This window comes from Capricornis sumatraensis, chromosome X, assembly GCF_032405125.1.
Source record: "Capricornis sumatraensis isolate serow.1 chromosome X, serow.2, whole genome shotgun sequence".
Lineage (NCBI taxonomy): Eukaryota > Metazoa > Chordata > Mammalia > Artiodactyla > Bovidae > Capricornis > Capricornis sumatraensis.
In genome coordinates, this window is record NC_091092.1 from 38,400,339 (window position 1) to 38,688,696 (window position 288,358).

General features: G+C 39.7%; 1 protein-coding gene across 1 annotated transcript; it reads right to left on the minus strand.

The window, feature by feature from the left end:
• Window positions 1–40,151: 40,151 nt before the first annotated feature.
• Window positions 40,152–211,512, minus strand: ENOX2 (ecto-NOX disulfide-thiol exchanger 2). Its single transcript, XM_068962345.1, has 13 exons — window positions 211,461–211,512; window positions 121,346–121,480; window positions 103,001–103,156; window positions 89,665–89,871; window positions 82,845–83,078; window positions 80,478–80,690; window positions 78,600–78,706; window positions 70,026–70,140; window positions 52,120–52,301; window positions 49,681–49,788; window positions 45,512–45,620; window positions 42,760–42,845; window positions 40,152–40,283 (listed from the first exon to the last, which is right to left on the minus strand). Exons 2-13 carry the CDS (start codon window positions 121,440–121,442, stop codon window positions 40,152–40,154), a joined length of 1,746 nt encoding a protein of 581 aa, XP_068818446.1. The 5' UTR covers window positions 121,443–121,480; window positions 211,461–211,512.
• Window positions 211,513–288,358: the final 76,846 nt, after the last annotated feature.

The following is a 288,358-nucleotide window of genomic DNA, read 5'->3' on the forward strand; positions in this document are numbered from 1 at the left end:
GTTCCCTGAGCCCAGGCACTCATTCCAACAGAAAAAGAGGAGCTGCCAAGCCTGGAGGCCGTGCTCAGCAACATGTTTTCATAGTTTGCTGAATCTCGAATAGAAAATGTGACCATGTGCACAAAGAACAGTGATTTAGTGTTCTGATTACTTCTCCCCCTCCCCTAATGCCATCTGCAACAAAAATGCAGTAGATCTCCCCCTTTCTATTAAAAAGAAGATTATTGTCTCACTCTGGAGCCTCATGTCTGATCCCAGGATGCTGTGTGTTCCCCGCCCAAGGCAAGTACAGGAAAGAGTAGAGCAAGGTACAAAACGCTTAGCAAGCACGTTTATATTCAGGAAAATGTGCAGAGACAGAAGAGAGCTGTAAGTGAATCTGCTAGGGGTAGATAAGAGCTGCACATCACCAGCACCACATGTGACCTGCTTGTGATAGAAGCCTTGTGCTTTCTGCCGTAATTCTTGTTTAACAAGGAAATAAAGTGGGGATGGGGGTGGTGGTAGACAAAAAAGTCCTTCTCAGTGAGAGTGTATTTTGGTCACGTCCTCTATACTTTTGTCTTCATAAATCTGGCACGACTGGTTTAGTTGACTGGAAGTTTCGTGCATTGTTTGACTTATGCATGCACTGGGCCCAGGCTCTGTCTCATGCTCATGTTAGCACAAATTACTGCATGTGAAGTTCTGTCACACAGAGAGGGACAAAGGAAAGAGAATATGTCACGGGGAAGGGAAAATGAAGCTAAGTGTCTATACCTTTTTCCCACCTCATGAAATAGTATAAACCTTGATGAAAAATTGCCTTGCATTAAAACATTTAAAAAAAACTTTTCTTGTGTATAAGCCTCTGGAGTCAGATAATCTTAAATTCATGTTTCAGCTCTGCCACTTACCACCTGTGTGACCTTGGGCAAGTTACTTAACCTCTCTGAGCACCGGTTTCTTCTGTAAAATGTTACTCTGACTCCTAAACCTACACTAAATATTGACAATAGAGTATTGGATTTTGTGGTTAGCATTAAATTTAAAATGTTGTATGAAAAACAGCAAAGTGCTTGGCACATTCTAAGTATTTTTTTAAAAGCTTTGGTTGTTGTTCCTGTGGATGCCAATACCTTGAGAGAGTATATGGACTGTGTTAGGGGGTAATTTGGTGGATAGGGAAGGGGCACTACAGTTGAGAGGTAAATACCATTATTATTTTTTTAATTTTAATTTTTACTTTATTTTGCTTTACAATACTGTATTGGTTTTGCCATACATTGACATGAATCTGCCACGGGTGTACATGAGTTCCCAATCCTGAACCCCTCTCCCACCTCCCACCCCATATCATCTCTCTGGATCATCCCCGTGCACCAGCCCCAAGCATCCTGTATCCTGTATCGAACATAGACTGTGATACCTTCATCTCTTACTAGCTGTGTGATTTTGGATAGTCACAACCTCAGTTTTGAGCCTCAATTTTCTCATCAATAAAATGGAGCTAAAATAATACCAATTTCACAGTGTTGTCATGAGGACTAAATGACATATAAAATTAAAAAATCCACTGAGTACAGTGCTTAACATAGACCAAATCCCTGGTAAATACTAGCTGCTGTTTTTTAAAAATTATTTCTCCTTTTGACATTTGATGTTCCAAGTAGAAGCACAATGACTAGCTGAATGGCAGGATATTGAGTTGTAGAATATAGTATCTACCTTGTTCTGTTAGGGCTCTGCAGATTTTGATGAGCTTGGAGAGGAAGGGGCCTAACTGAGATTCATTGGCCCCAGCTCATCAGTGCCTATATTCAACATGTTTTGTAGGACATCAAAATAACTTTTGATGACTGTGGGACCTATGATCGATGCATGCCATATTGGATAGCATTTGGCAGGTCTGAGCCTATTTACAATCACTGTTTATTCATAAAATCCAGCCATTTGGAAAGCCTCTCGAATCACAGAAAATCAAACCCAAGGCCTTTGTAAAACAGGCAGAGGCTTAATCATTTTTCTTGATTTACCAGGCCAACCACTTTGCTAAGAGTTCTAAATATGTTGGGCCATGGGCTGATGAAAGCCATGGGCCTTCCTCTCAAAACAATGTGCATGAGCTCTAATCTGCCACACCCACACACACAAATTTAGTATACAATTTTGGGGAGTGCAAAGACTTCCAGAAATCTGCTATGAACCTTGTAGGGGTTCATATAGACCCCAGGATAGGAATCCCTGGAACAGGACTTTTTATTTAAAGGCAATATTTATTGTTTCTATCCTTGATTACAAAAGCAATATAGTTATTGCCGAAAATTTAGGAAAGCATACAGAAAAATCAGTTATAATCTCTCCATGTAGACAATGATTGTTGTTAATACTTTATATTAATATGAATATAAACAAGACCCTTGGAGGAGGGCACAGCAACCCACTCCACATGGACAGAGGAGTCTGGCAGGCTACAGTCCATAGGGTTGCAAAGAGCTGGCCACAGCTGAAGTGACTTAGCACACACAGACTTGATTTAGCTAACAAGATCTTGGTCTTCAAACCTGAACTTGATGTCAAAATGGACTGAGATTTCTGGAGGCCTTGGGAGGGAGTGGGTATATTTTGCATAAATGAGAAATTTAAATAATTTATGGTTAGAGGGAGAAATGTGGTAGGTTTCAAATGGCTGCAAATTAGCTGTCACTTCTCCCATTCAATCTGAGCAGTCTTTAGGGACTTGCTTGACTAATGGTATACAATGTGACATTCTAAGATTCTACTAACAAGATCAGAAGAAACCTTGATCTTCTGCCTGAGACTTTTTGAAATTCATCTACCATGCTGTGAGAAAATCTGAGCAGCCACATGGAGAGTAACATGTAGAGAAGAACTGAGGTCCCCAGCCAACAGTGCTATCTGAGTGCCCAGCTGAAAACCCAACACCAATTTGCCAAGAATGAGAAAGATCTATTTTGCAAGTGAATGCTCCAGGTTCAGTAGAGCCATTCAGGTGATACTGTGTGGAGTAGAGATGAGCCATTGCCACCCAAATTGCAGATTCACAAGCAAAAGTACATGATAGTTACAGTTTTAAACCACTAACTTTTAAGGTGACTTGTTATGTAGCATAAATAACCAAACATTCTTCTCTTCAGCAAGTCCACATCTATGTGTCTACCCTGATAAACTCCTGTGTGTGTTAGTCACTCAGTCATGCCCAGCTCTTTGAGATCTTGTGGACTGTAGCCCACCAGGCTTCTCTGTCCATGAAATTCTCCAAGCAAGAACAGTGGAGTGGGTTTCCATTTCCTTCTCCAGGTGATCTTCTCCACCCAGGGATTGAACCCAGGTATCTTGCATTGCAGGCGGATTCTTTACTGTCTGAGCCACCAGGGAAGCCCATGTACATAAACTCTTGTATATGTGAGTAAAAAACATATATGGGGATGTTTATTGAATTACTCTATATAAAAGTGGAAAATTTGAAATAATGTACCATTTCTCAGTTGGAGAACCACTAAATAAACTATGCCTTTTTTCACACAGAGGTTAAAATAAATGAACTATATCTATCTGTATCCATGTGCATAATCTAAAAATTAATGTTGAAGATGGCAGAGGAATTGGGCGGGGAGACCACTTTCTCCCCCACAAATTCATCGAAAGAACATTTGAATGCTGAGCAAATTCCACAAAACAACTTCTGAATGCTGGCAGAGGACATCAGGCACCCAGAAAGGCAGCCCATTGTCTTCAAAAGGAGGTAGGACAAAATATAAAAGATAAAAAGAGAGAAAACAGGTAGGGATGGAGATCTGTTCAGGGAAGGGAGTCTTAAAAAAGAGAGAATTTACCAAACACCAGGAAACACTCTCACCAGTGGGTCTGTAGCGAGCCTTGGAATCTCAGAGGGCAACATAACTGGGAAGAAAGATAATTAATTAATTTAAACCCACAGATTACATGCCTAAAGGCAACTCCCAGTGGAGAAGCATTCCAGACCCTTGCATCCGCCACTAGCAAGCAGGGGCTGGACAGGGAGGCATGGGCTGCATTGCTTAGGGTAAGGACCAGGCTTGAATGACCTGAGGGCAATCTGAGGGAACTACCTTGAGATAGCAAAGCAGACTATGGGATAGTTATCCCGTAAAAGCCCTAACCTAAGACACCACCAGGCCCTCTCACAGAACAAAGGACAGAGCAGAGTTAGCCAGCTGCAGACCGGCACATCCCCCGCCAGAGACAGGCAGGCGAGGGCAGCCAGAGCCAGAAGGGGGCAATTGCGGCCCCAGAGAGGCACCCTCTACCAAACTGCAAGCAGGCTTCATTGCTAACCAAGACTTGTTGAGATTCTGGACAGTTGACATCCGCTGGGAGGGTTGCAGCCAGAGATCAGCTCCCTGGAAGAGACACACGGCACACCTGAGAAGGCGTGCCCACTGTACACCCAGAAAACCGAGCAGTTGGGACGGGGGAGGCGATAAAACGCAGACTCCAACTGGGGGTGACTGTGCTCGCCAAGCACCTGGTCACCTGAGCTGCTTGGACCTGGGAAGGGCACAAAACGCAGGCCCAACCAAGTCTGCGCCTTTGTGGACTACCCGAGAACCTGAACCAGAGCGGCTTAGACCTGGGAAGTACACACAACCCAGGGTCTGCCTCAGACAGTTCCCAGCAGAGCAACCTAGAGCCTGAACAGTGTAGACTGGGAAAGCACACACACCGTGAGCGGGGGCAAACCCAATGTGGCTGAGACACTGCAAGCACTCCCCACACATGCGAGTGATATTTGTTTGCAGTGTTCCTCCCTCCCCACAGAACGACTGAACAAGTGAGCCTAAATAAGTGACCACCTTTGCCCGCTTGTGTCACGGCGGAAATTAAACACTGAAGAGACCAGCAAACAGAAGAAGCTAAAATAAACGGAGGGAACTGCTTTGGAAGTGACAGGTGCAACAGATTAAAACCCTGTACTTAGGAAGGGCGGAGAAGGCAAAGGCCCCCCACTCCAGTACTCTTGCCTGGAGAATCCCAGGGATGAGGGAGCCTGGTGGGCTGCCGTCTATGGGGTCACACAGAGTCAGCAGCAGCAGCACATAGGAAGAGGCCTGTAGATCTTGAGAAGTATAAGCTGGATCAAGGAACTATCTGAAAATGAATTGACCCCACACTGTCCACAACAGCTCAAGAGAAAGTCCTAGATATATTTTTACTATTATCATTTTTTAAATTAAAAAATTTTTTATTTTCACGTCCTTTATTACTCCTTTAATTTTCATTTTTATAACCTATTACCTTGCAAAAAAGACTCTATTTTAAAAGCAAACTTAATATATATATATATATTTTATAATTTTTATGACTTTTTTTAATGAATAAATGTCTGAAGGAAGACTGATATGCAGACATACTTCTTTGTAGAACATCTGCATAACTGAAGTGTGCACAGGATTTGTTTTTATATTACATTCTTTTAAAAAAATTTTTATTTTTACTCTATTTTACTTTACAATACTGTATTGGTTTTGCCATACATTGACATGAATCCACCACGGGTGTACATGAGTTCCCAAACATGAACCCCCCTCCCACCTCCCACCCCATATCATCTCTCTGGATCATCCCTGTGCACCAGCCCCAAGCATCCTGTATCCTGCATCGAACATAGACTGGCGATTTGTTTCTTATATTGTGTTTTTGAGAATCTAACCTCTACTCTAGATTTTTAATCTTTGCTTTTTGGTATTTGTTATCAATTTTGTACCTTTAAGAACTCAATCTTCAGTACCCATTTTTACTTGGGAGCGAGATTACTGGCCTGATTGCTCTCTCCCCCTTTTGACTCTCCTTTTTCTCCACCAGGTCACCTCTATCTCCTCCCTCTCCCTTCTCTTCTCTACCCAACTCTATGAATCTCTTTGTGTGTTCCGGGCTGTGGAGAACACTTAGGGAACAGATTACTGGCTGGATCTGTCTCTCTCCTTTTGATTCCACCTTTTATCCTCCTGGCCGCCTCTGTCTCCTTCCTCCCTCTTCTCTTCTCTGTGTAACTCTGTGAATATCTCTGAGGGGTCCAAACTGTGGAAAGCACATAGGGAATTGATTACTGGCTAGCTGGCTCTCTCTTCTTTTGATTCCCCCTCTTCTCCTCCTGATGACCTCTATCTCCCTCCTGACCTCTTCTCTTCTCCATGTAACTCTGTGAACCTCTGCAGGAGTCCCTCACTGTGGAGAAACTTTTCATCTTTAACCTAGATGTTTTATTATCGGTGCTCTATAGACGGAGAAGTCTTGAGGCTACTGTAAGAATAAGACTGAAAACCAGAGGCAGGAGGCTTAAGTCCAAATTCTGAGAACACCAGAGAACTCCTGACTCCAGGGAACATTAATTGATAAGAGCTCATCAAAAGCCTCCATACCTACACTGAAACCAAGCACCACCCAAGGGCCAACATGTTCCAGAGCAAGACATATCATGCAAATTCTCCAGCAACACAGGAACATAGCCCTGAGCTTCAACATACAGACTGCCCAAAGTCACACCAAACCCACTGACATCTCAAAATTCACTACTGGACACTTCATTGCACTTCAGAGAGAAGAAATCCAGCTGCACCCACCAGAACACCGACACAAGCTTCCCTAACCAGGAAACCTTGACAAGCCACCCGTCCAACCCCACCCACAGCGAGGAACCTCCACAATAAAGAGGAACCACAAACTGCCAGAATACGGAATGGCCACCCCAAACACAGCAATATAAACAAGATGAAAAGGCAGAAAAATACTCAGCAGGTAAAGGAATGGGATAAATGCCCACCAAACCAAACAAAAGAGGAAGAGATAGGGAATCTACCTGATAACGAATTCTGAATAATGATAGTGAAAATGATCCAAAATCTTGAAAACAAAATGGAGTTACAGATAAATAGCCTGGAGACAAAGATTGAGAAGATGCAAGAAAGGTTTAACAAGGACCTAGAAGAAATAAAAGAGTCAATATATAATGAATAATGCAATAAATGAGATAAAAAACACTCTGGAGGGAACCAACAGTAGAATAATGGAGGCAGAAGATAGGATAAGTGAGGTAGAAGATAGAATGGTAGAAATAAATGAAGCAGAGAGGAAAAAAGTAAAAAGAATGAAAAGAAATGAGGACAACCTCAGAGACCTCTGGGACAATGTTAAACGCCCCAACATTCGAATCATAGGAGTCCCAGAAGAAGAAGACAAAAAGAAAGACCATGAGAAAATACTTGAAAACTTCCCTAAAATGGGGAAGGAAATAGTCACCCAAGTCCAAGAAACCCAGAGAGCCCCAAACAAGATAAATCCGGGGAAACACCCCAAGACACATATTAATCAAATTAACAAAGATTAAACACAAAGAACACATATTAAAAGCAGCTAGGGAAAAGCAACAAATAACACATAAGGGGATTCCCATAAGGATAACAGCTGATCTTTCAATAGAAACTCTTTAGGCCAGAAGGGAATAGTAGGACATACTTAAAGTGATGAAAGAGAAAAACCTACAGCCCAGATTAATGTACCCAGCAAGGATCTCATTCAAATATGAAGGAGAAATCAAACGCTTTAGAGACAAGCAAAAGCTGAGAGAATTCAGCACCACCAAACCAGCTCTCCAACAAATGCTAAAGGATCTTTAGACAGGAAACACAGAAAAGGTGTATAAACTTGAACTTAAAACAATAAAGTAAATGGCAATGGAACCACACTTATCGATAATTACCTTAAATGTAAATGGGTTGAATGCCCCAACCAAAATACAAAGACTGGCTGAATGGATGCAAAAACAAGACCCCTTTATATGTTGTCTACAAGAGACCCACCTCAAAACAAGGGACACATACAGACTGAAAGTGAAGGGCTCGAAAAAGATATTCCACACAAATAGCGATCAAAAGAAAGCAGGAGTAGCAATACTCATATCAGATAAAATAGACTTTAAAATAAAGGCTGTGAACAGAGACAAAGAAGGCCACTACATAATGATCAAAGGATCAATCCAAGAAGAAGATATAACAATTATAAATATATATGCACCCAACATAGGAGCACCACAATATGTAAGACAAATGCTAACAAGTATGAAAGGGGAAATTAACAATAACACAATAATAGTAGGAGACTTTAATACCCCACTCACACCTATGGATAGATCAACTAAACAGAAAATCAATAAGGAAACACAAACTTTAAATGATACAATAGACCAGTTAGACCTAATTGATATCTATAGGACATTTCACCACAAAACAATGAATTTCACCTTTTTCTCACGTGCACATGGAACCTTCTCCAGGATAGAGGACATTCTGGGCCATAAATCTAGCCTTGGTAAATTCAAAAAAATTGAAATCATCCCAAGCATCTTTTCTGACACAATGCAGTAAGATTAGATCTCAATTACAGGAGAAAAACTATTAAAAATCCCAACATATGGAGGCTGAACAACACGCTGCTGAATAACCAGCAAATCACAGAAGAAATCACAGAAGAAATAAAAAAAATGCATAGAAATGAATGAAAATGAAACAACAACCCAAAACCTATGTGACACTATAAAAGCAGTGCTAAGGGGAAGTTCGTAGCAATACAGGCATACCTCAAGAAACAAGAAAAAAGTTAAATAAATAACCTAACTCTACACCTAAAGCAACTAGAAAGGGAAGAACTGAAGAACCCCAGGGTTAGTAGAAGGAAAAAAAATCACAAAAATTAGGGCAGAAATCAATGCAAAAGAAACAAAAGGGACCATAGCAAAAATCAACAAAGCCAAAAGCTGTCTCCATAAGACAAACTATTTACATCTTTTTTTAAATCTTAGTGGCAGGCATGAAGGTGTCTGTTACATTATTTTCTGTAATTTGTAGGCTTGAATTTGTTCATATTTTATAATTTTTTAACAAGAAGGGAGGAAAGTATTAGATATGTGTTCATTATCACTATGACATACTATATCCACATGGGGGAGCATTATCAACAATACAGATTTAAACATTTTTACAAACAATAAAATGCACCCTTTCGAACTGTACAATTTTTACACAAGCACGCACATACACACACCTATGACACCATCACCACAATCAAAATGTAGAACATGTCTGTCATTTCAAAAGATCTGTCATGTACCTTTAAGGTCAATCCCACCATCTCTGGCCCCAGGCAACTACTGATCTGCCTTATGACCTATGGATTAGTTTTACCTTTTATAGTAATTGATATAAGTGAAATCATATAGTAGGTTTGCTTTTGTGGCTGGCTTCTTTGGTTTGGCATGAGGATTTTGAGATTCATACATGTAGTAACTGTATCAGTAGTATGTCCCTTTATATTGCTGACTAGTATTTTATTGTATGAATAAACACTGTTGATTTATTCTTCTGATGTTCAACATTTAAACTGTTTCCTGCTTCTTGCCATTATAAATAAAGCTACTATGAACATTCATGTGTAAATCTCTTTTTGTGAACATAGGTTTCCATTTCTCTTGGGTAAATAGCCGTGAGTGGGACTTCTGAGACATATGGTAAGTGTATGCTTAACTTTACAAGATGCTAACAAACTGTTTTTCAAAGTGCTTGTACCATTTTTTTAAGCTAGAGATGATTTTATTCCCAGCAGCAATGTATGAGAGTTTCAGTTGATTTACATACTCACGAACACTTTGTATTATGGATCTTTTAAAATTTAGCCATTCAAATGGGTGAGTAGTGGTATCTCATTGAGGTCTAGTTTGCACTTTGCAGATGACTAATGTTACTGAGCATCTTTTACATGCCTATCAACCATTCTTATAGATTATTTGTGTGAAATATTTGTTTAAATCCATTGTCCATTTAAAAATTAGATTTTTTGCTTTCTTATTATTGCATTTCAAGAGTTTTTTATTTCTGTACAGAAGCCCTATGTCAGGTACTTGGGTTGTAGATATCATTTGAGTTACTTTCGTATATGGCATGAAGTATAGGTTTAGGTTCACTTTACATCATTGATAGCCAGTTGTTCCAGAACTTCATTGGACTGTGCTTGGAATCTGCTCTACTTCTGGGCTTCCTATTATGTGAAGTAATAAATAATCAATGTCATTAATTTAAGCCAAAAAAGTATCTATGTATTAATTCCTTTGACCACCTCCTGTTTTCCCTCTAACATTTACACTCAGAATAGCAGAAGGCATAGGGGAGATTACCTAAGTGTGTAATATACACACACAGAAGAGAGAGAGAGAGATGCATTCCTGTTTACTGCAGAACAATGACATACAGCATCATCATAGTTACACAACATCAGCGACAAAATTAGCTCAAATTGAAATTGTTTAGCCTTTCTGCCTTCGTCTTTTGGGCTTCCCAGGTGGCGCTAATTATAAGGAAACTGCCCACCAATGCAGGAGACACACGTGACTTGGGTTTGATCCCTGGGTGGGGAAGATTCTCTGGAGAAGGGAATGGCAACCCACTCCAATATTCTTCTCTGGAGAATCCCATGGACAAAGGAGCCTGGTGGGCTACAGTCCATGGGGTCACAAAGAGTCAGACATGATTGAAGCGACTTAGCATGCACGACCTTCTTCTTTTAGCTCTGGCCCATTTGACCCTGCTAACTCCAGATCTCTTTCCAATTCTGTAACCTAAGCCCTCATTATCTTCTGCTGGGTACTCTATAACCACCTCCTTTCTGGCTGTTTCTCTACTGAGTCCATCCTACCTGACTACCTTTTTTTGGTAGTGCTTCTTTCCCTAAATTGTTCCTAAAGTCAGACCTTCACAGTGCCCTGTTCTCTTAGCTTCATCAGGTCCATACTCTTCTGTTGGTCTCTCAAGGCCCAACCTCTTCTGCATAACTTTCTTCCTAAGCTGGTGTCCTTGCCTTTGCATGGACAGCCTCTATTAACCCCCTACTTGACTTTTTGTTCCCGCAGTTCTCTTCATCTTTCCTCATGTGCTACCTCTTCTACAAAGAATTTATTGATGACTCTACCCCAATCACTTCCTTATATTGTGAATTCCTATCATGACACGCTCCACTCAGCCTCTGTATTTTCTTATATTGTTTCTATTACTGAATGTGTGTCTTGTCTCCTTGGCTGGAATAGTGGCTGTGTGAGCATGAAAACTATCTCCTTCTGCTCTCACAATGCAAAGCACATAGATGATTCCTTCCCTTATTTTACCATTTTTCACTCATTAGAGTGTCAATTTAAAGTTGCAAAGATACTTTTTACTTTTAGAATTGCCTTTTTTCTGTTGCCTTTGTTCTTGTTGACAGAGGAAGGACATCTATGGAAAGACTGCTATGGCAACTCCACCCAAATTTTTGATTCTCTCCACAGATTGGAGGCTAATAGGAAGCCAGTATTCTCTAATTCGAGGCCAAAAGTGATCCGAAAAGTAAGAGTCAGGGAAAGGCAAGAAACGAGCCCCCTAATTTAATCTTGGGTTATCCTGACAAAGACAAAGACTGCTTTCTTCAAATGATTTTCTCCTGGTTTCAGTGGCTGCTGTTTCCTAACTTTAACAAAGTGAGGAGAGAAACTTAATTGGGAAAACGCTTTTTAAAATTATTATGCTTAAAATGCATGTAGAGAATACATGAGGGAAAAGGCATGCAAGGAAGCACACTACTACTTCACTTTTTCTATCTGCATCGTCAACGCAAGAGGCTGTCAGTGCTCCCTCAGCTCCCAGTGGAGCTATTAGTGATCGCACACTTCAGGGGGCCCACGCCTCCCTGTGGAACTGGTGAAAAAGTGGTATTTAGTTCCACACACTTGGCCCCGTACATACGCACACAGAATCAGTCTCCTTAGCCCTGTCTTTCCCTGTCCTTGTTCATACCAATTCCTATCTGATGTCATCAGTGATTGTTTGCCAGGTCCATCTCAGAGGACTGACCCTTGGGTTCCAGGCTTGCTGGTGAGGTATTTTAGTTGTTTACTGGCATAACAGGTATGCTGGAGGGACCACGAATCACCTGTGATTTTCCACACTCATTACACCAAACTTTCAATGGCATTAAATTCAGTTTTTACATAGGTGGAGTCTCTCCCTGTGAAGAAAAAAAAAAGGCTGTGAATGCAATGCTTTCAAACGAAAATAGTGATTAGTATTTGACTGTCATCCACTTTGTTTTGCTGCCTGGATTACTTCAGCTAGAATTTCTGGTACTGTAGAAAACCAGTTGAGAAAATAACAATCCTATACGAGCAATTTTCGGTTTTCTAACCTTTTTGCAATCTTTTGCTTTAATTTGTTTTCCATTAGTATACGCTCAAATGTAGTGAAAAGAAAGAGTACTGAGCTGTGAGTGGGAGACGGAGATTATTCCAGTTCTGGATTCTCTCACATTGAGATCATGGTCAGGCCGTTTTCCCTCTGTGCGCCTCAGTTTCCTCACTTGTCAAAAGACAGACTTGGATGAGATCATCTTTAAGGGTCCCTCCAGCTTTGATATGTTGCAATTCCAATCAAATATGGTATTTTCATGGATTTTTTTTTAGATTCAAAACCAAATTCCTAACACTGGCATTAGCAGTTTTTTAATCTTTTTTTTCCTCAATAATAAGCCTCAGAGGTGGGATTTCAAAATTAGAATTTCCCACGGATTGCAGCCATGATGACAGAACCATCACAGGAGTAGTATTAGAGTTAATATTCTTATCTGTAGATGCCTGGAGAAGCAAATAATGTTTGAAGATCGTTTTGCTCTTTCTTTGTGTGTTCTTATCCAGATGTGACTGTATAATGAGTGGATCTTAGTGCTAAGAAAAGTGGCAATGTAATGAGCAAAGGAAAATAAAGCCCCCTCCTTTTATCTTTGCCCCAACCTGTCTTTGTGATTGTGTTTTCAGTGAAATCACCGCTTTTGCTGCCTGGAGAGATCAGGTATGTTCCAGCGCTCATTCACTGCTAATAGGGGCTGCTAAGAGTGTTCCCGTCTCCTGTCAGGGCTGTCACGGTCGATTTTTTTCACATTTCTGTGAGTTCCATCAAGTTTAACAGCTGAAAATCAAGCTCATTAAGAAACTCCCTAAGTATTTCAGAGGGAGCTGATTTTCCAAGGCTGGACTTGGGCACAGAATCTGGTGAAAAGGAATCTAGGTATGAATCCAATAAGAACCAGGGACTTTATTCTCAGAACTTTGAGGGGAAAGAGGGATCTGATGCCCCTCAACGGGATGCTCCAAATGATGGCTTTTGTGTTTAATTTGGCAAAATTGTCCAATGACCTCGAGTATTCCAGTAACATCCATGTAGCTACTGAATATATTTGCATGTGCCTGAAAGCAGCTCTATCACTTGGTGCATTTGTGTCCTAGGGGCCCTGTCATGAATCACCACAAACAGTGGCTTACAGCAGCATAAACTTATGGTCACGGGGCTGTAAGCCAGAAGGCTGAAATGGAGGTATCAACAGGGGTGATCCCTTTTGGAGGCTCCAAGGTAGAATCCATTCCTTGCTTCCAGTGACTGTGGATGCTGCGTGGTATCCTTGGCTTGTGGCTTGCAGGACTTGAATCCCTGTCTCTGTCTTTTTTGTTTGTTTTTAAATTATTTATTTTGGGGGTTATTTATATGTCCCTTTTATTGGGCCACAGAGTGCCCAGATATTTGGTTAAACATTAATTCTGGGTGTGTCTGTGAGAGTGTTTCTGAGTGAGATTAACATTTGAATTAGCAGACTGAGTAAAGCAGATTACCCTCCCTAACATGAATGGGGCCCATCTAATCAGTTAAAGGCTTGAATACAAAAAAAGGCTGACTCTCCTGCAAGTAAGAGACAATTCATCCTGCCTGACTGCCTTTGAACTGGGACATTGGATTTTTCCTCCTGACTTTGGACTCAGATGGAAACATTAGCTCTTTCTGGGTCTTAAGCCTGTTAGTTTTCAGACTGGAACTACACTACCAGCTCCCTTGGCTCTCCAGCTTGCTGACCACAGACTGTGGGACTTCTCAGCCTCCATGGTTACATGAACTAATTCCTTATAATAAATCTCTTTATGTCTCCTCTTGGTTCTGCTTCTCTGGAGACCCCTGAATAATATTTTGTAGGTATTCTTATAATGACTGTGCAATCCCTCATTCTCTCTACCTTTCTCAACATTCTTTCATAACCAATGGGACAAGATATGGAAGAAATTATCAAGTGTGAGAGGCTAGGTATGCAATTCTTGGTAATTTTCAAAGTATATATTTTCATTCTTGTTTGCTTGAGACTAATGACACAACAGCCAATGTGAAACATTCTCTTGCATTTTTCTTTTAGAACACTAAGTTATACTGAAAAGCATAACTAAGTCATACTTCTGAGACCACTTTTTCATTTACTGTTTTTGTGGACTATCTCTCAAATCTTTCTCTTTTTCTCAGTCCTGTTTCTATAACTCTATCCCAAGCCCTGATCTCCTTATGCCTAGCAAACTTTAATAGCCTTCTGCTTGACTCCATGGCTCCCAGCTGGTCTTTCTCTGTGATTCTGTGATGTATTGGCATTCTAATGATCTTGCGTCTTGGCAAGACTGTGATTTTAGAATTTTGGGGGCTCAAGCAAGTAACAGAGACTGCCTAAGTTAGGGAGGTCAGGAAAGGAGTGCAGAACACACATCAGCTTCAGTTGGGTGGAAATAGCCATCAGTCCTCAGGTGGATTGTCTGGCTGAAATGTAGTGGCTTAGGATATGAGTGGGGGTCCAGTACCCAGGCTGCAACTTATCAAGGATGTGACTAGCATGCAGGCCTCCTGGCGACTCCCTATAATGGCAGGTTCATTCCTTCTAACACCCAGGTTGCAGTTTTTATCAGAGAACCCTCTGCTTATTAGCAGAATCTCCACGGGGAATCCTCATATGTTCCCTGTGCTCACCTTTCTTTGATGGTAGCATTAAGGGGAAATATGGGGAGAGGAGGGTATGGCAATTATTGTTCTAACTGACTAGCACTTTCCTTTCCCATATTCTCCAGTTTCTCTCCCTTCCCCAGCTCTCCAGCCACCTTCAAATCTCTTTGGCACCAAGCAAGATTCCAATCCATTTTCATGGTTCCCTGAGGAGTGTCCATTTTATTACATGACACTAGTCCCATGGCTGCCTGGTCTGGGCACTTGAATCAAGTTGGCCATTGAGTCCTTTCTACAGAGTTTCTGTATTTAAGATCAGAGAGTAGTTCAGTTATCCCTCTTCTGGGTAGCTGGCTTTGTTAAAATGTGATGCTCTGGAGTCACTGGGGATAGTAGTGAGAGGAAAGAATGAAGTCATGCTGCAGATAGGAGTAGAGAGAGGAGACATGCAGATGAAAGGCTAATCCTATGGCTCAAGTTCAGTTGTTTGTAAGGCCCAGGGGGATTCCTGGCCTTTATTCCCTGAGAGAGTGATGATGATAGTTCACATGTACATCATGCTCCAAGCACTGGAAGTAATTTATTTGAGCCTTATAAAAACCCTGTGAGGAAGATGATGTTACCATCCCCATTTTACAGATGAAGAAATTAAGGCATGGGGAAATTGGATAGATTTTTAAAAATTTTTATTGGAGTACAGGTGCTTTGCAATGTTGTGTTACTTTCTGCTGTACAGCAGTGAATCAGCCATACGTGTAACTGTGCAGATCGTTTTCAGATTTCCTTCCCATTCACGTCACCACAGAGCACTAAGTAGAGTTCCCTGAGCTATATAGTAGTTTTTCATTAGTTATCTATTTTGTATATAGTATCAATAATGTATATATGTCCATTCAGTCTCCCAATTCATCCCATACTCCCTTCCCTCCCTTGGTGTCCATACGTTTGTTCTCTACGTCTATTTCTGCTTTGCAAGTAAGATCATCTATACCGTTTTTCTAGATTCCACATATATCTGCTAATATTTGTTTTTAGTAGATTCAGTAGCTTGCCCAAGGTCACGAAGTTAAAACTTGTACCCTTGCAGTCAGATTCCATGCTCTTGATATTATAACATAAATCCTTGTAGCATTTCTCTAAATCTCCTTTGCCTAAGCCAGTTCAAGTGCCCTACAGTCACCCCCAAGCAAGATAAAGAGGCTGATGGACACGATTACCTTTTTCTACAACCAACTTTAAAAGTTTAATTCTCTCTGGCTCTCACTTTTGCTGCCTCCCTTCTCCTTTTCTCTTTTCATTTCTTCCTTCCTTCTCTCTAGTTCACTTTGTACCTTTTGCAAGCTCATTTATTGACCATTTCCCCTATCTTCTTGATTATTCTCAGCAGCAGCAGGCAATAATATTGTAATTTTTCTATCCGTAAAAATCCTCTCTTGACTTGAATTTTCCCTTCAGCTTCAGCCCCATCTTTTCATTCTTTCCTAAACCCCCTTCAGTCAGGCTTTTGTACCCATGCCTACTGAAACTGCAAGGTCACTGGTGCCCTTCTCATTGCTAGATCCAGTGGTCAGTTCTCATATTACTCGACTCCTCAGCAGTGTTTTGAAGCATTCACTCTTTCTTCATTCATATGCTTTCTTCACTTGGCTTCTAGGGTGCTACACTCTCTTGGTTTTCAATGCTCCTTTTCAGTATCACTTGCTGACTTTTTTTTATATTCCTGACCTTTTAACCTTAGAGTTCTCTTGGTCTTGGTCATTTCATTGGTGATCTCATTTAATTTCAAGACTTTGAATGCCATCTAAAAGCTGGTGACAATTTCGATTGTATATCCTCATCTTGGATTTCTTCTGACATTCAGGTTCCTTTGTCCAGCTGCCTTCTTGAGATCTCTACCTTAGAGAGAGAAAGGCATCTCAAAGTAAACACATCCAAATCTGATCTTCCTTCTCAAATCTACTCCTCCACAATCTCCCTTGTTGCAGTAAATTCCAGTTGCTTACCCCAAGAAGCTTAATTCCTTATCCCTCTCTTTCCGTTATGTCCTATATTCATTTATTTTATATCTTTAAAATATTCCTGGAATCTTTCCATTTCACATTACTACATGGTTCAAAACTACCTTTGTTTGTTTCTCGCCGGGATAACTGCAATAGCCTCCACCTGGTCTCCCTATTTCCTCCCTTACCACTTACACTCTACTCTCCACTTAGCGTCCAGAGTGAGCCTTTGAAAATGCTAGTTATGTTTCTCCTCTGCTCAGAATCCTGTGATGGTTGCATTTTTCACTCAGAATGAACTCCAGAGTCCTTATAGTAGCCTATATTGGCCTACAGGATCTGGGCCCTGTTATCTTTCTCAGCTCATCTTTCCTCTCACCTTCACTCCTGGTATAGTGTGTTCCTTGCTGCTCCTTGACTACTTCAGGTAAGCTCTTGCCTCAGGATCCTTGCACTTGCATAAAAAAGTTATCAGATTATACAGTAACACAAGTTCTAAGTCTAAATTGTAGGGTTTCCATCATCAACGTAGTAGCAGTCATCCACATAACTCATTTCCTTATCTTTAAGAGAAGTCTTTGCTTGAATGATGTTTTCTCAAGTGTTCATTCTATTTAAAGTTTAATACTCCCACCAATATTCCCTGTTCTCTTTCCCTTCTTTACCTTTCCCCCTAGCACTTAGTACCTTCTCGTATACTATATAATTTACTTACTTCCTGCTTCGGGCTGAATTGTATCTGTGAAAATATATATGTTGAAGCCCGAACCCCCACATGATAGTATTTGGCAATGAGAACTTTGGGAAGTGATTAGGTTTAGCTGAGGTCATGAGGGTGGGGTCCTCGTGATGGATTAGTCTCCTTACAAGAATAGACACCAAAGAGTCTGATTCTCCCCACCTCATCTCCTGTTCTCCTGTGTGGGGACTCAGTCAGATGATTGATATCTGCAAGCCAGGAAGAAACTCCTCACTGGGGAAATGAATCAATCAGCACCTTGATCTTGCACTTCCCAACCTTCAGAACTGTGAGAAACATATTTGTATTGGTTAAGCCACCCAGTCTATGGTATCTTATCAATATTATGGCAACCTGAACTGCCCAACCAGGGCTGACCTGACCAACCTGGACTTCCCTGATAGCTCAATTGGTAAAGAATCTGCTTGCAATGCAGGAGACCCCAGTTCGATTCCTGGGTTGGGAAGATCCACTGGAAAAGGGATAGGCTACCCACTCCAGTATTCTTGGGCTTCCCTTGTGGCTCAGATGGTAAGGAATCCACCTGCAATGTGGGAGACCTGGGTTTGATCCCTGGGTTGGGAAGATCCCTTGGAGAAGGGAAAGGCTACCCACTCCAGTATTCTGGCCTGGAGGATTCCATGGACTGTATAATCCATGGGGTTGCAAAGAGTCAGACACAAGTGAGTGACTTTCACTCATGACCTGACTAAGAGAAACCCCCTCACTAAAAAAACAAACTCAATAAGGTCAAGGAATATTCTCTGATTGTTTACTCTTGCATCATCCATGCCTGGAATAGTTGTGAGCATGTAGTAGTGGCTCCATAAATATTTGCTGAGTGAATGAGTGAATGAATCAGATGTGGTCCTCATACAGAGGATGAGAGATACATGGTCATATTACAAGGTCAGTTCAGTTCAGTCGCTCAGTCGTGTCCGACTTTTTGCGACCCCATGAATCGCAGCATGCCAGGCCTCGCTGTCCATCACCAACTCTCGGAGTTCACTCAGACTCAAATCCATTGAGTTGGTGATGCCATCCAGCTGTCTCATCCTCTGTCATCCCCTTCTCCTCCTGCCCCCAATCCTTCCCAGCATCAGAGTCTTTTCCAATGAGTCAACTCTTCATATGAGGTGGCCAAAATACTGGAGTTTCAGCTTTAGCATCATTCTTTCCAAAGAACACCCAGGACTGATCTCCTTTAGAATGGACTGGTTGGATCTCCTTGCAGTCCAAGGGACTCTCAAGAGTATTCTCCAACACCACAGTTCAAAAGCATCAATTCTTCAGCACTCAGCTTTCTTCACAATCCCATTCTCACATCCATCCATGACCACTGGAAAAACCACAGCCTTGACTAGACGGACATTTGTTGGCAAAGTAATGTCTCTGCTTTTGAATATGCTCTCTACGTTGGTCACAACTTTCCTTCCAAGGAGTAAGCGTCTTTTAATTTCATGGCTGCAGTCACCATCTGCAGTGATTTCGGAGCCCACAAAATAAAGTCTGACACTGTTTCCATTGCTTCCCTATCTATATGCTATGAAGTGATGGGACCAGATGCCATGATCTTCGTTTTCTGAATGTTGAGCTTTAAGCCAACTTTTTCACTCTCCTCTTTCACTTTTGTAAAGAGGCTTTTTAGTTCGTCTTCACTTTCTGCCATAAGGGTGGTGTCATCTGCATATCTGAGGTTATTGATATTTCTCCCAACAATCTTGATTCCATCTTGTGCTTCTTCCAGCTCAGCATTTCTCATGATGTACTCTGCATAGAAGTTAAAAGAGCAGGGTGACCATATACAGCCTTGATGTACTCCTTTTCCTATTTGGAACCAGTCTGTTGTTCCATGTCCAGTTCTAACTGTTGCTTCCTGACCTGCATATAGGTTTCTCAAGAGGCAGGTCAGGTGGTCTGGTATTCCCATTTCTTTCAGAATTTTCTACAGTTTATTGTGATCCACACAGTCAAAGGCTTTGGCATAGTCAATACAGCAGAAATAGATGTTTTTCTGGAACTCTCTTGCTTTTTCCATGATCCAGCGGATGTTGGCAATATGATCTTTGGTTCCTCTGCCTTTTCTAAAACCAGCTTGAACATCTGGAAGTTCACGGTTCATGAATTGCTGAAGCCTGGCTTGGAGAATTTTGAGCATTACTTTACTAGCATGTGAGATGAGTGTAATTGTGCAGTAGTTTGAGCATTCTTTGGCATTGCCTTTCTTTGGGATTGGAATGAAAACTGACCTTTTCCAGTCCTGTGGCCACTGCTGAGTTTTCCAAATTTGCTGACATATTGAGTGCAGCACTTTCACAGCATCATCTTTCAGGATTTGAAATAGCTCAACTGGAATTCCATCACCTCCACTAGCTTTGTTCATAGTGATGCTTTCTAAGGCCCCCTTGACTTCACATTCCAGGATGTCTGGCTCTAGGTGAGTGATCACACCATCGTGATTATCTGGGTCATGAAGATCTTTTTTGTACAGTTCTTCTGTGTATTCTTTCCACCTCTTCTTAATATCTTCTGTTTCTGTTAGGTCCCTACCATTTCTGTCCATTATTGAGCCCATCTTTGCGTGAAAGGTTCCCTTGGTAGCTCTAATTTTTTTGAAGAGATCTCTAGTCTTTCCCATTCTATTGTTTTCCTCTGTTTCTTTGCATTGATCGCTGAGGAAGGCTTTCTTATCTCTTCTTGCTATTCTTTGGAACTCTGCATTCAGATGCTTATATCTTTCCTTTTCTCCTTTGCTTTTCACTTTTCTTCTTTTCAAAGCTATTTGTAAGGCCTCCCCAGACAGCCATTTTGCTTTTTTGCATTTCTTTTCCATGGGGATGATCTTGATCCCTGTCTCCTGTACAATGTCATGAACCTCCGTCCATAGTTCATCAGGCACTCTGTCTATCAGATCTAGTCCCATGCATCTATTTCTTACTTCCACTGTATAATCATAAGGGATTTGATTTAGGTCATACCTGAATGGTCTAGTGGTTTTCCCTACTTTTCTTCAATTTAAGTCTGAATTTGGCAATAAGGAGTTCATGATCTGAGCCACAGTCAGCTCCCGGTCTTGTTTTTCCTGACTGTATAGAGCTTCTCCATCTTTGGCTGCAAAGAATATAATCAATCTGATTTTGGTGTTGACCATCTGGTGATGTCCATGTGTAGAGTCTTCTTTTGTGTTGTTGGAAGAGGGTGTTTCCTATGACCAGTGCATTTTCTTGGCAAAACTCGATTAGCCTTTGCCCTGCTTCATTCTGTACTCCAAGGCCAAATTTGCCTGTTATTCCAGGTGTTTCTTGACTTCCTACTTTTGCATTCCAGTCCCCTATAATGAAAAGGACATCTTTTTTGGGTGTTAGTTGTAAAAGGTCTTGTAGGTCTTCATAGAACCGTTCAACTTCAGCTTCTTCTACGTTACCGGTTGGGGGATAGACTTGGATAACTGTGATATTGAATGGTGTGCCTTGGAAATGAACAGAGACCATTCTGTCATTTTGTAGACAGTGCTTAAGTCTTACTTTGGAGGTGAAGATAAAGGGTTATTGGGAGCTCAAAGAAGGGAGAGGTTATTCACCTATGGGAAGGGAGTGAGAGCAATCCAGGAGGGCTTAGTGGAGGAGATAGCATTTTAGCCAGGACTTGAAGAATGGGTAGTATTTGGGTTTATGGATGTAGAAGGAAGCACATGGAGTTCAGTTAGGCTTACGTAGGGTGTGTGAAATGTGGTGGAAGTGAGAAAGATTAGAAATGAGGTCTTTGGCTAAAATATGAGGATCTCTGAATGCCAGGTTAAAGTTTTTGCCTTTTTTTAAGGTATGATATGAAATTGCGTGGATATGAAGGTTACAGAATTGGGTGTAAAAATTTGAGTCATAAATCAGTGATTTTCTCTGATTTAACTTTCAGGTCTTTACTCAATAGTTTCTTATTTTACGTTGTTTATAGGCTTAATGATATCGTCCCTAACGTACCACAGATAAGAAGAAAACAGGAAAAAGAGAGAGGAGACGTTTAATTTGAGAACAGGTACATCCAGGGAGAGAAGGGCTAGATGGTTGCTACAAGGTTGAAGATGGAAACCCTACAATTTAGACTTAGAACCTCTGTTATACTGTACAATCTAATAACTTTTTTTGCTTCCACATTTAAATATTCTTTTAATAACTTCTTTCTGATTACAGAAGTAATGCATATTCAACATAAGACATTTGGAAAACAGAACACCGCAGAAATATTCCCTCTGTGTCTACCATCTGGAAACAGCCATTGCTAACAGTGTGGCATCAGTCCTTTCTTTGCATGTGTTCACAGATGTATATATATATTAACATATTTTAAAAAAAAACTTACAGCATGCTGTGCAGATATGAAGCAGACTACTTCTTCCTCACTTATCAATAAACATATCATGAATACTTCTCATATTGACGTAGGTTTTCATTGCTATATGGTATTCTCTTAGCCCTAATTTTGCCCATCTGGATTGTTTCTAATTATTTGTTTTTAAATATCCTTGTGACATTCATCTTAGCACTTTTCTCTGCTATTTTTAAGGGATAGATTTCTAGAAGTGAAATTGTTAGAGTAACATATGATTGCAGTTATAAAGGCTTCTCCCTTCTGAAAGGTTTTACTGTTCACACTCGCACCAGAAGAGACGGTGTGCCTATTCCTTTATACTCAGGATAGCATGAAGAATTTTTTTAATTTTTATTTTTACTTTATTTTGCTTTACAATACTGTATTGGTTTTGCCATACATTGACATGAATCCGCCACGGGTGTACATGAGTTCCCAGTCCTGAAACCCCTCCCACCTCCCACCCCATATCATCTCTCTGGATCATCCCCGTGCACCAGCCCCAAGCATCCTGTATCCTGTATCGAACATAGACTGGCAATTTGTTTCTTACCTGACAGTATGCATGTTTCAATGCCATTCTCCCAAATCATCCCACTCTCTCCCTCTCCCACAGAGTCTAAAAGTCCGTTCTATACATCTGTGTCTCTTTTGCTGTCTCGCATACAGGGTTATCATTACCATCTTTCTAAATTCCATATATATGTGTTACTATACTGTATTGGTGTTTTTCTTCCTGGCTTACTTCACTCTGTATAATAGGCTCCAGTTTCATCCACCTCATAAGAACTGATTCAAATGTATTCTTTTTAATGGCTGAGTAATACTCCATTGTGTATATGTACCACCGCTTTCTTATCCATTCATCTGCTGATGGACATCTAGGTTGCTTCCATGTCCTGGATATTATAAACAGTGCTGCGATGAACACTGGGGTACACGTGTCTCTTTCAGTTCTGGTTTCCTCTGTGTGTATGCCCAGCAGTGGGATTTCTGGGTCATAAGGCAGTTCTATTTGCAATTTTTTAAGGAATCTCCACACTCTTCTCCATAGTGGCTGTACTAGTTTGCATTCCCACCGACAGTGTAAGAGGGTTCCCTTTTCTCCATACCCTCTCCAGCATTTATTGCTTGTAGACTTTTGGATAGCAGCCATTCTGACTGGTATGAAATTGTGGTTTTTATTTGCATTTCTCTGATAATGAGTGATGTTGAGCATCTTTTCATGTGTTTGTTAGCCATCCGTATGTCTTCTTTGGAGAAATGTCTATTTAGTTCTTTGGCCCATTTTTTGATTGGGTCATTTATTTTTCTGGACTTGAGCTGCATAAGTTGCTTGTATATTTTTGAGATTAGTTGTTTGTCAGTTGCTTCATTTGCTATTATTTTCTCCCATTCAGAAGGCTGTCTTTTCACCTTGCTTATATTTTCCTTTGTTGTGCAGAAGCTTTTAATTTTAATTAGATCCCATTTGTTTATTTTTCCTTTTATTTCCAGTATTCTGGGAGGTGGATCATAGAGGATCCTGCTGTGATTTATGTCGGAGAGTGCTTTGCCCATGTTCTCCTCTAGGAGTTGTATAGTTTCTGGTCTTACGTTGAGATCTTTAATCCATTTTGAGTTTTTTTTTTTTTTGGTATGGTGTTAGAAAGTGATCTAGTTTCATTCTTTTACAAGTGGTTGACCAGTTTTCCCAGCACCATTTGTTAAAGAGATTGTCTTTAATCCATTGTATATTCTTGCCTCCTTTGTTGAAGATAAGGTGTCCGTAGGTGTGTGGATTTATCTCTGGGCTTTCTATTTTGTTCCATTGATCTATATTTCTGTCTTTGTGCCACTACCATACTGTCTTGATGACTGTGGCTTTGTAGTAGAGCCTGAAGTCAGGCAGGTTGATTCCTCCAGTTCCATTCTTCTTTCTCAAGATTGCTTTGGCTATTCGAGGTTTTTTGTATTTCCATACAAATTGTGAAATTATTTGTTCTAGCTCTGTGAAAAATACCATTGGTAGCTTGATAGGGATTGCATTGAATCTGTAGATTGCTTTGGGTAGTATACTCATTTTCACTATATTGATTCTTCCGATCCATGAACATGGTATATTTCTCCATCTATTTGTGTCCTCTGTGATTTCTTTCATCAGTGTTTTATAGTTTTCTATGTATAGGTCTTTAGTTTCTTTAGGTAGGTATATTCCTAAGTATTTTATTCTTTTCGTTGCAATGGTGAATGGAATTGTTTCCTTAATTTCTTTTTCTACTTTCTCATTATTAGTGTATAGGAATGCAAGGGATTTCTGTGTGTTGATTTTATATCCTGCAACTTTACTATATTCATTGATTAGCTCTAGTAATTTTCTGGTGGAGTCTTTAGGGTTTTCTATGTAGAGGATCATGTCATCTGCAAACAGTAAGAGTTTTGCTTCTTCTTTTCCAATTTGGATTCCTTTTATTTCTTTTTCTGCTCTGATTGCTGTGGCTAAAACTTCCACAACTATGTTGAATAGTAGCAGTGAAAGTGGACACCCTTGTCTTGTTCCTGACTTTAGGGGAAATGCTTTCAGTTTTTCACCATTGAGGATAATGTTTGCTGTGGGTTTGTCAAATATAGCTTTTATTATGTTGAGGTATGTTCCTTCTATTCCTGCTTTCTGGAAAGTTTTTATCATAAATGGATGTTGAATTTTGTCAAAGGCTTTCTCTGCATCTGTTGAGATAATCATATGGCTTTTATTTTTCAATTTGTTAATGTGGTGAATTACACTGATTGATTTGTGGATATTGAAGAATCCTTGCATCCCTGGGATAAAGCCCACTTGGTCATGGTGTATGGAATGGTGAATGGACCAACACATTTTTAATGTGTTGTTGGATTCTGATTGCTAGAATTTTGTTGAGGATTTTTGCATCTATGTTCATCAGTGATATTGGCCTGTAGTTTTCTTTTTTGTGGCATCTTTGTCAGGTTTTGGTATTAGGGTGATGGTGGCCTCATAGAATGAGTTTGGAAGTTGACCTTCCTCTGCAATTTTCTGTTTGAGTAGGATAGGTGTTAGCTCTTCTCTAAATTTTTGGTAGAATTCAGCTGTGAAGCCGTCTGGACATGGGCTTTTGTTTGCTGGAAGACTTCTGATTACATTTTCAAGTTCCATGCTTGTGATTGGTCTGTTAAGATTTTCTATTTCTTCCTGGTTCAGTTTGGGAAAGTTGTATTTTTCTAAGAATTTGTCCGTTTCTTCCACGTTGTCCATTTTATTGGCATATAATTGCTGGTAGTAGTCTCTTATGATCCTTTTTATTTCTGTGTTGTCTGTTGGGATCTCTCCATTTTCATTTGTAATTTTATTGATTTGATTTTTCTCCCTTTGTTTCTTGATGAGTCTGGCTAATGGTTTGTCAATTTTATTTATCCTTTCAAAGAACCAGCTTTTGGCTTTGTTGATTTTTGCTATGGTCTCTTTTGTTTCTTTTGCATTTATTTCTGCCCTAATTTTTAAGATTTCTTTCTTTCTACTAACCCTGGGGTTCTTCATTTCTTCCTTTTCTTGTTGCTTTAGGTGTAGAGTTAGGTTATTTATTTGACTTTTTTCTTGTTTCCTGAGGTATGCCTGTATTGCTATGAACTTTCCTCTTAGCACTGCTTTTACAGTGTTCCACAGGTTTTGGGTTGTTGTGTTTTCATTTTCATTCGTTTCTATGCATATTTTGATTTATTTTTTGATTTCTTCTGTGATTTGTTGGTTATTCATCAGCGTGTTGTTCAGCCTCCATATGTTGGAATTTTTAATAGTTTTTCTCCTGTAATTGAGATCTAATCTTACTGAATTGTGGTCAGAAAAGATGCTTGGAATGATTTCAATTTTTTTTGAATTTACCAAGGCTAGATTTATGGCTCAGGATGTGATCTATCCTGGAGAAAGTTCCGTGAGCACTTGAGAAAAAGGTGAAATTCATTGTTTTGGGGTGAAATGTCCTATAGATATCAATTAGGTCTAACTGGTCTGTTGTATCATTTAAAGTTTGTGCTTCTTTGTTAACTTTCTGTTTAGTTGATCTGTCGATAGGTGTGAGTGGGGTATTAAAGTCTCCCACTATTATTGTGTTATTGTTAATTTCCCCTTTCATACTTGTTAGCATTTGTCTTACATATTGTGGTGCTCCTATGTTGGGTGCATATATATTTATAATTGTTATATCTTCTTCTTGGATTGATCCTTTGATCATTATGTAGTGGCCTTGTCTCTTTTCACAGCTTTTGTTTTAAAGTCTATTTTATCTGATATGAGTATTGCTACTCCTGCTTTCTTTTGGTCTCTATTTGCATGGAATATCTTTTTCCAGCCCTTCACTTTCAGTCTGTATGTGTCCCTTGTTTTGAGGTGGGTCTCTTGTAGGCAGCATATAGAGGGGTCTTGTTTTTGCATCCATTCAGTCAGTCTTTGTCTTTTGCTTGGGGCATTCAACCCATTTACATTTAAGGTAATTATTGATAAGTATGATCCCGTTGCCATTTACTTTATTGTTTTGGGTTCGGGTTTATACACCCTTTTTGTGTTTCCTGTCTGGAGAATATCCTTTAGCGTTTGTTGGAGAGCTGGTTTGGTGGTGCTGAATTCTCTCAGCTTTGCTTGTCTGTAAAGCTTTTGATTTCTCCTTCATATTTGAATGAGATCCTTGCTGGGTACAGTAATCTGGGCTGTAGGTTATTTTCTTTCATCACTTTAAGTATGTCTTTCCATTCCCTCCTGGCCTGAAGCATTTCCATGGAAAGATCTGCAGTTATCCTTATGGGAATCCCCTTGTGTGTTATTTGTTGTTTTTCCCTTGCTGCTTTTAATATTTGTTCTTTGTGTTTGATCTTTGTTAATTTGATTAATATATGTCTTGGGGTATTTTGCCTTGGGTTTATCCTGTTTGGAACTCTCTGGGGTTCTTGGACTTGGGTGATAATTTCTTTCTCCATTTTAGGGAAATTTTCAACTATTATCTCCTCAAGTATTTTCTCATGGTCTTTCTTTTTGTCTTCTTCTGGGACTCCTATAATTCGAATGTTGGAGCGTTTCATATTGTCCTGGAGGTCTCTGAGATTGTCCTCATTTCTTTTAATTTGTTTTTCTTTTTTCCTCTCTGATTCAGTTATTTCTACCATTCTATCTTCTATTTCACTAATCCTATCTTCTGCCCCTGATATTCTACTGTTTGTTGCTTCCAGAGTGTTTCTGATCTTATTTATTGCATTATTCATTATATATTAGCTCTTTTTATTTCTTCTAGGTCCTTGTTAAACCTTTCTTGCATCTTCTCAATCCTTGTCTCCAGGCTATTTATCTGTGATTCCATTTTGATTTCAAGATTTTGGATCATTTTCACTATCATTATTTGGAATTCTTTATCAGGTAGATTCCCTATCTCTTCCTCTTTTGTTTGGTTTGCTGGGCATTTCTCTTATTCCTTTACCTGCTGGGTATTCCTCTGTCTCTTCAACTTGGTTATTTTGCTGCATTTGGGGTGGCCTTTCTATATTCTGGGAATTTGTGGAGTTCTCTTTATTATGGAGTTTCCTCACTGTGGGTGGGGTTGTATCAGTGGCTTGTCAAGGTTTTTTGGTTAGGGAAGCTTGTGTCGGAGTTCTGGTGGGTAGAGCTGGGTTTCTTCTCTCTGGAGTGTAATAAAGTGTCCAGTAATGTGTTATGAGACGTCTATGGTTTTGGAGTAACTTGAAGCTCAGGGGTGTGTGTTCCTGTGTTGCTGGAGAATTTGCATGGTATGTCTTTGTCTGGAACTTGCTGTCCCTTGGGTGGTGCTTGGTTTCAGTGTAGGTATGCAGGCTTTTGATGAGCTCCTATCAATTAATGTTCCCTGGAGTCAGGAGTTCTCTGATGTTCTCAGGATTTGGACTTAAGCCTCCTGCTTCTGGTTTTCAATTTTATTTTTACAGTAGCCTCAAGACTTCTCTATCTATACAGCACTGATGATAAAACATCTAGGTTAATGATGAAAAGTTTGTCCACATTGAGAGACACCCAGAGAGGTTCACTGGGTTACATGGAGAAGAGAAGAGGGAGGGGGTAGTTAGAGGTGACTGGAATGAGATGAGGTGGTATCAAAAGAGGAGAGAGCAAGCTAGCCAGTAATCACTTCCTTATGTGCGCTCCTCAGTCTGGACCGCTCAGAGATGTTCACGGAGTTATACAGGGAAGAGGAGAGGGAGGAAGTAGACAGAGGTGGCCAGGAGGATAAAAGAGGGAAATGAAAAAGAGAGAGACAGATCCAGCCAGTAACCAGTTCCCTAAGTGTTCTCCATCGTCTGGAACACACAGAGATTCACAGAGTTGGGTAGAGAAGAGAAGGGGGAGGGAGGAGACAGAGACAACCTGGTGGAGAAAAAGGAGAGTCCAAAGGAGGAGAGAGTGGTCAAGCCAGTAATCTCGCTCTCAGGTAAAATTGGGTACTGAAGATTGGGTTTTTAAATGTACAAAATTGACAACAAATACCAAAAAGCAAAGATTAAAAATCTAAAGTAGAGGTTGGATTTTCAAAAATACAATATAAAGAAAAGAAGAAGAACAAGAAGAAAAAAAAAACCAAGTCACGAGAATTATTAAAAAACAACAACAACCACACACACACACACACAAGATATATATATATATATATATATATATATATATATATATATATATATATATGGCGTTTGCTTTTAAAATAGGGTCTTTTTTTTTGCAAGGTAATAGTAGGTTATAAAAATTAAAATTAAAGGAGAAATAGAGGTCTTAAAAATTTTAAAAAGTTAAAAAAAAGGAGAAGAAAAAGAAGAGAAGAAAAAACAATCAAACAACAGCATCAACAAAAAAAAGAGAAAGAGAGAATGGTTGTAAAAATAGTAAAGATATTTCTGGGACTTTCTCTGGTGTTGTGGGCAGTGTGGGGTCACTTCCAAGGTGGTTCCCTCTGTTTAGCTTCTTCTGTTTGCTGGCCTCTTCAGTGTCTGATTTCTGCCCTGACACTAGGGGGGCGGTGGTGGACACTTTTTTTTTTTTTTTTTAGGTTCACTTGTTCAGTCGCGCTGTGGGGAGGGAGGGATGCTGCAAACAAATAACACTGGCGTGTGCTCACAGTGTCTCAGCCATGCTGGGCGTGCCCCTGCACATGGCGCACACTGCTCAGGCTCTACGTTGCTCCGCCAGGGAACCGTCAGAGGCTGGCCCTAGGCTACATGCACCTCCCTGGTCTAAGCCGCTCAGGCTTGTCACTCAGGTAACCCTCAGAGGCACAGATTCAATTGTGCCTGCGTTTTGTGCCCTTCCCAGGACCGAGTAGCTCAGGTGTTTGGCGAGTGCGGTCGCTGCGACTTATCGCCTTTCCCTGCTGCTCAGTTTTCTGGGTGTACAGCAGGCGCCCCTTGTCAGACAGATGGTGACTGTCCAGAACCTCAAGAAGTCTTAGTTAGAAAAAAGCTTGCTTGCAGTTTGGTAGGTAAAGTCTCTCCGGGGCTGCGATTGCCCCCTTTCAGCCCTTACGGCTCTGGCTGCCTGTCACTGGCGGGGGATGGTCTGCAGCCGGCTATTTCTGTTCTGTCCTTTGTTCTGTGCACGGTCCTGGTGGTGTCTTATGTTAGAGCTTTTCGCGTGGTAGCTATCCCACAGTCTGGTTTGCTAGCCCAAGTTAGTTCGCTCTGGTTACATTCAGGGCATTCCGGCCTGATTCTTAAAAAGCACTGCAGCCCGTGCCTCCCTGCCCAGCCCCCACTTGCTAGTGGCGGATGCAGGCGTCTGCGTTGCTTCTTCGCTGGGGGAGTTACCTTTGGGCTCATAATCTGTTGGTTTTAATTAATTATTTATTTTTCTTCCCTGTTATGTTGCCCTCTGTGCTTCCAAGGCTCGCCACAGACTCGGCAGTGAGAGTGTTTCCTGGTGTTTGGAAACCTCTCTTCTTAAGATTCCCTTCCTGGGTCAGAGCTCCCTCCCTACCTCCTTTGTCTCTTTTTTCATCTTTTATATTTTTCCTACCTGTTTTTGAAGACAATGATCTGCTTTTCTGGGTGCCTGATGTCCTCTGCCAGCATTCAGAAGTTGTTTTGTAGAATTTACTCAGCGTTGAAATGTTCTTTTGATGAATTTGTGGCGGAGAAAGTGGTTTCCCCATCCTATTCCTCTTCCATCTTAGGACCATCTGCATTGAAGAATTTTTTTAAATGAGACCTTCTTCTATTTAATTAAGAGGTTCATATCTAAGTCCTCAACTCTTATATTTCCTACATTGTATTTAAAGACATACTGGGTAAAATATAGTTACATTTAGATTATTTACTTCTAAATATATGTTAAGATATTTTATATAATTATTATCACAACACACAGAAGTAGTGTAGAGTGTCATTCAGTCTTGTCTGACTCTTTGCGACCCCACAGACTGTAGCCCACCAGGCTCCTCTGTCCTTGGGATTCTCCAGGCAAGAATACTGGAGTGGGTTGCCATTCCCCTCTCCAGAGGATCTCCCTGAGCCAGGGATCAAACCAAGATCTACTGCTTTGCAGGCAGTTTCTTTACTGTATGAGCTACAAGGAATACACAACTCTAACCTTAAGGTGGTCAAACATCTCATTTTGCCTGGAAAGTCCAAGTCCAAGCCTTGTGTCTCATCAGAGTTAACAGTGGCAACACTGCCACCCTTCAAACTTTCTTAGTTTTGAGTGATATATTTTATGGGCTCCATTAAAATTTTTTTTAATATAATTTATATACTGGAAAGGTTACTCTCCATTTACAGTTATTGCAAGATAATGGCTATATTCTCCGTGTTGTACAATACATCATTGAGCCTTTGTTATATCCAACAGTTTGTATCCCCCACTCCCCCACCCCATACTGTTTTTCCCCTCACTCCCTACTGGTAACCACTATTTTGTTCTCTGTAATTTCACTTCTTTTTGGTTATATTAACTAGTTTATTGTGTTTTCTAGATTCCACATATAAGTGATATCATATAATGTTTGTCTTCGTCTGACATTTCATTTAGCATAATACTGTCCAAGTCCATCTATGTTGCTGCAAATGGCAAATTTTCATTCCTTTTCATGGCTGAGTAGTACTTCATTGTGTATGTATGTACATGTGTGTGTGTGTCTTTTAGTCATTCATGTGTTGATAGATGCTTAAGTTGTCTCCATGTCTTGGCAATTGTAACTAAGGCTGCTACGAACACTGGGGGATAGCATAAACTATTTGTTTTGGCCGCATAGCATGTGGGACCTTAGTTCCTTGACCAGGGATTAATCCTGTGCTCTTTGCAATGGAAGCATGGAGTCTTAACCACTGCACAGCCAAAGAAGTCTAGTAGCATAGATTTTTGAATTCATTTTCATTTTTGCTTAGCTTTTGCCTTTTGGGGGGAGTTTTAAAGGAACTTTCAGAACCAGGGGACTCAGGCAATCCTGTCTGCTCTGAGGTTCCTGGTTGAGACCTTGGCATTCTCTTGTCTCCTGAGCAGAGTGGTACCTTGAGGATGACTTTGCTTGACAACAGTAAATGCTGAAGCCCTAGGGACAGTGGGAAGAACAACATGATTGCCCTGTGCCAATATGCCAGGTGATCCCCGAGAACCATGAGCCAGCTGCCTGCATCTATCTAAAATTAGTTGAGTCTCAGACCTGGGGTGAGCAAGGCACACCCTCAGTGCAGTGCTGCTTCCTGGCCAGGGAAGGAAGGTTCTTAGGGCTAAGAAGGGCAAGAGCCCGTGGGGCAGGCTGTTAAAGCTGACATGTGTACTAGTCAGTCAGCAACCAACTGGATAGGTAAAAGATGGGAGCAGTACTTAGAAGGCATTTGTATTTCTTGGGATCAGTAATATGTACATTCAGGGTAACATCTATTAGGAACCAATATGCATGTTGATGCCACATAAGCCAGTCCTGATATTTCACAGAGAAATGAAGAACCAGAGGGGCCGCTCCATACTACTCCAAGTGTCCACTTCTGGACCCGTAGCCTTTATGTGAGTGAGACATACCTGCTTCCCTGTGAACGTGAGCTGGGATACTTCCATTCCAGTCCACTGTCGCTACAGTGAGTTGCATGAGAATAGCCTGTTTTGGGAGTCACACAGACTCAACAGGCTTCCTTTACTCCACTGCAGAGGACAGCCTGAGGCATGAGAACCAGCTGAAGCAGCTGCTGCTAGAGTCTCTGACTGCCTTGCTGGACACAGCAGAGTTATGTTCAGGTGACCATAGAAAGTCTGATTCCAGACTGGCCTTGGGGCTTGGTGTCTGCAGTAGGTATGATTTTATTCTGTCCCTGTGCCTTTCCGAGTGAAGGAGGAGGGAATCATGGGCTAATTGGGGGCAGAAGGGAGTAAATACAGTCGCCAGAGGATTCACATGGGAGAGGAGGGCAGCAAAATATCTCTACCTGTGCCTCCCTCCACCTTTGTCCCTCAGGACTCTCATGTGCTATGAGCCCTGAGCTGACACTGGCTTGCCAAGTTGGGAACAGTGCAGATTCACTTTCTGAACACTGGCCAGAGCACAAACTCATCAACCTGGGCCGCTACAGGCTGAGGGACTCTGTCATGGCCCTACTCGGTTCTATTAGTTGAGCGAGAAAGAAAAGCTTAGCCAGCAATGCAAGCATCATCTCTCCCATCCTCTCATGGGACCCAGAGACTGAGTGACTTGCCTAAGGGCTCGGGGCCAGACACAGAATCAAGGAGTCCAATTTGCTTCAGTTAGCTGTCTGATAAACCAAATTGTCATTTCATGGTAGTATTTCTCACTAGCATATTTGGGCAGAGGTTGGTGAATCTGGCTGATTCCACTGATACACATCCTTCCTCATTAAGTGGCTAAAAGCAGCCTCCAGCAGCACTACCTACCTATGCTAACACAGGCTCATCATTCTAGAAATGCCAGGGCTAAGAGCTGCCTGTGGGACCACTAGATACAGATTACTCAGAATCTCAACTGTCTGAAGGGCTAAAAGTGCCTGCCCCTCTCTGCAGCATTTCTAGAATATTCTTTTCTCAGCAGTTTTCTCATAACTAATGTTTTTAGTTAATAGTTATTATGATGATTCAATATGGTGCCATCACAGTAAGGTCAGGACAGGTCCAGCATCCTCTAACAGTATGGGATTGGATATAAAACATCTTAGAAATGTTTTCACTTAAAATGATTTTTTAAATAAAAATTTATATTGGAAGGATGTTTCATGTTTCAGTTATCTTGTAAACTCAAATACTTCAATGTCTTCTGTTGCTGAATAAATAAAGCATGATTGTAATACTGGTGGTGCCAAGTGCTGCACACACGTGTGTCTGTGTGTGTGTGTAAGCCAGAGGTGGAAGGAGAGGGAGCAGGAGAGGGGAGGGTAAAGGAACTTATTATGTGAAAAATACTGAATTCAACATTCCAGGTTTTTCTCTTGGTCTATATGGTTCTGGTCCACACAATAGAACATATTTTGTTATTGAAACCCAGCAGTCTTCATTCTTAGAACTCCTCTTCAAACTCAAGGGTAGGTACCCTGTCATATTCATCCTTGCATTCCCTACTGGCTGGCGAAGTGTCTTGGACAAAATGACTTGAGCAACATTTGAACTGGAATGTTGAATTTCATGTCTGGAGGCCCAGCCACATGGAAACACACTGTTATACTGATGGGGCTATGAAACTTTTTTCAAAAAATGAGAATAAGATGATGTCTTATATTTTGTTTCTATTTTTTAACATGTTTAGAATTTGTTGTCTTTTTATGATTCCACCACACACTGGACAGGTGTCTTTAGGGACTTCTCTCCAACGATTCTCAGCTCCCTTTCCTGGGCCGCAACTGACAGTTTGGAGACTGACATCTTGTGAATAGCATTTGGCTCACTGTTTCCTAAATGCCGTACTTTGTGTTTGCTCACATGGAAGCTCATCTGTCACTTCTTCACCCAGAAATACAGGCTGGGGGACGCTTCTGCCAGCTTTGCATTGACTTAGAATTTCACCATTTCAAAAAAAAAATCAGTATTTCTATCATTTATAAAATTTACTGGTGCTATGTGATGGGCACTAACGTATTTAATGAAATTAATCCTGGTCCCACTTTGGGGGCTCTCAATTTACATTTAATCAACCTCCTCTATGAGGAGTTTTTTCTTAACCTAGAGACTGTGGAAAGAACTTAGGAAGCATGTGAATTTGGATGGAAAAAATACGTTTAGATTTCCACTGACGTCTAACTGAGACTTGGCATTTTCTTCCATTATAAATGCAGGCAAACAAAATGTGGAGGTATTAGCAGTACCTGTGATTTTTCCACAAGTATGATATTATCATATCACAAGTTATTGCATATTTTTGGAAATATTTATGTTCATGTACTTCAAAATTATAATAGTTATTAGAGCCGTCATTACTCATTGTTATTTAATATGTTACAGGAGCACATATGTTACTATGTCACACATGTGTTTTGATAGTGGTATTATTTCAATACAGTTGGTTCCTTTCTATTTCATGTATTTAAAAGTATTTAATAGAAAAAAGTATTTCATATATTTAAAAGTATTTAATAGAAAACATCTATTTCTGTTTTATTGACTATGCCAAAGCCTTTGACTGTGTGGATCACAAGAAACTATGGAAAATTCTTCAAGAGATGGGAATACCAGACCACCTGACCTGCCTCTTGAGAAACCTGTAGGCAGGTCAGGAAGCAACAGTTAGAACTGGACATGGAACAACAGACTGGCTCCAAATAGGAAAAGGAGTACGTCAAGGCTGTATATTGTCACCCTGCTTTTTTAACTTATATGTAGAGTACATCATGAGAAACGTTGGGCTGGAAGAAACACAAGCTGGAATCAAGATTGCTGGGAGAAATATCAATAACCTGAGATATGCAGATGACACCACCCTTATGGCAGAAAGTGAAGAGGAACTAAAAAGCCTCTTGATGAAAGTGAAAGAGGAGAGTGGAAAAGTTGGCTTAAAGCTCAACATTCAGAAAATGAAGATCATGGCATCTGGTCCCGTGACTTCATGGGAAATAGATGGGGAAACAGTGGAAACAGTGTCAGACTTTATTTTTTGGGGCTCCAAAATCACTGCAGATGGTGACTGCAGCCATGAAATTAAAAGACGCTTACTCCTTGGAAGGAAAGTTATGACCAACCTACTTAGCATATTAGCATATTAAAAAGCAGAGACATTACTTTGCTGACTAAGGTCTGTCTAGTCAAGGGTATGGTTTTTCCAGTGGTCATGGATGGATGTGACAGTTGGACTGTGAAGAAAGCTGAGTGCCGAAGAATTGATGCTTTTGAACTGGGGTGTTGGAGAAGACTCTTGAGGGTCCCTTGGACTGCAAGGAGATCCAACCAGTCCATTCTAAAGGAGATCAGTCCTGGGTGTTCTTTGGAAAGAATGATGCTAAAGCTGAAGCTCCAGTACTTTGGCCACCTCATGAGAAGAGTTGACTCATTGGAAAAGACTCTGATGCTGGGAGAGGATTGGGGGCAGGAGGAGAAGGGGAAGACAGAGGATGAGATGGCTGGATGGCATCACTGACTCAATGGACGTGAGTTTGAGTGAACTCTGGGAGTTGGTGATGGACAGGGAGGCCTGGTGTGCTGCAATTCATGGGGTCGCAAAGAGCTGGACACGACTGAGCGACTGAACTGAACTGAACTGAAAGGTGCTATTTTGATAGAGGGTTCATAGGCTTCACTAGATTTCCCAAGGGATACATGGCACCAAAACTTAAGAACCTCTCCTTTACATTTTCTCAGCCATACTAGGCAGTGGCTGGAGCTGAAGGGAGTGGAAATTGGGAGGGCTCAGGAGTCCTGCATTCTCAGCCCAGCTTCACCATCCATGTAGCCATGTGACCTAGGGCATGGCTCTTCTTCCAAGACTTGTTTTCCTTCATGGCGATAATGGGAAGGGAACCATTTGCCCCTGAGAGTGTCGTGAAGATCAGATAACACAATGTCTACGTACAGAATTTGCTTTGAAAACACTTTGAAGCACAATATTAGGTATTCGTTGGGGAATATTAATCAGTTAAGGTGGCAGAGGTCCAAAGGACTATTAATTTTATGGCAATCTAATATTCAAACAAGACATGGAGTGAACACAGGTAGAGAGCAGTCTTTCTGATGCCCTACATCCCATTTTCCACCCAAATCTGAGATCATGTCCAGAAGGTCCTATAGCCTTGAGTGCTCATGTGTGCATGCGTGCCAAGTTGCTTCAGTCATGTCTGACTCTGCGAGAATAAACGGAACCAGGCAGATTTGGGTTCAAATCCTGGACTTTGTCACTGACTAGCTACGTATCTTGGGCAAATAATTGAATCTTTCTGAGCCTGTTTTCTCCTGTTACCATACTTCACGCTTCCAGACATTTGCGAAGCCTTTCTTGATGTCCCTTCTGCAGCACCTTGTACATAATTGTGTCCTTTAGCATCCCCACCAGAGTGTCCACTTTTGAAGGAAGAGATTTTATTTTGTTCCCATTTGAATTTCCAGGACCAAGGCTCGTACATGTCACATTCTCTATAAGGGCATGTGAATGTATGTACAATGTAGGGTTTATCACTACTTCTTACCAATTAGATTGATATGAAGGTTAAATAAGATATTGGGTCAATAGAAAGTTTTGAGTTTTCATTTAGACAGACCAAGATTCAAATCTCATCTCTGCCTTTTAGGAACTTTTCATCTCAGAGTCTTAGTTGAAACAGTGAAGTGCAACTTACATCTCACAGTTTTACCAAGGATGAAGGATTTAAGCTCAGTGTGTTAAAGCCTACCTTTCTAGCTCCCTGAGGGCAAGGGCCAGCCATACTCCTTTTGCATACCACAGTGTCTGGCAGAGTGCCTGGGACTGAGTCAGTGTTCTGAATGTGTTTAAACAGCTGAATTTCCTTTCTCAAGGCTCAGTAACATGATGTAGCCCCACAATTCTAGGTGTGAACCCAAAAACATTTTCCTAAAATGAGAGCAAGGTCATGACTCGAAATTACTTTTGACTGAACCATAATCATAAAATCATAAGTCTATTGGGAACACACTCTGGGCTAGGCACTGGCTGAGCATTCACAGACACTATCTTATTGAATCTTTACCACATCTCTCTAGGGAGGTACTGTTTCTCCTTTATTTTAAAAATGGACGCTTCCATCGTGTCCATGTAACTGGCCTGAAGACACACAGTGACTTTATGCAGCATAATAGATGCTCAGTAGATGGTAGTAGTTGTGGTGAAAAGTGAATCCAGGTCTTTTTGATAGACTGTCCAAGACACCTAAGAATCCCCAGGCTCACCCAGTCCTACCAGGTGAGTCAAAAGGTCTTGTACATCTATGCTGTCTTTTCAAGTAACACAGTTTATTCTGCATTATATGAAAAGCATACATTTGGGGGCACAAATATGAAACACTGTATAACTTGAATATAGATACGTGTCCAATTTTCTCTGAAAACTAACTTTTCCATTTGCATGAGAGACATTTAATAAGCCACTTGGTAATATTCAAAAAAAACAGAACTGGCATTGTCACAGGACTAGGAAGAGAGATGAAACAGCCATTTGCAAAATAAAAGAATGCTTCTATTCATTTTTATCTGGAAAAATCTATCTCCTATATCTCCTCAAAAAAACAAAACAGTAAAATTTCAAAATTCAGGAGGAACAACAGAACAATAAATAGCACTGGGCAGTTGTTAAGGGGAAAAGTAGCTTCTTTAATTGATTTCTATGATGAATGAAAAAGATTGTGAGAGATGGTATGTGCTGCAATTTGATTACATACAATAATACAAACATGCTCTATTTTTATACGTTTTAACAACTCTGGACTGCTGCATTAGGATTCTCCAAAAAACAGAACCAATCGGATGTATATATACATATATATGTATATATGTATGTGTATACACATATGTGTGTGTGTGTGTGTGTGTGTATGTATATATATTAAATAGGAATTGGCTGATGTGATTGTGGGTGTTGGCAAGTTTGATATTTTGTAGGACTGGCTAACGGTCTAGAAATTCTGACTGCTGTTAATGCTGCAGTTTTGAGTCCAAAGAATTCTGGAGACACAATTCTTTTCTCCTTGGAGGTTTTCAGTCTTTCACAACTCACTGGACGAGGCCCACCCACATTATGGAGGGTAAGATATGCTACTCAAAGTCTACTGGTTTAAATGTTAATCACATCTCAGAAATACCTTAACAGTGACATCTAGACTGGTGCTGGACCAAGCAACTGGGCACTACAGTGTAGCAAACTTGAGACACAAAATTTACCATTGCAAGTAGTATATTCAAGCAGGTTGGGTGCAGTACACCTGGACTAAATTGGCAGGAATAATAGAAAAAGAGCATTTATACAAGTGGATCAAGGGAAGGAGAACAAGCGGCCTGGGTGTTGCTTTAAATGCATTTTATTTAACTTTTTTAAATAAGAAATAATTGATAAGTGGCAAATTTCCCCTGATTTCATAGATGTTATTAAAACAAGGCATTCCAGGACCCCTGAGACTGATGAATCAAAGCTTTCTGTAGCGTTGATGACAGAGATGCTTCAGTGAGGAAGCTAGTGTAAAAATAACCTTCGCTTCCTGCTGGTGCCACAGCTGGGTACTTAGGGGGAAGCCAGCTTTCAGCATGAATGGGCTGCTGTGGAATCCTATTTCTAGCTGTCAAAGCAGAAGGTTTAGCATCTTCTTCCAATATTCTGGTAACTCAAAGGAGGAAATTGAGATGATTTACTAAAGGATTACTTAGAGAGCAAAAAATTCAAAACAGGACACCAAACTGAGGTATAAAAAGGAATATTTATCTTTTAAAAATACAACTTTGAACACTACTGACATCTGATTTACAAAGTATTTTCCTGAAATACTCTTCATTGGCCTTGCTTACTTAGTACATTCTCTTCTTTTCAATCAAGACTCAAGGGAGGGCATGCTGATGTTATTATAAGCACCACCACCACCACAGAAGAAAAGACCACCTCTGCCTCAGGATATAAGCCCCCAGTCCTCATCTTTTCCCTTTCTTTCCCATCAAGCAGGACTTCTGACTGGTCCACGCACAACTGGACTTGTCCTCAGCACTCAGCACTCCAGGTGGAGCTGACCTATTTGCACGAAGCTTCACACACCCTAGCCCATTATTTATTCATTATCAAGAATTCTCTATTAATACTCCTATCAATCGTTTGCAAACACTCAGCATGAAGTAAACATAGTATTTACAGCAGTACATGGTTTGCAATTCAACACACTGACAGTAAAAGAAAAGGGACCACCAGATGTTGTCAGAAGGCTGGAGGAGAAAGCATATTAAAATAAACTCCTTCTGCCAATGTGTATGTGTGTGTGTGTGTTTGTGTGAAGGTGAGCACACAGGTGTGTTTTAATACATAGAAAACATGCCCTCCTTTAAAAGCAAACTATTTACAAGGTGATTCTGAATACCACATACACATGCCAGTCATACTGGACACTTGCTTTCCGTGAATACATTGTGTTTTTTTTTTTAATTTTGAAATAAACCTGTTATCTGATACGTTAGAGAAAATAACTCTGAAACATTTGTCAACGTTTGGTTCACAGTAATTTTGCAAAAAGCCACAAACCATGCTTTGTCTTTTAAAAGGTGAACCTGGTCAAGCACCTTCTAGAAGACACTGATGCATTATTCACTCACTGGCCTACTGGGAATTGGAAAGACAACATCAGTTATGGACTCGCTAGCGCTCCTGTCATTCCTCTCACCAGTAGCAACATTAATGTAAAGAGAAGTTCTGAAACACAAATCACGTACAAATCATCAAAACATTTCAGTTAACAGTGTTTAAAAAATACCAAAGTCTACAACAGTAGTACAGACACTGAAAACACCCTAAATACGCATTAGCCTCAGGCCTTTTTAATACTAATAATAAAATAGACAACCAATTGACAGAAAGAGAGGAAGTTACAGCACTTGAGGTTTAAGTCGACTTCTTTATAGGGCCTGTAGCTCGGAGTGCTGTTCTAGGATCCTTATTTTAACTCAAAAGATATTCCAGGAATGAACTGACAAATTTAAAGCAATTTCCACTTGAAAAGCATTGAAAATACAAATCACTTTCTAAAAGCTTGTCCAACACACATGTATTTTCAGGATCCCAGGTTGTTAAGCAAAGGGATTCAGGTCAGTTTCAAGCCCTCAAAGCCACAGAATTTCCATCTCTTCTCCAGACTGGCTCCCACTCCAGTCATTTCCTGCTTGAAGGTGTGCTGGAGTCGGCTCATGAGACATTCCACATCACTGGTGCAGATCTGTGGGAGAGAGAGGACATCTCCATTCAAAACCAGCCCCACCTTCCTAACCTGGCTTTCCCCCTAGTACTGCTTTAGAAAGCTGATGTGCACATGTGTGTGCTGGGTGTGGGGTTGACCCTCCCCTCCCTGTGCATGTGTGGCTGGTTGAATGGATTCCAGATGGAAGCCTTCTTCTGCTATGATCAGCTGAGTCCGCTGAGCTTTCTTTTTGTTTCTGTATTTCATAACTGCTTTATTTAGGTATAATTTATATACAGTAAATTCACCTACTTTATATGTACACATTGATGAATCTTAGTAAAGTCATACAATTATGCAACTGTCACCACAATTCAGTTTTAGAACATCCCACCAAAGTCCCTTTGTGTCACTTTGTGTTCCTTTGTGTCCTTACTCCCCAACCCAGACTCAGGTTTTTTCATTGTGGCTTTACATTCTGGGGGGAAATTTCATACATGTGTAATTGTACAATCTATAGCCTTTTGTGACTAGTTTCTTTCACTTAGAAGGATGTTTTTGAGGTTGATCACCACCGAGCTTTCTCTGGGAAAGAGCTGGTGTCAGTCGTGTGGAGAGCCTTGAGTCTGCAGCCAGCTGAATGATGGCTTATCAGTGCTGGTGATGTTATGTTCAGGTCCACTGAAGCTGCAAACCCTTTGGGGAGGGGAGGAAGGCAGAAATGGCTGCCACCAAAGCAGAAGTCTTCACACATGTCTTAGTTTTCAAAGGAAAAGTGACAGGAATAAATAGCTCTGTGTTCCCACTTCTCTCTCTCTCACACACACACATATCAATACAAAAACAAAAACAAATCTGTGGATCCTTAGGGCTTGCTTCATGAGGTCATCTTTATGTTAGTAGCAGCTTTCCAACTGTGAATTTGGGCACTAGGACCTGACTGAAGAGCATGAGGGGATCTGCAAAGAAACCCCAAGTTGCTGCCACCCTGAACATTCCTAAAGCTGGTAGGAGGGCCCCCCAGATTCCACTGGTACCATTGCAGACTCGCTTTGGGAGGCCCTGGCACTACCCTGGCAGGAAGCTGCTCAGGAGGAACTGGCACTAGACTGGGAGTCAGATCATGCTTTGTCCCCAGTGCTAGCGGTGGGCTGTATCCAGTCAAGTGAAAGGAGCACACTGCAGAGAATCATGTAGAACTGAATCCTCACTGCAAAAAACATAAATCTATACTGTTTATAGAAATATACATACAGTATAGATACAGCAGATATATACAAAAGAGTCTGAATAAGATATGCCAAGCCACCAATGATGGTTACCCTTGAGAGGTGGCATTGTGGGGAACTGTCCATTTGCCTTTACTCTAGTTCTATTTTGCTTACATTTAAAAGATAATATGTTTGCATTATTTTTGCAATTAAAAAAAGATTGTTTTTATTAACACAGAGTTCAATTTCAAATCACTTCAACAGATCCCTTGTTCCTGGTGCTCACATTCCATCCCTCCTTTCACTGTCAAATGGGCCAGCCACTTAACTGCAGAATAGCATCTCTTCCCAGAGATAAATGACAGGGGAGTGCTAGCTAGAACTAAAACAAATGCCACGAGGAGGATGAATCACCTTCTGGATTTCCATATGGGCCAGTGCCTCTGTTAAGAGGACATATTCTTAAATGGCTTAACACTTTGGACAGCTGACTATCAGGAATCTGTATTTCAACGGCACTTGTCAAAAGGCCCAGAACCTGTGAAATAGTGAGTACAATCCATGAGCAGCTTTAACTGAATTCTGCTTCTGAAAAAAGATCTATCAGGACTTTATTTATTCTGAGGAGTCACATGCCCCCTCCTGCCTATATGAGGCATGCATCCTTGACTTTCTAGGTAACTGGCACTTACCCTTGCTCCCGAGGCTTTGTGAGTTCCCTACAGGTGGCATCCAGGGAAGAAACTGGTCCATGAGATCAGCTGTGAGCAAACATTCAGTCTGTATTACAGACTCATTGTTCCAACTTCTTGTGTCCCTGCCTGGATTGTGTCATTTTGGACAACGGCAGTGGTGATATCAACAGTCCGGGAGGTGGTTGGAATAAGACTTCCAACTGAAAATTTAGATTTGCTAATGTCTAAAGGCCCAGGGCAGAAGTTTGATTGGTGAGAAATAATGCTTAATTAGGATCTGCTATGTAAATTAAGGGAAAGGAAGAAAATTCTTCTAAGATGTATCTTGGAAGTAGGGTGGCCAATTAATTTAGATTGGCCCAGGACTTCCCCAGTATCAGCACTGGAAGTCCCAAGTCCCAGGAAACCCCTCAGCCCCAGGCAAACAAGGAAAGATGGCCGCCCTACTTGCAAGAGAGAAACCTGATGCTGAATCACAATGAGAGAATAGGTGAAGGAATTTTCCTTACAGTGATTACTAGTGACTTATTTGTGCTTGAGGAGAGTGAGGCCACCTGTTCACAAAGAACCCTACATCACATTGCATGCCCATCTCAGGACCCCACATACCTTATTATCAAGACGGTGCAAGTAGGAGCAGATATATTCAATGCTTGCTCCAAATGGGTGGACATGAAGGAATGTGGAGATAATTCCTATAAACACAATAGCATGGAGGTTACACTTGAGCATTGTATTCGCTGAGATGCCATATGATAGTGGCTAGCAAGAGTCAGTTCATATATACACCATATTACATATTAGGTACTCTTCTAAGTTTACATATATATACACACACACACACAGATATACACTCATCACACACACACACACACACACTCATTTAATCTTCACAACAACCCTGTGAGGTAGGTATTACCATTCCCCTTTCACAGATGAGGAGACATTGAGGCACAGAATGTTTAAGTAACGCCCTAAGTCACACAGCTTGTAAGTGGCAGGTATTTGAACCCAAACAGTCGCTCTCAACCACTCTGTGGACTGCCTCTCACTACCCTATACCACCTGGAGAAAAACTGGCATTTGAGGAGTCACTCCCATCATTCCTGATGGCTAAACACCATTTGAGTTCTATATTTTACAATGAATTTAAAATTTTACAATGAATTTCAATTGTGCTGGGTTTTTTGCAGTTCTTCTGCATTGTCTTACATTGGATTTTAGCCTCTTATGCATTTAATCATGTCTTGCTGTTGTGGCAAAAGTACAAATCATGTACTTTGCCTGATTAAACTTGTGCTTCTCACAAGAGAATCTGTTGATTGTATTTGGGTTTTATCCTGTGAGTAGCTCTGTAAAGAAAAGACAAACATTTGATTCACTCAGGTGATGACTAGCATTCTGCTTGTCCTCAGAGACCTGAATCTCTTCCAGTATCAGAATTCTTATAGCAATTTACAGCCTCCAGGAATGTGCATGACTGCTACTCAGCATAACTCTGGGGTGATCGGCAGCTACATAGATCGCCTTGATTATTTTGGCCATCAGGTTAATTGTGCTAATATTACTTTCTCTGGCAACAGGTAGAATATAAATTGTTCAAAAGTCTACTATTTTTATCTTTTTTTTAAAAAAATTCATCTCCTTTCATAAAATCTTAGGTTTATCACATGGATTCAGAATTGAGCTTACTGAAAACTGGCAAGAAATAAAAGGTAACTTCAGTTTGGTTTATAAAACTACAACTTGTCTATCCCTTTAAGCAATTGACAAAGCGTATTACAAGTTTAAATAGTAGGTTGAAGTGCAAATAAGTTCTTTGCAAAAATCCTCCAAATATTAGATGGCAAGTGGGTGGGTTGGAGGATCCAGGAAGAATTGATGGTAGGATTCGAAACTCTACTCAAAATGGATACTGTTGCTTATAACACTACTTTCCTCTTAAATGACTTGGTAAATTGAATTTCCAAACACTGACTCAAGCTGAGAAACTTAAATTCTGAAGAATACAGTCCAGGCTCAAAGGAATTCTAGATGCTATGACCAAGAAAGGCTGTCGAACGCCAAGAAATAACTCCAGAGGTTTCAAAACATGAAGCAGTTTTTGTGGGTTCACACCCAAATAGCCAATTTAAAAAAAATAGATCTTCCTTTCGGCCAGCTCAAGACTTCTTTCTTTAAAAATACAAAGCAAAACATGAAACACTTATCTTAAGAATCTATGTTTCTAGAACTATCCATTTTCAGAGGCTTCCTCCTACCCATGGCTCTCCTCTGACAGGTCTCCCTGTTGCCATGCCAATTTGTTAAAGAACTTTGAGTTGGAAAACGGAAACAAGTTGTCACTCTTCTTGAAGACATACTGGCAGATCCCCTGTGCAGCTTTATTATCATATCAAAGTGCTAGATCTGAATATAATATCCATTAGCGAAGGAGGCAGATATATCTTCAAAATACGCAGAAGCTAATTAGTGTGGAGAACTTTCGAGATTGGGGTGGGACTACTGTGCGGCTCAGATTCCTAGAAGGCAGCTGGGATTATCTGCTGAGGCCCAAGATCAGCCCTTTTAAAATGACTGAATATTTTCAGACCTCCATCTGCCACTGTTTTCCAAACAGAATGTAAAGTCAACAAGCATTTGTGAATAGTGCCATTAAATGCAAAATGGTTCTCATTCATTGAGGGCTTGCTATGGGCTGGACACTGTGTTAAGTGATTTAGATGAATTGTTGTATTTAATACCTACAGCTGCTTTGAGATAGCTAATATTATTCCCATTTTGAAGATGGAGGAACTGAAGCTCAGTGATGGAAATGGAGAGGTCAAGACAGGAAGCCAGTTCTGTCTGATTCCTTAACCACTTATGCTATCTTGCCTCTGTCAATCAACTTCTATGTAGTGAGAGCAATTCTAGCATTTATCTTATCAGAGCCTATCAGTGTTCAAATACCCCACAGACAGCCTCCTGGGTTGCCTGCCAGTAACCTGGGAAGATTTAAGAGGCTCATCTGGGGAAGCTCTCTGCCAAACAATGTCTGCATTGCCCCTTGAGAGGGAGTGAGAGGGCTTACCTAACTTTTAAAAATCTACCACGTGTTTCTCTGGCAGACCCCCTCTTAGCATAGTGTTTATACTGACACACTTGATGTGGCAGTGGCCACCAGGAGCTTGAAGGGGGCTGCGAGATGCTGTTACCATTTTGACTGAAATCTGTACTTGTCCTTATCCTGTCATCTTCAGGACTCTGGGTTCTTGCACTGGCATGCCTCATGAACGCTTGGCGTGTGCTCACTCATCCTAGGTTACTTCTTTCCCCCACTCCACTGCACTTTATACATTGAATGTGTTCACTTCCTTACCCACTAGCAGGGCTTCGCGTTCAGATTTGACAGGACAGCTGTTCAGAGTCTTCTCCAGAGGGTAATCACTATCCTGGCTCGATGCACACAGTCTAGAGGCACAGCTTTCCTGTGGGAATAATATGTCTTCTAGGTTAGTGCACCTTATATGGTAACAGTGCGTGCGTGCGTGCGTACTAAGTCGCTTCAGTCGTGTCCAACTCTTTGCAACCCAATGGACTGTAGCCCGCCAGGCTCCTCTGTCCATGGGATTCTCCAGGCAAGAATACTGGAGTGGGTTGCCATCTCCTCCTCCAGGGGATCTTCCCAACCCAGGGATCGAACCCATGTCTCCTGCATCTCCTGCATTGGCAGGCAGATCCTTTACCACTGAGCCACCTGGGAAGCTCTCCAATTATGTTGTTGTGCTCAGTTGCATCCGACTCTGTGAGACCCCATGGACTATAGCCCCACAGGCTCCTCTGCCCATGGGATTCTCCAGGCAAAAGAACACTGGAGTGAGTTGCCATTTCCTACTCCAGGGGATCTTCCCAGCCCAGGGATCGAACCCAGGTCTCCTGCATTGACAGATGGATTTTTTACCACTGAGCCACCAGGGAAGCCCCATATGGTAACAGACTTGGTTCCAATTATACAACAGGGAACTTCTTAACAGTACCTCAAAAGCAACACTGTGCAATTTTGATTATTGAATGGAAGAGAAAATAGCATAAACTATAAGAGCATCACTGATAATCCAAAGCTTACTTATAAGGCTTCAAAACACACACACAAATTTAGACATATATCTTCACTAGTTCTTTTTTCCTTCTGCCTTCATCATTCTTGACTTGGGAACCAGACCAAGTCTGGTACCCTACCCAGCATTAATTGTCTGTGAGATGCCAGGAACTGGCAGGTAAGTTTTATCTCCATTCTGCAGGTGAGGAAAGTGAGGCTCAGATAAATTAGGTAACTTGCCTAAGATCGCATTGCTAGAAAATGATAGAGCCAGGATTTCATCCCAGGCCACCCAATGTGAAAAGGACCATTCTTTTTTATTTTAGGTTCCACACTCTGCTAAAGGTCAGTCCCATATTTGAATGGAGAATCTACAGTAGCTGATCCACTCATGGGTAATCAACTGTTGGCTCTTGAACTGAAAACTAGAGTCTTTATTTATTGACTATCAGCTCTCTTTCTTTCTCTCTTCTCTCTGATAAGGGCATCATCAGTTAGGATGTTTATGACTTTAAAGCAAGAAATGACTGCTGCCAAAACTATCAGTAATCAGTGGCCTTCCTTGTTGTTGAAAGTTTTCTCTTTCTGAGCACGGTGGATATATTTCACAAGAGGGCACAGGTGAAATCCATGACCAACAACCAAACTGAAAAAGCCTCCAGACCTCTCTTGGATCTTTCTTTCTCTCATTGGGTACTGAGAACATCTTTTCTGTATTATGACTGTGAAGGAAGAGTCTTCAGAAGAAGGAATGAAAGAAATCCCTGCTTCAGTATCACTGCTATTGTAAAAGAGAGTGCTGGGGAAATGGCCCACAAGGGGAGTGGATCATGGTTGACTCAAATGTTTTGTCACTTCTTTCCTTCCACAAGCTCTCAGCAGGGACAGGCTTCCTTCTTTTTTTTCCTTTAAAGATGCATTCAAAGCTTCCAGGACGCTGTCCCTGAATGAAACTAATGGTCTTTGCTGCAAGACATGTTGTTTTGTGGATTTACAGGCTTCCAGGCTGTAGTCAGAAGGGAAATCTTTCTTGATGACCTACTCAATCTTTGGCCTTTAGAATCTAATCTGGTCAGTAACCATCATGCCAAGTTTGATTTAAACTGCTGGCTCACTTCTAAGCCACAGGCTGTACATCTGCTTCTAACCCCCTTAAAACATTACATGATCCAGTAAGACATTTCTTAAGTGTGAGAGTTTAACAGATTGGGGTTGATTTAAGATATGAAGACATTCTGAGAAGTTTTAGCTATCTTGAATAAATGCAGCCTGACTGAAACCTGACTTCAATTTTATTACAGCTGGCATTTAAAAACATTAGAAGGTATATTGAAGGGCTGCTTATCACCTTGCATTTTACTAGCAGATTCAAAGAGCTAGTTCTTTCTGCAGGAAGACAGACATAAGTCACATTGTTATATTGCAAAACACTGACGATAACTCACACTGTGGTTTACTGTCAAGAAACCCAAACAAAAAGAAAAAAGATCCCTCCTCACCAAAACTTATTGCTTTCCTTTCAACCTGAAATTATTTTTCCAGTCTAATGTGATGGTACTTTGCTTTCTAACCTAATTGTGTCAGTTTGAAATATGTGGTCACAAATCAGCTTCCCAGAGACGATCAGTTTATAATGAACTCTCATGACTTTCTCTGAAGGAAGCCTCCCTTAAAATAACAGGACAAAAACATATTCTGACTCACATGTTTCTCATTATCAGTTGCATCTCTCCTTCTGTCCTCTTTCGCTGCCACTCCATGGCTTCCCTGGTGGCTCAGAGGTTAAAGCGTCTGCCTGCAATGAGGGAGACCCAGGTTTGCTCCCTGGGTCAGGAAGAGTCCCTGGAGAAGGAAATGGCAACCCACTCCAGTATTCTCGCCTGGAGAATCCCATGGATGGAGGAGCCTGGTAGGCTATAGTCCACAGGGTCGCAAAGAGTCGGACATGACTGAGCGACTTCACTTTCTTTCATGGTATATGCAGTTTCAAAATGGGAAACACTAAGACTTAGTTCTAAAACTGCAAGATTCTTCTGTACCATTTGACCCTTCGCTTCTTTAAATGAAATACTTAGAGAGCTGATTACACTTGATGTCCTCAAGTCAGTTAGTGATGTCAATCCTGAAGAGTGATTTTAAGCTTAATGTCATTAGTGTAACCCCCTGTTTATCTATAGCCTTCTGGCTACACAACACATTCCATTTTATGCAAGAAGTGAAACAGAGCTAGGGAGAAGCTCTGGGACATTTTAGAAGCTCTGCTTGTATGAGGCAAGTCCTGCTAAATAGAGCAGCTTTGGCACTTTTCAATTAAATGCTTGATAAATGAATTTGTCTGGAATTATGCTGGTTTCTTTAATAGCACCCACAAAACGGGAAAGTGAGTTGGTTTTATGAAGTGGAAGAATTAAAAGCACATTGCAAATGGCCTCTGGAAAACACTTTCCATCATTTGTTTCAACTACATCAAGGTTGCCAGTTCTTAATGGCACTCCAGGGGAGTCAGTAGGCTCACAGACACACCCAGGGCCTGTATGCATTGCATCTTTCTGAGCTGAGCACAGAAGAGAAAGGGCACAAGTTCTTGTGGAACTGCACAACTGTGGAATTGATTTCTGGTTCTTGGTCTAAGCTTCTAATCTTCTCATCCTTCTGAGACATTAAAGTCAGGCAGCTCTGGTTAATGGGCCTTTCTTTTCAGAGAATAACTTCACTTGGTTCAGGCATAAAGGAGGTTAGAGAGGTGTGACACAGAGATGCCACCAGTTGACTTTATGCACCTTAAATAGACTGGACACCCGATGCATGGTTGCGATACATTAATTCATCCAGAAATTTAGTAGACTTTCTCTGAGGTCCTCGTTGGCGGTTCTTATGGCTGCGGACTCTCATTAGGCAGAATCCCATTTTGTCTTCCCTGTTACTATTATCTAGCTTTAGCATAATGTGTCTCCTTGTGTGCTTTCCAGTCCCCCCCACCTGCCATCCCCCCCACTTTTGGATTTGGCCATTTCAACCTACAGCAACCTACCAGATGGAGTGTCTGCAAAGAAATGTCAATGTTCAATGTTCTAGTTGTACTTGAGTTTCTTCACTTAATGAAATGCTTAATTAAAAGTATTTTCTGTCACACGGACTTTGACTGAAGGAAGCAGTGATGAGGTATATACTCTGATCGTTTCCAAGAAGGAAGACTGAGGAATATTATGGATGGACGGACATTTTATTCATTGAAAAGTACACTTTCCTGAACCTTCAGAACTGCCAAGGACTCATATCTAAATGCTGAGCTCTTGATTCAAGAATTAGCCTGGAGAGGAGGCTTTTAATCTCCACTCAACCAAAGATTCCGCATTTGACACCTTTTGGTAGGAACTTCCAGGGCATTTTCATTGTCACTGAAAAGCAGGAAAGGAACAAGGCAAAAGGAACATTTAGGATTCATGTACCTTTTCTTTGAGATTTTCCAGCATTTTTTCCACCTGTAACTTGTCATCTTTGATTTTTTCCAGTTCAGCTTCTTTCCTTTTGTATTCCTCTTGGACTTTCAGTAGATGCTACAAGAAAGACCAAAGATAATCAAGTCCTAAGAAGCCACACTTCACTCAAAAACCCTGGCTGAAGTTAGATATTAGGCAGGCCTGCCTCACTTTGCCCCAGCACACACACTCATTTCTCCATGCAAAGATACTAAAGGGAAAATCAAGACACTTTTCACTTGAAATTATTTTATCTGACTCTTATAAGTCTTTTGGATTTGTTCATATTTTAGAAACACTCTGAGAAACTAATCGGTCTAATCACTTAATTTTCCTATTCCAGCCAGATGTAAGGCTGTTGTTATTGAGTTGTTAAGTCGTGTCCGACTCTGTGACCACATGGACTGTAGCCCGCCAGGCTCCTCTGTCCATGATATTTCCCAGGCAAGAATACTGGAATGGTTTGCCATTTCCTTCTCCTGGGGATTTTCCTGACTGAGGGACTAAACCTGGGTCTCCTGCATTGGCATGGGGATTCTTAATCCCTGAACCACCAAGGAAGTGATGTAAGTGCAGGGTGCAGTTAATACTATGTGGACAATATCTTGATTTTGGCATAGAACTGAGCTTAATGTTGTAAAGCATTCTTGCAAATTGCCATTTTCCTAGCCAAGCTCAATTTCTGTGAGGAGAGTAGTAAAGAATCCAATTTCACAAATGTTAGTTCCCTTATCAGTAGGCAAGGAACTGGATTCATCATTAATGATTATTACAAATTCTATGTATTTAGTATCTAACATGTGCCAAGTATTATGCAAAGGGTTTCACATGCATGATCTCATTTAAGCCTCACAATAATCCTATGATACATAAGCCTGAAGATTAGAGAGGTTTAGTGGTTTGCCTAAGGCTATTCAGATAGTCAGTGCCAGAGCTGGAATTTCAGTTCAGGGTGAGTCAACCCCACAGCCAGCGTTCCTAACCAACATATTAGACTATACATCTATTGGGGATAAGATGGCAGAAATTTTACCATGGTTTACACAGCTACTTTCTAATAAAAGGTAATCAAAATAAGTAAAATTAATTTTTCAGGAGGTAGAGACCTAATTGTCTCACTGAGGTTTTTGAAGCGATGGAATGAAAACAAAAAGTTCATTAGTTTTCAACTGAACCGCTCCATTCTTAGGTTGGAGTGGTTTCAAAATCAAGGAAAGCGGGGAAAACCACAATGGGAAAATGTTTTGCTTTTCAGAGGCTTGCAAAAGACCGTTGAGAAGGATAAAAGACACAGTACAATGAACATTGTCAAAATTCTTTGATGTCTAGCTGAGGAGATGTATTTTTTTGGTGGAAAGATCTCTGATGTAACTTACATGTTCTAATTAAACTCCATGGTGACAGTAAAAGGAAGGTAACCATTACTTCACACATTTTGTTAATAGGAAAGGTAAAATATTAATGTGATCTTGCTTGTCACATAGGAAGACAACGATAGCAGAAGTAATAGGAACATGGGGCTCTTAGTGCCAGAAGAGACTCCATGTTCACAATTTGTGATTTCTAACCATCAATAAGCTTCACCCTAGATAATTCCGAGGCACACAACTAAAAAATTATTGCACAATTTAAGTTGTAAGGAAAATGGCTAGTAGTCTGGCAATACAGAAGAGGATAGTATCCTTACTGAGAAGTAGTACTCCTTTGCTATAATGGGAACAGATGCTGTATCTTTAAATAGTAGGCTTGTTGGGGTGATAACCATGTAAAACTTCTAGACATTGAGCATCTATTACACAGTGTTGTTTTTGAATGCAATTACAGTTGAATGCACTTATTTACTTTACTTTTTACACTTGGGATAATGTGCAGGTAAACTCATTCACACAAACAACTGTGAAAACAAAACAAAAGCAAATTGGTATTATGTACCCAAAAGCACTGATACTTAAAAGCCTATAACATCCTTCCTTCCACCCAAATCAAGGGTGGGATTCCGGTCATTTCTTCTAAAAGACTGTATTATTTAGCATTGTATCAACTAGATACTTCTTCACCAGTGCTTTTGCTTACCTAAGTAATTAAGGTTCTTCATAATGACCTTGAGACTCTGTTCAAATCCTAAAGTATATTTGGTAGCATAAAGAAAAGATTAGGTTATGCTCAGTGTAGTTTTATTGCTACGTATGTTTTACTGAACACACAATCTTTGGAAACTGGTGATCCATTGTTTTCTCTATATTTACCAAAGATTACATGAACTACAATATGTAATCCCTTCCTCAGCCATGCCAGAAAACAGAATATCAAGAAGAGGTTTACTATCCTATTTGCTTCTGGGGGCCCTTTTACAGGTGAGGAGCTGATTACTAGCCTTCCAAAAAGCTCAGAAAACCAAAATGCCTTTACCTGTTGCATTCCTTGCAGGGCTTGCTGCAGGAGTTTCAGCTGCTGTTCCTTGTTTGGGTCATCTTCTCTGTGGGCTTTGCCTTGTTCTTGCTTGAGCAGTTCTACCTCATTCCGGTAGGCATCTAGCTGCCAACGGAGGCTGTCATTTTCTTCTTTCAGAGCTTCTGCCTGTGATACTAAAGCTAAACAATTAATATAAAGTAGGAAAAACCATATATCCAGGTTCTGTTGTGGTTCACCTTAGCCCCATGAAGACTTGGTGTTTTAAACTGACATGTATGAAAAGTCTCTCAATGAGAAACTCTAGGTCTGAGTTGGCTATCATAGCAAGAGATGGATACAAAAGCACAAAGACATTTTTGTAAACAAACACAGAATTCCAACACACACAAGTCCCCATCATGTTTCAATTCTTCTCTCTAAACATCACTAAAGTATTTCTAGGTAACATCAATTACTTTTACTTGAAATGCATCAAATGATGAGTCCGTACTAATAAAATAGAAGGCTAATTGCCTTGAACTGATGACTGTCCACTCAATAATCTTGCTTACAGTTGTTTTTTAAAAAATGCAGCTTTTTAATGCAGCTTCCTCTGGTCCTATAGAGGAAAGGTAAATGTAAAACTTAAGACACAAGACTTCCTGGGGAATTCCCTGGTGGTCCAATGGTTAGGGCTCTGTGCTTTCATTGCTGAGGGCCCAGATTTGATCCCTGGTTAGGGAACTGAGATCCTATAAGCCATGTGGTGAGGCATTAAAAAAAAAGACTTCCAGTTTATGGTCTAGCATGTAAGGAGCTTGGAAGTCACTATTCTATCCTAACAACAAGTAAAAAGCTGAACTAACTGAAAAAAACAACAACTTTTCTTTGATACAACAGAGAAATGAAGCAACAATGCAAACTCATACACCTCCAATTGGAAAGACAACAGGTGAATACAGAGGATCACAACTTACCAGACCAGAAAGCCATCAGCAGATGTTACAGGAAACAGTAACAAGGTAGGAAAACCTAAACTATACTTGGCAATTTGCTGGAGGCTCAGTGTAGACAAGTCTGAGAGTTAAAAAGTCCAGGGAGGCCCAGTCATAGCTTGGTTCCTACACTTTTGTGAGTCTCATGTACAGAAGCTCCACCTGGTCCTCAGAGTGAACACTGGAGAAAAATTCCTATGTGCCTCCAGCAGGGGAGGGGAGAAAGAAACCCTTTTGAAATATGCCAGAGCATCATGTTCTTCTGTAAAAGAATTGCCTTCAGAAGAAATTATTTTACCAGAACCTAACCTACCGGAGTAGTACTAGAGCCTAACCAACCTGGGGAACCAACCAGCTCCAGCTCCCTCTAGCCATTCTGTCCTGCCTAAGTGGGGAGAAAAAACTGAGGACCACTTATGAAGTTCAGAGGTACAGGCTCACTAAAAGACTGAGACCTAATCATAGGACTCTAAAATGATTCTCTTCTCACCACGACTTACCACCATACCAAAAAAGTCCTATTTAACAGAGCTCCTTTCACCTAGTACATCATGTCTGGATTTCAGCAAAATTTACAAAGCATACTAAAAAGTAAAAAACATAGTTTGCAGAGACTGAGCAAGGATCAGAAACAGTCAGATATGGCAGAAATGTTGGAGTTATCAGAGTAGGGATTTAAAACAACTATTACTGGTAATTTCCTGATGGTCTAGTGGTTAGGACTCCATGCTTTCAATAAATTCTCTCAATTGAGTCTGTGAGGGCCCAGCTTCAATCCTTAGTTGGAGAACTAAGATCCTACAAGCCACAAGGTATGGCCAAAAATGAAAATGAAACAACTATTATTAACATGCTACAGGTTTTAATATAAGAAGTTGACAACATGGGAGAATAGATGGATATTGTATGCAGAGAGATGGAAATTGAAAGAATCAAATAGAAATGCTAGAGATTAAATACATGAACAGAAATAAAAAGTCCCCTTAATGGACTTAGTAAGTAGACTGAGCATGACTGGGGAAAGAATTTTTGAGTTGGAAGAGTTGACAATAGAAACATCTTAAACTGAAACACAGAAAGAAAGAAAAAAATCAACCCCCCCCAAAGAAAAGAAAATGTAAGAATTGTAAGACAACTACAAAAGATGTATACATAATGAGAATGTCAGGAGGAAAAAGAGAAACAGAAATAATATGTAAAAGAATAATGACTGAGAATATGTCTAAATTAATACTAGATACAAAACCACAAATCCAGGAAGTTCAGAGAACATCAAGTAGGATAAATGCCAAAACACATAATATTTAAATTTCAGAAAATTAAAGAGAAAAAACAATCTTGAAAGAAACCAGAGGGAAAAAACCACCTTACCTATAGAGAAGCAAAGATAAGAATTATATCCTACTTTTCCTCAGAAACCATGTAGGCAAGAATAGAATGAAGAGAATACTCAAAGTGCTGAGAGAAAAATAATCCACCAACTTAGAATTCTGTACCTTGTGAAATTATTCTTCAAAAGTAAAGGAGAAATACCTTCTTAGATGAAGAAAATTTGAGAGAATTTGTTGTTATTAGGCCTGCCTTGCAAGAAATGTTAAAAGAAGTTCTTAAGACAGAGGAAAATGACATAAGTCAGACACTTGGATCTACATTAAGAAAGGAAGAGCATCAAAGAAGGAGTAAGTGAAGGTAAAAAACTTTAATTTTTCTTATTCTTACTTGATCTAACAGATAATAGTTTGCTTGAAGTAACAGTGACAATGCATTCAATTATGTATGCTTATGTGTGTGCTTATGTATAAGTGAAATTAATGACAGCATTGATACAAGGAATAGGAGGAAGGAATTGGGATTATATTATGATAACATATTTGCACTGGCCACAAATTGGTATAGGGTTATTTGAAAGTGGACTTATTAGTTGTAAATGTAAATTGCTAACTCTAGGGCAACTACTAAAAAAGTAAAAAAAAACAAGTGTAACCAATATGCTAAGAAAAAAGTAAAAAGAAATCATATAAAATGCTCAGTTAAAACCACAAGGAACTAGAAATGTGTAGAAGGCAAAAAAAAAAAAAAAAAGAACAAGAGCAACAAATAAAAAATAGTAACAAATATGGTGGATGTTAATCCAACTACATCAATAATTATTGTAAACATCAATTGTTTAAATACAACAATTAAAATTCAGATATTGTCAGAGTAAGAAAAAAACAAGAGACAACTATACTGGTATCTTTAAGAAACATTTAAAATATAAAAATACATATAGATTAAAAATAAAAGAATGTTAAACAATACACTATGCTAACACTAGTAAAAAAAAAAAAAAAGTAAGAGTAGCTATACGAGTTTCAGGCGGAGTTGACTTCAGACCAAGGAAAATTATCAGGGCTAAAGAAGGGCATTACATAGGGATAAAGGCATTAGTATTCCACGAAGATATAACAAGCAATGTGTGTGAGGCTAACAATAGAGTATCAAAATAAGTGAAACAAAATCTGATAGAACTGCAACAACAAAATAAATGAATCCACTATTATAGAGACTTTATACCCCTCTATCAAAAGTGGAATGATCCAGTAGGCAGAATATGAGTAATGACACAGTTGAACCCACAGCACCATCAATTAACTGGATATAATTGACATGTATAGACTATTTCATTTAACAGCAGATTATACATTCTTCTCAAGCATAGATGCAACATTCACCAAGACAGATTACATTCTTCACCATAAAACACATCTAAACACATTAGAAGAATGCAAATCACAATGGGTATGCTGTCCAACCACGATGAAATTAAACTAGAAATCAATAACAGAAAGATAGATGGAAAATTCCAAAATACTTGGAGATCAAACAACACATTTTTAAAAAATACATGAGTCAAAGAAGAAATCACAAGAGAAATTTAAAAATATTTGAACTAAATGGAAATAAAAAACACAACTTCTCAAAATTTGTGAGATGCAGTGAAAGCCATGCTTAGAGGGAAATTTGTAGCATTGAATACATATATTAGAAGGGAAGAAAGATCTAAAATCGATCATCTGAGCTTCCACCTTAGGAAACTAGAAAAGGAAGAGCAAATTAAATCTAAAGGAAGCAGAAGAAAATATATAGTAAAAATAGATCAGAAATCAATTAAATAGAAAACAAGAACTCAATAGAAAAAAAAATCCGTGAGAACAAAAGCTGGTTCTCTGTAAATATCAATAAAATTGAGAAGCCTCTAGTCAGGCTAACTAAGAAAAAAAATAAAGAAAACACAAATTACTAATGTCCAAAATTAAAGAGAGGATATCACTATAGGTCCTATGGACATTAAAAGGATAATAAAGGAATATTATGGACATGAGTTTGAGCAAGCTTTGGGAGAGCCTGGCGTGCTGTAGTCCATGGGGTTACAAAGAGTCGGACACGACTGAGCAACTGAACTGAACTAGTCCATAGTTCAGTACATAGTACATAGTCCACACATTTGATAACCTAGATGAAATGGGCCTTGAAATCTGTTAAAATGCACACACAAGAAGTAGACACTCTGAATAGGCCTCTATCACTTTAAAAAATTGGATCAGTAATTAATAATTGAGAAACTTGAAAAACCTGTATGCAGGTCAGGAAGCAACAGTTAGAACTGGACATGGAACAACAGACTGGTTCCAAATAGCAAAAGGAGTACGTCAAGGCTGTATATTGTCACCCTGCTTATTTAACTTCTATGCAGAGTACATCATGAGAAACACTGGACTGGAAGAAACACAAGCTGGAATCAAGATTGCCGGGAGAAATATCAATGACCTCTGACACGCAGATGACACCACCCTTATGGCAGAAAGTGAAGAGGAACTAAAAAGCCTCTTGATGAAAGTAAAAGAGGAGAGTGAAAAAGTTGGCTTAAAGCTCAACATTCAGAAAATGAAGATCATGGCATCTGGTCCCATCACTTCATGGCAAATAGATGGGGAAACCGGTGGAAACTGTCAGACTTTATTTTTTGGGGCTCCAAAATCACTGCAGATGGTGATTGCAGCCATGAAATTAAAAGACGCTTACTCCTTTGAAGGAAAGTTATGACCAACCTACATAGCATATTGAAAAGCAGAGATACTACTTTGCTAACAAAGGTCCGTCTAGTCAAGGCTATGGTTTTTCCAGTGGTCATGGATGGATGTGAGAGTTGGACTGTGAAGAAGGCTGAGGGCCAAAGAATTGATGCTTTTGAACTGTGGTGTTGGAGAAGACTCTTGAGAGTCCCTTGGACTGCAAGGAGATCCAACCAGTCCATCCTAAAGGAGATCAGTCCTGGGCGTTCATTGGAAGGACTGATGCTGAAGCTGAAACTCCAATACTTTGGCCACCTCATGCGAAGAGTTGACTCACTGGAAAAGACCCTGATGCTGGGAGGGATTGGGGGCAGGAGGAGAAGGGGACGACCGAGGATGAGATGGCTGGATGGCATCACGGACTTGATGGACATGAGTTTGAGTGAACTCTGGGAGTTGGTGATGGACAGGGAGGCCTGGCGTGCTGGAATTCATGGGGTCGCAAAGAGTCGGACACGACTGAGAGACTAAACTGAATTGAAAGTAGAAAATACTAGGCCCACATAAATTTACTGTTGAATTATTTAGGGAAGAAAATAATACAAAATTTCTACAATCTCTTCCAGAAGATAGAAACAGAGAACATTTCCTAACTCATTATATGAAGTTGGCATTTTCCTAATACCAAAACCATATGAAGACATACAAGAAAAGAAAGTACAGACTGCTATCTCTCATGAACATAGATGTAAAAATTCTCAACAAAATACTAGTAAATCAAGTGCAAGAATGTATAGGAAGAAATATACCACAATCAAGTGGAATTCATCTTGGGTATGCAACGCTGGTTCAACCTTTGAAAATCAATTAATGTAATTCATTATGTTAACAAGTTAAAGAGGTTAAAGTTGCATGATAGTATCAATAGATGCAGAAAAGGTATTTCACAGAATCCAACACCCATCCATGATTTTAAAATCTCAGTAAACTAGGAATAGAGAACTTCCTCAATATGATAATAAACATCTACAAAATATATACAGCTAATATCATATATCATAGAGAGAAACTTGAATCACTCCCATTAAGAACAAGGCAAGGATGCCACCACTTATCACTGCTTTTTTCAACATTGTACTGGAAGTCCCAGATAATTCAATCAGACAAGAAAAGGAGATAATTTTCCAGTATAGACTATTTTTAAAATGTGTTATTTTTATAGTCTAATGCCCTTGATCATTTTAAAGTGAAAATATACAATGGCAATCCACTCCAGTATTCTTCCCTGGAGAATTCCATGGACAGAGGAGCCTGGTGGGCTACAGACTGTGGGGCTGCAAAGAGTCGGACATGACTGAGTGACTAACACACTACTTAGATTAGCACATCAAAAATGAAATACGTAAATAGAGATGTAACAAAATACATACCAGATCTATATGAAGAACACTACAAAACTCAGGTTGAAAATGAGTGGAAATCATTCAATTCACATTGAATTCAAGTGAAAAAATGAATGAAATAAAAAAAAAACTAAGTAAATGGAGAGATTTTATGTTTATGGATAGGATGGCAATATCATAAAGATACCAGTTGTTTCCAACTTGATCTGTGGATTCAATACAATCCCAATCAAAATCCAAGCAAGTTATTTTGTGGATATTGACAAACCGATTCTAAAGTTTATAAAGAGAGGCAAAAGACCCAGAATGGCCAACTCAACATTGAAAGAGTAGAATAAAGTTGGAAGACCAATGCTACCTGGTTTCAAGGCTTAACAGAAAGTTATAGTAACTAAGACAGCGTGCTGTTGGTGAAAGAAAAGAGAAATAGATCCATTAAATAGATTAGACAGTCCAGAAAGAGATCCCCATAAATAGAGTCAACTGATTTTTGCCAAAGGAGCAAAGGCAATACAATGGAGCAAAAGTAGACTCTTTAACAAACATGCTGGAACAACTGGACATCACAACGATTAAGTCAAATTGGATTATAGACCTAAGTGAAAAATCCTAAACTATAAACCTCCTAGAAGATAACATAAGAGAAAAATGTAGCTGACCTTGAGTATGGTGATAAGTTTTTAGACACAACACCAAATGGATGATCCATGAAAGAAATAACTGATAACCTGGACTTAATTAAAATAGAAGCTTCTTTGTGAAAGACAATATCAAGAAGAAAAGCCATAGACTGAGGAGAAAGTATTTGCAAAGGACACAGCTGATAAAGGACTGTTATCCAAAATATACAGTGAACTCTCAAAACTCAACAATAAGAAAACAAACAACCCATTTGGGCTACAAATCTGAACAGACACCTTGCCAAAGATATACTAATGACAAGTAAGCATATGAAATAATTTCAACACCATATGTCATTAGTGAATTGCAAATTAAAACAGGAGTGTGATATCACTAGAAACATATCAGAATTGCCAAAATCCAAAACAATGACACCACCAAGGACTGGTGAGGATGTGGTGCAAATAAGAACTCTCCTTCATTGCTGGTGAGAATGCAAAATGGTACAGTCACTTTGGGAGACAGTTTGGCAGTTTCTTACAAAACTAAACAGACTTTAATGATATGGTCCAGCAATCACGTTCCTTGGTATTTACCCAAATGAGCTAAAAACTATGTCCACACAAAAACCTGCACATACATATTTACAACAGCTTTATTCATAATTGCCAAAACTTGGAGGCAACCACAATGTTCTTTAGTAGTTATCTACCCACTGATACACTGTGATACATCCAGAAAATTGAATAATAAATGGCACGAAAAAGAAATGAGATACAAAGCCACGAAAAGACATGCAGGAAATGTAACTGCATATTACTATGTGAAAGTAGTCAATTTGTAAAGACTACATACTATATGTTCCCAACTATATGACAGTCTGGAAAGAGAAAAACTATAGAGTCAGTAAAAAAATCAGTGGTTACCAGGTATTTGGGTGGAGGGAAGAATGAATAGGTTTAGCACAGAAGATTTTAAGGTCCCTGAAACTATTCTGTATGATACTACAATTGTGTACACACATACATTTTGCATGGGTGATGAGGATGTATTCGGCTACTGTAATACATGTACCTCTGGGGTGCAGGATGTAGATAGTGGGAGACTATGTATATGGGGACTGGAAGTATTTGGGAACTCTGTACTTCCTGCTCAATTTTGCTATGAACCTAAAACTGATCTAAAAATTAAAGTTTATTAATTGAAAAATAAGACACATGTGGAAACCAAGATTAAACTTATTTATGGTTATGGCATTTTTTCAAGATCAAAAATCATAAAAACTACTTCAAAATATTTAATGAGAAGATTTTCATTCATTCAACAAACATTTATTGAATTCCTTCCAAGTTCCAGGCTTATGACTATGGTAAAAAATGAGATTCCACTCATCTCTATTGTTTACACTCCAAATTCATGGACATATTTGTAGTTTATTCCCTTTTTGATTCCTAACAGAATATAGAGTTCAGAAAAGAGGTATCATCAAAATGGGTCAAAATTACAAATCTGTACATTAAATGTATAAGAATGTTAAAAGATAATTTGGGACTTCCTTGGTGGTGCAGTGCATAAGAATCCAGCTGCTAATTCAGGGGACATGGGTTTGATCCCTGGTCCTGGAAGATTCCAGATGCTGTAGAGCAACAAAGCCCATGCATCACAACTACTGAGCTTGCGTGCCACAACTACTGAAGCCTGCACAACTACTGAGCCCACAAGCCACAGCTACTGAGCCTGTGTGCTACAACTGCTGAAGCCTGCGTGCCCTAGAACCTGTGCTCCGCAACAGGGGAAGCCACTGCAGTGAGAAGCCTGTGCACTACAACAAACAGTAGCCCTTGCTCGCTGCAACTACAGAAAGCCTGTGCACAGCAATGAAGATCCAGTGCGGCCAAAAAAGACATGAAATAAATAAATAAAATGAATAAATAATTAAATAAATAATGCTATACAGTTTGACAAAGGTGTGAATTTTCTCAGCTACCTATGGGAAGTAACTTTTGGTAGAAGGTAGTAAAAAAGTAATTGAAATCAAATCTTTGAGATTATTAGCTATAAATGATGGAAGAATAGTTTTCTAAGGGGGTTGCAAAGATAAGATTCACCCTGTACATAATGAACAAAAAGAAGTTGTGCTTTATAAAGATGATGTATATAGAAGAAAACTATATTTCAAGGGTGAAAACATTTCCTATTCCTGAAAAAAAAAGCTACCTATAGGAAAGTGCTGGGTTTAATTCAATGCCTTGAGTCTGAGGGTTATCCTAAAATAATTAGTTATTGATGAAGGCTGATGTGATCAAATGAAGCAGGTAACAGAGCAATGAGATGGCTGGATGGCATCAGTGACTCAATGGACATGAGCTGAGCAAACTCCAGGAGATAGTAAAGGATAGGGAAGACTGGCGTGCTGCAGTCCATAGGGTCGCAAAGAGTGGGACATGACTTAGCTACTGAACAACAACAACAACAATCCAAAGAAGAGAGTGACAATGTGATAGGCAGGATCTGGTGAGAAATGCCTTCTCACCAGAGTAGTGTTGAGACATGTTCTCAGTGTCCACGTTTGTTTTCTGTGAATGGCCATGTTATTATCTTGATATAGCAGTTTCAAACCTCGCATTTTTGCTTAAAAATTTACAAGAGATCTTTGGCACAATACATTCATTTTATGTTTGGTTTTATTACTGATTTTAGTTGTTGCCATAATCACACAGATTTTGTATCTTTGAAGTGAAAGTTGGATTCACAGCTCACCAAATAATATCTATCCTTGTCATCTTCCCAGTGGCTGGGATAGTTGGCCTCAGACAGGCAGTTTTCTTAATAATCACAACACCAAAGTGTCAGTCACTCAGTCATGTCCGACTCTTGACGACCCCATAGACTAGCCTGCTTAGCCTCCTCTATCCATGGAATTCTCCAGGTAAGAATACTGAACCATTTCCTTAGAAGATGCTAAAGATGAAGATGATTATATATTTGGAACTGGATGCAAAAAGAGACATTGACTATCTACCAAACAGGGGAAGAAATATTTGATTTGCTTTGCTGGGTCAGTACCAGTGATAGCATCTTGAACTGGAGTAAGGCTGAACAGCACAGAGGTTACTCTGCAAATCCAGTGGCTGCTTCAGATGGACAGTGAGGTATTTCTGCTTCGGTATGCATGTCTGTCCACTGGCAAGCCACACAGCTCAATACAAAATAGTGATATTTCATCTTTCTCTTTTTGTTTCTTCCTGTACTGCAGGCCAGTAATTGTGCTCATGTCCTACAAGTCATGTAGAGAAACATGGCAGAGAAAAGGACAGAGGTCTAGGAGAATGGTTAGAGGCATCTTCTCCAGTTGAAATGTGAAAATATTTTCCCTCTGAGAAAATGAGGAGGCAAGACTGCTTTCCCCCTCTGGGAGAAAGGGCATCCTGATAAGCAGAGATGGACTGTTGCAGCTAAGCGGGAGCAGATAATAATCTCCTCAGTTTGGACCTGTCACTAAGCAAAAGAAAATGGGGCCCCTCACTTACAAAATAAATATATTTCCCACTCTTTAAAGTGAAGGTTTTTGTCATTTTAATGAGGACACCAAGTCTTTACTTTCACAGACTTAGTATTAATTGGGCCTATTTCTGAAGTTGGAGTTCTTTGTACATTGCCAGAACATTGAAAAGTTCAATATTCCCTTTTAATAATATGTTTGAGTAGGTGAATCCATCAGTCCTGATACTAAAGAGTATAGTACAGTGAATTTATTCTTTTCCTGCCATCATTAGTTCCCAGCTTCTCCTTTTTGACGATTTCCTATATAGGAAAAAGTTTCTCTTTATGGGGATTGCTCCTCAGATCTGAAGGCTGCCAGTTCATCATGGCAGATATGAAAGTATGAAGGCAGCTGTGAATGCCTCCTTTTAGAGGAGCCACTTGGAGCAAAATCACAGACATGTTTTTCTACAACAAAAGATCTGAAAGGACTTTGTGCTTTTAGGTATGAAAAAAATTATACCTAGGTTTCTTCAATGGTACAAAAAGCACAAACAAACAAAAATTAATGGAAGTAAATTTAGAGAGTCAGCCACCCTCACAAAGCCGCATTACAAGTGATGACCTAGAAGGGTAAGATGGGGGTGGGGGTCAGAGGGAGGCTCGAGGCTCAAGAGGGAGGGGATATATGTATATGTATAACTGATTCACTTTGTTGTACAGCAGAAACTAACACAACATTGTAAAGCAACTATACTCTTAAAAAAATCATAAAAAAGGAGATGCTAAAAATGTTACCACATTTTAGAAGAAAGATGCTAAAAAGTGTTACCAAAATATAGAAGGAAAAATAAGCAACACTCCTCTCAAGGTTCATAAAAAGAAGCTCAAGCTGGAGTGATTCACAAAGAGAAAAAAGCAAAACAAAGAGTGGGAAGAAAAAGTGGGAGATATGAGCATGACCCATGAAGACCAGTTCAGACAAAATCTCAAGTGAGTCCCCTGACTTCAAAAAGCCTTGCTTTTTTTTTCTCTGCAGGTCAGTACTTCAGTCAGATTTTTGCCAGCATAGACACACTTGGGATTTCACTGTTTCTCCTCTGAGATCTCTACACTCCCCTCTTAAACACAGTGTGTTCATCCATCAGTTATGTCACGGTCCCTCATCAGCCTGAGACTCTGATCTTTTTCCTTGCTGGGATCTTTATGCCCTGGAGTGGCCAACTTCACCCAGTCTGCTCTTTGCTTTCTGCCGCATACTCCTCAGGAATTCTTATTCCTTCACTTACCTGAAAACCTTTGATCAGGTTTACCATGCCAATTCCTAACTCATGGTCACTTGACTCAACTTGCTCTGCTAGTCATCCTGAGCTGCAGAGGACTTTTATGGGAAGTTGCAGAGCTGGGCAGTTCTAGTCCATAGAGACTCATGCTGGCCCTTGCTGATGGATCGCTCACCTCTCACTGATTTCTTCCTTCCATACTGCTCAGAGTATTTATTACAGATCTGCTCCTCTCTCCTCATGGTCTCTGTTCCAAGTCATTTCTCTTATCCACAGATGACCAATCTCTTGCTATATGGGCTGCATATATACTTTTAGCTTCATTTCTCTTATCTTAGAGGAAGCGGGTTCTCCCCTCTCTAAAGCAAACTTCATTTGAATTCAGATCACTTCACATTACTCTTCTCTAGGATTTCACTTCCATAATTATCCATAAGTACTCCTTCATTCACAAGCATCTTCAACCTCACACTCTCCATGGCCTCCTTCTCTTCTCCTGAATGACAAACAACAACTTAACTTTAACTTTGTCATCACTTATAGTTCCCATTTAAAAAGCCTGTATTTGCTTTTGCTCAATACCCAACTTCGTGGGCTTTCCTGGTGACACAGTTGCGAAGAATCTGCCTGCAAAGCAGGAGACCTGGATTCAATCCCTGGATCAGGAAGATCCCCTGGGGGAGCGCATGGCAACCCACTCCAATATTCTTGCCTTCAGAATCTCATGGACAGAAGTGCCTGGTGGGCTATAGTCCACGGGGTCACAAGAGTCAGACATAACTTAGTGACTACACCACCACCATCACCAACTTTGGGACCTGTGGTCTTTGTCCACTTTCTCTCCTTATCGTCATATGTTCTGGCCCTTACCTCTATCACTCTACTAAAATAGCTCTTGCTCAACAGTGTTACCCTTTCTTCTTCATAATATCTGCTAATGTTATTTACTCCCTACTTCTATAAATTCTTCTTGTGGCTTCTATAATTCAAAGCTTTTCTAGTTTTCTTCCAGCTTTTCAGACTGTTCTTTTTCTAAGTCTTCTGCAAACTCCTCTTCCTTTCCTTCTTCCTTACTGTGGGTAGTTCTCGAAGTTCTGTATTCAGTCCTTTGCTCTTCTTTCTCACTTGTCTTTCACATTATTTTATTTATATCCTCCAGACTTCAGCCAACACCTTTGTACTATCAATACTATCTTCTCTTCCTTCTACTTTCTTCAACCCTGATTTGTATACAAATCATTTATATTTATTTTCTAACTACCTCCTGGGCTTCCCTGGTGGCTCAGACAGTAAAAAATCTGCCTGAAATGCAGGAAACTCGGGTTCAATTCCTGAGTTGGGAAGAACCTCTGGAGAAGGGAATGGCAACCCACTCCAATCTTCTTGCCTGGAGAATTCCATAGACAGAGGAACCTGGCAGGCTATAGTCCATGGGGAACTGATGCTGAAGCTCTAGTACTTTGGCCACCTGATGCAAAGAACTGACTCATTGGAAAAGACCCTGATGCTGGGAAAGATTGAAGGCGGGAGGAGAAGGGGGTGACAGAGGATGAGATGATTGAATGGAATCACCAACTCAATGGACATGAGTTTGAGCAAACTCTGAGAGATGGTGAAGGACAGGGAAGCCAGCTGTGCTGCAGTCCATGGGGTTGCAAAGATGTACTGGCTCAGCAGTAAAGAATCCACCTGCAATGCAGGAGACATAACAGACGTGGGTTAGATCCCTGGGTTGGGAAGATCTCCTAGAAGAGGGCATGGAAACCCACTTCAGTATTCTTGCCTGAAAAATCCCATGGACAGAGGAGCTTGGTGTGCTACAGTCTGTGGGGTCACAAAAGGATTGGACAAGACTTAGCGACTGAGCACAGCATGGCAACGACCTACTATCTGAAGCTGATCTCATTATATTCTGCAAAGAAGTCCCATCCATCAGTCCATTCCTATCGGTTCTGCTGTTATGCATTGAATCTGTTCTCCTAAAAAAGATATGTTGCAGCCCTCAGAATGTGACCTTATTTGGAAACAGGATCTTTACAGAAGTAATCAAGTTAAAATGAGGTCATTAGGTCAGGCTTATAGATTTATATGACTGGTGTCTTTATGGAAAGAGGAAATTTGGGCACAGAGACAGACATGCACACAGGGGAAATACCATGTGAACAGGAAGAGATTGAGCTGATGCATCTTCAAGCCAAGGAATACTGAAGATGGCCAGCAAACCATCAGAAGCTGGAGAAGTATGGAACAGATTTTTCTCAGAGGTCTCAGAAGAAATCATCCCTGCTAGAGCCTTTATCTCAGATTTCTAGGCTCCAGAAATGTGAGACAATAAATTTCTGTTGTTTAAGCCACTTGGTTTGTGGTACTTGTTATAGCAGCTCTAGCGAACTAATACAGTCACCAAGCTTCTATTCTCCCAGGTTAGAAAACCTAGGCTCACTCTGAGTTCTTTTCTTTCTTCATCATCTACATCCAATCTGGCACCCAAGATTTTAGTTTATTTCCCCCCAAATGACTCTTGGCATCTTTAATCTCATACTCTCTGTTATATTTTTTTCTTCTACCATTTTCTTAGTTCCTGTTGCCTTCACTATTCCCAATCTTTATCATTTTATATCTCAATTCCTATAAAAGTCTCTGGTTTATCTTTCTCAATCCAAAACTATCTCCTAAAATATATAATTCATGTTGGTTTTATCATACAAATGCCATGATTGAGAGACATGCTTATAGTGACATATTGCCTACTATACTAAGCTTGGCATTCATGGTCCCCCATGGTTTAGACCTATCTTGCCCACTCAATCTTTTATACCCTTATTACACATCATCTTTATTTCCCTCTTTAAGCTCTACTCCTTTGCCTTTTCCCTCTCTGTATCAAGATGCTTTCTTACTTTTTTTGTCTTTCATCCAAACTTGTTCACCTTAATCAATTTTCACTGATGGTGACTAATCTGGCCCACACTAATATCTCTTGCCCTTGCTGCATTTTAATCAGTATCTTCCAGGTCAGCACCAAGTGGTATTTCTTACATTTTATGTGTATTTACATATATTACATCTTTATACCTATCAGGTTTTATGACATAATGCTTGTTAACTAATTGATCAACTCCTAAAGTGAGAATAATGGGATATAGGAGGAGAAAAGGGAGGAGATTGGATATCAACTGAAGAGAAAACTTTGGCTAGAACAATGGAGAATTAGTCTAAGTCAATGTTTTCTGAATGAACTTCCTGGACCATGATCATAGAAATCATTCAGGATGCTTGATAAAATTTAGATTCCCAAACTCTATTACAGACCTATTGAATCAGACTCTGCAGTCTAGAAGTCTGAATTTTAAAAGGTAGCCCAATGATTTATATATGTATGTGTGTATACACACACCAATATATATATATATATATATGTGTATATATATATATACACACACACCAAATCTGAAAACCACCAGTTTAAGTGAAGAAAGCAGAAGATACATACCGAAAGGGAATAGCTATTATGTTTACTGAGTACATGTACTTTCCATCATGGCTAACAATAGAATGAAATAGTTTCACACTATCATGATTTGCTTTGATGTGATTCTCCCTCTTCAACACATTGCTCTGAGCACAGCAGTCCTTTCTTCCGTGGCAAGAGTATTTCCAGTTCTGAATCACAAATAGAGGTTAGCTAGCATAGAGAATCTCACAGAATAGAAATTTCGTGGCACTTCAAGTAAAGGTGACAGACTGCTAGCTTTGACTCATACTTTCATTGGGAAATAATTGTAACTAAAAGCATGCTATAGGCTCCTGAAATTCAAGTTTGGTAGCACAGAGAGGGAGGGGAAAAAAGCCTTTGAGATCTAGTTGTTTAAGCTTTTAATTGGAGCCAAGCAATAACTAAAACATACAGCTGATTGAGATAAAAATGGAGGCCCTGCTCATTGGCTCATACTGAGCAGGATTTCTGCAGTTGAGTACTATAGACATGTGATAACAAAATTAGATACGATCGAGGGGAAGAAAAATGCACAAAAGTCCTTGAATTAAAATGAATTGAAACCTTCTGGGAGAAAAGCTATTTGGTAAGCTCCATTAAGTCTATTGTAGATAGCTTTATTTGACAAAGCAGCATCCTGGCATGTGGAACAGGAAGGAAAATAGCTATAAGATGATCTGTCAGGGAGTTTCCAGTCTCTAAACGAATAAGATTCTGTGCAGTAGCCAATACAGCTTTTAACTCAAAAGAGATACAGAGCAAAATGCAATTATATAACCCTAGTAAGTACATTCAATCTGAATCTCCCATATACCCCTCTCCTCTCCAAATAACTCCTCAAACTCAGCAATTTATCAAGTGGATGCTCAAACTTATCGCTGCATTCATTTCAGGGTAACAGTGGATTAACACTGTATACAATACTGCACACATTGAGGTGGAGGCAATCCTACAAGTCAAAGATTAATCAGCTATAAAATATCTCAGTTAAACACTTAGATCATTTGAGTAGTTCAATTATTATTACATTTTTTTGGTTTATTCTGGCTATAAGTTTATAGTATGTGTTTGCAGTTATTAGTTCCCTGTTCTGAAAATGTTACTTATCCACTGATTGTGAAGGGTTTATTTAATATATATGGACACTTATATGTTTAGGGATCTAACATATGGCAAAAATAAAGGAGATTCAGATATAACAGCTAATGAATGCTTTAAAAACAGTCTGAATGGTGGTTTTTCTTTTCCTTACGAGTGAAGATTCTGGGTTAGGGCAAGTGGCTAAAGCTGCTCACTTCAATATGCGAACACCAATAAATTCTAATTTGCATTGTAATCTATCTGTTTTCTGTCTCTCACACAGACACACAGACATACACATAGTAGGGGCGGTATATATCTCCAATGTCTAGCACAGTTCTTGGAATGTAATGGCTAATAAAGAAATGAAGGAATTCACTTAACCATTACAAAATCTATATTAAGATGTTTCACTTAACCATTACAAAATCTATATTAAGATGTTTTTTATAATGTATTTCTTATAAACATGGAAGCTGAGGCTCACTGAGGAAGAAGGCCTTCCTAGGTCAAGAAAGGCAGAGCTGGGGTTAGAACTCCCTGTGTTCTAACTTTAGTCCAGTTTCCTGTCTGATGTGCCTATGGACTGCTAAGATTATCTAGAATGGTTTACCTGAAGACGCTGGTCTTTTAGCTGAGATTTTCATTTCTCCCATAGCAATCCCCTTTCCAAGATGGTCTGTTATGAAATTGAAGGGTGCTCTTGCTATACTGTTCACCAGGTTTGCCACTTGAGTTCCTCTGGGGACTTATCCCATGGCCATCACCTTGCAGTGAGGGCCTGACTAGGTTAGATAACAGCAAAAACCTTTACCCAGACAGCTGTTTGTAGACCCTTGCTTGGTTCCTGATAAGCCTCAAAGTAACCACAATGGAAAGCAGTGGATAGGCAGACTCATATATTGTAGATATTTCTGCTTAGTTTGTAGATTGTTTCTTTAACTCTGATTTTTAAACAGAAATATTTAACTTTTATGCAGATACATTTATCAAAAATATATTTTATGATTTCTATCTTTGGAGATCTTCAACCCAAATTATATAACCAACTCCTACATTTTCCAAAATGTCTTTTGCTACATATAGATTTTGCCATTTGAATCTTCAATCCACTTGTTATTAATTTTGGTGTAAAGTATAAGTGATATAGATATCTAGTTATTTTTCCTAAAAGTTCGGCTATTTATACGTAAACCATCTTCTGGTTTCTACTGTAGAACATATAAATCCAGGTCAAATATAGAACAAAGATGCCTCAATATCCAGTGCTCCTAGGATAAAAAGTCTACTTTTAATGATGGAAAATGGGGGTAAATTAAGACTATAAAAAGTCCTGTAGCCACATAGTTGACATTCAGCCAGTGTGTACTTATGCGGCCTCACAGATTGTTTTTAGCTGGCTCCAGTCTGATGGGTTTGTGCCTATGCCTTCCCAGTGGTTAATGGTTTTAAGCATCGTCCCTCTCAGTAGGTGTTAGTTACATAAAGCAAAGCAGGATTTTCTTTACCTGATTCTTCAGTTTCTTTTCTTTCTGTTGTTTCTTCGATTTCATCATCAGACATCTCCATTTCTTCTTCTCGCCTGATTCCCATTAATTCATCATTATGTATGTTGCGAATTTCCTAAGGTTAAAAGGCATGCTTTTTAGGTGGGAAAGTCTTGAAAATGTTGAGGAAATAAACAGAATTAAGGACAAGGGAAAGCAGGGTCTTTTTAAATGGGTAACAAAACTTCGGAGTGGTCTTAAGGCAGAGGCAAAGGGGCACGTTGAGGCTGAGGAGTCTCAATAGACAAAGCAAACTTTGTGCACTCTGCCCTGCATAGGCTCTCCTTCTATAACCAGAGCTCTAGCAGCTGATGATTCTTGAATCCCTCCCATTTTAGACAGTACTGTTGACTGCAAAACACCTTCCATCTCTTACTCACATGGATTTCTGGACTTTCCCTTAAGGTTCTGCCATGTTCACCTTCCCATGTCAAATCCTTTGATTTCACTGCCTTCCATCCTCTTTCCTCTCCCCTTATAGTCTTACTCAACACAAGTTTTAATCAAACATTTGCAGGTTTAGTAGTTTAGAGTGACAAATGAGCTGTTAGGACTAAACTCCTACCAGATCAACCCTTCCCTGGATAATAACAACAACAAAAAACCAAACCAATTCCCTAACTACTTGATGGCATTAGAGGATGAACAAAAGCAGGTACGTTCTGAAGAAGAGTTGACTCTTGGAAGAAGCATGTGGGTCTTCCAGTTTTAAAGGGACTTCTATTTTGAGAGCAGACTACAGCTAGAACCTCACAGCGTGGCTAACTTTTAAATAGAATATCCACAGGCTTTATATCCTAAAGAAATAGAGAGAGTTCAGGGCACCACTGGACAGCCACTGGAAAGTGAGGAGGGGATCCCAGAAAGTAGTCAGCCAAAGAGAGAGGAATCCAAATTCTGTGTATAAAAACTGTCCAAATTCTTCATGATCCCTGAACCATGAAAGCACAGAGCAGATTCCAAACTACACAGCCTAGGTGAAAAACTCAGCTGAGATTTGAGTTGCCATCAAAGAGAGACAATTTCTAGCTTATGTTCAATGAAGTAAACTGACCACTAAAACAAAATCAACCATCTTTAAAAGAATATAAGAGAATCCAAAGACTTAAAAGCAAAATATTCACGATCAGCAGGTAAAACCCTTAATTAATTGACATACCTGCAAGAACTTTCTTTCAGAAACAGTAAAAGCCAGAAGTTAGGGAAACAAGTCTTAAAAGTGCAAAGCGCAGGAAGAAATAAAAAATATCCATTTATTCAGAATTCTACACTCAGAGAAAGATTCTTTCAAGAATAGAGATGACATTTAATATATTTTCAGACAAATATAAATGTATATGTCACCCAAAGACTTGCACTAGAAGAAAAGCTGAAGAAAGTTCTTCAGGCTGAAGGGATGTGTTACTGGATATAAACAGATCCGGTATGAAGAACAATGGAAATGATTGAGATAATATTGGAAAAGTCACTTTTTCAAAAAATTCATGTATGAGAACTCTATTTTTGAACAGCTTGCAATCATTTAGAGGCCACTTGATGCCTGTCAGGGGCTCCTCCACACTGAGCTGAGACATCTTTGCCTAGGTTAGCCCTAATTGGGCCATAATACAGGAAATGTCCAAAGCTGTCTGGTGAAAATTGCCTCCATTTAGGGAGATTATAAATATTTCAAATGGATTTCTTAATAATTAATGCTACAGTTAATCACTACTTCAACTAATATTCTCCTTTCTCCCTTTTCATTCCTTTTATCAGGAAAAAATTTCTATATCAAGGTAAGTTTACACTAACTATAAATAAAAGAACCTATTAAAAAGTGAGCTATTCAGTATTATCACTGATAGCTAAGAAGTAATGGGAAAAAAACAGAAAAAAATAGAAATACTAACACAGGATCCTCCATGTGCTGCAGGGGCATCACTTAAAATAGAAGAAAATAATGACTTGCTTGAGAAAAAATGAACTTTAGAGGACTGTGTCAAGAGAGAGATTTACTATGTCTTATTCAAACTCATTGCACAGAGAACAGTAACGAAATTGCTCATTTCTAAGAATTCATTCTATCTCAGGAGTCTGGATTTCAGTTATCAAAGAGCTGTTACTGGAAAGGTGATCACAATGAGGTTTGACACTGGCAAATTCGAATATTGTACAACTTACTTCATCAGGAAAAGTCGTGGCTCTCCTAGGTGCCTAACAAAAATGTAGACTGTCAGAGGGTGTAAGCAGAGACTAACTTTCAATTCACAGACATGTTGTCTAACTCTGGGGAAGTTATTGTGCTTCTCTGAAGAGTAAATTGTACTCTTTCTAGGGCAATGTCCCAGGGCTGGAAGATCTGATAGCTAAAACATGCCCTGCAGCTGCTCAGCATCTGCAAAGCATCTTTTCTGCTTACAGCTGGGCAAGAAAGTGTAATCTCTTCTTAGAAGTATAAACTGTTCAATAACTAAGTGATACAGCTTATCTAGAGAACTTTCCCAGCTTCAAAAAATCCCTAGAAAAATAATGGACCTAAGGGCAAATTTTACCTCAATGCCTCAAAATACTTCAAAAACAAGAATTACTAGTTCCTTTGGCTGATAATGAAAGGGGAAGAAAAATTAAGGAGACGCTTGCTCTCAGATAGATATTCAGCCAGACAGGCAAAGTGGCAAAGCGTAGCACCCTCTAACCACTAGCCAATACTTCTTAGCTACATAGAAACTAAGGCCCATATCATTACTTTTCTATAAATATAAATAAGCAAAGAGAACAATAGCAGTTATAGGGCACCAGATGACAGTAAACATAGGGACGGCATTCAGTAAATGACACCACCTGTAAGTAAAGTAAATGAGATTTTAACACTTTGAAAACCCTACCATTAAAGCACTTGATATCTAAGATGCCTATTTTCTATATTCTGTGATAGATCAAAAAAGCTCTACTTTTGGAATCAAGCCCTAACGAATACCTTCAGAGTGAAGAACTGAAAGGTGGCATTTACCTAAGGAAGGCACTCTACCTAGTGTGGACACAGGAGCAGGCAGCAGGAGGACTTTGAGTCCCTGAAGTGTAGGCAGCAAGAGAAATAGCTGCCTCTTAGATCTGCCCCTTTTCCCATCCTGACTGTTGAATCACTGAAGCCAAATGAGTGGCCAATCCAAGGAATTTACACTTTCTCTAGTGAGTGAAAGTTGCTCAGTCATGCCTAACTCTTTGCGACACCATGGACTGTAGCCCACCAGGCTCCTCTGTCCCTGGAATTCTCCAGGCAAGAATATTGGAGTGGTTCGCCATTCCCTTCTCCAGGGGATCTTCCCTTCCCAGGGTATCAAACCCAGGTCTCCTGCATTGCAGGCAGATTCTTTACCATCTGAGCCACCAGGGAAGCAAAATGAGTGGCAATGGCATGCAAAAACATTTTCCAGAAATTTTCATTTGTAAATCTCTACCTGAAATTGACTGGGTCACGTCACTGATAGAGTACATCAAAAAAGGTAAGACAGCCCTCCTAAGGTTTTTACACCACTTTGTTGCCCATAGTAGACCTGCAATATTTTTATTTAAACAGTGACACTTTGTTGCCCATAGTAGACCTGTGATATTTTTATTTAAACAGTGAACTGTTAGTGACTTTTCAAAATGCATTATGATGCCTTTGGGTCTATTCTGTGCTCAGTCGCTCAACTGTGGCCAACTCTTTGTGACCCCATGGACTGTAGCCGACCAGGCTCCTCTGTCCATGGAATTTTCCAGGCAAGGATCCTGGAGTGGGTTGCCATTTCCTTCTCCATGTGGTAACTTTTTGTGAAGCTTAGATATTCACATACTGTTCCACAATGAAGGACAAAGCATTTTCAACATAGAATAAAACAAAAACCCTAGACAGAGGAAAATGCATGAAAAGAATCATCTTGGTACCAGCTGACATTTTTGATTTATCATAAAGTAGGCAAATCATAAATCATTGAACATTAATTATCTAACTATATAGTTTCCAAGAAATTTATGTGGACTTAAATTCATCTTACTCATGTTTTTTGACAGGAATATAACTATAAGAAAAGCAAAGTTCCTTATGAATTGCATTACAAAATTGTACTTACCCAGACTTTGAACATTAACAGTAGTGGCAAAAGGGCAGATGAGAGGGAGATAACTCCTATGCATATGTAGAAATTTGATTCTGATATCGTTCAAGCCAATCAACCAAAGCACAAACACAGGCACTTAATCAATGTCTATTGTATGCTATATAATGGAAATACAAATTTGGTTGATCCAAATTTTGTTGGTATGTGGTTTGATGGCTGAAAGCAAAAGCTAGTGTTAGTGCAAATGGGTCCTAAAATGAGGGTATGCAGATGACTTGAACATTTATCTGCAGCCAGGTCTTCAGAGTTTGGAATGATTTTAGCAATCACAGTATTTCACTTCACGAGCATGCTATTAATAGTATGTAATCACCATGTCCCTTTTCTCTGGTCCAATGATATAAAATCTCACATCAGGGACAATGCAAGGGAGTATCTTCCAGTACCTACCACTATGGCTCTAGATTCTTATATATTAATACCACCTAACTTGTAATGTAGGCCAAGATCTCAGTAAGAGAAATACACAGGTTTTCAATGATTTCATAGAAAAAGGGTTCCCATAACACTCAGAGCTGTCAGTAAAGTCACTGAAGATGCTAACTCTTATTAAGAGGAGGGACTTCAGCCTTCTCTTTTTTATTATCCTTTCAAATTATATCAGCATAAGCCTCACACACATAAATCAGGAAAGTAAACCAATGAAAAAGACTCATTATCAAACTAGTCTGCCTGGTAGATGCTGCCAGAGAGAGTGCCCTTAGCTCCCTGAAAGTGGGGACTTTTTCTTCTTACTCTGTACCTTCTCTCACCAGAGACAGTGTTGGCTGCTGTAAGGAGGATGATAATGAGACAAAGAACAGGTACTCTGTGACATGAGGAGGTCACCAGCTGGTTTATTCCCCAAGGTAACTGGTAGAAAAGGTTCAGTGTCAGACTCTTCTACCTTGATGAAACCCCTAGCTTAGGAGTTGTAGCTTTGATGCCTACATCAAGAAAAAGCCAGTTTAGTTGATTAAGTCACTGAGATGCTCTGATTCTCTGTGGGGTTCTAAGAGGCAGCCCCGATTTAAGAGGACAGTTCTGTCACTTTCTATAGGATACCACCTTCTAGTCCTCAGTGTTGCCTGTCATCAAGTGAAAGTACGCAGAGGTGAAAACAAATTTAATGCCATGATTTAAAAAGGCACCAATATAAAGCAGAAGAAATCTTTTACGTTTAGGGAATACCATGCTAGAGCAAGGCCATGAGCTATGTTCCACTGTCAGTAGTTTTACTTATAAAGATTGCAGTATTCAAGGTAGACCTTAATTTAGTCCAATCCAACAGGCAGGAAGCATTTTCCTAGGTTTTTACAAAGTCTACAAGGCACATCACCAAACATGTAGTAAATCATGCTGGCCATGTCCTTATCACTGTGTCAAGCAAGCTCTGCTGCAATACTAGGTGACAGGGTGTGTAACTCAGCTCTCCACAGCAGCAGAGAAATGGCCAGCTCACTAGCATAGCTAAGTTTATTGAGGAGGTAACTAAACCCAAGCATATGGCCACCAGGGGCTTCCCAGGTGGCTCAGTGGTAAAGATTCTGCCTGCCAATGCAGGAAACATAAGAGATGAGGATTCAATCCCTTAGTCAGGAAGATCCCCTGGAGAAGGAAACGGCAACCCACTCCAATATTCTTGTCTGGAAAATTCCATGGACAGAGGAGCCTGGCAGGCTATGGTTCATGGGGTCACAAAGAGTCAGACATGACTGAGAGACTGTGCATGCATGCATGCATATAGCCACCAGATATGTGGGCTTGCTATAACTACAGAGAGCCTTGATGAATAGTATTAATGGAGACCATTTTTGCAAATTTGTTTACAAAAGGGTTGTGGGCTAGGTGAGTCAGTGCTCCAACAAGAGGCACCACTCCTATGAAAAAGGAAATAGTGTATAGGGTAGGGTTTTCTGTAATGGGCGGAGCACTTCAGACAGCCTGTTCCAGCCCCTAAAAAGGATACGCAGGTATGTGTTTTGAAAGGCAGGGAGAGACTAGTATGGCTTTTCTACAATGGGAAGGCATACTGAGCATTTTTCTCTCAACTTTTATTTTTCTGAATTATTTCCACTAAAGATTTTGGCTACTTGAAATTTAGGTGCTAAACTCCAACCCTCCCCTTGATCACTTTCTAAAAACTTTTTAGCTCACTGAGGACAAAGACCACCTCATTCTGCATTGCCTGTCATAATACCTGAGACAGAGAATGTGCTCAGTACACATTTGAATTGAAATGCTGAATTTTGTTTGTTGGGCTTCACAACATGAGGCAGCTCTAGCATTCTAAAACCATTTTGTGCTACAGTAAGACAATCACTTCCTTTTTTGACCCTAATTATCATGTTTTAAACAATTACAAACTTTCTGGATTTGTATGACTCTACCCTCTACTGGGTTGATATTATCAAGGATTTCTCTGCAGTGACTCCCTGATCTCTTGGCTGAGCCAGAACTGATGGCTCAAAGACTGTCAGTTCATGAACAGGGGTGGGTTTATCTTCCTGTAAATGCTCTTCATCGTTCTCAAATTGTTGCCACACAGACTATGTCATGTATTCTCATGAAGGACAGAAGAGATAGATCATTATCTTCATTTGATAGGTTAGGAAACTGAGGTTCACAAAGACCAAATGACCGGCTCAAGACCACCAGGCAGTTTATACCAGAGTGCAGAGTGAACAATGTCCAGTCCTGGACTGACCACTTATGAGCTGTGTCATTTTGTGTACATCACTTAACATTTCCAGGTCTCAGTTTTCTCACATGTAAAACACAGACACTCTACTTACTTATTATTCCTTATGGAGTTGTTAATGATCAATGGAAATAATACTATTTCTCATTGATATAGTATTTGCATTTTCACACCATCTATATAGTTCATCTCACTGAATCCAGGTGAAGAAATAGGGACTAAGAAAGGCTGACCAGCTTGCTCAAAATCACACAGCTATAATAAGTCAGAGTTGAGATTTGAATTCACGTCTGCTCCAAGTCCCGGGTTCTTTCCACTGCACCACATTTACTGGGAGGCTCATGTAGGTGAGATAACCAGTGTGAAAGTGTTTTATAATATGTAGTGAGTGAGTGAGTGAGTGAAAGTCACTCAGTTGGGTCCGACTCTTTGTGACACCATAAACTATACAGTCCATGGAATCCTCCAGGCCAGAATACTGGAGTGGGTAGCCTTTCCCTTCTCCAGGGGATCTTCCCAACCCGGGGATTGAACCCAGGTCTCCTGCATTGCAGGCTGATTCTTTACCAGTTGAGCCACCAGGGAAGCCCATTATTTATTTATAATATGTAAATTCCCTACAAACGCTATTTAAATATTAAGGAATATGACAACCTACACTGATAGATACAATGGGATTACAACTAGACTGGCAAACAGGACTCAGAAACGAAGTTGAAAAAGCTGCTGCATACATAGATTGAAGGCATCAGGGCTGGCTGGGTAAGGAAGCTACTGCTGCTGCTGCTGCTGCTGCTGCTAAGTCACTTCAGTCGTGTCCGACTCTGTGCGACCCCATAGACAGCAGCCCGCCAGGCTCCCCCGTCCCTGGGATTCTCCAGGCAAGAACACTGGAGTGGGTTGCCATTTCCTTCTTCAATGCATGAAAGTGAAGTTGCTCAGTCGTATCCGACTCTTAGCTACCCCAAGGACTGCAGCCCACCAGGCTCCTCCATCCATGGGATTTTCCAGGCAAGAGTACTGGAGTGGGGTGCCATTGCCTAAAGAAGAACTCGAGGCCTATGTCACATTCCAAAGGCATATCAGTGTAAACAAACCTCCCATCTCAGTTTTTAATCTTGGATTTAGAATCAAAACCTAATCCTATCAGATACATTCTAGTGTTATACTAAAAATGTCACTTGAGCACAAGCAGAGAGGTATGTGTCCATCTTAATTTGAAATCAGAGTCCTCTGTTACCTTTAAAGCTGCCACCTATAATGATGGCTGAGCAGGTTTGATAAAAAGAAGCTCAGAAATTTCAGTGATCCAATGTACCACCAGGCAGCTTTTAGCTTTAATTGTCAAGATGCTCTAATAAATGTAAGTCAGCCCTAATATCACTACCACTAGAGACACAGGTTAGTAATTATTGTTGTACCCAAGACTAGCTAGCTTAGAGGAGTAAACTTTTAATTATCGCAGCTACATTTTCACTACTAAGGTTTCCATCCAGCAGAATGCATTCAAGACAACACGTGCACATTTATTACCTTTTGGCAGCAGGCGGTCAGGACACAGCGACAGGCTATAGAACTTGTCTCAGTATTTCATTAGGGGCTTGTTGTGGCTGGGGGAGCTTGGCACTATTTAATTCTAGCTAAACTCCAAATCAATAACTTGTTAAAGAAAGAAACTGTCCCCCTGAGGGGCTACCAGAGTAAAAAGTTACTAACCTCAGCTTGTTTGCACCAAACGCTGATGTTTTTACGCTGGGCTTTTGTGAAGTGGTCCCAAGCCTTTTGTTTGGAGGCGGAATGGTAGACGGCTACTATCTGCTCAACTGCAGCATCAGATCAACAGTTGAACCAGCCAGAGCATCACCCAGGGATGGCAAAAGAGAGGAGAAAAGAAATAAGAGAAGCATCAGCTCAGTGCATCTCTGACGACACTACTTGACTAGAGTTGTGCTTAAAAAAAAAAAAAAGGCTACGTGTGTTGGGGTACCATGAGTTTAAAGAGGATTCAAAGGCAAAGATATCAGTATACATAAAGAAAAAATGAACTCTAGAAGATTTGGGGTGAAATGGTGAATAAAGCTTTAATACAGGCAGTGTGTCTTCATTCAGGCAGGAGTCATGGTGAATGTGGTTTAGTGCTACTGACCCAGTACAGCATGACAGCAAGCAGTGAACTATACCAGCTCCTTGTGACCATTGGTTTCTTTCATAAACTAGCCCTTCAGAATGAGCCTGAATGCTTCATTTCAATGGAATCTATCTTCTTACTATTCTGAGGTATGTCTAACAGAAGTAACAAATCAAAACCTAAAGTGGATGGGACCTATTTTAAGTCTACTTAGATAGGCTTGTTGGCTGGAGAAATACAAGTATTATGCAAGAATACCGTGTAAGTGCAGTCCTACAAAGTATTTTTCTGGATCACTTAAAATGTCAAATGAGGAAATGTGTACAAATATTCCAGGGCTTTATTGCAATTGGTTCAAGAGAGGGAAAACAGTCATGACTATTTTTCTGGGAAAAGAGAAGGACAAGATCCTCTGCCTGGCTGGGTATTCACAGTAAGGAAATTCAGAGGTGTTATTTCTTTCTTTGCAGCCCTATTGGTAGCTTGTTTACTGATGATTTAAGGATTTATATTCCCATGAGGCTTGCTACTCTCTTTTCCCATTTATTCTGAAGTCTTAAAAACATATGCTTTCTCCTCCCAGATTCTATGACCATACGACTTTCAGAATAAAAATGAAAAATGAAACAACTCCTCCTTAATCCTGTTTATGTGTAAGTCAAGTATGGGAAGTCAAATATGAGAAGACTAGGCTATGATTGTTTAAAACCAAAGTCATAAAACTGTACCCTCATTCCTAATGTGAATACAGTTTCTCAGTCAAAAGAGAAGAGTGCACAGTTTTATAATATGGGAAACTAAACACTAAAACCATTATTTGAGAGTTTTTCTGCCCTGTCTCATTTAAGAGACCTTAGATAGGTTTGGTGTAGTACTAATTTTTGAAAATGGCTATTGCAGTGGCTTCCTGTGCCCTCCCAGGATCTACTAACATCAGTAAAGGGAATGTCAAAGGAAACTAAAGATAAAAGGTAGAAGTAGCAAATTTGGCTTTTATTCAATTACCTTAGAAAATATAATTACAATTTATCCCTAAAATGGAGTACCTGAAAAGCATATTACACAATAATAATGAGGCAAATCTGAAGCTAAGAAGCTTACAAATCCTGATGCTACATCTTAACTTTAGCAGTGAAATTCTGAGTTTTCCACTGGAGCCTGAGGCTGCTTGTAACTTACTTTGAGAACCAAGGAAAGTAAAAGCACAGGCCTATTGTCTAAGTGTCAGTGTTTCTAAGGAGCTGAAGTAGATACTCCAGAGAAAATGAACATGGGAAGTGTATACATGATTCCTGTGAAACTGGAGCTTGGCCATTTGGCAGTATAAGGCGAGCACAAGGCAGTGCTGAAGAGGGCGGTGCTTCTTGACACAGGATGGCTCTGAAGGCCTGGTTCCTGTCTAGAGAGAGCAATGACTAAGTGAAGTGCCCTCTCATCCTTCCAGCAGAACTATGACTTCCACTCACATTGAATGAGAATTCCAGAAAGGGCCTGCTTGAACTTCTCCTTTGCTTCCTCCATGTCTTTCTCATGGGCAGCTTTCTCATTCACCAGGCGACGGACGTGGCTGTTGGCCGACTGGATCATGGAGTAGAAGTTGTTGGCACTGCGACGGTTCACCTCTCCTCGCTCAATCCAGGTGAGCAAGGTCTGCACAGCTTCTGAGAATTTGGAATCATCTGGAAAAAGAGGATTTATTTTCAGAGACATCGAATGTAACCAAATCTCCATCTATTTTCCCAACACACTGGCAAGGAGGCCACCATGGCTTTTTGGCGACAGTTGTAAAATGAGTTGCTGAGGGCAAGGAACCAGGCATACACATGCGTGAACACACAGGCAGCCCGCAGGCAGACATACTGACAGAATGAAAGATTCCAAAAGCAGTAAGATCGGTTGTAGTCTAGTCTATGAAGAGTTTTCAGAACAAGAGTGTCTCTTCTTTCCTTAAACAAAGATTTCTTCATTGATATAGTTTTCACATATTGCAGTTTTTAATGTATGTGTGTCTGTAATGTATAAATTAGTGGTGAGAGAACTTCAGCATTCCACAATCTTATTTTTTAAGAAGCATAAGAAAACTTGAGTCTTGAGTTTAACTTGAATTTGATGGTAACTTTATCCTGGATCCATGGAATCGATTCGGAGGAGGCTTAAGAAAGAGTTAAATGGCTATTCTTTAGGTATAAACACTTATGTCTGACCTTTTTTAACAGCACTCCAGCATCCAATCCACAGCCCCAGGCCTTCTACTCAGTCCCAGTCACAATCTATTTTGATGTAATTTGTTCTATTTCAACATTTCTCCATATCCTGTTTCTCTTGCCTGAGGATACGCCCAAGTGGATTTCTACAGCTAGTTAGGAGTCACTCTCTGATGTTAAAATAGTAGCACTGCTCTTCCAAAGCCTCTGATTCAGCTTTCTGACGTACCACTTACACATTCTGCTGTTAAAGGCTCCCGATAGGGAGAGTCCATTAGCATCCCATTGAAAGCCCACTACATAGCTCTCTACCCAGGAATCCTTACATCCAGAGGAACCATCTCTTACCGTAATGTGAACTTCTTGCCACTTGCATTTTTTAGTGCAGATATGTAATGGGAAGTCAGCCTCACCATTAGAGCAGCTTTTCATTTCATTACTTACATACCAGTCTTTATGTTGATGCTCAGTTTTTAAAAAACAATTGACATATACTTGATGCATCAATGCTCACTTTTTGCATGAGGTCCACACAACGAGCAAATTCATTTTGTTAAGAAAAGTTCAAAGTGAGCTGTTTGGTCTTATGGAAGTAGGTAAATCTTGGACCTGGTGTCTGCTTTCAGCCTTTCCAGCTTTTCTAACCATCCCATTACTTCCGTGCCTCTACTTTGGACTCTCTGTTTTCTGCTTTTCTCTTACAGGAAGACAAATCAATCCAAACAAAGGATTTCTGTAATGTGTGGAGCCCTTAGGCTAAATGGTGCAAACAAGTTTCGTGAATGAGACCTATTTGCAAAGTGGAATTAGCAGCATCTTGCTAAGCCTAGAGCACAAGAAGCAAGGAAAATTCATATGGTTAGAGCAGTGCTGGTGTCATCAGTAAGATCGATGGGACACTAGCCCTCATCCAATAAAATCAACCATATGAAAAAACTGGATTTGAGCTAACACAAGAGACTAGGCAATTAAGATTAAATTAGCAAAATGGCTCTGAGAGTCAAGCAAGGGGAACAGGAATCAAAACTAAAGGGAAAGCAGTCTGATTTAGCAATGTCTAAAAGTCTCTATAGTTACTGTGTGAAATAAATTGACCATTTTGTGATTCAAGAAATTCTCTTTTAGTTGGTGGTAGCTAAGTCTTTGAGTAATCTAAGGACATACACTGTAAGTTCTGGCCATCCAATTTTCACCTATAAGATGGAATTTTACCAGAGTTTCCTGAGGTCACGACAGGTTCTACCATCTTGATTTATTCTGATTTAGAATTCAAAGCTAACTTGCTATCCACAATGAAAGGGGGTGGGGGTGTTTACAGGTCTCCAGTCATGGATCACAGCTAAAATTCTCTGATGTGGAAACGTGGGAAAAACCTGTTTCTTCTTAATCACCTGATGTATGGAGAGGAAAAGTAACATCACTTGAGACAGTGAAGGATCAGAGACACAAGTGGGAGGGACAGATTCTTTGGCTCTTGAATTACTGGGTACACCTCTCTATCTGCAAGGCTTCAACACAAGAAGTGCCTGGAATCCCTCAGTGGGAAATTTGAGGATAACTGCCAACAATACATTTATTAAATTTCTCCAAAGAAGAGGGCTAATCGCCAAGCTCAAATGTTTCATTTACCTTTTAGTTTTTCAGCAACAATGCTGCATTCATGGTCGGAATAGTGGACCACTGGAGGTGGGGATGGTGGGCGCAACCTTTCTTCTTCCATCCTTCTGCGGTGGCGTTCCTCTCTTGCTAGCATCCGTTGTTTGCATTCCCACTCATACAGATCATCTCGAGCCTGTGCAAAATCAACGTGAAGCCGGCCTGTGTCTTTTTTGTCAGTGCTAGAGCCCAGGCGAATGCGGTAACCTAAGTGCACAAGAGGGAGAGAGAGGAGCACAAGAGCAGCCCAGTGAGTGAGTGGCTGCAAGTTGCTTTCCAAGTTGCATCCTTCAAATGCAGTTGCAGTGGTTTCAGTTGGCCACATAACTCCAAATTCTCTCCCCACTACTGCAAGGGGAACATTACAGGCTTGGATTATACTCTCTGTCTCTGATAAAAGTTTATTATTCCATAGTTGGCGTCTGTGCTCAGTCGTGTCTCTTTGCAAGTCTATTGACCGTGGCCCGCCAGGTTCCTCTGTCCATGAGATTTCCCAGGCAAGAATACTGGAGTGGATTGCCATATTCTCCTCCAAGCTCTTCCTGACCCAGGGATCGAACCCGGGTCTCCTGCATTGCAGGCAGATTCTTTACCCATGGAGCCACCTGGGAAGCCACATAAAATATAATATAGTCCAAGATTCCTCCATCTGCCTCCTTACCTGTGACAGAGGGAGGCTCTGCGGGTAACAGTATCAAGAGTAAGCCTTATATGGTACCATGGGCTGGGAAGAATGAAAAAGCTGGCTTCAAACTCTACTGTCTTTGGATAACTTCAACAGTGTCAGTCATACCACCAAAAAAACTTGATAAAATTTCAATGTATCAGATTGACATTTCAATCCCCCATATTGTTTCCTAGACATAGTTGGTGATTCATAACCATTTGAGGGGGTGGGGTGGGAGGGTGTGGAATAGAGATGATAGAAAGTGGTATGTGATCCAGCCGACATATAATTTGGAATCCTTACCAAAAAAAGAGGTAGTGTGTTTATACTGGGCTTCTCTGGTGGCTCAGCAGTAAAGAATCTGCCTGCAGTGCAGGAGACCAGGTTCAATCCCTCGGTCAGGAAGACCCTCTGGAGGAGAAAATGGCAACCCACTCTATATTCTTGCCTGGGAAATCCCATGGACAGACAACCCTGGAGAGCTACAGACCATAGGGTCACAAAAAGTCAGACACGACTGAAGCAACTTAGCATGTGCATGCTTATAGTATACTGGTATGGGACTGGGATTCACAAAACCAGGATTCAAGTCCCCACCTCCATTTTTGGTCGCAGCTTTAGCACCCGAGTTAAATCTCTTAACAAAAAACTTTTTAAAATTACTGTTTTTATTAGCAAGTTTCAAAAGCTTAGCTAGGTGCTTCCACACACATTTATCTCATTTCATTCTCAGCACAAGCTTGCAGAGTAACTCCTGCCTTAAACTACTAAAAATATGGACAAAATATATGAAACAATGGTTTTTAAGACTCTGGCCATTAGGTATTGAAGACAGAGATCACTAAGAGACAAGAACCAAATGAAGTGATCACTGTGATTTCCCCAGCATATTGCCTGGAGACAGAGGGGAATGCTCCAGCCCCTTTTCTAAGGGATTTTTGTTTGTCTAAATCTCTTTCTTTTACAATGTGGGAGAACAGCCATCCAATTCAGGAGTTTTCTAACACTTTTAAACTTTCAAAGAGCAGGTTCAAATTTAAAGGGAAAAATTAGTTGTTTTCACATTGCTGATTGCAATCTTCTTTCCTTTGGCAGCCATGAGAATGTTTCCAGGTGGCTGTTACCAGAGAGCTGATTTCAATGTTTAGATGGATGCCTCCTGAGCAGCATGTTGTCTTTTATGTACAACTGTTCAGGGCTTTTCAAGACCTTTAAGTTCTTATTAAAATAGTCTATTGTGGAATGCTCTGTTATCATTGCTAAGTGCTATTAAATCTTCAGGAGTTGGATTTTACAGCGCTTAGCAAATGTAAAAAGAGCATTCTACATCTGCCTCCTCACTTCTCCCGTGTTACCAGCCTACTTTTTCCAACACTCATTACTTTTTCTTTGGCCTATTGCAATAGGTATCTAACTGGTGCTCAATGATTCTTTGATAAATGAATGTAAGACTTCACGCTAACCTTAGATTCATTAAGGGGAGGAACTAGGTTTTACCTGTTTTCTACCATGCACAACACTTATTACAATAGCTTACACAAAGAGACATTCTGTAAAATGTCTAGCACTTGGACCCAATTCTTCCAAACTGTTAACCCTTAGGCAAGGAAGTAGTTAATGGTTCTATGCCCTTTCCAATTACTCCATCTTCTGCCTTCAGTTTTATCTGTCCACCGCCCCATAATGAATAATAATTCAAGTTAAGTAAAAGATTGACCATGAAACTTTATCTTGAAACCACCCTAAAAGGCAAAGGGCTTCATTTTATAATATTTAAGAGTTGTTGCTCAGTTGTGTCCAACTCTTTGCCACCCCATGGACTACAGCCCACCAGGCTACCCTGTCCTTCACTATCTCCCAGAGTTTGCTCAGATTCATGTCCACTGAGTCGGTGATGCTATCCAGCCATCTTATCCTCTGTCACACCCTTCTCTTCTTGCCTTCAATCTTTCCTAGCATCAGGGTCTTTTCCAATGAGTTGGCTTTTCACATTAGGTGACCAAAGTATTGGAGCTTCCAGTTGCAGTCACCTCAGTCTCCTCACCAGAAACAAGTGACTTTATGCAGAGTAGTTCTTACTATCTCCACTCCAACTACCATAGTCTATAAGCCACTATCAGTTCTGGATTAGACTGATACTATAGTTAGCTATCTAACCACCAGTCACCAGCATTCTCCACACCCTTCAGTCCATCCTTTACATTAATCTATCACTTTAGAAGTGATATTTCTAAAATGTATACTGGATCATGTCACTCTATCCTTAAAATCCTTCAGTGGCTTCCTGTTGTACCCAGAATAATAAACTCTTTACTACAGGCATACCTTGGAGATATTTTAGGTCCAGTTACAGGCTACCACCATGAAGTGAATATCACAATAAAGTGAGTGATACATAATTTTTGATTTCCCAGTGCATATAGAAGTTATGCTTATGCTGCACTGTAGTCTATGAAGTGTGCGATAGTATTATGCCTAAAAATGTAAATAATTTAATTAGAATACTTTATTGCTAAAAAATGCCAACCATCATCTGAGCCTTCTGTGAGTTGTAATCTTTTTTGCTGGTGGAGGGTTTCACCTTGGCATTGATGGCTGCTGACTGATCAAGGTGGTGGTTTCTGAAGGTTGAGGTGGCTGTGGCAATTTCTTAAAATTTAAGACAATAATGACATTTGCATGCAGTGCTGTCTGATAGAATTTTACTCATAGTAGAACTTCTTTCAAAATTGGAGCCAATCCTCTCAAACCCTGCCGCTGGTTTAAAGTTTGTGTAATATTCTAAATCTTCTGTTGTCATTTCAACTGTCTCCATAGCATCTTTACCAGGAGTAGGTTCCATGTCACGAAACCACTTTCTGTGCACATCTCTAAGAAGCAACTCCCCACCCATTACAGTTTTATCATTAAGATTACAGTAATTCAGTCACATCTTCCGGCTCCAGTTCTAATTCTAGTTCTCTTGTTATTTCCACCACATCTTCAATTACTTCTTCCATCAAAGTCTTGAGCCCCTTAGAGTCATCCATGAGGGTTAGAATCAACTTCTTCCCAACTCCTGGGAATGTTGGTATTTTGACCTCTTCCCATGAATCACAAATGTTCTTAATGGCATCTAGAATGGTGAATCTTTTCTAGAAGGTTTTCAATTGACTGTTCCCAGATCCATCAGAGGAATCATTATCTATGGTAGCTATAACCTTATTCATTGTATTTCTTAAATAATAAGTGGAAAATTGAAATGACTCTGATCCATGGGCTACAGAGAATGGCTGCTGTGTTAGCAGGCATGAAAACATTAACAGCCATCAGAGCTCTTGCATGAACAGATGCATTGTCAATGAGCAGTAACATTTTGAAAGGAATCTTTTCTTTTTCAGTCAGTCTGAGTAGTGGGCTTAAACTATTCAGTAAACCATGTTGTTAAACAGATGTGCTGTCATCTAGGCTTTGCTGTTCCATTTATAGAGCACAGGAAGAGTAGAATTAGCGTAATTCTTAAGGGACCTAGGAGTTTTAGAATGGTAAATGAGAATTTGCTTCACTTGAAAGTTGCCAGCTGCATTAGCCCATAACAAGAGAGCCAGTCTGTCCTTTGAAGCTTTGAACACAGGCACTGAGTTCTCCTCTCTAGCTGTGAAATTCCTACATGTCATCTTCTTCCAATAGAAGGCTGTTTTATCTCCATTGAAAATCTGTTGCTTACTGTAGTCACCTTCATTAATGATTTTTGCTCGATCTTCTGGATAACTTGCTGTAGCTTGTACATCAGCCCTTGCTGCTTCTCTGTGCACTTTTATGTGATGGAGATGGCTCCTTTCTTTAAACCTTACGAACCAACCTCTGCTGGCTTCAAGTTTTTCTTCTATAGCTTCCTCACTTTTCTCAGCCTCCACAGGATTGAAGAGAATTAGGACCTTGCTCTGGGCTAGGCATTGGCTTAAGGGAATGTCACGGCTGGTCTGATCTATCCAGACAAAACTCTCTTCATATCAGCAACAAATCTGTTTCACTTTCTTATCACTTGTGTGTTCACTGAAGTAGTACTTTCAATTTCCTTTAAGAACTTTACCTTTCATACACAACTTGGCTAACTGTTTAGGATGAGTTTAGCTTTTCACTTATCTCAGTTTCAACATGCATTCCTCACTAAGCTTAATCACTTCTAACTCTTGATTTAAAGTGAGAGACTCTTCCTTTCACTTGAACACATAGAGGCCATTGTAGGGTTATTAACTGGTCTAATTTCAATATTGTTGTATCTCAGGAAATAGGGAGGCCCAAGCAGAGGGAGAGAGATTGAAGAACAACCAGTCAGAACACCCACATTTATCAGTTAGCTTCGCCATCTTACTGGGGTACATCTTATATGTGGCACCCAAAAACAATGACAATAATAATATCAAAGATTACAGATTACCAAAACAAATAATGAAAAAGTTTTAAATTTTCCAAGAATTAAAAAAATGCAACACAGAGACACGAAATGACCAAATGCTGTTGGGAAAATGGCTTTGATAGACTTGCTCAATGCAGGGTTACCACAAAACTTCAATTTGTAAAAAACACAGTGCATAGCACAATAATACAAAGTGTGATAAAATGAGGTATGCTGGTAAAGATTAAAGGCCCAACACAGTTTGCTTGTGTTTACCTCTAAGACTTCATTTCCTGTCCCTGCTTCTCCTTCATTTAATGGGCTCCAATCATGCTTACCTTCTCTCCTCTGCTTGTACACACCAAGTCCATTTTCATCTCAGGGTCTTTGACTTGCTCTTCCTTATTTTGGAATGCTCTTCCCACAGGTGTTTGCATGGCAATCTCCTTCATATTGTTCAAATCTCAATTCAAATGTCAGAGAATGCTTGTTTTCCTAGCAACCCCAGGTGTGTGAGCTGTTTTATCTTCTTCATAGCATTTTTTGGTACCTGATATGTTTTGTTTACATATGTATCATACTTTGCCATCTTCAGAGTGTAATATTCTTGATGGCAAGATGTGCCTCGATCTTTGCCATTTCCTCGGCCACCTAGCATTCTCTCAGCCAATTAATATTTGATAACTAGCTGACTTCCATAGTTATTGTTGAGCATCTACTTTGGTACCAGGGTTATGTGCTAGATGCTGGGGTTTTAAAGTTATGGAAGACATAGTCTTTCCCCTAAGGAGTTCATGCTCTGTTTCAGGAGACAGAAGTGGAGAGAGAAAGTTCTCATGCGGTATTACAGGTATCTGTCAGGACGAAGCTCCAGGTGCGGGGGAAGCTCTGAGGAAGGGGTGCCCAAACCAGCCTGGCACAGAGTGGGGAGAGAGGTCAGGGAAGGCTTTCCAGAAGAGGTTGTGATTGAGCTGGAGCTCTGGACTATAAAGATGTATGTACGGTGAGTGTGGTGGGAAAGGTCATTCTAGTCAGAGGAAAAGGTAAAAAACACCACTCTGGGAACTAGAATTAGTTTAGTGTGGTTAGGACATGGTATGGAAAGGAAGGATTAGGAGGTAATGGTGACAGGAAAAACAGATAATCAAGGCTATTAATACTACGAGTAAAGAGTTTTGGAGTTATCCCATGGCAACTGGAGCTTCCCCAGTGGCTCAGTGATAAAGAATCTACCTGCAATGCAGGAGACACAGGAGATGGGGGTTCGATCCCCAGGTTGGGAAGATCTCCTGGAGGATGGCATGGTTCCCCACTCCAGTATTCTTGCCTGGAGAAATCCCATGGACAGAGGAGTCTGGCAGGCTATAGTCCATGGGGTCCCAAAGAGCTGGACCTGACTGAAGTAACTGAACATGGCAACTGGCACTACATGGGAATTTTCAAGGAACACGTTGGGTTGTAACATACATTTTTCATCTATGAAGGTGAGAGGTTGCCATTAAGCCTAATCACCTGGGTTCGATCCCTGAGTTGGGAAGATCCCCTGGAGAAGCAAAAGGCTACCCACTCCAGTATTCTGGCCTGGAGAATTCCATGGATTATATAGTCCATGGAGTCGCAAAGAGTTGGACACGACTGAGCAACTGTCACTTTCACTTTTTCACTTTAGCTGCCACAGATGCAAACACACTGATCCCCAGTCTCTGTGTCATACCTGGTGGGCACAGTCTTCATGACTAAACACCTACCAGAAAGATAAAGGGCTTTATCCACCATGTACTCCTCAGCAAAGCGAATGTGACAGAAGTTTTTTTTGCTCTTCCGAATAGCAATGATCTCTCCACACTGCTCAAATACCTCCACGATGATCTGCTCTGTCCCATTTTCAGGCAGGCCGCCCACAAATACTGTTTTGCATCCTGGTGGTCGTTCTCGGGTTGCAGGAGGTGGAAGATCTAAGTGTAAGTGCAAAAGCATTTGAAATTAAAATGTTTGCTTGGGACAGACCTCTTATAAACTTAACATGTCCCAGAGATAACCCTACTGTCCCCATCACGCTTTTGCTTTCGAGTCCCAGGAGCATGTGGCCTCTAAGATGCTCATCTCGGTTTCATAGCAAATTGGTTGCATGAACCTGAGATTTATTTTATTCAATGATTTGGTGACTGTGAGATATATATATATATATATATATATATATATATATATATATATATATATATATATGATAAAGACTCAGACCCATCAGCACCATCAAATGTTCTTTGATTTTGTTCTTTACTTTTGTTGTGACAACCCAGTCCAATGTCAGTCATTTTCCTAAAGAAGACAGTTAGTGGAAAGATATCCCACTGGGTTTAAACTCCTATTTTAGGGAATTCGTAGAACCCGGGTCCTTGCGAGAAGGATTTGTTTGTAGAGTTTGTGGTCATTGTATTCTCTCTGTTCATGTTTACTGAAAGAACTGTTTTGGGGTGAATTTGACAGTGAAGAGGTGAACAGTTACAAAAATATTTCAAGCCATCGGAATAATTTGCTTGACAGAGTCAGCCAGCGTACAGACCACCCTTTTCAGGTTTTTTGTTTTCTGATTCCAGTGAACTCTTCCTCTGATTCTTTGCTGGAGAGGTGAAGTCCAATCATGAGCATTTAGAGGAAAAGTAAGCTTGTCTGGGAAATCATTAAATAAAATGAGATAAATTTGGCTGTAGAGAGTTATTAAAAATCTACTTAATGAGACGATTCTTGGCCTGCTTTAAAAATGTGCTTTCTACTCACTTATCTTATACATAAAGCCTTTTGTATCTGCCAGCTCCATGTTGCTATTGATATGTTTCAAAGCATTTTCCAAGCAAAACTCTACAGTTCATAGCCCAACAAAACAAAGCATGATGGTCAATGGTTTTCTAGTGTTGGTTTTGTATCTGCAAGGATTTATTTTGTGTTATCCGTTCTTCCCATTCAGCTTTTAACAATAATTCTCTCAGCTCAAGATTTGGAGAGCTCAACGAATGATTACAGTTCACATGCAAAAATAAATGAGTCTCACTTGTGGACTAGGCCAAGGCCCCCACTTGACTCTTATCCAAGTTGGCAAGCAGATGATTTGAGAGCTGCCTCAGTTATTAGCATCTTAAACTTCCTCATTTTGCTACCACTGTCTGTCCTCCTAGTGTGGGTCAGAATAATCAAATTCTCATGGTGCCTTTTCCCCTTCTATTTAGTCAATAAAAGGGGTGGAGGTATTCTGAGAACCTACAAAATTTCTCTTAAATTTTTAAATGTCTGTAATTTCAAGAACCCACTACTTTTTTTTTTGTTCCATAGGAGAAGTTTAAAGGGAAAAGGAAGATAATTTAGTGAGAAGGAATCCAAAATGTCTTAGTCATATACACTGGAGAGGTTACAGTTTTAGTCAAAAAGGAAAATGTCCAGAATCTCTTGAGACTTTAACTTCGGAGTTTTTAGTAATTGGAAAAGATTCTAGACATCACTGTCAGTGATTCTCAACTCTGGCAGCACATTAGAATCAAACAAACAATGCCTAGGTTTCACTCAGATGACTCTGATTTAGTGAATCTGGCGTGCAGCCTGTGCATTATTATTATTTTTTTTTACAGCTGCTCAAGCAACTCTGATGTACAGCTCTAGTTGAAAACCACTGACTTGGCCTAAGCTTCTAATATTACAGGGAAAAAACCTTAGCTGAGTGAGGTTGGGTGACTTACTCAAGGTCACCAAGTCAGACAGAAAGAGAAGGAACATGAATTTGGAGCAGTGAAACCTGGATTTAAACCTAAATTATGATTAAGATTTATCAAACTATTGTATGATCTTGGGAAAATTATATAACCTATGAGAACTTTGTTTTTTTCACCTTAAAATAGGGATACTGTCCCCTACTTTACAAGGGATATTGTAGGATAATTGATAATCTACTGCCTCTACTGCAATGTGGTACAATGCCTAGTACTAGATAGGTTCAGAATAAATTATAGTTATTATACAGTTATCGTTATTTACTACTATAGAACCCAGGTTTCCTATTACCAATCTGAGTCTTTCTAAAGTCCTACCACAAGTCTTGAAGGTGGAATAGCTCCTCGCGGCCCTCCTGCACCCTCACAGCCACAGCTCCTTGGACGTGGGGTAGCTCGTCTTGGCCACCGCCCCTGACCTTGGGCGAGGGGTAGGTCCTCTCGGCCATGCTTTCGTGTGGTGTGTAGCAGCCAGCGTGCTTCTGCGTGGTGCATGGCAGCTGGTGCACTTCTGCATGGTGCGTGAGAGCTGGTGTGCTTCTGTGCGGTCTGTTGCAGCCGTTCAAGGTCAGGAGGGGCGGCCCTGATGAGATACCCCTCATCCAAGATAAGGAGCAGCAGCTGTGCTTTGCTGGAGCAGCCGTGAAGAGATACCCCATGACCAAGGTAAGAGAAACCGAAGTAAGAGGGTAGGTGTTGTGAGAGGGCATCAGAGGGCAGACACACTGAAACCATAATCACAGAAAACTAGCCAATCTGATCACATGGACCACAGCCTCATCTAACTCAATGAAACTAAACCATGCCATGTGGGGGCCACGCAAGACAGGAAGGTCACGGTGGAGAGGTCTGACAGAATGTGGTCCACTGGAGAAGGGAATGGCAAACCACTTCAGTATTCTTGCTTTGAGAACCCCATGAACAGTATGAAAAGGCAAAATGATAGGATACTGAAAGAGGAACTCCCCAGGTCGGTAAGTGCCCAATATGCTACTGGAGATCAGTGGAGAAATAACTCCAGAAAGAATGAAGGGATGGAGCCAAAGCAAAAACAATACCCAGTTGTGGATGTGACTGGTGACAGAAGCAAGGTCTGATGCTGTAAAGAGCAATATTGCATAGGAACCTGGAATGTTAGGTCCATGAATCAAGGCAAATTAGAAGTGGATAAACAGGAGATGGCAAGAGTGAACGTCAACATTCTAGGAATCAGCGAACTAAAATGGAGTGGAATGGGTGAATTTAACTCAGATGACCATTATATCTACTACTGTGGGCAGGAATCCCTTAGAAGAAATGGAGTAGCCATTATAATCAACAAAAGAGTCTGAAATGCAGTACTTGGATGCAATCTCAAAAATGACAGAATGATCTCTGTTCATCTCCAAGGCAAACCATTCAACATCACACTAATCCAAGTCTACGCCCCAACCAGTAATGCTGAAGAAGCTGAAGTTGAATGGTTTTATGAAGACCTACAAGACCTTGTAGAACTAACACCCAAAAAAGATGTCCTTTTCATTATAGGGGACTGGAATGCAAAAGTAGGACATCAAGAAACACCTGGAGTAACAGGCAAATTTGGCCTTGGAGTATGAAATGAAGCAGGCCAAAGGCTAATAGAGTTTTGCCAAGAGAACACACTGGTCATAGCAAACACCCTCTTCCAACAACATAAGAGAAGACTCTACACGTGGACATCACCAGATGGTCAACACCAAAATCAGATTGATTATATTATTTGCAGCCAAAGATGGAGAAGCTCTATACAGTCAGCAAAAACAAGACCAGGAGCTTACTGTGGCTCAGATCATGAACTCACTGCCAAATTCAGACTTAAATTGAAGAAAAGTAGGGAAAACCACTAGACCATTCAGGAATGACCTAAATCAAATCCCTTATGATTATACAGTGGAAGTGAGAAATAGATTTAAGGGACTAGATCTGATAGACAGAGTGCCTGATGAACTATGGACGGAGGTTCATGACATTGTACAGGAGACAGGGATCAAGACCATCCCCATGGAAAAGAAACGCAAAAAAGCAAAATGGCTGTCTGGGAAGGCCTTACAAATGGCTGTGAAAAAAAGAGAAGCGGAAAGCAAAGGAGAAAAGCAAAGATATAAGCATCTGAATGCAGAGTTCCAAAGAATAGCAAGGAGAGATCAGAAAGGCTTCCTCAGTGATCAATGCAGACACAGAGGAAAACAACAGAATGGGAAAGACTAGAGATCTCTTCCAGAAAATTAGAGATACCAAGGGAATATTTCATGCAAAGATGGGCTCGATAAAGGACAGAAATGGTATGGACCTAAGAGAAGCAGAAGATATTAACAAGAGGTGGCAAGAACACACAGAAGAAATACACAGAAGAAAGATCTTCACGATCCAGATAATCATGATGGTGTGATCACTCACCTAGAGCCAGACATCCTGGAATGTGAAGTCAAGTGGGCCTTAGAAAGCATCACTACGAACAAAGCTAGTGGAGGTGAAGGAATTCCACTTGAGCTATTTCAAATCTTGAAAGATAATGCTGTCAAAGTGCTGCACTCAATATGCCAGCAAATCTGGAAAACTCAGCAGTGGCCACAGGACTGGAAAAGGTCAGTTTTCATTCCAATCCCAAAGAAAGGCAATGCCAAAGAATGCTCAAACTACTACACAATTGCACTCATCTCACACGCTAGTAAAGTAATGCTCAAAATTCTCCAAGCAATACGTGAACCGTGAATTTCCAGATGGTCAAGCTGGTTTTAGAAAAGGCAGAGGAACCAGAGATCAAATTGCCAACATCCGCTGGATCATGGAAAAAGCAAGAGAGCTCCAGAAAAACATCTATTTCTGCTTTATTGACTATACCAAAGCCTTTGACTATGTGGATCACAATAAACTGAGGAAAATTCTGAAAGAGATGGGCATACCAGTACACCTGACCTGCCTCTTGAGAAACCTATATGCAGGTCAGGAAGCAACAGTTAGAACTGGACATGGAACAACAGACTGGTTCCAAATAGGAAAAGGAGTACATCAAGGGTGTATATCATCACCCTGCTTATTTAACTTATATGCAGAGTACATCATGAGAAACGCTGGGCTGGAAGAAGCACAACCTGGGATCAAGATTGCCAGGAGAAATATCAATAACCTCAGATATGCAGATGAAGAGGAACTGAAGAGCCTCTTGATAAAAATGAAAGAGGAGAGTGAAAAAGTTGGCCTAAAGCTCAACATTCAGAAAACAGAGATCATGGCATCTGGTCCCATCACTTCATGGGAAATACATGGGGAAACAGTAGAAACAGTGTCAGACTTTGTTTTGGGGGGCTCCAAAAGCACTGCAGATGATGACTGCAGCCATGAAATTAAAAGACACTTACTCCTTGGAAGGAAAGTTATGACCAACCTAGATAGCATATTTGGAGAAGGCGATGACACCACACTCCAGTACTCTTGCCTGGAAAATCCCATGGATGGAGGTGCCAGGTGGGCTGCAGTCCATGGGGTTGCGAAGAGTTGGACACAACTGAGAGACTTCAGTTTCACTTTTCAGTTTCATGCATTGGAGAAGGAAACGGCAACCCACTCCAGTGTTCTTGCCTGGAGAATCCCAGGGACGGGGGAGCCTGGCGGGCTGCCGTCTATGGGGTTACACAGAGTCGGACATGACTGAAGTGACTTAGCAGCAGCAGCAGATAGCATATTAAAAAGCGGAGACATTACTTTGCCAACAAAGGTCTGTCTAGTCAAGGCTATGGTTTTTCCAGTGGTCGTGTATGGATGTGAGAGTTGGACTGTGAAGAAAGCTGAGCACTGAAGAATTGATGCTTTTGAACTGTGGTATTGGAGAAGACTCTTGAGAGTCCCTTGGACTGCAAGGAGATCCAACCAGACCATCCTAAAGGAGATCAGTTCTGGGTGTTCATTGGAAGGACTGATGCTGAAGCTAAACTCCAATACTTTGGCCACCTCATGGAAGAGTTGACTCATTGGAAAAGACCCTGATGCTGGGAGGGATTGGGGGCAGGAGGAGAAGGGGATGACAGAGGATGAGATGGCTGGACGGCATCACTGACTTGATGGACATGAGTTTAAGTAAACTCTGGAATTGGTGATGGACAGGGAGGCCTGGCATGCTGTGATTCATGGGGTCACAAAGAGTCGGACACGACTGAGCGACTGAACTGAACTGAAGTGAACCACAAGTCTGGAATGGAGTGAGAACTAACACCTAGACTTCCAAACTCTCAGTTCCTTGCCTTATTCAGATCTTTAAATAAGGCTGGGTGTGGGAAGGGATCACTCTTAGTGCTAGAGAAAGCATTACTGAACTGAACTTGGGTCAGCTCCTCTACCGCCTACCAGCTCCGGCAGTAAAGCCAATCTCCCAAAACCCAGGGTGTGCTGAAGGAAAGTGAATGTGAGAGTGTTAGTTGCTCAGTCATGTCTGACTCTGTGACCTCATGGACTCTTGCCCATCAGGATCTTTTGTCCATGGAATTCTCCAGGCAAGAATACTGGAGTGGGTTGCCATTTCCTTCTCCAGGCGATCTTCTCAACTCAGGGATCGAACCCTGGTCTCACCCATTGCAGGCGGATTCTTTACAATCTGAGCCACCAGGGAAGTACAGCAGTTATTGAAGGGACCAAGCAAGGGATGCTCAGAAGACCTGAACTCCCCGATGGCTTTCATGGAAGGGTTTTTAAAGGCCACATTTGAGGTGAGGGCTGCCGGGAGCATGACTTTCTTCTGACTGGTTGGTGGGGAGGTAACAGGGTGGTGTTTGGGGAGTCTTAATCATCAACCTTCTGGTTCCACAGTCTGGGGTCTACATGTGGTGAGCAGGTAGTCACCATTTTCTACCTGGGGTGAGGGGAGGGTCAGGGAGAAGGGGGTGTCAGCTTTTGCATAACAACTCAAAGATCTGTGTCAGATTGTTATGCAGATCCCTTGAGGAGGAATTAGCACTCTGCTTTATTGCTTAATTATTATTGTTCAAGCTGTCTTTCTTAACCGCTTTTCCTTTCTTTCTGTATGCTATCACTTCTACAATTATTAATTATAACTGCTTGTACCTGCTCTTTGACACTCACGGAAGGCTTAGGAGACCAAAACCTTTTCCTGCAAACAAGAAATAGGGGACATGGAGGGCCTTTTGTAGCCTGTAGGGCCCCAAAGCGTTCTGCTCAGTCTAGAGTCATGTTTTCAAATCTAAGGCTTTAGAGTAGAATCCTGTTGTTGAATCCTTCTGAAGTTTACTATTAAATGAATTCAATGGTACATAATCTTCTTGTGAAGCAAATAATCACCTTTTTATATAATGTGAGTTAAACCTAGTTAGGTCTACCTTTAAGTCCATTGAGAGACTCTAAAGAGTGTAGGTCCATGTAATACCAACAATACAAAGGCTCTTTCCCTTAACTACATCTGTGGGATTGAAAAATTCTGTGATGAAATCACCATCCTGTTTAGATGCTGTGATTATTCTGCGGTGGTTGTCTGCTAAGTAAAGGAGCATAAAAGCCACCAAGAGTAGTGTCAAGAATGCCAGGGATTTATTTATTTTCCTTGGGTAAATGCAGCATTTGCTGAGATTTAGGTGTATTGCCACCAGCAAGGCAATGGGCTGTACTATCTTCCTTAATGGATAGTACTTGTTCCTTAATTGGCAGCTCAAAGCACTTTGCTGTCTGGGCCTGATCTTCCAATCCCACAGAAATACAGTGATCTGGGCACAGCAATGGTAACTCCATGGGAGAGCAAATTCAAAGTCCACCTATTAATCAGGTAATGTGCTAAGCTCCTGTAACACCCCAATCACCACTCCTGGATGGAGAAGAAGAAACTTCTGTGTAAAAAGATTTAAGATAACTGGGAATAAAAAGCACTCTAATCTCTGGTAATGGAAAAGGAGGAGCTTTTGGTAATTCTAATTACAACTAAGCAGCCGCTCTGGGGAGCTGTGTTGGGACAATCAGCATTCAGATCAAAGTCACTGCTGATCTTGGAGAAGTGAGGCAGGGAGCAGCACATCAAATAAACCACTTCCACCAATAAACCACTTGCACCCTGTTTTTCAAAGGGGCATCACAGACCACTCAACTGGTTTGCCAGAATTTGCATACTGTAAAATCGTTGAGTTGATTTCATCAGACAGCCCAAGATTGAAGGTGCCCTAGACAATCAGCAGGGGTTGGGTATATTTTAATGTAATTGGAAGTAATCAGAAGGCCAGTGAATCTATTAATTTATCCACTTTCTCTAATTTTCTTTATAGAGTCCAGCCCTAAGAGCCAAAATAAGTTCAGCGGGTTTTGAGATGGTAAAATGAAATGATTGCTCTTTTTCTGGCTCCTGGGTGCTTCCCCACATGCCTGCACACAAATATCAGATGATATCCACCATTTACTCCACACTCACTGTTATTTCACAGTAGATGAAAAATGTAACCTCTCCACACAGAAGGTCTATTAGCTGAAGTGAAAAATCTTCACAGAATTGACTTCTCTGGAGAGAGGGTGTTGTTTCTCTTCTTACACCAACTGAGGACTGTTAATTGGGAATGCAGTAAATCTCTGATAGCCACCTTGTGACAAAAATGTACCTGTGTTCCAGAGAGCTTTCTTTTGCCATATCTCTGACTCTTAGGCTTCCCTGGTGGCTCAGATGGTAAAGAAACTGCTTGTAATGCAGGAGACACAGGTTCGATCCTTGGGTCAAGAAGATTACCCGTGAGGAGGGCATAGCAACCTACTCCAGTATTCTTGCCTGGAAAATTCCATGGACAGAGGAGCCTGGCGGGCTATAGTCCATGGGGTCACAAAGAGTCGGACACGACTGAGCAACTAACACTTTCACTGACTCCTAGGCATGCACAGTCTAGTTGGATCCATTGGATTTTTAGACCAGAACTGATTTTGCTGGGTCTAGATCAGAGAGGTTAAGCTACTTACCCCGGCTTTCACGGCTGTTTAGTGACAGAGATCTGGGATATGACAACAGGCCTATGTTGCTTTGGGGTTCTTAATTATTATACCCATACTGCCCGTTTCATTAAAGGCACAAAACTCTACTCATTTGCTCTTGCTTTTCCTAATATACATTTTTAGGGACTTTTGCCTAGGTGAACAATTATTCTGGTAGCTCCATTTTTAATGTCAAGAATCACGTTTTTGGAAATGGATGAAACCTTGTAAGTATCTAGGCTAAGCTAACCCAATAGCCTCACTTACAAACAAGGAAACAGACCCAGGGAGGTCATGTGACTAGCCCAAGATTCCCTCAGGTGATAGAGCTGGGGTAAAACACAGTTACCTTGATTTTAACCTGGTAGTTTGCTCACTATTAATACTGCAGTACTGTTGTTGCACATTTGATGTAGATCCACCTTAGAAAAGTCTAGTGGTCAGTTGGCTATGTGTCTGAAGCTCAGAAGAGAGCCATGGACCGAAAAAATAGATTAGGAAGTGGTCAGCATATGGTGTAATTACCTCATGTTCTCTTTACTTCTAGACCTCTGACTTCTCCTTCCGTATTCATTCAACATCCATCCATCCCTCTACCATTTGTAAATATTTATTGAACATGTACTATATGTTATATACTTTTCTCAGCACTGGGGATATATTAGTGAACCAAACTGACAAAAATTCCTCCTTTTGTGGAGTTTGTGTGTTCATGCACGTGTGTTCAGTCATGTCCAATTCTTTGAGACTCCACGGACTGTAGCCCACCAGGCTCCTCTGTCCATGGGATTCTCCAGGCAAGAATACTGGAGTGGGTTGCTGTTTCCTACTCCAGGGGATCTTCCCAACCCAGGGATCAAACCTGGGTCTCTTAGGTCTCCTGCATTGGCAGGCAGGTTCTTTACCACTAGCACCACCTGGGAAGCCCCTTTGTGGTGTTTACATTCTATAAATTGCTTGTTAAAAGGTAGTAAGTATTAAGTGAAAAATAGAGAGGTAAATAGAACTGTGAATGTGGCAGCGAGGACTGAACTTTTAAATAGGTTGTCAGGGTTACTGAGGAAGAGACATTTGAGCAAAGACTTGAAGGAAGCGGGTGAGTTAGCCAGGCAAATATTTAGGGGAAGAGTATTCCAGGCAGAGGAAAGAGCCAATACGAAGGCCCTGTGATGGAAGAGTGCCTAAAATGTTCATGGAACTTCATGGAGGCCCATATAACGGGAACAATGGGTGTTGCAAAGGAAAGTTGTAAGAGACAAAGTCAAAGAGACAGTATGAGAAAGGGAGGCCTTTCTGTGCCTTTAAACAGACTTTGGCCATTATTTTGAGTAAAATAGGGAGTCATTAATGGGTTTTAAGTAGAGGTGGGACATGATCTGTCTTAGGTTTTAAAAAGGATCACTCTTGTCTGCTCTCTTGAGAAGACCTTGTAGGGGGTAAGGGTGAAAGAGGAAGCACAATTAGAAGAATACTGCGATAGTTCAGAAAACGTATTATGGTGGGTATAAACTGGGTCATGGCAGTAATTATCATGAAAACGGTAGAATTCTAGTTATATATTTTAAGGTAGATTTGACAAAGTTTTCTAACAGATTAAATATGGTGTGTGAGGGAAAGAGAGTAGGTTATGGATTACTCTTAAGTTTTGGCTGATTAAATGAAAGGATGCAGTTGCCATTATCTGAGATGGAGAAGGATATTAGTGGAGAAGGTTTGGGGACAAATATTAGGGGTTTTGTTTTGAACATATTAAATATGAGATGTCTATTTGATATCTAAGTAGAGATGTCAAATAAGCAGTGGGATATGAGTTCAGGGTTCAGAGACAGGCTCTGAGGTAGAAATGTAATTTGGAGTATCAATGGCATGGGGCTTCCCAGATGGCTAGTGGTAAAGAACTACCTGCCAATTCAGATGTCAATTCGAGCCCCAGGTTGGTAAGATCCCCTGGAAAAGGAAATGGCAACTCACTCCAGTATTCTTGCCTGGAAAGTCCCATGGACACAGGAGCCTGGCAGGTTATGGTTCATGGGGTTACAAAAGAGTCAGACACAACTTAGTGAGTGACTAAAACAACAACAAACAACAATCACTGGCATACTTTTTTTCAGTATGAGTACAGACAGAGAAGAGGTCCAAGGACTGAGTCACATGACTCTCCAATAATAAGAAGCCAGTGAGAACAGAAGGTTATCAGCAAAGCAGATTGAGAAGGAGCAACCAGTGTGGGGAGCAAAACCAATAAATAGTGTAGTGTCCTGGAAGTCAAGTGAAGAAAGTATATCAATGAGTAAGGAGTAGTCAGCTGTGTCATTCAGAGCTCTTAGGTCAATCAGGAAAAGACTTGAGACTTGACCATTGGATTTAGTATTGTGAAATCATTAGTGTCCTTTTTTTTAAAGGTATGAAAAAAGTTTATAGCAACTAGTGCCATAAAATAAATACATATGATAATGTAGTGTCATTGTTATCTATTAATCTATCAAATATTTCAAAAGTATATTGTATAAATGTCACTGTCATGATCCTTATAAATGACTGGTTTCCAGGCATGAATGAGAATGCTTGTCTAACTTTATGAGTGCTGAATACATTAGTGTTATTAATCAAGGAACATTGTGATAGAGGGGTGGGACAAAAGCCCAAGTGAAGAAGATTTAGGAGAGAAGAAGAGAAAGACTGGAAACGGTAAAGATGAAGTCTTTTGAGGACTTTTGCTGCTAAGCAGTGTACAGAAACTTTTCTCTCTTAACTCTTGAAACATTAGAATTCCTTAGGGTGTCCTATTTGGTTATCCTCCTCTTGATCTATACAAATCTCTCTGGTGGTCATTCTAGCAGCTTCAAATGACCTAATGTTTCAAGAAGGATGAAGGTTTCAAGCAGCTCTAAATATAGTAGAGAAATAAAATAATATACAGACTAAAAATTATCCATTGGATTTAGCCCCCAATATTTTAGTGAAAATGTATTAGAATGATAAATGATTAACTACTGTTTTAATTTTAGTACCTTTCTCATGGAAGTGTTTGGGAGATGGTAGGCTTAGAGATAGGTTGGAGAAGGGAGTGAGATTAAATGAGTTGAACTTGACTGAACTGTCGGCAAGTAGAAATGATATGTTTAAGATGGTCACATGATGCTGTGGAGACAGGAAAATTAGGATCACTAAGACAAAGTGTGTTGATCACCACCCAGTTCTACAAGGGTTAAGTCATAACCCACTGCATTTGCTGACCAACAATGTATCCTGAGAGGAATTTAGGATGAAAAGCAGGATGAGGCATTCTGTGATTTGGACAAGCAGGCCCTAAGGCTAGTTCAGTATATATTTCAAGAAGAATTTTAATGACCCTACATTCTTGAAGCCTCCCATCCACAGCAAAGCACTAACGTCATTCACTTGAGATATCTGTTCTTGGTGATTAGCAGTGATCATTTATGCAGATATATGCTCAACTGTATATATTTCGTAGCCAAAAATCATAGATAAGCTGAGCTCTCTTCTGCCTGTTTGGAGTAGTTTTACTCAGAGCAAACTGATTTGCTGTCTGCTAGGCTGTAGTCCTCACCAAGACCCTGAATAAAATTTAAACTCACAACTCTTATGTCGCGGGTCTTTCTTTAAGTTGGCAAAGCAGACCAGTGAAAGGCTTTTGAAGTCCAGAATTTGGACTTTGAATCTGTGGGCAATGGGAACTCTGAGACTTTTAGGGTTCTGTATATGTGACAAGGACCTGGAGGAAATGTTAGATGAGAGAAAGGGGAAGGAACCAATGGTAAAGATACTCTCTAATGAAGAAACAAAAGAGAAGCATATCATACTGGTGTGTCAGGAGACTGTGAGAGCCCCTAAATCACCTGGTCTTATTGCTGAGGGGCCACTGGGTGTAAGAGACAGGCAGGAATAACTACTGGGGTTTATGATCAAGGCTTATCAGACATGGTTGGTGGGCTCTGGAGAAGACAAGTCAGTCATACCAGATTCCCCCTCTTCCCATTGCCCCTGCTCTTTCCATTCACCTTTAAAAATCTTGGGGCTGTTAACAAAAATGGTACTTTTGCCATACTCTCAGCAGAGAACTAAGGGAGGCTTCTCTATTCATGTTTTCCCCACTCAAATAACCTGAGCCCCTTTTCAACAACATTCAATCCTAAAAAGGAACTAGAATGCCAGTTCACTTTAAGCTGTGGTAAGAGTGTTAAATTTTGAATTCAATTCCAAAGCTAGGTTCCCTCCCAGAAGCTACCACTTCATAGGCACTAATTGCCTTGTCAGGACTCTTAATACCAAAATGAATAACTAAAGGATTGATACACCAAAACATTTTGACTTGTGTGGAGAAAAAGCAGAGTATTACTTGGATTTGGAGGGAAGAGTGTGCAGCTTTTACAGTGAATGATCTCTTTTACTACTGGCATATCTGGTGGAATTGGAGGAGGTACTATTCCTAGGCCAGGCATCATTGGAGTTATTGGTGGAATTCCAGTCATCATTCCAAGAGCAGGATCAAAATCTAAAAAAAAGGAGAGGAAATAGAGAATAATCAGTTATACCAGGCAAGATCAAGTAGAGGTAGACTGTTACCTTATAAGCTTCAAACCAAAGGTCTTTCTAAGACAGAGGCAAAATATTTAAGAAAACACATTATTAGCATTACAGGACCTTAAATATTATAATTGTGCATTTTCTTTAGGGCTGTTTCTGTTTGGCCAGTGATTATTTGTCTCTATATCTCATTTTGACATCCAAGGCCTTTTGTATTGAATAACATGCTGTGCCTTGTCCATTGATTTTGCCTTCCACTAGTTCCCAACACACACTCTGTGCTGCATTCAGACCAGACTTCACATTGTCCCTTGTAACACTTCCTGTCTTTTTGCACTATAGCATGGTGTTAAAAGCGTACAGTTTTGGGGTTTAGGCAGACCTGGGTCCTAGTTCTACTATTTGATTGGGAGATGAATCTTTTGTACCTCCATTCCATCATTTGCAAAATGGGGTTAATTCCACCTACTTTTATAGGAATTTGTGAGGAATAAACAAGATGATGAATGAAATGTGCCTAACATAATGCATAGCACAAAAACGCTCAATAAATAACTATTTTCTGTGCCTTTGTTCCTGTTGTTCTCCCTGCCTGCCTGGAATCATTTAAGCCTCCCCAAATTCTCCCCCATGGTTCAAGGCCTAGCTCAAAGTCCCACGCCCCCTGAAGAACACTTTCCAGGCAATACTAGTTCATTTTTATTTCTGTGTCAAAAACTGTTCTATACCTGTTGCCACTGAATTTTATTTTGCATCATCTTTTATTAATATTTCTTTCAGGTTTGCTTCTAGGGTGTGTGGGAGCCTCCAAACAAATATGTTTATGGGGCTTGTCTAGGTACACAATTTGACTCACCCCAAATCAGCACCAATGCTATTCTGGTAGCCCATGTGATACCATGAAAGAAATACCATACCAGCCAGCTGGAGTGATTTACTTGCCAGGATACTCTCCTGGAACCAAGACCCTGGGAGGACTGACTCTACAGGCATGAGTTCAGAAGCTCCTTGGGGTATCTAGTTCAATCCACATGTGGCATAAAGGACTGCAGAGTGCAAAGGGGAAAAATGGGGACTGAGGTCCACACAGGTTCAATTTGAGATTGGGGCCCCTTGCTTAGATGATACTGCAAGCCTTGGTCAATGCCAGAATCTGGAGAAGAACCTAGAAAATTTTGAGAAAGGTGCTTCTTGCCATCAAGACCCACATAGGACCTGCTCTGGACTGGGGCATCTATCCTGATGGTACCATCTACCTGGCCAGTCCTTGGCTCTGGAAAGGGACTTACAAAATACTGAGATAGTCATTCCAAAGCACGAGGTCCCCTGATGTGAGGGCCCTTGGCAGGGGTCCCACTTGCCTGGGTGTAAATGCAGTACTTATTTCATTGTTTAAAATTTGTCTCTATAACAAGATGCACGTTTCTGAGAGGAGGGAGTGCATTGTACTTCATTTCCTCACCTCTCATTCCTGTCCTCTGTTAAGAAAGGCACAGTGTACTGCAAACGAAGAGAGTGTTGCATAAGGAGTTCTGATAATTTAGGAGTACTCATGGTAGCAGTGGTAGGTCCTAGTCCTCAAAACTTTACCCTGCTTACCACTCAGGCCCAAGGGACAGTGCCTTACTGTCTCCTTAAGGTGGCTCTGAGCCTCCCTGGTTGGCTCTCTAAGATGTTGAAGGAAGTGTATCTAAACAGTGGGAAGAATCTGCGGTTCACACAGAAGCAAAACTCCAGGTACAGTTAAGCCCAGAAGGAGGGAGTCTTATGACTGGGCAGATAAGCAGGTGGGTGGCACACAAGCAATACCCACTGCAAGCCAGCCTAAGAGAGCTAGGACATTCCCCATCCTCCCATGTGCCTGTCATGCAGAGATGCCAAGACCCTGAACATATTTGGGAAGAAAACATTTTCTTCTAAGAGGAAATTTTATTTTTCTGAAAACAAATTGACTTTTAACCCTCATATGTTATCTCACCCAACACACAAGTATCCACTTGTACCTGAATGTGTGTGCTCACACACATGCACTCACACACATGCATGCTCCTTTCTTTCCTCCCTGTGATTCTCATCTCTACTTTCCTCCATATGCTAGTTGTATGACCATGGGGGATATTTCTTAATATCTGTGTGCCTCCATCTCCTTTTTGGTAAAAGTAGGGACAAATAATGACATTTAGCTCAAGGAATGAAAGGACAGAACAAATATAAAAAGCTCTGGCCTGATAGATGGTGGTCCTGATAGGTAAATTTCCTTTCTTCCATTCCAGACATGTGTCCACACACTAATAAATTCATTTGTTCAGGCACTCACTTCCACATCCCACGAACACTTGTGATAGCCTCCTATCTGTCAGACTCTAGACAGGGGGGCAGGGAGTCCAAGACTTTTTTCCCATCTTGGAGAACTTAGGGCTCCTGACACTCTGTGTTCCTATGCTGTAGAATAAGAGCACTGTGGTTAAGAATGCTATTATGTCTTTGGAACATTTGATCTCTTGTGTATAAGATTTTGGAAAAATTGTTAACATTATTTCCCCCACTTACAAACTGTTAATTTTCAGTAGGAGAAGATCAGAATAGATTGTGTGCCAACTAAACAATCCCATCTATTTCTCCCTCCTACTGAAATGTTTGTCTTCCTTTCATTGTTCTGCCTGCCTCCTCATTGTTATTCATACAGTTCTGTCACTCACAACTCCACCTTACCACAGATTACAGAAACATCAGTTCATTAAACAAGTTTTGCCACTTCAGCTGAGAATGAAATGCCTGTCTCCATGTACTGTCTACTAATAAATGGAGACAAACAAAAAACAAATACGCAGGATAAATATAACTCTTGACTGATGTACTCACCACTGTGCTGTTCAGTATGATTACATTAATATTTTATGAAATTCATTTAAAAGCAAGTATATTCATGACATATGGCTAAAGCCAGAGTAGATAAACTCCCTTTCTTCTTTGGATTCAATATGCCAAGAGTTCCATAGGCTACACTGCCTAGCAGGGCTTGCTGGAGGGCAGGTTGTACATTTCCCATGACATTTCAAGGGCTCCTATCACGTTGATTATTTCTTTTGTTTATCTTCAACCATGAAGACCAAAGTAGACTTGAATTTCTAATACCAACATAGAAAAATAACTGTTTGAAATCATGGGTCTTACAGAAGTATTGCAGAACCTGAAAAAAATCAAAGAAGTCCAATAATTTAAAATACATTGGGAACAGAATACCAGAAAAGTTCTCTTCCTTTTCCAGATCCTATTCTGACTTGAGGGAATACAGCCAATATGTAGATAGCATTAGCACTTTACATTAGGAATTCAAACTTCTGAAGATTTGAAATTATTTTGTAAAAGGGTTGTGGAATAGGCCAAGGTATCCCCCCAAAGTACTTTCACAATAAATGCCCTGTTCTGTTTTGCTTTTACCATATCTTCTTATAAAACCTTTTCCCTACTGCCTTCTTGATTCTTGACATAGCCATTGGTGGAAGTGTCATAAGATGGTGGTTTGTATTCCCTCTTCTGATTCATGTATTTTCCAAACTTCAGCTTAATGGAAATGCTGCAAATGTTGTTTTGTAGTTGGGCCAGCTTGATCCTCTGAGTTGCAGCTCTATTACATCTCTATTACATGATTTTTAAGTAATGTTTCAGTGTAGCCTTAAGTTTTCCTGCTGCCTAGCAACTTGCACTTAACTCAGCCTAGAGTAGTTATCCAGCAATATTACTGTCCCCTATTCTCTGTGCCTATCTGAGCCAGAGAGCTGCAATGGAGGCATATGTCATTTCTCTGCTGCCGTCCAATCTTCCACATGTCTATCCACTTGTGTGTCCTTAAATATTTCGATGCCAGCCCCTCTGCAGGTGTTGAGGTTGAAGGAATGAATAAGACAAAATCATCAACCTCATAGTTCAGTTTGGGAAAAGCCATGCAAACAGTTACAATGCTTTATCATCAATTATTATTATCAGCACTATCATTGCTTATTGGGTGCTTCCATTGTGCTAGGGACTGTGCTAATATAATCTCATTCTAAATGACCTGTGGGCTAGGTACTATTATTCCCTTTCCTTTCCTAGATTAAGCTGGGGCTCAGAGGGTTTAGTCACTTGCCCAATGTTACACAGCCAGTAACCAAGACAAGACCTAGGATTCAAATCCAGATCGGTTTAACTCTAATGCTCTTAACCACTACACCACCTCTCAGTGTACTATGGCAACTGTTTTCATGTATTAGTTTAATTACAGGTGGGAAACAGGTATGCTTAAAAACATGGTAGATGAATAACAAAATGTTTCTGTATAATTCTTTTTTCCAAGCATGGTGGATTGAAGGTAGATACAAAATTCTTTGATTCCCCTTCTGTCAAGAGGTAAGGGCTATGCCCCATCCCCTTGAGGATCTGGATGGGTTCTAGAACTGCTTTGACCAACAGAATATGGCAGAAGGGATATGGTACATGTTTTCAGGGCCAGGCCTCAAGAGACAGAAAATGTTTACTTGTCTCTGGGAATACTTGCTATGAGAGCTTCAGTCACAATGTAACAAGTCTGACTACCATGCTGGAGAGACCATGTGGAGAGGGCCCTAGTGTAAATGGAAAGGAAGGATCCACCTGAGCCTAGTGTTTTATCTGTCCCTGCCAAGGTGCCATGCTTCCCAGGTGGCTCAGCTGTAAAGAATCCACTGGCCAATGCAGGACACACTGGAGACGTGACTTTGATCCCTGGGTCAGGAAGATCCCCTGGAGGAAGAAATGGCAACACACAGTATTCTCATCTGGAAAATTCCATGGACAGAGCCTGGCAGGTTACCATCCATGGGGTCATAAAGAGTTGGACAAACATTAGTCTACTCTGCTTTTCACAAAGTCCATGGGTCCGCAAGAAGAAAACAATACTTTTTGTCAGAATAAACTCTGTTTTCTACCTATCCAACTTGTAGAGTCCTTCAAATATTCCTGTGCAAAAGGCTTTCTTAAAGTTGCTTATCTCCACAGCCAAAATTTCCTGTTGACATATTCAATATATGTATTGTCACAGTGTTAGATGATTTAGAGGCCTTTGTTCTACATCCAAAGTCTCAACTGACTTTCACTACGGTAATGATTCGGGGAAAGAAAGTAGCATTTTTGAGAGTTGTATTTCAAACACAATGCTGGATGGTTTCTGAAACAGAATTATCTCATTTAATACCCACAATTTAGAGGGATAAACTGGAGGCCAGAGAGAGGTGACTGGCCCAAGGTGGCATCCTTAGAGGGCTCAAGGGAAGGGTTCAGCCCTGGGTCTGGCCCATTCTTTCTCCAAGCACCATCCTGTATGCTCTATAACCAGAGAGATTTGAGATGGACTGGAGGGGGCTATCTTACAGCAACAAAGCTAATTAAGGCCAGAAAACACAACTCTGTGGTTAGGGAAGTTGAGATTATCTTAAGAGAAGAATACTGAAGGAACCAAAAAAAAAAAAAAATCCAAAGTCTCAACTTTGACTTACAGGTGAAGTTGGAATTGTGGCAATGTATGAACTAGAGATAGGCAGATATAGGAGCTGAGGTATTTACTACCCTGCTTGCTTTTTCAGAACTGGACCCTGATTCTGGCTGGCTGGAGGCCCCTCTCTGCCCTCAGAAAGGTGACTTCTCCCCATTCAATTCCCCCTAGATCCATTAAAGGCATTTCTAATCTTTTAGGTATTCCAGAGACCCTTGATCACAAGGAGGTAGTCTGTATGCACAATAAAACCACTGAAATGCAACTATGGATTAGTCTAAAATAAGTGTTCCAAATAGGATCTAATTATATATGCATAATTAAGCTATTTTATAGAAAATTATGATTCCAATTCAGGTATACATTTATGGTACATTATTGCTATCTCTTTAGACTTCCTACAAAATTCATTAGAAAATAAAGAATTACACTTGAGTACTGAGAAATTTTAACTCACTACAGTCCTGACTTCCTCCTCTCTACACAGATCCTTGGAAAAATTTTACAGGCAGACAACCTGAAGAGGGAACACAGATTTCTAAGGACAGCTTGGCTAAGTTGTGAGAAGATCTTGACCTTACAACAAGCCATCTTGGACATTTCTAAGTTTTTGCACAGGGACTCTCAAATTCTACCAAAAATCTGTCCTGCTTCTCCAGAAGATCACCAAAACCCCTGCTTCAGGCTAGTTGGAAAGCTGAGGCAGGGCCTACAATGACAAATGAGGCAGTAAGCTGGGCTTGGGTGGGTTATGTGGTATAATTTCAGCTCATAAAGACTGTCCTTAATAAATATCAACTTTGATCCCAAATTTCAGCCAATGAAGCTTTCTTTCTTTAGTATAAGTTTTTGCAATTATCTATCTTTATAGCCCACCTTCCCCCTATTCCTTCCTATTTTGTTCTTTGTATTCTTGTTAGAACATTTGGCAGATTCAGGGATGCTGTGAACACCTTTGGGAAGGCATTAGGGAGGACATTTCACACCTCATCTTTGGTTCCTAGATTTCTGGATTTTAGAGATGAATAAAATAAAAGCATATACATCTATATATTTAAGGTTGCCAACCTCTTAATTTGCCAAGAAAAGACATGGAAAAAAATAACAAAAACTAACCATGTACCATTTTGCAATTCATAAAAGACAGAACATTTAAAACCAAAAATATAGGAAATCTATAATCTCTGAATAAAAAACAGTCCTTTCAATTGAGCAAATACAGCTTCATAAAAAATACGCTATATTCTTAGCTTCTACACTTTGCATCAGACTAAGGAATGCAGAATCAACTGGTCCTGGGTTACATCCCAGTGTTTGGGCTTTGGAGATGGCTCAACTATCTTAGTGTGCACCACTATATATGAAGATTTCTATGAAAAAATCCTTTCAGAACTATAGTGTCAAACACAGATACACATGTGTTAAGTGCCATGAAAAGTTTGACTTCTCCTGAGGATCGATATATTTTTTCTACAGGGAAAATGCAAATTATATAACTGATCAGGTTTCCCTTCTGTTTTGGCTGCTGCTGCTGCTGCTGCTAAGTCGCTTCAGTCGTGTCTGACTCTGTGTGACCCCATAGATGGCAGCCCACCAGGCCCCCCCCCCCCAACCCGTCCCTGGGATTCTCCAGGCAAGAACACTGGAGTGGGTTGCCATTTCCTTCTCCAATGCATGAAAGTGAAAAGTGAAAGGGAAGTCGTTCAGTTGTGTCCGACTCCTAGCGACCCCACGGACTGCAGCCCACCAGGCTCCTCCGTCCATGGGATTTTCCAGGCAAGCATTCTGGAGTGGGATGCCATTGCCTTTGTTTTGGCTACCTGGTCACAAGTGCTGCTCCCCTTTAGAAACTGAGTGGGATTCTATGACCTATACATCTGAATTCTAATTAAGTTCTCCCTACATGGCCTTCACCTTCTATTCTCATTTATATTTTCCCAGATGATGGTTTATTTTACTGTAATTTTTCTCTTTAACTGTAATCTTTTTTATAAGCTGCCTCAAATGTTTCATGGAATGGGGTGATGGAAACCAATTCAGGATTTAACAATTGTTCCCATACTGTATAATCTTGCATACCTTGCAGTCATTGGTGTCCCATTTCCTCTGCCTGGACTGTTGTTAGTTCCTTGTCTTTCTCACCTGACATTTAACTATATAGCCCTGAACACTGAGCTCAAATGTTGTCCCTTCTATGAAACTTCCCTGATCACCACTACCCACCTAACACCTCCTCCATTCCACCCTGGATGAAACAAAACTTTTCCATATCTATCTACTATGACACGTGCATCATTGTAGTGCAGTGATACAGACTTTGCTGCCTCTGCCACTGGATTCTGAGCTCAAAGGCAATGATCGAAGAATTGGTGCTTTTGAACTGTGGTGTTGGAGAAGATTCTTGAGAGTCCCTTGGACTGCAAGGAGATCCAACCAGTCCATCCTAAAGGAAATCAGTCCTCAATATTCATTGGAAGGACTGATGCTGAAGCTGAAACTCCGATACTTTGGCCACCTGATGCGAAGAACTGACTCATTTGAAAAGACCCGGATGCTAGGAAAGATTGAAGGCAGGAGGAGAAGGGGACGACAGAGAATGAGGTGGTTGGATGGTATCACTGACTCAATGGACATGAGTTTGAGTAAACTCTGGGAGTTGGTGATGCACAAGGAGGCCTGGCATGCTGCAGTCCATGGGGTCACAAAGAGTCGGACATGACTGAGTGACTGAACTGAACTGAAGTGAGGGCTTCTCACATACAGCAGGCCTCAATAAATATTTCTTGTATAAATGAATAAATAAACCATCACACTCTACTGGATTCCTCATAATAGTTTCCTTGGGAAGTCTTGAGAGTACCATCACTTGGTAGGATTCAAGATTGTTTCTGAGAGACATTGGTTCTGTTTGGTACATTGGCTTATATATTATTGACTCTTGGTGAAGTGTCCACCATGATGATGAACAGTGCTCTCCTTTCTCAGAATCTCAACCTTATCTGCCACTGAAGGCACATTCTATTTGTGGAAAATATTAAAATAATAGAAACCAAAGTCTGGGCTTCCTTGAGGAGCTTGGAGCACAGTGATCTATCATGTGTCACACATCTTCATTCTTTCTTTCTGTTCTCATCAGAGTTTGCCTGCTATGTCCAGTGAGAACTTCTTCCTTAAGAATGACAGTTTTCATAGATGGGCTGGGTCTTGCTCTGGGAATAAGGTCCATGAGTCCATATTTTCCAACATCTCTCATTACGGAGGAGGCATAGTCAATACAGTGGAGCCACCATAATGAGGGACACTTCTTCTTTGGGACTTCACAGGCTCCATTTGCTTGCTAAGGATATTTTAATTTAGGGGAAAATAAAGGAAGCAACACACAGTATTCAGCGAGTATCCTTTAACTGGTCCATTCTTGGATTCATCCGGGATGACAGGCAGAACAACGTTCCTTAAAAAGGCAGCTTGACTCTTTTTGGTGGCTCCCTTCATGTGAAAAGTAACATTAATCTTATTTGACCAGCTTGGAAAAGCAAATACTCTTGCAGGAAAGACAGGAGCTGGCCAGAGGGGACCTTCTAATCTGCCATCATTGTGGATTAACTTTATTGAACAGCAATTGTCCAAAAAACACCATGTTAGATGAAAGGGAGCTCCATAACAAACCCCAGAGATGGCCTGTCTCTGTTCCCCATCCAATGAATATATTAAGCTAGACATTGCCCTGATGATAGATATGTGTCCAAGAGACTCAGCATCCATGACAGTGTGGATTTGAACTCTCTGGGGGACGTCAAGAAAGCTTATGTATCATTTGTTTTTCATCATTGACAAAGCCTTTTCTATTGTCAGAGATAGGCCAGATGAGACAGTTCTGTATGGCTCATTTGCTGCCTTTTCCAATGTAAGGAATTTGGGGCAGTAGGAAGAGGAGTAGGGGGATGTTTTATTCCATTCAGTTAAAATATTATATAAAAATATGGCAGCCCCCCTATTCCCAGACTCTAGCAAGAAAATGGGTAGGCAGCATTGGAGTGTAGTGCCCACCTTCTACTTCTCTGGATGACAGGGAGCAGTCATCAGCACTGTCAGATACATACTGCTCTCTTTACCTGCCACTGTCCAGTGCTTCTCCAGGGACAAATGTGCCCCTGCATTCATTATATTTTGTTGTTGTTAAGAACAGGAATAAGTCATAATTCAACTTTTTTTGTGAGTCATCTATCAGATGTGAACTTGAAATAATAATCATAGCTGACTTCATTGAGGAATTATTGTGAGTCAGGCATCATTCTAAGACTTTACATTACATGTATTAACTCAGTAATCCTCATGACAATGCTGAGTCATAGGTGCTATTATTATTCTGTTTGACAAATGGAGAAACTAACTCAGAGAGAGGTTAGGTAAATTGTCGAAGGTTACACAGTTACTTAATGGCAAAGCAGGGATTTATGTGAACCTAGGCTTAAAGCTCAACATTCAGGAAACAAAGATCATGGCATCTGGTCCCATCACTTTATGGGAAATAGATGGGGAATCAGTGGAAACAGTGTCAGACTTTATTTTTTGGGGCTCCAAAATCACTGCAGATGTTGATTGTAGCCATGAAAATAAAAAACGCTTACACCTTGGAAGAAAAGTTATGACCAACCTAGATAGCATATTGAAAAGCAGAGACATTACTTTGCCCACCAAGGTCCGTCTAGTCAAGGCTATGGTTTTTCCAGTGGTCATGTATGGATGTGAGAGTTGGACTGTAAAGAAAGCTGAGCACTGAAGAATTGATGCTTTTGAACTGTGATGTTGGAGAAGACTCTTGAGAGTCCCTGGGACTGCAAGGAGATCCAACCAGTCCATTCTGAAGGAGATCAACCCTGGGATTTCTTTGGAGGGAATGATGCTGAAGCTGAAACTCCAGTACTTTGGCCACCTCATGCGAAGAGTTGACTCAGTGGAAAAGACTCTGATGCTGGGAGGGATTGGGGGCAGGAGGAGAAGGGGAGGACAGAGGATGAGATGGCTGGATGGCATCACGGACTCGATGGACGTGAGTCTGAGTGAACTCCGGGAGTTGGTGATGGACAGGGAGGCCTGGCGTGCTGCGACTCATGGGGTTGCAAAGAGTCAGACACAACTGAGTGACTGAACTGAACTGAGGAAGTCTATATCCAGGGCCCACATTCTAATCTCAATGATTAAACCACTTTCCTAAAATAATACAGAAAAGAGAAAAAAAATCACATATAACTGAACTGATTTTATACATAGCTTTACAAAGTGTGTCTCAGTTTAGCACTATTGCCCCATATACATTTAAGAGAGGGGCACTACTGAACTAAATATTAGTATTTCTAAGACAGTTTTCCAAAAATTTCCTTGGAGCATAGCGAAATGATCAATGAATCACAAGGTTGAAGGGGACACTAAGAAGCCATTTTTTCATAGTCCTTAAGAAAACAAGAGGAGGGCAAAGGAGCTTGAAGTAGAAATTAAAATCACTCTTGAGGTTACAAATGTCTAGTTGGGGTGGATGTGAGGAACACTCAGTAGAGCCAACATTGGCTCCCTAGCAGCCAAGTACTTTCAATGTAAATGGCAGCTTAGTAGCCATCTGAAGGAAGTATTAGTATTTCCTTTATCTTAAATAACATATAAAATGACTAATAGCAATAATAATGACACTAGTTAAACCTTCATTGAGTGCTTATTACATACCAAGCATTGCGCTAAGTATATTATTTAACCTTCACAGCAATCCTATGAGGTACATACTATAATCACCTCCATTTTATAGATGAGAAAACTGAGATACTGCCAGTAGTGCCTAATATGGCTCCCGTGCCCTGTCAAAAAAAAGTGCATACTGCACTGTTTTTCTGACAGAATGTGGTCCACTGGAGAAGGGAATGGCAAGCCACTTCAGTATTCTTGCTTTGAGAACCCCATGAACAGTATGAAAAGGCAAAATGATAGAATACCAAAAGAGGAACTCCCCAGGTCATTAGGTGCCCAATATGCTACTGGAGATCAGTAGAGAAAAAACTCCAGAAAGAATGAAGGGATGGAGCCAAAGCAAAAACAATACCCAGTTGTGGATGTGACTGGTGATAGAAGCAAGATCTGATGCTGTAAAGAGCAATATTGCATAGGAACCTGGAATGTCAGGTCCATGAATCAAGGCAAATTGGAAGTGGTCAAACAAGAGATGGCAAGAGTGAATGTCGACATTCTAGGAATCAGCGAACTAAAATGGAGTGGAATGGGTGAATTTAACTCAGATGACCATTACATCTACTACTGCTGGCAGGAATCCCCCAGAAGAAATGGAGTAGCTATCATGGTCAACAAAAGAGTCTGAAATGCAGTACTTGGATGCAATCTCAATAACGACAGAATGATCTCTGTTCATCTCCAAGGCAAACCATTCAGTATCACAGTTATCCAAGTCTATGCCCCAACCAGAAATGCTGAAGAAACTGAAGTTGAACAGTTTTATGAAGACCTACAAGATCTTTTAGAACTAAAACCCAAAAAAGATGTTCTTTTCATTATAGGGGACTGGAATGCAAAAGTAGGAAGTCAAGAAACACCTGGAGTAACAGGCAAATTTGGCCTTGGAATGCGGAATGAAGCAGGGCAAAGACTAATAGAGTTTTGCCAAGAAAATGCACTGGTCATAGCAAACACCCTCTTCCAACAACACAAGAGAAGACACTACACATGGACATCACCAGATGGTCAACACCGAAATCAGATTGATTATATTCTTTGCAGCCAAAGATGGAGAAGCTCTATACAGTCAACAAAAACAAGACCAGGAGCTGACTGTGGTTCAGATCATGAACTCCTTATTGCCAAATTCAGACTTAAATTGAAGAAAGTAGGGAAAACCGCTAGACCATTCAGGAATGACCTAAATCAAATCCCTTATGATTATACAGTGGAAGTGAGAAATAGATTTAAGGGCCTAGATCTGATGGATAGAGTGCCTGATGAACTATGGAATGAGGTTCGTGACATTGTACAGGAGGCAGGGATCAAGACCATCCCTGTGGAAAAGAAATGCAAAAAAGCAAAATGGCTGTCTGGGGAGGGCTTACAAATAGCTGTGAAAAGAAGAGAGGTAAAAAGCAAAGGAGAAAAGGAAAGATATAAGCATTTGAATACAGAGTTCCAAAGAATAGCCAGAAGAGATAAGAAAGCCTTCTTCAGTGATCAATGCAAAGACACAGAGGAAAACAACAGAATGGGAAAGACTAGAGATCTCTTCAAGAAAATTAGAGATACCAAGGAAACATTTCATGCAAAGATGGGCTCGATAAAGGACAGAAATGGTCTGGACCTAACAGAAGCAGAAGATATTAAGAAGAGGTGGCAAGAATACACAGAAGAACTATACAAAAAAGATCTTCACGACCAAGATAATCATGATGATGTGATCACTAATCTAGAGCCAGACATCTTGGAATGTGAAGTCAAGTGGGCCTTAGAAAGCATCACTACGAACAAAGCTAGTGGAGGTGATGGAATTCCAGTTGAGCTCTTTCAAATCCTGAAAGATGATGCTGTGAAAGTGCTGCACTCAATATGTCAGCAAATTTGGAAAACTCAGCAGGCACAACAGGACTGGAAAAGGTCAGTTTTCATTCCAATCCCAGAGAAAGGCACTGCCAAAGAATGCTCAAACTACCACACAATTACACTCATCTCACATGCTAGTGAAGTAATGCTCAAAATTCTCCAAGCCAGGCTTCAGCAATACGTGAACTGTGAACTCCCTGATGTTCACGCTGGTTTTAGAAAAGGCAGAGAAACCAGAGATCAAATTGCCAACATCCGCTGGATCATGGAAAAAGCAAGAGAGTGCCAGAAAAACATCTATTTCTGCTTTATTGACTATGCCAAAGCCTTTGACTGTGTGAATCACAATCAACTGTGGAAAATTCTTCAAGAGATGGGAATACCAGACCACCTAACCTGCCTCTTGAGAAATCTGTATGCAGGTCAGGAAGCAGCAGTTAGAACTGGACATGGAACAACAGACTGGTTCCAAATAGGAAAAGGAGTACGTCAAGGCTGTATATTGTCACCCTGCTTCTTTAACTTCTATGCCGAGTACATCATGAGAAACGCTGGACTGGAAGAAACACAAGCCGGAATCAAGATTGCTGGGAGAAATATTAATAACCACAGATATGCAGATGACACCACCCTTAGGGCAGAAAGTGAAGAGGAGCTAAAAAGCCTCTTGATGAAAGTGAAAGAGGAGAGTGAAAAAGTTGGCTTAAAGCTCAACATTCAGAAAACGAAGATCGTGGCATCTGGTCCCATCACTTCATGGGAAATAGATGGGGAAACAGTGGAAACAGTGTCAGACTTTATTTTTTTGGGCTCCAAAATCACTGCAGATGGTGACTGCAGCCATGAAATTAAAAGACGCTTACTCCTTGGAAGAAAAGTTATGACCAACCTAGATAGTATATTCAAAAGCAGAGACATTACTTTGCCGAGTAAGGTCTGCCTAGTCAAGGCTATGGTTTTTCCAGTGGTCATGTATGGATGTGTGAGTTGGACTATGAAGAAGGCTGAGTGCCAAAGAATTGATGCATTTGAAATGTGGTGTTGGACAAGACTCTTGAGGGTCCCTTGGACTGCAAGGAGATCCAACCAGTCCATTCTGAAGGAGATCAACCCTGGGATTTCTTTGGAAAAAAGAAAAGCTCAAGCTCCAGTACTTTGGACACCTCATGCGAAGATTTGACTCATTGGAAAAGACTCTGATGTTGGGAGAGATTGGGGGCAGGAGGAGAAGGGGATGACCCAGGATGAGATGGCTGGATGGCATCATGGACTCGATGGACATGAGTCTGAGTGAACTCCGGGAGATGGCGATGGACAGGGAGGCCTGGCATGCTGCGATTCATGGGGTCGCAAAGAGTCGGACACCACTGAGCGACTGAACTAAACTGCACTGTTTGTCATTCAGCTGTCCAAAAATGTCTCTGTAGTTCTTACTACACAGGAAATTGTGGATAGGAAAATAGAAAATCAGGTCAATGCCTTAGAAAAATCAGTCTTGCTTACAGGGCAAGATATTACAAATTTAAAAATTAAGTTGTCTTTAAGGTGCCATGCTGAATTTAAATGATGTGTGTTACCCCTCTACAAGTGAATGATTCCATACATTCTTCGGAACACATTAGGAATCATATTTTAGGTGTCTGGAATCATTCAGATTTTAGTATTAATATTTTTAAGTTATATCAGGATATTCAGAGTATGAAGCAGGCAGAGTTTGACTTTTCCTCTCAATGACTTTCTAATTCCCCTTTTGATAATCTGGAGGGATATCTTTCCCATGGATCCTTTTTTACAATGATGATTAATGCGGCCATGTGCTTATGCCTGTTGGTTCTGATTTGTGTAATAGCCCTGTGCCTTTTCAGAATACTCAGCTGAAGTGTTTCTGCTTTATCTATTGAGTTTCATACTTATGCTCTAAAAAATAAGAAAGAGGGAGATGTCGGGAGCCATGTTAGGCATTTATGACAAAATGGAGGCACGGCCCCAGCCCCCTCTCCTCATTCCGCAGGCATGGACCCAGGATGAAGGAGTTAGCTCTTGTGATTCTGACTGTTCTTCCTTTCTTCGGTTGAGTTGGCTGGAAAGAATGTTAAGGTGCTTATTGTTCTTGAGAGAAGCATGAGAAAGCACAAAGCCTTCTCCAGTTATGCCCAGAAAATAATCTAAAAGTAACCACTGACATTTGTTCAAGAATTCTTACAAAGAATGTCCCAGGATGAACACGTAGGCTGCAGCTTGAGGCCATGGGAAGGATTGTTATCTGATACCTGTTTGTGAGCGAAATGTTTATGGCAGAGGAAGTTTGCTGAGTTTAGGATTTAGGAATAATTAAGAATAGTTAGAAGCCTTTTTAGGAGATAGTGAGCTTAGGATACTAGGGGCAAGCAGGATTTAGAAAGATAAGAAATAAACTGAGGAATGTGGTATGCAGCCCAGACATCAGCATGAGTTACAGTGTAATCACAAGTAAACACGATTCTGAAAAAATTGCTGAAGCAGGAACTCTGTTTGAAGGGCAACAAGGAGATAATTATCTGGGTGAGGGGGAACTGAAAATGTCAAACCTCTGACCTAATGCTTTTGAAAAAATATAAAAGAGAACCTGATGCTTGAAAGAAATATGTAGTCCTGTACCTCGAGTCAGAGCCTACATCATTTCCCACCGACACTGCTCATCCCTTCAAGCTGATCCCCTGGCTGCTGGAGTTGGACTCCGGCAAAATACAAATAGGTCAAATAACTTGCTCAAGGTCATGTAGCTAGAAAGTGGCAAAGCCAGAAATTAACACAAGCTGTTTGTCCTTGCAACCTGTGTTATTAAATACTAAGCAAGGTACTGTTTCTGCAGAAATAGCCATCTGAGCTACTGTTATGAAAACCATCCCAATTTTCTAGGCTTAACATTAACCCAAGTACAAGCATTGGGACTGTAACAATGGTTTGGATGACCTTTTTACTCTCAAAGCTAGGCCTTTTTTGTTGTTCCACATTGTAGATGGCTGGCTAAACACTGAAGATTACTTTGTGAGCACAGATTTATGTTTAGATGTGGTAATTTACAAATAATCTGATATAAGCTAATGTTTAGTTCCCTTGATATCAGAGCAGATCTGGCCTCAAGATATTTTTGAAGATATATACACATACAGCTCAGACTTCCATGAATTGGTAATATTTAAGCCAAATCAGATAATCTAGTTTCTCTAGACTATGAGATTGTGATTCAGGACCACTGTATATAAAGCTATAATATATGAAATTTTAGTTTAAATTCTATTATAATGAAATAAGAAAGAAAAACGAAACAAAAAACCCACTACTCCTTTCAGAAATGTTTATGAGAAGTATATTAATTTTGATTTTCAAATGGCCAACATTTTGGAGCACTGACTATGTGTCAGGCATTATTGAAGTACGATTTAATTCTCACAACAACCCTACATGCATCACTCTAGATTTGTTTCTCAACTTTAATGAGCTTATGAATCACATGCGGATCATGGGAAAATTCAGCTTTGATTCAGTAGGTCTGGGCTGTGGCCTAAGTTTCTGGAATTCTTAACAGCTTCCAGGTTATGTGGACCACACTTTGAGTAGCAAGTAGCATAGATTGGCCTTAAGTGAATTTGGAAGATTAATGTTTAGGATGTTTTAAAAGTACTCCAGGATTCATGATATGGTGATTCTCTAATGTCTTCACAAACTCATTTTTAAAAGCAAATTTATATTTCATATATCATTTATAATTATTCAAGAATTTACATTTGCATATTTGCCTACTTGCTAACATTTCTTTGTGACCCTCCAAATCAATACTTGCAGTAATTTCATGGTCATTTAAGGTCATATGCAGAGGTAATACAAGATTTGAGTTGCCCAAGGCACATTAATTAATTAAAAGACGCTTACTCCTTGGAAGAAAAGTTATGACCAACCTAGATAGTATATTTAAAAGCAGAGACATTACTTTGCTGGCTAAGGTCTGTCTAGTCAAGGCTATGGTTTTTCCTGTGGTCATGTATGTATATGAGAGTTGGACTGTGAAGAAGGCTGAGCGCTGAAGAAATGATGCTTTTGAACTGTGGTGGTGGAGAAGACTCTTGAGAGTCCCTTGGACTACAAGGAGATCCAACCAGTCCATTCTGAAGGAGATCAACCCTGGGATTTCTTTGGAAGGAATGATGCTAAAGCTCAAGCTCCAGTACTTTGGACACCTCATGAGAAGATTTGACTCATTGGAAAAGACTCTGATGCTGGGAGGGATTGGGGGCAGGAGGAGAAGGAGACGACTGAGGATGAGATGGCTGGATGGCATCACGGACTCGATGGACATGAGTCTGAGTGGACTCCGGGAGATGGTGATGGACAGGGAGGCCTGGTGTGCTGCGATTCATGGGGTCGCAAAAAGTCGGACATGACTGAGCAACTGAACTGAACTGAAATGAACTGAAGGCACATTAACAAACCCATTTTAATGGTTAATTGCTCTGACATTTCAGGAAGTATTTTGTGTCTAAACAAAACCCTTCAGATGATATGGCATTTTTATTCTGACTTTTATCTTTAGTGGAGATGGAGTTAGTACACAGTGCCCATTCTCTTACAGGTTACTTTATTTTAAATATTCGAACAGTTATTCAATGTTAACAATAGTCTTTGGGTTATTTTTCACCATCTCCTTTACCTAAGATTTTGGGGATGTCTAAGTTCTCATTTTAGCTCCATGTTTATTTGCTTCACTTAAGAAATGTATAAAATTAGACAAACTGTAATTCCTTGCTGAATTCTCTTGTACTTTTATTTCAATGAACTACTTAAATGTTCAGTGACCATATCCTGCATCTGATATACCCCTAACTTGACCATAGTGCAATAGGGAGTATACTAGTAACTACAGGCCACCCTGTAATTCATGAGCTATAAAGCTCATATTACAAAAATGCACACTCTAGGCAGAATCTAGTAAATGTCAACTTCAAAATAAGTTGTGTCATACTGTTATATTTATGTTCACATGGTCAAAAAAAAGAAACACTTGTGAGGTGATTAAAAATAGCATACCAGGTAAAATTGGTTGTCCAGCAATTCCCAGTGGTGCCATTCCAAGATTATTCATTGCTGTGGCCCATGCAGTTGGATCAGACATAGGTAGAGTCATTGCAGTTGAATCCACATTCAGAGTTCTACTATTATCAGCTAGAAAGAAATGACAAGCAAAATAATTTGTTGTATTTAGGTTTCAGTATCCGGTTCACTTATCATTGTGAATCTGGCAAACTCTTTACAGAAATTGACTGATGGACAAGTGCTGGATACAGCCTTAATTTCAGCTCTTTACAAGGGTTAAAACAATACAGCTTGAACTGGCAGGAAGTCATAGAATTTGAACACAGTTTATCAGATAGCATTTTAGTGTTTCTTTCTCTCTTTCTCTCTCCCTCTACTCTTCCCCTCCTTCCTTCCCTCACTCCTTCCTACCGGTTTTAAAGTCAAAGAAAACTTTTTTTTAGAGCAGTTTTAGGTTCACAGTGCAAGTGAGGGAAAAGTACAGAGATTACACATATACTTCCACCCCCACACATGCACTGCCTCTCCCATTATCAATATCCCTCACGAGAGTGGTTCATTTGTTACAATGGGCAAATGTATATTGATGTATCATAATCACTCAAAAGCCATAGTTTACATTAGGCTTCAGTTTGGTGTTTTACATTCTATAGGTTTTGAAAAATTTATAACATACAGCCGTATCACACATGGTAATTTCACTGCCCTAAAATTCCTTTGTGCTCTGCTTATTCATCCTTGTCCCCTCCCCCAACTCCAGCAATCACTGATCTTTTACCATCTCAACAGTTTTGCTTTTTCTAGAATGTTATATACTTGGAATCATACAGTATGTAGCCTTTTCACATTGGCTTTTTTCACTTAGTCTTATGTATTTAAGTTTACTCCAAGTCTTTTCATGGCTCCATAGCTCATTTATCTATAGTGCTGAATAATATTTCATTGTCTGAATATACCAGCATTTATCTTTTTACCTACTGAAGGACATTGTGGTTACTTCAAAGTTTTGGCAATTATGAATAAAACAGCTATAAACATTTTTGTACACATTTTGCGTGAACATAAGTTTTCAACTCCTTTGGGTAAACAGCAAAGGAATGCAATCACTGGACCCTGTGGTAAGAACATATGTGGTTTTATAAGAAGTCGTCAATGCATGTGTACCCCAATGTTCATCACAACACTGTTTACAATAGCTAGGACATGGAAGCAACCTAGATGTCCATTGGCAGACGAATGGATAAGAAAGTGTGGTACATATACACAATGGAATATTACTCAGCTATTTAAAAGAATGCGTTTGAGTCAGTTCTAATGAGGTGGATGAAACTGGGGCCTAATATACAGAATGAAGTAAGTCAGAAAGAAAAACACAAATACTGTATATTAATGCATATATATGGAATTTAGAAAGATGGTAACAATGACCTTATATGTGAGACAGCAAAAGAGACACAGATATAAAGAACAGACTTTTGGACTCTGTGGGAGAAGGCCAGGGTGGGATGATCTGAGAGAATAGCATTGAAACATGTATATTACCATATGTGAAAGAGATGACCAGTCCAAGTTCAATGCATGAAACAAGGCACTCAAAGCCGGTGCACTGGGACAACCCAGAGGGATGGGATGGGGAAGGAGGTGGGGGGGGGGTTGGGACAGGGGGGACACATATACACCTGTGGCTGATTCATGTCAATGTATGGCAAAACCCACCAAAATATTGTAAAGTAATTAGCCTCCAATTAAAATAAATTAATTAATTTTTAAAAAACGAAGTCATCAATGCTTCTTCCAAAGTACTTGTACCATTTTGCATCCCCATCTCCAGTAAATGAGAGTTCCTATTGATCCACATCATCATCAGTATTCAGTGTTATCAGTATTCTAGATTTTGGCCATTCTAATAGGTTTGTAGTGGTATTTTGTTGTTGTTTTAATTTGCATTGCCCTGATGACATATGATGGAAAGCAGCTTTTCAATATCCTTATTTACCATCCATACATTTTCTTTGATGAGGTGGAGGTGGAGCTTCCCTTGTAGCTCAGTTGGTAAAGAATCTGCCTGCAGTGCAGGAGACCTGGGTTCAATCCCTGGGTTGGGAAGATCCCCTGGAGAAGGAAATGGCAACCCATTCCAGTATCCTTGCCTGGAAAATATCATGGACAGAGGAGCCTGGTGGGCTGCAGTCCATGGGGTCGCAAAGAGTTGGGCATGACTGAGCGACTAACACTTACTATATGAGTCATTGGTCTATTTTTCAATCAGGCTGTTTGTTTTACTATTGTTGAATTTTAAGGGTTCCTTGTATATTTTAGATAATAGTCCTTTATCAGGTATGTATTTTGTAAATACTTTCTTCAAGTCTATGCCTTGTTTTCTCAATCTCTTGACATTGTCTTTCACAAAGCTTTTAATTTTAATGAAGTTTAGGTGACCAAAATTTTCTTTCATGGATCATATTTTTGGTATTATAGTTAAATAGTTATACCCATATCCAAGGTGTCATCTAGGTTTTCTCTTATGTTGTCTTCTAGGAGTTTTATAGTTTTGCTTGTTACATTTTGGTCTATGATCCATTTTGAGTTAGTTTTGTGATGGGTATAAGATTTCTATGTAGATTCATTTTTTTGCATGTGGATGTCCAGTTGTTTTAGCACATTTGTTGAAGAGACTACCTTTGCTCCATTCATCAAAGATCTGTTGATTCTATTCATGTGGGTCTATTTCTGGGCTCTCTATTCTGTTTCATTGATCTATTTGTCTATTCTTTCACCAATGCCACACTGTCTTGATTACTGTAGCTTTATAGCAAGTATACGGAGAAGGCAATGGCACCCCACTCCAGTACTCTTGCCTGGAAAATCCCATGGATGGAGGTGCCAGGTGGGCTGCAGTCCATGGGGTTGCTAAGAGTCGGACACGACTGAGCGACTTCACTTTCACTTTTCACTTTCATGCATTGGAGAAGGAAATGGCAACCCACTCCAGTATTCTTGCCTGGAGAAACCCAGGGATGGGGTCGCACAGAGTTGGACACGACTGAAGCGACTTAGCAGTAGCAGCAGCATAGTATGTCTTAAAGTTGTGTAGCATTCTTCTTCAATATTTTGTTGGCTATTCTGATCAGGTCTTTAACCTCTCCATAAACTTTAGAATCAATTTTTTTTTTTCATATCCACAAAATAACTTGCTTGGGTTTTGATTGAAATTGCACCAAATCAAGTTGGGAAAAACCGACATCTTGACAGTATTGAGTCTTCCTATCTATGTGGTGCTGGAGAAGATTCTTGAGAGCCCCTTGGACTGCAAGGGAATCAAACCAGTCAATTCTAAAGGAATTCAACCCTGAATATTCATTGGAATGACTGATGCACCAATACTTTGGCCACCTGATGCACAGAGCTGACTCACTGGAAAAGACCTTGATGCTGGGAAAGATTGAAGGTGGGAGGAGAAGGGGATGACAAAGGATGTGATGGTTGGATGGCATCACCAACTCGATGCACATGAGTTTGAGCAAGCTCCGGGAGTTGGTGATGGACAGGGAAGCCTGGTGTGCTGCAGTCCATGGGGTCTCAAAGAGTCAGACATGACTGAGTGACTGAACTGAACTGAACAAGACACTTAGTATCATTTTTAATAATATTATACTATACTAATTATTACTATTATTATTATTAAGGGAAGATATGAGAGAGGATTGCACTGCCTATATTAATATTATAATTCTGCATGTCTTCTTCCAGCATGGAATGAATGGTCTATAGGGAAAGATACTGGATAGCTTCTCTCCCTCTAAAGCTTCAGAGCATTGCTTTCTATTATTTTAATGAACTCAAATAGCAGACACACTCACATTCAAAGGTTAGTACTTAGCAACTGAACAACAACAGAATCCATGAACATGAAATATCTATTTCTTTGATTTTTGAACCAGCATTTTTTAGTTTTCTGAGTTTTTCTTTTCAAGTGTACACACCACAGGAGCTTGGAATAATTAAGACATTTCCCATTCTTCTCATAGTCTAGTTGCAAATGATTACTTCATCAGCTTCCATCCAAACTACTCATGCTTGCAAACCAAGAAAAACCACCCAAGGGCTTCTATAGTACCATGGAAAGAAAAAAATATATTCCTAGTGGAATTTCACATCTTTGAGGCAGTACTATTGAGTTGGACACACCATTAACAAACATAAACTTAGCCAATTGAGTATTTTGGGTGTTAGGATAGCAGAGTACAAGTAGATAGGAGGCAGTCCCTTCCCTTAAAGGTGATACAATCTAACTGAAGAGACTGATGATGATGGTGTTGATTACTACTATTATCACTATTATTACTATTATCACCACCTCTATCCATTACTGGACTTCCCTGGTGGCCTTGATGGTAAAGCGTCTGTCTACAATGCGGGAGACCTGGGTTCAAGCCCTGGGTTGGGAAGATCCCCTGGAGAAGGATATGGCAATCCACTCCAGCACTATTGCCTGGAAAATCCCATGGACAGAGGAGCCTGGTAGGCTACAGTCTACTGGGTCACAAAGAGTCGGACACAACTGAGCGACTTCACTTCACTTCACTTTATCCATTGCTGCCACCATCAAACACTTGCCATATGTTAGGTAAAGCTCTTGGCATGCAGTGTTTTCATTTAACTTGCAAAACAACCCAATGAGATAAGGGCTCTTTATAACTCCATTTAATAGATGAGAGGCTTTGAAGACTTACATATGTAGTTCAAGGCCACACAGGATGTATACTTTTAGGCACCATGCTTTCGTATCTCCAAGTAAACAATTAGGAAACAATGAAAGACTCAAATGGTATAGACTAGGAATGTTACTGAAGTTTAAGGAACACTTTTAGGAGAAGACAGGATTTGAAACAATGGGCAAGATTTCTATAAAATATGTCTTGAGTTATGGGTAGTTATTAAATAGGTAAAGAAGAGGGGGTAAGACATTCCAGAGCAGGGATGACAAGTAAGCAAAGATGTTGAAGTGGATGATACATGCATATGCATGTATATATTGCACAGTTGGGAGAGATATAGTTGTAAGTCACTTGAGCACAAAAAGTCTTTTATTTTGGTAAATTTCCCTCTGACTACTGATATGCATTAAAAAAGAAACCTTTCCATTGCTTTCCTCCTATCTCCCAGTATGTACTCCTGCCAATTATATCCCGGAAGGCAACTCTTTCCTAACAGTAGCTTTCTAACATTTGTCCATCACATCCTTCCAACCTGGCAATATGAGGGATGAATCATGACTGTGTTATTTACACAAGTGCTATTTTGGACAATGATTGGTCATTAGAAGTAAATGCATGTGGCCAATTTCTGAAATGCTAGTTTTTATTATTCTTCTAGACAGACTGCCTATGCTTCCCCTCCATAAACCACTCCCTGCTCCCAAGAGTGACTGATGACCCTAAGCATTTGTTACTGCCGTCAGAAGTTACATTTCAGAACTGGTGGTTTCTTCATCTGTAGGAGCTCTAGTCCTCACACCCAGCTTTCAGTGTTCTCCTTGAAGGCATACAAGGCTGGAAATAGCCTCCTTGTAAATAAGATCAAGAAAACAAACATGGGCATCAAATATCCTTTGGGCCAAGAGTTTATATAATGATTATTAGGTTCATCTTGACTCTCAATTGCCAACTAGACGGGCAAGTTTTTAGAGAATGTCATAGCTGGAAGGGACCTTTAGACATTACTGAGCCTACACTTTGATTTTCTCCGCTGGCTGCGGAACAACTTAGAGGAAACAGCTAGGTTTAAAAGGACTGAACCTTAATGTGAAAAATAGTTTCTTTTGCAGCAGTTTGGGAAATGTATAAGAGAATTAGGAATTATTCTCAATATAGAATATTGAGATTAAAAAAGAGTTTACAACGTACCTAGCCAAGCCCTGGACTAATTTGGTGGGGGTGGAGGGAGAATGAACTAAATTATCAGTGTTTTTAAAAGGACAATACTATCCCACTCTTTTCAAAATATATATTAATTCACAGTGCTTGTTAAAATGTTAGCAAGTAGAGTTCCTGTTAGGCTTGTTTACAGTGAACAGATAAGGATGATGCATAATTAACAGCATTATTTTGCTACAGTGAGCTCAGTTCTTAAATCCTCAAGGAGTTCTGCTTTAAATGCCCTTCTCATCTCCCTCCCTTCCCCCAACACCCATCTCCACCTGTCAAATCCTACTCATTTCTCAAGGATCTTCTCAAATGCCACCTGTCTGTGAAACCATTTCATTGGAATTAATCACTTCTTCCTATATTTTCTCATAATATTTTATCTAGAATTTGATTTTCATATATTTGCTTATTCTCCACTTCTTCCCAAACCAAACCAAGCTTTTATTGAGTCTTAGTATATGCCATGTTCTGTGCTAGTGACTAGGCATACAGAGATGAACAAAAGTCATTTATTATTCTGGAAGAACTCACCATACCATGGGAGGCATGACATATATACAACCAAATACAAATCATTATAATCAGTGCTATAACAAACTATGAGTAAAGTGCTGTAGGAACAAAGATGGAGTAATGAAACCTGCTGGAATGGGTTTGGACATATGTGTTCAGGGTTGAGAGGTGGAGGAGATGAGAAATAGTCAGGGAAGCCTTCACTGGCAAAGAATCATTTGAAAAAAGTCTTTAAAAGGGATAGGATTTTCTTCTAGGTGGTGAATGGAGGATTAGGCTTGAGGAACATTCCAGGAAGCAAGAACAATGAACATTTACCTCTGCCTTGAATTACAGTTATTGGATACACATTTGTCTTCTGCTAGCCCGCATACTCCGTTAGGTCAAGGACTGGGTTTGGGGCATCTTTGTTTCCCCATTTCTTATGTTAATGTTTAGTATGGGGTAGGTATTCCAGAAATACTTGAATGAATGAATAAAGAAAATCTAACTTATATTGATTTGGGGCACAATAAGCAATCTATGCAATGACACTCATTTATTATTTGTATACCTTTCCAGAACGATAAATTGCCTTAAAATGGATGGCATAATTGCTAAACTGATTCTCTGTCCAGGACAACTGGATTTATATGTAGGAATTTACTTAAGAGTTATAACCAGGGATAGATACACCCAATTAATAATTCAGTTTGATCTTATTGGCTATAATCTTTTCCCCATATAGGCACAGCCATATATATAAGCAAGCTTGTAAGTTTTTACTTTCAAAGAGAAATCCAGATGATCATTTCTGGCAGCAATCTGGATTTAAGGTGTGCATTAACAAAACATGCTGTGCTAAACATCTGTTACGAATCATCACTTAATGGTTGAAAAGTTAAGTCTTGATTAACTTTTCAGACTACAAATGGACATCTAACAATTTTTTTAGGTAGTTCCATGTCACTAAAGGAAGAGATTGCTCATTTTCCTATGAGTCCCACACTCATGGGCAGGAGCCAAGAATATTCAGAAGGTTAAGTGCTAGGGTTGTCAAATGGTCTTCAAAATGTCTCACCCAAGTCTGTAGATCACGTCCTGCTATGCTGGTTCTCTTGTTCTGCTTGTGTGGCAACTCCTCAAGACATCATAAGTTGTAGAGTGGCTATAAATAAGTGTGCCCTAGGTAAGCTGATTGAAGATTAGCACTTTGGAACAAGAGTTCATTAGCACCAAAAAAAATGTAAAAGACTGGGAAGTGAACACCTACTTTAAGCTGGTATCACCACATATCACCACATAACTATCAAATCACTACTGCCATCTGTTTATTTTTGCATTGTTTATGCTTCACTGATTAAGTACTCAAGTACTGTCAAAGTTATTTGATCTTGAAGACAATGCACACACACACACACATTCTGTGATAACCTCATCCTGTAGTAGATTTAATTATTTCCAATATTTCCTTTGAAACAATTTTAGTATATTGCTGCCATTTTGCCAGATATATTTTATGAAGACATAAGCTCTTCTCTGATAATTTACTCTCCTACAATTTTCTTTCTTTTGTTCAGGTTTATATCCATTGTTTTTTTATGCTTGCTATAACTTGATTACACAGTACTGTACAAAGTTGAGGAGAGAATTTTGTCAACAAACATCTATTGAAAGTCTCTCAAGAGTAGGAAGTAATCTTGCCTAGGGATCAAGAGCACGGGTATGGGAGTCAGATGGGTCTGGACCAGTTAGCTCTGCTACTTAGTAACTGTAATGTGATCATTAATTCTCTTTTCTTTTCTTCTCTTTTTGACAGCCTGCCTTCCAATATTCCTTTCATATTTTAGTGTATGTTCACTGAATATCTTCTATGTGTTGGCATTATTCTAGATATTGAAGATATTATGGTGAGCCAAGCAGGCCTTATCCTTGGTTTTATGAAGCTAACACTACAGTGAAGGAGGGGGATATAAAAATATGAATGAATATAAAATAATTACATATTATGATAAGTGCTCTGAATAAAGAACTGCATTTGATGAGAAAAATGTCAAGCAACAAAATTAGGAAAATAATAGTATCTACCTTAAAAGTTTATCGAAGATTAAATTAGATAATGTGGGTGAAGAATTTAGCATGGCTTCTGGGTCATATTGAGCACTTGCTAAGGTAGTAATCATAACACGGTAATAATTAAGATGATGATGTAGAAGTAGTCCTAGCCTTCAAGGGTTCAAAGTCTACTGAGAGACAGCATATATTTGAGTTATTGCACTACACTATACCGGAGAAGAAGGCAATGGCACCCCACTCCAGTACTCTTGCCTGGAAAATCCCATGGACGGAGGAGCCTGGTAGGCTGCAGTCCATGGGGTCGCTAAGAGTCGGACACGACTGAGTGACTTCACTTTCACTTTTCACTTTCATGCATTGGAGAAGGAAATGGCAACCCATTCCAGTGTTCTTGCCTGGAGAATCCCAGGGACGGTGGAGCCTGGTGGGCTGCCGCCTCTGGGGTCGCACAGAGTCGGACACGACTGAAGCGACTTAGCAGCAGTAGCAGCAACTACACTATACAGATAACAAAACTGAGGCATGGAGAGTTTAGGTCATCAGTTCAGTATCACACACCTAATAAGTGGTAGAACAGAAATACCAGCCCAGACAGCTCTAATGCCAATGACCAGAGACTTATCCATCCTACTAAACCCCCTCCAAAAGAGCCCCTTTATTGACTGTGTTCCCCTAGATCATTAAAAACATTACTATCACAGCTCTTACTACATTATATTTTCATCAGCTTTTTCTGTGGTTGTCTCTCCTCCTAGGCTCTGGAATCCCTTATTCCTCCTCGTTATTCCTAATGCCTAGATACTGTGTCTGACATAGAGAACATGTTTAGTAAATAATTTTAAACAAATTAATAAGGAAATCTATGAGTATATATAAGGGAGGCCTGCACAGACATTGTTCTTCCCAGAAGCAGATGCCAAACTATTTAAAATGGGATACTATTCTGTTGTTGTATTAAGATGAAATCTATTTTAGTGGGTTTCTTATGAATATTTTAGATGGAGAGAGAGCAGATAAAATGGTATTATAGTCCAAACATGCTGATAATGTCAGAGAATCACAATTACAGAAATACTAACTTTAACAATGATAGGTCTGGAGATAGGGAGATAATTGTCATCACAGAGAAATTCTTTATGGGTAAGAAAGAACTGACTGGAATTTCTTGAGAATTTAAAGTTATTAAACTTACTAAAATAAATGTGTGTGTAGCAGCCATATTTGTTAATACCTTGAGGGTAGGGAACATAAACCTCATTTACTTTTGTATATTCTACAGTGACTAGCTCAAAGTAGGTGCCAATAAATAGGCTTTTAAATAAATTAATTCTGCAAGGACTCAGTAATTGTCCAAGTGGGGCTTACCTGCAATGCCTATTTCATAGAGCCATACCCATATAAGATGGCATTGTGTGATCCAGAACAGAACTTAGCTCCTCGTTATTTCTGCAGAAGGAATATGGTGGTTCAAAGCTGGGTAAGACATCAAACCTCTGGAACATATCAGGATTTAGATAAATGGTGAATGATAGTAATTATAAGACCAATAATAGTTAACACTTTTAAAATTCTTATTATGTGCTAAGCATTGTTCTAGGCACTTTATATACATTAATTTGAAACTCAAAGCCTTATAAAGTAGGACCTCTCATTATCCCCATTTTACTAATGAGGGTAACAGAAACAGAAAAGTTAAGTGACCTATACAAGCTAACCTCATACATTAGCTTGCAGTGGAGCTGGGATTCAAACCCAGGCAGTCTTGCTCCACTGATCCACAGTTCATGCTTTTAGCCACTGTACTATATATAAACCCAGTGGTTCAGTGGTAAAGAATCCACCTGCCAATGCAGGAGATGCAAGAGGGGGGTTTGGGCCCTGGGTCAGGAAGATCCCCTGAAGTAGGAAATGGCAACCCACTCCAATATTTTTGCCTGGAGAAATCTAGGTACAGAGGAGCCTGGCAGGCTACCATCCAGCAGGTCACAAACAGTTGGACATGACTGAGTTAGCATGCATGTACCTGGAAATAACACTAGGAATACCAAGACAAAGGAAAAGAGAGGAAGTTAAGAAAATGCTTGCATGGAACATGGCAGAAAACCCCATCTCTAGCATATTACATAGGACCTTGCATGCAGTAGGTATGCAAGGTCTATGTTGTGGAAGATTATGGCACAAGGGCAGGGTGGGGTGTCTTAGAACTCAATAACATTGTATTTTCTGTTCTGCAGCTAAGGGAAAGGAAGCAGCAGGATAAATCATGTTTGGGCTCTACATTAAGCCTAGGGCTCAAGAGTTTATCTTCTGTTTGGTATTTGTTGCTCAGGAAGCAATATTGTGCATTGTACATGTTATTTTAAATCCCTCTTCATTTTCTTTGAAAATTAACAATCCATCATTGTTTGTGAACAATGCACTGACACCCCAGGCACACCCTCATTCTCTGTCTGATCACAGACGTCACCAGTGATGCCACAGCTTGCATCATGGCTATGCAGGGTCAGAGAATTGATGGGGGCTTTAAGACAAGGCTCCCCAGAGGCTTGAGAGAGATGACGCTACTAGGCAAGTGAGGGTTTTACCTCTTTATGAGTATTACCAAGGATGGATCAAGGAACCACTCAAAGGGATCAGGATATCACAACATATTCTTTCTTGGGGAAGGGGGAGAGGAGGAAGGGAGGGAAAAGAAAAAAAATAAAGGGAAAGGGAAAGGTTTTTATGCTGGCTTACATAGTAAGTAAGTATTCTCGCATGAGCTGTGAGTGTGGTGGGGCAAAGCTAGATCCTCAGGGTCTGCGGATGAGAACCTCAGGATACAGGGTGTTTCACAAAGTAACCTTCATGCTGCAAGACTCATTGTTCTAATCTATAAGCTGAAGAGTCCTGGAGAGAGCCACCTCCATACTGGAGCAGTAATAGGAATGTTAAAGGTTTTAAACTAGATATATAAGAAGCTAGGGTGCCAAGCTAGCCCTCCAGATGGCAGTTGCAGTGGGGTTGGGGTGTAGTGACAAAGAAGGTCAAACATTTTGGCATATGCCTCTCCAAGGAACTCAGCGTTTACTCTACATTTATGAAGGGATCAGGGTACAGTGGGAGGAGTACAGATGTGGGGCCCAGATCTCAGATCAAGTCTTGGCTCTGTTATTTACTAGCTGTGTGACTTTAGGCAAGTTTCGAAAACTCTTTAGCCTGTTTATTCACCTGCAGTTAGAAATAATGGTATCTATCTTTCAGGTACTAAGCTAATGATAATAATGTTGATTCCTAATATTGATTAAATGCTTGCTTGTGTGAATGCATGCTTAGTTGCTTCAGTCGTGTCTGACTCTTTGCAACCCCATGGACTGCAGCCCGCTAGGCTCCTCTGTCCATGGGATTCTCTAGGCAAGAATACTACAGCGGGGTGCCATGCTCTCCTCCAGAGGATCTTCCCAAGCCAGGGATAGAACCCGAGTCTCCTGTGTCTCCTACATTGCAGGCAGATTCTTTACTGCTGAGCCACCAGAGAAGCTGATTAAATGCTTATTATATGCCAAACACTGTTATAAGGCTTTATATGAGATATTTCATCTAATCTGTATAACAATCCTATGAGATCGGTAAGATTTATCATTAGATCCATTTTACAGATAAGCAAAATGGAACCCAAAGAAGTTAGGAAGTTACCCAGGGTCCCAGATGGAGTTAATGCTGGAGGTGAAATTCAGATTCAGGAAGTGTGGCACCAGATCCCACACTTTTAGCCACTGAGCTATATCCTATCACCACACTATAAAGAATGCAGAACCTGAGATCTGACACAGACCAAGTACTTAGTTGTGATTTAACCCCACTTCCCTTATCATTCCCTTTCTTTTTTTCTGTTTAAGAAAGAAACTATTTGGCTGCTGTGTGGGGGTCTCTTCTCCCACTTCCCTAAGTTGGAGCAGGGGCCTCCTTAGTTATTTCAGGGTGATCTGGCATGAATGAGTTGAAGAATCTCAGAGATAGTCTTTGTCAATTCAATGTGATGAGCTGAATGTGAGCCAGGAAAACAGGTTGAAGTCAGAGGCAGGGGTGGTGGAGTCCCAGCAGGCTCTACGATGGGAACCTTGAAGGGCTTCCTCTGTCAGTAAGAGCAGAGGCGAGCTGTCCTAGAGAGGCTGTCTTGGGCTTTGCTGAGGTCCGTAATTCCCCACTCTTGGCTTCTTGGGCTTCTGAGATACCAGTGAACTCATATTACGCTGGTCAAGGGTGAATGGTTGACCGTGGCTCTCTAGTCTCTAGGATTGCATCATCACATGCCACGTATTCCCTCATCTAACACTTACAGAAAGAACACCAGAAGCATAACTGGGCCACAAAAATGCTACTAGACACCAGCTCCTTTAACATCTTTCCTAATTGCCGGATAAGCCACACATTTCGTTTCCTGGCTTTGAGACAGACACATGACTATTACTGTCTGATCCCAGATAGTGTAACTACCGGCTTTCAACTGGAAATCTTACTATTTAATAAACTAATTGCATTTCAGGTACTGAACCTGTTCTTTAGGTTAATGGCATGGTTGGTGGTGGAGGGGTGTGTGTGGAGAAAGAACAAAATAGAAGCATAAAACTCTGAAAGTTCCTAAAGCTCTCTGGTCAATGCTTTTCTGAGGTAAGTTGCGTAAGAGATGACTTGGCAACCCCACAGCTATGCTGTTGGAAGTCTAGCAAGATCTCCTGGAGGAAAAACAAATAAACAGCCCAGAGGTTAATCCACAAGCCGTTCTGCTTTAGCCCTTGTCGCTGAAAATCTTTCCACCATGTTTCAGTCCACTTCTTGCCATAGGAGATAGAGTAAAACAAAGGTAAATATAGCCTGGGCTAGATCTGGAATTAGGAGGGCTGAGTTTGAGCTCTGGCTCCACTATTTACTTGTGGTGCAGCAATCACTTACACCCGTGTTTGTCCAAGTGCATTCCAATCATGTGCATCAGAATCACCTGGAGTGCTGTCTAAACAGCCAAGTTCCAGGGTCCACGGCTGAGGTTTTCATCTGAGTGGTGCCAAGAATCTGCCTGTTGAACAAGCAACCTAGATAACTCTTATGCCCACTACACATTTGTGAAACACAGAGTTTCAGTTTTCTCATCTGTAAATAAGAATGGTGAAAACAACACATGTGGTCAACCCGAATCTTTGAGTGAGGTTATGGCAGAGCTTCAGGATACATTCTGAATATTAATTTAACAAACATGTTAAATCCATGTAGCATTTGATGGTCCCAAGGTGAAAAATCCATGTTTCTCTGCTCTTTGAGGGGCTCATAGAGTAATGGGAGAGACAAATGTGAAAACAAAATTATTGTTTGATAATGGCTAAATGGGTGTGAGGAAAAGGGAGGTAAGCTACTCTGCTAGTACGAGAGGTGGTGGTGGAGGTGGGAGAGAAGCATAGAGGAAGTGATGCTAAGCTGGAAAAGATTATTTTAAAGTGAGTTTTGAGAGAGAAGTCAATTACGATACTGTGGGTATCTTAAAAGTATAGCAGATAAGGCTGTTTTTGTGCTAAGTCTAAAACCTATAATAGAAAGCGTTCTTGTTTGGGGGGATGGGTATAGTGGAGAGTATTTTCTGTATCAGTTTACTTATTACTCCTGGCTCCTAGAAGTAGAGTGTTAAAAAACTGGAGTCATTTTGTGTTCCCTAGTGTGTGAGACTCTGAGCGGATGGGTATTCAACTATGTTGTTGACTTGCTTTGCAAGTCACTAACTGGAAGGCCATGGTCTAAGTTAGGGGGTGGGACACTGGCTATGAGCACTATAAACAAGTCAAGTGTTAAATCCTACTGATAATGGGAACTCTGGCTTGAGAACTAGCTGCCTCAGCAGAGAGATCCTCGACTAGTAAGGGCAATGCTATATATACACATGGAGCTGCAGCAGCCAGTGACTAATGGCTCTGCTTTGGGCCAGCAACCCTGGCCCCCATCTGGCTTCTTTACCTCTACAGTCCAGCCCAACTTGGGTTTTTAAACTCCACCTCAATTTGAAAATAACAAAAGCCTTTACTATACAGAACGTCACACTGTCCCCACTTCCCGTCATGTTTCAAAATGACTGAGGTTTTCTGGAAACCTGAAACACACTTTCAGCAACTCCCTTCATGCTTTTGCCGAGACCAAGGATAACAAACTCTCAACCCTTAATGCTGTATGACCTCAAGCAAAGAAAAATGAAGTTGTAACAATGATTAAGATCGTGGTTTTGGATTACATCTGAGTTCTAATCTTGGCCTGCAGCTTATTAGCTGCATGATTCTAATGAAGTGACTCTGTTCTTCATTTTCCACATTTGAAAAATGAGGATAACAACAAGTACCTATCTCATAGGGTTGTGGTAAGGAGTTAAAGAGAAAATACGTTGGAAGAAAAGCCCCACTGCAATGCCTAGCTTAATAAGTAGTAGTAGAATACTAGTAATCATTATTAATACATTAACCATACTGGGCATTACCTCTGATACCTTTTGGTAAACAGGGGCTATTATGGGTGAGGAGAGAGGGGAGTGTTATGATTACTTCAGGCGAAAAGAACAGGAAAGTACCAGTATAGGAACCAGCCATTAATAATAGTGGGGAATGTATTTAAACGAAGAAGAATAAGATGGCTTCTCTTTAACCAATTCTTTACCAACGCACTGCCAGAAAGAACAGCAGGACTAACGTATATGCCTCTTATTTGATTGATGCATTTTCTAAAAGCGGTACTGCTAATAAAATCCTCAGAAGATTTTCCAGTGTTACCTTCCTCCAAACCCATCAGACCTGCTGCCAAAACCCACTTGCTTTTTTTTCTCCAAAAGCATTAATGGCATTTGTATCCAGGCTCTCCTCTCGTGATCACCTCATCCATGGTGGAGGAAAACCACAATAAGTTAGTGTCACGTCTCAATTATCTGTGACCAGGATAGGGGGCAGTGGGCAGTGCTCTTCATGGCCAGCTTTCCAGGAAGACAAAGGAAGGTTAGCAAGGGAGGTCACAGCATGGACCTCTGTGACAGCTGGGCAGAGGACACCCACTGTATGTATCAGCCTACTCTAGGAGTAATTCGTATGCAAGTGATTTGGTCAGCAGTTTGTGATTCTGGAACACTATTCATAAAAGTGCCTTTCCTGGAATCTATCTTATATATGACGTATTTTTCCCCATTTAATTCAATAGTTCTCCTGAATATTTTAATACAGCAATAGTAGTCCAAATAGCAAACACATGTGAGTTATTGACTTTCTTTCCTTTTATCCATTTCTGCTGTAACTGAAATTTTCTTCCTGAGTGAATCTCCAGGCCACTAGTGACATTACCTTTAATCCATTCGTGTTTCTTTTTTTTTTTCTTTATTTCTTTTTTAAGTTGGTATTAACATGGAAGAGACATAAGCAGTTAAAAAATAAAAGACGTCTAGGTTGGTGACGATCTCCAGAGCAAAGCTTACAGGGACTGGTAGAGCAAATTTGATTTGAAAATGATTACACAAGGTGAATTCTGTGTAAATAATGAATTGGAAAGAAAATCAGGCTGGGAGTATTTGCTTATCCACTTATTTCCACATGGAAGAAAAGCCATAATTCCTGTCAGCCTGTGCTTACAGCATGCCTAGATTGGCCAGAGAGAAACCAACCAGTGATGGAAATAAATACACAAGCCCACTCGTCCACTGCGTTCTCTGTCAGGTGCGACACCAAGGAAAGCCATAAAGATAATATGTCTTTGGGTAACAACCCATAAATCCATGGTTACAGTTCAAGCACTTAGCTTCAAATTCCCAAATGACCATGCCTCTGTTCTTTCCTCTTCCAGAAGCTAGAAGTTCACTGTCAAAAAGGAGGGGAGGGGAGGGGAGGGGCAAGGCAGCGAAAATGCTCAGCGACCCTAGCAAAATTCTGGGAAGGCTTGCCCTCCTCACAAATCACATCTTGAGAAACTAACTGGTATGTCGCTGGAAGACACTGTCAGAGCTAGCTAAGGATTTTATCAAAGTGCACCTAAAACAAAACAAAGCAAAGAACAAAGTGCGCCTAGCTTTCAAGAGCAGTGTTCCTTACAATGTACAGCTGATTTCTGCATATCAAGTCTTATTTTTCCACTGACTCACACTTTTTCTATTTTTAAAAATTAAATATTGAGTAGTTTAAAGAGGAATTTATAAGAGACAAATGTGAAGTATAAAAAACAATGATTCATGGCTCAAGAGGGAGGGGATATTATATACTTAGGGCTGATTCGTGTTTTTTGTATGGCAGAAACCACCACAACACTGCAAAGCAATTATCCTCTAATTTAAAAAAAGAGAGAACAAAAAGCCCCCCCAAAAATGGTGCACTTAAAATTTTATATACAACAGGCAGTTGAAGAAAAAGAATATAACTATTACTTTTAAGGGTTTCCCAGGTGGCGCAGTGGTTAAGAATCTGCCTGCCAATGAAGGAGATGCAAGAAACGTGGGTTCCATCCTTGGCTCAGGAAGATCCCCTGGAGAAAGAATGGGAACCCACTCCAGTATTCTTGCCTGGAGAATCCCATGGACAGAGGAGTCTGGTGTTCTACTGTCCAAGGGGTCATAGAGAGACACGACTGAGTGAGCACGCATGCATGCATGAACTTTAAAGGCCACCATGTGCCCCTCCCCTAATTCTTTCCATCTCCCCTCAGAGATAACCACTATTCTGAATTTTGTGTTAATTATTCCTTGCTTATCTTTATAGTACTACTATGCATAATGACTGTCTCTTCAGAATGTTTTATCTGATTTTCAGAAGGATTCTTCAGTCTCCAGGAGCTTTAACTTGTGCTGTTCTTCACATTCCAATGAGCTCCCTGGCTTCCCCCATCCACCTCCAGGTTGCCCAGTAACTGGTAATCTATGAACAAAGGTAACATTTAGTAGTGAATTCATATAGAAAGTCAGGCATCCCAGGTGGTGCTCATGGTAAACAACCTGCCTGCCCATGCAGGAGATGGAAGAGACCTGGGTTCAATCCCTGGGTCAGGAAGATCCTCTGGAGGAGGGCATGGCAACCCACTCCAGTATTCTTGCCTGGAAAATTCCATGGACAGAGGAGCCAGGCGGGCTACAGTCCAAGGGGAAAAACCAGACACAACTGAAGTGACTTAGCATGCACACATATGGAAAGTCATTAATTCTTTTGTAAGAAGGCTACTTTTGTTTTTCAAGTGAATTTCTGCATGGGTCTTAATTTGTTTACCCAGAGTTTTGGGGACATGGTGGTGGCAGTGGGCTAGCAAGCAGGGGGACAGGGCTGTGTGTATTGCCTGTACCTCAGGGTTTGGAGTTAGAAGACTTTTTATCAATTTGCTGGTCATGTGACTTTGGGCCAGTCATTTAATATGACTTGGTTCCCTCATTTCAAAAACACAGACAACAACAATAATACTGATTTTACAGGGTTGGTGAGATGGTTAAACAAGAGATATTAATTGTGAGAGTATTTTGAAGGGTAGAGGATACTCTGTCAAGGTTACTCATTAATGTCGCTGTTGTCGACTCTATAACATCATTCCTGTTAAAGTCAAGGTAAAGGGCTAAATGGTTATGAATTTTTGAGAGTCTGGGGCTAATCCACAGATTTATCCTTGCCAGCTGTCTGGCAAAGCTGGCACAGCACAGACAAAATTAAAATTTCCTTCCAACTCCGTACTACTGGTCTATGTGGAATCTTTCCACCTTTGAACATTTTCCTCAAATCCCACTGAACCAGCCCAAGCTGCATGTGTGGGAGTCATGTTTGCTCTGGCCTAGTACAGAAGCCTAGGGCAGAAAGTGGTCACACATTAAAGGTACCCAACATTTTCTCTTCTGAGCTATTTCTTATAGGATGGTGCCGGCTAGTGACTCAAACAACATCTGTACACGATGTGTTCATCACCTGGTCAGTTTGTGCCTGAGGAACCTCCTGAAGGTCTTGACTTTTGCCTGTGTGATATTAACATAACCATGTGCACGTCCTTACCATTTTGTTTTTAAAAGGGTATTCTCTCCTTGAAGATCTATGAGAATGAGAATAAGCAGTGGAAAGCCACGTTTCCATTCTGCAAATGATATAATCAAATCTGTAAATGGGCAAAAATACACACAAGAGATGCTCCATAAAACTGTTGGCAATTATTTCAGTGAACAGACACAAGTTGTGTAGAGTCCCCACAGCTGCCGCAGGTGTTTAAAGAAGAAATTCACAAAACAAAGGGGAAATATTGATCATCTTCTGAATATGGTGCTGGGCTACCTGCTTGGGTGCCCAGGAGGGGGTGAGGGAGGAAAAGTGCTGGTAATATTCCCACACATGGTTCCCAGCCTTGAGGCTGGACAGCCACATACCCTTCTGCTGCTAAGGAAAAAACAAAAAAAACAAAAAAGACAGGGCGTAGACACATGGGACAGGCTATTTGACCTCTGAGGTCATGAAGCTCTTGCCCTTCGCCTAACAGCTGACGCCTGGAATAAGCAGGCCAGCCCAGCATGGCCTCTGCAGGGGCTAGCAAGAGGGCTCCAGCTGAGGGGTGGCTGCAGCTATGGCAACAGATGCCCAGGAATGAGTTAACACCAGCCAAAGGGGTTAATGAGAGAGGCGAGGGCTTTTATATTAATGCACTAGGAAAAGAAATGCAATGCAGCAGGAAGGAGGTCCATTAATAAAGCTGAGTGATAAAATCCACCACCATTCTTAAATTGGACTTGGCTACTTAAACTGCTTTTCCAAATCTGTGCCTGGTATTTTAGCTGTCCATCGAGACACTAGCTTATTTAAAGAATAATAGCAATACTATATTATAAAGTGTAAAAGGAGAAAATAGGATAGGCAGAAGGGTATAAAATTAGACTTGCAAACAAAGGAAGAAAGGAAAACAAGAGATGTCTACACCTATGTTATGTTCTGAATATGTTCAAACAGCTTGTAATTACTAACAATCACCACCTGACAATAAATTACCCCCCCATATGTGGATTATAAGCTGTATTATTATGATGCATTAGAATCAATCTGAGTACCAATGATAATGGGTGGTTGGGTGGCTAAACATGGCCCCCAATTACTGCTGACTGCCCTCTCTTTCTGTGGCCACAAAACAACTGTCATCAATATTCTCTCAGAGAATGTTTTCTTATCAGAAGTATGTCCTCAAAATATCCCTGGAAGGCAGGTCGATATGGATGGGCTTTTTTGAAGAAAACAGGGAGGCATGGAGAGGTTAAGTGAAAATTAGCGGAGGCAGCATGACCATTTCATGACAGAATTTGGGTTAGAAAGAGAGGTGAGGAACAGAGGCAAAGTGCCTCGGGCAGCTCCTTCAAAGCTGGCAGGACCTACTGAATGTGGTGGGTCAGAGTTTTCAGCTACTCTCAGCTACTGTGAGGAGTGTAGATGCCTCAAGCCACTGTGAATGGGATATATGGTTGTAGCTCAAAGCACAGAACCACAGAGTACATTTTTACTTCTGGCAGAGTACAATACAACATCAGAGTAAAATTTCCCTTCTGAGAAGAAGAAGAAGAAAAAAAGAGTACCCTGGAATCCAGAAACCAGCAGAGTTCATTTGAATAGTTTCATGAATGAACGAGTAGTACTTAGCGTTTTTCTTAGTCTGAGAGGGTCATAAGAGAAACAAGATAGTTACTTCCCTCAGAGAGTTTATAATCCACGTGGGGGTAGGGGTGGGCAAATTCACACATGAAATGGAGACCAACAAGACTCTGCAATAGAAGCCCTAAGAATAAAGTGACAATCTTCCTTGTCCTACTAGCTAGAGGAAAAGAATGAGAAAATCTGAACGGTGAGATGTTGGTAAGTTCCGCCATGAATGTCACCAGGAGAACTTATGCTAACAAGTGTATTAGCTATTTCCATCAGAAGTAAACATACTCACAAAAGGGGTGCACACAGGAGGTGAACAGGAGAGAGCATGAGGTACACAAGAAAGACAGATGAGGTTCTAGGGAACCAGGACAGATGTGTTTGACATTATTTGAATATGATCATGTCATTTCTGAACCAAACCGCATTGATGATAGGGTCTGCTTCCCTGGAGACAGCACTTCTTGGGCCAGCACATCTGCTTGGTCTGTACCGATATACAGCTACAGGGCAGATAATTCAAGATGGAGTGCTCTGGTGAGCACATGGAAGGCAGGCAGATCGTCTGTTGTGGGCTGAAGAGAAATCCACATGTTTTAGCTATTAGACATAAAAATGGGCCAAGCTGTCATTCTGTTTCAGAAATTAAGGTGTTTGACTTGTGTGCCTGTCCAGATGGAATGTTAGGCCCCTCATAGGGTATCTGCAAAGAGGGATTGAATTTTCCTGAGGGGAAAAAAAAGCATTCTGGATCTGTTTTAGTGACTTAGTTGGTCTTCATTATTATTCCAGATGATGCCTTCCTGAGCCACTTCAATTCCTGCTTTCTCTGCTCCACAGCCTCAGGGTATACAACTCAACTTTCTTACAAACACCACTGGCTCTAGGAGACTTGCGCAAGGGGTAAGGATTACTAAAAAAACAATAAAAATCCAACCACTGAACACACATGTCCTGCACACAGTCGGTCAGCAGTATGACTGTCACAGGTGAAACTTGAACATTGTGAAGAACAGGCTATAGAGCTTCCCTAGGTCTACTTGCAAATTTCTCATTGAGAAGAATTAAATTCAGAATTGCAATCTGACTATAACCCCCTCTGGGGCTTCCCAGGTGGCTCAGTAATAAAGAATCCACCTGCCAATGTAGGAGAAGCAGGTTCAATCCCAGGGTTGGGAAGATCCCTTGGAGTAGGAGATGGCAACCTGCTCCAATATTTTTGCCTGGAAAATCCCATGGACAGAGGAATAAGGAGGGCTACAGTCCATGGGATTGCAAAGAGTCAGACATGACTAAACGATGGAGCATTCACACACATAACTCTCTCTATTGGGCCTATTTTCTGGAATAGAAAATTGACGGTTGCTGTCTCTTTTAAGGAAATTTGAAAGAGACCACAATTATGCCCAAAGGAATTGTCATACTCTAAGAAGTCTGTGACCCCATTCCCTATAGCCTCAAGGTATTATAGCTTTGACAATAGCCTGGATGTGACTTGATAGCCTCAGAGACCATCTTTGGATTTTTCTAGGAATATAAATGGCAAGTTATTATTACATGAATGTTACTTGTAGAACTTGAACTGATGAGTATATTAGACACATGCATCAGGAGTACATGAACTCACAACAGGGTTGGCCAAGAGAGGTAAGCTGGAAAGAGAGAGCTATCAGGTACCAACCGAGCTATAAGGGAAGCCCCTGGAAAGAGAGAACAATTAGGAAATTAGGAAGAGAGATGAAGGTTAAATGGAACCAGGATGGAGGTATCTGCCATTATCTGAATATGATTATGTGTCTTTTTTTCCTTTTTTTTTTTTTGAGCCAAACTCCACTGATAAGTCCGGCTTCCTTAGGAACAGCATTTCTCAGGCAAACAAGTTTAGAAGTCATTTGGGAAGAAATATTTCTTTCCTCTGACATGAGCGGCTAGGTGGAAAAGATAAGTAGACATTTGCTTTGGGAGCAAGAGGTTCTGAGCTTAATGGCTATCATCTCTTAGAGATGATGGTGTATATATCCATAAAATCACTGTAGCTGCTTGCTTTTTCCGGGGGGTCAGAGTACACACTCTTTATCTTCAAATGTCTGGTTTTCAATCTGGCTATATCTTGAAATCTGTTTTGAATACAGCTCAGATAGGAAGGTTTTTGTCAAGCACGCAGTGACTCACCTTCAAGCACAACAGAACACCAGGAGAGCAGCCTGACCTTTGTAGTAAAATTAATTTGATGCTTATAATCTAACCCAGAGTCCATAGCTTTTATTTATATGACAGAGTCACAAGACAAATTAGCAGGGATTATTAAATTCCCCTTAAGCTCATCAGAGGGGAGAATTGAGGTTGATGAATTTCAGGATACTGGTGAGTTGGCCAAAACATGTGGGAAAGGAAAGGAATATAGACTTCTAGGAATAAAGTGAAAGAGGCTACCCTTAGTGCACAGTAGGCACTCAGTGAGAACTGATACAGTGAATGAGGCAAGGGTAAGACAAATGTGATGTCTGACACCCAGGAAGCCCCTTTCCTACCTCCCACTGATGCAACTTCAATCCCTATGAGCTTCTCACACAGGGAAGCCATTTGGCAAGTGCCAGAGCCCCCAGCATGAAGCTGGAAGGTGAGTGGGTTAATGATGGTATCAGACATGTCAGCCTGTATTCCCCTTCCCATTTGAGCTGGTGATAGGATGTCTGGAGTAGAAGACTGCTAATGAGAAAGGAAGAGAGTCAAATGGATACCAACAAACTAAGAAGATGGCTAAGAGATGGCTGAGAACTTCAAAGAGGAGAATTTCTAATGGGTTTCCAGAAAGTTTCTCCAACAGCAGTCCCAACTCCAGCAGGACGCAGGAGGAGTAAGTGTTTCTGTCAACTGTACTTTAAACAAGTGTGTTATGCACAAACCTTTGACTGTTTGCTGTGGGAAATTCTAGTTGGTTTTATTTAGGCAATATAATAATGTAACTTTCTGAACTGATGGTCCTTATCTGAACATTCATGATAATGATTCATCTCTGTTCTTCTTTCTTTACCAATGATACGTGCATTCTATTAGCAAATATAATTTTGTAGAGAATGATAAGGGAATCAAAATTATCCAATTTGTTTCCATCATAGGAGCAGAAAGAATCCTTCAATGGTCTGTTTTGCATCATCAGACTGATTTCCATAAGTTTTTCTTTAGTAGTCAGAGTTTGTAGCATTAAATATTACTCATCATTGTAGAGTCAGTACTAATTTAATACTACAGAGATAGCCTGGCTTTGTCTAAGTGAACCCCCTCTTATTTTTCTCACAGGAACTGAACATTTTCCGGTCTGGAGGTTCTCCTGTACAACAGGAAGTATGATGACATTGTACCTTTCCAAGACATATTTAGTGCTAGTATGATTCTCTAAATGGTTATCAGTACTTATATGAATAATTAACTGGGTACCTGCGATATATCCTCTGCTGGGTTGTAAGAACTTTGAGGGCACGGTGCTGCTGCTGCTGCTGCTGCTAAGTCGCTTCAGTCGTGTCCGACTCTGTGCGACCCCAGAGACAGCAGCCCACCAGGCTCCCCCGTCCCTGGGACTCTCCAGGCAAGGACACCGGAGTGGGTGGCACCTTATATTCTGTTAACTATGCTCTGCAATATGGCCTAGTGAATGAACAAGCAGTGGTTTTCTTTCCTTCAATTTGAGACAGCACTGTAATGCCTGACAATAATTGTGGCTCATGCTATTTACTGGTTATTTTTTTTTAAAGTAAAAATGCTTTCCCCAATTTTTAAACAAATTTTCATGTTCATCTCGCTAATATTTTCTAAATTAATTTCTTCTTTCACTAACTGAACTTAGCCTACATAAGAGCATTAAACTCTAATGGGGGTTCTCTGGTTAGCCGGTTGGTTCTGCCTATAAAAACAGTCTCAAGTCACGGGAATAAGACCAGGGGAACTAGGGATGATACGCAAAGTATTCAAACACCAGTATGGCATGAGTAACTAAATAGAACCTTACCACTGGAGTAGGGCCCAGGAAATCCCTTGTTGTGCCAGAGGTCAAGCTATTATTGCTAGACTGTGGGAAGCCTGGAGGATTCTAGAAGGGTCAGGCAGTCATTTAGGAGGTATCTGAACAGTGATTATCTATTAGCAGGAATGGCTGGTGATCACTTACGGGGCACCTGACAATACCTATTTACCAACTGGAACAGAAGTTTTTGAATATTTTAAAACTAGTATGCCCAGCTAGTGCACACTGGCTGAATATCAGTCGGGAGGTTATGGACCTACCTTCACTTGGGCATGCAGCATAATAAGCAGAGAATCCTACCCACAGCTGCAGTTTTCTTAAGTAATCTGTTTTAATGTTCTAGGAAACCATTGTGATAAAAGTTATTCCTTATGTTAAGCCCCAATACAAAAAAAAAAAAAAAAACAAACCCTTTCTATAGAAATATTCATCTATGTCCTCTTATTTTGTTTTATGAACGTCTAAGCACTTTTTATGTGTTAAACATGCTTTTTTCTTCTAAAGAAATTATTATTTAAAAATGCCTCTCAGTGATGTGTTGAGCTTAAAAAGAGAAAAGATGCCAACGTGTATAGTTTTTCCACCCCATGCAATGGAAGGTAAGCCAGGGAGGGGTAACTGAGAAGCAGAGACATGGAGTAGGAGACTGAGTAGCTGGGCTTGCTGTCTCCTGCTTGAGTAGAGAAAGCAAAAAAAAAAAAAAATTAATGGCAGCAGCTGGACAACAGGGAGTTCTTTGTTCAAAACATTAGAAGCAATGGAAATAAAAGTGCCATGTTTTTGTGCCCTTTAAAACCCTTTGTTGTGCTAGTCCAATATCCAGGTCTCTGGCTGGCAGATCTACTCCACTTCAACATGCAGTAGCTGCTTAGGCACCTCACTGTCATCTACCCCTACCTGCACTTTTCCACTCACTGTGTCACAATGAGTAGCAATTGCTTCTCTGTGGGGATTGGCTGGATTCCAAGGCCTCAGTTTGGGTAGACTTGTCTTTGCCATTTAGCATTATTTTTACTTCCTGGCATGCTAATGAAATTGCTCAGAAACTTGGATAGGATGTGTGGGAAACTGGCAAGGTGAATGATTCCTATTTCTCTTGAGGTGATGGCTGCAGCTCTACTAGATATCGTGAGTAGAAGCCAGTGGCCAATTTCCTTAGGTATAGGCTGGGTAAACGGATCAGAATCACAATTTCTGCCTGGAAGGAACATGTTCAGCATAGCCTAGTTGCAGGGGTATCAAAATTCTTGCTTAGTCATAAAATCAAATGAGTAGGAATACATAAAATAATACAAACCAACAAAATAGGAATTCTCACAAATGTATGTTTAAAACAAAAGCTCAAGGGCCTTCCCTGGAGATCCAATGGCTAAGACTCCATGCTCCTAGTGCACAGCACCCAGGTTTGATCCTTGGTCAGGGAACTAGATCCCACATGCTCCTGCATGCTACAACTAAGACCTGGTACAGCCAAATAAAAAAGCAAATAAATAATTTTTTTTTAAAGAAAAGAAAAGCTCAGGAATATCATGTATACTTTACTTTCTGGGACACCTCTCAGATTGCAAGTTAGACATACAAAGGAACTTGGAGTGCACACTAATGAACAGTTTCAAATGGCATGTTGCATAGTAGCCTGGAGGCAGAGGACTTGCTACAAGTGTTTTTAAGTACCTACGAAATATCTCAGAAATAACCCCTTCACTCCTCATTAACTGTACTATAAACAGATCTCCAACAAAACAAAGCCCTTACCCTTATGTATGGGATTTCTTTGTGAATCAGTGGCCCCTTTGGGTTGGACTGATGGCTACAGAATATACATTGAAAATAATGGCTTGAGGTCCATAGATTTGAAAAGTTCTAACAAGCATGCCCCGGAGAAGGCAATGGCACCCCACTCCAGTACTCTTGCCTGGAAAATCTCATGGACGGAGGAGCCTGGTAGGCTGCAGTCCATGGGGTAGCGAAGAGTCAGACATGACTGAGCAACTTCCCTTTCACTTTTCACTTTCATGCATTGGAGAAGGAAATGGCAACCCACTCCAATGTTCTTGCCTGGAGAATCCCAGGGACGGGGGAGCCTAGTGGGCTGCTGTCTCTGGGGTCGCACAGAGTCGGACACGACTGAAGCGACTTAGCACAGCATAGCATAACAAGCATGCCCAGTGGGAGAGACTGATTAGACAGTCACAGACTTCTCCAATTTTTACATGTATCCCTGCCTGCTCTTAAGTTGCATGAGCTTCCAACTTACCCAGGGATATCACTTGTGTAATAAACCAAATATTCATACATGAGTATCAATGGCTCCTTATGAAACACCTGACATTTTTTCAATAAAGAAGGAATTTTGTATGTGTCACTTGGTCTGTGCTCTGCTGAGGGCATATTGCTCTGACAGTAGAAAAACGTGCTCTTTCCAACAAGATTTAGTCTCATTTCCTTTTTCTTCCCAGTCTCTCTGTAATGACTGGAAGTAGAATGAGACTTCGATTTTAGGATGATTTAGAGGTCTGTGAGTTGGCTCTTTCTTCCCTTGGTGTGTAACCAACTTCAAAGAAGCAATTGTATAACTACTAAGGAAATTAGTTCTTTTGCCAAGGGATAGAGACCTTTCGTCATAAGCCAGAATGAATAACTAAGCCCCTCTGTCTCCATCTCAAGAGGGCCTCGGGTTGAAGAGGAGCTGGTGGTCTAGGTTTGCTCACGAGAGCAGCAGGCAGTCAGCTGGTCAAGAATATTGTTTCTGTCTGTAGGCAGAAGCACTGAAGTAGGGAGGTGAGAGTGAGTGTGGGGAAGACAAAGGGGAAATAAGACAGTAAACAAATGAAAGAATGTAAATATATAGCACAATGCCTGATGGGTACATCTCTATGTAGAGCTACCACTTATTGCTCAATTATCTTCCTGTGTAACTTGCTGCATTAAGCATTTTATATGTATTTTATACTTACAACCACCTTATGAGGCAGGTATGATGATGATTCTCATTTTATGAAAATGCTGGGAAAGACTGAAGGCAGGAGGAGAAGGGGACGACAGAGGATGAGATGGTTGGATGGCATCACCGACTCAATGGACATGAGTTTGAGCAAGTTCTAGGAGATGGTGAAGAACAGGGAAACCTGGTGTGCTGCAGTCCATGGGGTCGCAAAGAGTCAGACACGACTGAGCAACTGAACCACAACAATAGGTGTTAGGCATTATATTTGGCACATTACTTTTTTGGCCCATCCAATATTTGGTGCATTACTTATGCCTAATCCTCACAACACTCTTGAGTTGCAGGTAGGATTATCTCCATTTACAGTTGAAGAGATGGTGGTTTAAAAAAGTTAAGCAACTTGCCCAAGATCACACAGGGAGTAAATGGCAGAGTGAGGATTCTAATTCACACTTGACTACCAAGCCCATGCTTTTTTTGTTTTTTTTTTAATAAGTAAATTCCCTAGTGATGCTGAGGCTGCTGGTACATGGAACTCATTTTATTTTATTTATTTTTTGGCTGTGCTGGGTCTTTGTTGTTACATGTGGGCTTTCTTTAGATGTGGCGAGTAGGCGCTACTCTTCATTGCGGTGTGTGGGTTCAGTAGTTGCGGCTCCTGGGCTCTAGAGCAAGGGCTCAGTAGTTGCAGGGAATGGGCCTGGTTGCTCTGCAGCAGGTGGGATCTTCCCAGAGCAGGGATTGAATCTGCATTGGCAGGCGGATTCCTATCTACTGCGCCACCAGGGAAGTCCGAAAGCCCATACTTTTAAGCACTGAACTCTGCCACCTCTACTGCAATCTGCTATATGTTAGACATTAAGTAAATGTTTGTCCCCATCCCAGTTGGGACAGTGAAGGTAGGTGGAGAACAAAGAGTTGAAGGTAACCTGAATTTAGCAATCAGAGAAGGAGAGACTGAGCAGTGGAGATAGAGCTATAGCTGCTATTTTCCCGTGGTGTTACACAAGATGTGGGGAGAGGTGATAAAGGGGAGACAAAAGGTACCTGATTTCTTTTTTTTGAATCCAATTTTATTTTATTTTTTGCCATTTTTAAAATTTATTTTAATTGGAGGCTAATTACTTTACAATATTGTGGTGGTTTTGCCATACATTCACATGAATCAGCCATGGGTGTACATGTGTTCCCCATCTGGACCCTCCCTCCCACCTCCCTCCCCATCCCATCCCTCGGGGTCATTCCAGTGCACCAGCCCTGAGCACCCTGTCTCATGCATTGAACCTGGACTGGTGATCTATTTCACATATGATAATATACATGTTTCAATGCTGTTCTCTCAAATCATCCCACCCTCGCCTTCTCCCAAAGAGTCCAAAAGTCTGTTCTTTACATCTCTGTCTCTTTTGTTGTCTCACATATAGGGTCATTGTTATCATCTTTCTAAATTCCATATATATGCGTTAATATATCCAGTGTTCTTGCCTGGAGAATCCCAGGGACAGGGGAGCCTGGTGGGCTGCTGTCTATGGGGTCGCACAGAGTTGGACACGACTGAAGTGATTTAGCAGCAGCAGCAGCATACTGTATTGGTGTTTTTCTTTCTGGCTTACTTCACTCTGTATAAGAGGCTCCAGTTTCATCCACCTCATTAGAACTGATTCAAATGCATTCTTTTTAATGGCTGAGTAATATTCCATTGGGTATATGGACCACAGCTTTCTTATCCATTCATCTGCCGATGGACATCTAGGTTGCTTCCATGTCCTGGCTATTGTAAACAGTGCTGTGATGAACATGGGGTACACGTGTCTCTTTCAATTCTGGTTTCCTCGGTGGGTATGCCCAGCCGTGGGATTGCTGGGTTGTATGGCAGTTCTATTTCGTTTTTTAAGGAATCTCCACACTGTTCTCCATAGTGGCTGAACTAGTTTGCATTCCCACCAACACTGTAAGAGGATTCCTTTTTCTCCACACCCTCTCCAGCATTTATTGTTTGTAGACTTTTTGATAGCAGCCATTCTGACCGGCATGAGAAGGTAACTGATTTCTATCTCCTCATCCCAAAATGTAAGAAGAAGAGAGACCACTCAACATAGGAACTGGGGCTAGGAACTAACAATGTAAGAGAGTTACTACTATCTGAGCTAAGTTGGTGTGCCAGTTATTGATTCATTGCCTCTTAGCTTCAAATTCACCCTTTATAGCTTGCTTCATGTAAAGAGTTCTGGGCCCTTTATATATTTTACCTTTGCCAGCTGGCACAGTGTTAAGCTTTATCAGTAGGGGGCACAGGAGAGACATTTTGGCAGGAAGGAGCCTTCTGTCCTGGCTGCAGGGTGCTGGTGTGCTCACTTGGCAGGCTTCTGCACTGTAGCAACCCAGCATCCCCAGTGCCTGTCTCTAGCAGCACACGCAACTTTCCTAGCACTACATTTCCAGTCTGTAGCTTTTCCGGCATGTAGTTTCTGTAGTTAGTAGTAGTTAGTAGTTTGTCGCTCAGTCATGTCCAACTCTTTGCGACCCCATGGACTGTAGCCTACTAGGCTCCTTCCTCCATGGGATTCTCCAGGCAAGAGTACTGGAGTGGGTTGCCATTTCCTCCTCCAGGGGATCTTCCCAACCCAGGGACTGAACCTAGGTCTCCTGCATTGCAGGCAGATGCTTTAACCTCTGAGCCACCAGGGAAGCCTGTAGTACATGCTAATCAGCAGCACCCAGCAACTCGGCCCAGTACCCCTCCCTCAGGCAGTTTTGTAGTGAAGTGCCTATTTGGAGATACCTTTCTGTGAACAGCACTCCCTGGCACTGTAGAGGGTAGATTTTCCAAAAGTTCCACTGGGCAGATTTCTAGAAAGTTCTAGGAGTCAGAATTCCACCAAGTTCTGCTACCATAGCCCCACAGCCATTCTCTCCTATCCACTGAACCACAACTGTGCCTTCTCCTGCAAGGTCTGGATCTATCCCTTTGGAAAGGGTTTTCCCTTGGGTGCTCTAATTCAGTCATAGGGTGTAGTGGCTGCTCCTAATATCTGCCACTCCTATATTCTTACTAGCCAATCCCCTATGATTGTTAATACTTACAGTAAACCTCCTCTTTTTAAATTACTGTGTGGTTTCTCTCTCCTAATTTTTCCCAGACTGATACAGTTCACTACCTCTCCCCAGATATCAAAGTAAGATGATTCCTTGGGCAAGGGATGCTTCTAGGAGGGAAGTGAAGATAGAGAGGATGACTTTTTCCCTCAGAGACAAACTGCTACAGAGAAAAGTATATCTTATTTTTTCAGGAGGCAGGAGATGACTTCTCGGTCTTGCTTTCCAGTACAAGAAAATGAATTAGAATGCCTGTGGCCTCTCAATGGCTAGAATTCTCTCAAAGAGGAGAAAAGAATGTGCCAGATAGAAAAGGCAATTGGAATCTTGAAGACTGCTTAGGCAATGAGACTCAAAGGGCTTAGGATCATTCCTAGTTCAAACTGTAGTTGAAGGTCTATAGCTCAGGGATAAGGAGGTATTGGTAATGACAGCCTCAGACTGACCACCTTCTTTAAGAAAACAACGAATATTAAACTCAAAATCTCTATCATTGCCCACAGAACCCTTCTTCAAAGCTCAAGGTTGTCTTCTGGAGATAAAATATTTTCCTTTTTTGCCCCCTGGCTCTCCCATGGATACATTTATAGCCATTTTCAGATAGCTTAAAATGTCATGAATTTTGGAAAAACTTCTGAAACCAGGATAGAAATTAGGTGTTTGGGGTTGGTGTGCAGGATATTTTCCAAGAGCCATGAGAAGGAATGGTCTTCACCAGTGACAGAACACCATCATAATTTTTATATTACTCATGGATTTGTGCAGCCGAGTTCTTTCTGAATTTTAATAAAGCATTTTCCAAAACATGTGTTGTTAATTAATGACTACCTTTCTCTACTGTTGTTCTCTTTATGCCTTTGTGCTTCCCCACTCCTCCAAATAGCTCAAACTGCATTATTGCTTCCCCAAAGCTCAATGAATGCAAAATGGAAAGCAACTAGGAGAGAATAAGGAAATGTGAATTTCAAGGTCTGATAATCAACAAAAAAGTTCCCTTTACATGATACAAGGTCATCTTTGGAGAATTTAGAAAGTGCTGGCCAAGATCAAATTTAGAGACACTAAAAGCATCCTAGCTTTTAGACACTAAAAGCATCCTAGCTAAACAGCCAGGCTGCTTAATTGCTAGGAAGTTTTCCATACACACTTCCCATGTGTTTGAGGCCTCATAACAATTACAACTGCATTTGGAGCCATAGCAGCTTTCAATAAAGATTGTTTAGCCAGAGTGGTCACTGAGGGGGGTCCAGGCGGTCTTCTTGATCATCCAGGGCGCCAATAGGTTCATGTTTGGATGAAGATCCCAAGCAACATGGGTGAAAGAGGAAAGTTTGAGTAATTTTACATAGTACGATTCTCCTGCTAGTAAACTAACAAATGGAAGTTTCAGAAAATCAGTCCAACTCTAGTCTCTACTTCCCTTCCTCTGTTTGCTCTCTCTAATCTTGACCCTGGCCCAAGTCCCTGCAAATCTTCACTAGCCTTTCCTCTTTACCCCCACATGTACAACACACTCATACAGATAGAGGGATCATACAGCCAAGATGGAATAGAGAAAGGAGCATTGTCTCAGAGGAGTTTGATGGTTTATATTGTAGCAGCTGATAAGGACAGGTGGAATTGGTGAGATGTAGGGGTTGTTGCCCCAGTTAGAATTTCTTCCTCAAGAATGAGAAGGTCATTTATATAAACCAGGGGTTACTATAAACCAGTACAAACTTATCATCACTTTCCAAGCAGTAATAAGACCTTTTCTGTTCTCATTATAATGATTATAGATTAAAGTATTGGTTCTTACCCAGGGTGGTTGGATGGTCTGCCACATGAAGAATTGGTATCCAGAGAAGGGATAGCCTAGTTGTTTAAGACAGGCTTTAGAATCAAAACCTGGTTTGACTCTCAGATTCACCACTAACCATGAGTAAGGTACTTAACTTCTCTGAATTTCTTCTCTGAAGAACTTCTCTGAAGCTCTCTGAGTTTTCTCATCAGCAAAATGGTAATAATAGTATGTGCATTATAGGATGTTGTGAGGAATAAACAAAATAAGGTATGTAAAGATTCTGGCACATAGGGAACACTCCATGTATATTAGCTACTATGGTTTTTATAGTACTATTTACTAAAAAGCACATTTATTTAACATTCTTGGCTGGCTTGTTCTGTAATCACTTTTGCAGATGAGAATAGAGGTAACATTGTCACAGGTAAAAAAGATGTGTCCCACACAAATATTCATAATTTATTTTTGAAAAAAGTACAAAACCAATTCAACGATTTTCAACAAATGCTGTTCATGCAATTGGATATCTGAAGGCAAAAAGAAAGGAAGAGAGAGAGAAAGAAAGGAAAGAAGGAAGGAAGAAACTTGGTCTAAGTCATACATCTTATACAAAAATTAACTCAAGATGAAACATAGACTTAAACATTAAATGTAAAACCTTAGGAGAAAAACAGGGAAATCTTTGGGATCTAGTGATAGATAAAGAGCTCTTAACCTTGACACCAAATAAACTAGATTTCACCAAAACTAAAACTTTATCTGTGAAAGACCCTGTTAAGAAGATGAAAGGCATGTTGAGGGGTGGTAGAAAATATCTGCAAACCACAGATTTAACAAAGGACAGGTATCCAGAGTATATTAAAAGCTGTTAAAACTCAATAGAAAAAGAAAAACAAAATGATACAATCAGAAACTAGGCAAACGGTATGAAGAGATATAAGTAGCAAATATCCACAGGAAAAGATGTTCAAGGTCATTAACCACTAGTGGTGGTGGTTGGTGGTTTACTCGCTGAGTCGTGTCCAACTCTCTGCAACTCCATGGACTGTAGCCCACCAGGCTCCTCTGTCCATGAGATTCTCCAGGCAAGAATACTGGAGTGGGTTGCCATTTCCTTCTCCAGGGGATCTTCCTGACCCAGGGATTGAACTTGCATCTCCTGCGTTGCAGGAGGATTATTTATCCACTGAGTCACCAGGGAAGCAAATTAACCATTAACCACTAGGGAAATGCAAATTGAAATCACAATGAGAGACTACTACACACCTTCAGAATGGGGAAAAGAATAAAAAATTGGCTACGTCAAATGCTGGTGAGGACGTAAAGAGAGCAAATCACTCATATGTTGCTGGTGGTAATGTTTAAATGGTATAGTCATTTTGGAAAAGTTTGTTGTTTTCTTTAAAAAATTAAATATTCACCTAGCAAATGACTCAGCAATTGTACTCTAGACATTCATCCCTGAGAAATGAAGACATGTTCACACAAAATCATGTAATAAATGTGTATAGTAGCTTCATTCATAATAACAAAAACAACTGGAAAAATAAGATGTTGTCAACCGGTCAATGTTAAGCTATGGCACATCCATACAGCGGAATACTACACAATCAACTACTGATACATACCCTTATTTGAATAATTTTCAAGGGAATTATGCTGAGTGAAAAAAAAAGCCAATTCAGAAAGATTAGACACTGTACACTTTCATTTATATGGTATTCTTGAAATGCCAAAAATTATAGAAATGGAAACATGTTAGTGGTGGCTGTGACAGAAGGGAGGTAGGGTAACACGAAGGATCATGTGGTGATGGAACTGTTCTGCATTTTTATTGAACCAATGTCAATATCCTGATTGTGCTACAGTGTTACAAAATGTTACTGGGTGAAGGTTATATAGGATCTCTGTATTATTTCTTACAAATAGCATGTGAATGTTCAATCATCACAAAATAAAAAAGTTTAAATTTTTAAAAAAGGAAGGAAGAAAAGATGTGGATAGAAGAAGCAGAGTAGATAGACCATGTTGTTTCTAATGCTGTTCAGATATGCATCCCAGATTATAGAAGGGTTTCCAGCTTGGCAGGCTTATCCAAAGTACTGCCGACATCCCCTCAGTGTAGGAAGGCAAGGCAGGCTTTTCAGGCATACATGGTACTTGCTCCTCTCACTGGGATATTAGTTATTGCTCTCACAATTAATGAAGGTTAGAAAGCTCTGGGTTAGAATCAGTAAAGTTCCTGAAAGCCCTCCAAACAGCTCTGTTACTGGTACCCAGACTGCTACTGAAGAAGCCTCCTTTGAGATCTCACAGGAAACAGTATACTTTTGGCTGGCCTCTGAAGAAAAAAGACAAGGGAAGGCAGTCATAGGACAGCTCTCTTCTTGAAGACAATGTACAGAAAAGACTGAGGATCACAGACCTGACAAGGAAAAAAGCAGAACTTTCTCTGCCTCCCTGCGTCTGGGTAATTGGACATTTCTTTACCTATCATGGGTGGCACATAGTACTTCAGGCAACCTGGAAGAAAAGTGTTGGGTAAAGACCAGCTGAGGGTTGACATCTCATTTGTAAAGGCTAACTGTTCACACTTGAGTGATTGTGCAGAATATTAAAGCCCAGTCTTCTTTTCCGTCTGGATGATGGACCACTACAGGCAGAATGCATTTCTACCACTGACTATTTTCAAATAGACACAGTAGTCTTTCTTGCTGCTTTCTTCTTTTCTGTGATGTCATTAAACTATTCAATTTGATTAACACTGACTTTCATGCTTCCCTACACACTGGTTCCCTGTTTACCAAATCCCTTGAAAAATGCCCAGCCCAGGTGGTCTATGTATAATCAGCAGAGTTCCCCAGACATGTCTCCAAGAAGCCTGAATTAAGGCATTTGAAGGTGAACGAAGAACCCCATTCATGTGAATGCCTGCTGCGGCAATTGGGATGTGCTTGTCTCATAGGAGCTGGCCAGGGATAGTGTCACCTCTGTGCCCATTTCTCGTCTCCCTGAATCATGCTCTAGGGGCACAAAGGAGCTTCTTGGGCCTCTGAGCGCATTGCGTGTTCAGCCCATTTCCTCAGGGCATAGTGCCTTCCTGCCTTTCTCACCTTCTCTTCTTACTGCCAGCTCTATTATCTCCATCAGAAATCTGATCCTGCTACAAGTGCTGTGGGGCTTTTTTTGGTCAATTTTTTTTGTTTTAAATAGAGCCTTCCAGTTTCCTTTGGGCCATTATGTTCTCCTGAAGCAATGCTTTGCCCTCAGTCATTAATATTTAATGTGACTAGAAGCTTTCACAAAAACCTATTGAGATGTACATGTTTTAAGTGGCAAAGCTGTTATTTAATGATCTCAGGTGGGTACACTAATTCAACCTACCCGTGAGGGAAGGTGACCTCCTAGTCCCTCTGGCTCTGTGTCTACATTAATATAATTGAAATCTCTTGCCATTTAGGAAACATCCATTCACCCTAGAAGGGGCTGTAGGATTTTTTTTCAGACATCATAAAGGTAACTTATGATGTCTGAAAACTTGGAAAAGAATATAAAAAAATACAAGTGTGAAAAGATGTACATATGATGAATGTCTGTTACAGCATTGCTATAAGAAGAAAATAAATTAGGAATAACCCAACTGTCCAATAGCAGAGGATTGGTTAAATAAATTAAATGATATCTTTATAAATGGAATACTCTGTAGCCAGTAGGAATAATGATGTAGATCTGTTTACTGACATGAAAAGATATCAAGATATGCTAATAGGTGAAAATAATCAGGCTACAAAACAGTATATACAATATGTTTCAATTGTTTTTATTAAGAAAACTGACACACTGGCCGTAAAGCCAGAAAAAGGTATATGCCAAAATGTTAATAGGTGTTCTCTCTGAGTGTTGTGATTTTCAATTCTTTACTGTCTGAACTTTTCAAAAGCATACACAGCAAAATCATTTTGTTTAAAAAGTATTATGGGATTGTAGCTATACAACTTACAAATTGTTTTCACTTGACATTGTAATCCAAGCAACTTTTATATTTCCATTCAAGCCCCAGTTTTTAATCTAGAGCAGAGGCTGGCAAGCTTCTCTAAAGGGCCAGATCATAAGTATTTTAGGTTTTGTGGCCCCCGTAGCCTCTTCCATACTACTCCACTCTGCACCTGCTGTGCTAAAGCAGTCAGAGACAATATATAAACAACTGGCATGGCTATGTTCCCACAAAATTCTATTTAAGAAACATGCAGTTGGCTGGATTTCACCTACAGACTCGAGTTTACTGAACTCTACTCTGGAGTGCAGAATAGAGGAGGCTCAAGTCCCATGTGCCTTGAGAATTAATCTTATTTCCTCTGTTCTCCTGGGTCAATGCAGGTTATACTACTAGTTGCTGCTCTCCAAAGTTGAGACTAGGGTAGCTTGGAGACATCACTGGGACTTCCTATTTTTTGCTTCTTGGTTTGAGAATTTTCCCACTCCATACTTGGGGCATGCTTTATATAGAGCCACCAGCTCACCAAAGTGAACCTTAGACCTGCCACAGATAAAGCCATGGCTACAGAAGTCCCTTAAGTGATTCAAAAGGGTTGACGAATTCACAATTGCCAAGTGAGTGACTTTACCTAGACCCAGAAAGCCCTAGAGAATCAGTGCTTCCTATAGCTCGTCAGTATTAACACACTCCATAAAGTAGTTTTCTGAGGAGATGGGTTATCATAGTCTGTCAACAGGAAAGCATTTAAAGAGTCTTCAAATGTTCAACAACACCCTAATTTAGGAGTCTAAAAGACTTACATAGCTGAGGCAAAATACACATGGGAAAAAAGGGAAGTTTTAGCTAAAGATAGGCAGCCATTCCTAGTTACAGACAGCATCCTGATTCTCAGAAGAACAGTGGACCAAGGTTAACTATGTGGATTTAGTTCACATATTTGCCTTAAGTTACAATCAGTGTTGCAGATTCCTATAGCAGTTTCCTTGACATATCAAACCTATAAAGAATATTTTCTACTTCTTTTCTTTTCCAAGTAAGAGGGATTAGATTATTGCTTGTACACACATACACACACACACACACACACACACACACACACACACACACACACACACACCCACCCACCCATGAAATGCCTTCAAATTACATAGCCTTCAGATCACCCCAATCCTGTTACCTAAAATATTATTCAATTACACTTACTGGTCTGACCACTCAAAAGAGGTCACCCAGGAACAGAAAGTATTAGGTACAGGATCCAGGGAACCAGAGCCAGACACTCAGGATTCAGGGTTACAGCAGACCTAGACATCTTGAATTCCTCATCTGGGAAAATCTGACACATAGCACCAAATATTAAAGATAGAATCTCCGTAGGCAGCCCAGAACACTTGTCAAGCAGCCCCGTACAACACTCAGAAGAGTGGCCAGTTGGCTAAGGTAAGCAATGGGAAAAGGAAGCTGGAAAATATCTCCAAGACAACCAAGAAAATTGATGGAGAGCATTTCAAAGGTTTAGAAGGAAGTAGGAGATGGAGTCAATGTGTGTGATCTAAGGGCAAAGGGCAGACCAGAGAGGGAGCATGCTGCTAGTGCTGTGGTTTCCATTTGACAGAAGCAGGTTAAGTGACTTGTTCAAGGTCCCCAACAATTATCTTGAAATTAAATTCACTCTTTCAATTTCTGTTCTGATTTCTATCCCACCATATCACCCAGATGCTCATGAAGCTGGGGGCTATTCATCTGTCTGAAGATTTAAACAACTTAGAAATAATGTGTAGTATGTAGATGGGAAATAGTTTCTTGACTCCTCTGTGGAGATGACAGAAATTTTAAGGCATGGAAAATGATTTCCCTAAAAATGGTAAGTGCCTGATTTGGAACAAATTGGGATGGGGTATTCCAGCTATTCCTGGCTAATAGACTAGAAGCAGCTTTTCCAATTGAAAGAATGACACTAAAATTGCTATCATGGCTTAAAAAGTTGCTCAAGTTTAATTTAAATAAATGGATGTAGCAGAAAGTACGTTGAACAAGAAGTATGATGACTTGGAAAAACTTGGCTTCTACTGTCATCTGTCACTAAGTTTACTCTGTGATCTTGAATAAGTTACTTCCTCTCTCTGGATGTTAGTTTCCTTACCTGTGAAATGAGGCAGTTGGACTCCACAATCCCTAAAGGGTCTTCCACCTCTCACATTTTATGATCCTGTAATTCCTGGTGGATTTTCTCTCCTGACATTTATTTGCAAGGGCCATTCTGCCATCCACACAATTTAAGTTTTTGGTAAATCACAGATGGTCTTAAATAAAATCTCCCCCTTGAAGAGGGGAAAAGAACAGGATGTTTGTGCTGAAATGGCTCATGTCAAATATGACCTTTTTAATTCAGAGCAGCTCTCTAGTGGTTCATTAACTCACGCCATGGGCAGCACGGCAAGCAAATACTGTTACAAAAGGCCCCAGTGGTGCAGCCAGAGAGAGCTGCCCCATTACCTAGTGAAAACAAAGTAGTTTCTTCTCTATGCCCACACTGGTCAATTTTTAGATCAAGAACATATGATTTTATCACTGAAGGAATCCTGGCCAACTCACAGAAACCCTGTGCCAACTCTGATACTTGCTTTGAGGACTAAGCTGGAGTCCTTTCCACAGGAAGTAATGGAATTACTTCTAAATAATTGATAACTGTGGCTCTCTTTCCCAGATAATTAAAAATGCATAGAAAATATAATATTCTAACAGCCTCGTTCTCATTTATTTTTTTTTTTTAACAACCCACTAAGGTGGGGAAAAATATTAGTAAGCATTATTAACCCCATTTACTAGATAAGGAAACTAGGGCTCAGAGAAGTTAAGGACATGCCCCTGGTCGCATAGTGTCAGAGCTGACAGTAAAAACTACATGTTAACTGGTTCAGTTAACTCACCAATACACTTTTTCAACTGTCCTGTTATACTAATTGTAAGGTGTTGTCAGGAGTACAAGTTAAAGATAAGAGATTTCAGTACTGTGTCTAGATACTGCAAAGTACTTTAACCCTCATTTGAAGACTTGTGGCATAGGTTTCATTTCTCATAATGGGAAGAGGGGTACGAGAACTCTTGAGAAAATACATATTACACAATGATCAATTGTGTAATGATCATTACAATGATCAGATATATATAATTCAATTGATCATATATATCTACTAGAGCCAAAGCAAATATTTTTTGGACATCTATAAAACTGACCCTTGTGCAAGGTGATATGGAGATACATAAACATATAAAACATGATTCCTGACCTCAAAGAGAGTCATAAACACTTAATAGTGTACAATAAAACACTAAACATTGGAGTTGCAATGAGGGCTGTAGGGGTATGGGGAGGGGAGGGGCAGGCTGTAGCGGAGAATTTGGTGAGGTAAAGCTTCATGGAAGAAATGGAATTTAAACAATGGGTACAGTTTCATTGGCAGAGATGAGGAAGAAGTAAAAAAGCAAGCGAAGTGTGTGGGAAGGGAACAACATGAGCCAAATCAAAGGGGTAGGCAACCGCGAGATTGGAGATCTGTGAGGATACTGATGTGAGTGGAGAGCAGAGGGGCAGTCTCTGGTAAATCTACAACTCATCCTAAGTGTTTGGGCAGAGGGTTGTTCACCTTTCACAGCATTCAATTCACTCATGAATAAAATGGTACTGAAGACAGTGGCAGGTATAACGACAGAACGGCAGGTAGACACAATGATGGTTAAGAGCATTAGTTCTGAAGTCAGACAGACTTGGGTTTGAGTCCCAGAGTTAGCACTGACTTCCCTGTATTACTTTGGGTTAATTAATTAACCTCTTGGAGCTTAGCTTCCTTCTCTGTTGAATGGGGCTGCAATGTAAAGCCTACGACATAACACCCATCCAGCACTCAGCTAAGTGCTGGCGCATGGTAAGCACTGTTAAACGGGAGCTATAATAAAGGTGGTGTATTGGACGAGACTTCATTTTTATAACTTTGTTAAGTTTTTTCATATGGTTAAATTAAAAATTACAAAGTGTTTTTGGCCCAAACACTTGTTTAGTTTTTTATTCAAATTTTGATTTAAAAACCACGATGACCATGGTAGTGGGAACAGAGTGGGAGATGGTGATGAACAGGAAAGTTAAGATCAGATCCTCTAGGAACTCCATGGTTGGTTTGAGAAGATTGCCCTGTGAGGAATACGTATGCCTTCTAAGGAGAAGGAACCAGAGGAATCAGTGCAAGGGCACTTAGCCAACTGCTGGCAAGAGTGTTCCAAGCTTGCAAACTGCTCGTCCTTATCTCCATTCAATACTCAGTGGAGTCCAACTCTTTGCAACCCCAGGGGCAGTAACCCACCAGGCTCCTCTGTCCATGGGATTCTCCAGGCAAGAATACAGGAGTGGGTTGCCATTTCCTACTCCAGGGAGTCTTCCTGAGTCAGGGACCAAACCCACATCTCCTTCTTGGCAGGCCGGTACTTTAACACTGAGCTACCTGTGAAGCCTTGAGAGACTTTAGTGAAGTAAATTCCTGGCTTGAGTCAAGCAGGAGGAAATAACAGGTGCCAACAACGATAAGCAATAGAATTCCAGAAAAGAGCAACTGTTACCTGAGCCTGGAAGGTCATGAATGAGGAGCATATTTTCAAAATAGGAGCCCAGGGACATTGTTGTAATTACCAACCAATGAGCCTCCCCTTAGTACCAGGAAAACAGATGGATACTAATTAAAGGGGGATAGAGAGGGAGAGACAGAGAACAATATAATATTCAAATATGAGGAACTCAAGAGAGTCAAGCTAGTTCTGTTTCTGAAAAAGAAAATCAGGCTTTTAACTCCAAGTAGCTTTAACCATGGCCCCCTCTCCTGCAGAAACCTAAGCTAAATGTTTTCAAATAATCTTCATATATAATTTTCCTTGGTCCAGGGTGTACTGCAGTGTTGGTTTTGAAGTAAAAGAAAGCTTGGGAAGCCACCCTTGTGACCTCATGTAGCATCTTTCTTATGCTTTTCTCCCTTTTCTTTCTCAAAGGGAGGGGAAGCATAACATTTTTTGAAATGACAGCTTGCTGAGCTTGTTGGCTATCATCGTTAAAGAATGGTTTATTAAACAGATGATGTACAAGAACTTAGGAAAGTAATGGTGACCAGAGAATCTAGTGTGAGAACATGTCTGGTTAAGTAAAGATGCGTTTTTTTCTTTGAATAGGATACTAGAATGACAGTTTTACAGCAAATCCTTATAAAAAAAAAAGATGAATACATATGGATCAGATGATAATTTAGTTATAGCTTTATTCCTAGCTGGTTGAAGGTTGTGCTCAAAAAGTCATGATGAATAGATTGCCAACAATTTGGAGGGAGATCTCTAATAGTTGCTAAAGGGCTCTCTACTTGCCCATGTCCTGCTCAATATTTTAACATATGACTTTTTGATGAAGTTGTAACAGGCTTGCTTGTTACAACTGCAAATAAGACAAAATTGGAGAGTAAACCTACTTGATGATAGAACTGTGTTTCAAAAACAATTGTCACCACTATTTATTGAGTATCTTCTATGGCAACCCACTCCAGTATTCTTGCCTGGAAAATCCCATGGACAGAGGAGGCTGATGGGCCACATTCCATGGGGTTGCAGAGTTGGACACAGTGGAAGTGACTTAGCATGTATGCAGGCACTACTGTATACAAGCTATCTTGTTAAAATCTTAAAGCCACAGAAAACTAAGGCTTAGAGATGTTTTCAGTAGCTTGTCTAAAGCTACACAGTTAGTAAGTGGCATTGCTAGGATTTAAACCCTAATTGTCTGCTATTAAAGCTCATGCTCTTTCTCATACACTATACTGCCAGCCACTACCCTACATTGTCTTGACAAGCTAGAGGAGAATATGATTTTTCCTGAAGATAGGACAGTACTGAGCAGAGGCTGGAAGCTCTGGTAAACAAGAAAGAATCAGACCACATGATTCACTGTGGCTTTCATGAAGGATCAGAGTGGTGCTAAGGTGATGGTGAAAACCAGCACTTGAGCTAATAAATTCCTGAGAAATATTCTGAGCTAGAAGACAGTGAATATCACCACTTCCTGGCTTTGCTATATCTTTCTTTATGTGAGGAAAAGTGGCTGGAATGATAAACCCCAAATTAAGAAAGTTGAATGTAATATAGGAAAAAATGGAGGGTAGTCATAGAAGAACAGAACAGAGGAAATATGACTTCATTGTAACCCATGTTACAAAGATATAGGGGATTAGTTTTCAACTTGGATAAGAGATAACAATATGATGTAGCTTCCAGAAAAGCAGATATAACTCAGCCTGTATTAATAGAAGCCTAATTAAGTGACTCTAGAGTCTGAGAAATAACAGGCACACTGTCTTCTGCTCTGGTCACTGTGTTCTGTTGTGATGAGCAGGTAATAAGAGCATTATTGGAAACATCACTGAAGGGAAGTGACTGGAGTGAAGCATTTGGAAACCATTTCTTATGAGGTGCATTTTGAAGTAACTAGAATATTTAACTTAGTGAGGAGAAAACTTGAGAGTATTGAGCTGTATGTACACCCGTGGCGGATTCATGTTGATGTGTGGCAAAACCAATACAATATTGTAAATTAAAAAAATAATAATAATAAAAAAATTTAAAAATTAAAAAAAAACCCAAATACTTAGAGGACCATCATGTGGAAAAAAGATTACATGTGGTCTCATATGTTTTATAGTGCAAAGATAGGACCCAAGAGTCAGCTTAAGGTTCGCTATAAGAAATATATTTCTAATCTTAAGAGTGGTCCCACTACAAAGTGATAATAATAGGTAACATTTAACTAACCAGCACTGTGGTCTCCTGCTGACATATCACCTCATGGGATCCCCATAAGAACCCATGAGGTCCATGGAGAAGGGACTGGCTACATTGTAAAGCAGTGATCTTAATATTATTTGGAATATTTAAACACAAACTAGATGAATGTGTGTCAGGAATGTGTCATACGTAGTTCTGGATTGAGGTAGTAGGGTAGGGAGTAAGAGCTGAATTAGATGACTGTGTGAGGCTTTGTCTAATCGAAGACAGTAAATTTCCCACTTTACCTGTTTTCAAGTTTATAACATTAAGCATTGTAATCTAGCAGTCCAAATATAGCACTTTGAATTCTTCATAAGATTGTTGCCATGTGTCTGTGTCTATATGAACACACACACACATACACCTGTATACATTTTTTAAAAAATCACATACACATCAGGCTTTAGGGAGAAAGATAGGCATACCATCAGAATATGTGAAGGCTTCAAATAATTTGGAATCTTAACAGTACTCAGTCTATCAATTAAGCCCATGCAATAAAGTGAGAAAACAATATGCTGCATTTATGATGGGTAGGAATTGAAATATACATCACACTTCCAAAAACAGACACTGAGAAAAATTAAGAAAGTGTAGATTTCAAAAGGATTTCATCTCAATCACTGCATCACAGGATGATTCTCTTACTTGTCTTTGTGGAACATAGACATAATAATAATTTATAGACCCCTAACTTTGATTTTGTGTCCATCACTGTGCTAGAGGATTTCAGTGTATTACCTTATTTAATCTTTAGAACAACCTTACAAGGTTGGAATGGAGATACTATTTCTGTTTTAAAGCAGAGGAAATGAGAATCTCAAAGAGAAGCAAATAATCCAAGATCACACAGTTAGGACATACTAGTGTCAGGATTTGAAGCCAGGTATTTTTAACTTCATATTGTTTACTATGCTAAATTAGTACTTCCTTCTCTTTTCTTTCCTCTGTTAATTTGGAGCTCTTAAAATACATAAAGTATAGCACAAATGGTAACAACTATCATGGATAAACAACTATAACATCCAACGTCTAGATTCAGATGATTCCTGTCTTGAAAAAAATTACATTAAGACAGAAACCTTGGTACTTTAGCACAAATGGGGAGCATTCTGGGGACTCCTAGCTTGTTCTATAAGCTTGATATAAAGATCAGAAGAATGTACTGGAACTGTTAGAGAAAGATGACATAGTAAAACGTGCTCCTCTATTTTCTGCGATCCAGATTCTAAATTGCTGAGAGATGAGAGACACAGGAGACCAAACAGTCCATGTGATATCACTTATTGTTTATTCACTATATGCAGAACGCTGCACTGGCTGCTGTATGAAGATTGAGAGGAAGAAGAAGGACCAAGTTTCCTCCGTGGGTGAGCTCCCAGTTGAAAGGTGCCATTAATGAAGCTTTAAAGCAATGCAGTGAATTTCTTGATAAGATCTACTGTTGCCAAAGTAGTCATCTTCTCTATGGAGCTTCATGCTCACCCTCTTTCCTGAATTAGTATAAATGAATTCAGTTTCGAGAAAGTCCTGAGTTCAACTGGATCGTAGTAAGGATTTAAAGACTAGAGAAAAAAAGATGACAATGAAGTACTGAAGAATGCCAGGAAAGAAGATTTGGTTGGCCTGCTCCAACTTTAAGCCCCTTTCCAGAATCTGTCATTTGTTCTCCACAGCTTGTGATGAATTATAACCCCTGAATCAAACAGATCACATGTTCTCACTTCCGAGAAGGCATCAGTGGTGTGAAGAGAAATTGCTACTGTGACAATTCAAGCAATTGGTGAAAGTCCAGTGCATTTCCCAGCTTACATATTCCTCTTAAGCTTCCCGTTAATGAGAGTCAATGGGCTTGCCATCAGACGCTGTTTGTACTCACCATTTTTCCCATCCAGACAGGACACTGCAGGAACAATCACAAAATCATGAACTTAAGCCATATCCATAGCCTGACATAGCTTTATTTCCCTAGTGCACTAAAGTGTAACTGCTTCACTGCCAACACAAGAGTTCTCATAAACTCACAACCTCATATTTCTTTATATTGGGAGCTTGCTTTTGTTTTCTTTTTTTAAACTTTTAATTTTATATTCACATATAGCCGATTAACAATGTTGTGATAGTTTCAGGTAGACAGCAACAGGACTCAGCCATACATATACATGTATCCATTCTCCCCCAAACGTTCCTCCCATCCAGGCTTCCATATAATGTTGAGCAGAGTTTGGGGATCTTGCTTTTTGTTTAATGTTTTGTTAAGATGCCCTCCATGTTTTAGGTACTGAGGACAGTAATGTAACAGCTGCAAACTAGTTCTTTGTGTTTACCAGAGGCCAGATTTATTCCTGCCTTGATTAGCACTGCTTGTAATAGCTCCACCATCATTTCCAACTTGATGTGAATCTGAGATCCCCATTTCCCTCCAAGAAGGATTTCCCATTGCCAAAACCACCTACCATAAGGGAGAGAAGAATTAAGCTGGTCTCCAAGCACAAAGAAAGCCCATTTCCAACTAGCTGATGAGGAGTTTGAAAGCAAGACTAGGGTCTATTCAAGGGAGAATGGGGAAGATGATTACATTCTGTCCCTTATCCTCAGTGTCAAACTGGGTGTTTGTGTCCATAAGGGGCAGGCAGGCACTGGTGCAACCAGAATGAGGGTTCCTATGAGGGTCTACTCTCTTCATCACAATGGGGCAGCTGTGTGCAAGCCAGAGATGGGGCAAACATTCGGAGGCTAGGAGGCCAGTTAAAAGGCTATTCAAATGTGACATAGGCTGGTGACAGAAAATATGTAGCAAGAATGCTACACGTATTTATCTCCCACTCTTAAATATTAACTGGAATATGAAGGAGACTGGTGCCATGGGGTCAATCAAAGTTATTTGATGATGGCAGCAAGTACCATCAGACGAGATGGAGCACATTCAGGATAGTATGGCTGTAGATAACTAGTACCATCAAACTCAAGCTTTTAAGTTTGGGTGGAAGGGTGATTTGAGGCATTTTACTTGGCTAGGGAGGCAGCAAAGTCAAGTTATCAAAAATATCCATGAATCACAATTTAAAAAAGTATTCTAAATGAAGGCCTTGTAAGTTACATGTGGGCTTAGATTGTACTCTCCTAGCAGACAGGAGACAAGTCTATAAAGTTTCTATTTTCTTCTAATACACCTAAGACAGCAATTAGCACTTAGCAGAAAGTTTGAATTCCCCTAAACCTATTTATATAGGCAATGGCCATTCAAATGAAAAAGGCTGAACCATAAAAGAAACTGGAATCAATTCTTGGCTTAATACCAAGAGATTCAACTTATTTTCAGAATTTAATTCCTCTGTTCAACTTTGTAATAGTCCATATAGATAAAAAGAGCCCAAGTGCCCCCTGGTTTCAGCAGAATATTGATCACTATCTCCATGAATTTACTTTAGAGTTTCACCCTTCAGGTGACTCCAGATATTGTGCAGAGATGACCTGTTTTGAGACACAAAGCAGCTCTGAGCTGTGGGCCTAGTGGCCCTGAAGCAGGGCTTTTCAAAGAGCTTCTCTGCTGAGCCAGCTCTTTGCACACTGCAATTAGGCTCAACCAGCAGACGAATGGTTCCCCATCCTACATGTCTTCCAATAATAGAGATCTGCAGCAGTGTGTATCAGACTTGTAGTATTACTCAGATCTACCAAGTCCCCAATCTGGGGATGTGGTTCTGATTGAGTTTTGGATCTTCAGTGTCTTTGGACAGATGTATTTATTCAAAGTGTGGAGGCTTGTGGACAGTTCAGATTCTAACTCAGAAGGCCTATAGACAACAACCAAAGATTAGAAGCAAATGTGAAGTGATGTAGTTAGAGAAAAATGCTCATTAGGCTCTTGTTTCCCCTAAAGTTGTGAAAATTCAGAATAACACCAACAAAGGGCACAGTTGGTGCTGCAAAGGCAGAGTGCATATTAAGTACATTGATACACATCTGGTGGGCACTCTGTACATTTCAGTTTTCAAAGAAAACTGGACCAGGAATCAAGAGTCCAGAATTCTACTGAGTCACTTCCTTCTGAGTTAATAATAGGAACTAACATATTAAACATCTGTTATGTGCCAGATGCTTCCCTGGTAGCTCAGATGATAATATGCTTGAAATGCAGGAGACCCAGGTTCGATCCCTGGGTCAGGAAGATACTCTGGAGAAGGGAATGACAACTCACTACAGTATTCTTGTCTGGCAAATCCCATGGACAGAGGAGCCTGGTGGGCTACAGTCTATAGGGGAGCAAAAGAGTTGGACACAACCGAGCGACTAAGCACACACAGAGGCATGTGCCAGATAGTGTGGGAAGCACATTACTTCTTACTTACATTACGTCATTTATTTCTTCATAACCACCCTATAAGTCTATCATCTTTGCCACTTTTCATGAAACACAGAGACATCAAACATTTGCTGTATATAACAGGATACACAAAGCCCAGGTTTGTGTATATCTAACCTCTTTGTTGACTGCCTATCTTTGATCCTAAACTCCCTGGTGGCTCAGACAGTAAAGCATCTGCCTACAATGCAGGAGACCTGGGTTCAATCCCTGGGTTGGGAAGATCTCCTGGAGAAGGAAATGGCAACCCACTCCAGTTACCACTCTTCCTTCATTTCCTTGATTGTAAGTGGGACTTATGGACTGCATGATCTTGTGTGCATGTGCACTAAATAACTTCAGTCATGTCTGACTCTTTGTGACCCCATGGACTGTAGCCCGCCAGGCTCCTCTATCCATGGGATTCTCCAGGCAAGAATACTGGACTGGGTTGCCATTTCCTCCTCCAGGGGATCTTCCCAACCCAGGGATCAAACCTGTGTCTCTTGCATCTTCTGCACTGGCAGGTGGATTCTTTACCACTGCACCACCTGGGAAGCCCCTGCATGATCTTAGAGTCTGCTTAATTCTAAAAATCCAGTAATTACATAAAGAATGAGAGGAAAAAAACCTATCTTTTCCCCAGGTAAATGTGGATACAGTTACACTAGACAATATTCTGACTTGGATCTTAATCACATGCTGTGTGATATTTTTCTACTGCAAACAGGTGCTCGATGCCCAGGAGGATGGACTTTCCTGTTCATCTCTCTATAGGGTGAGTGGCTAGGGAGCTTTCCAGTGGACTAGACCATTTCTGTCCCCTGTACTCCATCTTAGCAAAGCACAAACCATGCAGACACCCTCCCACTCTTACTCTCTAGTTTCCTCAGGCCAACTGACAAATGTCCAGGGGTTTTAGGAGGAAGGCTAAGCTGGTTCTTAGCATTTTGCTCACTTTCCATAGCTTTCAGCTTCTGGGCAGGCCCTGGGGTGACTAAAATCACCTGAGATTTAGGAGCAACAAAAAGCCCACTTATGGAATCCACCTTATTTATCTGCACATTATTTAGACAGTTAGGGGCAGCAAATATCAGATGCCAGTCATAATTAAGAAAAAGCCAGAAGTCCTTTGAAGACACTTAAGGTGAAATGCTTACAGGAAGAAGAGAAGCTTCCCCTAGATTCTCCATTAAAAAAAAAAAGAAGAAAATAATGTTAAACTCCTTGGTGCTGCAGCTGAATATTAAATAGAAACATCTTAAAGAAACTTGCCTGTGAGCTATATGAATTCTAAACTATGAAAACAAGACACTCAATAGAAAACTGTAAAGAGAAAAGTGATAAGTTTGCTTTATCAAAGAAACAAAGCATTTTCCTCCAGGGAAGAAGGAAGCATGATGGGAAATCTGCAAACAATGGACTTCTGAGAGATTTTATGTATTTGCTTAAAAACAAAAATAACAACAACCCAAACCCTACAGTATTGACAAAGAACAAATGCTCACGGTATTGACATGGGACAAGTATTCTCCTACCTAACAGCACATGGGCCCTGGGATATTTCCAAAGGCAAAGAAGTTCAGACTCCATCTCCTTCCAACTATGATTTGGACCTTCCCACAAATCTCTGCCATGTTCCAGGTACCTTGTGAAAACTCCTCCCTGTTGTCCGCTATCTAAGGCTAAACAATGAAAGGTGTCTAGGTGATGGTGGGGAGTGTTGGGTGAGGTGTGAAAGGGTGCCTCTGTTTATTCTGCAATTTGCTTTTTATGCCTGTATTTTTGTCTGTCTCTTGTCTGTTTTTCTGTTTTTTGGTTGTTGTTCTGTCTCTGTCTCCTTGGCTGTTTCTCTGTTAGTCTCCCAGTCTCTCCTTATCTCTTTTTCTCTTCCTGTCTATCCCTGGGTCTTGGTGCTCTGTCCACCTTCTTGCTTCCTCTCTGTACGTCTCTCCCTCAGGTTCTGTCTGTCTGTTGATATGTCTTTAGACTGTATGCCTTTAGATATGTCGGTCTCCATCCTGCATTCCTTCTCTCAATCTCTCTTCTCTTGCTCTCTCTCCATCCTTCCCTCTCTGTGCCTGTCTGCATCTCACTTTGTCCCTTGCCTGGTCTATTTCTGGGTTTGTCAGCCTACCTTCTATTCTGCCTCTGTCTCCTTCCAGTGACCCTGACCCTCTCTTTCTGCTTCTCTTTTTGTTTGAGTATCTGTCTCTGTTTAATTGCTCGTTTCTGGTCCTCAGTCTGTCCCTCTGTCCTTTGGTGTGACTATGGTGCTGTATGGCTTCCTGTTTCTTAGTTTCTCAGCCACTCGGTGCCTCTTTCTTGCCGTTCATTCGCTTCTTTGTCTCTGTCAATTCTTCATCATTCTATCTCTGTCTACGTCTCTTTCTATTTCTCTCTTTGTCAGTTTCTTTCTATACCTGTCTGTCTCTCTGTCTGTGCTCTGGCTATCTATCCAGTCTATCAGCCTGTCTCTCCATTAGCTTGCTTCTGCCTGCTTGTTCCTTTGTCTGCATGTACTCATATCAGTTTCAACTTCTGTTTGTCAAACTGACTGTCTTGATCTCTTTTTCTCTCATTCTCTCTTCCTCCCTCTGTATCTGACTCTCTGTCCCTTTTTGCTGCCGTTTTTCTCAGTTCCTTCATTTCTTGTCTTTTGATCTGATACACTGTCTCCGCCTATCTCTGTCTGTCTGTCTCTCTGTCAGTCTGTTCTCTGTCTCTGCTTGTTTGTCATTCTCTCTCCCTTCCTAATAGTCTTTCTGCCCCATAATCTGTCTCTTGGTTTATTCTTTCCCTGTCTGTCTCCATTCGTTTTCTTTTCTCTCCCTCTTGCTCTCAGTGCCCACGTCCCTCTGACTGTGTCCTGTGCTTTGCGTCGCTTCACATTAGTCCCCTGTGCATCCTCTTCCCCCGTGTCTACCTGTACTGTCTTTTCATCTCTCAGTCTTTAGACTCTACTTATGCCTCTCTGTTTCTGTTATTATCTCACTCCATCTGTCCATCTCCTTCTCTCTGCCTGCCTTCCTATCTGTGTATCTGTCTATCTGTTATCTGATTATCTGCCTGTGTCTACCTTTCCCTCTAGCAGTCTGTCTGTCTGCCTGGTTCTCTCTTATGCTATCTTCCATCTCTCTGTCACCTTGTCTATCATTGTCTGTCTTTCTCTCTGTCTCCTCTTTCTAAGTCTCATTTTTTCTTCTCTCTCTGTCTCTTTCTCTCTCTCTCTTTCCTGTGGTGAGATTCATATAACATAAAAATTAACCATTTTTTAAGCAAACAGTTCAGTAGCATTTAATACATTCATAATGTTGTACAATCACCACCTCTATCTAGTCCCCAAATATCTGCATTATCCCTAAAGGAGAGCTAGGACTCATTAAGCAGTTGCTCCCCATTTCTCCTTCCCTAGCCCCTTGGCAACCACCAATCTACTTTCTGTCTCTTTAGATTTATTCTGGATATGACATATAAATGGAATCATATAATCTGTGAAATTGTGAGTCTGGCTTTTTACATGCAGCATAATGTTTTTGAGGTTCATCATTTTGTAGCATGTATCAGTATTTCATTTATTTTTCCCCTTCTTTTTCCCTTTTTATTTTTTTAAAAATTTATTTATTTATTTTAATTGGAGGCTAATTACTTTACAATATTGTAGTGGTTTTGCCATACATTGACATGAATCAGCAATGAGTGTACATGTGTTCCCCATCCTGAACCTCCCTCCTACCTCCCTCCCCATCCCATTCCTCAGGGTCATCCCAGTGCACCAGCCCTAAGCACACTGTATCGAACCTGGACTGGCAATCTATTTCACATTAAAATTGAAAATTTTTTTAGATAACTTTAAGGTTCACAGCAAAACTGACAGGAAGATAGAGTGACCTCCACATAGTCCCTATGTTCATACATGTATAGCCTCCCCCATTATCAACATCCCCTATCAAAATTGTATAATCAGAGTGGTTTGATTTGCTACAATTGATGACCCTACACTGACACATTACAATCATCCAAAGTCTGCAGTATACGTTAGAGTTCACTCTTGGTGTTGTACATTCTATTGTAGAAATGTAGAATGACATGTTTCCGTCATTATGAATGTCACACAGAGAATTGCCTTTGCCCTAAAAATCTCTGTGCTCTGCCTATTTATCTCTCCTTCCCAACTCCAGGGAACCGCTCTTTTTACCATCATAGTTTTGCCTTTTGCTGGAATGTCTATAGTTGGCATCATACAGTATGTCGCTTTTTCTGATTTGCTTCTTTCACTTAGTAACATGTGTTTAACGTTCCCCTATGTCTTTTCATGGCTTGATAACCCATTTCTTTTTGGTGTTGAATAATATCCCACTGTCTGGATGTACCACAGTTTATTTATCCATTCATCTCATGAAGGACATTGTGGTTGCTTTCAAGTTTTGGCAACTATGAATAAAACTGATATAAACATCTAATTTGTTATTAGGACTGATTATTAAATTCTAAGCTCCTTAGATGCAGAACTGGACACTGAAGTCCTATTTCATTTCTTTTTTATGGCTGAATAATATTTCATTGTAGAGATTATCACAATTTATCCACTCATCTACTGATGGACGTTTGGGCTGTTTCTGTTGATTATTGTGAACATCACTGTTTTGAACATGCATGCACAGATATTTTCTTGAATGCGTTTTCAGTTCTTTTGAGTATATATATTTGAAGTATATACTTAGGATATATACTTGGGTATATACTTATGATTAAAAGTATTGTTAGGTCATATGGTAACTATGTTTAGATTTTTGAGGAATCACTACTCTTTTCTACAGCAGCTGAACCATTTTACATCCTCATAAGCAACTAGGAATAGGAGGGTCTTTAATTCCCACATCCTCAAAAAAAGTTGATATTTTCTGTTTCTTAGATTCTAGACATCCTTCCAGAAGAGAAGTAGTGTCTTGTAGTTTGGATTTGCATTTCCCTAATGACTAATGATGTTAAATTTTCTTTCATGTGCTTAGTGGCCATTTGTACATCTTCTTTGAAGAAATGTCTATTCAACTCTTTAACCTTTTTTTTTTTTTTGAGTTGTCTTTTTGTTGCTGAGTTGTAAGAATTCTTTACATGTTTTGCATACCTACACTCTCACCAAATATCTGCTTTGCAAATTTTGCAAACCTTTTCTCCCAGTCTGTTTCTCTGTTTCTTTTCTCTCTCTCTTTTGATTTTCATAGTTTTCCAATTGGGAAATAATTAACATATAACACTAAATTTGTTTCAGGTGTAAGATATAATGATTCGCTGTTTGTATATATTGTGAAACGATCACTGCAATAAGTCTAGTTAACATCCATCTCTTTTTTTCTCTCTTTTTTATTTCTCTCTGACTCCTGACAGATTGAGTCTTTTTGTCCAATTGCTCATTTCTGACAACTTTTCTGTTGGCCTACTCTTATCAGTCTGTCTCTGTCCTGTCTCTATTTGTTTGTGATTTCTCCCCCTCCCTTTCTGCTTCCTCTCCCTTTCTCCCCCCTTCTCTCTCTTTTTCAGTTTCTCTCTGGATCTGTCCTCCTACCAGTCTCTATATCTGTCACTGACTCCCTCTTTCTCACTTTTTTCTTTGCTCCTCAGCCATCTCTCAGTCTAACTGTCTCTCTGCCTGTGCATCTCTTTGGCTCTCTTTTCTCTCTCTCTCTCCACTTTTCATCTGACTCCATGTCTTTCTGATCTCTGCTCGTTTGTCTTGGTCAGTTGGTTGATCACTTTCTCTTTCCCTGTCTCTTCTGGTGTGTCTCTCTCCCTCTGCTTTCTCTCTCTGTGTTGGACTTTCTGCCACTGTCTCCCTGAATGTGTGTGTCCCAGTATGTCTCTCAGTCAGTCTCTCTCTGCCTCTGTTTCAGGCACATTGTTTCTAGCTCTGCGGACTCCTTTTTTTCTTTCTGAATCTGCCTCTCCATCTCTCTGTAACAGTATCTTTTGATCTTTTTCTGTTTCTCTCTCCTTGCCTGCTTTTGATCTCTCTGCCTGTCAGCCTCTGAGTCTGTCTCTCAGTCTCTCCATCTAACTCCCCATCTCGTGTTCACTATCTCTCTCCCCTGCTTCTCCAACATATTTCTGTCTGACTGACTCTTTCACTGTCTCTCTGTTTCTCTCTCTCATTACCGTTCTGTCTGCTTTTTGTCTTCCTCTCTCTTGTAGTGTCTTTTTCTCTCTATGTTCATCTCTCTCTGGCTCTGTGTGCACCTCCCTCTTTTCTTTCTCTCCCCTTGCTCCTTCAGTCACTCTGTATGTTCTCTTTGCTTCTATGTCTTCCTGTCTTTAGCTCTACTTCCCTTTTTCTCTACAACTCTTCTTCCCTACTATTATGTCAGACTCTTCGGCTTTCTCTTTTTTAAATGAGAGTGACCCTTTCTCTCTCTGTGTCCGTTTCATTGTCTTTTTTCTTTGCGACTCTCTTCCTCCTTCAGTTTCGGTCTCTCTTTCCATCTTCCTCTAGTTCCTTAGCTTTCTCTGTTTCTAAGTCTTTATCGCTGTCCCCTTTTCTCTTTCAGACTCTCCCCCTTATTCTGTCTCTTCCGTTTGTCTCAGTCTATCTCCATTTCTTGCTCCCTGTTCCTCACTGCTATCTTTGTTCTCCTTTCCTTTCTTTTTCTGGCTCCCTATCTTTTCTTCCAGTTTGCCTGCTTTTCCTCCTGTCTGCTTCTGTGTCTGTCTATCCATCTCTCTTGATATGCCTCCATTGCTCTATATTTGTCTGTTGATTGCTATCCCTTTATTTATCTGTGTTTCCCTCTGTCTCTATTTTTTTCCATCTGTCTGTCTCTGTCTTTTTCTCTTGGTCTGTTCTTCCCTATCTGCCCATTCTGCCTCTGTCCAACTCTGTCCATTCCTATTTCTATCTCTCCCTGGCCATCTATCTGTTCATCTCTGCCTCTCTTTTGAAACTGCTATAGAGATTGATGCTAATGGCACTAGTCTTTTATGAAAGCTGAACTGTAAATATCTTCCTAGCCTCTGCCAGTTTAACACATGCATCTCAGTCTCTGGCTTGCCAAAGATGCATGGATTACACTGAATTCCTGAAATATAAGTCGAATATGTCAACCGGGTACCTTTAAAACACAAGTATACGCTAACTGTGATGGTATTCAAGCATTGCTACTTATTTGTTCATTATTGAAAAATACAACAAAATCTACATGCTGAAAGCACATCTTGTCACCCTTTCACTGGGCTCATATTTTAAGTAAACTTCCAGAAGTCAAGGAGGTTAAGAAACTGTATTATAATGGGAATAGGAATTAAGGAACAGACCACATAAAATATAGATCCTCAACAGATTGTCCTTGAAAAATATTTTTTCACTGAAACATAGAGCAACCCAGAATTTGGCAGACTGTATTGCATCAGAACAACCACTTGATTTTTGCCTGATAATCTAGTTTGGTAATCTTACGATCCAAGCCCCAGTAATAAGGAAATATTTTGAGGCATTATGGAACAATGTCATTAAACCTTTGCATCTCACTGTCTTTGTCAATAAATGGGGCTTATAATAATAAATGATCTCAGAGGGTTGTTATGAGGAATTAATTAGTAATCCATGTAAAGGTCTTAGGATAGTGGCTGACAAAGTAGGAGCTCAAAAAATATTAGCTATTATTACTTCTATTATTGTTATTATTGCAATTGTTGTGACTTAAATCATTATATAAACATCTAAACAGCAGGTCTGTTCTTTAGGCAGTTTCCTTATCTAAAAAATGAAGCCGTAACTCTAAGATTATATATGGTTCTATGTTTCTTGAATTTCATGTATCTCTGAGTACTAAGCATATGGGGTCATATTAATATTAGGCTGCATGAGATAATTTTCACCCTCAAAATTTTGTCATATCTGTAAGTTACAAAGGAAAGAAGAAAGCCATGAGGATAAACTGTTGATTTTGAAACATTTCTAAATCCAATCTGATAGCTGCAAACCTCTGCTTTCTAAATTGACTTATTTACCTCTCATAGGATCACAATAGAAAACACAAATTCAGGAACAATGTTCATTCTCAATCTTTCTCCAGTGCTGCCTATATCAGACATTTGGGGGTAGTTGCCATTCCCATAAACAGAGGAGGACTTGGATTCCTTATTAGCTAGAGAGCCATACTTTCCATTAGAGATGTGTACTTTGCTTCAAATTGTTATCTGTGGATGCTGTACTTTTCCTGGGAATGGTGTTCATGGATGCGGTAACTTTCTTAAGAATGTTATCTATGCATGTTCTGCTTTCCCTAGGAATGCTGTTCATGAATGTTGTACTTTTCCTTGTAATAATGTCCATGGATAGTGTACTTGACTTTGGATGCAATTTGTGGCTAAGTCACCTCCTAGGCTGAGGGACTCTCGAACATCGTTCAACCTTCAGTTCCTCTTTGAAGCTCTTTGTCCTGTGCAGCTTCTGAAGAAGACCTGAATTAGTGTATAACGTGTTTTACATTTCTGGCATTTTGAGTTTGTAACTTTATTGGCAAGCTCATTAATACTTTCTCCAGACTAACTGGATCTCATGCTTAACTGTGTTCAATAAATATAATTTGGCCTACTATTCCCATTTTCCAGATGGAGAGCTCGGGGTGGGGACCTATGGGGGGAAAATGAGGAACATCAATCAGCAAATTGACTTCAGACCTGAGAAAACAGCCCACGGCATACAATTTCTAACTTATTAGCTAGGCAAAGCAATTGGCTATGGTTACCCTCTGAAAAAGATGAAAACTGTGGAAGCACAAAGCATATTTATTCAGGCAAAAGCCATTACTTCCAAATATCTTGGCATAATATACCCTGCCCTGTGGTAAATGAATCTTTACTTTTAGAATCACAATACTACATATTTTTTCAGAATATTTCTTATAACTGAAGCATAACATTTCCATACATTCTACAAGAATTCTCAAACCTTATTTACCCACTCTTCTATTTTCTTCATCTTCAAGATTTGTCTTGGAATGAAAATGTCAAATTCCCTGTAGGTATGTAGCAACATTCATCTATCCTTAACACCTGTCTTGTCCCTGCTCCCTTAATCATGCCAGCTTTAGCATACCTATGCTCATTCATACACATGCTTGCTCCCTTACAAACTCATGCTCCTCACCTCTACAGTCATACAGAATTCATTTTGTCCAAGCTGTACAGGTGAAAGAACAAGGTCATGTACTAAGGAATATTGACCCTGGGGGGAAAATCCATATAATTATACACAGAATATTTCCAGGAACCATCCTGTTTAGTTCCTATACCTTCACTTTCTCTGCAACAAGGTTAGACAGGCAGTAAAAAATAACTTGTCATAGATGAATTGTTTGTAGATGCTTTAAGATGGCCAGAGAGGAAAGGGTGAATAGGTCACCAATGTGAAAACAGACTGTTTCAATTTTTTTACCACAGCATTTCAGAATGAGAATTCACCTGTACTTAAGCATCCTGAACCTTGGTTGGCCATTCATTTGCCTTATTTTTTCCTTTTCAATTAAACTTTTAATTAGAGATAACTGTAGATTCACTTGCAGATATAAGAAACAAGAGGCCTCCTTTACCCAGTTGCTCTCAATGGTAGTATCTTGCAAAACTACAGTACAAGAAAACAACCAGGGTATTGACATTGATATGGCCAAGATACAGAATATTTCCATCACAAGGATCCCTCATGTTTCCCTTTTATAGTCATACCCTCTTCTCTTTCTTATGACCTCCTTTGTTGACACCTAGCAACCACCAATCTGTTCTCCATTTTGCTAATTTTGTAGTCTCAAGAATGCTATATAAATGGAATCATATAGTATGTAATCTTTCAGAATTGGCTTTTGTTCAGTTCAGTTCAGTCGCTCAGTCATGTCTGACTCTTTGCAACCCCATGGACTGCAGCACGCCAGGCTTCCCTGTCCATCACCAACTCCTGGAGTATACTCAAACTCATGTCCATAGAGTCAGTGATGCCATCCAACCATCTCATTACCTTCAATCTTTCCCAGAATCAAGGTCTACTCCAATGAGTCACTTCTTCACATCAGGTGGCCAAAGTATTAGAGTTTCAGCTTCAGCATCAGTCCTTCCAATGAATATTCAGGACTGATTTCCTTTAGGATGGACTGGTTGGATCTCCTGGCAGTAAGACGGACTCTCAAGAATCTTCTCCAACATCACAGTTCAAAAGGATCAGTTCTTTGGAGCTCAGTTTCCTGCATAGTCCAATTCTCACATCCATATATGACTACTGGAAAAACCATACCCTTGACTAGAGGGACCTTTGTTGGCAAAGGAATGCCTCTGCTTTTTAATATGCTGTCTAGGTTAGTCATAGCTTTTCTTCCAAGGAGCAAGAGTCTTTTAATCTCATGGCTGCAGTCACCATCTGCAGTGATTTTGGAGCCCCCGAAAAATAAAATCTGTCGCTGTTTTCATTGCTTCTCCATCTATTTGTCATGAAGTGATGGGACTGGATGCCATGACCTTAGTTTTCTGAATGTGGAGTTTTAAGCCAGCTTTTCACACTCCTCTTTCACTTTCATCAAGAGGCTCTTTAGTTCTTCTTCACTTTTTGCCATGAGAGTGGTTTCATCTGCATATCTGAGGTTATTGATATTTCTCCTGGCAATCTTGATTCCAGCTTGTGCTTCATCCAGCCCAGCATTTCTCATGATGTACTCTGCATAGAAGTTAAATAAGCAGGGTGACAATATTCAGCCTTGACTTAGAACCAGTCTGTAGTTCCATGTCTGGTTTTAACTGCTGCTTCTTGACTTGCATACAGGTTTCTCAGGAAGCAGGTCAGGTGGTCTGGTATTCCCATCTCTTTCAGAATTTTCCAGTTTGTTGTGATCCACCCAGTCAAAGGCTTTGGCATAGTCAAAAAAGCAGAAGTAGATGATTTTCTGGAACTCTCTTGCTTTTTTGATGGTCCAATGGATGTTGGCAATTTGATCTCTGGTTTCTTTGCCTTTTCTAAATCCAGCTTGAACATCTGGAAGTTCATGGTTCACATACTGCTGAAGCCTGCCTGGCTTGCAGAATTTTGAACATTATTTTGCTAGCCTGTGAGATGAGTGCAATTGTGTGGTAGTTTGAACATTCTTTGGCATTGTCTTTTTTTGGGATTGGAATGAAGACAGACAGACCTTTTCCAGTCCTGTGGCCACTGTTGAGTTTTCCAAATTTGCTGGCATATTGAGTGTAGCACTTTCACAGCATCATCTTTTAGGATTTGAAATAGCTCAGCTGGAATTTCATCAGCTCCACTAACTTTGCTCATAGTGATGCTTCCTAAGGCCAACTTGACTTTGCATTCCAGGATGTGTGGCTCTAGGTGAGTGATCACACCATTGTGGTTATCTGGGTCATGAAGATCTTTTTTGTACAGTTCTTCTGTGTATTCTTGCCACCTCTTCTTAATGTCTTCTGCTTCTGTTAGGTCCATACATTTCTGTCATTTATTGTGCTCATCTTTGCCTGAAATGTTCCCTTGGTATCTCTGATTTTCTTGAAGAGATCTCTAGTCTTTCCCATTCTATTGTTTTCCTCTATTTCTTTGCATTGAACACTGAGGAAGGCTTTCTTATCTCTCCTTCTTATTCTTTGGAACTCTGCATTCAAATGGTTATATCTTTGTTTTTCTCCTTTGCCTTTTGCATCTTTTCTTTTCTCAGCTATTTGTAAGGCCTCCTCAGGTAACCATTTTGCTTTTTTGGGTGGCCCTACATGGCATGGCTCATAGTTTCATTGGGTTAGACAAGGCTGTGTTCCATGTGATCAGACTGGCTAGTTTCCTGTGATTGCCATTTTCATTCTGGCTTTTTTTTCCACTCAGCAAAACTCTGGAGATTTATCCATGTTGTTGAATGTATTAACACTTTGATTCTCTCTATTGCTGATTAGTATTCCATGGTATGGCTACACCACAGTTTGTTTAACTATTCACCCACTGCAGAACATTTGTTTTTTTGTAGTTTTTGGTTATTACAAATAAAGTTGCTACAAACATTCATGTATGGGTTTTCGTATCTCAGGGGTCAGTTCCCAAGAGTGCAATTGCTGGGTTGTGTGGTAGTTGCAGGTTTAGCTTTTTAAAGAAAAAAAACACATATTCCCACAGTGGCTATACCATGTTATATTCCTACCAGCAATGTATAAGTGATTCAGTTTCTCCACATCCTGGCTAGAATTTGGTGATGTCATTATTTTCAACTGTAGCTTATTCTGATATGTGATATCTTGTTGTGATTTTAATTTGCATTTCCTTAATGGTTACTGATATTGGGCATCTTTTCAAGTACTTGCCATCTGTATATACTTGTCAATGAAACATCCATGCATGGCTTTTGCACATTTTATAATTAGATTATTTCACTTTTTAATTTCTGAATTTGGGAGTTCATTCTATATCCCTAGGTAGTAACCCTTTGTTGGATTTATGGTTTGCAAATGTTTTCTCCTAGTCTGTAGCTTGTGTTTTCATCCTATCAATAAGGTCTTTCACAGAATTATACTTTTATGGATTGTGCTTTTTGGTCTTATCTAAGTAAACTGGTGTTGTCTAGGTAAACTTTTTGCCTAGCCTCAGGTCCCAAAGATTTTCTCCTATTTTTTTTCCCTAAAAGTTTTATAATTTTACATTTTAAAATTAAGTCCATCATTCATTTTGAGTCAATTTTTTTGTATAAGGACTGAGATTTAGATCTAGGTTTTTTTCCCTCCCACATAGATGTCTAATTGCTCTAGCACCCCAAGGATGTCTAATTGCTCCTGCACCCTCCTTTCACTGAATTCTTTTGCACCTTTTAAAAATTAGTTTGATACATTTGTGTGGGTCGATTTCTCTGTTTTCTATTTTGTTTCATTGGTCTATGTATCTATCTATCACTCCACCAATATCACACAGTCTTGATACTGTGGGAATATAGCAAGACAATATTGGGTAGATTGATTCCTCTGAATATATTCTCTTTTCAAGATTGAATTAGCTCTTGGTCTTCTGCCTTTCCATATAAATGTTAAAATAAACTTGTCTGTGTTTCTAAAAATCCCTTGATGGAATTTTTATAGAAATTGCATTGACCTTAAAGATCAATTTGGATAGTACTGACATTGGTTACTTTTGCCTCCTGATACATGAACATAGTATGTTTATCCATTTATTTAGGTTTTATTTGATTTCATTAGTGCTTTGTAAATTTCAGCATATAGATCCTGTACATATTTTGGTTAATTTATACCTAAGTATTTCATTCTATTTGGAAAGTTTTAAATGGTTATACTTTTAATTTTAGTGTCTGAGAATTCATTGTTAATATACAGAAATACAGTTGAGTTTTGTACATTTATCTTGTATCCTGCAACTTTCCTGTACTCATATATTAGTGTCAGGAGGTTTTTTGTTGTTGTTATATTCTTTGGGATTTTCCATGTAGATGACCATATCATCTGCAATCGTTCTGATCTGCATGTCTTTTACTTCCTTTCCCTCCCTTATTTCAATGGCTAAAATTACTGACACTATGTTGAATAAAGGTGGTGAGAGTGGACATCCTTGCCTTTTTGCTAGTCTTATGGGGAAAGCAAATTAACTCTTTCATCAGAAAGCACAATGTTAGCTACTGGTTCTTACTGTATGTTCTTTATCAAATTGAGGAAATTACTCTTTATTCCTATTTTTTCTGAAAGTTTTTTATGATGAATGTTGTTTAATTTTTAAATTCTTTGTGTACACTGGTATGATTTTGTGATTTTTCATCTTTAGCTTTTTAATGTAATGATTACATTGCCTTCTTTTCAGATATTAAACCACCCTTGCAGCCCTTGGTCACTGTGTATAATTCCTTTTATATATTACTGAATTTGGTTTGCTAATGTTTTTTTCTTTATTATTATTATTATTACTTTACAATATTGTATTGGTTTTGCCACACATCAACGTGAATCCGCCACGGGTGTACACGTGTTCCCAATCCTGAACCTGCCTCCCACCTCCCCCCCCGCCACACCATCCCTCTGGGTCATCCCAGTACTCAGCCATTAAAAAGAATACATTTGAATCAGTTCTAATGAGGTGGATGAAACTGGAGCCGATTATACAGAGTGAAGTAAGCCAGAAAGGAAAACACCAATACAGTATGCTGCTGCTGCTGCTAAGTCACTTCAGTCGTGTCCAACTCTGTGCAACCCCATAGACCGCAGCCCACCAGGCTCCCCTGTCCCTGGGATTCTCCTGGCAAGAACACTGGAGTGGGTTGCCATTTCCTTCTCCATGCATGAAAATGAAAAGTGAAAGTGAAGTCACTCAGTCGTGTCCAACTCTTCGCGACCCCATGGACTGCAGCCCACCAGGCTCCTCCATCCATGGGATTTTCCAGGCAAGAGTACTGTACTAATGCATATATATGGAATTTAGAAAGATGGTAATGATAACCCTGTATGCGAGACAGCAAAAGAGACACAGATGTATAGAACAGTCTTTTGGACTCTGTGGTTTACTAATATTTTGTTGAGGATTTTACAACTATATTCATGAGGGATATTGGGAATATAGTTTTCTGTTTTGTATTGTCATTGTCTTATGTTGATAGTAGGGGAATAATTGCTTCATAAAATCAATTGGATATTACTCTGTCCTATTCTATTTCTTGGAAGAGATTGTGTAGAATTGGTGTGAATTTTTCTTTAGAAGTTTTTGATAGAATTGTCTGGGGAAACCATTTGGCAACAGAAATTTGATTCCGGGAGATTTTAAATTATGAATTCAATTTCCTTAATAGGTATATGAGTGTTCAAATTAACTATTTCACTTACAGTTTACATTTTTTGGGGAAGTGATCTATTTCATATATGTTGTCAACTGGTATATATTGGGTATATTACTGGTATATTACTGGGTATACCAAGATGGCAGTGTAGGAGACCCCAGCCTCTATCCCTCCACAAAGATCAACAATTATATAGCTATCCATGATGAAAAACAGTTCCAGGAGTGCTCCGGAGTCCACTTAAGAAACTTCAGCAACACACTGAAACAAACAAACAAAAAACTGAGAAAAACTTCACAAAAAGGGAAGGAAGAGTAGCTTCATTTTGCCTGCATCATCCCATCTCCCAGGCCAGCACTGCTTGGTGCTAAGAGGAAATTCTCCAGCTAGAAAGAGTTCCAGATGCTGGGAAAGGAAAAGTGAGATGAGCAACCAGCTTCCCCGGTCTTTTGGGTCACTACAAGAAGAACTCGCTTTGGCTTCACACCATCCAGAGACTGGCAAAACTGAGATAGACAGAGATCACTAGGAATAAGGAGAAAAAGCAGGGACTGCCAATATTAGTCACAGGACAAGAAAGACTGGTTTCCAGTGACCTGCTCTGCAGATGACCCAACAGCTTCTGCCACTGAAGAAACCAATGACCAGCACAGCTGCCACGGATTCCTGGAGATTATACCACTTTTTATCCCATGGATATTCACATTTGCCTTTGCCAGCTGCCTGAGTATCTTTCTGTCTCCCTGGCCAGAGGCTGGGAACTGCACCAATTGCCAGCCTAAGCCTCTGTAGCTGCATGAGAGCAAGACTCTAGCTTAGACCCTCCACAGCTGAGTTAAGGCCCCTGCAACTGCTTACGGGTCAGGATTCAGCCCTAGATCCGGTTGCTGGCCTGTAACAGCAGTCTCATCTGCAATTAGCCCCCTTAACTATGTTCCTGCATGCCTTCCATCTGAACTGCATCACTACATCTATGGCTTTGTGCATGTCTGTCAGGAGACCGTACAGCCACAGCAGTGGACATTGAAGCTGCTTGTGAGCCCAGTTCTGGTCCTGTCTCTTGTCACTGGCCTGTGCCACTGGGCTTACCTGCAACTACGCACCTCCACAACTCCTGGCTTCCAACGCAGCTTTCACTGCTGTGTGCCTGTGGTGAGACCCAGCAGCATACTAGTAGTAGTACACACCAACAGCCAGGGCCCAGTTGTTCCCAGCCAGCTCCTTTTCCTGGCTCCCACCATTGTGTGTCTGTAACTGGTCCCTACCTCAACAGAGTCATGAGTAGCTGCTTCCTACAGCTGAATGTGTGCACACCACTGACTCTGGCCATCACTGCCGCCTGCCATGGTCCCTAACTGATGGACCTGGGAAGCCACTGATGAGCTCAACAGTCCTTGTAGCTCCTATGGACTCATTCAGCACTTGCCAAAGCCAACATAGTGTTGTGGACTCCAGCAAACTAAGCTTATGAGTTACTGTGATTCACTGGACTTTGAGCTACCACATGCCCCCTGCACATGATTCCCTGCACTATTAGACTTGGGGTAACAGTATACTCCAGCATGCTACCATATGCATGTAAAGGTCTTTCCTTATTGAAGGCAGTCCAGTAAATGTGTGGCATATTTTCATATTCACAGCAGCCAAAACATGGAAACAACATAAATGTGCATTTACAAATGAATGGATAAAGAAGATGTGGTACATGTATACAATGGAATACTACTCAGCCATAAAAAGAATGAAATAATGTCATTTGCAGCAACACGGATGCAAGCAGATTATCATACTAAGTGAAGTAAGTCAGAAAGAGAAAGATAAATACCATATGATAAGAAAGCTGTGGTACATATACACAATGGAGTATTACTCAGCCATTAAAAAGAATACATTTGAATCGGTTCCAATGAGATGGATGAAACTGGAGCCAATTATACAGAGTGAAGTAAGCCAGAAAGAAAAACACCAATACAGTATACTAACACATATATATGGAATTTAGAAAGATGGTAATGATAACCCTGTATGCGAGACAGCGAAAGAGACACAGATGTATAGAATGGACTTTTGGACTCTGAGAGAGAGGGAGAGGGTGGGATGATTTGGGAGAATGGCACTGAAACATGTATACTATCATTTAAGAAACAAATCGCTAGTCTATGTTTGATACAGGATACAGGAAGCTTGGGGCTGGTGCACGGGGATGATCCAGAGAGATGATATGTATGGGGTGAGAGGTGGGAGGGGGGTTCAGGATGGGGAACTCATGTACACCCATGGTGGATTCATGTCAATATATGGCAAAACCAATACTTTTTGTAAAGTAAAATAAAAATATTATTTAAAAAAAAATAATAAAATAAAATCACTCCAGTATGTCTACTAAAGCTTAGCAGAACTTTTATATACTGTTTTATCAATTTTTAACTTTTCTAAATTAGAAAGTAAACATTTGCAGTAAAATTCACAACCCATTCAGAGAATTCCCTGATTACATAAATCAGTGATCAAACAAACACATACCTGTTACAAGTACTGTTTTTTGTTTTTTGGCTTTTTAACTGATTAAATTAAAAATATGTTGCAATAAAAAAATAAAATAAAATATGACACAAATGAATCTATCTGTAAAACAGAAACAGAATCACAGAAATAGAGAACAAACTTGTGGTTGCTAAGGGAGGGGGAAGACTGGGAGTTTGGGGTTCAGTTCAGTTCAGTTCAGTCGCTCAGTCGTGTCTGACTCTTTGTGACCCCATGAATTGCAGCACGCCAGGCCTTCCTGTCCATCACCATCTCCCGGAGTTCACTCAGACTCACATCCATCGAGTCAGTGATGCCATCTAGCCATCTCATCCTCTGTCGTCCCCTTCTCCTCCTGCCCCCAATCCCTCCCAGCATCAAAGTCTTTTCCAGTGAGTCAACTCTTTGCATGAGGTGGCCAAGGTACTGGAGTTTCAGCTTTAGCATCATTCCTTCCAAAGAAATCCCAGGGCTGATCTCCTTCAGAATGGACTGGTTGGATCTCCTTGCAGTCCAAGGGACTCTCAAGAGTCTTCTCCAATGCCACAGTTCAAAAGCATCAATTCTTCAGCGCTCAGCTTTTAAACTGCTATATATAGGATGGATAAACAAGGTCCTACTATATAGCACAAGGAACTATATTTAATATCTTATGATAAACCATATGGAAAAGAATACTAAAAAAAGAAATGCTGAAATGAGTTCTTCAAGCTGAAATGAAAGTATGCTACCTAGTAACATGAAAACATATGAAAATATACCACATATTTATAAAGGTAAATATATAGTCAGATTCAAAATATTCTAATACTGTAGTATGGCAATGTGTAACCACTTAACTCAAGTATGAAGGTTAAAGGACAAAAGTATTAAAATTTCTATGGTTAAAAGAACTACAATAATTTTTAATGGTTACATAATACAAAAACATGTAAATTGTGACAGAAACAAAATATTGGTAGGGGGAAGTAAAGGGAAGTAAAGGAAGTTTTACTGTGAGGGCAAGGTTAAGTTGTGGTGATTTTAAAATAGACTTATATCTGTAAGATGTTTGAAGTAATCCTCAGGGTAACCACAAAACAAAAACCTATAGTAGATACAAAGATGAGAGAAGAATCAAAATGTACTATTAGCAAAAATCATTGATTCACAAAGAAAGTAAGAGAGGAAGGAACAAAGAAACCCAAAACAGCCAGAAAACAATTCAGTTCAGTTGCTCAGTTGTGTCTAACTCTTTGCAACTCCATAAACTGAAGCACGCCAGGCTTCCTTGTCCATCACCAACTCCCGGAGTTTGCTCAAACTCATGTCCATCGAGTTGGTGAGGCCATCCAATCATCTCATCCTCTGTCCTTCCCTTCTCTTCATGCTTTCAATCTTTCCCAGCATTAAAGTCTTTTCCAATGAGTCAGTTATTTCCATCAGGTGGCCAAAATATTGGAGTTTCAGCTTCAGCATCAGTCCTTCCAATGAATATTCAGGACTGATTTCCTTTAGGATTGAACCACAGCCTTGTCTTACTCAATGAAACTATGAGCCATGCTGTGTAGGGACACTCAAGACGGACAGGTCATGGTGGAGAGTTCTGACAAAACGTGGTCTACTGGAGAAGGGAATGGCAAACCACTTCAGTATTCTTGCCTTGAGAACCCCATGAACAGTAGTAATATAAAAAAAATTAACAAGATGCAATAGTAAGTCCTTACCTACCAACAATCACTTTAAATGTAAATGCAGTAAATTATCTAATAAAAAGGCATACTCTGGCTGAATGGATTAAAAACCAAGACCCAGCTATACACTACCTACAAGAGATTTGCTTCAGCTTCTAGGAATCATACAGGTTCAGAGTGAAGGGATGAAATAAGATATTCCACATAATTGAAACCTAAAGAGAACAGAGGTAGCTATACTTAATATCAGGTAAAATAGACTTTAAGCCAGAAACTGTGACAAGGGACAAAAAAAGTCATTATATAATGATAAAGGATTCAATTCATCAAGGTAATATAAAAATTATAAATATATATATGCACTTAACATTGAAGCACTGAAGTACATTAAGCAAATACTAATAGATTTGATGAGAGTAATAGACAGCCATACAATACTAGTAAGGGACTTCTCTACCACACTCTCAACAATGGATAGATCATCCAGACAGAAAATCAACAAGGAAACATTGGATTTGAACTATACTTTAGGCCAATTGCCCTTAACAGATGTATATAGAACATTCCATCCAACAGCATCCAAATACAATCCTTTTCAAATGCACATGAAACATTCTCCAGGAGAGAATGTATGTCAGGTCACAAAACAAGTATCCAGGCAAGAATACTAGAGTGGGTAGCCATTTCCTTCTCTAGGGGATCTTCTTGACCCAGGGATCAAATCTGGGTCTCCTGCATTGCAGGCAGATTCTTTACTACCTGAGCCACCAGGGAAGCCCCAAATTTTAAAAGACTAAAAGCATACCAAGTATCTTTTCCAACCACAATGCTGTGAAAGTAGAAATCAATAACAAAAGAAAAACAAAAACGATTCACAAATATATCGAAACTAAACAACACATTTTCAAACAACCAATGGGTCAAAAGTGAAATCAAAGGGGAAATGCAAAAATATCCTGAAATGAAGAAATATGGAAACTCAACATACCAAAACTTGTGAGATGGAGTGAAAGCAGTACGAAGAGGACAGTTTTATAGGGATGCATGTCTACATTAAGAAAACAGGCCTCAAATAAACATCCTAAGTTACACTTCAAGAACTAGAAAAACAAGAACAAACTAAGATCAAAGTCAGCAGAAAGTAAGTAGATAGCAAGATCAGAGCAGAAATAAATATAGAATAGAAAAACAATAGAGAAGATCAATGAAACTAAGAGTAGGGTTTTTGAGAAGATAAACCAAATTGACAAACCTTCAGCTACAGTAAGTAAAAGAGGACTCAAATAAATAAAGATAATGAAAGAGGAGACATTACAAGTGATACCACAGAAATATAAAGGATCATAAGAGACTATTATGAACAGTTAAATACCAGCAAATTGGACAACTTATAAGAAATGAATAAATTCCTGGAAATGTACAACCTACTAAGACTGAATCATGAAATAACAGAAGATCAGAACAGACCAGTAACAAATATGGGGATTGAATCAGTAATCAAAAACTCTCCTCAGTGAAAAGTCCAAGACTAGATGGCTTCACAGGTGAATTCTACCAAACATTTATATAAGAATTAATGCTAATTATTCTCAAACTCTTCCAAAAAGTAGGATAAGAGGGCACACTCCCAGATTCATTTTAAAAGGTTAGCATTACCCTGATGTGTGTGTGTCAGTCGCTCAGTCATGTCTGACTCTTTGTGACCCCATGGACTGTAGCCTGCCAGGCTCCTTTGTAGCTTAATAAAGATACTACAAGAAAAGAAAACTACAGGCAAATATTCCTGGTGAATGTAGATGCAAAAATTCTCAACAAAATACTAGAATACTGAATTCAACAGGACATTAAAGGGATCATGCACCATGACCATGGGATATTTATCCCTAGGATGCAATGATGATATACTAATCAAAAAATGTGATACACCACATTAATAGAATGAAAGACAAAAACCACATGATCATCTCAACAGATACAGAAATCGCATTTAACAAAATCCAACATCTTTCATTATAGAAACTCTCAAAAATTGAGTATAAAAGGAACATACTTCAACATAATAGAAGTCATATATGACAAGCCCACAGCTAAGAACATACTCAGCAGTGAAAGGATGAAAGCTTTCCCTCTAAGACCAGGAACAGGACAATGATGTCTACTCTCACCACTCCTATTCAATATACCACTAGAAGTCCTAGCCAGGGCAAATAGGAAAAAAGGCATCCAAATCAGAAAGGAAGAAAGAAAACTGTTTCTATTTGTTTATGACACGAACTTATATATAGAAAATCCTAAAAATTCCACCAAAACACTGTTAGAACTAATATATGAATTCCGTAAAGTTGCAGGATACAAAATCAACAGACAAAAATCAGTTGTATTTCTATAAAATAATGATGAAATATCTGAAAAAAGAAATAAAGAAAACCATCCTATTTATAATAGTATCAAAAGTAAGAAAATACTTAGGAATAAACTGAACCAATGAAATGAAAGATCTAGCTACCAAAAAAACTGTAAGACTTTGGGAAAGAAATTGAAGAAAACAAATGGAAATCTACCCTCTGTTCATGGATCATAAGAGTTAATATTTTCTTAAATGTCCAGACTTCCTAAAGCCATCTATAGATTCAATGCAATCCCTATCAAAATTTCAGTAGCATTTTTTATAGAAATAGAAAAAACAACCATAAAATTCATATGGGGAAGCACCATAGAACTAGAAAAACCAAAGCAATCCTGAGAAAGAAGAACAAAGCTGGAGGCATTACATTTCCTGATTTTAAGCTATATTACAAAGCTATAGTAATCAAAACAGCATGGTGTTGGCATAAAAGCAGACACATAGACTAATGGAACAGAATCTAGAGCTCAGAACTATATCCCTGCATCTATGGTCAACTAAGGTTTGACAAAGTAGCCAATAATATTCAATGAGGAAAGAATAGGCTCTTCAATAAGTGATGTTGGGAAAACTGGACATGCAAAAAATGAAACTGTATCCCTATCTTACATCTTTCACAAAATTAAATTAAAATGGATTAAAAATGGAAATCCATGACCTGAAACTATTAAAGTACTAGCAAAAATATAGGCAAAGCAAGGATGATTCAACACCAGAAAATCAATCAACATAACTTACTGCATCAATAGATTGAAGGAGAATAGCTATACAATTATTATAACAGAACCAGAAAAAGCACTGGTAAAATGCAATAACTACGTGTGATTGAAAATAAGAATTCTTAGAAAATAAAATATAAAATATAGGGAAATAACTCCTTAATGTTGGTCTTGGTCACAAATTTTTGGTTATGACACTAAAAGCATAAACAACAAAGGCAAAAATAAATGAGATTACATCAAACTAGAATTCTTCTGCACAGAAAAAAGAAACAATCAGCAAAATGAAACAGACAACCTACAGAATGCGAGAAACTACTTGGAAACCATCTGACAAACATGTTAATAATTTCTCATTGAAAGATTTTTATCACACCTGCTTTGAAATCTTTATCAAATAATTCTAACATCTCTGTTGTCTCAGTGTTTGCATTTATTGATAGTGGTTTTTCATTCAGTTTGAAATCTGCATGGTTCTTGGTATGAGTGACTTTTAATTAAAATCTATAAATTTTGCATATTATGTTATGAGACTTTGGATCTTATTTAAACTTTCTGTTTTAGTTGGCATTGTTTAACATCATTCTAGCAGGGGTAAGGAGGTATCACCTCATTACGGCCAGGAAGTAGAAGACCAGGTTCCCCATTTAGCCTTCACTGACATCTGAGGGAGGTGGTCTCCTCATTATTGATGGGCAGGGGTCTTAGTTCCAGCTTCCCATGTAGTCTCCACTGACACCTGCTGGGGGTGACCTTGTTACTCCTGGGTGATGGTGACAGTCATGAATCTCCATCACCTCCTCTGATGCCACAACAGTGAGGAGGAGCATTCTTTTCACTTTCAATTGTCAGAAAGGAGTAGAAGTCCAAGCTCCCCAGATGGTCTACTGTAAAAATGTTGGGTGGGGGGAGTAGTTTACTGCTGGCCAGTGGTAATGAAAATTCCAGCTAGGTGCCTTGTCTTTGCTGACACTATCCTGGCAGGAGTCCCTGGCAAATGCATTGGAGTGCCTCATTAGAGCCTTGTGGCAGATGGAAATCTAGGTTCCCCTCTTGGCTGGGAGTGGGTGGGAATAGGGCCACAGTTTTTTCTGTGCTGTTTGGCTGGAGTAGAGCACTTAGCTATATTATCTATAAGTTTTCCATCTTACTAGACTGCTCTTTCCTAGTCCTTTGGCTAGAGACAGCAGGTTTTTGTTTGGACTTTTCTGGGTCTATAACCATTGGTGTTTATGGGTTGCCAGCTTCTTCAGCCCCAAGTGTGAGATATATGAGGTAAAAAGAAAACCCATGGAACTCACCACAAGTCACTCTTCAGGTCTCAAGGTCCTTAGACAGTCTGCCTTCTCCTCTGTGCTTTTCAGTCTTATTATTAATTTTTAATATATAATATCTAGAGGTTTTAGTTGTACTTAGAGGGAGGAATAGGGAAACTGTGTCTAGTCCATCTTCCTGGAAGTAAAAGTCACCCTATTTGCCTTTAATTTTAAGATGCTCATACTTGAAGGGACAAAAATAGCTTAATATCTTTACTTTGTCCCAGGAAATGAAGACAGAAAGGATAAGTAACTTGCTAAGGTCAAATAATGATATGAAGGCAAAAGCTTAGATTAAATTCGAGGTCTTCTGGATTCTATTTCTGTATTTCCCCCCTCTACTACCCTGTTTTTCTTACCCTTACCATTTTCTTTCATACAATTTCACCTTCTGCTAGTCCTTCCCTTTTCCTTTTCCTGCACTAAACTTTCCACCTAAAAAAACACACTGAGACCAGACAGCCACCTCCAAGTCATTTTTATTCCCAACACTACATTAAAAACTTGTTGGACTCTGTGGGAGAGGGAGAGGGTGGGATGATTTGGGAGAATGGCATTGAAACATGTGTAATATCATATAAGAAATGAATCCTCAGTCCCGGTTTGATGCAGGATACAGGATGCTAGGGGCTGGTGCACTGGGATGACCCAGAGGGATGGTATGGGGAGGGAGGTGGGAGGGGGGTTCAGGATGGGAAACATGTGTACACCCGTGGTGGATTCATGTTGATGTATGGCAAAACCAATACAATATTGTAAAGTAATTAGCCTCCAATTAAAATAAATAAATTCAACTTAAAAAAATACTTGTTCTCCTAAGAAGTTACAGTTCAGCTCTTTTGATAGTGGGAAAAAAGGAATGTTTGTGGCAGGGAATAAAGAGAAGGTACTATATAAAGTCTAATAAATAAATAATCATAGCTAACAGACTTACAGATTCAGGCTAAGAGCACAATTTTTTTTCCTAACTACCCATTCATCACATACTATAATCTTCTAGCAGAGTGCCCTAATTCAGTACCATCTGCTGCTATTATATTAAATGACTATTATGATTTTGAGTACCAAAGTCATAATATGCAAAGGTTAAAGCTTTTGGTATTGGTAACACCCTAGAAGTACATGTGTAGAGTACTTTGATAATTAGAAAAAAAAAATAATTCAATGAAAGAGGTCTAATGGATTTATAAAAGGTTGAAAACTCAGAACTATTAAATTTTGAACCTCGTTCACTCAGTCATTTGGAGAGACCTCATGTAAAGTAATGTTTCTAATTATTAATCCTCAGGCACAACATGAAAACTATGACTGCTTGACAGGAGATAAAATGAAGAGGGGTTCGAAGAAGAAGAAATGCTAGCAATGACAACTGCCATTTACCTTGTGTTATTTTGTACCAAAAGCACAGGGCTAAGTACTTTATTTTATGTGTGTTTATTTGAGACTCTCAGGTGCATACAGTTGGATTAATCATGATACTTAGTACAGGATATACTTTCAGCACCGCTCCCTAAGTTATTTAGTTATTTTTAATAATGTAACAAGTACTTGCAAACCCACAGACCCCAAATAAAAACTAAGACCTTGACAGTAATCTCCATCTACCAGACTATAAGGATTCCATTATCCCCAGCTTACATGCTCCCTCACCCTACCTCTAAGCCAGTTCAGTTCAGTTCAGTTGCTCAGTAGCGTCTGACTCTTTGCGATCCCATGAACCGCAGCATGCCAGGCCTCCCTGTCCATCACCAACTCCCGGAGTTTACCCAAACTCCTGTCCATTGAGTCGGTGATGCCATCCAACCATCTCATCCTCTGTCGTCCCCTTCTCCTCCTGCCCTCAATCTTTCCCAGCATCAGGGTCTTTTCAAATGAGTCAGTTCTTCACATCAGGTGGCCAAAGTATTGGAGTTTCAGCTTCAGATAGCCATTATTGTGAATCCTGCATTCATTATCTCTTTGCCTTCTAAAATTAGTTTTATTATATGTACATGTAATATAAAACTTAATTTTTTTATAATTTATAATATATAATATGGTCTATATAATATTTTAGGGTTTACTTTTTTATCCATTATCATATTGCTAAGATTAGTCCATATTTTTTGTGTGGCCATAGTTCATTTGTTCTGAATATTGCATAATATTCTACTGTATGAATATACCAGTTTACTAATCTATTATTAATAGTGATGAAATTTAGGTTGTTTCTAGATTTTTGTATTGTGAACTATGTCATTATAAACATAGCTGTGTCTCCTGTTATACATAAGTAAGGTTCTCTTAGATATGTATCTAAGGAGTAGAATTTTGGGGTCATAGGGTATATGAATGTTCAACTTCAGGAGATAATGTCAACATGCAACCCAAAGTGCTTGCAGCAATTTATATATGTATATATATATATAGACATGTATCCCTCTAGATACAAAGGAGAGGAGTTAATTCTTTACATGCAATGGATACTTTAGGGCATTAGTCCTTTATTCTCTTCAAGAACCATAGATGAGAAAGGTTCCTTGGTATTATCACCTTTTACTTTTTTGCCAACCAACTGGATATAAAACAGTATCTTTTTGTGAGTTGATTTTCCTTTTCCTACTTAATATGATGTAGAATCTCCTCATAAGTTAATTGGCCTTCTGCACTGCAATTTTTTGTGAAAAAAGAGCATGTCTTTGTCCATTTTTCTATGGGACTACTGGTGCTTTCTTCATGTTTATAGCTCCTTTATATATTGTTGATAGTATTTCTTTGTTAGTTGTATTTTGTGAATATTTTCTCCCAGTTTGTAACTTGTCTTATTTCACACTTTAAGGCATATTGTTTCTGAGCCTTTCTCTATCCCACAGTTTGGAAGATATTCACTGGCATTTTCTACTAGGAGTTTAAAATTTTGTTTTTGAAATTTATACTCAATTAATCCTGTAAATGGTATAAGATTTATTTTCATCTTTTTCCATATGAATAACTATTTTCCAGCCCCATTTATTAAACAGTCTCTACATTTCCCACTGAATTGTCATGCTTCTTCTTTTATATATCAGAACTCCATACATACATGGGCTTATTTCTGAGCTCTCTATTTTAAAAATTTTAGATTCCTTATTCCATGCAGTCACCACAATAAGCAATTTAATATCAATGATTTCATGTAATCCACAAAGTCATCCTATAGGGTAGGTAATGTTTTCTCTGCTTTACAGATTAAGGGAACTATGGCTTAGAGAACTTAGTTACTTGTTCAAAATCATAGACTAGTTTATGGCAGCTCTAAGCCCAAGAATCCAGAGTCCACGGTTTTAAGCAGTAATTGATACTGGCTCTTGCCCTCCAATCTCATAAGGATGTTATGAAAGTCAGTAAATATCACAGACAGTGAATTATATCTTTAGCTCTGTACTAGCTACTTAGTGGTTTGAGGTAGGGTTGGGGTAGCGTTGGAACGGAAAGACTAAATCTAGATGATCTATAAGGTGACCCCTCTTTCACCTCTCCCATTCATTCTTCCCAGTACCTTACTGTGTGCTCTGATTCTTTTCTTATTCCCAACTAAGCTTTCAGTATAACAGTGGATACCCCCTGCAGAAGTTGTTTGGCCCTTCTGGAGATGCCCAGGGTCACAAATTCTTGTCTTGGAAGAAAACTTACCCAGAGTGGTCAGAGAAATTTGAAAGACTTGAGCACCTGTTCCATAGGAAAGGAGATAGAATTACTGGGCTGCTGCTAACTTGCAAAAATAACTCCTGAACTCTCCTGGAAGCAAAGGCACCCTGATCCTTTCAAAGAACAGTTGTGAGAAATGGTGTGAGTATGAAGGTTGTGGGTAGGGCAGGGTGCAGAGAGATGAAATTCAAAATCACAGAGCTGTCCTCGAAGTTCTGATGCTTTAGAACTTCCCCACTGGGTTGAAAGTTCAAGGTTTAGATGGAGGTGAGAGGATAGGTTAGAGAAGACAAAAAAGGATCAGTCTGATAGCCATAGTCAGTTTTTAAGCAACCTTAAGAAACTTTTAAATTGCACACACAAATGAAAATGTACCCTCAGCATGAAGCTCCATGCAGTCTAATTATCAGAGCAAATGTTTACTGAATTAATTTAAAAAGTACAATACCAAACACTATTTCATAATCGAGGGGAAGCAGTTTCTTCTCAAGCCATGTTCAGTGTACAACAGGAAGCCAATTATCACCCCTGAACACTTACCAGTGAAAAATGTGTCATTCCTTAGGACATTTAGGGCTTAAGAAGGCTTAAGGCCCCCATCTCATTGTTTTCACTTATTGCTACCATCTAAATACCTATCAATCTAAACCAAGATTATTTTTACCATTTTATAGCCTAAAGGTGTCGATGACACTTGGAAAAAGCAAATTTTTGACAAGAGAGAAGGCATATTTTTTGCTTACTTGAATGCTCATACCAGCCTTCTCTGAAAAGAGAGTATAATAATGGGGCTCCTGAGAGGAAAACACAGGAAACAGTCACTGTTACTGAGTAAATGAGGGTGAATTCAATTTTATCGCTTTTAAGCAACCTCAGTAACTCTAACTAAAAACTAACCAACACAGTCCCTTTAGAATTCCTAGAGATGTGTTTTTCATCAATGCAAGAGAATACATTCTATTTACCAGACTGTAGGCATCTTGTGGGTGAGAGCCTTATTCACCTTTCATCTTATTCATCTTTCTGTTTCTGTTGGAAATCAGCATTTTCATCTACCCTTCCATCCAATATCACCTGACACACAGTAGGCATCCATTAAATATTTGTTGAATAAATATATTAGCATATTATTTGCTTGTAATTGTTTATTGCTGAGGATGTGTTTAAACTGGCTATATAAATAGGCTAAATTCTATCCCAACATTTCAAAGACTTTGATTATCAAAACTTTCTATTTCTTAGATACAACAAATTTTTATAGACCTAATAAATATGGACAGGAGTTTAAGAGATCTTTTCATGCACCAGAAGAAGTTCCATTTCCCTTTATAGACACCAGACAGAATTTTTCCAGACCTCCTTCTGTGTAACCAAAGACTTTCAAGTAGCAACCAAACATTCCAAAGTGCCTAAGCTGTCTGAGTGCCACAGCAGAAGACAGCTGGGACATGAAGCTGAGAATGACCAGTGTTTACACCATATTCACATTCCCTTTAGCGCATACCAGATTCCACAGCTTAAAGACAGGTGTGTCCTGCTACCCTATTTTTTCCCTCAAAGAGCACCTGGATCTTGTCTGGAAAACAGATCAAGAATTGCATTGCCAACAACCATAGGTGGGATGACTGAGTTTTCTGCCTCTATAATTGAGAAAGCATGATTTGAAATATGCACTTATAGTTTTGAGGACAATGGGATTAAAACATGTAACAGTGAGACTGTTCTAAAAAATCCAAAGTGTGTGGTTTTTCCATACTTGCAGGAATGACAAGAGAATCCACAAGAGGGATATAACTAAAAAATAGATTTGATGTGAATGAACACAGCATAAACAGTGTTAAAATAGATAGGGAAACATTCAGAATATATTTAACAGAAAAAGATTAATTTCCATGACATAAAAAGAACACTTACATGTCCAAAAAGATAAAAAACCATAGAAAAATGAGCAGAGGATATCATGAGTGATATACACAAGAAACACAAAGGATTAGAAAACATTTAAAAAAGAATCTCAAACCCACTATTCGTTAGAGAAATGCAAGTTAAAGGAATAAAGAGCTACAATTCATTGCTTGTCTAATGGGCAAAAAGTCAAACGTTTAAAGATGCCGTGTGTCAGCAAGAAGACAAAGAATGACCCTCTCAACACTGGATGCAGCACCGGATGTATTACTTGGTGAGGCCTTTGTAGAAGCTATCAAAATGTACAAAGCCCATAACACTTCAATTCTGCAATCTGGTTTCTTAGACTCTAGAGTAATACTTGCTCATTTGTAGAAACTAGAATGCTCATGGATGTCTTTGCAGCCTTTTTGTGGCAGCCAAAAGATAGGAATAATTTAAATATCTATGAACAAGAGGATCCCAGTAGTAAATTTCCCAATCTCTAGCACGGTCCACCAGGCGGTTATTATAAAGAGAGAGCGCAAGTCAGGGCAGAAATCATCCTTGGTGGGGAAGTAAGTGATTTCGAAAGGGCACCAGGGCCTTTTGGGGTGTCAGAAATGGCCTGTGCTTTGTCTTAGGTAGTGGTTACATAAGTGTGCTTTTGTGGAAGTTCACTGGTTTACACGAATGATTTTGTATTTTTATGCATGTCAATAAAATGTTTTTTAAAAAATTAATAAACTAAAAAACAGATTTGAGAGACCTTGTGCTTTAGTGGGAAGAGTACTATACTAGGAAGAAGGAGTTCTGAGCTCCAGTTCCTTTCTGCCCAAACTAATTTAGGACTTTGGGCAAGTCACTTAGGCTAAATGGCAGAGCTTCCAAGGTGGCACAGTGGTAAAGAATCCACCTGCCAATGCAGGAGACGTGGGTTTAATCCCTGAGTTGGGAAGATCCCCTGGAGAAGGGAATGGCAATCCACTCCAGTATCCTTGCCTTTGGAATCCCAAGGACAGAGGGGCCTAGTGAGCTATAGGCCATAGGGTTGCAAAGAGTCAGACAAAGCTGAGCACACACACAAGCATCTGTCAAGGTGGGGTTAATTATATTTTGCAGAAAGATAAAGAACCGGGCCCAATGATTTTCATCCCTTTTTCATTTCTAGATTTTATGGCTTTTTGAGCCATAACAGTTCAGGATAATTTACCTCCATTAAGTTTCTTTTATCTGTCCCCTCTTCTCTATTCCTATTCCCATAACATGGATTCAGGCCCATAGTTCACTTCCCTGGGATGATTCAAAAGTCTTCAAACTTGCCTTTCTGATTCTGCCCCCTTTAAAATCTATAATAAAAACACTTTGGATAGAGTATCTTTTGAAAGAACAACTCAAATCACGTCATTGCCTTCTTCAGAAACCTTAGAAACCAGTGGGGCATGGTGCAAAGTGCACAGGACTCATCGGAAAATCTGGGTTTGAATAGCTTGCTGGCTGTCTCATCTTGGGCAAGCCACTGAGCCTCTGAATCTCCATTACCTCATCTGTAAATGAGACTAGTTCTGGGACCTGCTTCTATTACTATATGTTCCATTTACAAAGAACAGACTTTTACTGAAGTGTCGAGTCCCAAGTCACGCTTAACATTGTCTGCTAGGGGCCCAGAGTAAAGGCAGAGAATCAAGTTTCTTAGCTACCTTTAAAGAACATGTCTCAGCAGTCAGCTTCAACACAGAACTCTACAACTGACTGGCTGTTTGACAGGAGAACAAAAAATGAAAAGCGCCTCCCTCCCTGCAGGCTATGCCACAGAGAGAGTGGCACCACAAAGCAAAGGACAACAGTCTTAATTGATGGAAAGCCCAGGCTGGAAGATCTATAGACCTCTCTGTACACACCTAACATTGGTTTAAAAGCTGTTTAACAGAGACCTGGCACAAAATCAAAAGAAGCTAAAATCTTGTGGTTACCCTGCTGAGATAATTTAGGATGCATTAGTCAATGTTTCTCAGGCTGTTCATCCTAGATCGGGGTAATTATGGAGAGGAATAAAAAAAAAAAGGCCAGATTAGAAAACAGCTTGCCAGCAGAACCGCTATATTTGTATGGAATGATATTTAAATCAGCATCTGACAACAGTACGTAGTTATGACTCGTTGCCTGCTCAGACTTCATGCCAAGTTCTGAAGCAAATTCAGCACTTGGCATTCATTTCAGAGGGAAAGCCTTGTTCCTTGTTACACAAGCCTCTTAAAATCTCTATCTTGACAGATACAAAAGCCACTCATGCTGGGGATGCCGCTCACATTAGATGATTTGCATGATCTCCAGAAACTCATTTTGGGGAAAGAAGACACATTCTTAATTTGATCTCTCTTCTTCTCAGGGAACTCAACCAAGCATCTTCCAAAATTTTGCCCCCATCCCTCCAAAGCTTCCTTGATTGGCCAGAGGAATGAAGTTAACCTTCATTAACCTTACCCTGCTCTGAAATAAAATTCCATGAAAATGCCTTTACTCTTCATCCAATTATGCACTTGCACTCAATTTCTTCCTGGCTTAGTGCCCAACATATAATAGCCACTTAGTAAATGTTTGCTCTTATTTACTGAGTATTCACTATAAGCAGTCACTCTTTGATAGCACTCAGCATAATTACAAGCAATTATTTGTGTAATTATTTGCTTAATGAGTGTCTTCCTTACTAGACGGTGAACATCACAAGGCCAGGGTTGGAATTTGTCTTATTTACAGCTGTACTCTTAATACCTACCATGATGGTTCACACTTAAGACTCAATAAATATTCATTGAACAAAAGAACACCATGTACTAAGCACTGTTTCATCACCTTGTCATTTAATCCCCAAACAACCTGTACACTTGGTATTAAGACTTCTATTTTATAGGTGAAGAAACTGAGGCCCAAAGAGCTTCAATAATTTGTCTAATATCAGAGCCAGGATTCTGAGCATGTACTCTTAACCATGATTGTATCCTGCCTCCCTCTTTTTATGTACTGTTCTACATATGCAGATGACATCACCCTTATGGCAGAAAGTGAAGAAGAACTAAAGAGCCTCTTGATGAAAGTGAAAGAGGAGAGTGAAAAAGTTGGCTTAAAGCTCAACATTCAGAAAACTAAGATCATGGTATCCAGTCCCATCACTTCATGGCAAATAGCTGGGGAAACAGTGGAAACAGTGGGTGACTTTATTTTTTGGGGGGCTCCAAAATCACTGTAGATGGTGACTGCAGCCATGAAATTAAAAGACGCTTACTCCTTGGAAGGAAAGTTATGACCAACCTAGATAGCATATTCAAAAGCATAGACATTACTTTGTCAACAAAGGTCCATCTAGTCAAGGCTATGGTTTTTCCAGTGGTCATGTATGGACATGAGAGTTGGACTGTGAAGAAAGCTGAGAGCCAAAGAATTGATGCTTTTGAAGTGACGTGTTGGAGAAGACTCTTGAGAGTCCCTTGGACTGCAAGGAGATCCAACCAGTCCATCCTAAAGGAGATCAGTCCTGGGTGTTCATTGGAAGGACTGATGATGAAGCTGAAACTCCAATACTTTGGCCACCTCATGCAAAGAGCTGACTCATTGGAAAAGACCCTGATGCCCGGAAAGATTGAGGGCAGAAGGAGAAGGGGACAACAGAGGATAAGATGGTTGGATGGCATCATCGACTCAATGGACATGGGTTTGGGTAGACTCCCGGAGTTGGTGATGGACAGGGAGGCCTGGCGTGCTGCGGTTCATGGGGTCGCAAACAGTCGGACACGACTGAGTGACTGAACTGAACTGAACTACTATATACTAACTGTAGCCTGAAAAAGTTTCATAAGTTTTCTAAGCCTCAGATTTCTTATCTATAAACAAAGGAGGAAAAGGTATGTATTTTACAGATTTGTTATGAAGTTTGCTTGAATTTATATATGTAAAACACTTGGTTATAGAGGTTGGCATACAATCAATATTTCATAAAACCTGCTGCTTCTGTATTGTTATTGAATCAAATATGCAGAAGAAAGGGACTGGAGCTAGGGAATGCCACTTGCTGAAACCTGTCTCCCCTGCAAAATAGCACATTCCGTTTGAGCAGTCGGACACATCTAATGGCTTTCTGTGTCACTCTCATCAACCCTCACTTACCACATCCCATAAAACAGCTTGCACATGAAAGCTGCTTTTGCTTAAAATTCAAATGTAGGAGAAGCAAAATATTTTGAAGTTAATTCTATTACACAAGCAATTGCTCAATGGAAATACCACAGCCTGCATGGTTTAAGCTAAATAGCTCCTATTATCAAGGAAATTAAGATAGGAAAACAAAATCAAGACTGTCTCTCAATCCTTTTGAGGAAATTTCATCATCATGGACTTTTATTTCAATAGGTAGTAAAATGGATATTAGGAAATGGAGCAGAGAAAAAGAAAACTACAAATTAGGTGGTCACTTCTTTCTGTGTTGAAATACCTAGAGTGGTCAACATATACACAACTACTTTGTCACCTTCTGGTATACTGCTTCACTGTTACTTCAGTTCTTGACATAAGATGTTAGACATACTTTATCATAGAATACAGTACATACTTTATCATAGAATACAGTATCCATGGTTTTGCCTTCTGTGGTTTCAGTTACCCGGAGTCAACTTTGGTTGAAAAATATTCAATGGAACATTCCAGAAATAAACAACCCATAAGTTTTAAGTGGCATACTGTTCTGAGTAGCATGATGAAATCCCCCACTGTCCTGCCACACGAATCATCCTTTTGTCCAGTGTATCCCTCTTGTAAGTCACTTAGTAGCCGCCTAGGTTATCGAGTCAATTGTTGCGGTATCAGTAGTATTTGTGTTCAAGTAACCCTTACTTTACTTAATAGTGGCTGCAAAGTACAAGAGTAGTTATCCTGGCAATTTGGATATTCTCCTACTGTGCCTAATTTATAAATTAAACTTTATCATAGGTATATGCATGTATAGGGAAAAAAATACAGTATATGTAGGGATTGCTACTATCCCCAGTTTCAGTCATCCACTGGGGGATCTTGGAACATATCTCCACGGAAAAGTGAGGACTACTGCAATACAAATGGCCACCATTCTGAACCATAGTGGCCTAAGTACACCTAGTTGCTCAGATGCAATATGGGTAGCTGAATTGGTCCTTAAGCCTGGCTGCATAATGAAATAATTTTCCATGCCTTTAAAAAAACATTGATGCCTGGCTCTTCCTTAATTTCCATTCTGACTCAATTGATTTTTGACAATAACTTTAGAGCTATCCTGTCTGGGTTTGGGCCATATCTCCTCTACTTCTTTACTATTTGCACAAATTACTTAACTTCTCTGCATTTGTTTCTTTATCAGTAAAATGGGGATAATCATAGAGTTCCCATGAAAGTAAAATAATTTAACACATTTGAGATACTTAGAACAGCGTCTGGCACACTGGTAGTAGTAGTAATAAAGTATTTTACGTATTACACTCTGGTGTCATGGAAGAGAAAGGAAGGCATGTAGAATCTGCAATCACATGTGAAATGACAACATTAAAATGGCAGCAAAGGTGTCTGTGTTTGAAATTCATGAAAATGGAATCTCCTCCCTGTAAGGTACTACTCTGAGGCAAAATCAGATGATAGAAAGTTGAATTCCATCTGGAATTTGTCTTGACTTTATATATGGAGAAGTAAAAATCTAAACATAACACACGGTGCTAGAACAACCCTGTTTTTTTGTACCTTGCAATGGTTTGTCATTGCTAGTTTCCTCTGGTTAAAAAAATTCTGAAAATAGAAAAATCCAAGGTCATATTTATCTGCAAATGGTGGAGGTTCTCATCACACTTGGCATCATTCCACAGGGAGGAGAGAACATCCTTTCTACTTGTGAGAGAGGACAGACAGTACTATAGAAACTTCTCTGGGCTTTCTCTCCACCCTTGCTTGCTCTTTGGCTAAGGAGGAACATCCACTTATATGATTAGTAAGATTAGAATAAAAATAAGTGCTCATTTCTGGCTTAACCTCTTCATTCTGGCTCTTGGGTCAAAATGTCCTCAAGTTGAACATGACCCTTTCTCTCTTCTAAAGTGAGCAGCACTTAGGGCACAGGTACTGTTTTCCATTGGCAGGCCCAGAGGCCCATCTTGCCCTTAATTTCTAGCTTCCACTGAATTGTGACCTAGGGTATCACTCTCAATGACAATGATAAGGTAAATGGTCTGTTCTGCTGACTCAGTCTTCCCTATCTGCTGCTGCTGCTGCTAAGTCGCTTCAGTCGTGTCCAACTCTGTGCGACCCCACAGACGGCAGCCCACCAGGCTCCCCCGTCCCTGGGATTCTCCAGGCAAGAACACTGGAGTGGGTTGCCATTTCCTTCTCCAATTCATGAAAGTGAAAAGTCAAAGTGAAGTCGCTCAGTCGTGTCTGACTCTTCGCAACCCCATAGACTGCCGCCTACCAGGCTCCTCTGTCCTTGGGATTTTCCAGGCAAGAGTACTGGAGTGGGGTGCCACTGCCTCCTCCAGATCTTCCCTATTGGTGAGTATCAATGTAGAGATTTGGAGCAGGAGACGGTAGGAAGCTTCATTAGGCCTTAGGCCAAGTCATGTTCTTATAGTTTTACTTATAATAAAGTTGATACTATATTTTGTTCCTCAAGGGGCTTTTCGTGTTTGCTCTCAGTTTGACTCAGAATTGAAAGGAGCAGAGCACTCACACTCGCAAACTCGACAAGCAGCAGTAGTAGCAACTATACAAGTAGTATCTGATAGTTTTCAAAACACTTTTCCCATTTAACAGAAGTAGCAACTGGAAAAGGCTTCTGTGATTTTCCCTAGGTCCAAAGACTTGCAAGTGGCAAATTGAGTACTAAACTCACAGTCTTCAGTGTTCTTCATATAACATGTCTAAGTATGCTTATTTCTCTCTGAGGCCAGTGAGGCCACGGAAGCCCATATAAACCTCAAAGTCAAGAACAACACTTGCTTTGATGACTTTACTAAGTTAACAGGAGAGAAACAACCTTTCCAAATCCAAGAATCCTTTTACTATGAAATTGGATTTTACTGACCTAAAACTGATTTTTATCAGACAAGTCTTTACCCTCAAAATTGAGAAATTGAAAGAGATCCTCTAGACAAAATTATGCGACAAAGCTTAAATAACAGATAAAACATGATTATGAATTTTTTTTCCTATTTGGATGTAGTGGGCGTAGGGTAGGCTGGGATGGGGGAAACAAACTGTTCCCTGCCAAGTAAGCAGGTGTCACAAAGAGCTGCTTCTGTGATTTGCTGAGCTGCTGGACTTGTAGCTCTACAAAAGCAATTTCCTCATAGGTGTTTCCCAGATTCAAACTATTTTTCTAGTTTGAGATCAAAGGGCTCTTCCCTGTGTGGCAGACAGAACAGATATGGGACCTATATACCATTGCGTTAGCTTGCTACAAATCATGCAATATTGATACTACTAGCATGGAGGAAGGCAGCTCCTCTAGTTCACAGATAAACTTGCTTCAATACAAATGAATCAATCACATGCCATAGTCCTAGCCAACTTGAAATGATTATAAAGGTCTGGTAATAAGCAGTTCTGGTTCTGCTACTATTCATAATTAATCACATGACTTTAGAAAAGTCCCTTCTCTGGCTTTTAGTTTCTTCATTTGTGAAAATGATGGAGTTAGACAAGATTGCCTTCAACTCTGAAATACTATGACTCAACACCTATATCATTAGCATCTATATTACCAACACATGAGGCTGACTCATACTTCAGGTCTGTGAGAGAACTTAGGAGGTACAAAGAAGTCACAAAATCATTCCAAAGCTATTCAGATGGTTGGAGCAAGTTAAGAGAGGTGTGTTTGCACTTTTCTATCTTGCATCTTCTGTGCCACACTCAATCTCCCCTCCTCCGGACAGTCCTTGAAGATGAAAAATTTCACACTGAGTTTCTATCAGAACTGAGAAAGAAGACAGCTTACTTTTTGATCCCTAGTTATCAAGATGCGGCTTTATTTTTTGAAACTGTAACCAGATAAAAACATCCAAAGGACTAAAGAAATTGAGTAGGGCTATTAGTCTACTCTTTTTCTTATTTTAATTCCATCTCAAGGAACAATAGGCTCTTCTTGCCTTTGGCAATATAATAATTCAGCTGACATGCTAGAAATACCACACACCAAGATATAAAATGGTGGCATTTTCTCTCTTTAAAAACAATCAATGCTTTCATTTGTGGACTTCAAAGTACATATGAAATAAAAGTCTTAGCCTTGTGAGGCTGAGGTAAATCAAAGGGCTGAAAGTGTCATTGAAAAGTTTCCTGGTTCATTGCCCCTCTTCTAGGTAAGAAAGGAACAAAAGTACTCTCAGGCAGATGAGTGTTGATCCCATTTTTAGATTTCTTTTCCAAGCAGGCTTAAACAACTTCCTCTGATAACTCATTCCAACATAGTTCTTCTTTATGTCTGACTGAACCTCTCCTTGTTAATTTAGTCTTGGCAGTGCTGGAACTGTTCACTGTCTTTTATATTGTCAAGTCTCATTCCAACTTCTAGGAATTCTAAAGGAAACCGTGAGAACTGAGTTAGGAGTCTATGATCAAGTTTAGAAACTGTCTGGAGGTCCTTAGAATATCCTAACATTCCCGGTGATACCACTCCATCTCAGTCAAAGTTATGTCTCCTCTCTGGTTATTAGCACCTCATCTGGAAAGTGAAATGAATATGAAAATATATTAAGAGAATCACAATATCGATGCAAATTATCATTAAACTGAAGGGTCTTCCTGGAAAACTTGTACTCTTAGGGTTCAGTCATTGCAAATGGAAAATGGTTGAAGGCCCTTCTTTTCATACTGAGCTATTCATCATTCACATGAACTTTGGCAAAATTGCTTATTTTTGCCAGTATTAGGCATCACATAATTAAACGCAAACCTATCTTTCAATACAGAACTATGAGGGAAGGCAATAGAGGCAGGACTATGTCTACATCTGGATGATCATTCTGGTATCATAATTATCCCCAAGTTAGTTGCCCACTCTTTCAATGAGCTGGCATCTTATTAGAATGCCAGTGTACTGTGATGTTGATGCTTAAAATGGTGCATTTTATTTTAGTCATCATCTGGTTGGCCTTGCTGACTCATAGATTCTTCCACTTCAGTGGAAGTATTTGCAAAAAGGGTTGGTATTTCTGCTTCTACAAATCCAGGTGGATCTCAAACCAGGAGACAGCTGGTATCTCCTGGATAGGAACATGGCACTACAATTTGTCAAGGGTTTAAAATGTTTCTAACTCTTTGGCCATAGAGAACCATGTGAATAAGCGGACTCACCACAATCTTAGAAAATCTGTGCAGCTGCAGCATCACCAGGAAACATTTCCATGGGGAAAAGGTGAAATTTGAGAGCAAACACACTGAAGAATTCTGAAGTCACCTTAAGAGTGCAAAGCAACCAGATCCACATAGAAAGAGTTTATGGCCAAATACACACTAATATGTAATTCAGGTTATGGATCTACTTCACAGAGGAGTTGGGACAGGACACCCAAATTCCAGCTGTCAGTTTCCCTTGGGCACACGTGAAATTTCATCCAGTTAAGAGGAAAAGATTCCATTAGGGTCAGTATCTGTTTCACAAGCACACAGATGCAATGTGTGGTTGCTCTAGGGATATAATCTCATGAATGTCTGGAGTCTGATCTTTAGGGACGAGTGAGGCAGTCACTTAATCAACATTAGATACTGAGTGCCTAGCTTGTGCACAGGTCTGCCCTGTGAGTGATAAGAGAATAACGGAGAATACTAAGGCAAAGTGAAAGTAATTCTTCTGCCAGATATTTGATCAGTCAACAAACATTTCTTTAACATCTATTGTAGGCAAGACTGTATCTCTGCCAAAAAGCATATGGCACAGGGGCCCTTCCAATCAGGGGCTGATGACTGAGTTGAAAAGTTAAGATACATTAGTATGAACAAGTAGCCAATAGTCCAAGGTGGTCTATAATCAGTGGCAGGTGATTCATATGAATATAATGACCAAGGAGTTTCAGAGGTATGAGTGAATAATTCTAACTAGGATGCCCCAGAAGGCTTCCTGGAGAAGGTATGACTTGTAATAGGTGCTGTCCCTTGGAAATGATTTTGACATGTGAAAAAAGAGGACAAGCATGCCAGGCAAAGTAAATGGCATGAGCAAGGTCCCGAAGTAGGCAGGCCCATTGCCTATTTGGAGCAAGGTACCAGACAATCTTGGTGGAAACAGAAAACTTGTTGGGGGAGTAGCTGAAAAGAAGGGGCAATGGGATCTCCACCTTTGAAGGGATCCTAGAGATGATCAAATCCAAGTGCTGCTCACCTTACTCTCAACAAACACAGCTTTCCCTAGTGTGCCACCAATGCTTACTATGCATTTTAGTAACAGACCCAGACTCCTAACATCTACAGACACAATACTTCTGGGAAAGTAGTGAGAGAAAAGCTTTGGAGTTGCAGGTCTAGTCAAACCACTTGCTAAATGCTCATTCTTAGGAAAGTTTATTCATCCTTTATTTCTTTACCTATAAATGTGGATAATAGTGCGAGCATACTTAGTTGCTCAGTCGTGTCTGACTCTTTGCAACCCCATGGACTGTAGCCCGCCAGCCTCCTCTATTCACGGGATTCTCCAAGCAAGAACACTGGAGTGGTATCTTCTCCACCCCAGGATCAAACCTGGGTCTCCTGCATTGCAGGCGGATTCTTTACCATCTGAGCCACAAGAGAAGCCCGTGGATAATAGTATACTCACTTAAAGCAGAGGCAGGAAGAAAAGGAGAAAGAATGCCTGAAAGAGTTGGAAAAGGAAGAGGGATGTGCAAAGTGTATTGCTAAGGAAAGCAGAAGTGGAAAGAATTCAAGCAAGGTGAGGTTGTTAACAGCATAAAATGAAGCAAACAGGTCAAGGTAGCTGAGACCTGTCAAAGGGCCACTGACTGTGACAATTTGGAGGTTGTTGGCGACCTTTAAGAGATCAATTCTAGTATAAAAAGAGAGAGGCAGTTTGTAGAAAAGGGTGAGGTATGAGGGGTGGGAAAGGAAGAACAGAATGTATAGTGAGGAACCAGAGCTGCAAGCATGGGACTCTCCATCATGTGTAGTGATAGAGAGGGAGAGAGAGAGTTTTGATTCAAAGAGGTCACAGGGTTGAGCAATGTAATGGCTGCATAAGTATCTCAGCTTAGAACTGAAATGGCTGGTAGCCCCTGGCTTTCCTTCTTGCTAGGATGCAGGCAATGGTGATAAAAGAAGCAGAAGTTCCTACTCACAAAATATATTCCCTCTTCCTTTTGTCTAGAACTGCATAGAAGAAAATACCCTTATAAAACAATCTGCTCATTTATAATACCATAAGATTGCCAGGTGAACAATTATGAGACTCTTTGTATAGTAAAATATCATTAATTTGGACTACACTAATTTAGAATTTGTGGTAATTTAACCTGGGCTGGAGTTACCACTGTACTATTATACTTACAAAGAAAGGGTTCACTAAGGAAATAGTGTGAAAAAGATTACAAGGGAGATAATAGAGCCTGCCAGGGGCCTAGTTCACCTATTTTTAAGAACATACTGTTTTTTAAGAGCTTACCCATATTCATTATTTGAATGCAAATTGATTCTGCTAATTATAGGTTAACATAATCTACTGCTAAAATCCTATATCTGCAACAGTTACTTTGCTCTCACTGAGTATGCTCATTAGGAATAAAACTGCGATTCTTTAAAAGTCGGTTCACAATTCAGATTAATACATGCCCCTTTTCTCCACCCTCATGAGCTAACCAGTGTTCCGGAGGTATTATTCTAAACCAGCACATCACTCACCATGAACACAGTGGAAAAACTAGGTGATCAAAAAAGGCGTCTGAGCAGCCAAAATAGATGTTTTAAAGTTGATGCCCTAAATCTTGTATCTCTCTCCATAGCAGGTTCTCTCACAGGTGATTTAACTCTTACTTAACATATTCATTTAACACACTGACCTGGAGATCTTGCTTGTTTTTTTTTTTTTTTTAAGTTTGTAACTGATTAGAAGGAGAAAGGAGGCTGTTACAGAAGGGACAGTCAGAGAACTAGAGATGAGTGCAGGCTGCAGAAAGGAGACAGGACGTGGATAAAATGGTGCTGATGTGGCTGTAATAACTAAAAAGCCACTACAGTCTAGGACAGCTTAAAGTTAAAAGATTTATATTCCTTAGTAAACCCAAAAAAGTATAATAGAGTATTGTAGCACAGTTCAGTTCAGTTCAGTCGCTCAGTCATGTCTGACTCTTTGCAACCCCATGGACTGTAGCACGCCAGGCTTCCCTGTCCATCACCAACTCCCAGAGCTTACTCAAACTCATGTCCATCACCGTACAATGACTAATGACTGGAATTTTGCATTTAAATGGTCAAGCAAAGTTTAGATTATGTTGAATATATGACTTAAAAAGACAGATGTTACACAGACACAATTTGTATTCACAATGTTAACCTAAAAATGTGAAATGTATTGATGTTTAAAACAATGAAGTTTGTAATATTATCATATAATAACAAAATAGCAACATTTATGAAGGGATTTATTAAGGGAGGAAGTGTGTGCAGATTCCAAGCTAAACAATTTATCTAATTTCACTCAACTCTATTAATAATCTTAAGAGGTTTTAGTGCCATTTTTAACATTACAGTTGAAGAAATTGAAAGTCAGAGAGGTTAAGAAATCCACCAGCAGCCACAGACAGAGAGAGCTAGGATTACAACTCAAGCCATTTCCTTAGCTGTATACCATGCCTTTCTAAAAAAAACAAAAAACAAAAAAAATCACACTTTTCTTGAGGGCTCTAGATAGCTAATGATTTACTGTATTTTTGTTTTCCAAACTTGTATTGAACAAATATCTTGATTTATAAGCAGAAAGACCTATGATCTAAGAGTCAGGTATGATGTTGTATGTTTGTAAACATGCTCCATTTTATAAGGTGAATGTGAAAGTAATAGTAAAAAACAGAATGAAACAAAACTCCAAACCCCATGCGCATGTCTATTAGGTCTATGTTAAAATCTCAGATCAGTCTCTATGGATTACAGATACTATTTTCAAACGAATAGCCAAGTAACAAAGAGATGAAATTTTAAAAATATTTTCCCTTACTTTAATATTTATATTAATATTTTAATATTTAATCACTTAATATTTGAAGTGATCAGTGAAGATCTGGTTCTCCCATTTCCACCCCTCTACTTGTTTTGGAGAAATATAACATGCGACTAGGCCAACAGAGCATGAACGATGGGGGTAATTGCAGGGGAGGCTAAAAATTCAGTTAGCTGTTATACAGGATTTCGAACAATCTGTTCATCAGCTGTTCTAAGAGAGCTATGAGGGCATGGAACACATGCGGGCATGGTGTGTGCTGGGAGGAACAGGGGTGGGGTGGGGAGATGCAAATATAGGCAGTTATCCACATGAGAAGTACAAGTGACGGTTCCTACTACTTGTACATACAAAGAAAGATGTACAGTGACATCATTCACTCATGTAATTCTTTCTGCATTAATCGAATGTTTTTTATTCACCTCTTCTTGTCTTAAGCCTATCCATTCAAGGGCCAGCTACAGATGCCACGTCTGCTTTGAAGTGTTCCATGATGCCCAAAGCTGATTGAAACTCGTCCCCTGTTTGTGCTCCCACAGGTTTGCTTCCCTTTTACACATTTACCACAGCAGTACTCTCGTTTATGATTGGAGTTATTTAAGTATGTGCTTTTTCCTCCCTCTATTCCACCATGAATTCCTTGAGGGCAGGGGCCTCTTTCTCATTTCTATAGCTCCTACAAAACCTAGACCAGTGCCCACCACCATACAAGGCTCTGGGACAGTGTTGACTCAGTGGCACTGGCCTAAGAGCATGGATTATTGCCTAGCTTACCTGAAGGAGCATTTGTTCTCTTTCTTTTCTTGCTTGACTCCCCTCCATTCTCAATGAGGCCTTCTGTGACCAGAGGGCCACTGGCACTACCAAACTGCAGGGGCTCGTTGTTGTTGGCAGGGTCAAAGGGCAGCTGGTTCAACCCTAAAGAAGAAAAAGAAAGCCAAAATCCAGACTCCATTAAGGACTGGGATGTCTCTAGGTTTTATTGTATGAGCCACTAGAGGGAAACTGTCTATCTTAAAAGCTTGGCAGTAATAGGTGAATTCCTTAAAGCCAATTAGTTGCCCTCTGCCATTTTTACAGATCTTGTTGATAAGCACAGAATTAAAATATAGGGTTATAAGACTCTGTCTTTTGTAAGAGCTGCAGCTCTGTCATTTGTAAGATCCTTCCTGTTTCTTGGAAATTAACGTTTATGACCATAAATAACATTATGGCTATCACTTCCCTGAAAGAGAGTGCTGTGTGCTAAGTTGCTTCAGTCATGTCCAACTTTTTGTGACCCTATGGACTGTAGCCCCTCCAGGCTCCTCTATCCATGGGATTCTCCAGGCAAGAACACCGGAGTGGATTGCCATTTCCTTCTGCAGGGGATCTTCCTAACCTAGAGATTGAACCCACGTCTCTTACATCTCCTGCAGTAGGAAGCAGGTTCTTTACCACTAGCACCACCTGGGAAGCCTAAAGAGCTAGGACCCTCTTTAAATATGGCTATGGATGGACCTACTCTTTCTTTGAAAAGTTTGGTCACATATTTTTTAGATTATCTCTTGACATTTTTTTTCCTTTCTTTCATTGCGAGGATTGTTGAATAGATGCAGATATAACATTAGACTGTGTGTGTGCGTGCTTAGTCACTCAGTTGTGTCTGACTCTATGCGACCCCCTGGATTGTAGCCCACCTATCCTGGTGTTAAAGTCACTGCCAACAATAATATAAGGATTTCCAAAAAAGAAGACTATAAGCAAACCAGAAAAGGAAACAAAGATATAAAACTTGCAAGGGAGTTATTTAGTAGTTGGAATGATGGGAAATTACAAGCCAGGTTTGGGTAGTATTAATCCCATTCTCTTCAAATGATCTCAGAGCATGGTCACTTTACTACTCGCTACTGCACAATATAAAATGGCAAAAGGCATTTTTTATTCCCAAGTCTTATATGTTTCAGTCAGGGGTGAACAGAGATAGTTTCTTACTCCTCTGGCAGCAGCACCTGGAATTTAAAGTGTTGCCATTAAAGCTTCATGAAATGTGGAATCAAGAGCTTTGTTAAAAAAAAAAAAAATTAAAAAAAAAGAGCTTTGTTAAAAACCCAAAGTTAGGTGATCTTTCCTAAGTCTTTTATCTACTGGTCCTCTAATCCTATCAAAAGAGGAATCAAGTTGCCTTGCTATGGTTCACTCTTTACCTCTCAATTTTTCTATAGCCCACAGCTGTACAATTTTTAAGGAAATGTTGTAAAATGTCAATGATAATTTGGAATCCAGTCAGCTAAATGTCAACCAAATTTCAGTAAAATGAATGTTAAGGTGCTAACAAAATGGCTTCACATTCTTGTTTTTAATGAAAAGTATCTCTATGCTGTTTTCAGCCCATGGAACAAATACCATTTGTTCTGCAATCAGATTCCACTTGGAACACCTCCATTAAAATGTCTTCTGGGACTTGTCAAACATTTTCTTTTACATCATCTGAGTAACTAAGCAAAAAAAAAAAAAACTTGCTTCTGTATCTTAACTCAACCATTCACTGCATCCTATCCATGTCCTATTAAATCCCTACCATGACCAGAACTAAAGAAACAAACACCAATTGCTATCTGGCTCAGACTGTAAAGAATCCAGCTACAGTGCAGGAGACCCAGATTCAATTCCTGGTTTGGGAAGATCACCAGGACAAAGAAGTGGCAACACACTCCAGTAGTGTTGCCTGGAGAACGCCATGGACAGAGGAGCCTGGTGGGTTACAGTCCACGGGGTCACAAAGAGTTGGACACAACTGAGCACCTAACACTAACACTAGAAAACATTCAGATCATGACCAAGACTATTTTCAAAGAAGATTAGTTTTTATATAATTTACAAATGAATGTATTTCTTGCACTTGAATAGTCATAGAGTCCAATATGATTAGTGTACTATTCTGAGACTTTTCTTGGTATTTCTTTCTGCGATATCAGGCTGATCAAAACAAGTTCCATGGAAGATAGACTATTATAGTGGAAACAATATATGCTTTGAAGCCTGAGAGATTGGGGTTCAAATCCTGGCTCTATCATTTACTATCTGGGTGTGCTGTGCTTAGTTGCTCAGTCGTGTCCGACTCTCGGCAACCACATGGACTGTAGCCCATCAGACTCGTCTCTCCATGGGGATTCTCCAGAATACTGGACTGGGTTGCTATGTTCTCCTCCAGGGGACCTTCCCAATTCAGGGATTGAACCCAGGTCTCCCGCATTGCAGGCAGATTCTTTACCATCTGAGCCTCCAAGGAAGCCCATAAATACTAGAGTGGGTAGGCTATCCCTTCTCCGGGGGAATCTTCCTGACCCAGGAATCGAACCGGGGTCTCCTGCATTGCAGGCGGATTCTTTACCAGCTGAGCTACCAGGGAAGTCCTATCTGGGTAGCTTCTGGAAATTTATGTGATTGCCCTTAGTCTTACCTTCATAATGTGTAAAAGCGGAATGATAACACTTCACAGGGCTGTTGCAAAGATAAGCAAACATATATATATATTCTAGGGCTTTCCTGGTGGCTCAGAGGTTAAATTAAAACAAACTTTTCCCCGGCAAGTTTGAAGTTTGTAAGTAGCTCTTCTAAGGAGGATCTGTCTCTCTTTCTCTCCTATAGCCATATCTCCAGCATCTTGGTGCTTAGCACCATGCCTGGCACATAGTGAGTGTTGAAGGAATGAATTCTCAATAGGGTGGGGTAGCTGACTCATTCTATGAACTCATATAGTTAGAATAAAGAATTAATGACACAGTTTAAAAGTTCTGATGTTGATTATATCAATATTACTTAAAATAATTAAATTTCAAATGCATCTCCATCATTTGAATACTATATTACAGGATGGTAAAATCTTGATGCTTTTGAACTGTGGTGTTGGAGAAGACTCTTGAGAGTCCCTTGGACTGCAAGGAGATCCAACCAGTCCATTCTGAAGGAGATCAACCCTGGGATTTCTTTGGAAGGAATGATGCTGAAGCTGAAGCTTTGGCCACCTCATGCGAAGAGTTGATTCATTGGAAAAGACTTTGATGCTGGGAGGGATTGGGGGCAGGAGAAGAAGGGGACGACTGAGGATGAGATGGCTGGATGGCATCACTGACTCAATGGATGCGAGTCTGAGTGAACTCCGGGAGTTGGTGATGGACAGGGAGGCCTGGCGTGCTGCGATTCATGGGGTCGCAAAGAGTCGGACACGACTGAGCAACTGAACTGAACTGAACTGAAAATCTTGATTGAAAGGAATGCATGGGATTAGGAGGTTCTTATTAATAATGGTTAATCAGAAGAATTTTTTCTTTTGCATTTGATAATTTCATAGAATAATATATTAGTCCATTTTTCTGCCTTATTAAGTAGATGACTGAGGATCTTACAGAGCTTCAGAACTATGAGCTGTAAAAGGAGGCTAATAACACTAACTCATGGGACTGTTAAAAATAAGATTATGTGACATGTATGTGGAACATTCTGCATCACCTCTGGCATATAGCAGATGCTCAATAAATATTAACTGCTAATTTCCATTTATAACGTATTGAATTTTTGACATAGAATGTGAGGAGATTGGTCTGAATTTGCCCTCCAAGGATATACCTTACTTTCATCATTGAACCTCTTATTGCCGTTTGTACTGTTTTCTCAAAACTGAAGGAGTCCAAGAACAAAATCTGATGAATTAAATGTATTTAGTCGTAGACATTTGACTGTAATTGTTCTTCCCTTTTATTTACTCCCAGATGATAACTTTAAGGACTTAAGTATTTTGTTCCCTGTACTAATGTACAGACTTTTGTTTGGCACTGAATAAGACTGAGATTTCTAGTACTTTCTGTGTATCCACCTCATAAATGATTCAAATATATGAAAATTCTGATAATGTAGCACACCATCTCAGCCTTGTTACTTATAGAAAAAGATCTCATATCAAGGAGAGACATCCCACCCAGAAGGCTCATCCACTGAATACAAATCCACATTTTACCTTATCCAAAATCCAATACAGTCTCCAAAGATTTGTAGTTCAAGAACAAGAGCTATAGACATAGCAAATTCCTATGACACTAGCGCTTCTTAGCTACTCTTATTGTACTGTTTCATTCCTCCTTTAAGTGGCATTAAATCAACCTATAAATCAGTAAATCAATAGGTACTTTTAGGATCTTTTCTGTGTCATGTATATGTGATCTACTTTGAGTGTGTGTGTTAGTCACCCAGTTGTGTCCAACCCTTTGCAACACCATGGACTGTAGCCTGCCAGGCTCCTCCATCCAGGGGGATTCTTCAGACAAGAATACTGGAGTGGGTAGCCAGCCATTCTCTTTTCCAGGGGATCTTCCCGACCCAGAGTCTCCTGCATTGCAGGTGGAGTCTTTACCATCTGAGCCACCAGGAAAGCCCAATCCACTTTGAGAGTGCTATTTTAAATAAAATAGCCCCGTTAAAACTATCTAAATTCTAGAAGGAAAATCACCACCACTTAATTTTTAAGAATTCTTATTGTAGAAATTTCAGTTATGGCTTCAACATAAAGTATTAGCAATTATGTTATTTTAATTCTTACCCAAACTACAGAATTTATCTTTAAATCTCTTATGGAAACTATTTCTACCATTTTTCTTCTAGACATGATGGAACTATTAGATAAGGAAGATATTAGGAAAATATTAGATAAGGAAGAAACTTTCTTTTTCTGCACCATGCAGCCCACAGCAGCGAAAGCACAGAGTTCTAACCACTGAACCAGCAGATTTCCTAGGAAGAAACTTTCAGGGCTATCTAGTTCATTCTTCTATGCAAAGCAGGAATCTTATCTATAGATATCCTGACAGGCCTAAATCCAGGGAGTACTTCTTAGCCTGGGGGCCATTCCTTGCTATTCTCTGAGGAATTCAGCTTGCTTTCCTTACCTTTATAAAAGCTATCACTTATTCTGTTTGGAGGGTTCTTTTCATCTCTCCCAAACTGTGTGTGAAGTAGGATATGAGTGTGCATGTGTGCTGAGTCACTTCAGCTGTGTCCGACTCTTTGCGACCCTATGGACCATAGTCTGCCAGGCTCCTCTGTACATGGGGATTCTCCAGGCAAGAATACTGGAGTGGGTTGCCATGCCCTCCTCCAGGGGATCTTCCCAATCCAGGAATTGAACCCGCATCTCTTATGTCTCCTGAATTGCAGGCAGGTTCTTTACCACTAGTGATACATTTTGTTCAATTGTTAACTTGCTTAATGTCCCTAAAATGAGCATATGACATGTCTAATTTTTTATGGACTCTACTGATAATCACTGAAAGAAAAACAAATGAGGGAGTCACCAACAATTAACAGAACAAAAAATGTTCTAAAGTCTTATAAATTTCTCATAGCATTTGACCTTTCATTCCTGAGGATAACGTTAGTAAAACTTTGATCCTTGCTCATTCATTTCTCTTCCCATCTTGTCTCCGCATCGCCTAAGTCTACAAAATATACAGTTTGTCTAAAAGGAAGCATGGATTGATAAAGGAAAATAGATAATAAACACCAGTGTTATAGATTTCTGCTATTTTATCTTAAGTTCACAATTAAACAAGTCCATGTGGTAATGTAATCTCATCTAAAACCAGGTTGACAGGTTTAGACAGTTGACCAGCTGTTACTTCATGTCATGTCAAAATATAGATTCTCTGACTTCATAACACATATGAGGCCACTTTAGAAAGTACACATATTGTGGAAGGGTGGGGAGAGGGTCCTTGTAGAATGACATTTATTATCCAATGGAACCAGGGGATGAAACATCTTGGAATGAAGTGTGGTTCCCAGTGAATTGTCCAGTCTGCAGGTCAAGGAGTTCACATGCAATGATGTCTGCAATACAGATGCAAATGATTTCTGGGCTTTGTGGAAAGCACTGAAGAATTTCCATGATTCTTCTCAAAGAAGATCAATGATCTCTTTGTGCCCAGCTGCTGTAATAGTCACTGCCACAATTTACTTTACAGAGCTTTCTACTATCAGGTCAAATTAGGACTAACCTTCTTGAAGCAATCTAACACTTTTAATGATTGCCCCAGGTTACAGCACCAAAATGTGACCCAGTGGGTCCCTGCCACTTCCCATTTGCAGCTGCAGCCCACAGACTTAAGGTGGTTCAACCTTAGCAAAAAGAAATACAATTCTACTCTGGACTAGTTCTCTTTAAAAGAAAATGGTCAGGTCTTGAGAAAGCTAGTAAATTCAATTCAAGGAGGCAATCTCCAGACAGACATCAATGTTGAAAAAACAGAATATCAGTTTTTGGCAAAAGGAGCATTATAGCTAATTTGTGCATAAAACGAATCTATGTAACCTGAGTCCTATTTTCCAGTTGACTTCAGTTTTAAATCAGATATGGGACTCCATGGTAAAGGGGGAAAGAGGGTCTCCAAATTACTTTTTAATTTAAAATTCTTGAAGTAAGGGGGTAGAATAATAGCCAGGCCTTTGAGGTGCTGGCAGGTGCTTTCGTAGGATTTATCCATCCCTAGGAGCCTCTCCTCCTTCCTTAGTTGTGGCCTAAAAACCTCAGACTCCACATTTTAAACTCTTGCTACCCAGCAATTCCACCTGCTACTTCTGAGGGAATATTTACAATTTCTAAAAAGATTTGGACTGCAATATCACACTCCAGCCACAGGGGTTAGCAGCCAAAACAAATGAACATTTCTCAGCTCCAGGTCTTAGCTGGTGTCAAACAAATGAAACCTACTTTGTCAAGTTTGAGAGTTCAATATTCTGTATAACTGGTTTAGCTGAAGCAAGGGTAGCTGTAAAAGATGAATGGGAAAGTGAAGGGAATGGAGAAGCAAGGAGAAAGAAAATGGCCAAAGTCCTCTTCCGCTAAGGAGCCTGCGTGCACGGTGGTGAGCATAAGCACTTTCAGAGCCAAAATGATGCTTAAGTCACCTTTTTCAAGGTGTGATGCAGATGACAGGTGGATTTTTAAGGATGGTGATCCTCCAAGCATGTTTTAATGACTTCCCAAACTCCTTGGTCAAGTCCTTCCTAATAAATAAGGCCCTGCCACTCTGAGCCTTGTCTCCTATGATGCCCCAGCTTGTTCTCTATTCAACACTTCCTGAACTCTAATGGTCACACATGTTCCCCAGGGATCTTGTTAGAATGCAGATTTTGATTCAATAAGTCTGGGTTGTGTTCTGCTTTTCTAACAAGTTCCCAGGTGATGCTGATCCTGCTAGTTTGGGGTATCACAGTTTAGGTAGAAAAGGCTGACACTCTAGCAAAATGGGACTACGTAGCATTCACTGACGGAGAAGGCAATGGTACCCCACTCCAGTACTCTTGCCTGGAAAATCCCATGGACGAGGAGCCTGGTGGGCTGCAGTCCATGGGGTCGCTAAGAGTCGGACATGACTGAGCGACCTCACTTTCACTTTTCACTTTCATGCATTGGAGAAGGAAATGGCAACCCACTCCAGTGTTCTTGCCTGGAGAATCCCAGGGACGGGGGAGCCTGGTAGGCTACCATCTATGGGGTCGCACAGAGTCGGACACGACTGAAGCAACTTAGCAGCAGCAGCAGCATTCACTGAATCATTCCAGTTCTTTCCTACTTCCACAGTTTTGGCTCACAGTGTTTCTCCACCTACCTCCTGATTCCTAACCTTCAAAAGACTATCCTTCCTTTCAGGTTTGTCTCAGATGCTATTTCCTTCATGATGCCTTCTCCCATCCACTTCCACCCAACCCAATACATACACAGCAATGGGGCAGGGCCACCAGGGAAACCACCATTCATTGACTGTGAAGAATGTGCAACAGCTAGGACATGGAAGCAACCTTGATGTCCATCAGCAGACAAGTGGATAAGGAAGTTGTGGAACATATACGCAATGGAATATTACTCAGCTATTTAAAAAAGAACACATTTGAAGCAGTTCTAATGAGGTCGATGAAACTTGAGCCTATTATACAGAGTGAAGTAAATCAGAAAGAGAAACACCAATACTGTATATTAACGCACACATATGAAATTTAGAAAGATGGTAATGACAATCCTATATGCAAGACAGCAAAAGAGACACAGATATGAAGAACAGACTTTTGGACTCTGTGGGAGAAGGCAAGGGTGGGATGAATTGAGAGAATAGCATTGAAACATGTATATTACCATATGTGAAACAGATGATCAGTGCAAGTTCGATGCATGAAGCAGGGCACTCAAAGCCAGTGCTCTGGGACAATCCAGAGGGGTGGGGTGGGAGGAAGGTGGGAGGGGGGTTCGGGATGGGGGGACACATGTACACCTGTGGCTGATTCATGTCAACGTGTGGCAAAAACCACCACGATATTATAAAGTAATTAGCCTCCAATTCAAATAAATTGAAATTTAAAAAAGAATGTGTCCTGCCTTATATTCTTTATCCCACTCTTCTATTTTCTAGTTATTATTCCCATTTACAACAAAGAAAGGTAAATTTACAGAACTTTAATTTCCCAAGGTCACACAGCTAATAAGCAGTATTACTAATAAACACCATTCTGACCTTCCTCAGGTCTTAATCTGCACTCTTTCTATGCATACTTGTGTTATAGTTCTCTGAGTATTTGTCTTAGTCTCCTTTCCCTCCTGCCTTAGCACATCACCACTAAGTTGTAAACTCTGTGAGGACAGGCTTTATGCCCCAGTCATATTTTAAAATCTCTCCTTATTCAAAATGCCTGGCATGGTACCTTGTACAATATTATACAGACTCCAGAAATATGTACAGAACTGAACTCAGCTACAGTTTTGGGTACAAGAGTTGTGTTGCCTACCCTAGATGCCAAGCAACTGGCTGCTAGGGCTGCTATGAAAGGAGAAAGAAATATGGTTTGGGGAGTTAATTCAGCATTCCTCATATCCCCTCTACCCAGTCCAGTACTCTCGCCTGGAAAATTCCATGGACAAGGAGCCTGGTGGGCTGCAGTCCATGGGGTCGTGAAGAGTTGGACACGACTGAGCGACTTCACATTCACTTTTCACTTTCATGCATAGGAGAAGGAAATGGCAACCCACTCCAGTGTTCTTGCCTGGAGAATCCCAGGGACAGGGGAGCCTGGTGGGCTGCCGTCTCTGGGGTCGCACAGAGTTGGACATGACTGGAGCGACTTAGCAGCAGCAGCAGCAGCATATCCCCTCTATCCTAGGATCCTTGATGACTCTTTGGGGAGTGGTGATAGACGATCTATCATACACTGTACTCCTGAATACAACTCTGTATAACTTCACTTTCCCTTTCCAAGAAGCAAAACAGTCCTTCTACCGACTAAGACCTCTTTATAAGAAACCACTATAATAGAAACCCCATATACGGATCTTCTCTTAATATTTCTATGGACAACAGGTTACAGATTCCTGCTTTACAAACTGCAGTCAAGGCAATCCCTAGAGATGTACCATCTAACACAAGAACCATTAAACAGATATAACCGTTGAACTAGAAGTTTAAGTGAATTAAAATAAAAAGCTCAGTTCCTCAGTTGCACTAGCCACATTTAAAGTGCTCAATAACCACATGTGGCTAGTGGCTTCTGTATTGCACAGTACAGTATAAAGTATCTTCATCATCACTGAAAATCTTACATGCTGCTCTAGAGTCAGACCTGGATTCAAATCCATATTTTCTACATATTAGGTGTGCCACTTAAAGGGGTATAAAACAAGTCACTTGATTTCTCTGAGATCATTTCTATACTAGAGAATGGGGATGATAATGACTCCTCTTAGAGGGAAGTGAGGAAAATTCAAGGAAAGGATGTATGTCTAAGATCTATCACATATCAGACACTAAATAAGTGTGAGCTCCCTTCTTCTAACTCAACTGGGGATTTACAGACATTTGCCCCAAAATTTGAATAGTGTGGCTACTTAGGCCATCACACTATATCCTATTTATGGCTTAGAAGATATTAGCTTTGCGTTCATGTTATAAACCTCTTTTTCAAATAATATACAGCCATCAAGGTAAAAACACTAATACATAATGCTGGGAGTAGTAGCTCAGCTGGTAAAGAATCTGCCTGCAATGCAGGAGACCCAGGTTTGATTCCTGGATAGGGAAGATCCCCTGGAAAAGGGGTAGGCTACCCACTCCAGTATTCTTGGGCTTCCCTGGTGGCTCAGTTGGTAAAGAATCTGCCTGCAATGTGGGAGACCTGGGTTGGGTCCCTGGGTTGGGAAGATCCTCTGGAGGAGGGCATGGCAACCCACTCCAGTATTGCCTGGAGAGTCCCCATGGACAGAGAAGCCTGGCAGGCTGCTAGGGTTGAAAAGAGTCAGACATGACTGAGTGACCAAGTACAACACAGTACAGTCAGTGATTGCTCTGTGCTTATCCTATTTTTAGGAAAGGAGACCATATTTGCCACCACCTTGAACTTTCCATCATGAAAGAACCATATTTTCCCCGTTACAGCTGAAATGCCTCCTCCCAAAGCTTTAATCAGTGCTCACTTTCAAGTGGTGGGTGTATTATTAGAACACTGCTAACAGTGACACCAGAGCTGGAATAGAGAAGGTCCATTTCTCTCTAAATCCATATTTTCCAATGCTTTGTGCTTTTCCTGTGAGGCTGACATCTCCCAGGCTTGGTAAAGGTGAATTATTTGTGAAAAGTCTGAACTAAATCTGTTAAGATGTTTGAATTCTGTGAGCAGGAAAGCAAAATACATATTTCTAACTTCAAGGAGAAGAAAGCTTCAGGACTCTTTTTCCCCTGTTCAGTTTAAGGCTTGGGAAACACAGCAAAATCACATTCCTCAAGGAAAACAAAGTTCAAAAAATGTTGATTTGATAGAACAGTTCAAAGTGACAGATGGTAGACAGGCGATCTATCATTTTCCTTAGGATAAAGTCTGGCAGTCTTCAGAGAAACCGAGAAGAGAAAAGTCTCATTTTTTTTTCTCTAGTTTAGCCCTGGGAACTTGCAACTACCCTTCTCTCTCCATCTTTGGGAGTGGAGGATTAGAAAGGTGGTGATTCATCAGTGTCTGCTTTGAGCTGGCTCTAGGCCATGCTGCAATTCCTGTTGACCAATTTTCTTCTTGAGTGACGGGAAAAGGGCAGGTTGCTAACATACTGACCATTAGGTTATCTGTTTAATACTTGCCTGAGAGCGTGCCCAGAGGTGCTATATTATGGGTGTCTCTTTCTAAATAAAATAAATAATTGTGGATTTCAGGCCTGAGGGCAGAGAGTTGTTCTGGTATTGAAATTGGAGTCTATCTTGTCAGATCTGTAATGAGGTCTTCCCTTCAGGCTGATTGATTTTATAAAGCTGAGGTAATTATCAAAAGCAAGCACAGTTCTCTTTGCAGAAACCACTCCGCTGGTTTTGAAAACTAGCTAGTCAGCTGGATCTGGTCAGGAGCCTAGGCTGAGCCAGCTTGTTCTGTAGGAACGGTTAGCACATGTGCCAATTTACTCTAATAGATTCTTAAGACGCCAGTAAATAAGTTGTAAACAAAGTTCCACAAAACAATTTCACATGCTGTAAATGAGTGAAAATTGAAGCAGCAGTCAGATAAATCTGCATTTCTGTGTAGGATACTTTGAAGGGGAGAATGAGAGCGAAAACTCCTTTAGTCTTTGGAGAATTAATTTTATCAATTAATACTAGAAGGATATTGGTTATCTGTTAAGACTGATGCACTGGATGAATAACATTTGTATCTTTGCTTTTCCCCAAATGTACACACTAATTTCACCAGATTTCCTTTATTCATTCATCTAGCCTTCATTAACTATTTATCCAATCACTGTGCTACAATTTTAATTACCTTCTAATTAACCAATGATGAATGTGTGATTTAGCTTCCCTAAATATAGAACTACATAAATACAGTAAACCTTCATTTACACATTCAAAAATATTAACACCTCTCCTTTCCCCTACACCATTAATTTTGCTATACTGTATCATTAATGTTCTGGAGTTGTGCTTTCTGTATTCCTAATATTTGATCCTCATGTGAACCAGTTTTTCAAGAATGTATGATAAACAACCCTGTTGTTGGCTGTGAAATTAAACATATGGGAGGAAACAGAGCTTCCTGTAATATGTTAACACATCTTTATAGATCCATACCTCCTCTATAACAACTTCACCTCAGGAGCATCAGTATAGGGTGTTGACAAGTGATTAACTGCTTTAGAGAGATCCCTGGGCTGAAATCAGACCTACTACTGAGGAGAAAAGGGTTTCCCAGATGGCTCAGTGGTAAAGAATCAGCCTGCAATGCAGGAGACGCAGGTTCAATCCCTGGGTCGGGAAGATCCCCTGGAGAAGGAAATGGCAATTCACTCCAGTATTCTTGGAGAATTCCATGGACAGAGGAGCCTGGCGGGCTATAGTGCACAGGGTTGCAAAAGAGTCAGACATGACTTAGTGACTAAACGACAACAGCTGAGGAGAAAGGTAGAATCTCCCTGAGAAAACAACGTGACTGTAAAGGAAAAGCTTGCAAAAAAGAACTAATCTGTGTTTGAAACAAGTCTTCGTGTTGTTGTATAAAAGAATAAGTAAGATCTTAATTTTGCTCCATTCTAGAGTCCAACTGATGTATTCAATACATGTTGGAATGAAAGAATCAATCTAACAATGTTGACAGACAGCCTCTCTCCTTATTCATCCAATGCATTCAAAGAATTTTGTGTGCTTGGCAGTATCCTAGGCCCTAGGGTTTCAGGACTTGAAGACACAGTTTTGTTCCTAAAAAAAAAAAAAAAAAAAAAAAAAATTGCAACCAGAAAGGAGGGCAAATAAATACACAGAAAATTTGGGCCAAATTACTGCATCAGCTTCATCTCTTGCCACTTACCCCCAAGTATGCTTTAATTCATTCATACAAAACTTCTCAGATTCCTCAAACATGCTATTCCTTTTTCTGCCTCTGTACTGCTTTAAAAAAAAAACAAACAACACTTTATTTTATTGTGGTAGTAACACTTAACACGAGCTCTACCTTCTTAACAAAATTTTAAGTGTACAATATGGTATTGTTAATTATAGGCATGATCTCTAGAATTTATTCATCTTGCATAGTTCAAACTTTTTGACTGTTGATTAGCAATTTTCCATTTCCGCTGCCACTCAGCTATGGCAGCTACCATTATACTCTCTGGTTCTATGAATTTGACTATTTTAGATACCTCATACAGGTGGAATCATGCAATATGTGACCTTCTGTGGCTAGTTTATTTCATTTAGCATAACATCTTCAAGCTTTATCCATATTCTTGCATATTGCAGGATTTTCTTTTTTTTAAGTTGAATAATAATATTCTATTATATGTATATACCATGCTTTCTTTTTCATTCATTTGTTGGATGTTTAGGTTGTTTCCATATCTTGGCTATTGCAAATAATGCTTCACAATGTTGGAGTGCTAATATCTTTTCAGCATACCGATTTCAATTTATTCAGATAAATACTCAGAAGTGGGATTGCTGGATCATATGGTAGTTCTAATTTTTTGAGGAACCACCATACATTTTCCATAGCAGCTGCAACAGAGTACAAGGGTTCTGATCATTCCACATCCTTGCTAACACTTCTCTTTGTTTTTTATAATATCCATCCTCATAGGTATAAAATAATATCTCATAGTTTTCATTTGCATTACCCTAATGATTAGTGATGCTGAGCACCTTTTCATATACTTGTTGGCCATTTGTATACCCTCTTTGGAGAAATGTCTATTTAAGTCTTTGGTGGTGGTGGTGGTCAAAACCCTGCTCAAGTGTGACTTCTTCAGTGAAATGTTTCCTAATCCCCAAAAGCTCTCTCCACAGAAGTAGACAGAGGCTTTTTCAAAAAAAAAATTAGATTATTTACTTTAAGATCTCAGGTTCCATTCTTGATGTTTATAGGTTTGTAGGTGTTCTGGGTGAGAGGTTGTCAATATCTAATACTTGCCTTTAGAAAGTTCATGCTTATGGCAGAATGAAGGACACACTGGAGGTGAGAAGGCACTCAAGACAGAGAGACCAATTAGAATACTAAAGTGATACAATGGAGAGAAGACAGTAGTATAACCTCAGATAGTAGTAGTGAATAGAAAGAAATGTATATCAGAGATATTCATGAAATGAAATTATCTGGATTTGGTGTTTGATTGAATCTGGAAGTTGAAGGGAAGAGAGGAGTCCAAGGATGATCCATTTTAAAATTCTTAAGTTTCAGTCCTAAAAATCCTGCAAGGTTTGGGAGTTCAGCACGAGAAAAAGCACAATCCATTGGAAGCATATCCACAAAGCTACAGTGAAAAAGAAAACTGCTTCCAATCTCTATTTGCCATGGCATAAAGGCTTGCAGGAAACACCATCAAAAGGCTTACACTTGACCTTTACTATGTATTCTTAGCAAAGCCTGTCAAAAGGTATCAATTCATCCTGGAAAAAAAAAAAGCATAATAGTCTAAGAGGCAGGATAACATAGTATTGGGCTATGGAGGGAGAATAACATTTTATTAATAGGTCTCAGACTTGGTTTATTTTGTCGCAGCATTTACTGATGAAAGTGTCTTTGAAGGTCAGAAATACTTAACAGATTCCTTCCCTTTCCCCTGTATACCTCTCCTTACTCTCCTCTCCCCAACAACTCTTCAAAATGGTCTTATTAGAAAACCTCGCATTTTAATAGCAGTTGTCTTTTGGTTATTATCATATGTTGGATTAAGCTGACAATTCTCCTTTTAACAATACTCAAAGAAAGCTTGAAAAAATTAATGCTACATTGTTTTTCTCCCTGCCAAAGAATATAGTATTGTAATTGTCTCCTGGAGAAGAAGCACTCTAATCATCTTTAACTTTAAAGTAAATTCACTTCAGGAAGATGCTTTGAGACAAACAATTGACAGAGCAAATCAGGGCTTCTAGGAGATTGTGAAGTGATGGATTGAAGAGAATGCCATAGCCAAATTCAGTTCTGTGAACATTTTCAACTTAAGAGTTTCTCTGCAACAAAATAGCACTGTTAAGTCACGTTCTGTTGTGGAAGATAGGCCTTAAACATTGAGCAGATTCTTAATACCTAATGGTTCTAGGCACCACAGAGGCAACACACATACAGCGCAATTGTTCAGATTAAACAATAGAAGAAGCTGTTATATCTGGTGAAGTCAGAGTGTGAAAGCACAGTAACTTTCCAAAATTGTGTTTAAAAAGAATCCAGGATTGGAAAAGACTTAAGAAGCCTCTTATTCCAACCGATGTCATTGGAATCTCGGACTGGTCTCAAAAGTCAAAGGTCATTCCAACTTTCACTCCCTCCCTAATCAAATCCATCTCCATCTTCCATTGTTGTCGTTTTGTTATTTTTGGAGCCTCTCCTGTTCAAGGCTTGGGGGAAATACATCATCTGGAGACAGATTTGGATTGGTACATTTACAGCCTTGGTAAATTAACAAGGTGAATTTCCTGGAAATTTGGCACGTTTCTAAGTTGACGGTGGAAAGAAAAAATGGACTAGCAATGAACTAAGGCCCCAGATACTTGACCAAGGAGCCTAGCTTTCTGGGCAGATGCAAAGCATGAGCATAAAGCCATAGTGCAGTAAACCAGTTCTATTTAAGGATCCTCCCTTTGGGCTTCTAAAAGGCAACTGTCTTTTTGGATACACATGTGACCCACATCCGGTTTTCTATAAAGTGAATGGTGCCAAAAGCAGTTCCTGTATTCTCTTGTTTTTCACCAGCTACTTCCTGTCTCAACTCAGTCACAAACCTTACAGACTTGTTAGGAGTATCTCCAGAAGAGAGTGAGACTTTAAGACAGTGTCTCATTGCTGGACACATATTAAAATTACCTGGGGAACTTTTTTTTTTAATTTTTATTTTTACTTTATTTTACTTTACAATACTGTATTGGTTACCAATGCCTGTGCCCGACCCCCAGAGTTCTCATTTAATTGTTTAGGGTAGGGCCACCAGGTGATTCTAACAGGTGCAGCCAGGACTGAAAAGAACTGCTCTAAAGGAAGCAAATGAGTATACACTACCCAAAGTGTTGTGTGTGTGTGTTTTTTTTTTAAGTTAAAACCAAATAACAGAGAATAAGTTCATTTATTCATTACCTACAATATGAAGGACACTGTATTGGTTGTGTACTATAAATAGGTTAGACATAAACTTGTCCGGTTTATGATGCTTCTATGGAAAAGATGGAAAAATAAGATTAGAAAGGTTTCTAGCAACCAAAAGAAACTCATACCAAAACCTGAAGTCTTGGAAAAAATTCAGGTAAAATATTACCACAGGATTATGTTCTTTTCCTTGGTATAAGAGATAGCAGCTAAAATGCTTGAGAAATATTGTGTCTGTTTTCTTATCTCCAGAAAAAGATTCCATACTGCTTTAGAGGTTGGTTCCCAATCTCACAACCCTTCAGACCCCAGGCAAGTCATCCATGCCCTCAAGTAGATCATTCATTTACTCCACTACATGTACAATGTCACGAAGGATGTTGGGAAGCACTGTGTCTAAACTACAACTACACTTAATAAAATCAGGCTGCAGTGTCATTTGCTCATATTACCTGTCACCTCAGTGATTCCTCAGGGAATGTTAGGAAGGGTCTGGTAAACTGTAAAAAATGCAAAGGAAGCAGTTAAGTATAGTGGAAGAACAGGGAACAAAGACACAAGCTCTGGTCTCTGCTCTTCCATTAACTTAGCTGGAGAACCTTGGGCAAGTAATTTGTGGTCAAAGTTTCCTCATGTGAAAGATGAGTGCTGTGCCATATGGTCTCTGAGCTCTGCATTTAAGATACAACAATAAGAGATGCATATATGGAAAACATAAATAGACACCTGATATAAAACTCAGTAATGGGGTAGAAAACAAGAGAGGATAGAGACCTCGATGAATGCCTTCCCGGTACCACCTACTCACAACTTATTTTGCATGTAAGTAAATGATTTAATAGTAGTACAGTTAAGGCACCCTGAAAAAAAAAAACAAGCATTTCCATCACTGCTCCCCCCAAAAAAAATCTCCTTAAGAATTTTGCTAATTATAGACAAGAACTTGTAAGTATAGACAAGTTTTTTTTTAATAAGATGTTTAAACACCAATATATTTCTCAAGTAACTGGCTATCAAATAATGTCACTTAGAGCACAAGTATTATGAAACTCAGAATAAAAGTTAAATGCTGAAATACTAAAAGCATGTCTAACATGTTAGGAATAAATTACTCTAATTGGCCAAAGCTTTGTTCACATATGAGACATTTCAAAATGTAATGCTGTGCTGACAAAACTACTTGTATCCCTCTGCCAAAGTTATAGGACTGCTATTAAATCCAAAGTATGGTATTTGTATATACATAAGAGCAGGCAACAATTACAATCTAGAGATATTTTAAATTTAATCTTTTTTATTTATTAGTATTGTTATACAGCAATGAGCATTGAGAACAAAATGAATCCGTGTGCATTATGCAACAATCAGGCAAAATACTCTAATCCTCTGTCATTCTCTTTCCTTGGCCCCTGGGTACTCATTAAAGGTTAATTTATTTAAATCTGTCAAACATTCATTTCAATCTACTTTAATAAACTAATGAATCTTTGGAACTTTGCCTAATCAGCTTATGTTTCTTGTTTTAATACATCTATAAAATGTCTTTTTTTAGAGCTCATTCTTAATAGTTATCTTCCCTCTTGGATATAGAATTGTACCTCAGTAACAACCTGATTTGAGCATTTGGTAACACATAACCTCATCCAACACACAGAGAATGCCTGTGGCTTGCCTATTGCTCTTAAACACAGTTACATTTTAGAGGATAGTGAATTGATTTATGTTTAGTAGGGATAATAATCCTCCAAATTGAAATGGTCATTTTGCAGTGTAGTGGGAGTGACAATTATATTGAAGAAAAGCTTCTAACAACTTTGGTACTTGTCAAATGTCATGAGGGCCTGTCAGTGAAACAACACTATTTTGGTCATTGCAAATCAGAGCAATGCATGGTACATGCCATGTGGACTGGCAAACATAAGAGAAGTCTTCAAAAGAGTAGTATCATCTAAATGGAGTCAAAATTTGTACCTTATAATCTGTTCAACTGCCATGTTAAATACATTTTACTTAATGGTAACTTTAGGGAGTCTTTCATGTAATGACCATTAAGTTGAATGTTCTCAAGGTGGTGGCTGACGTTTGGGAACTGCACTCTACCTTGTATACCACAACGCCAGAAACCAAAATCTTGGAGCACTTAGGACATTATTTCTAACACTTTTCTCTAACAACTGACATTATAGACTTTTACAGCTTATCAAGTGCTTACAAAACATCCTTATGATGGAAGAGGAGAAAACTGTAGCTCAGGGGAGTTTCAGTGATTTACCCAAAGTTATAACATGACTGTATGGAGGAGCGGGAACCCAGACCCTCTGGCTACAGATCCTTCCCCTGTACCATGTTGCCTTACCTGTAGGATCTCTGTTGGGGTTAATGTTTTTACTGTTGCATGGTTCACCACTGATGAAAGAAAAATTGTAAAATTTACCTCCAAGATGTTTTGGCAGTAAATAAATCAAATTGACTAAAAATAATTGTGATAAATTATACAACATAACTGATCTTCATAATATAGTAATTCACTGAAGTGTAACTTCATATGTAAGAGCTGGAATTCTTAATTTTAAGTTTTGCTTTTATTTTACATACAGATTAGTAAAAATAATGAATATATTCCCCACCCTTGGTCTAGATTTCAAATGTTTAAATTTCTGGTGAAAGTAGATGCTTGGCTCTAAGTTAAATTGCTAAAGGTTTTCAAGTTGTCACCTTTGCTTTTTCAAACAGTAACTCCAAGGAATTACCTTTCAAAGTCCATTGTTCATTCATTTCTCGTCTGTCCACCCATTCATTTATCCAATCATCCAGATGACATTTACAGAATGCCTACTTGGAGCCAAGCAACAGGACTGACATGGACCCTACTTGAAGCTCCAAATGCTGCCTTACTTCCTCAGACTAAGAACTCCTTGAAGACAGGAATTCTGTCATTCTGCACAGAATATAGCCAGTTCTATTTGCAGAAAATCACTTAAACACTCTTTTGACAGTGAGATTTCTGACTCCCTGGCGACCTACATGCCCCTCCAGACATATGGGAGTTAGGGGAAGAAATAGCAGAGTCTGCTTATCAAGTCTGACCTTTGGATAATGACTTCAGTTCTCCCATCCGAGCTTGCTGCCACTCTGCCTTGTGGTCAACGAAGTGATTCAGCTCAAAACAGCAATATATCTGTTGCTGCTTCCCAGATATCTTCTAGCAAGCTATACTTTTTAAAATGGTTACTTCTGCCCTTCAGCACAGTGGTGAACTGCATCAGCAAATGTACTGTCTCATCTGACTTCTCAAATGTACTTCTCATCTGAGAAGTAGATGCTTATACACAAGAATGTAGATACATTTGAAAAAGCTGCCAAATCAGGAATATGACTGCTGTCACTAAATAGATACTTGATTTTCTTATATTAACATAATAACTCACATTCAGAGACTGCTATTACCTTTTCAACTCTCCATCATATCCACCTCAAAGTTACCTTGTGAGGTGACCAGAGAAGGTATGACTGATTATACAGTAAAAGTTTGAAAATCTAAAGCTAAGAGAGGCTAGGTGATTTATTTCAAGTTTCACAGCAAGCCAGTGGCAGAGTTGGGTCTCCCAACTACCACTCCAGGGATCAGGCTGTTTGTGTTCCTTGTGATCAGGAGAGTTGTAATTTTAAGAATTTCTAGGAGTTGTGAAAAACCAACCAATTATCTCAGTTTGTACCATTGCCTACTTAGTTATTTAGAAATGATTTCCTAGGAATAAGAAGTGAGGGAAACCAGCATGGTAAACAGGCAATTCTGAACAGGAAACTTCCTTCAAGCAGACTGAGCCTTAATTGCAACGCTTCCAAACTGAACATTAATTAAGCCCAAAAAGGTAGGGTTTAAATAAACAAAAACATTGGTACACATATTTTCTCTGTATTAGAAATCTTTTTAGTTCTGCAAGGATGGAGTAAGTCATGCCATGATACATCTTTTACTCACAAAAATGAAGATCGTGAGGAGCTGATACCACTCACAAGGCATATTTGTGTTTTCTAGGCTTCCTCTAAAATATAAGAATATTGGCTTCACATATATTTGACATAAAACATTTTTTGTTGGACCATATATAATATTTTAAGGTCAAGAGTTTATATTTAAAAAAAACGAAGGTCTTCCTACTTCTATTATCATTTGTTATTTAATTCTTCAAAATAGATTTGCCCAACACATTGGTTTTAAAATATTTTATTAAGCAATATATATATATATATATATACACACACACACACACACACACACATATAAAACAATATATATTTTCTCCAAAGAATAGCAAGGAGAGAAAAGAAAGCCTTCCTCAGTGATCAATGCAAAGAAATAGAGGAAAACAATAGAATGGGAATGGAAAAGAAAAGAGATCTCTTCAAGAAAATCAGAGATACCAAGGGAACATTTCATGCAAAGATGGGCTCAATAAAGGACAGAAATGGTATGGACCTAACAGAAGCAGAAGACATTAAGAAGAGGTAGCAAGAATACACAGAAGAACTATACAAAAAAGACCGTCATGACCCAGATAACCATGACGGTGTGATCACTCAGCTAGAGCCAGACATCCTGAAATGAGAAGTCAAGTGGGCCTTAGGAAGCATCACTACAAACAAAGCTAGAGGAGGTGATGGAATCCCAGTTGAGCTATTTTAAATCCTAAAAGATAATGCTGTGAAAGTGCTTCACTCAATACGCCAATGAATTTGGAAAAGTCAGCAGTGGCCACAGGACTGGAAAAGGTCAGTTTTCATTCCAATCCCAAAGAAAGGCAATGCCACAATTAAAATAAATAAATTTATATTAAAAAAATAAAATAAATTAATTAAAAAAAAGAAAGGCAATGCCAAAGAATGTTCAAACTACCACACAGTAGCAGTCATCTCACATGCTGGCAAAGTAATGTCAAAATTCTCCAAGTGAGGCTTCAATAGTACATGAACTGTGAACTTGCAGATGTTCAAGCTGGATTTAGAAAAGGTAGAGGAACCAGAGATCAAATTGCCAACATCTGCTGGCATCGAGAAAGCAAGAGAATTCCAGAAAAATATCTATTTCTGCTTTATTGACTACACCAAAGCCTTTGACTGTGTGGACCACAATGAACTGGAAAATTCTTCAAGAGATGGGAATACCAGACCACCTGACCTGCCTCCTGAGAAATCTGTATGCAGGTCAAGAAGCAACATTTGGAATTGGACATGGAACAACAGACTGGTTCCAAATCAGGAAACGAGTACGTCAAGGCTGTATATTGTCACCTTGCTTATTTAACTTATATGCAGAGTACATTATGTGAAATGCCAGGCAGGATGAAGCACGAGCTGGAATCAAGATTGCTGGGAAAAATATCAATAACCTCAGAAATGCAGATGACACAACCCTTATGTCAGAAAGCAAAGAAGATCTAGTGAGCCTCTTGATGAAAGTAAAAGAGGAGAGTGAAAAAGCTGGCTTTAGCTCAACATTCAGAAAATGAAGATCATGGCATCTGGTCCCATCACTTCACGGCAAATAGATGGGAAAACATGGAAACAGTGAGAGACGTTATTTTCTTGGGCTCCAAAATCACTGCAGATGGTGACTGTAGCCATGAAATTAAAAGACACTTGCTCCTTGAAAAGCTATGACCACCCTAGACAGCATATTAAAAAGCAGAGACGTTACTTTGCCGACAATGGTCCATCTAGTCAAAACTACGGTTTTTTCCAGTAGTCAGGTATAGATGTGAGAGTTGGACTATAAAGAAAGTTGAGCACCAAAGAATCGATGCTTTTGAACTGTGGTGTTGGAGAAGACTCTTGAGAGTCTTCAAGGAGATCAAACCAGTCAATCCTAAAGGAAATCAGTCCTGAATATTCATTGGAAGGACTGATGCTGAAGCGGAAACTCCAATACTTGGGCCACCTGATGCGAAGAACTGACTCATTAGAAAAGACCCTGATGCTGAGAAAGATTAAAGTCAGGAGGAGAAGGGGATGACAGAGGATGAGATGGTTGGATGGCATCACCGATTTGATGAACATGAGTTTGAGGACAGGGAAGCCTTGTGTGCTGCAGTCCTTGGGGTCGCAAAGTGTTGGACACAACTGAGCGACTGAACTGAATTGATCAAGCAAAATTACATTTTTTTCATCTTTCTGATTCTTTTCTTTTCGAAGATTACATAAGACTTCATAACTGTTTTTTCTAAGTCTCTGACTTCTTTCTCCCTCACCGTAGGTAAACCACAAGCTATATTACACACATACATTTTTAAAATAAATGTCGCTTTAAAGGCTTTCTGGACCACCACAAAGGATAGCCAATTTACCCATGATGAAAACCCTTTGCATTTCAAAAATATGTATTACAATAACATGATTATATCTCTAATTCATAAATAAGCCAGAAAATGACACATGTGGCTTTATTACCAACCCCAAATAATTAGTCTGGGAGCAAGGAAATGAATTAAATGGAACACAGACCAGACATCCTAGGAAAGGGGATTACAGATAGGAGCTGGGAGGTCAAACAGCTATGTTAGTGTTAATGAATACCAAACTTGCTAGAGGTGATTTGGAACAATGAAAAATGCTGACTACTACCACCACCAAAAAAACCATGACATATTATTGTAAATGTCACATTAAATTATTTAATCTACCCCTTCCCAGGGACCAACAGACATTTTGCTTGGTATAGTATATTTTTCCAGCCTAATACAGCGATAAAGGCGGTCTGAAAAACAGAACTTTCATAACTTTAAGGGTTGATTTCTTCACTTATTTTGCCCTCCCCTCCACCAAAGCTATACAATTAGTTCACCTTTTTGCAAGGGCAAGAGCTTGTGAAGAAAAATGAAATTCATATAGACATCAAACGTCTCATTTTGGCCCATGGTTTCTGTCTCCTTCCCCATCAGAATCTTTATCAGAGCATTAACAGCTAGCAAAATTGTCTGCTGAAAGTACAGTTTTTCCATTTCTTCCCTGCCCACCCTCTGGTAAAAACCAGAACTAAAGAGCAAAATGGAAAATAAAGATGAGCAAGGGTATGGATAACCCACAAACCAGATAATGGGCTCCTGAGTAATCAAGATTTGACTTAAACCTCCATTATTTCTTACTTAAACTTATCAGACTATACTTTTCTTTAGCACCTTAACCACAGAATTGCAGTATATCTCTTAAGTCCTTGTTTGGAGGAATAGGAGTGGGGCATGATGGTCAAAATTTGTTAACAGCCTCTCTTGACACTCCCTCTATTATTTTCCTTGTCTCTGGCAGCCAAAGGTGATGCTAACTTTGATAGGAGTGTTGAACACTATGAAAGATGGTTGGCAACTGGAGTAGTACTTCTCATGCCCGTAAGCAAGGATGAGTTGATTCATTAAAAATCAACATTCCAGGAACCTCTGTATGTTGATATATAGGCTAATTGCCTTTTAGGAATTAAGAATGAGATTTCCCTTTCAATGTGTACACCAAACTTCAGCTGTGGGGGATATGTTTCTTTGCATTTACCTACAATGCTTCTCTTTGATTCTGCTTTATAGCTTTTTTCCCCTTCTTTAACTTCATATTCCTTAATGTGGTAGGGCCTCTGCATAAAAATACTATTCATGCCCTGCCACTAAGTAGTTGATTTCATCTTGGAATTCATATCAATCTATGACAGGCTTCCTGTTAGAGCTACTCTACACAGATCCAGATTCATTTTTCAGCTCCATGTTCTCGAACCTGCTATCTTCCCTGCTACATAAACCATTACTATCTCAATTCCCAGAGATCTCACACTTTCTAGTAAAACTGCCTGTTCCACTACAATGATGGTTTCAAGGCACCTTTGGACTTCAAAACTGCTTTTCCATATTCTCAAAAACATGATTTCTACAAATAATATCATCAATAAAGGGAAAACAGTAACCATGTCTTGAAGACATTTAAGCTGAATGTGGTGGAAGGGCAAGAGAAAATAGTCCAGAATTTCTTAAGTTATAAAAAGATAGCTTCCTAGGGAAGATGGCTGAGATGGCATCAGTAACTAAATATTCCTTCTGACCATACCAACACTATTAGCACCTTTTTCCTACCATGGATGTCTATTTCATGCTCTACTTGCACTCCTTTTTTTTTTATAATGGTTTCCAGGTCATATTGTATAAGGACAGTTTCTTTCTCCTTAGTAGATGGCATCTTATCTGCTCACCATGCCCCTATCCCCTGCACCGGTGTGCATATACACGCTCACACACTGTAGTATATTATACCACACTGTGTACTCCATAAACACTCAATACATGCCTGGTGACATATTTTATAACAGTTCTCTGGATATCTGTCCCTAATAACAACTCATTCTCTTTCTACCACTCCTTTTTCTTACTTCCTTAGAGAAATGGAACTGAGGTAGACATAGTGAATGGAGTTACTTCACTTAGGGAGCAATGCCGATGTCAAAACCCAAAGCAGAGTTCTATTTTGTGATGACAGTTATTGCTCCTGCTTGTAGTTGAAGGGGGAGAGAGGAAACAAAATTGGAAATATTTATTCTCAAAGCTTTACTGTAAATAAATAAGCAATTTTATCAGAAACAAGCGATCCATAATTGCCATGCCTAAACTGCAATGATATACTTAACTGGTAGAGTTCACACAGACATACTGACATCTGTTTGTGCAATTCCTTTTATTAGAATGAGCAAGGTGCAGTTTTGGGGTGTATCATCATTTAAATGAAGGGCGCTATGGGGTTTAGCAGATAAAATCAGCAATATTCTTGCTCTAGTATACAAGGTTTGGCTCACATTTAACCTCTGCTCAGGGAAGAGGAAAAATCTACAACCTGTCATGTCAGCAGCCTATTGTCACGCTTTCTTTCTTCATTCTAACCTTCCTACTGTTACAGAACACCACCACTATTAACACTGTCATTGTGTGAATGAGTAGGGAATTGCTAGCTCTGATTTACCAAAAAAATATCTTCCACTTAACAGATTCAAATAAATTTAACATCATGTACAAACTAAACAAAAGTAATTAACAACACATGAATAAAGAATATATAATTGCATAAATATTTCTATAAATTCCTGTGGCAATGAAGAACAATGAGTGGTCTACAGAATGTTAAAACATTAACAATGCATCATAAGAATTTTTTAAGGAGTTTTCCCAAATCAGCAAGGGGTACCACAATGTACCTTTATCATTAGTGGAGCTTAAGTTCTGCTTATAGAATTACCAGTGACTTACTAAGAGACCGAAAAACTCATTGAACTAGAACTCCTGTTCACGATTTTTATTCTGAAGTATCCCAATGGGGTTCAAGGACTGAAAGAACTTCATTAATTAAAATCCTACACACGGAGTCCAAGAAAAAAATTACCAACAGTAAGTAGTGCTTTACAGTTTACAAAGGTGAAAAAAGTGAAAAGTGAAAGTGAAGTCGCTCAGTCGTGTCCGACTCTTTGCAACCCCGTGGACTGTAGCCTACCAGGCTTCTCCATCAATGGGCTTTTCCAGGCAAGAGTACTGGAGTGCGTTGCCATTTCCTTATTTCACATCATTCCATACTGAACTTTTATAACTCTAGGGGTTGGAGTAGGTATGTTGTTGTTTAGTCACCTAGTCATGTCTCACACTTAGCAACTCCATGGACTATAGCCTACCAGTCTCCTCTGTCCATGGGATTTCCTAGGCAAGGATCCTGGAGTGGGTTGCCATTTACTTCTCCAGGAGAACTTTCTGACCAGGGATTGAACCCCGTCTCCTGCATTGGCAGGTAGATTCTTCACCACTGAACCTCTAGAGAAGCCCTGGAGTAGGTATAGCAGGTAGTATTATTACTTTAAAAAATGAGAAAACTGGGGTATAAGGAGATTAATTTGCCCAATGAAGCTTATAAGGGGTTAAACTGGTCTGAAGCCTGCAAATTTAGTATTCTAGCACCTAACACAGTGCCTGACATATGGAGTACTCAATTAATATTTGTTAATTGACTGACTGAATGAATATATCACATTACCTCCCCTAACTACATTTACTCATTTGCAAATAGTCCAATAGTAACATTCCAGAGTAGTGGATGAGGCCTTTTATTTTCAAGTAGGAAGCAAAAAGCCACTGCGACAGTAACGAAGACCAGTGCAGCCAATAAATAAATAAATGTTTTTAAGCCACCGTGAAGATTAATGCAACCATGTATTTTCATAGCATAAGGTTTGTGAGCTGAAAGAATAAGATAATCTGTGTCCAGCTACTGTGCAGTTTGGAATAGAGTTGGTGAAAACTTTGTGGAATCTTTAAAAAATGATGAACGGATTATCATTATTGTTTTGTGAGGTAGGGACTGAGTGGGAAAAGCAAACTTTGGAAAGGCACTGGAGGTCCCAATATGAAAGTAAACAATGCCTCTTACTTGTTAGGCCTTCCATTCTCTCACAGTCAGAGAAAAGAAGTTTTAAACTTGGCAGGGACTTGGCAGTCACCTGATCTAACTCCATTCCCGTCTTCCATTTTGCTGAGAACTCTAGGGTAGCTGGAAGCATACTTCATGGCTCTTTAAGGGGAAACCCAGGACTAGACTCCAGGTTCCTTACTGACATAACTCCTCATAGGAGCATTTGGGATTCATATTCTCTCTATAGGTGACATCTAAAGAAATTTTCTATCATCTAAAGCCCTTCCCTAACTAAAGTGATCATTGTATTATCTCTACTTGGGAATATATGGTTCCCTTAGAGTACAGCCTAGGTGTCAACAGATTGCATTATAGATGAATGCTTCCCTGACCATCCCAGAAGATCAGAGTGGTGTGGTAGAAGAACAAAGGCTCTTGAGTCAAACTATCTAGCATAACAAACCTGCCTCGCCACTTATTGACAATGTAAGTTTGGGTAAGATAATTAAAACGTCAGATAATTAAAACTGAGCCGATTATACAGAGTGAAGTAAGCCAGAAAGAAAAACACCAATACAGTATACTAACACATATATATGGAATGTAGAAAGATGGTAATGATAACCCTGTATGCGAGACAGCAAAAGAGACACAGATGTATAGAATGGACTTTTGGACTCTGTGGGAGAGGGAGAGGGTGGGATGATTTGGGAGAATGGCATTGAAACATGTATAATATCATGTAAGAAATGAATTGCCAGTCTAGGTTCGATACAGGATACAGGATGCTTGGGGCTGGTGCACTGGGATGGCCCAGAGAGATGATATGGGGAGGGTGGTGGGAGGGGGGTTCAGGATTGGGAACTTGTGTATACCCGTGGCGGATTCATGTCAATGTATGGCAGAACCAATACAGTATTGTAAAGTAAAAAATTAAAATTAAATTAAATTAAAAAAAAAGAAAACCAGAGGAAAACAAAACAAACAAACAAAAAACCACGACTGCCTGAACGTCAGTTTCTTTATCTGTAAATATAGGTATTGTCTACTTCAGAGAACTTTTGAGATACTCAAGTAAAGCATAGTCAACAGAAGATCTGATATACATCAAAACACTCAAGAAAAATGAGTTACCTTTTACTCACTCTTCCTTACTTGCAGTTATCCAAAGGATCTGAGTTAACACTGGCCTCAGTGAGACTTGGATAACTTTCCTTTCATTCAATTAACAGACATTTATTGAGCAATTATTACACACTAGGCTCTGAAAATACAAGGAAGAAAACCTAAAAATCCAGCCCTCATGAAGCTCACATTCTAGTAGTGGATACAGAAAATAAAATCAATAAGTAAAACATATTGTATATAAAACAGTGATAAATGCCTCATTCAAATACAGGAAGTAAATTACATTAGGTCTATTAGCAAAAGCTTCGACCTACTCATTTTCTAGGAAACACTTGGCGTTTTGTCTTCTCCACTCTTTTGAAGAACTAGGACACACACAAAAGCTAAGATTTCTTTACATAGCCCCTTCTATTCTTGAGATGTGAAGATAAATGAGATAGAAGATGGGTGAGTGAGTTGTATATATGAACAGGTTAGAAAATATTTCTGGTTTATTGAATTAGTAGGAGAGCAGGTTCCAATATTTAGCCATAAAGATGGAATAAATAAGCAAATAAAAATACACACAAAGCACCACCATTTGATTTTTAAAAGGGCATATGCAGTTTAGGAAAGAAATTTCAAAAGTTATAACACCTGCAAAGCTCTCAGATCTCTTACTCATTGTAACAAGAAAGCAGACCCCAAACTTTGGCAAAAATTATTTTGGTTGGATAGAAAATAGCCTAACAAGACTTGAAAAAGCCTTCTGGGAATAACCCTATAACATAAGGACCTCTCCTTAATTTGTATTATCCAAGTGCAGTTTCTATTGCTTTACTGAGCTATGGAATGTAGAACTGGAGACTAAACTAGCAATTTCATATCTCTCTTAGTATACCATAGAATGCACATTTATGATGGGCTCCTAATTACCTTAGTGTGTGATACAAAGATCATTAGGTTTTTAGTTGTTTTTAATTATCTAAGGCTGATCAATATTTTCTTCAAAATCCTCTGACTTGGAAGTGAGTTCCTGCTAAGTTCCAACTGACCAACAAGAAATGGTGATAAAGGTGACAAAAGGAGCAAGTGATAATATTCATGAGTTTTCTTAAGTGTATTAATAAAGACATATTGCTTTAGCTACCCAGAGATATCAGAAAATTACAATTTGTTTCATCTTTGTTGAAGCTGCACTATCTCTTCCATTACAGAGGAGGAGCTGATTTATGTGCAGCTGTTGAAAACACAATGAACCAGTCACCACAATTTTAACAAGTGTTGGTGCTGGAATACCCACTTCAGACAGCATCTATAACGCTGTCATGAAGAAAGTTTACAGTACACTACCTAAAGTAATGATGCTAGCTCCACATTTGCCAAGATTGGTGTCACTTCTATAGTACAAGGTTCCACTGGGGTGGCAATGAAAATTTGCTCTTTCATGGTCTTTTAAACAAGGCCAAGGCGTATGTCCTAGAATGCTGTTTTTTGTTCTCTTCTTATAATCTAAGCTTTATAGCAATTAGACTGGGCTGATATGAAGTTTGTTTTGGTTGTCCACAAATAAGTCACTCTTTGCATGTAGCTTCCTCCTCTCATTCTTTATATATTATAATTGTGGGTAGAACAATTTACAAGGAAGATAACAGTTACCATTAGGAAAGGGGTATATCTTTATGACAAATGAATATAAAGTTTCCACCCACAAGGTTAGAGAATGTGTGTAGTGTTGTGTGTCTTTGTTTGGGGAACCTGCAGAACAGTTGTAAACAAGTGGCCATAAAGCAATGTGCTGAGTATAAACAAAGTACTCAAAAACACAGCGACTGATTCTTCAGTGACCTGTTTAATAAGTCAAATTTGAGCTGATTCTTAAAGAATACATAAAGCAGATGTGGGGGAGGAAAAATAGAGCAGCGTATTTTAGGCAAAAGGGATTTCTGGAGCAAGGACACAGAGACTGTGAAAGTAAATTCAAGGAGAAGTTAGTGGTCTGTGAGGCTTGAATCTAATGTAAAAGGGTGCTGAGGAGCAGAGCAGCCATGCCTGTCCTTTTATTTTGCTATGAGACTTGAATGGCATCTGATCTCCTGCATAGTTTTATTTGCATCACCTAGAAGGCCTATAGAAGAATATCACCCACACTAAGATTTTTGAATGAAACTGGGCCACTGGAAGATAGATGAAGGGGCAGGGAAAATGCAAACTGAGAGATAATCAGGAAATATAAATTGAACAATGAAAAGTAGAGAAATGATTCAAGGATGCTCACCTCAAACACACTGGAGACAGTACTGGGGTGTGGCAGTACATCTTAGGGATATAATAGTTATTTCTGAGCCACGATTTGGGCCTACAATATTAAAAGCAAAATCACAGTTTTAAAAAGTCATCTAGTGGTGGCTTTGACTGCAAATCAGTGGGTAGTTTTCACATGGAACTGGAGTGCCAAAGGCAGTCATTTGCCAACAGAGATCAGTAGCTGTGATAAGGGTCATGTTTAAATACCAAGGGCAGTGCTTTGTAAGTCAGATTCTGCTGATGGATTCATTTGACCAAGATCCACGTTTGACCAGTTCACCTCTACATGTAGACTCTGTTCTTTATAAAGCAAAAACATTTTTTCTGACTTTCAGAACACAGGACACTGATGGCTCTGGTGTTACAGAGTAGTATTGAGGGTTTCCCTCCAAATGCACCTCACTATCTTCACTCCTTCTTCCCTTCTGATCTAATACAATTTATCTTCTTTCTTAATTCTTGTCTCTTCTCTTAGCTTAGGTCTTCCAAGAACATCTACAAAAGTTGTTTTAGCACATTTGATGACCTCCTTCTCCCCACAAAGGTTCAAAAGGGAGTACAGAGATATACTAGAAGACCTCCAAGAAATACAAGTGGAGTTCTTGAAAATCTGCATCATTTGAAATTGGGAAAATTCTTAATAAACATTCAAAATCATTAGAACACATGCAAACCGTTCCTTATTTCCACGTGCCATAGAATTTTAGAGCTGGAATGGGCTGGAGAGACCACATAATTCAATTTCCTCACTTTATATATGAAAAAAATTAGAGAGGTGAAATGACTTGTCCAAGGAATACAGTTATTGATAAATGAAGGAACTAACACTTAGATTTCCTGGGAAATTACTGTTTTTTAAGGCTGAAAAGACAAGTACTGAATTATTTATTTACTTTTTAATTATGGCCAAAAAAATCCTATGTAACATGAGATCCATACATGACCACTGGAAAAACCATAGCCTTAACTAGACAGACCTTTGTTGGCAAAGTAATGTCTCTGTTTTTCAATATGCTATCTAGGTTGGTCATAACTTTCCTTCCAAGGAGTAAGCGTCTTTTAATTTCATGGCTGCAGTCACCATCTGCAGTGATTTTGGAGCCCCCAAAAATAAAGTCTGACACTGTTTCCCCATCTATTTCCCATGAAGTGATGGGACCAGATGCCATGATTTTCGTTTTCTGAATGTTGAACTTTAAGCCAACTTTTTCACTCTCCTCTTTCACTTTCATCAAGAGGCTTTTTAGTTCCTCTTCACTTTCTGCCATAAGGGTGGTGTCATCTGCATATCTGAGGTTATTAATATTTCTCCTGGCAATCTTGATTCCAGCTTGTGCTTCTTCACTTTTCCAGTGGTCATGTATGGATGTGAGAGTTGGACTGTGAAGAAAGCTGAGCGCCGAAGAATTGATGCTTTTGAACTGTGGTGTTGGAGAAGATGATTGAGAGTCCCTTGGACTGCAAGGAGATCCAACCAGTCCATTCTGAAGGAGATCAACCCTGGGATTTCTTTGGAAAGAATGATGCTAAAGCTGAAGCTCCAGTACTTTGGACACCTCATGCGAAGAGTTGACTCATTGGAAAAGACTCTGATGCTGGGAGGGATTGGGGGCAGGAAGAGAAGGGGACAACAGAGGATGAGATGGCTGGATGGCATCACGGACTCGATGGACGTGAGTCTGAGTGAACTCCGGGAGTTGGTGATGGACAGGGAGGCCTGGCGTGCTGCGATTCATGGGGTCACAAAGAGTCGGACACGACTGAGCGACTGAACTGAACTGAACTGAACATGAGATTGACCCTCGACAAATTTTCAAGTGTACACTGCAGTATTGTTATTTACTGTACAATGTGCAAATCCTTATACAGCAGATCTCTAGAATTTTTTCATCTTGCATAACTTTGGTTTCTTTAATGGTCTGTTGAAGTTACATTTTTATTGATGGCAATGCCAGAGCTTCCTAGGTAACCTCTTAGGCTTATTTTATATGAAGTCATATCAATATAATCTGGTGTCTTACTTCAAATTGGTTCATTTTAATTTAATAAGAAGGACTCCAGTTTGCATGGGAATGATACTCTGTTACACACAGTTTTATAAAGAATAGGACCTTGATACATTTTATTAAATTAAAATTTAAAAGTTCTGTTCAATGAGGCAGCATAAGCAAAGTTCCAAGACAAGCCTCAGACTGAGAGGTGATATTTACAAAGCACAAGGGATTCATATGCAGAATAGATAATCTTCTTCAAATTAGTAAGAAAAAGACTAACAACCAAATAGAATAACGGGCAGATGATATGAATAGGCAGTTCATAGAAGAGGGAACCCACGTGGCCAATAAACACACGGAAGGATATTAAATCTCAACTAGTAACAGAATGCTCAATAAAACAGTGAGACATCATTTCATATGCACAAAATTGGCAAAAATGCTTTAAATCGGACAATACTGAATGCTGGAAAATGTGAAGGAATAGGAACCCTCTTATACTACTTGGGGGAGTATAAAATACTTGTTATAGGTTGAACGTTTGTGTTTTTCCAAAATTTGTGTATTGAAGTCCTTACCCCCAATGTGTTGGTATTAGGAGGTGGAGCCTTTGGGAGATAATAAAGTCATGAAGGTGGAATCCTCATGAATGGGATTAGTGTCCTTATAAAGAGACCCCAAAGAGTTCTCTAGCTCTCTTTTCTGCCATGTGAGGATACAAAAGTTGACAGTTTGTAACCTGGAAGAGGGCCCTTACCACAACGTGACCATACTGGCAGCCTGACAGCAGACTTCCAGTCTCTGCAACTGTGAGAAATAAATTCCTACTGTTTATAAGCCACCCAGTGTGTGAGTCTTTGCGATAGCAGCCCGAGCTGTAAGATAGTGGTGTGACAACTTGGAGAACAACTTGGCAATGTCTAATAGATATGAAGATACACATGCTGTGGAACCCAGAAATGCCACTTCAAGGTCAAAAAACACAGACACAGCAGACACATAAAATGATGTGCTTTGGAGTACTTTTTGTAATAGTGAAAAATGAGAAAAAAGAAAAGGTAAAAAGTCCATTGAAAAGGAAATGGATAAATATGTTGAGAAACAGTTGTTCATAAAATGAAACGGTCTATAGCTGCTAAACTGAATATGTATGTATATCAATATAGATAAGTCAGAAATATTGAGTGAAAAAAAGTCGCTTAATGATATATGAAGTATGATATAAATATTATAAATATTGTTAACACAAAGCCTATGCCAACTGTGTTTCTAGATGCACACATGTTCACACCTACTTCAGGAAAATAGTTCCTCTGAGGAGGAAAGAAGAAAATGTGAACACAGAGAGGTACAAAGTAAACTTCAACTGTATTCTTGAAGGATTGTTAACAAATATGGAAGAAATTTGGTTAGTCTGTATGGTGGGTTTAACTATATACCAAGTTTTTCTCTATATTTGAAGCTTTTCATAATATAATACTTTCTGAAAGAATGGAGAAGTACATTTCCTTTACAACTATTGATACTCACTTGTGGAAACTAAAGTTAGCCATATGGTATACATTAGGTCAATTCTGAACCCTGTTTTGTCACCTATCAGCTAATGCAGTTCAAATGCAGTTCAAATCGAGAGAGAGCTGGGCTTAGGGTCCCTTTTTATTTCAAATATAGTCTCACAAAGAGATAAGCATATGCAATTACACATCATAAACTTTCACCATATATATTGTCAAGTGCACACCTGGATCATATTTTAAATCATTCATTTAACAATCATCCATATAACTTTAAACTTTAGCGGTCACCTTCCTTCCTAGACTTAAGCTCATGAGCCAAGAATCAGCCCTATTTTGATGAGTATAGTTTCCCCAGCGAAGCACAGTACCTGACACACAGTAGGAACTTGACAAATATCTGCTGAATATATTAATGAATGAATGGATGCATGCATAGTCACATATAAGTATGTTAATGAGTTGATCAAATTCAACACAGTACAAAGTAACCATTTTTAAAAAGCATGTTAGGTAACGGGCTTCCCAGGTGGTGCTAGTGGTAAAGAACCCGCCTGACAGTGCAGGAGACATAAGAGATACAGGTTTGATCCCTGGGTGGGAAGATCCCCTGGAGGAGGGCATGGCAACCCACTCCAGTATTCTTGCCTGGAGAATCTCAAGGACAGAGGAGCCTGGCGGGCTACCGTCCATAGGGCTGCAAAGAGTCAGACATGACTGAAGCGACTGAGCATGCACACGCACATATTAGATAATAACGTAACAGTTTGTGTGTATGTTTCTTTAAATGTGATGGTGATGGAGTGTATCATGTATATGTTTATGAAGAGGGAAGGACTTTCTAAAAACACAAATACCTAAATATCTAAATAAAACACAATATGTAGATCTAAAAGATTATAATTTTTAGATTTATGTATTTATGCTCAAACTGTTTCCATCCAGGTTTCATTCATTCGTACAACCTCTAAGGACAGATTATTATTATTATTATTATTATTATTCTTTTTCTGAAGGGGAAATGGATTGAGAAGTGAAGTGAACTTGCCCAACTGCAAATGGTATCCCAATATCCGAGTTGATGCTCCAGCCACTAGAGCAGTGTATACTGGCAAGATTACAGTTATTATCACAGTCATCTTAGAGTGGGAGAAACAGATACAAGCAAGCATCTGAGATAGATAGAAAGCTCATAATTCATGCTCACTAATCTGCTTTGCAGGTAACTTCTGAATTCAAGTTATGTACTTAACCAGCACATACATACAAAGAGATATTAGGACTGGGAAAGAAGTTCACTTTGAGTTTTAAGTTGATAAAATTTTGCATTAACATTAGTCATTCCATTTAGTAGAAGAAATCAACAGACTGATTAGATGAAACACATTTAACGAGAATGACCAAGATTTCAGAAAGAATTAAATCTCAAATTATTATGAAATACAATTGATAAGAAAAAAAGTTGAGTCTGATTAATCTTTCTAATTAGTACCATGTGGAAAATCACATTGAGGTTAAAATATATTAATTGCACTCCTTTTCAAGGTTTATATGATTTAGTTAAATTACTATTACACAAAAGCACTGAAATGAGCTACTATTCTCCATGTTGCTTTCCCTTAAGAAAATCAGTAAGAATCAGTTGGGTGTTTTGAAACCCAGGAAGCAAAGTAGGTATTGCTCCCAAAGCAGTTCTGAGGGTCATCTATGAATAACATTTTATTACATTTTCAGCCTCACCTGATGCCTTTCCATCAAAGGGCTCAAGAACTTCATAGGAATGGCCACTTCCATGGAGTTTGATCAATGGTGATCCATGGAAGGCACCTTTGTCCAGAAGTGAAAGGCAAAGGTGACCTCCTTAGACTGAGAGCAGAGGAGATCAGGCATACTCTGGTCCTGGGCTCTATTAACCCATTTTCAGTGGCAGATAATATTCAAACTCCAAAGGAAAATTTCAATGTTAAACGTATTATATGTGCTTACAACATTTATGGTAACAAATATCAATGTACACTTCTTTATTCTAACCCTTCTAGTTTCACCCCATCTCTAATGTACTTGCTTTTCCTTTTAAGTCTTCCTCTCTTAAAAGGCTACCTCTATTTCTGTGCTCTAGGAAAATAATAAGGACAAAATTTACTTAAACCTCAAGAGCTGACGTAAGAAGGTAAATATTAGGGCAGGGTGCCATAATTGTAATAATTCTTTTTATTAAATGCCCACTACATGCCACAGTGCCACCCTGTAGCAAAATGATATACTTTAAATATGGTGACAGGTGGTATGCATGCCTGCAAACACAAGAAATCCCAAGCTCTCATATTTTTTATGGCCAAAGGGATGATGTGGAACTTGTTGGGATAATAATAATGGCTAACATTTATTAGGAGCACGGTATAGGCACTGTTCTAGGAGCTTCAAATGCATTGACTCATCTGATCCTTACAATAACCCTACTAAGTAAGATATGTAGTATTTTAATGCCCATTATAAGATGAAGAAACTGGAACTGAAAGGTGAAATCATTCACTCAAGATCCCACAACTGGGAAGTGGTGAGGCTAGAGTTCAAATCCAAGCAGTGGCTCTAGAATCTACATGTTTAACCACAACACTACATTAATGACAAATTGGTTGAGATTAGGAACTGTCCCAACAGTGAAAAAAAATCACACAATTTTAGGGCTGGAATGAACCCTGAAGATTATTCAGTCCAACCTTCTTATCTTACTAATGAGAAAAAGGAGGCAGAGAAAGGTTACCCTACTGGACTATGGTCACACAGTTTGTAAGCAGCTTGAACTTGGATTACAGTGCAGGTCTTCTAAACCCTAGTCAAGTTTGCATTCAATTACATCATATTATGCTCTCCCAAATACACTCAGATGGCAAAATACAAGCAGAATTCAGTCATACTGTCTTTTCTGGGCCTGCCCCTGAGCTATTGAACAAGGCTAGAGAACATCCCCATAGCTGAGCTGACAGGCTTCACTTTCATTTAAAGGAACCATGATCACAAGCCTCAACTGAGTGCTCTTCGTTGTGCAGCAATGCTACTTCTGCATTAAGCTTGCTTTCCCACTCTTCAAAGTGACTTCAAAGTGACTGCCCTTAGCTGATGATCTTGCCTCATATTAATGGAGAAAACAAAACTCATCAGGAAAAGCTGTCTTATGTTCCCACCACCAAATCTACAAACTGACCTACACTTTTATTTATAATCTGTCTCTGCTGTCCTTTTAAAGTAGTGGCCCTGAAGCCCATACTCTCTTGCCAGCTTATGGACTTTGCTCCTGCAGATATTCCTCTTCTTCTGCATTATCAGTTTTCCATTTTTACTGGAGGTCAGCTTTGATTTCTACTCTTTCAATGTCCTATATTTCTCAGCCATCGGTAAATCCTGCCTTTTGATTCTAACATCAAAATACTTCTTGAATGTCTCCATTTCTCCTCATCTTTCTTAACATCATGTTTATCCAAGTTACCATTTCCTCTTACCTAGATTCCTGCAATTAAAAAAAATGGCCTTCTAATAGGCTGTCCTGCTTCCATTCTTGCCCATCTTTAACTCATTCTCCATTGAACAGCCAAATTAGTCTTTCTAAAATGTATTTAAAAATTCATGCTACTCCCACATATAGCCTTTCTATGGATTCCTACTGCTTTTAGCATAAAATTCAAAATTCTTGAGGTCTATAAACCCTGACGTGGCCCCTGTTTACCTCTCCCAACTTTGTCTCTTGGCATGTTCCCTTTCACTCAGCCACGCCAGCCCTCCCTCTGTTCCTACAACACACCCAGTTCTTTCTTGCCTCAAAGACCTGTGCTTACTGTCCTTGAGGTTCTTTATGTGACAGTTACCTTCTCATTTACCAGATCTCAGCCTGATACGTGTCTTTTCAGAGAAACTTCCCTTCCATGGTATCTATGTTGTTGTTTTTTGTTGTTTAGTCGCTCTGTCATGTCCTACTCTTTTGCAACCTCACAGACTGTATATCCCACCAGGAGTGGGTTGCCATTCCCTTCTCGAGGGGATCTTCCCAACCCAGGAATCGAACCCAAGTCTCCTGCATTGCAGGCAGATTCTTTAGCATCTGAGCCAGCAGGGAAGCCCTGATATCTATGTAAGTCCTGCCAATTTTTTCATTAGTAGCTGTGCTAGCATTTATCACCACCGGTAAGAATTTTACACATGTGATTCTTTGTTCACTTGTCTGGTTCAAAGCTCAATGAAGGCAGGGACCTTTGTCTATCTTTTTTTTTTTTCATGTTGTATTTCTAATACCTAACAGAGTATCTGGCACCAAGCAAGTGCTCAATAAATTTCTGCTGAATTATGAAATGAATGAATGAATGACTGGATCCCATTGAAAAATATCTGGGACAATGGTTGAATAGGGAGAGATACAGTACTTAGAATAAACCAAACAAAAAGAGGAAGAAGTCAATTCATGCTATACAAAATATGGATGCTCTTCTTCAGGTCTTCTATAATCACTTATCAACACATTGCTGTCAAAGGTACTCTAACCAGAGGGAAATAACTCTGGTGTCTTTAGGGAAAGAATCTGGCTGGTTACATGATCCTAAGCCTTTTGCCAAACTGTAAACAGCAGACAACCCATTCTGATCTCCTTTTGTGGTGATCTTTTACTGAACAGGAAAAAAAAGAGAGTATCTGCAAGGTTAGCTCATATACAGGACAGGACCTTGAGGATGATAATCATCTGTCAAATATGCTCCTTCTCACTACACACACTTGAACAGAAAGTGAGAGTTACATTTTACTTGGTTATTTTTACCTCGAGTCATTTATTCCTCTGCTAAGTAGTTTATCGATTCTTCAACATCAATTTGGAGCTGGAGTTTACAGCACTCCTGTCAGAAATCTTATAGTGCTCAAAATAAATGTCTTGCCCAAACAATACCATGTCAGTTGTCAAAGATGTAACTCAGGAAAACAAATGCACCTAAAGCTAAAAACTAAATATAGATATCCCCTCATCCACACACACCTGGGATGTGACCTTTCTAAGAACAGAAAATAAAAAACTATAACATATGAAGAATTTGGTAGTATAAGGAGTCTAATAAGGAAAGTGTTAGAATTCAGTATAGCCTACTGCCTCCCACTGATGTTCCACAACAGCTATTTTAGACAGGAAGCACAAGGTGGCCAAATGTTCTTGTTCTGCATTTCCTGTACTAGTTTCACATCCTACACATCCAGCCCTAGTATTAAAAATATTGTCCATGAGAATTTACTTCCTGGCTTCTAGAGCGGGAGCCTCCAAGGCCTGCCTATAAACCTTTTGGCATTCAAATTCTGACTTTCACCCTGTAGAAAGCACATCTATCTGCCTACACACACCACCCTCTTCTAGCAAAAGGTTGGTTATGCTCAAATGCTTTGGGATTAGGAGTGAGGAAGTCTTGAGTTACATATCTAAGTATAACCCACTAACTAATGGGCCAGAGAAACAGAAGAAAGATAGAAATGTTTTAACAGTGTCACCCAAGGTGTACATATTCATGTATAACGATACACACATACAGGACTAAATTTTCTTTTGACATTAGAAGGAAAGCAGGTGCTAAACATTCTTGAGTCTTAGCACTGCACATTTAAAACAACTGCTTTACATGTTGATTTGGAGTTGCAGTTCATCTAAGACACTTAGGGGATTCCCCAAAGTGCACCAGAATTTGGGCATATACGAAATTGTAATTACTTCCATTCCTTTTCTCCAATTTCCTCATAATTGCTTTTCCTGATATGGCCTTGTGTTCTTTAGGGGATTGTGGAAGGGGTTCCAACACACCAGTTGGTCTTATAAAGCTGCATGACCAGGCAGGGCCATTCTTTTAACAAATATCTATGGAGTACCTGCTAGGTGCCAGGCACTGTTCTAGAAGCTGGCATAACAAGCCCACAGAGGGGATGCACAGGTTCAAATGAGCTTAAGAGAGTAACAAGGAGAGCAGGATATCTGATTTCTATGGCTATTTCTTTTTTGTTTTTAATCAGACAATGGAGCAGCAACTGCCATAGGCTGTCAGGAGCAGGTGAGATGTCAAACAAGGGGCCTCTTCCTCAGGGCCCCCTGACTTTGTCTTCCCTCCTTTCTAATTCCAGTATAGCACACCTCAGGATCCAGGGAAAAGAGATCTGAAGGATGAAGGCAATTTTGTGCTGAGTAACTGAGACAATCAGAATGCTCTCTAAAGCTAGCTCCCCAAACCATCCCTGCCCTGAGCCCAGTTCTCCACTGCCACTTGCTTTATATCTTGGTTTTAAGTTCCCATTTTACTCCCCCCCCCCATTCTACTGCAGCACATAGAGGCAGTTTCAAGTACACCATTATCTTTACTCTGGTGAGAGAAAATCTTAAATTTCTATGCAGATCGTTCATTCATTCAACAAATATTTAATGAGTACCTACTATGTGTCAGGGACTTGGGGCTGGGACCATATCAGTGAACAGACAGATATTAAGCCCTACTCTCATGGAACTTACAATTTAAATGGGTGTTGTTGAGGTAAATTACACAGAAAACTAATCAAACTGATCATATGGACTGCAGCCTTGTCTAACTCAATGAAACTATGTATGAGCCATGCTGTGTAAGGTCACCCAAGACGGACGGGTCATGGTGGAGAGGTCTGACAAAACATGGTCCACTGGAGAAGGGAATGGCTAACCACTTCAGTATTCTTGCCTTGAGAACCCCATGAACAGTATGAAAAGGAAAAATGATAGGATACTGAAAGATCCTATCTTTCAGGTTGGTAGGTGCCCAATATGCTACTGGAGATCAGTTGAGAAATAACTCCAGATAGAATGAAGAGATGGAGCCAAAGCAAAAACAACACTCAGATGGTGGATGTGACTGGTGACGGAAGTAAAGTCTGATGCTGTAAAGAGCAATATTGCATAGGAACCTGGAATGTTAGGTCCATGAATCAAGGTAAATTGGAAGTGGTCAAACAGGTGATGGCAAGAGGGAATAACAACATTTTAGGAATCAGCAAACTAAAATGGACTAGAATAGGCGAATTTAACTCAGATGACTTTTATATCTTCTACTATGGGCAAGAATCCCTTTATAAGAAATGGAGTAGCCCTCATAGTCAAAAGAGTCTGATATGCAGTACTTAGATGCAACCTCAAAAATGACAAAATGGTCTCTGTTTCCAAGGCAAACCATTCAATATCACAGTAATCCAAGTCTATGCCACAACCAGTAATGCTGAAAAAGCTGAAGGTGAATGGTTCTATGAAGACCTACAAGACCTTCTAGAACTAACACCCCAAAAGATGTACTTTTCATTATAGGGGACTGGAATGCAAATATAGGAAGTCAAGAGATACCTAGAGTAACAGGCAAATTTGGCCTGGAGTACAAAACAAAGCACGGCAAAGACAAACAGTTTTGCCAAGAGAATGCACTGGTCATAGCAAACACCCTCTTCCAACAACACAAGAGAAGACTCTACACATGGACATCATTAAATGGTTGATACTGAAATCAGACTGATTATATTCTTTGCAGCCAAAGATGGAGAAGCACTATACAGTCAGCAAAAACAAGACTGGGAGCCGACTGTGGCTCAGATCATGAACTCCTTATTGCCAAATTCAGACTTAAATTGAAGAAAGTAGGGAAAACCACTAGACCATTCATGTATGACCTAAATCAAATCGCTTATGATTATATGCTGGAAGTGACAAACAGATTCAAGGGATTAGATCTGATAGACAGAGTTCCTGAAGAACTTTGGACAGAGGTTGGTGATATTGTACAGGAGGCAGTATTCAACACCATCTCCAAGAAAAAGAAATGCAAAAAGGCAAAATGGTTGTCTGAGGAGGCCTTACAAATAGCTGAGAAAAAGGCAAAGGAGAAAACTAAAGATATACCCATTTGAATGCAGAGCTCCAAAGAATAGCAAGGAGAGAGAAGAGAGCCTTCCTTTGTGATTAATGCAGAGAAATAGAGGAAAACAATAGAATGGGAAAGACTAGAGATCTCTTCATGAAAATTAGGGAAACCAAGGGAACATTTCAATGCAAAGGTGGGCACAATAAGGGACAAAAATGGTATGCACCTAACAGAAGCAGAAGATATTAAGAAGAGGTGGCAAGAATACACAGAAGAAATATACAAAAGAGATCTTCATGACCCAGATAACTATGATGGTATGATCATTCACCTAGAGCCAGACATCCTTAAATGTGAAGTCAAGTGGGCCTTAGGAAGCATCACTATGAACAAAGCTAGTGGAGGTGATGGAATTCCAGTTGAGCTATTTTAAATCCTGAAAGATGATGCTGTGAAAGTGCTGCACTCAAAATGCCAGCAAATGTGGAAAACTCAGCAGTGGCCACAGGACTGGAAAAGCTCAGTTTTCATTCCAATCCCAAAGAAAGGCAATGCCAAATAATGCTCAAACTACCACACAATTGCACTCATCTCATATGCTAGTAAAGTAATGTCAAAATTCTCCAAGCCAGGCTTCAACAGTAAGTGAACCGTGAACTTCCAGATGTTTAAGCTGGATTTAGAAAAGGCAGAGGAACCAGAGATCAAATTGCCAACATTTGTTGGATTATCGAGAAAGCAAGAGAGTTCCAGAAAAAACATCTACTTCTGCTTTATTGACTATGCCAAAGACTTTGACTGTGGATCACAATGAACTGGAAAATTCTTCAAGAGATGGGAATACTAGACCATCTTACCTGCCTCCTAAGATACCTGTATGCAGGTCAAGAAGCAACAGTAAGAACTGGACAAGGAACAACAGACTGGTTCCAAATACGAAAAGGAGTATGTCAAGGCTGTATATTGTCACCCTGCTTATTAACTTATACGCAGATACATCATGCAAAATGCCAGGCTGGATGAAGCACAAGCTGGAATCAAGATTGCCAGGAGAAATATCAGTAACCTCAGAAACACAGATATCACCACCCTTACAGCAGAAAGTGAAGAAGAACTAAAAAGCCTCTTGATGAAAGTGAAAGAGGAGAGTGAAAAAGTTGGCTTAAAACTCAATGTTCAGAAAACGAAGATCATGGTGTCTGGTCCCATTACTTCATGGCAAATAGATGGGGAAACAATGGAAACAGTGAGAGACCTTATTTTGGGGGCTCCAAAATCACTGCAGATGGTGACTGCAGCCATGAAATTGAAAGATGTGTGTTCCTTGGAAGAAAGGCTATGACCAATCTAGACAGCATATTAAAAAGCAGAGACATTACTTTGCCAACAAAGGGCCATCTAGTCAAAGAGATGGTATGGATGTATGGATGTGAGAGTTGGACCAAAAAGAATGCTGAATTCCGAAGAATTGATGCTTTTGAACTGTGGTGTTGGAGAAGACTCTTGAGGGTCCCTTGGACTGAAAAGAGATCCAACCAGTCCATCCTAAAGGGGATCAGTCCTGAATATTCATTGGAAAGACTGATGCTAAAGCTGAAACTCCAATTCTTTGTCCACCTGATGGGAAGAACTGACTCATTGGAAAAGACCCTGATGCTGAGAAAGACTGAAGGTGGGAGGATGACATAGGATGAGATGGTTGGATGGCATCACTGACTCTATGGACATGAGTTTGAGTACACTCCAGGACTGGGTGATGGACAGGGAAGCCTGTAGTGCTGCAGTCCATGGGGTCACAAAGAGTTGGACACAACTGAGCAACTGAACTGAACTGAGGCATTCATCAGTTGATGGACACTGTTAGGTTGTTTCTGTATCTTGGCTATTGCAAACAGGGCTTGTGGGGTGAACACTGGGGTTCATGTATCTTATTGGATTAGTACTTTCATTTCTTTTTTCAGATATATACCCAGTAGTGGAATTACTGCCTCATATGGTTGCTCATTTTTTAGTTTCTTTATTAAATTTGGGGGGGGGGTGCACTGCTCAGCATGCAGGATCCCAGTTCCCCAACCAGGGACTGAACTCGTGCCCTCTGCAGTGGAAGTACAAAGTCTTAACCAGTGGACTGCCAGGGAAGTCTCTATTTTTAGTTTTTTGAGGAACCTCCATATTGTTTTCCACAATGACTGCATCAGTTTACATTCCTACCAACAGTGTGCAAGGGTTCCCTTTGCTCCACATCCTTGCCAACATTTGTTATTTGTGGTTTTTGTAATAAAATGGCAATAAGTATATTCCCATCAATAATTACTTCAGGTTCTTGGTGCTTTCGACGTTTCTGTACTCTACTTCCGCTCCTAGATCTAGCCTTGATGCTCTAGGCTGCCTCTACTACTCTTTCAGGTCAGTGGGCACATCCCCTTTATTGTGATTATCCCTAAGGAATAGAGCTCTCCTTACAATGATACCCCAACTTTCTTAAGTCCTGGTGAAAGCAATTTGACCAAAAGTACCTGGGCACTGGGCTCTGGCTTCTGGTCTTGGGAATCTCTGACCAGCCTCTTAGCTGAGCGTTCAACTCCATTTACAAATCCTTACTTTCCTTAACTCTTCTCTAATCTTTTCTTTTTCTTTACTTTGTACTTCTAATTTTTTTCCTGACAGCCACTTCTCAACCAAGTTGAGAAAAGAAGATAGCTGGGAATATGAAAGAGCTGGATTCAATTTAAATAAATCTATGTTAAAAAAAATCTGGATTGTCAAGGATGATTTGAAAAAGAAAGCTTTGGAGGCCAGGTACCAAGTCTTCAAAAGACTCTGGTCTCATATATATATATATAAATATATATATATATAAATATATATATATATAAAATATAGTTGCTTCCTGTAAAATTTCTGCAAGCTGCTCTTTAAAATAATTGTGCTGTGTGTTTCTGGGTTCTTATGGGGTTTTAACATCTTGAAACCACAGGGGCAAACAGGAAAATATTAAAATGTGATTACTCAGTAGCCAAATAAAATGTTATAAGAAATTGCCCACTTTTCCCACTCGTCAATTTTTTATACCCAATCTGAAATAGAAAACAAGTTGAAAATATTTCAGTCCAAAGGGTAATTTTATGAAAAAGATAAGCACCTAGGAATGCAGGCTTATAATGAAAGTGTCTCCTCTACCATAGAACAACACTAATGTAATTCAATAAAGTTTATAAAACTATCCCTGCCAATCAAAATCTAGAAAAGACAATTTCCTGTTTGTGGAAATAGATGTGATACAGAACAGAACCAAATCAGGCTGCAATTAACTTAGGAAAAACATGACACACTAGATTCAGGTGAGCTAGAAGAATGTTGCTACATTTTAATACACTTGCATACTATAATTTTAATAAAATTAAGATTTCCAAGAGAATTCTTATCTTAGAGCATGGGAGGGTGAGTGGAATGAGTTATATAGAAAAAAAAATCTACATAGGAAAAATAGCTACCATTCACTGAGAGTTTATCAAGTGCAAGGTACTTTTAAAAGTACTTTATATATATTTTCTCATTTAATTGTCACCATAATTTTAACAGGTAGATGTTATTATGATCTCAGTTTTATAGATGAGGCAACTGAAGCTCAGATTAAGTTAGATGTGTACATTCATGCAAGTAATAAGGGGTAAAATTAACACTGAGGTCTGCTCTTAACTGCTAGGCTGTATTACCATTTATAGGATATATAAAAGTATATCTATATAATATATACTTACATATATTAATTCTCTCTCTATTAGCTAGTCATGAAGCAGCATGGCAGAGTAGAAAGAGCACTTGATTAGGAGTCCTGAGACCTGGGTTCTACTCTAAGCTCTGATGCCAATTAATTGTCCTGGTTTCTGATGAGTCATTTAACACCTCTGAACCTCAGTTTCCCCATTTATAAAACAAGAATATCAAACTAAAGGTTCTGTAACATCCCAGTTACCTCTGCGATTCTAATACTCTACTGAAATAAGTTATGTCACATGTATTACCATGAATGTTTTGCCTTTGGGGATAACATACACTAGAAGTAACTGGAGGAATAAATTCTGCTAAAAAGTGTACCTTTGACACAAGTAGATCAGCTAGAAAGAGGGAGATGATTTCGAAAGGAGAAACTTTTTGTGATAGCAATGGAGCTGCCAGCATAGTCTTTGAACTCTCCTTCACCATTAGCCAAGGAGAGGCTTCAGTTAATCTTCACTAAAAATGACAGTCTGCAAGTATTTTGGACCTCTGGGTCGAGGCTAAGTTGGCAAGAACTAAACGAAGAGAAAACCATTTTACAGGGTCACTGCTAAGCCTAGAATCATGGGATCTCTGAAGAAAGTGTTTTTGGGTGACTAAATCAAAGGCCTTGGTTAGGTCAATAAAAATAGTTCTAATAATATATGGCTCATACATTGTTTCTGAAATATGATTGGTGCTTTTAAGTTGAATTGAGAGAAAGGCTAGCTGTGAAACATAACTAGACCACATTTAGAGAAATCCCCTTCTCTAGGGGATTTTGCACCTAGGAATTTTATAAAAACTTCATGTAATGTTGACAAGACACATGGATCAGTGTACACAGACTCTGATTTTTGATCATTTGTACAATGCACAATGCCAAATTGATCAGTGTCTCCAGAAAGAATGAACACATTCAAAGACTCAACTGACCTTCAGTGGGGATTCCAGTCAATTTGAGAAGCAACTGATTGAAAAATCTTACACTTTTATGTTTGTATTTCTCCAGAGAAGTTCTTGACTAGCTTTTCTCCACCCCATCGTCTTCCCAGGTCATCTTCTGCTGTCATCTTTGCCATAAGAAATAGTGATAAGTCATGCTCCTAGGTGCCTTTCCTATTCTCTCAAGACAAAGGAGGTCAATGATAGTGTCACCTCACTTCTACCACTGGCAGTGATGGAATTCTAAAGAGGCTATTTTCCCCTGAAATACATTATTTTAGAAAGGTAGCCAAAGAAAGGTAAAGAAAGGCTGAGGGAGAAGAAGAAATGGTTAGCTATTTAGCTATATCTGTGGGTTATTTTCCTCATGGTATGGTACATTTGTATTTTTCAGTTAAATAAAGCCCTTTGTGTTCTGGGTGAGAATGCTATATGAAACACAGATAGCTTTTGTAATTGGCCAATATTAGAAATACAAAGGTGTCTGAATGAATAGATAAGTGACATTATCACAAGATTGGAAAGGGAAGAACCATATGGCAGATTATTGCAAAAAATTATTAAGATGAAAGAGCAGGAATTTGAAAATGGGTACTAATTTCATTTGGATTATAAACTGTTGCAATTAGAAAAGAGAACTCTGGAGGCTAATCAATTTTCATTAATGGACTTCTTTTGACCTTGTCCAATGATTTATAAATTCGTTCTTGCAACAGATCCTTGGAATGGCTTCTCTCCATTTGATGGACCAGGGCATCAACTTATATTGATACTTTTCCAGAGCCAATAGCTCATCTACATAGTAACACAAGTGAAGTTGTCTACCTATGAGCTCTGAGTACCCAACTAAGTCCAGAAAAGGCCTAGAAAGGATATGGCTGCTCACTAACCAGTAGATGTGTCAACTTGAGTGATATATATTTAGAGCTGAAATGGACCTTTGCGTTTACCTGACTCTTAACCTTGCTTTCAGTGAAGAAACCTCATGCACAGCATGCCTGAAGGTAGCACCTTCTGTTGTTCAGTCGCTCAGTCATGTCCGACTCTTTGTGACCCCATGGACTGTAGCCCACCAGGCTCCTCTGTCCGTGGAATTCTCCAGGCAAGAATACTGGAGTGGGTTACCATTCCCTTTTCCATGGGATCTTCCCAACTCAGGGATCAAACCCGGGTCTCCTACATTGCAGGCAGATTCCTTACCATCTGAGCCACCAGGGAAGCCCGCCCAGACTCTGCTTAAATACATTCAAGGCTGGGAAATTTCCTGCTTCACCAGAACACCCATCCCTCTGCCAGACAGTTTGAGTAGAAAGGTCTCCCTCTTATGCTAGGCTAAAATCTGCCTTCCTAGGACAATCTGAGTTCATACTCAGGTTCCCTCGCTTATGTAATGCTGTACATTACTTAATCTGTACCTCAGTTCCCTTATGTGTAAAATGGAAGTAATAGCAGTACCTTCATTTTAGGATTATTGTAGGGATTAAATATGTTAATATAAATCAAGTGCTTAGCACAGTTCCTGGCACAACATAAGTGTTCAGTAAATGTCAGCTATTGTTTTTATTGCTAATACTACTGCTACTTTTATAACAACTATTACTATCATGACAATATCAATCCTAATCTTCTTTCTATCAGCTCTTCAAATATTTGAAAACTCTCATCTAAAGCATGAGCATTAGCTCTGTTCATCCTATCTCTACTTCTTACTAACTCTGTAATAGGTAAGTTATCTAATACCTTCAAACCACATATCTCCAAGAAAGAGAATACCTTCTGCGTAGGGTGGTATGAGGATGAAAGGAAATAACATATGCAAAGTGTCTGGTACACAGTAGTTACTTAAATATACATCAGTTCCTTTCCCCTTCTCCATGTCTAAGTTTCACCTTCCCAAGCACTAAAAGCACCAATTTCTAACCTTTCTTTATGACTGGGCTTTCCAGTCCCTGACCATCTCTGTTGTATTCTAGCTTGTCAAGTGTCTGCCTCAAGATATAGTGCCTGGAACAGAAAGCATTCTTCCAGATCTGTGATCCAAGTATGCCATGTAGAATAGAGTGAAACTTCAGTCTTAAGATTCTTTAATCTTGGGAACATACAGTTCAGCTAAAGGCATATGTGGGCAAGGTAGGGGATAGGTTTACTCTCCTTTGACCATGATTCCTTTTGCTCATTGATTTCCTTTTTCCTGGCCCACAGGCTAATGAGTGATCGATTCCATCAAAACTTCAAGTTACTTATTGAATCAGAGCAGTTGTACTGGCCAGTTCCAGGAGCTCTTTCCTAGGAGTCTGCTTTCTTAGCAGGTTGCAATGCATACATAATCCAGCAAATCTAATTCCTCCACATATACTGAAGGGGCATTACTGCTAAATTCTCTCTTCCAATCCATTTTATGTGGTTGCTTTCCAAAGAAACTTATTGAATTAAAAAGATAACAATTTTAATCATGTTGGTTAGTACTGATTAAGCACCTCCAGGCATGTAGAGAGATAAAGTGCATGCTTTGAAAGTGTAAGGCCAAAAAAAATTTTTTTTTTTAAAAAGAATGTATAAGGCCAGAGTTCAGTTTCCACCTCTCAAATTTTCTAGAGGCAATATAGAATACCGAGAAGATCACTAAGAATCATGGAACTTGGAACCCTATCTATGCCACTAACTTGTATGATCTTGGACAAGTCATTTACCCTATTAATATTTGGAGCATAGCGCCATCATCTTAACAATGAGGGGTTGGATCAAATACATTTTAATATGTCTTTCAGATCCAATAATGTATTGTTCTATTCTGTGGGCCTAATGACTAATTCAAGAATTATGCTTTTCCACACCATCTTTTTTTTTTCAATCAGTTATTGCTTAGGAATAGTCCAAACTAAATGGGATTTTTAAACAATTTTTGTAATTTTAATAGAGAACTGAAACAGTTGAACATTTCTTCTCCCAGTCTCTTGTTTACATAATTTTAAATCAGTTAATTAAATTGTATTTTACAAGATTATCATTATATATTGAAGCTGAAAGGGAGAGTTCAACTTCTACAATTGAGATACAACAGAGAGAGAGAGCTACATAGAACAAGACCATTTATAATGTATTAACCATAGGAAATGCCTTGGAACTTGACTTTGAGTAAACATTATATTCCTCACAGCTCAGCTCAGTAATATGCTCTGAGAACATCTGAGAACATATATCATCCATAACCTTGAGTTAGCAATTACACAGTAAGCATATGTTTTAAGTTTTTGGTATTAATTTAAATCTTAAGGTAGTAGTTATAACTACTGTAAAGCAATGCCTTTTTGCCCTTAGTGCATAAGAGATTTCCAATATACAGGCTTATCTTTTGGATAGACTATACTCTTTTTTATAGTCCTGTAATAAGCCAGTTATTAAAACTCTTACTCATACGAAATCTATAGTCTTAAGAATCAACATTGCTGGTGATATTTAATATTAATTTTAAAAATGTACCATACACAACACACTGACAAAACTTGTGTCTTTGTGGCTTTTCACTCAAAAAACACCAAACTGAGTCATGGGTTATGAATTCTGGTATTTGGACCCTGACAGTAGCATCACAGGACTGTTATAGAGAAAAACATGGTCTTCTCCCTCTGTGAGCATGCTCCTGAACATTAAGAATGTTTAGTAAATAAAACACACACACACACACACACACACACACACACTCGTTCTACTATAGGAGTTCCTATAGTATTTTGTGGCATATGTTCTATTTGTTATCATCTATTTCTTTATCAGGCTAAAAAGGCAGTGCATCTGAAAACAAGAAAACTATGAAGAACCTCTCTTTTCTACATTTTGGCACTCTTCAGTTAGATTCACACAGTGGCTGAAAGATGAACCCAAAATAGTGGGGGAGGGGAAGCCTTGGTTCACCACAGCATCATTTATGCTGATATTTCAAAAGGTCAGAAGAATTTAGGTAGGGGCTAACTTCCCATCGTTAATTCACTCCAAAATGACAATTGCTTCTATGATGACGAGGTTTCCCAGTAATCTTCTCTGTGGCCAGAGGGGAAGAAAGAGCAGAATTTCCAAAGGCCCATGTCATTACTCTGCTTTCCCCAGGTGGGATCCTTGCTGTTGTCCCTGAACTGTGACTGAAAGGCCACTACACAGCAGATGGTAAGAAAAGAAGACCAAAGTTTAAATTAACAACCATCACCACCAACATTAAGCCTCCCTTTGAAACAACAGGAACTGTGAAATCTGAGTCTACGTTTCTGTTTAAGGTCAACAAAGCAGGGCCTTCTTAGAGGAGAGAGGGTTTACTGCCTTTCTTAGCATAAATACACCAAGCAAGAATACATCAAGCAGAAGATAATAATGCATCCCTAATTCAGTAATTGTCATAGGACTCTTTCCTTCTCCTCAATTAAACAGTTAACAGGGAGCTGGGATTCACACAAAGAAATTCGCTCCTCCTCCCCTCTTTCCCAGTTTGATTTATGCATAGCCCCTGGAGACGCAAATTAATGTCTTCATAGACCAAAAGCCCCAGCTGTTTTGGAAAACCTATGACAAAGCTTAACTAAGGTTCACACATGCAAACATAAAGCCTTCATAATTACTAAGCTGGGTATTACAAAGCTGGCTCTTCAATCAAGGGTCTAAAGCCAGCCTTATTGCCTCTCTCATTCTCAGCCTGTCTGGCCTGAATGCACCTATAGTGCTAATTTAGTACTGCCTGAGGCATTGTGGATTCTGGGTAGATAGACACCTTAAGCAAAGCTGAGGAAGAGATATAGAACTGTAGGGATTTAAAACCACAATTCATCATTTATTAATATCAGAAAGAAGCATTGGAAACCTGTGAAACTCTACTCTTACCAGATCTGAATTCCTTGGTTTATTTGTTCTTTTTTTTAATGGTAAGAAATCAGAAAATGACACAAAAATTCTAAGAGATACTCAATACCCTCAATTTGGTTATGAATGAACAAAAGATAAGCGTTCCCCTAACCCCAGGTCTGCCCCTTTGGAAACATGTGGCCTGCACTTGCTGTTCCCACTTGCTCTTCTCTCATGCACTCCTTAATCACTGCATTCTGGATTCTGTCCACAGCATTTTACTGAAGCAGCCCTTGCAAAGGTCACTGACACTCATTGTTGCTAAAGCCAGTGATCACTTTTCAGTCCTTATCTTACTCTCTCCCTGCAGCACTTCACTCTGCTGACCACTTTGGCTTCATGAAACTCTTTCCTTGCCTTCTATGACACCCATTAACTCTCTGGTTTCTTTTTCCCAGTTTCCTCCATGAACTTCTCTTTCACTACTCATTTCTTAAATGCCAGTGAAGTGAAGTTGCTCAGTTGTGTCCAACTCTTTGCGACCTCATGGACAGTACCTGCCAGGCTCCTCCGTCCATGGAATTTTCCAGGCAAAGATACTGGAGTGGGTTGCCATTTCCTTCTCCAGGGGATCTTCCTGACCCAGGGATCGAACCTGGGTCTCCTGCACTTCAGTCAGACTCTACCATATGAGCCACTAGGGAAGACCGAAATGCCAGTGTTTCATCTTTACACCTCTTTTCTTCCTATTCCACCACGAGAGGTTCTTCATCCAGACATCATAACAGTTTGCAGATATGCATCAAGATGTCTATGAACCTCTTAAAACTGCAGGCAGAATTGTATATGGGGAAAGGGCCCATAACTGTCAGATACATAAAGAAGTCTAAGACCAAATAAGGTCTAAGGGCAACTGATCCTCAGACTGGCTCTCGGTGATCCCATGACTTCAAATCATATTTCTATTTATGCTGATAGCTCTGATATTTATATCTTAAGCCCAGATTTTTCTCAGTTTGGGCATCCGATGGATAACTCAAACTTAACACATTATCTTTACTCAACAATCTTGCCCTTTCCACCTTGTCCTCCATGTCAAGAAATGGCACACAACCCACCTAGCTATTCAGTCCAGAAGCCTGGGAGTTATTCATATTCGTCCCTCTCCGTTGTTTTCTACATCTGGTAACCAAGTCCGATGGACTGTATGTCCTAGCTAAAATATGAACCTTTCTCTTCATCCCAACCATTACTACCTCAGTCCAAGTGGATTACTGCAATAGCCTCCTCACATGCCTTTCTATCTCCAGTTAACTCTCCAGTTGTCAATAGAGAGATCCTTCTAACAGGCAAATACAATCACATCACTGACTTTAAAACTTTTTAGTGACTTCTACATTGTTCTTAAACTGCAGAACTTCAAATTCTCTGACATGGCAAATGAGGTCCTTTATGACTTGGCTCCTTCTTATCTCCACAGTCTCATTCATACTGTACCCCCTTAACAATCCCTCCCCAACCCTTAACTACACTGTATTCTCTAATCATACTGAACTATTTCCAGTTCTTGCCTCAGGGACTGCATATGCTTTAACATCACCCTGGAACACTCTGTCTCACCTTGGCCTGGGAAATCTCTGCCAGGAAGCTATCCCTTGTCACCTAATGCAGGATTAGAGGGCACCTCTCACATGCTCTGTTAGCATCCTCCGGGTGCTATGGAAACATTCTGTACTGTGATTGCCTATATCTTTAGTTTTCTATTTCTCACTAGAGTTTGGTGAATAAACATAAGCTCCTTGAGGTCAGGGACCTTATGGGGTCCTTAACACCTAGCACAATGTCTGGCACATCATAGTTGGTCAATAAATACATGTTGATTAACTGAATGAATTAATGGACAGATGCCAAATCCAGGACTTTGATGTTTACCCTTAATCTCCACAATTTTTGCCTTCAGCGTGGTATAGGAAACAAAACAGTGGACTTCAGAGAAGTCAACTGATTTAGTCATTAACTCCCTGGGTCTTACTCTCCTCATGTACATAACTAAGGAAACATTCTCTATGGTCCCTTACGACCTGGAAACTGTCTATTTCATTGCTTCCTTAACACGCTTGATTTTTAAGCCACAAACCCCACTTTAGGCTCTCCATCTCCTTCCTTACATGCCCCACCTCCATCCAAATCGCACTGGGATGATTTGGTTTGACATAAGTCCAATGTGCTTGTGTGTGTGCACATGCATGTGTGTGTGAGAGGGAAAAGAGGAAGAGAGAAACTGAGGGAGTGAGGGGGAGGAGGAGAGGGAAAGGACAGATATTGAGTCAATTCCTGGACATCCTTCCCTTCCCATTTCTATCCTTTGTAAGGAATGTTAGTTGGTCTTGGAGGTATAATTTTAAGATGTTCACAATGTTAAATTTCTATATGGTAATTAACTTTCTAAAATTGTTTAAGAATACTCAGAACAGAGGGGGAAAAGGTAAGGAAAAAGTTAGGGCCAAGAAGATATACGTTATCTTAAAAAGGCTAAATCTCAGTACCTTAACCCAGCTTGGTGGAATAAGGCTTAACAAAGTTGAAAAGGGGGACATCTACTTTGAAGTGAGATACAACCTGAACTTCTTTGGTCAAGAGAATAGAGGAACTATAGTTACAAAAGCATTTGAAGTTACTGCAAAGCTATGGAAATATGTAACAAAAATAATCAGCACTGAGAATACAATAATGCGAGGACCAGTCTTCTACTGGTCCCTGGGGCAGGAACCAGATGGCCTAAAAGACCAATTCCCATCTCTTAATTCCTCTGATGGATAAGGAAGGATATGTTTCCATTTAGTTCTCACAAACAATGACCCCTTTTCTCTTCTGTGGACAAAGCTGATGTACTACCACTTTTGCTTCCAGATATTAAGCTCGTATTTAATGATATGTGTGCTTGGTAATGTATGCATCCAAAAACTTTCACTGACAAAAATGGTCCTGCATTCATCTATTTGTCTTTCAGCTGCTGCACACAAATGCAGCAGAGAAGTGGGGGATTTAAATGCATGGCAGGCGGCTGATGTATTTTTCCATAAACTAGTCTACATATCACGGCAAGGGGAGAAGCAAAGAAAACCTCAGATGCATTCTTCCCCATAAAGAGGCAAATGAAGCCAAGGGGCAGAGTAGTAATGAGGAAAATGAAAGGGTAAAATGAGATTACTAGTGCATATCCTTTTAAAAGCAAATCAAGAGAACCATTCTCCTTGCCAATATCGGAGATGGGTTAAAGTCTTTCAGTGCAAAGAACAAAGAAGAGTGTCCACTTTCTCTTCTGAACAAAAGCAACCACAATTTCAATGCTGTTAAATAGATGCCATTTCACTTCAGAAGTGGTTACACCACAGTAGTGGATAGAGTTAGTATGGCATGTAAATGATTAAGAGAGAAAATGAAAATATTTAGAATAAATAGCAGCATACAGAAAAAAAAGAGAAAACCCTAGCAATGCACAATGTGCCTGCTGATTTTGGATGCCATGGAACGTGGATAAATGCATAAATACACATGTTTATACAGTTCCTATGTATATTCTCACTGTATCACATATATAAACAAATATATAATTATATTTTTATATATTAATATATGATAGCCAAGTAGAGATCAGGGGGCAGGAAGGTACACCTGAGCCACTGGGCTAATGAAGAAGGAAGAAACCACAGGAAATCAGGTTGAGAAATCAGGGTCTAGCAAAGGGGTCATTCCTTGAAAAATTCTTTGTGGGGATCCAGAGTACAGGTGTGACCTATTTGAAGAAAATCTATATCCAATCTATAAATCGGAGAAATTAAGAATGTTTACTTGCATTACAGAAGCATTCCATATAGCACTATTTTATTATCTCTTTTTATTGGAGTATAATTGCTTTACAATGTTGTGTTGGTTTCTGCTGTACAACAACATGAATCAGCTACATATATACATATATCCCCTCCCTCTTGAGCCTCCCTCGCACTCCCCTGTCTCACCCCCTCTAGGTGATCACAGCACCAAGCTGAGTTCCCTGTGATATAGCAATATTTTAAAATGCCAAGCTAACACTGAACATTTTTTTTTACAAATATAGAATTTATATATTCAGTTTCTTATAAACACATTAAAAAAAAAATAAAGTGATGTATTTCTGTACCAAGCTTCAGGTAGACTTGCTTTTGATTATTCTTTTGTAAGCTGACTACTGTCATACTGATTCTCCTTAGAGCTTAGAGTGCCTGTAGATGAGGGACAAGCAGAGGAAGGAAATCCAGATTTCAAAACCAGGGCCCTGAGACTCTGTCCAGCTAGTCACTGTCCCCATTGAGGAAGTAGAGTTTCACGAAAAAGTGAATGAGAAGACATTCCCGAAACATTTTAAAGGCCTGAGGCCAAATTTAGGAGAATGTAATAAATGGGAGGAAAGGTGGGCCCTAAACATCTCCTAAAAAGGGTGAATTGATTGTGTTTTCACCTAAGTTAAAGATGAATCTGTGTGGAGCGCTCAGAGTGAGGTAAGCACTGAGGTCTAGTTTAATGGAAGATCAAGTGTTTTTTACACTATATCTAATTATTGGTCTGACATACTTAAGATCTATGAATAAATACATATAAATAGGATTCTTTTGAGGAACCCCCAAGTCTTTTATTCATCGTCTATGGATATTAAAATACAAGCATAATTTCTGGTTGTGTGTGCAGCTGGTGGCTTCTTCCAGAATACAGTGTTTTTAGAACTCTCTCAAGTTTATAAAGATATATTCTTCTATTGCATAGAGTGCTAGATGTTCATTCCATTTATGATAAATGTCTTACTGAGTCCAATTATATAAACACAAGTTGACACATTAGCAGAGTGGTATCTATTAGGCGACCTCTAAGACAAAAAGGCCAGAAGACAGCATCTATGGAAAAAATGTCTAAAACCCAGACAGCTGCCTATTCTTTTGTTTAACCCAGACACACATCTTAAAGAAAACTTAATTTACATAGTATAAACACATGAATTAGAAGTAGAACCTTAACTCCCAAAGATGAAGGGTCATAGATAATAAATGTTTGCTGACTAACTATGATAAATGCAAACTATTGTCTTACATTATATAATGTTCAGGATTTTATTGTATTGAAGATAAAAGTCACTCTCAGTAAACTTTAGGTGCACCATGATTCTAGGGTAGAAAATCAGTTTTCAGTCTGATAAACTACCCAAGTTTCTAACTAAGTCATAGACTCATGCATTCAAATCATCTAACAACCTCGGTTACAAATATTTTTTAAAAATATCTTGGCTATTCTCTATCTGGAAATGATGAAACTGATGTAGATTTCGCCGAACCTCTAGGCTATAAAATTGATAACTTCACAGTAATGATAATTAAGTATAGATAGAAGATCTTATGAGAGAAGGTAATGACACCCTACTCCAGTACTTGTGCCTGGAAAATCCCATGGACAGAGGAGCCTGGTAGGCTGCACTCCATGGGGTCGCTAAGAGTCTGACACCACTGAGCAACTTCACTTTAACTTTTCACTTTCACCCATTGGAGAAGGCAATGGCAACCCACTCCAGTGTTCTTACCTGGAGAATCCCAGGGACTGCGGAGCCTGGTGGGCTGCCGACTAGGGGGTTGCACAGAATCGGACATGACTGAAGCAACTTAGCAGAATATCTTATGAATATAAAAGCCATAATTCTATTTATCAATGTTATCAACTAAAAATGAAAACCTGAAAATATTGAATTACAAACTCTTAATACATAAGATAAAAATCTATACCACAAGAGATGCACTGCTCTATGAAAATCCAGCCACTTAAAAATGATCGGCAAGGATAGGATATACTTGTCACTCACTATAACAAAGTCATTCAAAAGGCAAAAAAAAGTGGGAGGCAAAAGAAAACTGTGAGAATAGCCTTAAATTAAACATTTCAAACCTAGCATGAACTTTTAAAGTCGGGGGTCCTATTTTTTTTTTTTTTTTTTTTTTTACTCAATGGAGACTGAAGTTCTAACCTTGAATTCTAAATTCTTGTTATAATGCTTTTTTCTATTCCTAGGGTGCTAATAAGAAAGAGGTAACAACATCCAAAGGCAAGAATAAACCAGGAAAACAAACAACACCCAATTCTGTCTAGCCACAAAGCCAATCCACCCCGTCCCACTGCACTGGCAACAGCAATAGCAGCAGAGGCTGGTGGCAGGAGACCCTCCGTAAAGCTCTCTTAAAATTGGTCAGACAGGAAGCATTCTGATCACACTAAACCTAAAGGATCTGTCAGCAAGATGTGAAACACGGCAATCCCAAGTCATCTCCCCTTGAGGAGAGCTTAAAATCCTTGTCAGTAGTACTTCTGATTTGGACTGGAGAAGACATCCAGCTGAAAAACAGAGCAAGCAGGCAACAGGGGAAGCAAAGGTGGGGGAACCAATGAAACCCACGAAACTAGGGAAGCTAGCACAGCAAGTGCTAATACAAAACGTGCAGGTGTGTAGATCCAGTGAGAAGTCAAATGATGCTGCAACAGTACTTACACTTTGAAACAAACAAAAGCCCTAACTAAACTCTCAAAAGCATTTTTAGTACAAGTCGTGTTTTATGGTCATTTTCTTTTTTCGAGGACTAGATAAGATAGCATCACTGATTCAAAGGACATGAATTTGAGCAAACTCCAGGAGACAGTGAAGGACGGGGGAGCCTGGTGTGCTGCAGTGCATGGGGTCACTAAAGTGACTAAAGTGAAAGTGAAGTCACTCAGTTGTGTCCAACTCTTTGCGACCCTGTGGACTGTAGCCCACCAGGCTCCTCCGTCCATGGGATTCTCCAGCCAAGAATACTGGAGTGGGTTTCCAATTCCTTCTCCAAAAACAATAATTTTGTTTTCTTAATCTTGACAACAGACAACTCTTACGTGTTTCATAATTAAACATGTAAGCATTTGAGAGGGAGCTATGGTTAGAACTTCCTCTGTATGTCCCAATTCCCATATCCAGTTCATCCCAGGGACTGCAGACAGAGAATAAGAGCAACAAAGCTCTTTGAAGGGATGGGAGAGGGAAGACTATGAGAACAGATTAAAAGGATTAGACCATGTTAATCTAGAAAAATGAAACAATCAATCATGAATAATTACCACCAGTACAACCACCACCAGTAAGCACTTACTGTATGACAGTCACTGTACTAAGGGCACAAATATGTCCAAGGAGAGATGAAGGGCTATCAAAGCAGATGTGAACATTCCTTCTTTCAGTTATGACGTCTATGTGTCAAGCAGTGTGTTGGTCAAGCAACAGTTGTGAACTAGTTAAAAACAGAATGTCACAGAGAGAATCTCAGATTTGAAATCCAAATATTCAGGTTTAAGCTCTGAGAGTATTAATAACTATGTGTATGACATTGAGAAAATTACCTAAGCTTCTTGTGTGTGTGTGTGTGTGTGTGTGTGTGCGCACACACTTGGTTGTTCAGTCATGTCTGACTCTTTGTGACCGCATGAACTGTAGCCCACCAGGCTCTTCTGTCCATGGAATTCTCCGGGCAAGAATACTGGAGCAGGCTGCCATTTCCTTCTCCAGGTGTTCTTCACAACCCAGGGATAGAACTCACATCTCCTGCACTGCAGGCGAACTCTTTACCATCTGAGCCACCAGGGAAGCCCACCTAACCTTCTTCAGTCAGTTTAGTTCAGTCGTTCAGTCGTGTCCAACTCTTTGTGACCACATGAATCTCAGCAGGCCAGGCCTCCCTGTCCATCACCAACTCCCGGAGTTTACCCAAACTCATGTCCATTGAGTCAGGGATGCCATCCAACCATCTCATCCTTTGTCGTCCCCTTGTCCTCCTGCCTTCAATCTTTCCAACATCGGGGTCATTTCAAATGAGTCAGTCTGTGCATCAGGTAGCCAAAATATTGGAGTTTCGCCTTCAACATCAGTCCTTCACCCAGGAATGATCTCGTTTAGGATGGACTGGTTGGATCTTGCAGGCCAAGGGATGCTCAAGAGTCTTCTCAAACAACACAGTTCAAAGGCATCAATTCTTCTGAGCTCACATTTCTTTGTACTCCAACTCTCACATCCGTACATGACTACTGGAAAAACCAAACCTTGACTAGATGGACCTTTGTTGACAAAGTAATGTCTCTGCCTTTCAATACGCTGTCTAGGTTGGTCATAACTTTCTTTCCAAGGAGTAAGCGTCTTTTAATTTCATGGCTACAAGCACCATCTGCAGTGATTTTGGAGTCCAAAAAAATAAAGTCTGGCACTATTTGCAGTGCCCCCATCTATTTCCCATGAAGTGATGGGACCAGATGCCAAGATCTTAGTTTCCTGAGTGTTGAGCTTTAAGACAACTTTTTCACTCTCCTCTTCAACTTTCATCTTTAGTTTGTCTTCTCTTTCTGCCATAAGGGTGGTGTCATCTGCATATCTGAGGTTATTGATATTTCTCTCAGCAATCTTGATTCCAGCTTGTGCTTCATCCAGCCCAGCATTTCTCATGATGTACTCTGCATATAAGTTAAATAAGCAGGGTGACAATATACAGCCTTAACGTACTCCGTTTCCTATTTGGAACCAGTCTGTTGTTGCATGTTCAGTTCTAACTGTTGCTTCCTGACCTACACAGAGGTTTCTCAAGAGGGAGTTCAGATGGTTTGGTATTCCCATCTCTTTCAGAATTTTCCACAGTTCATTGTGATCCACACAGTCAAAGGCTTTGGCATAGTCAATAAAGCAGAAATAGATATATTTCTGGAACTCTCTTGCTTTTTTGATGATCCAGTAGATGTTGGCAATTTGATCTGTGGTTCCTCTGCCTTTTCTAAAGCCAGCTTGACCATCTGGATGTTCACGGTTCATGTATTGCTGAAGCCTGGCTTGGAGAATTTTGAGCATAACTTCACTAGCGTGTGAAATGAGTGCAATTGTGTGGTAGATTGAGCATTCTTTAGCATTGCCTTTCGGAGGGACTGGAATGAAAACTGACCTTTTCCAGTCCTGTGGCCACTGCTGAGTTTTCCAAATTTGCTGGCATATTGAGTGTAGCACTTTCACAGCATCATCTTTGAGGATTTGAAATAGCTCAACTGGATTTCCATCACCTCCACTAGCTTTGTTCGCAGTGATGATTTCTAAGGCCCACAGGATGTCTGGCTCTAGGTGAGTGATCAAACTATTGTGATTCTCTGGGTCATGAAGATCTTTTTTGTATAGTTGTTCTGTGTATTCTTGCCACCTCTTCTTAATATCCTCTGCTGCTGTTACGTCCATACCGTTTCTCTCCTTTATTGAGCCCATCTTTGCATGAAATGTTCCCTTGGTATCTCTACTTTTCTTGAAGAGATCTCTAGTCTTTCCCATTCTGTTGTTTTCCTCTATTTGTTTGCACTGATCACTGAGGAAGGCTTTCTTATCTCTCCTTGCTATTCTTTGGAACTCTGCATTCAAATGGGTGTATCTTTCCTTTTCTCCTTTGCTTTTGGCTTCTCTTCTTTACACAGCTATTGTAAGGCCTCCTCAGACAACCAGTTTGCTTTTTTGCATTTCTTTTTCTTGGGGATGGTCTTGATCTCCGTCTCCTGTACAATGTCATGAACCTCCGTCCATTGTTCTTCAGGCACTCTGTCTATCAGATCTAGTCCCATACATCTATTTCTCACTTCCACTGCATAATCATAAGGGATTCGATTTAGGTCATACCTGAATGGTCTACTGGCTTTCCCCACTTTCTTCAATTTAAGTCAGAATTTGGCAATAAGGAGTTCATGATTTGAGTCACAGTCAGCTCCCGCTCTTGTTTTTCTGACTATATAGAGCTTCTCCATCTTTGGCTGCAAAGAATATAAGCAATCTGACTTCGGTGTTGACCATCTCGTGATGTCCATGGGTAATCTTCTCTTGTATTGTTGGAAGAGGGTGTTTGCTATGACCAGTGTGTTCTCTTGGCAAAACTTTATTCGCCTTTGCCCTGCTTCATTCTGTACTCCAAGGCCAAATGTGTCTGTTACTCCAGGTATTTCTTGACTTCCTACTTTTGCATTCCAGTCCCCTATAATGAAAAGGACATCTTTTGGGTGTTATTTCTAAAAGGTCTCATAGTACCTCATGAACCGTTCAACTTCAGCTTCTTCAGTGTTACTTTTCGGGGCATGGACTTGGATTACCATGATATTGAATGGTTTGCCTAGGAAACGAACAGAGATCATTCTGTTGTTTTTGAGATTGCATCCAAGTACTGCATTTTGGACTTTTTTATTGACTATAATGTTTACTCCATTTCTTCTAAGGGGTTGCTGCCCACAGTAGTATATATAATGATCATCTGAGTTAAATTCACTCATTCCAGTCCAGGCCTATCTAAAAGATCTGTAAGAGGTGTTGGACCAATTAGTTAGTAGTTTTGAGGTTTTTTTAAGCAGCCAAATCTTTGTTCATATAAAACCTTACAGAAATGTCTTCCACATAAAAGGGTTGAAAGTGCAAATCTTATGCTTGATGTACACTGACGGTCATAACAGTACCACCATCCCTCCGCTAGGCCGTCCCCATTCCCTGGCTGCTGCTGCTGCTGCTGCTAAGTCGCTTCAGTCATGTCCGACTCTGTGCGACCCCATAAACGGCAGCCCATCAGGCTCCCCCGTCCCTGGAATTCTCCAGGCAAGAACACTGGAGTGGGTTGCCATTTCCTTCTCCAATGCATGAAAGTGAAAAGTGAAAGTGAAGTCGCTCAGTCGTGTCTGACTCTTAGCGATCCCGTGGACTGCAGCCTACCAGGCTTCTCCATCCATGAGATTTTCCAGGCAAGAGTATTGGAGTGGGTTGCCATTGCCTACTCCGCCATTCCTGGAAGCAACCCTAAAGGTATCTATACAACTACCGTCTGGAGATCTATGGAATAGATTATCTTTAAGGACCCTTCTAAATCTAACATCCAATGACTAGCTCTCAAATGTTCCTCACCTACATCTTCAAATACTTTTGTTAAATCTAGTCCATCAAGTATTTGTCGAATGTCTAGCATCATAGAAAACACAAGATAGAATTTCTGCCTTGGAGGAGTTCAACAACTTTTTGAAAACAAAATAAATAAAGTGGGAATGCATTTCAGAGGAAAGAGGGTTTCAAGGAGTAGGCCACCATCAAGGGCCCACGGAGTAGAAGATTCACTTCTCTATCTTTTTGGTGGCTGTATCATCAATGCCTGGTAGAGTAGGTGTTCAATAAATACTGAACAAATGAACTGAACAGATGGGTGGATGGATGCATAAGGCTATTATCTTACTCATGTTGACTGAAATTCAGCCAAAAAGTCTGCACAGTTAAAAGTATTTTCAAAGGTGAGAGATTTTTTTTCTCATAAGCACAGTTTTACAAGGAAAGCAAATTTCTTCATTATTCATTCCACTATCCACGACCTACAATTAAAGGGTGATATTTTATTAGAATAAAAACAAAGTGAAAAAGTACACCCCATTATGTTAGCTCCCCAATTTGAGTCAGCAGACAAAATAAAGGCAAAATTCAGTGCAACCATGTGAAATGTAATTTTGTGGGAGTAAATCATTAGACCAAATTTTGAATTGCCAGGAGATCTTTGTTTCAGTGAACTTATTTTTATGGAGGTCATTCACATGCTGCAAGTAAGCAAGTCACTGAAGCACGTATATCAAGATAGAAATGAGGGCCGTTTTGGCTCTCATCTCCTCATCACCACTAGTGGTGAGAAAATGGCAGGGAGGTCAAAAAGAAGGCAGCTGCTTTTCTTTTTCCTCCCAAACTTGAATTCCAACCCATAAGATACACTTTGTCTTTCTGGACTCAAAGTCAGCCAGCAAGCACTTAAGTAAAATTAGGGCAACTGCACCAATGGCAAAGAATTTGATGGAAAGCTTGTTGGAGACAGCTCATTTGAGTAAAAGCTTTGCCTGTTCAAGGAACAATATAATTTCTGGAGGAAATATTTCTGGGAAGGGCCGGGTGGCTCTGCAGTTTTATAGCTCAGGAGATATCAATTATCCAGGACAAGTGTTGTATATGACTAACGTTCTCATACCTGAATTCTGTTTCCCTAGAAGGCTACTATATTTGAAAGGACATTAATGTGTTAATTTTCCACTATTTTTGTTTTAGCATAGCCCTAATATTTTATTATAGTATAATATATACCATTATTCTGAATTTAGATTAGGAATGGACATATTTTTAGAAATATTCTGGGAGGATGTAATACAGGGTTTTTTTCCATCTATGGCACCTGACACCGGAGCTGCTTAGAGAGACATCAAACTAAGAGATGGAATAAAAAATATCACATTGCTTTGTAATCTTCCTCCAAGGTGCAGTAATATCTTAGAGAAAACATAGTATCCCTTCCTTTGCTGTGACAAGCAAAGAGATCCCAGTCCATGTGGGACTCCATAGGGAGCTGCAACAAAAGTCATAAGGTGAGTAGAAATATGATGAGGTCCTGACTGCTCAGGATAGATGACCTCACTGCTTTCTTCTATTCATTTTAACTACTCACCTATAAAAACTGGATTCAATTCAAGGTCTTGAGCTTCATCAAAAGACCTGCATTTGGAATGAATACAGTTATTCCGCAGACCAAATGAGTTCTAATGCACCGGCCGCAGCTGGCCAAACTGTCACTTGCTTCTGTCTTCTAAGCAAAATGTGGAAATTTCTGGTCAGGAGTCTTCAACCTTGCCATCAGAGGGCCATAACTGCCATATTTAAAAAGGCTTTGCTCCTATGCTAAAGTATTTTCATAGAACAAGAAACATCGTTTAGATGAGAGACAAAAACAATCAAAAAGAGAAAAAGTAAGTTTCTGCCCCTCACACATTTTTATCTAAGTTTGGTCCGAGTATGTCTAATCTGGAGGCTAATGTCCTATATAAATTAGAATTCTTTCAATCAGGTGCCCTAAACTTTCCATTCTCTTCTTCCTCTTTCACCCAAATCCATTGTGACATATTTATTCATTCTATCAGTTAAAATATTTACCTAGAGACTGCTATGTGCCAGGACGTTTCTGAGCATTGGGAATACAACAGTGAATAAAATACAGGCCTTGTCCTAGTCTTTATATTAGAGGGATGGGGACAATGAACAAACACATAATTATAAAATGGCAAATAGTGATAAGTGATATGAAGAAAAGAAACAGAGTAACTGTACAGAGAATGGTCATGAAAAGCCACTCTGAACAGGTGACATTTAAGCATGGTTTTGAATGAAGTGAGGATTTAGCTTAATATTTCTTTTCATTAAAGAAAAAATCTGGGCAGTTGCTAAAATGACTAAGTTCAGAGTTGGAAGTAAGAACAGCTATCAGAGTTGAGAAATTTCGGAAATACCATCAGGATATTCAAAGAAGTCATCATGGGCTTGAAGATTATCTACTGAAAGTCAACTAAATGATCCAAGGGATGACAGAAGGCTGAGAGGTAACATGGTTAAAATATATAAATTCAATGATGGTTATGAATATGATGAGTGGGGTGGGTCTGTAGGCTGATACATCCAATTCTAGAAAAACACCTTATAAATGGTAAATTAGAATAATAAAAAGTATATCTGAGCTTCTGGTTCTAGCACAAGATAAAGAGATGCACTTCTCCCTAGTTTTCCCAATAAGTACAGCTAAAAACCTATTTTATATAAAACTAACATAAGCACTCTGATATGTGGAGGGAGAAAGGCAGACTGGCTAAGGACTTTGGGATCCAAGGAATAACAAAGTGATGAATTTCCTGGGTGTTCTTCATTTATCTTGGACTAGGTATTGAGAAAGCCAGCAACCCAGAGAAACCAAAGAGCACAGACAAAACTAGTTTCAAGAAAGCCTGCTCTCTCTAGTCAAAAGACCAAGAAAGGGGCAAACAGCAATTCAGAAAAATTTTAGATAATAAACACTTTATTCCAGCCAAACAATATAGGAAAATCATGGGCCTTACCCTCATTCCAATGAGCAAAGACTAAGTAGGGAACCTAGTGGGTAGGAGAAGGCCAAATGGATCTTTCTCTAATCCCCAGCCAATGTTAATGGAGGCCACATGGTGAGCAAAAATCAGGTGCCCCTCCCTCTCTATCAGCCAGGGTGGTATCAGCAAAGCCCTAGAAGGGAGCTTCAACTTCTAGGGCCTTAGCCTCATTCCCATGAGCAAAGCCTAAGTAGGGAACCTAGTGGGTAGAAGAAGGCCATATGGATCATTCATCCCCAATCATGTTAGTGGAGGCCACACGGTGAGCAGAAATCAGGTGCCCCTCTCTCTATCAGTATCAGCAAAGCTGTAGAAGGGAGCTTCAATATCTAAGTCAATAAGCAGTAACAGGGTGTCCCTCTACTTCTCCAGAGTATCAGTGCAGGCTTAGTGGAGAACCTGCACTTCTATTTCCACACAGTAGTAATGAGGTGGTGACCACTTCCCCCACCAGCATGATGCCAGAGTAGACCTACCAAAAGAAAAGATGTAAAAAAGATCCAGAATCTCATAATATAATATTTACAATGTCAAGAATTTAATTTTAAAAAGTCACTGATATCAAGCAACCAGAAAATCTCAAACTAAAGAACAGATACCAATACCAAGATGATACACATGTTGGAATTATCTGGAAGTTCACGGTTCACGTATTGCTGAAGCCTGGCTTGGAGACTTTTGAGCATTGCTTTGAACATGGAGTAGCTCTTCTCGGCCCTCAGGCTTTTACAAAGTCTTTATTTCTTGCAAATCCTGAAGGCTGATCTGGTTGATATCAAGTCCCCGAGAGCTTCCTTCTTTTGTTGTAATATGTGGATGATTTGCTTCTTTGCTCCCCTTCTTAAGCCTCCTTACAGGAAACCAGCATCCACTTCAGAAAGCTCTTCACCTGCTACTAGACACTTGTGTGCCAGCTCTACATAGGTCTCTATGCCAAGATTAACCATCAGGGGTAGTCGGGGCCGAGCGGTTAAGGCGGTGGACTAGAAATATATTGGGGTCTCCCTGCCCAGGTTTGAATCCTGCCGACTACGGCAAGTCAACGTTTCGACACACATGCTTAGTTCTCTTTTGCAGGCGTCTCCACAGACCATTTAAAGAATTTATGAATGGCTGGGATATGACTGGGACCCCAAGGGGGCTAGACAACGAAGACATGACAGAGCTAGGGAGTCGGGCGATTGTGGTTACAACCTGAGTCCAGGAGGAGCAGCAGACGCACAAAACCCTTCAGACAATCGCCAACAGGAAGGCCAGTAGCACAGAAACAGACAACGCCGACTGTACAGGTCATCTAATCCAAACTCTTCCTATATCATTTCTTCTTCTTCTTTATAAATTTATGTCCTTTGGGCTGTGTCAGCTCTTAGTTGTGACACGCAGGATCTTTCACTGCAGCACGCAGAATTCTCTCCAGTTGTAGCACAGGAGCTCCAGAGTGCATGGGCTCTCTTACTTTCCCCATGGGATGTGAGATCTTACTTTCCCAAACAGGGATCAAACCCTCATCCCCTGCATTGGGAGGCAGATCCTTAACCACTGGACCACCAGGGAAGACCCTATTATTTTTCTTTTTGAGTGCAAAGATATCTGTCATTCTAAAGAAGAAATAGCTACTTCATTAATGTATTCCTTTTGAAATACACATACACAAACACACATTATACATATTTCTCCTTTCTCAGTTTCTAATAGGTATCTGATTTTGTTAGGATTAATAAAGTACTTTTCTCTCTTACCTTACTCCTTTCTCTGTCTCCATAGACAAAAATAGGTTTATATCTTTTATTTGGAGTTCATGGGATACGGTTTATGAATCTACATGAATACTTATACTGTCTAGATTTAGATAGAACACATCTCATGAAATTAATTCTGTTAAAAATTGAAGTTAAAGATCTGCTGCAAGGCAGCATTGTTCTGCTTTTTGCTAAACTACCATTTTATCATTGAAATGCATATTTTTATAATTTTGTTATTAAACTTAAAAAAGAGCAATAGAACTAAAGAAAAGGTAAGAGATAATTCTGACATATGAACTATGAAGAAAACTACAATATCTGTTTTAGAATTCAATTTCTCACTGATTTAGTCTACTTTTTCTGCCTTCAAAGATGCACTGAAAGCAATATATGGGGGCTACATTTAACTGTTCATACCATATTTCATATTAATTTACATTAACTGAATAATAGCATTGAAATTAAAATGGAGTTACTATTAATGTCACACATTTTGTGCTATATTTCTGGGTGGTTTTGTAATTGAAGAAATCATTTGAAGATAAATTTTATCTCTTCATGTTATTTTTTTTTTCACTTGGCTTTTCAGTTTCTGCTCATACTCTTTCAGTGAATACAACATGTTTTTTAAAAAGTCAGATATATATATATGTGTTTGTGTGTAAAAAATTATATATCAGTTCGTATATATCTGTTTAAGATTTAGACATTAAAAAATTCTTTATATTTTATACAGAAAGATAAATTTCCATACTTCAAGATACAGGACGCATTCCTAGTTTTATCACTAAAAAGTTGACTTTAGCTCTGTATCTTCTCTCTTTCTACAACTTCAGTTGTATTATTTAAAGGGAAACATTTGTCAACAAATCCATGATAGGAAGCTTCTGAGAAGGTCTCCAATGATCCCTGCCTCCCTCAGTACAATTCTAGGCATTTAGGCAACAATTGTTGAATAAAAAATACAATACAAAGACTCTTGTTTTCACTGAACTCAAATTATATATGAAATCTTCTATTTTCTGTAGAATTTGATGTGGCCGATTTCCAGCCTCTTGAAAATCTGTCCCCTCTTGGTTTCTGTAGTCTGGTATTATTCTGTTCTCCTCTTAGTCTTCAGTTGTTTCTTCATTCTCCTTCACTGGCTCCGCCTATCATTAAGTCTTGGTTCCTGGGCTCCTGATTTATAGAATTTATTCCTCAGCAAACCCATTCATTTCCTCAAACACAATACTTATCTCTTTAAATGTAGCCTCTCAATTTTATATTTCTCATCCCATTTCCTATTTAGTGACTCCCTATTCATATATATATTTCTATTTGGATAATCCCACACCTTCAAGTAATGACCTAATTATCATCAACTACTTAAAATGGGTCTCCTTATGTTCTTATATTCCATCAATGACAGCACTATTCTCTCAGTCATCGAATCTCACCATTAATCTTCTCTTTCTAATCAATCAAGTCCTGCTCATTTTGCCTTTACAGTATCTCTTGCATCCATTCTTGACAATCCATTACCATGACTAGGTCCTCACCACTTGATGATGAATGGTTTGACTAAATACTATCCTAAATAATTTCTAGTCTTTCTATTCCAGTCTCTCCTTTACACTACTTCTAGGCTAATTTGTATGAAATATTGCCTTCATCATGTCATCATCCCAAATCAGGAAACTTGAATAGCTTTCCATTGTCCATAAAACCTAAACTCCTCATCTTGACATTGTAAGCTCTCCAAATTTGCTTTAGCCTATTTATTTAAACTAATTCCCTGCTATTAACCAATGCAAACAAATCAGGATGGTCTCCTTCAAGTTCCTAGAGCATATTAAGCTTATCTGGGCCTCTAGGATTTTGCTCATGATAGTCACTAAGCTTAGAAAGAATATTCCCCACTCTTCTGGTGTACAAAATCCTACCTATGCTTAAGTCTCTCTTGGCAACAAGTCCCTTACCACTTACACCTCTACTCTTTGTTTCTTAGTTAGTGCCTACTGTATATGTTACTTGCTCTGCCTCTGAATCATATTTTTTCATAGTATATTTTTTCATTGTGTCAGTTTCCCTTGTAGGAGTCTAGTCTACTTAACAGTAAGACAAGGGTCATCATTTGTTCCCTCCACCACTTTTTTTCAGCAGTCCACAACAGCAGATCCGATTCTAAGTTTTAAAGAATACTTAGAATCTCAAAGAGTCTTTGATTTCTGTAGGCTATATTTAATACCAACTATACAAAAATTGGGTGTCCCAGGTGGTGCTAATGGTAAAGAACCCACCTGCCCATCAGGAGACATCAGAGACACAGGTTCAATCCCTGGGTCAGGAAGATCCCCTGAAGAAGGACATCACAACCCACTCCAGTATTCTTGCTGGAGAATCCCATGGACAGGCGGAGCCTGGTAGGCTATAGTCCACAAGGTTGCAAACAGTCAGGTATGACAGTAGCAACTTAGCACATACTAGGAGTTATAACTGTGACATTTTAAAAGTTTTGATTTATTTACTCTTTTACATATAACAACAAGAAGTCAAATGTTTACATAAAGTAACATGTTTATGAAAAATAACTATATTTTCCAAAACAAAATAAAAAGAAGAATAGGCTTGACTAATTTGCAAATCTTTTTAATATAAGAGAGTTCATTAGAAGACAGTTGAATTCCTGTGTCTCCTTCTGCATTCAATAGGTTGTGATATGTTTTTTGTGACAGGCTCTTTTAAAGTATATGAAGAAATCTGGCCTAATGTAAATATATAACTGAAAAGTGGAAGAGTAGTTGAATAATTGTTTCAGATCAGTGTGGATATTCTTCTTTAATACTACACCAAAATTTGGCACTGGTACTTTCTTTAAGACAAATGCAGTGGGGAATCTGAATCCATATTAATGAGTGTTTTACATATTGTTATATTAAAATCCACCAGTCCGCCTTATACCTTATTATTTTGTAAAAATTACCTTGGCCGCCCTGGATCTCTGTTGCATGTGGACTCTTCACTGTGGCAGGTGACTCTCTAGTTGTGGCTCACTGGGTCAGTTGCCCAGGGCATGTGGGATCTTAGTTCCCTGACCAGGGATCAAACCTGTGTCTCCTGCATTGGAGAGTATATTCTTAACCCCTGGACCACCAGGGAAGTTGCCCAGCCTTATGCTTTAAATGAATCTTTACCTAAGCATGATTTTATATCATGCATCGATCATTTGAAAAATAGTGTTTCACTGAGCTATGTAGATCTTCCAAATGGTAACTTATTTTATTACATAATATTTTAAAAACCACATGAGTTAACATCACTGCTGATCTTGAGAGTAACAGGCAGGAAGGCTAGGATCCCCAAGTGAGGGGATAGACTGCAAGTGTCAGAGGTTTTTTTTCCTCTTTTAAGAGGCAGGAGAAAACCAACTACAAGTGTCAGATGGTTTCTTGCCCTTCTCTATACAAAATTGAAATTGTATACTATCATGTAAGAAACGAATCGCCAGTCTATGTCCGATGCAGGATACAGGATGCTTGGGGCTGGTGCACAGGGATGACCCAGAGAGATGTTATGGGGAGGGAGGTGGGAGGGGGGTTCATGTTTGGGAACACATGTACACCCGTGGTGGATTCATGTCAATGTATGGCAAAACCAATACAGTATTGTAAAGTAAAATAAAGTAAAAATAAAAATTAAAAAAAAAGGTTAATAAACATTCGATTCAAAAGACAAAAAAAAAAATTGAAAGGAGGTTTCTTTTCAAATTCCATGTTGCTAGGATGACATCTGCTTCCACCTGAACTTAAGTTTTTCAAACCTTGAGCTAACCAATGCGTTTTTCTTGTGGAAATGGTTTTCTTAAGCTATGTTAATGAACTACAGATTTCCTTAGAATCTGCCTTCCTTCAAATCAGTTCTGCCTAAGACTCAGAACCCATAATGGCTCAACAAACCAGTATGTATTACCCATTTCTCTTAAGCTGTGTTAGTGAAACTATGTATTTGCTTGGAAATCGCCTTTCTTCAAGATTCATGTCAATTGTTTTATGGCCCGGGATGACTCACCTTGTGCCAATGCTATCTCAAAATGCATGTTGTGGGTGAGGAGCCTGGTGCAACTCCCTGAGTTTTGAGACATTTCCTTTCTCTAATTAGCAGCTTGCTAATAAGTATGTGCCTTGTTGCTATAAACTAGCAAGGGGGTACTCTTTCTGCCCCCTTCTAATGTCTGTGTCTGAAGCTTTCTCTATCTCTATTAGACTTTAATAAAACTTTATTACACAAAAGCTCTGAGTGATCAAGCCTCTTCACTGGCCTTGGATCAAATTCCTCTCCTCCGGAGGCCAAGAATCCTGGTGTCATTCAAGGCTCATAGTGGCAAACTTTCAATCTCATCAGAAAAGATGGTTAGTATTGGGAACCTCTCAAGTTTCTGCTAGTAGATTCAAGTGTTCCAAAATTCTAATTTTCACTTAATTCTCAAATTTTTTTGTTGACAACAAATACTGTCAGTTATTTTCCTTAAAGCGACAAGCTTACTTTATTTCTGAGAAAATGGCTGCCAAATACCCAGATCTGAATAATCATTGCTTGTTAGTTGTTAGTTAGTTCTTGTTAGTTGTTCTTTCAAGTAAAATTAAAATTCTGTGCAAAAATCTTGCAGTTCAGTTTACAACTCAATCATGTAAAGCACTTGCTTTACCTCCAGACACTGTCATGCTTCAGAATGTATGAGAAGTGTTTTATCCATGTTTCCCATTTCGATACATAGATTAGTAAAAAGATATGTAGTCAAATTGCAAACATTAAATATGTGCAGTTCTTTGTATGTCAATTATACCTCAAGAAAGCTGTTTCAAAGGATATGTGCATAAATATCAATATTTAATTAAATTAATAATATTTACTGGTTTTTCAAGGACATTATTAAGTGAAAATGAAATTCTTTAACTGTGAGTATGTGGTGGTAAAGAATATAATTACTAACAAGTACCATTTGGTACCATTCTCTTGATTTGCACTAAGGCACCAGCAGTTTATTCACCATTGCTCTGCATCAATATTGAAAATGTCAACACAAGGAAAAAGACAAATAACATTAGAATTGTGAAAACAGTTTTGACCTCTCACACTCTCTGAAAGAGTCTTGGGGAGCCCCGAGTTTCATGATCCATACATTGAGAACCAGTCAACGTGTTTGTACACCATGAGTCTACACTTGAATCTACACTGTAAGTCTACTCTTTGAGGTCTACCCTATGCTGGGAACTCTTCCCTTCTTTAGCATTACTTCTGGTCACTTCATTGGTTTCTTGTTGAGCTCAGTCTTCTATTAACATTCTAAATATACTCTAGTATACCTAATTTACTTATATGGTTTCATCTATGACCTATAAACTAATGATTTCTCCAATCTATATCTCTAATGCATACTTATCTTCAGACCCTCAGATCTATGTTTCTGATTAATATCCTGTAGATGCTTCCAACTGGATATAACCAAAGCAATACTTTCTCTTTTCTCTCAAATTCTTTCATATTCCTGAATTCCTGATCTAGGCTGTTAGTACTTTTGTTCATCCAGTCACTCAATCTAGAAATCTAGAGACCATCCTTAACTGCTTCTCTCCTTCATCCATAAATGGCCAGCAGGCAACATCAATTTATGATATTGTGATAACATCAATATTGTCATACAATAGGGAGTGGTGAAGCTCAAGTCAAACTAGAGAATGCATGTTCCATCTATAAGCATTCAAATTCAAACACTGCATGGGTCAAACAGAACAGATTTGTTATTGCCAGTCTGTGATACTTAGTAACTCTGAAATATATCTTGAATTTGCACCTGTCTTTCCATTTCCACTGCCAATCTTCTACTTTAGATTCTCCATCATCTCTTACTTAGACTATTGTAATACTCTTACTTAGACTACTGCAATAATCTTATAACTGATCCTCTGGCTCCACAATTTCCATAAATACTCTGCCTTTCCTGGCCCACTGAGGTTTATCTCTCAGAAGGCAAACAGATACCTAACGTGCAAATTTGGTTACTTATTTGAAACCTCAGCTTAAAATCCCATAATTGTTCCCAATCCTGTAAAACGAAAATATACAAATGTCTTAACACAGTGAGGGCATGGCAACCCACTCCAGTATTATTGTCTGGAGAATCCCACGGACAGAGGATCCTGGTGAGCGACAGTCCACAGGGTAGCAAAGAGTTGGGCACAACTGAAGCGAGTCGGCACAATCTATAACCTGTCCCTCTGAACTTAGTACTTTAGTTTCGCTTTTCTCCAATGTCCTACCCAAATGCCAAACTTCAGCTATTAATGTCATGATAAGAGCTAAGACTTTTAAATTACTTATTACATGCCAGGAACTCCTCCATATGACACATATTAACTCATTAGTCCTCACAACTATATAAAATAGGTTATCATTATTAAGCCCATTTTACAGATGAGAAAGCTGAAGCACAAAGCCAAATTGAATCCGAAGGAATTCATTCAAAGTTGCTTATATTGTTTTAGGATTCTGTGTTTTTGTCTTTGTATATGCTATTTATTCTCTCTGACCAAAATGCTTTTTGTTTTCTTTTCTACCAGTTTACCACCTTTCAAGATTCAGATCAAATATTATCGCTTTCAGCTATCTTCTGTAGCTATCTCCTTCCCCAGGTAAAGCTGATATTCCTTCCCATCTTGGGAACATAAACTACATATTACAACTCACCAAAAATTAACACCTGCCTAGCACTTAACACGGCAGAACAGCAGCATACCAGTAGCAGGGAGTCACTGTGGTAAGCAGTATACTATGTCAAGAACTATAGTTTCTACGTTTTATGGAAGAGTGAGAAGAACAAAGTGAGGATGGTTCTGTTCCTATGCCCCGTTCCTAACTTTACTCCCTCACAATCACTAGCACTTCCTCACGGCAGATAGTCCTTTAGAGATGATCGAAGCACAAGCCTTCAGCAGGCTGGATAACCCCTATCTGGAGCCTTATAATCCAGGAGGCTTAAACCCACTCCATAATCCCTCAATAAGGTGATGTCTGCTTAGATAATTGGAACTGTCAAAATCAATAAGGAAAGTTTAAAAACAGTCATGACAAGCCACTCCGAAATGAAGAAGGAACTATAAGTCACTGATTACTATGAATTTTTACAGAGAAAGCTATATAGTCTTTCCTAAATTGAGCATTAAGGTATAAAAGCTCCTTATTCTCTAGCACATTTAGAGTTTGAACACATGTAATCTAGCATCTTCTACTAGGCGGGGATTTAATGAACATTTTGTGAGAACATCTGTTTGTTATTTATCTTTGTCTCATTTTACACATCAGCAAATCCCTTTTTTACCACCAAGACAGAATAAAAATCACCATTTCATTACACAGCGTTCATAATTTTAAACTTCAACTGGGGGAAAGAGAAGCAACCGTCAGCACTGCATTCTACCTGATGTTACAGGGAAGAAGTACAAGGGTGAGGAAGTGCAGTGGGGAAATGATTAAATATATAAATCCCTTTAACACACACTCTGCCAATGGCTACTGTATTTTACTGTTCCAGCAACTGCTAAGGAGAATTAAAAGCTGCTCTATCTTTCTAGAAGGGTATTCTTTGTTTGCCCTCTTGAGTCTATGCCAAAGCAAAGGGATGGTTTTGCTAAACAAACTTATCCCCTCTATGTTCTCCAGAAAGAACTTTAACACAGAAACAACTATTAATATTATCAGGTCTAGATGTTTTCCCCAAATTATTGAGATATAATTGAAATAAAACATTTTGTAAGTTTAAGGTATATAATGTGATGATATATATATATATGATATATATACATACATATATATACACACACACATACATACATACATATACATACATACATACACATATTGTATGTGTACATACATACATATACACATATATATACATACATATATATATATATATACACATACATACATATACATATTGTGAAATGATTACCACAATAAGGTTAGTTAACACGTTGATAATCTGGAAAATTATAGAGAGAGCTACTGTACTTTCTTTTCTTCAATGCTCCTATCCTATTTCACGAAGCTACCTAATGGCATTTCCCAGTGCTCCCACTATTCATTATGAGAAAGAGCCAGTATCAAGGCCTTAGTCATCAGGAATGGCCAGTGCCATGAGCTAAGGCTAGCACAAAGCAGGGAAAGAATGCTGCCAGCTTAGGCAGAGTAACTGAAGCAATTTCTGGAAGCATATCTATCATAGCATCCACTTGCAAATGCATGTGTTATGGTAGATAACAATTTAACATAAAACAGAAGTTACAGTTGATTTTTCCCTAAATCCAAACATACTATCCTATTTGCCATGGAAAATAATAAAGGAAGGAATAAGAAAGGCACAATTCTTGCCTTCAAGAGCTTACAGTCACTTCCTTCCAACAGTCATTTACAATACACTTACATCACTAGTCTTGTATAAAAAGAACACGTTTGCCACATATAAACTCACTAAAGAATAGGAGGAGACATATATACCTAATTGAACACTGGATTGGGTGGTATAGATAGTAAATACTGTTGCAATTCGGTGAAGGAGAAAAATCAGTGTAAGCTGGCAGGAGATGGGGAGGCTTTCCATGATGTGTAGAATCTGAGTTTGTTAAGTTGGAGAAGATTTAGAGAGGTGAAGAGGAGGACAAACTAAGAATCAAGTTAATCTAATCATGTTCCTTCATCCTGTTCCAACACTTGAGTTCTTCATCACAGAAGTGTTTTCAAAGTCTCTCCCCATAATACCATCAAACAGGTAAAGGAGGCGATAAAGAGATGCACATACTTCCCTTACTCTTTCCTTTCTAAGCCACTGGGGAATAGAAACCTCAGATAGGAATTGATCAGAGTATCTGATTAAAGTAATTGATGGTAAAATATGATTGAGGTTTAATCTTTCCATGAGACATTTGTATCTTAAAAGAGGAGATAATCAACCAATACACATTCGCTAATTAGTACAATTATGTGGAAAAAGCATTTTGAAGCTGGGAGAGCCCCCCTCGCTCCCACAATCCAGAGCATTTTTCTTCTTTTTGTCCATTTCAAACAGTGATGTTTCCTTGCTCCACATAATCTGCTAGAACTTAAGATATACAGGGTCACTACAGTATTATATGCCTTTTCCCTTATTTATAAGAACTTCTTTACCTCTTGCCCCTGGATATAGCATACTGCAAATATTGGAAACCATCTGTGAAGTGGGTTGTTGTAAGTTTCTAGTTTCTTCAGCAATATTTTTTCTGTTTTATTGTGTAAGGCAAAAACATTGATAAAGATACAGAAAGTCATTTGGGGTTGATAAAAATAAAACATTTATGAATGATACAGCAGTCATTTTTATTTATCTCAGTGATTCTTTACCAGGGTGGTATAATACTTACTGAAGATCATATCAGTACCTCCAAGAAATCTTTTTCAAGCTATGTCTCCCCAACCTCTAATATTCTACTATTCCCCCAAGGAAGTATATTCCCTCTCTACTTGATTTCACAATCAGCCTAGACTTACTACTTACCAACTACCTTCATTCTCAATCTACCTCTGCATGTCAGATCACCATGCTAATGAGAACAATGAAGAAAGGAAAGAAAGCCAAAGAAAGAAGGACAGAAGAGAGTAAGGTGTTTTTTTCTTAAAGCTAGAGAAAATACACAACACAAGCTTTCTAGCTGTAAGCTTTAAAATCCTGATTGCATCCTCTTCATTCTTAAGAACTGGGTTCTATTCTCCATACTCTGAGAAGTACTGCCATGCCCTAGAATGGCAAACACTCTGTTACATCTGTAACTGGGAAACATTTTTGGTACTACCTGAGATATGAGGTGTGAGGGAAGCAGAAAGGCTATGCAAAAAAAAAAAAAAAACAAACAACAACAAAAACGAAAGGCTCTGTATAACAACTGGCCTCTTGATAGTAAAAGGTGGGAATAAAGGACAAAGGTCAATAAACCAGCATTGCAAGACTGGCAGCCCAGGTGATCAGAG

Excerpts from the sequence above, each read along its gene's own strand:
- ENOX2 (XM_068962345.1), bottom strand. The coding sequence starts at position 121,442 with ATGACTCTACCTATGTCTGATCCAACTGCATGGGCCACAGCAATGAAT. Across the intron at positions 89,872-103,000 it reads ACTCTTCCCTCCAAATCCAA|ATCTTCCACCTCCTGCAACC; the intron begins GTAATACTCTGC and ends ACTTACACTTAG. Across the intron at positions 70,141-78,599 it reads TTTGGTGCAAACAAGCTGAG|GAAATTCGCAACATACATAA; the intron begins GTTAGTAACTTT and ends TTTTAACCTTAG.